The following is a 288,358-nucleotide window of genomic DNA, read 5'->3' on the forward strand; positions in this document are numbered from 1 at the left end:
TCGGCTAAAGGAAGGCATTCTTGGGGAGAGAAGGCAGAATAAACAGTGTAGAGAGAAAGAAGGAGGCCAGTGAGATGAGGCCGGAGAAGTGGGAAGGACAAGGAAATTCAGGATCTGTGTTAAAGATGGTGTCTTTGGCACTTCCCTGGTAGCCCAGGGGCTAAGACTCCCAGTGCCACGGCCCAGGTTTGATCCCTGGTCAGGGAACTAGATCCCACATGCTGCAACGAAGAACAAAGATCCTGGTGCAGCCACATAAATAAATAATAATTTAAAAACAGGTGGTGTCTTTGTCCCGAAAGCAACAAGAAGGCCTAGATAGGTGTGAAGCTTTGAAAATATATTTCTAATGACAGGGTGGATTGAAGAGGAGGAAAAAATAGCGTTAGGTGGAACAGTTATGAGACTGGAACAGTGGTCCAGGCCAAAGAGAAAATGTGTTTTTATTTTCAATATCCTGTGTGACAGAATGGAAAGTAGACATATAACACTTCTATGGCATAAAGAAGAAAAGCAATTATTTGACTTGCAGGCTGAATTAGCTGCTATTTTTCACTGAACAGCAATTTTTTACTTGAAAGAGCAGCTGACAGATTTTGGCATTTGGCAGGCATTTTCTCAAAAAAGGATCCAAATAATTCTGTCACTTCAAAGGAAAACAACTGACAGCGTTTGTTGCCAATAATAAAGACACCATTTTAGAAAACTTTTAGCTGCCACCAAGACTTGACAGCTTCCTAAGACTAAAAACTTTTCTGATGGGGCTATTTCTGTGAGGATATTAATAAACATGATCTTCTCTTGGTGTATCATATCATGAAATGTGACAACATTGGAAGATCTTCATAACTGAATGTACCAATATTTTCCAAATGACTAAAGGATGATGTTATAAAATCATGTGCAGGCAAACGATTCATCGAAAGTGAATGATTAGCCAGTAGGTTTTAATGAAAAAGTCACTGATTTGGCTTCAGATCCCACATTGCAACTAAGCTTTTAAAAATTACTACTTGTTAAGTTTTGGTGTAGTATCAAAGAAAAATATCCACAGCTCTCTGAAAAAGCTGGTAAAACATTTCCCCCGCTTTTAACACTACAAAATCTAAGTTAGGCCAGACTTTCTTAATATACTCAAAAATAACAAATAGCAACAGATTAAATGAAAAAAACAGATGCAAAATACGAAAAGTGTCTTATCATCAGGCCTTAAAGAAATTTGCAAAAATAAAACAATGCCTCTCTTCTCCATAAATTTTCACTTTGGAAAATATAGTTATTTTCCTGAAAATATATATTTATATCAACATATAACAGGTTAATATTATTTCAGATGACTTAATACACTTTTAAAGTATATTAAATTAATATACTTAAATTTAATATACTTAATTTCTCAGTTTTAATTTCTAGTGTGATAAGTATCAAGTGGGTAGAATCCACATAAGTCAAATCTTTTTGGGGTTCTCAGTAATTTTTAAGAGTATAAAGGGCTGGGAGTTGGCATGAGACGGGAGGTTCAAGAGGGAGGAAAGATATATATATGCTGACAGCTGATTCACGTTTTTGTACAGCAGAAACCAAAACAACAAACATTGTAAAGCACTTATCCTCCAATTTAAAAAATTCCTATGATAAACTATTATGGAAAAGAATATAACTGAATCACTTTGCCATACAACAGGAATTAACAATATTGTAAATCAATTATACTACAATAAAAATAAATAATAAAAAAAGAAAAAAGTTTAATATTTTAAATATATATATTTAAAACCCCAAATAACAGTTAAATTTGGGATTAGATCTTGAAAGAAACTACCTTATTAAGTAGTTACTTACTGATGCTAAAGCTGAAACTCCAGTACTTTGGTCACCTGATGCCAAGAACTGACTCATTGGAAAAGACCATGATGATGGGAAAGATTGAGGGCAGGAGGAGAACGGGACGACAGAGGATGAGATGGTTGGATGGCATCACTGACTCAGTGGACATGAGTTTGAGTAAACTCCAGGAGTTGAGTAAACTCCATGGGGTCGCAAAGAGTCGGACACGACTGAGTGACTGAACTGAACTGAACTGCATCTTATTAAGGGCAAAGGAGTGAGTGCTCAGTCGTGTCCAACTCCTTGTGACTGCATGGACTCTTGCCCCCCCATGCTCTTCTGTGCATGGGATTTACCAGACAAGAATACTGGAGTGGGTTGCCATTTCCTATGAGGGGATCTTCCTGACCCAGAAGTTAAACCCACATCTCTTGTGTTTCCTGCATTGGCAGGTAGATCTTCTACCACTTAGAGCAAATAATCCCCTACATTATCCAAATGAACATTGTTTCTGACATTGAGTGTTTAATACCACTGTCCTCTATAGAAAGTCTGGGGCACAACGCCAGCTGCAGCCACTACATACTTGTCCATGCAGGCTTCTAGCAAGACACTTTCATGCCCTACAGACTGTCTCTAAAATGGCTCCTGAGAAGCTGAAGTGGGAAGCATTCACCTTATACACCTTCAAGGCAGACCTAAAACAAAGGGCCTCCTTTGTTCTCATAGCCCTGGACCTGGGATTAGGATGACGCTGGGCACAACCACATGTTCAGCTCTACTAGATCAATTTTCAGGATATCATAATTTAAAAAATGAAAAGAGTGTTGATGTATGGCAGAAACCAAAGCAATTATCCCTTAATTAAAAATAAATAATTTTTTTAATGCTAATCACATCTTTAAAAAAATGAAAAGGGGTTAAGTGGAGAAAAGCCAAAATGCCTGCAAGAAATTTAAGCCAGAAATGCCAAAAATAGGCAAGCTGCAACAGTAGCAACCTGATTTTTCTAAAACAATATCGGATCTCTCTGAACTGAAACCTAGCCTGATCACCTTCCTTCAAAGAACTGATTTTACCATCCACTTACCTAGCACTCGTCCGCCTCAGGCCAGGCACTAAGCCCACAAGCCAGGAGCCTTCGCAACAGGCTCTAACAGACAGCGTGCTGGAGATGGAAAGAGAATGATTTGAAGTTGTTCAAAAGAGAGGAAATGACATTCAGCTCCACACACATAACAACATGTACAGTCTGTTGACAGCAACATTCATGAGTCCAGGTTATCAGCACACCAATAACCATATTACATATGCTGGCTGGAGCCAGGACCGTCCCCTCCCACTAGGCCTTGGACCTGCTCCAGTGATGGGTCTCAGGATGTATTGGTGCCATCCAGTATCCGCTGGGCCCTCACTGTTGTTCTACAGCTTTCCATCCTCTAGATTATGCCCTGAGTAAGAGCCTTCCCAGTTCTCTCAGGGAGAGCAATGTTTTTCTTTCCCCTGCATCCCATCTCACCGCCTTTCCCACCCTCAGCCCACGACCACCTTGTTCCCAAGAAGACCCTCCATCATGGCGCCCTCTGGGTCCCCTTTTCTCCACCTCAGCATGCCTTAGTCTTGACTCTGCTTCCCTTCTCTCCAGAGCAGAGCTACTCTACATCCCTTTCATTCTTCACTTGAAGTCACAGTCTGACTGGGAGTAAGATTTAGGAAAATAAAATTTCATCACAAAGAACATACTGCCCCTAGCTTTGTCATGGACAGACTACCTGTTGCATCTCTAGATTTTTCACTGGGGAGCATTTCCCCGATGACTCACCTTTTCTGTAATAATATTTCCTCTAAATTCTAGTAGGGGGTTTCCCTGGTGGTCTAGTGGTTAAGAATCCATCTGCCAGTGCAGGGGACATGGGTTCAGTCCCTGGTCTGAGAAGATCCCACATGCCGTGGAGCAGCCAAATCCATGCACCACAGCTACTGAGCCTGCGCTCCAAATCCCGAGAACCGCAACAAGAGAAGCCATCACGATGAGAATCCCTTGAAGCACGATGAAGTGTAGCCTTTGCTCACTGTAGCTAGAGAAAGCCTGCATGCAGCAAGGAGATGGGTCTTCCTTGTGCAGCCAAAAATAAGTATCGAGAGAGATGACATACGTATACCTATGGCTGATTCATGTTGCTATATGGTGGAAACTGACACAATATTGTAAAGCAATGATCCTCCAATTAAAAATAAAGTTTTTTTTTAAGAAAAATCTTTTTTTACAAATAAATTCTCGGAGGGAGCTTCTTCCCAGCATAATCTCTACTTTTACTTTCTTGAAAAAAAAAAAACACACACCTTACTAGCTCATTTCTCTTTCTCCATTTAATGTGCAATATTGAACAGAGTCATGGAATCTCGCTTCTGGAAGAAAACTTAGAGATCGAATCCAATCCCTTTACTTTAAAGGTAAGCAAACAAGCCCAGGGAAATGAGGGATTTGCTTAAGGTCACAGAGCTACTCAGGGACACAGTTGGGTACAGAGGCCAGGGCTCCTGACACAAGGTTTTCCCTTCAGCCCCACAACTTCCCAATTTGTTTCTCACAGTTTGTTTCTATATCCCTTTGTGTAGGCACCATATGGAGCAAAATCCCTCTATCCCCTCTGGTGAGTCCTGGGGACCCCAGACAAAGGTCTTCCCACATTGGATTGAAGGCAGCATTTCCTTGAACTTTCCCCCATGCTTGAATTTTCCATTTCCATGGATTTCCCTCCCAGAGGGACACCCACACCCACTATCTCTCTCGGGTAACATCATCAGCAAGGCGATGTGACTCCCCCAGGGTCCCACAGGAAGTGACAACATGAAAACTGGAATCCAGGAATCCTGAGTCAGGGTTAGTTTTGCTGACCCTAAGAGGTTCTGGGCAGCCTGGGCAGGAGAGATGAGAAAATGAGAGAGAAAGAGAGCAATGGAACATTACAGAAGAGGCTGCAAGGCCATGGAGGAGAGAAGTCAGATGTTGGAAATGAGAGGGCCAACAACCTCTCACTTAGCTGAATACTACCTGGTCCTTTTTAGTTGCATGTAGACAAAACTGGAAAAAAAAAAAAAAAACTGGCTGTTTATTACAAACATGCAGCTTATTTCCCAAAAACCTTAGCTTAAAATTACTTTTTGGGAACACACATCTGTTTATCAAACAAAGGATGAAGCCAACCACAAGCTCTGTTTTGCCAACAGAAGCGTTTTGCACAAATGGTCAGACTGGAAACTGAAGGGAGCCAGAGACTGCCAATCAGAGAGGCTGGGAGTCAACAGGCTCTCCCTCCATTGCTGATTAACCTCACCTTAGTACGCCCTTCTGGGCTCCAGGCTAGTAACTCACTAACTTTCTTCCAGCGGGAGCTACCCCACCTTGGAAATGGCTGCCTTCAAAGTTAGTAATGAACCTGTCACTTGACACATTTTAGCAAAGTCCAAGTAATAACCTTGAGAGGTCAGACACTGCAATACCAAACTGTAACCTACTACTTTTTTGTAGGAGAGAATTCTTATGGGTGAAGGATTGGGCCAGGCAGCCTGTAGGTGCCTTTCCAACACCGAGATTCTATGTTGTTACTGGTGTTCTTTTCTGAGTCTTATTTCCAGTCTTCCTCTTGGGTGTGTCCGCACTTTTGTTATGTATCTTGGGCACCTCAAGCACAAAGACTGTCCAATAAGCAGTTCTCTGTAGCATATGCAACTTGAAACTTCAATAAGGTTTTTTAAATGGGAAAGATTTCCTGACCTTGAAATTTTCCCCAGGCAATCAGACAGATGTTGCAAACTATGGTCTATCTACTCCATTCTGACTGCATTGCTTTCCTGTGAACTATTTTTTTTTATGTAATAACTTGATTTTATTTCCTGATTTAAGAGTAATACACATTCCTTATAGAGGACTTGAAAGACATAAAAAAATATGAATAAGAAAATAAAAATTTTCTTTTAATTTTAGATAGGACTACTGCTAACACCTTGGGCTTTCCTGGTGGCTCAGCTGGTAAAGAATCCGCCTGCAAAGCAGGAGACCTGGGTTCAATCCCTGGGTTGGGAAGATCCCCTGGAGAAGGGAACGGCTATCCACTCCTGCATTCTGGCCTGGAGAATTTCATAAACTGTATAGTCCATGGGGTCAAAAAGAGTCAGACATGATCGAGCAACTTTCACTTCACTGCTAACATCTTGGTAGGGTACTTTTCAAACTTTTTTCTTTGTATATGTAAGTCTTACAAAACTGGAGTGTTACTGGAATATACAGTTTTATATCCTGCTTCTTCTGCTTTGTATTATATAGCAAGTGTTTTCCCAAATAATAAATGTTATTCAAAGATATCATCTTAATTTAAAAGTGTTTAACATTTTATTCCATTATAAGCCACTTCTAAGCTTTTATCTTCATAAATATTGTAATGTTGAGATGGAGAATCTTGGACATATATTTTGTGCACATGTGTGTACACTCACCTCTATTTCTTTTAGGAAAAAAAATTTATAAAGACCTGCCCCATTGAAGGAAAGGTGACCAAAATAAGCTGAACTAAAGACTGCAAGGAGATCCAACCAGTCCATTCTAAAGGAGATCAGCCCTGGGATTTCTTTGGAAGGAATGATGCTAAAGCTCAAACTCCAATACTTTGGCCACCTCATGCGAAGAGTTGACTCATTGGAAAAGACTCTGATGCTGGGAGGGATTGGGGGCAGGAGGAGAAGGGGACAACAGAGGATGAGATGGCTGGATGGCATCACCGACTCAATGGATGTGAGTCTGAGTGAACTCCAGGAGTTGGTGATGGACAGGGAGGCCTGGCGTGCGGCAATTCATGGGGTTGCAAAGAGTCGGACACGACTGAGCGACTGAACTGAACTGAAACGATGTCTACAAATCAGGTATAAATCATCTCAATTCCTAAGCAAGGACTGATGTAAGGGCATATTGTTGTAACCACAAGCACCTGATTAAAGCAACCAGAAAAATAAAAAAAAATCATGTGTCATCCTAGGTCATCCCAGGTCTCACGTTATTTCTACAAACAATCATATGCAATTACAATTTTTCATACAATAAAAAATACACAAGGAAACACAACAACATGAATGAAAACCAGCAGAAATAATAGACAGTAGAAACAGACCAATGAGAGTGGGCAGATACTGAAGTTGTCTGAGACAGATTTTTTTTTTAATTACACTCACTCTAAGACAAATATCGTATGATACGGCTTATGTGTGTGATCTAAAAAAAGTGACACAGATGAACTTATTTCAGTTCAGTTCAGTTCAGTCGCTCAGTTGTGTCCGACTCTTTGCGACCCCATGAATCGCAGCACGCCAGGCCTCCCTGTCCATCACCATCTCCCAGAGTTCACTCAAACTCATGTCCATCGAGTCAGTGATGCCATCCAGCCATCTCATCCTCAGTCATCCCCTTCTCCTCCTGCCCCCAATCCCTCCCAGAATCAGAGTCTTTTGCAATGAGTCAGCTCTTTGCATGAGGTGCCCAAAGTACTGGAGTTTCAGCTTTAGCATCATTCCTTCCAAAGAATACCCCAGGCTGATCTCCTTTGGAATGGACTGGTTGGATCTCCTTGCAGTCCAAGGGATGCTCAAGAGTCTTCTCCAATACCACAGTTCAAAAGCATCAACTCTTCACTGCTCAGCTTTCTTCACAGTCCAACCCTCTCATCCATACATGACCACTGGGAAAACCACAGCCTTGACTAGACGGACCTTTGCTGGCAAAGTAATATCTCTGCTTTTGAATATGCTATCTAGGTTGGTCATAACTTTCCTTCCAAGGAGTAAGTGTCTTTTAATTTCATGGCTGCAGTCACCATCTGCAGTGACTTTGGACAAATTTACAAAACAGAAACAGAGTCACCAACTTAGAGAAAGAACGTACCATTATAGGGTAGGGAAGGGATAGATGAGCAGTTTGAGACTGACATGGACACACCACTATATTTAAAATAGAAGATGTGAGCTATTCATAATTAGCACTCTTTTTTTTTTCATTAGCATTCTTAATCTAACTTAAGGCAGAATCCTGAAACCCCCACAACTACACAAAACAGACTTTTCAAGTAGCATCAAACATTCATAAAAGTTGGCCATATGATGGTGGTTGGTTTACTCGCTAAGTCATGTCCGACTCTTGCAACCCCGTGGACTGTAGCCCGCCAGGCTCCTCTGTCCATGGGATTCTCCAGGCAAGAATACTGGAGTGCATTGCCATTTCCTTCTCCACGGCCATATGAAGGTTCTTAACAAATTTTAAAAAGTCATCCAAGTATGTTCGCAGATTACATTGAATTAAGCTAGAAACCAAAAACAAAATGATAACTGGAAAACTTCCATATGGTTGAAAATTCAGAAATATACTCTGAGAAGATGGGAAATGATGAAATCCAGGGCTGAGGAGGAAAATGGGCTTTGCCAAGCATAAGTCACATTCTTTTTTGTTAAACCCACCTCTGTCCTGGCCACGGTATCACCAACCTCTAGTGCAACTGTGGAGTATGAGCAAGCTGAATGGGTCACCCCAGGAACTGCTTGGAAATGTTCCAAATAGCAGACTCCAGGCCTTGGTCACTTTGTTCCTTTTATCAGCTCTATGGTATGATCTCAAACTGGACTCAGTGTAGTCCTCCATTTTTCTTATTAGGGTACTCCTCATTCTCTCCAAACCTTACACCGTAACTGAATGACATTGGGTGAACTTAAGCTCCTCCATCTAAACAGCGTATTAAAAGCAGACATTACTTTGCCAACAAAGGTCCTTCTAGCCAAGGCTATGGTTTTTCCAGTAGTCATGTATGGATGTGAGAATTGGACCATAAGGAAAGCTGAGCGCTGGAGAACTGATGCTTTTGAACTGTGGTGTAGGAGAAGATACTTAAGAGTCCCTTGGGCTGCCAGGAGATCAAACCAGTCCATCCTAAAGGAAATCAGTCTTGAATATTCATTGGAAGGACTGACGCTGAAGCCGAAGTTCCAATACCATGGCCATCTGATGCGAAGAACTGACTCATTGGAAAAGACTGTGATGCTGAGAAAGACTGAAGACAGGAGAAGGGGACAACAGAGAATGAGATGGTTGGATGGCATCACTGACTCCATGGACATGAGTTTGAGCAGGCTCCAGAGTTGGTCATGGACAGGGAAGCCTGGCGTGCTGCAATCCATGGGGTCACAAAGAGTCAGACACAACTGAGTGACTGAACTGAACTGAACTGAAGCTCCTCCACAAACCATGTGTTGCTCAGGGGAAGGTCTAGGTGTTCTAGTCCCATAAGCAACTAGCAACCGACATTGTTTTATGAAAAGGGATACTGACAAAGCCACACATAACAAGAGTCAAAGACCTCATCTCTGCTGAGAAGTTCAGTTCAGTTCAGTTCAGTGGCTCAGTTGTGTCCAACTCTTTGCGACCCCATGAATTGCAGCACACCAGGCCTCCCTGTCCATCACCAACTCCCAGAGTTCACTCAGATTCACGTCCATTGAGTCAGTGATGCCATCCAGCCATCTCATCCTCTGTCATCCCCTTCTCCTCCTGCCCCCAATCCGTCCCAGCATCAGAGTCTTTTCCAATGAGTCAACTCTTCACATGAGGTGGCCAAAGCACTGGAGTTTCAGCTTTAGCATCATTCCTTCCAAAGAAATCCCAGGGTCGGTCTCCTTCAGAATGGACTGGTTGGATCTCTTTGCAGTCCAAGGGACTCTCACGAGTCTTCTCCAACACCACAGTTCAAAAGCATCAATTCTTCAGTGCTCAGCTTTCTTCACAGTCCAACTCTCACATCCATACTTTAGGAGACAGCAGACACAAGTGTTGGTAGGACCATGATTCTCAGAGTGGATGAAGCAGAAATGAAAGCCCCAAGTTCAGAGTCAGTGGTCTCTTCCCAGAGATGGAGGGGCAGTTAGAGGGGCCAATCAGAATCACAAGGGGGCCTAGGGAGGGATGGATTTGGAGTTTTGGATTAGCAAAGGCAAACTGTTATATATAAAATATATAAACAAAACCCTACCATACAGCACAGGGAACTATATTCAATATCCTGTGATAAACCACAGTAAGAAAGAATAAGAAAAAGAATGTATATGTGTACAACTGAATCATTTTGCTGTATAGCAGAAATGAACTATACTTCAATAAAATAAATTTATATATATATATATATATATATATGTATATAATCACAAAGGAAGTTCTCTCAACATAAAATATCCTTCCCAAACACACAGACCATTCCAGGCCAGAGAATCCTGGTTTTAATCATTTAGTACAGGAAACATTTTTCCCCTTCTCCTCTTTTTCAAATGAAATTGTATCAAGGAAAACAGATAAAATTGGAGGCAGCAAGGGTCCTGGAACCCAATCCTCTAGGTCACCCCAACCTCAACTTGGAGCTTGGTCACAAGTACGTTAGCCTGGACTTTAAAGTGTGTGTAACCAAACACCCATCTCAACCACGGGAGGGAAAAAAAAAGTCTTGAGAAAGTTCCTGCAGAATGTCTAGCTTTGAGCAATGCAACTTCCTGGTATAGTTTCCAAAGCAAACCTGATGTAAAATGAAAGATGAGGCAAGGTAACCTACTGCATGGATTTACTATTTATAGATGTGTTAAAATGAAAGACAGCTAATAATGGTGACCCTTATAAAACAGTGACCACACAGCCCTTCTTTGGGGAAATAATGAGCTATCAGAGACCAGTCAAGTCCATCCTATTTTAGGATAATAAAATCCTTTCATCTATTGATAAGAGAATGTTTGATTTTAAAATTGACTTGCAAACACCTGTTCTAAGACAGGCCCAAATAAACTAAAAACGTGTTTAAAAAAAGGGGGGTCATTGCCATCCCCTTTATTTAATTACTTTCTGTTGTATGACTTGATATGATGCTGTCTAAGTTAATGCATCTAATATGATGCATCTAAGTTGATGGGTGTGTGCTTTTCAAACTCTCATCACAACAGTCCCATCCAGGGCTGATTTAAATCTATGTCCCAGGCTCTGACCATTTTGGATGGACATGTTCTGCTCATATCAAACATATTAGAATGCACACAACATCCTACATTAAACTATTTCCATTTAAATGTTTGAAATAAATTATATAACTTTGCTTTTGAAATAATTTTTTTCTTTTGTTTTTGGACTTGCCACAGCACTCGGGATCTTAGCTGCCCCCTGCAGCAGAAGCCCCGAGTCCTAACCACTGATCACCAGGAATTCCTGAAATAAATGTTTTTGCTGGAAAAGATTTGGTTGTTGCTGCTGTTGTTCATATTTTGGATCAGAGAACATTTTTTCAGGTCTCAAACATTTTCAGGACCCTTAAGAATCCCGTAGACCCGTAGAGAATAGACGACATATTGGTGTCGTCTTCAGTGCCTGTTAAATAAACCAGCTCTAATCTGTGAAACTCACAGCAGGGTGTACTGGAGAGAAGTGTCGAGAACAGAGATCAAAAGATGAGAGGAAAAAAACATCTAAGAAAGTGCTCAGTCTCTTAAGTGATGTCATCTCTGTGGGGACCCAAGGGGAAAACGGTATCAAGAGCATCTCTCTGGTTCCTTTGCCTTTTCTAAACCCAGTTTGTACATCTGGAAGTTCTCGGTTCACATACTGCTATGTGAAGCCTAACTTGAAGGATTTGGAGCATAATCTTGCTAGCATGTGAAATGATTGCAGTTGTGTGGTAGTTTGAACATTCTTTGGCATTGCCCTTCTTTGGGACTGGAAATGAAAACTGACCTTTCCCAGTTCTGAAGCCACTACTGAGTTTTCCAAATTTGCTGGCATGTTGAGTGCAGCACTTTAACACCATCATCTTTTACAATTTGAAATAGCTCAGCTGGAATTCCATCACCTCCACTAACTTTGTTGGTAGTAATGCTACCTAAGGCCCACTTGACTTCACACTCCAGGATGTCTGGCTCTAGGTGTGTGACCACACCATCGAGGTTATCTGGGTCTTGAAGACATTTTTTGTACAGTTCTGTGTATTCTTCCCACCTCTTCTTAATCTCTTCTGCCTCTGTTAGCTCCTTGCTGTTTCTGTTCTTTATCATGCCCATCTTTGCATGAAATGTTCCCTTGATAGCTCCAATTTTCTTGAAGAGATCTCTAGTCTCCCATTCAAGTGTTTCCCTCTAATTTGTTGTACTGATCACTTAAGAAGGCTTTCTTATCTCTCCTTGCTATTCTCTGGAACTCTGCATTCAGTTGGATATATCTTTCCCTTTTTCTTTTGCCTTTAGCTTCTCTTCTTTTCTCAGCTATTTGTGAGGCCTCCTCAGATAACCATTTTGCCCTTTTTCATTTCTTTTTCTTGGGGATGGTCTTGGTCACTGCCTCCTGTACAATGTCATGAACCTCCATCCATAGTTCTTCAGGCACTCTTTCTATCAGATCTAATCCATTGAATCTGTTTGTCACTTCCACTGTATAATCATAAGGGATTTTATTTAGGTCATACCTGAATGGTCTAGTGGTTTTTCTCTACTTTCTTCAATTTAAGTCTGAATTTTGCAATGAGGATTTCATGATCTGAGCCACAGTTGGCTCCAAGTCTTGTTTTTGCTGACTGTATAGAGCTTCTTCTTCTTCGGCTGCAAGAATATAATCAATCTGATTTTGGTACTGACCATTTGTTGACGTCTGTGTGTAGAGACATCTCTTGTGTTGTTGGAAGAGCATTCTCTGAAAAAACTCTATTAGCCTTTGCTCTGTTTCATTTTGTATTTCAAGGCCAAACTTAGCTGTTACTCCAGGTATCTTTTGAGTATTTTGCATTCCAGCCCCCTATGATGAAAAGGACCCCTTTTTTCTGGTGTTAGTTCTAGAAGGTCTTGTAGGTTTTCATAGAACTGGTCAACTTCAGCTGCTTCAGCATTAGTGGTTGGGGCATAGACTTGGATTATTATGATATTGAATGGTTTGCCCCGGAAATGAACTGAGATCATTCTGTTGGTTTGAGATTGTACCCAAGTACTGAATTTCATACTCTTTTGTTGACAATGCTGGCTATTCCACTTTTTCTAAGGGATTCTTGCCCACAGTAGTATATAGAATGGTCATCTGAGTTAAATTCACCCATTCCTGTCCATTTTAGTTCACTGATTCCTAAAATGTTGATGTTCACCCTTGCCATCTCCTGCTTGACCACATCCAACTTACCTTGATTCATGGACCTACTATTCCAGGTTCCTATGCAATACTGTTCTTTACAGCATCAGACTTTCCTTTCACCACCAGACACATCCACAACTGAGCATCATTTCTGCTTTGGCCCAGCCACTTCATTCTTTTTGGCACTATTTGTAATTGCCCTCTGCTCTTCCCTGGGGGGCTCATCTTGTAGTGCCATCTTTTTGCCATTTCATACTGTTCATGGGGTTCTTTGGCAAGAATACTGGAGTGACTTGCCATTCCCTCCTCCAGTGAACCACATTTTGTCAGAACTCTGCACTGTGACCGGTCCCTCTTGGGTGGCCCTGTAGGGCATGGCTCATAGCTTCATTGAGTTATACAAGTCCCTTCACCATGACAAGCCTGTTATTCATAAAGGGGATATACAAACACATGTATATGTGTGTGTGTCTGTGTCTTTTGCTGTCTGTCTGGGATTTCTGCAACAGCTTCTTGGATAATCTCTCTGAACCCAGACCCGCCCTTTATCCTGTATTTTTTCTGAAATACAAAGGTGGCCCTGTCTACAAGTTCCTTATAGGTGCCCCGAATATATGATAGACAATTTCCTCAGTCTGGCATGTAGGCCTGCTTACAATCTGTTCTCAGTCTAACCAGATACACAGTGACCCAGCCCATACCCCGAGGACAATAATTACTCCCCAAACAAGAGGCACACAGTCATGCCTCAGAGGCCAAGCACACACTGGTCCCTTCTCCTGTGCCTGGCAAACTACACATCTCTTAAGTTTCAGGTCAAAGTGCCACTTCCCATGTAAAATGTTTTCTGAATCCTCAAGGCCCCAACCCTTCTCACTACACTTATTTCATTGTGTTGTCACTGTTCATCCATCTTCCTCATTGGACCCTGAGCTTCTTGAGGACAGGGGCTATGTGGCCTTACCCACATCAGACCCCCACCCGCTAATCCCCACTCCCAAGGGCCTGGATACAGCAGCTGCTTGGTAATTGCTGAATAGTCAAATGAGTGGTAGGTCTAAACTGGACTTTGGTACACTGCCTGAAGATAAACATTCCTGAGGCACTTCTGCTCCCTGCTCCCAAACCCAAGAGTAGAGGGCCACCATTAATTTGTATCTTTGGGTAGATTAGAAAAAAAGTGTCTCTTCCAGGCTCATGTATAACAATGTGCTGCGCTTAGTCACTCAGTTGTATCCAACTCTTTGGGACCTCATGGAGCCCACCAGGCTCCTCTGTCTGTGGGGATTCTCCAGGCAAGAACACTGGAGTGGGTGCCGTGCCCTTCTCCAGGGGATCTTCTCAACCCAGGAACTGAACTCAGGTCTCTGCACTGCAGGCAGATTGTTTACCATCTGAGCCACCAGGGAAGCCCAAGAACACTGGAGTGGGTAGCCTATCCCTTCTCCAGGGGATCTTCCTGACCCAGGAATCTAACCAGAGTCTCCTGCATTGCAGGTGGATTCTTTACCAGCTGAGCTACCAGGGAAGCCCAACATATAACAATTAGACATCCTTATTCTGGGCTTGCCCATGGCTTACAAGTCCTCCTGGTAGGGAGCCATTGATTAAAACCAGCCACCCTGGCCAGGCACAATGATAACCATTTGCATGGTTATCTCACAACAGGAGGTCTCATAAGGAACATGAGGCAGGTGCTGAAACCAACTGGGAGAATTCGGGAGTGAGGGGAGGCAAAAGGAGGAGGGAGGAGAGGATGTGCCCTGCCAACCTCCCAGAAGCCCTAGCACTGGAATCCATCTTGGTTGAGAGTTGCTTGAGCCCCCAGGAAGGACCCAGAGTCAACTACAGGCCAAGCACAATGACTGGCCAGAGTCAGCCCTGAAACTAACCCCATCACCATAAAACCCAAGACTGTGAACCACGTGGCAGAGCCATTCTCCTGGGTTTCCCTTACCTTGCTGCTCTCTGCCTGGGCACCCCTCTCCAATAAAGTGTCTTGCTTTGTCAGGACTTGCGTCTCCTCAAACAATTCATTTCTGAGTGTTAGACAAGAGCCCACTCTAGAGCCCTGGGAGGGGTCCTCTTTCTTGTAATGCTGCCACAGAGCTTGGAACGAGCTGAATTTCATCCCTCACTCTCTCAACCAGACCCAAGCTTGCATAGAAACATAATGCCCATATCAAGACCATGGCGGCCAGCCAGCACACACAGACAGTTCTCCCACGTAGGTGTCATTCCTTTCACTCGAGGTCCATCTACTCTCACCTGCACATGCGAACTTCAATACCCAGCCCAAAGGTCAGTTCCTCTGTGACTCTCTCCCTGCTCCTCTCAGGCAGACTTCCTGCTCCCTCTTATATCCCCATCACCCAGGACGATACCCGCAATGAGACCTGTCACATTGCCTCCCAGTTCTTTCCTTCCTGCCTGCCCTCATGGCTGCACTGTGAGTAGGCATCAAGAGGAGGGATTGAATCTTAATCATCTTTGGGTCTCGAATGCCTTGGATCATGCCTTTCAAATATATGGTGGGCCTTCAGTGAATGCCTTGGACTGAAGGTGGTGCTTCCATCAAACAACTGCGTGTGTATGCCTTCTCAGTCGCTTCAGTCACGTCCAGCTCTTTGCGACCCTACGGACCATAGCCAACTAGGCTCCTCTAACCCACCAGGCTTCTCTATCCTTGGGATTCTCCAGGCAAGAATACTGGAGTGGGCTGCCCCTCCTCCAGGGGATCTTCCTGACCCAGGGACAGAACCCAGATCTCTTTTTGTTTTTTGTTTTTTAATTAATTAGTTTATTTTAATTGGAGGCTAACTACTTTACAATATTGTAGTGGTTTTGCCATACATCTACATGAATCAGCCATGGGTGTACATGTGTTCCCCATCCTGAACCCCTCTCCCACCTCCCTCCCCATCCCATCCCTCAGGGTCATCCCAGTGCACCAGCCCTGAGCACCCTGTCTCATGCATTGAACCTGGACTGGCGATCTGTTTCACATATGGTAATATACATGTTTCAATGCTATTCTTTCAAATCATCCCACCTTCACCTTCTCCCAGAGTCCGAAAGTCTGTTCTTTACATCTGTGTCTCTTTCGCTGTCTTGCATATAGGGTCATCATTACCATCTTTCTAAATTCCATATATATGCATTAATATACTGTACTGGTGTTTTTCTTTCTGACTTACCTCATTCTGTATAATAGGCTCCAGTTTCATCTACTTCATTAGAACTGATTCAAATGTATTCTTTTTAATGGATGAGTAATACTCCATTGTGTATATGTACCACAGCTTTCTTATCCATTCATCAGCCAATGGACATCTAGGTCTCTTCCATGTCCTAGCTATTGTAAACAGTGCTGTGATGAACACTGGGTTATACATATCTCAATTCTGAGAACCCAGATCTCTTATGTCTCTCTTGCACTGGCAGACAGGTTCTTTACCACTAGCACCACCTGGGAAGCCCCCTCAGTCAAATGACTACTCAGTTCAAAATCTTCACAAAACTTGCCTTTCGTCTCTTGACAATTCAGCCCCTGAGCCTGACACATGGGACACTCAGCCTCTTGGCCACAGTGGACTTCTGAGCATCTCTTACCCTTGGGGCTTTGCTTGCCCATCCCTTTTGCCTATGATGCCCCCTTCTCCTCTTTGCCTGTCAAAACCCTGGTCGTCCATCAAGACCCAACCCAAATGTTATCTTCCTTATGCAGCAGCAGGTGATGCCCACGGCTGCTGAGAAGCAAAGTGCTTTGTCTTTCTCAAGTCCTTTCTAAACTACTGCTCTGTACTTTAATGATGCATATTTGTAAAAAGGCACTTTGAGGACATGCATTTCTAGACTTTAGCAAGAGAGTGTGTGTGTGTGTGTGTGTTATAGTTGCTCAGTTGTGTCCGACCCTTTGTGACCCCATGGATTCTCCAGGCATGAATACTGGAGTGGGTTGCCATTCCCTTCTCCAGGGGATCTTCCCGACCCAGGGATCAAACCCTGGTCTCCTGCATTGCAGGCAGATTTTTTACCATCTGAGCCACCAGGGAAGCCCCTAGCAAGAGGGTAGGGGCTCAGAAAATATTGGACAGGATGGACTAGGGAATATAGGACGTAAGCTTGCAAGTGAAAGAGACAGCAAACTCATCCTCAAGGAACCAGCAGGGCCCAGATTGCCTCCCCTGTCCTCTTTTTTCTCAGCAGGGACAAAATGAAAGCTAAGTAAGAACCACAAAATTTACCCTCTCTTCCTCCCCTAGCCAACACAGCTCAGCTTCCCTCTTGGAGAGGTGAAAGCCAGGTGTGACAGCCCAAGCTCCCTTTGCTCCACCCCCTCTCTCTCCCCCAAACACAGAGCAGAAATTCACCTCTGCCAGCGTTGTTTCCAAGCTCCCGCAGGACGAGACACACACGGGGTGCATGGCAGGCAGCCCTCAGCTCGCCTCTGCAGGGGCAGTGCACACAGAAGCCTCTCTCCTCAGCATGAAGCGCCTCCACCTGGCACCCTGGGCCTCCCTGGTCCTCGGCCTGGCCTTCCTCTCCTTCCACCCGGTTTACTTGGCAGGTAGAACCGTGAGCTTTATTCTTGCCACACTGGGAAGAGTGAGGGAGGGTGGGGGAGAGAAGGAGGCAGGAGGAGGATTCCTTGGCTCGGGTTGGTCCTGCTCAAAGGAAAGAGGAAGCAGGGCTTTCTCATCTGAAGGATCAGGCTGGAGAGGGTAGGGTGGGATGCGGGTTTACCTAAGACCAGAGTAATCCAAGATGGGAGCTAGCACGAGTCCCTCCCATCAGAGACGGAAGGTGCACCTAAAACGGCATCTTTGGGCTGCTGTTTCTCAGTGGCACCTGCTCAGGGTAATTGTGTTGCAATTCTGTATTTTGTGGCTATCATCCTCCCTTTGCACGCCCTCCTTTCACCTAAGGACATCCGTCCGTCCCTTAACCCCGGGCATCCTTTGCAACTTTCACCAAACCTCAACACACAAGGCTGCCGTATGCTGTTAAAACTTCCCCCATCTCACCCGGCTCAGGAGATGTTGGATTATCACCCCACTTTCTCAGGGAGGCCGAGGGGGGTGTTAGGAAGCGCCCTCCCAGGCTGGGCTCTGCACATCAGGGACCTCGCCCCCATTCTCATGCTCCTGGCTTTTGCCTTTGGCTTTTGCCTTTGGCTTTGACCTGGTTCCTCAGAACAGCCTGCCCTGCTCCCTGGCAGATTCTCCCTCTCTCAAAGCCAACCCTCACGGGCTTGGCATCCCCATGCCAGGCAGTGTCCATCTCTCTCCTCACGGTCTCTCCTCGGGAGGTTCAAAGGGTGGGCTCTCAAGCCTCTGAGCCTCAACTCTACTTTAGCTTCCACAACTGACTAGTTGTGTGATCTCAAGCAAATTCTTTACCCTCCCTGTGCTTCAGTTCGCTCATATCTAATGTGGAGATAATCATAGTGCTTATATATAGAGTTGTTGTAAAGATGAAATAGGGTAACTGCACAAAAAGACCTTTGAATAAAATAGCATGTGGTAAACACTCCAACGGGGCTTCCCTGGTGGATCAGACAGTAAAGAATTCACCTGCAATGCAGGAGACCCAGGTTCAGTCCCTGGTTCGGGAAGATCCCCTGGAGGAGGGAATGGCAACCCACTCCAGTATTCTTGCCTGGAGAATTCCACAGAGAAGCCTGGTGGGCTACAGTCCACGGGGTCAAAAAGAGTCAGACCTGACTGAATGACTAACACTTTCACTTCATTTCAAACACTCAACAAAGGTTAGCATGTTCCTTTTACTTTTTCCAATATCACCCCTCTCCAAGTAAGAGTGTTTTCTGTTTACCCTGGAGGTGCCTTGCTAATGAGAAGGCCTCAAACACTTGGCCCATTTCACTGCACTGAACAGCTGGATCCTGCCAGTAGCCTTTACTTTGGAAGTGACTCCAAATGGAAAAGTCCCTGGCTGGCTTTGCTTATGAGGGAGGTGGATGATGTTTCTGTTCTTCAGAATTTATACTAGGTTATTTGATTTGAACCATATAAAATGTCTGATATTGAATAATTCTGGACCTATAGAAATGGCGGTTTTATACGGGTTAACCTACTACTGGTGTTTCATTAACTTGATTTTTTTTCCACATACCAGTTCTAGACCAGGGCCACTTCCCTACTAAGGTAGAGGGGAGATGAAAGTCAGGGTCACGGAAGTTATTCAGGTAACAAGGGAAATTAAAACATGGAGGAATCAATTTTTCCAAAGCAAATAAAAACCAAGCTCTGAGGCATTTAGCTGTAAATAATTTACAGTAGCAATCAGATTGCATCAAGCTAGTTACTATATTTTAGCAGGACACTGGAGCGGCTGGGGAGGGGGTAGTGTAAAATTAGTCTGAGCAGAAATTTCCTGGCTTTGGCTAATCAAGAAGTCTCCTCCCAAGTTATTCTGCTATGTGACAGCAAGTACCTTTGAAGGACATGCTAACCTAGAGTCAGTGGGGCCTGGAGATTTTCCAAACTTTTTTCTGTCATTGCCAAAGAACCAGATTGAGCAGCCATACAATTTCCAGAAAGATTCTTTCAAATGCTCTCTCAGTCTTGCTCTACCTAGATCAGCATTGTCTAACAGAACTTTTTTTTAACTTTTTATTTTATATTGGAGTATAGCTGATTAATAATGTTGTAATAGTTTCAGGGGGACAGCAAAGAAACTAGGCCATATGTGTACATGTATCCATCCTGCCCCAAACTCCCCTTCCATCCAGGCTGCCACAGGACACTGAGCAGAGTTCCCTGTGCTACACAGTAGGTCCTTATTGGCCATCCATTTTAAATATAGCAGTGTGTACATGTAGATCCCCAACTCCCTAACTATCCCTTCCCCCACATCCTTGCCCCCTAGAAACCATGAGTTTGTTCTCTGAGTCTGTGAGTTTGTTTCTAACAGAACTTTTTTGATTGTGGAAAGGTTCCATGTCTGTGCTATCTTTCTAACATGGCAGCCACCAGCCACATGATTGAGCACTTTGCAAGTGGCTAGTATGGAGAAGGCAATGGCACCCCACTCCTGTACTCTTGCCTGGAAAATCCCATGGATGGAGGAGCCTGGTGGGCTACAGTCCATGGGGTCGCTAAGAGTCGGACACAACTGAGCGAATTCACTTTCACTTTCACTTTTCACTTTCATGCGTCGGAGAAGGAAATGGCAACCCACTCCAGTGTTCTGGCCTGGAGAATCCCAGGGACAGGGGAGCGTGGTGGGCTGCCATCTATGGGGTCGCACAAAGTCGGACACAACTGAAGCGACTTAGCACCAGCAGCAGTATGACCAAGTAGCTGAAGTTTTCATTTAATTTCATTTTAATAAACTTAAACAGCCATTCTGGTTTGTGGCCACCATATTGGACACAGTGGACCCAGATTGCCTACCTTCTTATTCTCAGTGATGGGAGGGAACACAGCCCATGGTTTCTCTCCCTTGGGGATCCTTATGTTCATCTCTGTAATCCCTCCCCACTCCCCAGACTCTGATATTTTCTGCTAAAGTGTCTTTTTATCATTGTGTGCCTTGTTTATTAATCAAGGGCTGTATAATTCTAAGTGCTATATACGCTAGAAACCTCTCAACTTGCTTGTCAGGTGTATAGTTTTTCACACCCTTTTTCCGAATACTAACATCATAATCATCAGAAATAAAGAATCAAGGTCAGACTTCGATGTTGTTTAGTTCAAGTTTTTGAAGGAAACTGAAGCTAGTTATGAAAAAACGTGGCAGATTTTTAAGTGACTGTGTTAGTATATGCTAGGGGAAAAAAAAAAAAAAAACGCTTCTTGGATGTACTTATCTGCATAGAAAGCAGCTTAAACAGAGGCCCTTGGTGACAGAAGGGTGATGAGATATAAGGATAAAGCATCTCAATGGGAATAGGAAGTGGTTGGAAAAGGGCAGTGTGTGAGTTTGCTGCCCAACAAAATACCACAGCCTGGGTGGCTGAAACCACCAAAGCCTCTTTTCTCACAGATCTGGAGGCTCCAGATCTGTGTCACCAGCTGTGTTTACTCCCGAGGCCTCTCTCCTCTGCTTGCAGATCGCCCCACTCTGCACTGGGTCCTCATATCGTCTTTTCCCTATGAGTTCCCATCCCTGGTGCCTCTTCCTCTTCTCACAAGGACACCAGTCACACTGGACTAACTTAACCATTTCACCTTAATTGCCTCTTTTAAAGCCCTATTTCCATAACAAAGCACTACCGCATTTGGGGGACACAGTTCAGGCTATAACAGAACTTTGCTGCATGAAATCTCAACATACCTCTACTGGAACTTCTATAATACTGTCATAATACTCACTACTGATTCACAGCAAAAACTGCCAACTCCATGCCTGAGAATGGCTTTTCCTACTGCCTGAGATTGTCATTTGTCTTTTCTTTCAGAAGCAAGCAGCGGCAGCAACTCAACCTTGACCGTCCACCATCCAGAGAATCTTGAGACCCTGGAGCAGTGCCCCAGTAAGCTTCTCCTGGCAATTGCCTTAGCCCAGGGCTCATCAGGGAGGGACACTTAAGCCTCCTGCTTTCTGTTCATTGGCATTGAGTGGCTGAGCGCCTGCCTGGCCCTCTCGCACCCCAGTGTGGTTTGTTCACGGCCCCAGAACCATCTGCAGGGCACGTCTACAAAGCTGTCTTGGCCATGGTCCCCATGTGAGCTCACACTCTTTGGTGCAGTCGGCTTTAATGGCCCATCCTCAGGACAGCAGCAGTCACCCCCTGACTTCGAATGCTTATAGAAGTGTGGGAGTGGAAACATCCTAAACATGAGCCATTCCAATTCCTGCCCAATGCAGGAGCTTCATTCTGGTACCTGTCGCATTTTTCTGTTCATCTTTCACTTGAAGACTTGTAGTGGTAAGGAGCCTAGTGCTTCATAAAACAACCACTGTGGTGCGTGTCTAATTAATAGGAAGTTTGCTTTATTCTAAGTTTGGCTCCTTGATTCTGCCCCCACTGAATGACCACATGTGCTTACTTCTGGGCACTAACAAAGGAGAGTAACAGGCAGCAATATGTAGAGGCTACAAACATGGCTTTGGACTCCTACAAACGTGGGTTTGCGTTCTAGTTCTGCCATCTCGTGCCCCTGGGCAGGTGATAGCTTCAGTTCCTGCATGTCAAACAGGAGGAATAACTGTCCTATCCGCTTCGTGAGGAATAAAGAAGGGAACGTGTGTAGAGCTCTTAGCACAGTGCAGGGCGTGCCTTAGTAAATGGTGCTGTCCTGTTATTACTGGTCTTAATGTTATGAATATCAGAGAATAACCTGGGGGGAAGGGAGGCTGGGGTGACACTGTCCTTGCCCTCTCTTCCCCACCAGACGCTGACTTCTGCCCACAAGCAGCCCGGTGTTGCCACACGGGAGTAGATGAATACGGCTGGATCGCGGCGGCTGTTGGGTGGAGTCTTTTGTTTCTCACCCTCATCCTGCTCTGTGTGGACAAACTGATGAAGCTCACTCCAGATGAGCCCAAGGACTTGCAAGCCTGAGACTTAGAATCCTAGTCCCAAGAATGTCAATCACCAAGTTGTGGGTAAGAGCAGGAGGGGAGGGCGCTGATGTGGTTTCCAATATTTCAAAGTCCGTTCACCCCTTTTTGTTTGTTTGGAGTTTTTTTGTTTTGTTTTTTGGCCTTTTTTTGTTTTGTTTTTTGGCCATACTGGGTGGCTGGTGGAATCTTAGTTCCCTGACCAGGGATCAAACCCGGGCCTTGGCAGTGAAAGCTCAGCATCCTAACCACTGACAACCATGGAAGTCCCAAAGCCTTGTTACCCTCATAACCTTCAGTTACTTTTAAAAAGGAAAGGAGACAGGGCTCCAAGGAAGACAAGACCAGTGCTGCCAACACACCCAATTTCAAAATGTACTTGGGTCCTTTATAATCTGACATCTCCCTGATTGACTCCTCTGCTTGTATTTTTGTGTGGGGAGGGGGGAATTGCTTGTATTTTGACCATGGCTTTCTTCTGCGTTCCAGGTATGTGATACACAAGAAACATAAACTTCAGTCTTGTAGTCACCCCATTCAAAACAAAACTCAGAACCTTCTCACCAAAAACTAGTGGTTGTGTTTTATCCCTTATTTCAGTCAAGGGCATCATTGCCATTTCAAAATGTGAAAGCCACCTTGGCAGCTTCCTTAGCCCCACATCCAACGCTTCCTGGGCTCTTGTTCTTCCTTTGGCATGTCCTCATGTCGAGCCTGCCCATTCTCCTTGCCGGCACCCTAGGTCTGGCCCTCATTACCCCATCCCACCACCACGTCAGGAATGCTTCAGTTTGTTCTCACTGCCTTCAGGATCTGCCCCCCACCCCCTAGCTTGTCCCTCCCCTCATCCCAACATCTTCCACTTCTTTGCTGCCTTTCCCTCTGCAGGGGTGGCTGCCTTCCACCTCCACCCCCAGAACGAAGGCCATTCCTCAAAGTCCACCTCCAATGCTTGCTCTGCCTTCAAGCTCCTAGGCTTGTCTTCTGGGGACCAGGAGCTGGTGGTCTTCGGGCACTTGTGTGGTGCCCTGAGCACAGTCACTGTGAACGGCAGGCCTCTTCACAATCAGCTTGTACTTCCTCATGCTCCGGGGGTATAAAAAGCTCTTCTTAATGTTTTTCCAATGAATGAATGAATGAATAAACGAACAAATGAGTTTCTGGCCTAAACAAGATTTCTGATCGTCACTCTGCATCCAGAACCTCCATTTTTCTGGAGCTGGTTGACCAAACTGACCTCTGGAGGAGCCATTTGGCTCTGGCCAGCTTAGGGACAATCACTTAGGGCTCAGATGTCAGCATCACTGTGAACTCTTTCAGTGGGAGTCAGGAGGAGAGATGGGTGGGGTCATCAGAAGAAAGAAAGTGACTCTTTAATAAAACACATTTGCCCTTCGACAGCAAATATGTGTTTAGATTGGATAAACTCTAAGTAATCATAATACAAAAAGGAAAAGTGAGAGGCCTCTGAAATGGGAAGAAATATTTTCAAATGATTCAAAGCCACCCTACTCCTCTTTCAGAAAGTCTGAATAAATTTCCTCGAACTGAAGGGATTGCCCAGCACAGTTTGCTCTCTACTGAAGATCCAGATCGTATCTGAATCTTAGTTGTTTAATCAGTGAAACAGGATGGATTTATTATTTCAGAGTGTTGATCATATGGACACAAGTATCTATAAATGCCTGAGCTACATCATGGACGTACACATGGGTGGTGCTTCACTTTTTTAGAAATTCAAAGAGTCTCCACCATACATGATGGTTTAATTCTTTCAAGATGAAAAGATTCAGTGTGAAACCAACTTTGCTTTGATATCTGCAAATATTTTTAAAATAAATCAGTGTGCAATAATGAAAGAGCACTGTCTCAAAAAGAAAAAAGAAAGAAGGGAGATTAAGATTTATTTCTGGCAAACATGAACAGAATTGACTCACGCTGCCTTGCTGAGGATCAACCTTCTAATTGGAGAATGTAAGAACTGGACCGAACATGTGTATGCAAACCAGATTACAAAAGCTCAGGAAGCTATTTGAGGTTCTGCGTGTAAGTGGGTGGGTGGGAGGCTCTTCCTTGCAACCAGAGCAGCGGGGCTCTCATCTCTTTCATGCACGTGTGGACCTCAGTGGCCAGACTGCATTTGCTGCTTCAAAGGGGGGGAGTCAGAGCACCAGTTGGCGTCTGAGACGAGTAGACGCTTAGCCTACACTGAAAAGAATGACATGTAGTTGCTGCCACTGTCTCAGTGAAATGCAGGCATTCTGTGACTTGCTTTTCTTTCACAAAAGGAAGGCTAAAGTGAAGTTGCTCAGTCATGTCCGACTCTTTGTGACCCCATGGACTGTAGCCTACCAGGCTCCTCTGTCCATGGGATTTTCCAGGCAATAGTACTGGAGTGGATTGCCATTTCCTTCTCCAGGAAGGAAGGCTAGATCAGATCCAAACAATCACTCTTTTCTTTGAGACTGGAAAGAAAGATGGTTTTATCATCTGGTGGTTATGTGACCCAGATGCTAACTCTCAGATCTACCTTCAACATGGAGTGTCTTTATTCTAGAAAAGCAAAGACTTGTCAGGATATTTAAAAGGAACACCTGAGAGGGAAAACCAGGGATTAATGTCCATCTAAGAATTTCCTGTGATAACCAGCAGGACCTGCCTCACAGTAGATGTACTTTTCATTTAAAAAACTTCGTCCTTAGGGATCAGTGTGGTCCTCAGCACCACTACAGACTGTGTAACACAGGGCATATCCAGTTTGGGGCATTTCTATATCAATATCCTATGCAAAAATAGAATCTTTAAACATTAAGGTGTGCACAATTATCTGACTTTTTAAAATCTATTCCTTTTTAGATGCATGATACCCAAAGATAAATAAACCAAATATATGATTTTTCTATTTAAAATGAAACACTATGCCATGCAAGATTAATAAAAAACAAGTCTTAGGGTAACTTGGACCTCTTTTCCACAAAAATATATGAAAGCATATTTTTAAACTTAAATAACAGTCTAAAAATGTTTTTGATGAAGAATGCTTCTTTCTGTCAGAGTCCTGACTTTCGTGTTGAAGTCACATATGGACATACACTGACATTCCTGGGTCTTCGTCAGTGTATGGCAGGAGGGCCGTGCAGACAACCTCTCCCTGGGTCTACAACCAACATTACCTGAGGCAGTCCATCCTCTGTACTTCTTTCCAGAGTGATCTGTCTAATCCATGAATAAAATCCATGCCTAAAATCCTCCAGTGACTACCCACACCATATTTCTACCTGACCCATAGGATCTTCTCTAGCTTTTTCTCTTCTGTATCCTTCACACACACCCAGTTATGAATTATTTCAGCTCTCTCTCTATCCTCCAAGCCTTCACTCTTGTTCACACAGTCTGAAACATACCCTTCCCAAGAGGCAGATTTGCCATGAACCAACAGAAGCTTTGTCACCCTGCTAATTTAACTCATATGTAGAGTGCATTATATGAAATGCCAGGCTGTAATCAAGGTTGCCAGGAGAAATATCAACAACCTCAGATATGCAGATAACAGTACTCTAATGGCAGAAAGCAGAGAGGAACTAAAGAGCCTCTTGATGAGAGTGAAAGAGGACAGTGAAAAAGCTGGCTTTAAGACTCAACATTCAAAAAATTAAGATCATGGCATCTGGTCCCATCACTTCATGGCAAATAGATGGGGAAAAAGTGGAAACAGTGACACCTTTTTTCTTTTCTTGGGCTCCAAAATCACTGTGGACAGTGACTGCAGCCACAAAATTAAAAGATGCTTGCTCCTCAGAAGAAAAACTATGACAAGCCTAGACAGCCTATTAAAAAGCAGAGATATCATTTCGCTGACAAAGGTCCGTCTAGTTAAAGCTATGGTTTTTCCAGTAGTCGTGGGTAGATGTGAAAGTTGGACCATTATGGAGGCTGAGCACCAAAGAACTGATGCTTTTGAACTATGGTGCTGGAGAAGACTTTTGAGAGTCCCTTGGACAGCAAGAAGATCAAACCAGTCAATTCTAAAGGAAATCAAACTGCTGAAGCTGAAGCTCCAATATTTTGGCCACCTGATGTGAAGAGCCGACTCACTGGAAAAGACCCTGATGCTGAGAAAGATGGAGGGCAAGAGGAGAAGAGGGCAGCAGAGGATGAGATGGCTGGATGGCATCACCGACTCAATGAGCATGAGTTTGAGCAAACTGCAGGAGATAGTGAAGGACAGGAAAGGCTGGTGTGCTGCAGTTCATGGGGTCACAAAGAGTTGAACACAACTTAGCAATTGAACAACAACAAAAGCTTTAATTTCTGGTCCTCTTTCTTGTTTGCCCCTCTCCAAGACCATCTATCTAGTTTTGTATTTCTTATCTTGTATCTTCTTTTAGAAGTTCAGTTCAGTCGCTCAGTCGTGTCTGACTCTTTGCGACCCCATGAATCACAACACGCCAGGCCTCCCTGTCCATCACCAACTCCCAGAGTTCACTCAGACTCATGTCCATCAGGTCAGTGATGCCATCCAGCCATCTCATCCTCGATCGTCCCCTTCTCCTCCTGCCCCCAATCCCTCCCAGCATCAGAGTCTTTTCCAGTGAGTCAACTCTTTGCATGAGGTGGCCAAAGTACTGGAGTTTCAGCTTTAGCATCATTCCTTCCAAAGAAATCCCAGGGCTGATCTCCTTCAGAATGGACTGGTTGGATCTCCTTGCAGTCCAAGACACTCTCAGGAGTCTTCTCCAACACCACAGTTCAAAAGCATCAATTCTTCGGTGCTCAGCCTTCTTCACAGTCCAACTCTCACATCTATACATGACCACAGGAAAAACCATAGCCTTGACTAGATGGACCTTAGTCGGCAAAGTAATGTCTCTGATTTTCAATATGCTATCTAGGTTGGTCATAACTTTCCTTCCAAGGAGTAAGCGTCTTTTAATTTCATGGCTGCAATCACCATCTGCTGTGATGAGGGCACTCTAATTATGTACATTTCAGGTCCCATAAACCGGGACCTGCTCTTGCTCTTCCCTCCCTTCTCCCTCTGCTGATTGGATTCATTGGGTTTATCGGGATTGGTCTTCCAAGTCAAGTTATCCTCTCCTCTCTCAACACACACACATATATACACACATATACATGCACACATGTATAACCTCTCTCAGTGGCCTGTGCTCACCTCCAGGGCAGCACTGTGACAAAGACTTTCTCTCCCCTTAAGGGATAAAAGGGAACCTTCCCACACTGTTGGTGGGAATATAAATTGGTACAGCCACTATGAAGAACAGTATGGAGATTTCTTTAAAAACTAGGAATAAAACTGCCATATGACACAGCAATCCCACTACTGGGCACATACCCTGAGAAAACCACAATTTTAAAAGACACATATAACCCAGTGTTTACCACAGCACTGTTTACAATAGCCAGGACATGGACGCAACCTAGATGTCCATCAACAGCTGAATGAATAAAGAAGCTGTGGTACACATATACAATGGAATATTACTCAGCCATAAAAAGGAACGAATTTGAGTCAACTCTAGTGAGGTGAATGAACTTAGAGTCCGTCATACAGAAAGTTGAGTCACAAAGAGAAAAACAAATATCATATATTAGTGCATATATATGGAATCTAGAAAAATGGTACTGGTTAATCTATTTGTAGGGCAGCAATAGAGAGACAAAAAGACATGGAGAACAGACTTGTGGAGACACTGGGGATGTCGGACAAATTGAGAGAGTAGCATTGAAACATATACGCTACAATATGTAAAATAGATAGCCAGTGGGGATTCGCTGTATGATGCAGGGAGCTCAAGCTGGTGCTCTGTGACAACCTCGAGGGGTGGGATGGAGGTTCAAGAGGGAGGGGACATATGTATACCTATGGCTGATTCATGTTGATGTATAGTGGAAACCAGCACAAGAATGTAAAGGAAATATCCTCCAATTAAAAACAAATAAATTATACATATATAAAAAGAATCCACCTGCCAGTGCAGGGGACATAGGTTCGATGCCTGCTCCAGTAAGATTCCACATGACTCGGGGCAACTAAGCCTTCGAACTGCAACTACTGAGCTCACGCACACTCCAAAGCCTGGGCTCTGCAACAAGAGAAACCACTGCAATTAACAGCCCATGCACTGCAATGAAGAGTAGCTTTCTGCAATTAGATAAAACCTGAATACAGCAACGAAGACTCAGCACAGTCAAAATAAAAATTAAACACACACACACATACTCTCCTTGACCAAACTTCTTTGAGCCTTCTTCTCAACTAGGCCTCAACTTGGTCTATACAAACTACAGACTCTCGACATAAATAACTTTATCCAACGCATCCCCCCATATTAAAGACTTGATCAAACACTAACCTAGTTTCTAACAGCTCAAGATTGCATCCCTAGGATGGCCCTGCTGCTGCTGCTGCTAAGTCACTTCAGTCGTGTCCGACTCTATGTGACCCCATAGACGGCAGCCCATGAGGCTCCACTGACCCTGGGATTCTCCAGTCGAGAACACTGGAGCGGGTTGCCATTTCCTTCTCCAATGCATAGCCCCCTTTAAAGTGCCTGTCTGAGAAAGCTCAAGGCTGCCAGAGAACCTGCTGTTTCTTCCAGCCAGTGCCTGACAAGAGGCCTTGACCATACTTAGAGCATTTATTAAAAAGGGCTTAGTTGTGAATTCTTCCTCTGTCCCTTCTAGATGTCTCTATCTAGATCAATGTCTCTATCGAGATGTCTCTATATTGATGCTGTCTATCCATCCATCCATCTGTATCTCCTACACTTCACAACCTGAAAGCCATTCCTTTAAAATTTAATCATCAGGAAGGATAGGGCCTCTGTCCCCCGCCTCCCTGGTCTCTGTTGGGGGGACAGAACCCTGGCTTCAATCACTGCCAGAGAGCAAGCAGAGCTGACCTGATCAGCATTCACACTCACCAACTCTATAATTTCTCAATTCCCTGACTCTACTGACCCCCCTCACCCACCCCTGCTCCCTCATTTCCCCATAAAACTCCCAGTCACATCTGTACAGTTTTATCCTGGACTCTCTTCTCTGTTGCAGTAGTTCTTTTTTTTTTTTGCAGTAGTTCTTATTAAAATCTGTCTTCACCCTCTTAGTGTCTGGCTCTATTTATCTTGGACAACTGAGCACTGTGGATGATAGTATCTACCTGCCTGCCTCTCTCACTGGTCTCTCTGAAGGCAGAAACTGTCTTTCACCTCTGATTCCTTCCACTGGCCCAGAGCCGGGTGCACAGCAAAAACTCCATAAACATCTGATGAGTTAGTGCATCAGAGGAGACCCAGGAGCGTGGCCTGTGCAAACCAAGACAGTGAAGCGAGAGAGCTATGAAGACAAAGAAAGAGGCTCTTGGGGAAATTTGAGGTTTCAAGGTCGGGAAAATTTTAAATTACTGTTTTCATAAGTTTATAACTATACATAATTAAGTCATTTGTGGAAACAAGTACCTGGCAGACCTACCCCAAAAGCCGATTCTGTGATAAGAGATTCAACATACAAATGGACAAGGGCCAGATCATATATAAAAACAGAACTTCAACCCTACAATCTACAGTAACCAGTCCAGGAAGCCAACCCACCAGCCTCAGCAACTAATCCAGGAAATCAAACCACCTCCACAGCAACTGGCTCAGACAGTCAGGGTTTGGTTAATAATGGACAGCTTCAGATAGTTTAGGATCAAGCACAGAAAGCCAAATATCTGTGACCAGTCATACAGAATGCCCCACTCCTCCTCAGTCCATCAGCAGTCATCGCAGGCCTACAGCCTCTGGGGGAGCACACCTGAATATCTGAAGCCTCCCTCCTTTCACCATCAAGCCTTCCCACGCCCCTGCCCGCATCTGAGTCTCTACCAAACATAAATGATGGTGGCTGACTCCCAGAATAAATAGTATTTTCTTGTTCTTAGTTGGGTGGTCTTTGTTTATTTCCACAGTGATGATTTATTGACCTCTTTGTTGAAATATTTGTCTTGTTCTTTGCATCTTGAAGGAGATCTTTTTATCTGGGAGATTCCTATTACCAGGTCAAAATGAAGCAAGCTATTGAGAGAGATTATTATGGGCTGAGTATTCCATGTGTCCCCCAAAACTCATGTTGGAATTGTAACCCCCAGGACTTTGGAATGTGAACTTATTCGGAAATAGGGTCATTGCAATTGTAATGAATTAAGATAAGGCTACCCTGGAACAGACTTCAACTGGGTCTCTAATTTGATGTGTCCTTATGTAAAAAGGAGATTTTCAATACACACACACACCACACACAGGGAGGATGCATGTAATGAAGGCAGAGGTCAGGGTGATGTATTCACAAGCCAAGAATTTCTAAAGGTCATCAGCAACTGCCAGAGGCAGGGGGAGGGGTGGGAAGAGGCCCTCCACGCCCCTCAGAACGAACGACCACCTTGCTCTCAGGTGTTCAGCCTCCAGAACAGTGAGGCCGTGCATCCCTCTTGGTCTCAGCCACCCAGTCTGCAGTACTTTCTTAGAGCAACCACAGCAAACTAATACAAACAATATGGCTTTTTGAAAAAGAGCAGCTTCAACTTGAAATCAAGGGGAGTCTGGTGCCCACGGTTTGCAATGAAGCACTGAATGTAAACAGATTAGGCAGGATGGTTTCCTATGGCACTTCAAGCCGTGGGCACATGGAGTGAGTCACCCGTGGTGACAATTTTGCAGTGAACCTAAAGAAGGAATAATGAAGGCCCTGGCCGCCTTTCTGCACCTCTTCACTGCCCAGGATGGCTCTCCTCTCCACACCACACACTACCTGTCCAAGAACAGGTCAAGAGGCTGGAGATGCTGCCTTGGAAGATGCGACACCTGGAAGTGAGAGATGCCAGCCCCAGGGTCACACACAAACGGTGCACAGCATGAAAGCACCATTGCAGCCAGACTTACTGTTTGAGAGCTGGGGGAAGCCAGGGGTGGGGAATGCAGGACTTGAGGGCTCTCATGTCAGTCCTGGGGTGGCAGGAGGCCCCCTTCTAGAAAGCCCCTCTAATAAACCCACACTGCACACAAGGCTGTGCACACACTCAGGAGAGCACACACACAGTGTTGCCTTGTTCTGGCCACAACTACGGTCCTTGAGCCCACTTCCCTCACTGGTCCACTCCCTACCTATTGCCTGACACTGCCACGCGAGGTCCTCCCCCTCCCCACCTGACTCTGAATGGTCCTAGGGAGAGGAACACAGAATGCTTGGGAACCCAAGGCAGGGTGCCTGGGGCCTGGAGTGCGCATGAGCATGAGAGCGAGTATGGGGCGGACGCTGCTGCCCGCTGGGATCTAGAAAGCTCTCCCAGCGTAGTTCAGATTATTCACATCCACTTACCCAGATTTCCTTGAGGAATAGGCACCTTTTAAAATTTGCATTTTTCATTGCAATGAAAAATGCAGTTTTCATTCCAATCCCAAAGAAAGGCAATGCAAAAGAATGCTCAAACTACCACACGATTGTACTCATCTCACATGCTAGTAAAGTCATGCTCAAAATTCTCCAAGCCAGGCTTCAGCAATACGTGAACCGTGAACTCTCTGATGTTCAAGCTGGTTTTAGAAAAGGCAGAGGAACCAGAGATCAAATTGCCAACATCTGCTGGATCATGGAAAAAGCAAGAGAGTTCCAGAAAAACATCTATTTCTGCTTTATTGACTATGCCAAAGCCTTTGACTGTGTGGATCACAATAAACTGTGGAAAATTCTGAAAGAGATGGGAATACCAGACCACTTAAACTGCCTCAAGAAACCTATATGCAGGTCAGGAAGCAACAGTTAGAACTGGACAAGGAACAACAGATTGGTTCCAAATAGGAAAAGGAGTTCATCAAGGCTGTATATTGTCACCCTGCTTATTTAACTTATATGCAGAGTACATCATGAGAAATGCTGGGCTGGAAGAAGCACAAGCTGGAATCAAGATTGCCGGGAGAAATATCAATAACCTCAGATATGCAGATGACACCACCCTTATGGCAGAAAGTGAAAAGGAACTAAAAAGCCTCTTGATGAAGGTAAAAGAGGAGAGTGAAAAAGTTGGCTTAAAGCTCAACATTCAGAAAACAAACATCATGGCATCTGGTCCCATCACTTCATGGCAAATAGATGGGAAAACAGTAGAAACAGCGTCAGACTTTATTTTTTCGGGCTCCAAAATCACTGCAAATGGTGACTGCAGCCATGAAATTAAAAGACGCTTACTCCTTAGAAGAAAAGTTATGACCAACCTAGATAGCATATTCAAAAGCAGAGACATTACTTTGCCAACAAAGGTCCATCTAGTCTAGGCTATGTTTTTTCTAGTAGTCATGTATGGATGTGAGAGTTGGACTGTGAAGAAGGCTGAGCGCCGAAGAATTGATGCTTTTGAACTGTGGTGTTGCAGAAGACTCTTGAGAGTCCCATGGACTGCAAGGAGACCCAACCAGTCCATTCTAAAGGAGATCAGGCCTGGGTGTTCTTTGGAAGGAATGATGCTAAAGCTGAAACTCCAGTACTTTGGCCACCTCATGTGAAGAGTTGACTCATTGGAAAAGACTCTGATGCTGGGAGGGATTGGGGGCAGGAGGAGAAGGGGATGACGGAGGATGAGATGGCTGGATGGCATCATGGACTCGATGGATGCGAGTCTGAGTGAACTCCAGGAGTTGGTGACGGACAGGGAGGCCTGGCGTGCTGCTATTCATGGGGTTGCAAAGAGTTGGACACGACTGAGCGACTGAACTGAACTGAACTGAACTGAACTGAAAATTTGCAGAGGTGTTCTAAACCTCTATGCTGAAACCTGAGGAAAAAGAAATGACACATAAGATGTAATACTTGGCTTCAATTACATGCTTGTCTGGCTACAAAACACCCTTGCTTTATAGCATATTTGCAAATGCATTCTTTGAACTGTATTGAAATGGGAATTCCCTGGGAGTCTAGTGGTTAGGACTTTGAACTTCCACTGCAGGGGCCGTGGGTTCAATTCCTGGTTGGAGAACTAAGACTCTGCGTGCCACCCAGCATGGCGAAAGAAACAAAACAAAACAAACTACTGAAAAGGCTAAAGTTAAAAAAAAAAAAAAAGAAAAACGATTTTTTTTTTTTTGGCCAGACTGATACAGTGCCAGTGATGAAAACAGCCACCGCACAGACGGCGACACTGTCTGGTGGACTATAAACATGCAGTTATGCAGTTTCCACAGTCAAAGGAGCCATTCTTCCTCCCCGCGTAAAGCAGACAGGCCCACAAATGCATTCATCACATTTCTTCTGTGACATGTTCATTCCTACCAAGAAGGAATAAGAGCTAAACTGATTCTGGAAGAGTAAACAAATATTTCTGGTTCCACTGGTTGAGCAATTAGCTTCTTTCTCAAATTTTGTATGGTTATAAGCAATATATGCAATATAGGGAATAATTATACTTTGGAGATGATGAAATCAAATATTCTTTTTTTATCTTTTTTTATTTAAATTTTATTTTTTTACTTTATAATACTGTATTGGTTTTGCCATACATCGACATGAATCCACCACAGGTGTACATGAGTTCCCAAATATTCTTTTAAAAACTGACAAGTTATCAAGTCATGCAAAGACATAGAGGAAACTTAAATGCACATTAGCAAGTGAAGGAATTCAGTCTGAAAAGGCTACATACTAAATGATTACAACTATGTAACATTCTGGAAAAGGCAAAACTATAGAGACAGTAAAATAAAAAAAGACCAGTGGTTGGAGATGGGAAGGGATGAAGGGGCTGCTCACGGGGGATTTTTAGGGCAGTAAAACTATTCTGTATGAGGCAACAACGGAGGATACATGTCATTATACATTTGTCCAAAACCGTAGAATGTACACCAGGAGTGAATGCTAATATAAACCATGGACTTCAGGTGATAATGCTGTGTCAATGTAGGCTCTGTCACAAATGTATCACTCTGGTGGGAGATGCTGAGAGCTGGGGAAATGCTGTGTTGTGGAGGCAGGGATCTATGGGAAATCTCTGTACCTTCAACTCAGGTTGGCTCCAAACCTAAAGATCCAAAAAGCAAAAGTCTATTTTTAAAAACAGATTTACAAGTATCTGGGAGAATCTTAGTACTCACTCCAGAGAAGGGTGGTTTTCTATGCATCAAATTAAATATCCTTGAATTTACAATCTTGAACAGAAAGCTACTTAGAGGAAGGTAACTTCTGTGTCTTATGCACTAGCACCAAACTTTAATGCCTAAATTAGTTTATCACGTCCATTCTTAGGATCACTGAATAAATCAAAATTGTTAAGTATTTGTTTTCTCTTAAGAGAACTGTACTCACTTATTTAATTGGGGGGAAATGCATGGTAGACAGTCAATGGTCAGTCCAGCCTGTCTTCATTTTACTCTGTATTCACTTTTACCCCCATCTGTCTCTTATTCTCCTGTTTCAAGACCCTGATGCTGGGAGGGACTGGGGGCAGGAGGAAAAGGGGAGGACAGAGGATGAGATGGCTGGATGGCATCACCGACTCGATGGACGTGAGTTTGAGTGAACTCTGGGAGATGATGATGGACAGGGAGGCTGGCGTGCTGTGATTCATGGGGTCACAAAGAGTCAGACACAACTGAGCGACTGAACTGAACTGAACTGAAGGCAACCCTATAGCGTCTATACGGGCTCCTGTAAAATATAAAGTACTATTATAAGTGTGGGTACTTTGAATAAGCTAGATCTCATCCTGCCTCTTACTTTGGTGATTGTTTTAAGACCTATGTGCTCTTCTATGTCAGTAAGACCAGAGCGTCTTGCTGCTACACAGGGTTCTACCAATGAGCAATCTCGGCTCACTTCCGCATTCCCAGAATGGACCCCCAGACTGCCTCCAGAGCCCAGCTCCACACCACACTGCCACCGAAATCCTCAGAAGTTCCCTTTATGGGTTTGTGAATGTATTTCCCTGGGCAAATACTGCCAGCTACAGTAATGCTGTGTCACAGGAGAAACACACTTTTAATTAAAGTAATACAGGATAACTTGCTTTTTAATCAGCATACAGTTATTTCATTCAGTTGTCCCAGAAACTGAAATTGACTTTTCATTGTTTCTTTCTATCTATCTCCCTGTTCCAGAATAGACATCCATCATTTCCACGCCTCACTCAAGAATAATACACATAACATTCCCATTGTTACATGCTGAATTCAATTTATTCAATTCAATTTTATCTTGAATCTGAAGATAGCGTTGCTATTGATTTCCATCAGCATTTTTCTTTTCAATGTGATTTTTTTAAGGTTATCTATAAGTGAAATTCTGGCTTCCCAGATGGCTCAGGGGTGAAGTATCTGCCTGCCACTGCAGGGGACGTGGGTTTGATCCCTGGGTCATGAAGATCCCCTGGAACAGGCATGGCAACCCACTCCAGTATTCATGTCTGGAGAATTCCATGGACAGAGGAGCCTAGCAGGCTACAGTCCATGGGTCACAAAAGAATCAGACACAACTGAGCACACACACTATAAATGAAATTTTGGGCAAGTGTGCATTTTTAGCTGAACTGAAAAATAAAAATTTCTGCCTGATTATTCCTGGCTCCAGGGCAGATTTCTCACCTTCAGATACACCAGGGTTGTGCCAGGTTTGAGGAAATGCAGAGAAGCTGTCTTATTAAGAGAGCAACCCTAATGGATCTTTTTGGAACTATGATGATATCTCAGTGTGTTTTCCCCAGAAAGGAATCAAAATGCAGCTTCTACTGGTCAGTTCTGAAAGTCCATCCCAGCAGTGAGAAGAAACAACAGAGTGGGCCACGAGGCTGGATGACAGGTGTGTTCCATGTTAAGATAATGAGAAAACCTTGGACATAGTAACCTACAGGGCTTATACCAAGGATATTTCAGATTCTATAGAACACTTCAATGGAAATGTCAGGGAGGCAGCGGGTTTTCATAATTTTAAGAATTATTTTTTAATATTTTAAAGTAATTCCACAGATGATACACCACTGCAGAGTTAAATGTTACAGGGGGTAAAAAGAACCTTCCAGAGTACATAACATCTCCAGTTTGCATTCAGAGATGTCAGCCTTTCAGCCCATCTCTGGATGAAGTCACGTGGAAGGCTGCCAACTCAATAGAACCACACTTCTTACATCCAGCTTTCCAAGGGCAATCCCCTTTGAAGAACCCCAGGAGTGCGGCTGGAGGTGGGGTGGGAGGTGGCAGGGAGTCTGGTGGATAAGACCTGTGTGATGGGAGCAATTTGCATGTAGAGCAAATCAGACTTCCACAACAGTCTGAGGATGAGAACATTTTTTGCTTTTTTCAGTTTTGTGAGTGAAAGTGTTAGTCACTCAGTCATGTCCAACTCTTTGTGACCCCATGGACTGTAGCCCGCCAGGCTTCTGTCCATTATAATTGACAAAAATTTTATATATTTAAGGTATACAACATGGTAATATTTTAAATTTTTTTGCCCAGAGATGTTTAGTTTAACATTCAATGTTATCTACATACATTACTTTTACAGGCATCTGAGGGATTTCAGTGAAATCCAGGGAGATAATGTGAGTTGACCCAAGTCATATCAGTCTAAGCAGCTCAGCTTGGGTTAAAAATATTCATAAATCTAGGGACCTCCCCAGAGGTCCATGGTTAAGACTTGGCACTTCCAATGCATGGGGTGTGAGTTAAATCTTCAGTCAGAAAACTAAGATCCCACATGCTGTGTGGCGTGGTCAAAAAAAATAATAATAATAAATCTGATCCCCTCCAGGCTTGGAATTCTTTGCTTTAAATCTTCATCAGCAAGACCGCCTGGGATGCGGGGACAATGTAGTGAGTCACAGAACTGGAAGGGAACTTAGAAGCCAAGAGATTCCATCTCCTTCTCTGCCCATCCCTGCCCCTCCCCCCACCCCCATCCCCATCACACACACATTTAATTACACCTTGAGAAAGATGACTTGTCTGTTTGACGACTTCCAGAAAATTATGTTCATCACACTATGAAAGAGTCCCTTAAATTCCATGTATATTGAAAGCAAATTAATTCAAAGGGAAAAACCCTTAGGAAATAATCTGGAAAAGTAATAGTTGTTTCCAGTATTCACTATTGAAGATAATGTAACCTATTCAGAAAAGAATACTAAATAGCAAAGAAAAAGGTCAAGGAAAGGTAATACAACTATGGGATATTATACAGATATAAAATGATAACTATGAAAAGTATGTGGAAACTCTTTTATTGGTCAAATTATAAAATATTAAGTATACAAAAAAATACTTTATTACTCAATGCTGGTGAGGATACAATGAGATGTATTCTCAAGGTGGACCTGGAGGATATAAATTGGCCCAGGAATTCTAAAAAATAATTGATGATATGGAATACGACTCTTTAAATCTATTCAGATTATTCACCTCAGTAATTTCACCTCTAGGAATTTATTCTAAGGAAAGAATCTGAAAATTAAACAATTTATACACAAAGATATTTATCACAGCATTTTTCACAAGAGCAAAACATTAGAAACAACCAAATGTTAACCCCTGGGGACATGGTTAAAATTATGGTAGATCACAGACAGGAGTGTCATGCAGAAGAACACAGTGCCCCTTTCACCATGTGAGGGCACAGTGAGAGGTCAGCAACCCAGAAGGGGTGCCTCACCCCACGATGCTGATACCCTGATCTCCAAGTTACACCTCCAGAACTAATCACACTTTTCAGACTTGGGCAAGAATGGTGAAGGAACCAGGAATTCCTTCCTTGAAGTGTTAAAGGAAACAGGAGTCCAAATCACAAAAGTTTACAAAGAAAAAAATGTAATCAAGTTACTAAAGGAAAAATGTTTTTAGTGAAGAAGTTAACTCAGATACAGGCAAGCTATAAGATAATGAATTATAAAGAAGTTGGAAAAAATATATCTATTTAGATAGGTCTAAACACAGGTCTTTAGTGACATGAGATACTGTTTATGACAATGCTGAAAAAGAAAACAGGATAGATATTATATGCTATATATATGCTATGTCCCTCAGCTATGTAAAGTAAGAAGCATAGGGAAAAGCCTGGAAGGAATTTCATCCAAAACTGAGAGCCATTTGAATAGGCTGCAGGCAAGCCTCTGTGTGTGTGTGTGTGTGTGTGTGTCTGTGTGTCTGTGTCTGTGTGTGCGTGCATGGGCACACGCCCATGCACCCATGCATATGGGCCCAGTCATAGCTGATTCTGAGTCATATCTGACTCCATGCACTGTAGCTCGCCAGGCTCCTCTGTCCATCGAATTTTCCAGGCAAGAACACTACAGTGGGTTGTCATTTCCTTCTCTAAAGGATCTTCTCGATCCAGAGATCAAACCCGAATCTCTTGTGTCTCCTGCATTGACAGACAGAGTCTTTACCACTGTGCCACCTGGGAAGCCCCCACAGTAACCTTGGGCAACACTATACAGGAGAACACGTATGTCTGGGGAGCACATGTGTATGTATTTAATTGACCATCAAGCAATGCAACATGTAAAGTTGAAACTCTGTTAACTTGAAACTCTGTTACAAGGTATTTGTATCACCTGTGAAGCAGTATAGTATTTGCAAGTGGACTTGGGCTAGTCATGAATGTGTATAGCAAACTCTACGGCAATTGCTTAAGAAAGTAAAAATAGAAGTAAAACTGAAATGTTAAGAGAGGAGAGAAATGGAATGATATAGTGAGTGAGTGAGTGAGGGAAAGTCACTCAGTCATGTACGACTTTTTGCGACCCCATAGACTATACAGTCCATGGAATTCTCCATGCCAGAATACTGGAGTGGGTAGCCTTTCGCTTCTCCAGGGGATCTTCCCAACCCAGGAATCGAACCCAGGTCTCCCGCATTGCCGGCAGATTCTTTACCAACTGAGCCACAAGGGAAGCCCTAAATGCTCATAAAAGCAAAGAAGGTATTAAAAGAGCAGAAGACAAAAAAAAAAATCAGAAATGAACAAGTCAATGAATGAAAATAGTAAACATGTCATAATCACTTTAAATGTGAGTGGTCTAAAAAAACCAATTAAAAGAATATCAGAATGCACAGAAAAAAAAAGACTGAACTACATGTTGTCTATAAGAAACCCACTTTAAATATAAACACATAGATTAAATGTGAAGGGATGGAGAAAGATATGCCATGCCAACACTAATAAAAAGAAAGTTGGTACAGTTATGTTAATTTCAGAGCAGAATTCAGAGAAAGAAATTTATCAGGGATAAAGAGAAGCACTACAAAAAGATAAAGAGGCCAATTTTCCAAGAAGATATAACAATTCTTACTGTGCATACTCCTAACAACAGACCAACAAAATACATGAGGCAAAAACTGATAGAACTGCAGAGAGAAACAGATAAATCCATTATTATGGCTAGAGACTTCAATACCCTTCTATCAGCAACTGACAAACCCAGCAGGCAGAAAATATCAGTAAGGACATAGTTGAACAGAAGAGCCCCATCAATCAACTGAATGTAATTGACATTCATAGACTACTTCACCCAACCACAACAGATTACACATTCTCCTCAAACTCACAGAATATTCACCAAGATGGACGATATTCTGGGCCATAAAAAATTTAAAAGAAATAGCTCCTGGCCACGCAGCCATTGTACGTGTCCGTAGTTGTGTCTGACTCTTTGCAAACCCCTGAGCTGTAGCCCTCCAGGCTTCTCTGTCCAAGGGATTTCCCAGACAAGAATACTGGAGTGGGTTACCCTTTCCTACTCCAGGGGATCTTCCCAACCCAGGGATTGAACCCATTTCTCTTGCGTGTCCGCTGGCAGTTGGATTCTTTACCACTGGCCCACATGGGGAGCCCATGATACCCCAAGTAACAAACACTATTAATTTGAATGTATCTTTCAAGCCATGGAAAATGAAGTAGAGCTCATCTTATAAAAAGCACAAAATTAAACAACCTCTGGGCTTCTCTGGTGGCACAGAGGATAAAACGTCTGCCTTCAATGCGGGAGACCTGGGTTCAATCCCCGGGTCGGGGAGATCCCCTGGAGAAGGAAACGGCAACCTACTCCAGTCCTCTTGCCTGGAAAATTCGCGGAGTCGCACACAACTGAGCTACTTGACTTCTCTGACTGTGAAATAATATTTTCGCTGCCTATTAAAAAATCCTAAGCTAGTAAATCTAAAGAAATGGTAACCTACTCATTTGAAATCAATTCTTTCTCGGAAGCAGAAAGGTTGTCAGTTTTTGCATCTCTACAGACTGACTGAATCTGGGCTGTGTTCTGTCTCCCCTCTTGCAGAATAATATTCCTACTCCCCCATAATATTCCTACTCCCCCATTATCCACTAAATCTCAGCCTCCTCACTTTATTCTCTTGTCTCCAAGAGAAGACTCCCCTCCATTAGCTCACAACATGTCTAGTATCCATTAATTTTAAGGTTGCCATGTTTAGCAAGTAAAAACACAGATACCTAGGTAAATTTCAGTGTCAGGTAAACAAGTAACATTATTAGTGTGTGTGTCTCATGGAATATTTCAGTTCAGTCACTCAGTTGTGTCCAGCTCTTTGCGACCCCATGGACTGCAGCATCATGCAATATTTAAGACATACTAAAAACTGAGAACAAAGCCTTCCTATTTGTCTGAAATTCAACTTAATCAGATTCCCTGTATTTGGCAACCTTACATCACTCACCCTACAGCCCTGTCTTCCAGTTACCGTCCTTTTCCTTTTCTTCCCTTCTCAGCAAAGTGCCTGAAAAGAGCTGTCTGAATTCTCCCTTCTCTCCATTCCCCCTCCTAGTCCTATTTCACTCTGTGTCCAAGCTAACTTCTTTCACCAGCACTCCAGAGACTGATGGCCTCCATGCTGTTTACTGGAGCATGAAATTGGTCTTATTCCCCAGTGTATTCCAAGTTCCTGGTGCTTATAACAGTACCTATCACAGAGCTGGTACTCGATCAATGTTTATTTAATGAGTGCACTCAGGTAGCTACAGTATTATCAGACGGGTCAGTTTTCAGCAAATTTATTTGCCGTTCCATGAGATTCTCAATGCTGGAGTTGAAATTGTTCACTTTCATATACACATAACACGCCATGTTCTAACTATAGAAGCGACTCTTTAAGCCACTCAACTTTATTCACAGCTACGTTTTCAAGACATACTAAACAACGTCTTGCCCTTCCTTCATTTTATGGCATAACTAAGCACAATGAAGCAGGGAGATGGGCGTCCCCTCGCCGTACTGACTCTGGGGAGAGCCGGAGCTGCTTCTGTTCAGTCCTATCCATAGCATCATCTTCGTTCCAGCTGTCCAGAGCCTCCCCTTCCTCCTCACTGCCCCATGAGCATCTTGGAAAAGAACTGAGTGGAAAGGGAGGACTCAATGCCCAGAGATACAGTCCTTCTGCTGGAGGCCATGAGGGGACAGGCTTAGTGCCATGGAAGAAGGTCCTCACGAGAGGCCAACGGGAAGAAATTCTAGAGATGGCTTTTCTGTGCTGACCTACTGAAATCATTGCTAAGTTCTTTCTTTTAACTGGGCCAAGACCGACTTTCTTGGGTTGATAGTTATGTCTTCCAGAATACAATCAAATATGTAAAGCAAGCCAATTCTCTTTCTCATGATGCCACTTTGAACATGTGAAGGTAGCTTTGTCTCCTACAGCCCTTCACTCCTCAGGGCAAACATTTAGCTTCTTGGTTTCTTTCTCAAAGGAGGTGGTTTCCAGTCCTTACATTCTGGCTCCCTTTCTCCTAGTCTTTCCATCCAATTCATGAGCATTTCTTTCAAAATAGGGTGCCTGAATTCTTCATGTAGCCAACCTGGGAGACAGAAATTCTTACACGGCAACATGTTACTGTTTATAATGTCTAAGTCAGGGTTGCTCCCCAAACATCTCCAGTGCCCCTAATGCTCCCTAGAATGTCAGTTAACATCCTCAAATCTTTTCCCATAAAATCCTGTTAGACCATATTCCCTTTATCATATATGCATATTATAGATTTTTTAAACCTGGGAGTAGAACTTTAAATTTTATAGGAATAAATGAAATTCTGTTAACATTCTTTTCCTGTGTTTTAGCCTGTCAACTTCATTTGTAATTCTGCTTGCCATTTGTCACAATAACATCCTTCTACATGTTGAGGCATCTCAAATTCAGTAAGTCACTCTGAACCCATTGATGGAAAGAGCATACAAACTCTTTAACTTCTGAGGTCCAGGGGCCAGTAACCTCAGAAGACGGAAACCTTAATTATCCAGAAAGGGGTTGAGACACGGAGGACTCTGTCATAGGCTAAAGCAATTTTTGATCCTACAGAAATACTAGACATGTTACTCTTGGTTCATCCATCAGTGGGTTGGGGGGAGAGAGGTAGGCAGTCTGGGAGGAAATGTGTTATGGAAAGTTGATGTCTGTGCCCAGTTAGCCAGTGACGAGAAAGACACTGAGGCAGACACTTTTCACCAGAGTGCCCCCAGAGCAGTTTATGTGCAGAAGGCAGAGTTTTTGAGTTACCTTAAAGCCAAGGCGAGAAATGGGATATTGCTTTCTGAACAGGCCTCCCTGTCCATGAGGTCCTCTATCTCAGCTACAAGCACTGAAGTTCCTGCAAAATTCCACGAAATGTGTCAGGAGGTCAATCAGGCAGTGCTCCCTAGAGGCAGCCGCAGAATTAGCCACAAGGGATGAGGTTCTCAAGGTGATAGTGCCATTTTCCTCCAGCAGTGGAAGGTCCCCAGGCACACATCCCACCCTTCTTTTCAGTTTATACCCTGCACCAATTCTAATGCTTCTGCCCTCTTCCTGATCCTCCTCCAGCCCTTGCATACTTGGAAACCAAATCAATAGCTTATTAGAAGATCAATTAGAAAGCAAATCACCCTGATCAGTCCCAATCACCAAACAAGATTAAATTGACTGAGACTTATTAAAATTTAAAACAAATTTTGACTGCAGTATCTCTAATGGTGAAGTTATATTGGTTTCTATTTCCTTTTTTGCTAACCTGCATTTTGTCCAGAAAAGATAAAAAGATTGGGGTTAATGGGCTACCTGCAGTAATATGATGTTCTGATTTAAATTTGATTAATTACATCTTTTTTTTTTTTTAAGAACTTTACTCGCAACTTGTGTATCATATCTGTCTTGCAAAGAATCCAGAAAGAACAGTATCAGGGAAATATAAAAGTAAAACAACATTCAAAACACCTGCTGGTTCTTGACTTCAAATCCAGGCCGTGATTTCTTTCTTTCCCTGGCTCCCCCACCACCGCCCACCCCCACCCCCCACCACCGATCCCCACACACACAGCTTTAGGAATTTCTAAAGGGAATAGCTACTTCTCACTTCTTCTAAAAGCAGAACATATCTACTGTTCTTCAAAAACAGGGACAGTGCAGAACTACTTTAGGGGAAAAAGACCAACATTTGTACTAAAATGCAGCAACTCCATTTGAGCTTTTAAGTCACTCTTAAACAAAACAAACAAAAAACCCTTCATACTGATGTTTTCTTTAGAAAAATCTCAGAATTGTAAAATGCTAAATGAAAGAAACATCATGAGAAATGCTGGGCTGCATGAAGCACAAGCTGGAATCAAGACTGCCAGGTGAAATATCAATAACCTCAAATATGCAGATGACACCACCCTTATGGCAGAAAGCGAAGAACTAAAGAGCCTCTTGATACAAGTGAAAGAGGAGAGTGAAAAAGTTGGCTTAAAGCTCAACATTCAGAAAACGAAGATCATGGCATCTGGTCCCATCACTTCATGGCAAATAGATGGGGAAACAGTGGAAACTGTCAAGACTTTATTTTGGGGGGCTCCAAAATCACTGTAGATGGTGACTGCAGCCATGAAATTAAAAGACACTTGCTTCTTGGAAGAAAAGTTATGACCAACCTAGACAGTATATTAAAAAGCAGAGATGTTACTTTGCCAACAAAGGTCCATTCTAGTCAAGGCTATGGTTTTTCCAGTGGTCATGTATGGATGTGAGAGTTGGACTATAAAAAGAGCTGAGTGCCGAAGAATTGATGCTTTTAAACTGTGGTGTTGGAGATCTTGAGAGCCCCTTGGACTGCAAAAAGATCCAACCAGTCCTTCCTAAAGGAAATCAGTCCTGAATATTCATTGGCAGGACTGATGCTGAAGTTGAAACTCCAATACTTACCTGATGCAAAGAACTGACTCATTGGAAAAGCCCCTGATGCTGGCAAAGATTGAAGGCAGGAGGACAAGGGGACGACAGAGGATGAGATGGTTAGATGGCATCACCAACTCAATGGACATGGGTTTGAGTAAACTCTGGGAGTTGGCGATGGACAGGGAGGCCTGGTGTGCTGCAATCCATAGGGTCGCAAAGAGTCAGACACAACTGAGCGACTGAACTGAAATGAAAGAAACCACTGATTTCAGGGATATCATCACATCACAAAATCAAAATCTAAATACTTAAACTAATGAGTATTTTCAGGGTACTGATGTAACCACCTATGAGCCAGTTACTCTAAAACAACTTTACAATAGGAGCTGTCCAAATATGTTCTGTGTTCCACACTTCTGTAATTCTATCCTTTGGCACAAGTATGACAAACAGTAGTTTAACTACATGAATGTGGGCTACTGAGATTTGTGACTATAATTGTTCCAGTCTCCCAACACCAGAGAGATCAAACACATACCACCTCCAATTACTCCCCCAGGAAGGTCCAGCAAGGAAGGAGAGGGAGATCTCTAGAGGAAGAAAGTTACTAGATAAATAGTATGCAACTCAACAATAAAAATATTTCATTAATCACCACACCCAGGCCCTGGCCCAAGGATCTCTTATTTGTTTTTGCTTCTTGTTTTCTTCTTACCTGAAGCTGAGCTTGGCAGGCGCAACACGGAAGAGGAGAAAGAGGGAGAAAAAATGCCAATTTGGTTTAAATCCACATTTATGTCAACCTAGTGGTCAGGGTCTGGGCATGGGACCAGCCTGACCTTTCTCCTAAGCCTTAGCTGCTTCTCCTAATTCCCTGTTCTACTATTTTGAACCTTTTTACAATCAGAGCATGTGAAATCTCTTAGGGGAACAGCGTATGCTAGGCAGTCCCCTGGTTTTAATCTGAAGAATATCAGGGCTTTCCTGATAGCTCAGTTGGTAAAGAATCCACCTGCACAGCAGGAGACCCTGATTAGATTCCTGGGTCAGGAAGATCTGCTGGAGAAGGGATAGGCTACCCATTCCAGTATTCTGGCCTAGAGAATTCCATGGACTGTATATAGTCCATGGGGTTGCAAAGAGGCGGACACGACTGAGCAACTTTCAATCCAATTCAATATTGATTAAAAGAGAACATAAAAGTATCTTAAAACTATCACATTTATTTCTTCAGGTATGTCTAAAATATTGGCATGGCATATCTTACCAGTGTGTATATAGTTTTTTTTTTAATCTCTTTTTCTTTCATGGATTTTCGGTTTTGTCAGTGTGCTTAAACTTTCCTGATATCCTGTCTTTCTGTTTACTAGTTTTTTTTAAGCTCTGTAAACTTTCTTCATAGTGGACTACTCCCTCCAATTTTTAGGCTCAAATTCTCCTTTTGGTTGATCCTGTGAACTCTCCGTCATGAAGCCTTATTTTCTGCCAAGACTTGGAATCATTAACTGTGGTTTCCACTTCACCAGGAGCTGACTGCCTTGAGAAGCGAGGCAAGTTCTGGGTCATCGATGCCCAGGGCAGGCTCTTAATAGTCTCTGCGAGGACCTTTGGGCTTTATCTGTACCAGATTAGTTTTTAAAATTTCAATTAACTTTAGAGTAAAACTGCAAAAACAGTGTTTCTGTATACCTTTTCCATAGCTTCCCCTAATACTAAAATTAGCAAAATCAATAAAGGAACCTCTGTAGAATACGGCTAACTGCACTGTAGGCTGTACTTAGATTTCATCCTTTTCCCACTGATAACCTTTTCTGTTGTCCAGAATCCTATCCAGGTTTCCACATTCCATTCCTTTGTCGAGTTCCTCTGTGTTTTGCAATTCCTCTTGCTTTTCTCAGTTTCAAGGGGTTTTTGTTTTCTTGAGTTTCGTAAACAACTCCAGGTTTATCCTATTACAAGTTTGCATAGAAGAGGATCTTCTCAGTTATCTTTCTAGATTGTAGTCCTAATCTTTTAATTCCAAAATGAATCTGCTCTTAGTGGAAGCATCAATTTGATTAGTGGAGAGCCTGTAAAGCAAAACAGTGAGTTGAAAGGAGTGGCGCCAACCACCTTGCGTGACAACTCTGCAAATTCCATGCACTGAATAGACTACTTTCAACTTAATTCCTTGGAAAATGAAAGCATCAGGTGTTCTCACGACGGACACAAAAATCAGAGAACAAAAAACACTGCATTCAACTTTCACATTTTGCACATGAGAGAACTATCATGTTGCGAAGGAAATAAACAGAAAATATCACTGGACACCAATTCAGAGCATTTATTGACATTTCCATTTAAAATGCTAGGAAAGCTGTATAAATTGTAAACATGGAAACCAAACACTTGCATAAATTATTTCAAAAACTCTACAGCACATTAGAAAACAGTGCAGCTAACTGAAGGGAAGAAACAACCAGCAAAGAGAAGAGAGAGCTTGATTACTAAATCATTTACCCATACTGAAATTTAAGGGCCCGTGTGAGACCAGCAAACCATGATTGTCAAGTTCAAAGTTGCAGGACTGATGCCAGGAGTGGCCTCAATTTACTCTGCATTTTTTCGTACATTAACACTCATAATCTAGGAATGAGAGTGCAGGAACTCAGAAGAACATGGACCTTGACAAAGTCGGAAGTGGCCAGCGGGCACCTCAGAGCACTTGGTTTGACAGCCTTTCCTGGAAGGGTGCAATTCACCCCACCCCCACACTCCCTAGACCATGCCCTGGAGGAGGGCAAAGTGGAGAGTTTCTACTTCCCTTTTCTGAAATTAACCCCCTGCTGCTTAGAGCAACCGAGCCCACTGGTTTGCCTCTGTTCCCCTAGGGCCCCCTCCTCCTTCCCCACATTTGTAGGAGGAACAGTATGGGGAGCCTGGCTAGAAGCTGACCCGGCACTACTCCGACCTTGCACACTCAAGGAGTCAAGTGATGAACGCTGGAAACCTGGTGGACGTGAGAAGGGGCATTCATGATGTTCCAAGTTGTCCAGAAAGATTCCGTGGAATCAGGGACCGTGAGACCCAAATCACTTCAATTTCTCTCTTCGTCCCTTCTACTTATCCACTCTTTCTTTAAATGTGAAGTGGCCCCAGAGCAGAAAAACCCGGAGAAAGAAGGAAAAGCAAAGAGTCTGCATGATAATCTACCCTGTGGGAAAGCAATTTCGAGAAGGGTGTCTCAGAGGGTGACATTCCGTCCTTCTTTCACTTGCTTGCTGGTTCCCAACTTTGTTTCATGTTTCCAAGGCATTTGATACTCTTTTGCTAAATGTCAACGCTGCTGGCGTGTTAAGATAAATTTTCAAGTGTACTGTTACACGTACAGCATGGAATTAGGATCCTACCGTGAGGGTTCGGTTTTCAAGTCTTTTTCATAAAATTAGAGAAAGGAATCTTAAACACCGCAAATCACCTCCAAGGGTATCAAAAGAAACCTGAAATGCACACACTCCCTGTTCACTAGGTAACAAGTGTAAGCCTAATACAGTGTATGAGTGTGTTACAGCAGCTGTTGATGGAAACCTCTCTCACCTGTTGTAAGAATATCCGTGACGGTGTTGGATTAAATGTAAAAATGAAGTTCAGGTTACCATCCCATAAAAACGTGCTTTGTGTTCAAATGGCCTACTTGCAGGTGCAGAAGTGGACTTCCTCACGCTCCTGCCTGGAACAAAGGTGGGTTAGGTGGGCTCTGGAGTCTGGCTTTGGGGACCTGCTCTGGAGGTAGAAATGAAATGGCTAAAACATCTACAGCTAAAGCATGTGTGGTACCCCTCCCCACCCACCCAGAACCTTTCACCAGCTCTCCTTCCAATCAGCAAATTCATTCATGTCTAGGAATCTCATATGAAAGGGAGAGAGAGAGATGTATTTAATGATTAACTCCTGAATTAACTACAAATGCCAATCTGCGTCGGAGTGATTGGTTTGGTCACTGGAGCACTAAGTTGTGCAAACGCAGTGAACACTGACCCTGTACACAGTTCAATGGGAGGCTCGTAAAGCACAGAATTACCTGTTTCAGCCCGCAGCCTCCAGGCGTCCCTTCACCTGTGCCCTGCATCGCAGGCCTCATGCCCTGAAAAACTGTGGTTGGCAGAAACTGGCTTAGTCTGCAGCTCAAAAGCCACATACGACCAAAATGAAAAGATGCTCTGAAATTAAATACAATTTGGAGGAAAAGGTATAGGTAGCTATAAAGTCAAATATATTTACTTATAACCCACTATGCTCCACAAAGGATTAAATGTGGCTGAATGACGGACCCTTGAGATCTGCTCTTAGCAGACCTCGGCGGACGTCTTTCACACTTGACACTGGCCCTCTGGCAGTTCTGGGACTCTCCCGTCCCCTCCAGAACAGACGTGTTCCTCCACAGACCTTCCTCCCAGGTCTGGTCATTTTCTTGTTGGGTTCCTGCAGACATTTCCTCAGAGCATCACTTCTTCCTCTTTACAAAACTCCTTCGAAGGTGCAGTTAGGGATTCGGTCTCCATATTGGAGACCAGGTTCAAGGTTATTTTCAACAGCAGCTTCACCACTTTCTCCATCCTTCCCCAGGCCCACTCTCAGCTCTTCCCACACCATCTCACCATGTGCCTGGGAAGCTCTTGTCTTCCGTGGCTTCTGATGTTGAGTTCTCCCCAAGATCCCACTGTTTCCAAACGTGTAAGTTCCATTCCTCCTTCCAATGTACTTGTGTACTTCGCTGCATTTTACTGATGTTTAAACCATGTTGTTTTTCCATCTCTTCCATCTTTTACACCCGAGGGTGTTGTCTGATTCAGATCCTAAGATCTCAGAAGGCAGAGCTCGTGTTTGGTGCCAGAAACAGCAGAAAATCTGAACAATGCATGAGAACTCAAAGTTAATGGTGAAGGAAGTGAATTGAAAGCAAATCGGGAGGGAGGAAGTGGAGTCCCACGGGGCCTCTGGCGTTGCTCTGGTTTCCTCCACGTGAACTCCCTCACTGGGAGGTCACAGCAGATCAGACATCCATCCCAGCACCATCACACAGACAGCCCACCTTCTCACTGCGTTGTGCTTCCTCCTCAAGGGATGTCTGCCCACATGACCACACCTGATCCTTGCAATGAGAAATCCAGGGCCGGGGAGGCCCGTTCTCACGTCGCTGACGGGGAGAATGAGGCTCAGACAAGCGGCCTGACACAGCCAGGTAGTGACTGCGCAGAATCTGAAAATGATCATTTCTCCAAACAGTCTCCTCTAAAACTCTGACTCAGATAGCTCTTGCTATTACCATGAAAACTTTTAAAATCAGGAAAAAAAAGAACAGACATAAAATTTCAGTTTTCATTTTGCAGTGTTCCAAAGCCACACAACTGCCATGAGGACCTCTCATTTAAGTAGATTCCATTCACTGAGTGTCTGAAGCCCCACTCGGGGTGGTGTTCCCACGACAGCTGGTATGTTCTGGGTCAGTTGACGGTAAAACTGAGTGCAAACTGAGTGTGCTTTACAACCAACGCAAAAGTGCTGGGGATCTCACTGGTCTGCTCACACCCACTACATACCACCGTTTGTCTGTTACACGTCATCTTTGGTCTTGACGTTGGTTTAAAAGTGTATCCCTTCTAAGAAGAAAAATAGAGACAGAATCCCCTTATGTTGGTTTGAAAGGCATCAAAACTGCTGTCGCAGCCCCATTTAAAACAGAGGTCCATTTCTGCCACGTGCTAAGGAGGTAACCACATTTGTACACTCCAAGTGTGAACACTTAAGACACTGAGCAGGATGGGAGGGGTGGGGCTATCAGCTGAATTCACCAAAAGGTGTCCGAAATAAAAATTTGCATGAATCTCTGAAATTCTTCCTTACCCATTCAGGATCCTGGTATTTCTGAACGACAGGCAAAGAGACCCCTCCACTCTGGGCAAGTCTGGTATTAAATCAAGACTGACAGGTAAGAGATCAAGCCCACATGAGGGGCCTCTCTCCCTTGCCCTTTGGAGCCCAGGAAGGGTACCTGAAAAGGAGCTCCCATTACTTTATTTCATATTCTCAACAGACATCCTTCTGCACCTCTCCTGTTTCAGAGGCATAAAGATAAAAAATGCCTCCATTTTAATTTCCCAGAACTGACTCTCCCTGGATTGTGAGACGAGTCTACATAACAGACTTAATGCAGGAAGGGCAGAAACATAACACTGGAGCCCAGTGGTTACACTTTGGGGGCCTATTTTAGCTGCTTCGGGATTCTTAAAATTTGACACAGATACAGAGATTTTGATTAGTCAGAGCCCCAGATTCTGCCTGTGTTATCTGTTGTTTAATTAAAGATATTAATTGAGCTAATAAAAAAGGATTCATGGCAAAGTGTTATCTGCATCTGCTCTTCTTCGTTTCACTCAGGTCCCAGAAAACAGAACAGCCCGTGTTCCTCTAGTCCTCACTCCACTTCGGGAAGTGGAGACATAGTCCCTTCAGGAGGCAATCTCAAGTGAGAGGACCCCTCCGTCAGGCCCAAAGGTGGTGTTAACAGTCACTCAGCACAGTTATACACAATAAAATCAGAAATTAGGAGTAACTCTTTCTCCCCCATGGTCTCAAAGCTCCTCTTTCCTTTCTTGGCTCATTACAAAGAGGCTCAAAAGAACTCATTTCCAGGTCTCAAACACAGGGAATCCGATTACCACCGAGGCATTCACAAATAACTAACCATTCGGTGGTCCTAGGAACTGTGACAAAGCATTTTTGCTTATGTAAGATTCCTCATTCAAAGTTGGGAGCAACGTATCAGCAAAGTGCCAGGATTCGTCGGGACCTCCTCAAAGCCTCATTCTATAGGACTGGCCTTGATGAAGATATGTACTCAAATGAAATGCAATAGGCAGTTACCTCTGCCAATCAACAAAAGGCAAATATAATTAAAGAGTGTAAATCTAAACTTTGATATGTATTTTGAATAACCAAATAACTATTAAGCTTTTCCTATGTGGAGAGGCTTTTTCCCCCCTCTTTCTAGAACAAGATGAAACCTTCCACATGTTCTTCCATTGAGAAAGCCAAAGTTGCATTTCACGGACAAGGTGAAGGGGCTCTTGGAGCTGTAGCACCAGAAGAAGGAAAATGCAGTTGATGGCTTCTTTTTGAATCATCAGGCTCTACAATCTATCATTTGGTTTCTCACTAGTAGCTTTTTAAATTCCCAAACAGTCTTAGTATTCCTGTTGTTAATATTACTATTAAAAGAAGTTCCTAAGGAGGAAAAAGAGGGTGAAAATCAAGCAGTTAATAAAATGTCTTCAAAACTCTTTTTCTCAGAAAACAAAGCAGCAGGTTCATCGTACAAATCAGTCTGAGTCACTTCTTCCCACGGAAATACTAGGTTCCTTTAATCCCTACACCATCTACACATTTTCATCTTTCACCTTAAAAAAAAAAAAAAGAGACTAACTTAGGAATTTCATTAGCTTAGAATTGTGGTTGGTCTTTTGTGAAGTGCTGCTGGCTTTTGGCCAAAAGTACATAAATTTCAACTGAATCCAGGTGGTCACAAAACTGCCAACGTATGAAAAGCATCATGGGCTGTCACGTGACTTGGGGCATCTTCTAAAATTGCAACCTGTTCCCTTAGTTGGGCCCCTCACCCCAGAGATGCTCCTCCTCTTAAAACACCTGCTCAGTTGACTTCCTTTTAGTCTTGCTTCCACAGGAAGCGGATACTTGGCAAATGTGCAAGGCGAGGCTGATCAGCTGTGGAAGTTCTGCACGGCGGTCTGCTTTTGCGAGAGCCGGAGGAGCTCCTCGCGGATCGCTTTGATGAGAGAGGCTGAGGAGTGGCTGGGCTGGAGGTCTTCCGTGGAACTGGTGGGGTAGGCCAATCCAGCACCCGGCAGCCCCCTGTGAGGGAGGTTCCCGGGAGGAGCTGAGGGCTCCCGGCCTGAAGTCCTTGGCACCTGGAACAGCGGTGATGAATACTCCTGATGTCCGAGCACATGTGTCTGAAAAACCACAGCAAACAGGAAAACAGGAGGGAAGATCAGAGGCAAACTGGCATCTGATGCTCTCCATCCACCTCCCAACCAACAACTCAGCCTCCCACCACCAGAATGCAAAGATATAACTGCAGAGAAATTGTGCAAGGGAAAGTAGTCCAATAAAGAAGCCCCTGAACTTAATTTAACAAGGGCCTATACACACTTCATTAAAGACAGAAAGAATGAACGTGCAGTTGGCCCCACTGGCTAATCCCTGGGCTGCCACGTGTGCAAGGAGAGTGGGCCACTGGGGAACCAGGAAGGGCCCTGCAGAGCTGGACAGGGAGGAAGGCTGGAGCATCCCAGAGAGGGCAAGGCCTGATGCGGATGTCTGCTCAGAGGGATAAGCAGAAACTGGCAGACGAACTGACGGGAAGAGCAACTGCCTTTGCTCTGAGTCTGGAACCCAAGGAAGGGGTGACGAGAACACATATGGGGCCCGTGGAACCGCAACAAGATCACAAAGTCATCTTCTACCTCATCTGTCTGTCTGTGTGTCTATGTGTCAGTGCTCCGCACAGCTTTGTTTTTTTCTAAGCTATCTGCACAAAAGCATACACTAGCTTTGCTGACACTGGCAAAATATGGATTAACTGGGCATTCCTTTGATAAGAATTATACTTTTCAGTGATTTTTTTTTCATATGTTTTCAGTGAAAAAAATCTCTTTATACACACATCCACATACTACATCTGTGACTTCACTTGTGGTAAGAGCAACTTGATAGCCTGGTAAACAGGACATTTGAGCCCTGGAATAACTTCCACATTTCACTTCTGCAAACTGTGACCAAGAGGCCCTCAAAAAGGGCACATTGGATATGATGGGAAAACCCAAAACAATGCAGGAAACTAAGCCAGGCACAGAAAAAGCAAAATGTCAGCAAAGGTAAAGTGCAGACCTGAGGCTGTAATGCATCCATGCGAAGCCTCTTCAGTCATGTCCAACTCTCTGTGACCCCATGAACTGTAGCCCACCAGGCTCCTCTGTCCATGGGATTCTCCAGGCAAGAATACTGGAGTGGGGTGCCATTTCCTTCTCCAGGGAATCTTCCTGACCCAGGGATCAAATTCACGTCGATCCAAGTTTAACCAAGTTGAACCAAGTTCAACCCCTGAGTTGGGAAGATCCCCTGGAGGAAGAAATGGCACCCCACGCCAGTATTCTTGCCTGGAGAATCCCATGGACAGAGGAGCCTGGTGGGCTACAGTTCACAGGGTCACAAAAGAGTCAGACATGGACTAAAGTGACTCGACACGCATACATGGTGGTCAAAATGGAAATGACATTAACAAACCCACAATAAAACTCAAATGCTGAGCAAGGAGGTACATAAGATCAGGAATATTTATATAGTTATCACTTCAAAGGTCAAGTCCAGCTTTTATAGCTTCAAACTCATGACTTAAAAGTCAAAATTACAGGTAGTGCCTGGAGCTGGGGGGAGGGAGAATGGGGAATTCATGTTTCACGGGTATGGATTTCAGTTTTATAAGATGAAACAGCTATGGGGACGAATAATGTGAAGGCTGCATAATAGTATGGAATGTATCTAAAACCACTTAAGCATGGTTCAAATAGTAAATTTTACGTTCTATGCATTATACCATAATTGAAAAAAAATAGGGGGGGAAGTAACTGTTACTTAGGTCTCTATGCAGATTTTCCATAATGAATACTGCTTTTGTTATTTTCAAGTTATTTTAGAAACCTCATTACTTCAAGCCTGAAATCTACCTGGAGAAAAATAGTATACGTTTCCAGATTTCAATGCCAATAGTCTTCCAGTCTGGTCAGAGGGAATTTGCCATCTACAGGCTGTAAGAATGACTTCCCAGGTGGCGCTAGCGGTAAAGAACCTGCCTGCTAATGCAGCAGAAAAAAGAGAGCAGGATTTGATCCCTAGGTGGGGAAGATCCCCTGGAGGAGGGCGTGGTAACCCACTCCAGTATTCTTGCTTGGAGAATCCCATGAACAGTGGAGCCTGGTGGGCTACAGTCCATAGGGTCACAAAGAGTCAGACACAACTGAAGCAACTTAGCATGCATGCACAACTGTGTGAAAAGAAAAATACACTCGAAGAGAAAAAAGTGATGGAGGTTAAAACTTCATGCAGGTTTTAAATCGAGATCTCCCATGCAGAAGCAGCAGCAGCTACACCATTTACCATTTGAACCATGCTTAAGTGGTCTTAAATACATTCACACTGTTATGCAGCCTTCACATCATTCATCCCCATAGCTCTTTTCATCTTATAAAACTGAAATCCATATCCATCGTGTCTGAATTCTCAACGACAATCCCAACACGAGATACTCACAGCCTCTCTCCGGCCAGCTTCGTCCTCCCCGTAGGCAGGCCAGCCTGGCCCCCCATACTGGCCACCTCTGCTCGGTGGGATTTCCACTGGCTGAGCTCCGATTCTGCTGGCGATTCCCACCTGCGTCAGGTGCTGGATCTGAGAGCCTGGAGGAACACAGGGAGGGGCCCAGTGAACATCAGCAGGGGAGCTGAAGGCTGCTCAAGTGAGATACTCTGGTTCTGACCTCGGCACGCCCTGGGGACACGAGCATTGTTCAAATGCGGCACCAATTCTACCCCCAGAAAAGACACCTCCTAAGAAAACCAGACCTGAGCTTCAGGGCTTGTGGGCTTTTACTTTCTCTCAATACAGTGGCTATTAGTGATGTTCCTATTTTCCTGGTCAGACATCAAAGGACGGGGAATAAAGGGGATAATGGAGGGCCCTTCCATTCATTTCTGTAGAGGCTACAGATAATGGGGACCTTATTCATTCAGAAAAAAAGGAGTGAAAAGTTTTGGAGCCATAAAGAAACTGAAACTTGGTTCTTACTTGCTTATGATTTTCAGACTCATAAGGAAATGAAAGTACAATATGCCTTTAAAAAAAAAAAACAGGCAGAGTGTGCATTTGAGTTCAAAATGTTAAAGTACATTTTTGTTATACTCACATTGTTTTCATAATCTAGTCATATCATAATTAAAAACTTAAAACTATCCATGACAAACGGGCACTTGCCAAGAGCATGTGCCAGCAACCGAGCAGCACGGGCATGTCACCTGCCTCTGCGGAGACTGAACCCTGTGCTGCTGCGGCTGCTGACCTTCAACACCCCAAGGGAGTTCAGCGTGGAGTGAGGCACTCTGTGCTCCAGGGAATCTGGTGGAACAGGTCTTTAGATAGTTAGGTAGTTTTAGGAACTGATTTCATGATCCCAATCTTTGCATCTCCTCATATCTAGAAAAGCACTAAATCCCTTCATGATGACATCAGCTCCTGGGGACTAGCGGAAAACCTCTTGTAAAGCAAGTGCCTGGCTACACTGAACTCCCCTTTCACCAAAATCATATATTCACCTTCCCCCACTGCCTCTTTGGAGCAGTCTCTCAGAGCCATCTGAGGTGCTCTCTCCCAGGCTATAGTCCTCATCTTGCCCCAGATAAAACTCACCTCTCAAGTTGTGCCTCTTTTTCAGTCAACAAAGCCACCCAACTCAACCTCTTCATCAAGGTATACTGAAGCAAAGACAGATGATCTCTAGCACTCATTCTACACTTAGGCACGCCATAGCCTTGTGTGGCTGTGAAAGCTAGCCTTTAAATAACATATTTTAATCTCCCATCAACTTTGGCATATGGAAATAACCCTATTCAACAGATCGAGGGAGAAAAAAACCAGATCTTTAAATGCTGTGAAATAAAACGTTGATTTCCAAATGCACCTAGGATTGTCTCATTCATCTGGGATGCTCAGGCTAGTCCCACAAAGGTTCAGGGTTTTCCAGAGGTAAGACCTCTCCATCTTCAAGGCTGTTCCTACTCTAGTTACCTAATTAACAGCCTCTGTTAATCAAATACCTTTTTTAAAAATGTACTCTACAGGAGCACTTGTCCTGAAGCATTTGCTACTGAAGATTCCTAACACTATTAAAATTATTAGAACTATCAGACAATGGACATTGCCCAAGAGACATTGTTTGAGCAAATCTTGCAAAGGACGGAAATGCAGCGCAGTGCCCGTCATCACTTGTGAAGGCTCAGATAACCGCACAAGGAGAAAAGCATACCTTTGTGTTAGACTTGCAACAGCAGTTGAAATAATAGTTGAGACACAATTCTGTATTTTGCTTTGTTCACTTAACGAGACAGCACAGGCTCCCTCGTGGTTCAAGTCACCCATCACCCCCCAGCAGGCAGGGGTTTGCATTCCAGCTTAACCACTGACAAGCCTGTGATCTTGGACACCCAGTAATCACTCCAGCTGAGACTCAATGCCTCACTTTTCAAATGGAGATTTTTTTAAAAAATCTATCTCACAGTGCTATTTCAAGGATTAAAAGAGATAAAATAGGTCAAGTACCAAATGCATAGGAGGCAATCAGGAAATCTTACATTCCCTTTTTCTGGCTCTGAGCTCTTCATTTTAGATGGCTGTACAAGTTTACTCGCTGATGCCCGTATAACTCGGTATTGAGGGAGCTCACAGTTGTTTGCTATTCTGAATAATGCTTCAATAAACATCCTTGCACATGTAGTTTCTCTCCAATATTTTGGATCTCTTCAGGGGACAGGGAAAAGCCCATATTCCCAAATTACCAAATCAAAGGCTTATAAAGTTATATTGCCAACCTGCTTTCCAAAAATTTAATGATTTACACCATCACCAGAAATAAAAGTAGTAATAATAATAATGGCAGCTAAAATGTATTACAATTTATGATATTCCAAGCACTATTTTAAGCACTTTATATCTGTTATCTTCTAAGACTGTTCTTCTAATGAGGATTTGAAAGAGCAGATAGAAAAGACCTAGAACCGTTTCACGTTGCCACCAGCTTCCCCTGACCTTCCACTGCCGACTCTGCCCAGGAGTGACTGCAGAGAAGGGACAGGCTTAGAGGCATGAGGAAATGACAAGGACGTTTCAGAAGAGAAGAAGATAAAGGTAGAAGGGGAAGAATGAGGGAGGTAAGGCTCGAGGACAAAACCATGGTTGTACCCTCCCAGAAGCGACCAAATAAAACACACATCTCCCTGTAGCCCCTGTGGATCAACTTTAGAAACTGCCTTCTTTAAAATAAACGCTTGTTTTCATGCCACCGTAAGCACTCAGAAATAGGTGTTTCTGTTCACTCTAAGTTTTCAGAAACGTTTTCCCTGGAAGTCATGTGCTGGGAATTTCACACAAAGGGACTGTTTTCGAGACTCTGACTCAGAAACAAATCGGAGGCCCCACGTCTTGGGATCTCAGCCACTCTGTCCTTTCCCACCTCCCAGGCATGCGTCTCCCAGAGGACCCAAAGGAACACAGCTCTTACACCCAGAAGAGACCAGGGCTGGGATTCTGACACCCTGAAGTCTAAAGTGCTCTCTGCACAATTCAGCCAGGAAGAAATGCCCACGTGTACCTGTGGTGCCCCCAACAGGCCGAGGCCGAGCCACTGACGGCCCCTCCTCAGAGTAGATCCCTCGGGCAGCAAATGAGGTGGCTTCAGACGATGCTTGGGGCTGTGGGGGCTCGGGAGGCACCAGCTCCGAAGACTGCAGCAAACCAGGTCCGAAACCGGGTCTGAAGGCGAAGCACATCCAAACATTAGGACCACACTTGCCTGGTTCTGGTATTTTATTAGGTCCACCCTCAGCCCTGAAGCAATGTAAGACTTCTGTGTCCGTTGGCTTATTAGCCATCGCCTCTCCCAGAACATGGGCTCCCTGAGGACAGGGACTCTATTCGCTCCCTGACAAATCTCCTGTGCTACAAACTGTATATATACCATCCAGTACACATGCTGGAACACAGCTGATGCTTGACAAATCTGCCGGATGACTGGAGAAAAAAATGCTCTAGTTTACAGACCCAAAAAGGGTGCATCTCAATCTCCAGGGCCCGTTCATCTCCAGCAGTCGACTAAAGGAGTGGATCTCAACCCTGGCTGTATATTAGGGTCACCTGGGGAACCCACACCACACCCCAGACCTCCCCAAAATAGAATCTTTAGACATGGGACCCACACCATGGTAGTTTTTAAAGCTCCACTGATGTCCCTGAGTTTTATCTAGGCTGAAAACTAGTGTTCTAAAGCAGTGGTTCTCAAACCATTTAGTCTCAGGACGTACTTGCATTCATGAAAATAAGGACTCACAAGTGAAAGTGAAAGTCACTCAGTAGTGACCGACTCTTTGCGACCCCATGGGCTATTCTATGGAATTCTCCAGGCCAGAATACTGGAGTGGGTAGCCTTTCCCTTTTCCAGGGGATCTTCCCAACTCAGGGATCAAACACAGGTCTCCCGAATTGCAGGCGGATCCTTTATCAGCTGAGCCACAAGAGAAGCTCAAGAATACTGGAGTGGGTAGCCTATCCCTTCTCCAGTGGATCGTCCTGATCCAGTAATTGAACCGGGGTCTCCTGCATTGCAGTCGGATTCTTTACCAACTGAGCTAAGAGGGAAGCATTCACATGACCTTTTGTTTATTTGGCTTCCCTGGTGGCTCAGATGGTAAAGAATCCGCCTGCAATGCAGGAGACTGGGGTTCAGTCCCTGGCTCCAGAAGATCCCCTGAAGGAGGGTATGGCAACTCATTCCAGTATTCTTGCCTGGAGAATTCCATGGACAGAGGAACTTGGCAGGCTACGGTCCACGGGGTCACAAAGAGTCAGACACAACTGAGTAACTAATGCTTTCAAGAGTTCTTGTTTATGTGGAGCATATCTATAGACAAATATCATGTTCAAAATTAAAACAGAGCAAATGAAAAATTCATTTAAAAATAACAATATTAAATCTATTACATATCAACATTTTTCACAGAATTAACTAATACTAGAGTGGGTAGCCATTCCCTTCTCCATGGAATCTTCCCAACACAGGGATCAAATCTGGGTCTCTTGCATTGCAGGTGGATTCTTTACCATCTGAGCCACCAGAGAAGCTCATATTTTCCTACATGGCACCCCCCCAATTTAATGAGAAGTGTTCTACGTTTTTAAAATTTTTTCCTTAATAGAAGATATCTAGATTCTCTTACACTTTGTATTCAATCAGTTTCCATCAGTTATTTTGTGAAGAAAAGCATAAATATGTAGTTGGAAAAAGGAGGAAGATTTTAATAGCCTACCAAATAATATTCAAATAGTATTTCTGTTAAATATTCTTCTCTGAAACCACACCAAAACTCAACAATATTTCCTATGAAGGTTAGTGGCAATATTGACTCTGAAACTATCTGAACTTTTCATCTTCTGTTATGTTAAAACTACTGGTCTTCCTTGCACTTTGAACAGACTCATGCATGACTGGATGACATTGCTCATTTGGAAAATAATGGTTCACTGCATTATGCAGACTTTCTTGATATTGACACATTTTATTTTACAGTAACCCAAAATCACATTCATTAATATCACCATCAAGCTCATCAGAAAAGGCTTTAAGTACTAGGAAACCGTCCATTTCACCATGGCAGACAAGTCTGTAAACTTTTCATTTCCAATTGAAAACTCAATCTGATCACTGGCAATAACTGCTGTCAGTTGTTTTCCTGCCCACTGCTCATTTTCAAAGCCAAACACTCAAGTCTACAGGCTGTTTGTTCAAGCAAAAACACGGCAACAGTTAGATCAGTTCTCAACTGCAAGGCCATAATCAGCAGAAGTGCTTTCTATGCATCTCCTCTCCTGTCATCCAGACCGTCAAGAGACTCTAGGGTCTAGGTTTAATAAAATTAATTTGGGGGCTTCCCTGGCGGTCCAGTGGTTAAGAATCCGCCTGCCCATGCAGGGGACACCGGTTTGATCCCTGGTCTGGGAAGATCCCACCGGCCATGCAGCAACTAAGCCCGTGCAGCACAATTACTGAGCCCTTGTCTCTAGAGCCCACAGGCCACAGCTACGGAAGCTCGCACACTCTAGAGCCCGTGCTCCACAGCAGGAGAAGCTACTGCCACGAGGAGCCTCCACACCGCAACGGAGAGTAGCCCCTGCTCTCCACGACCAGAGAAAGCCTGCACAGCAGTTAAGACTCACCACAGCCAAAACAAATGAGTCTTTAAAATTTATTTTTACTGCTTCAATGATATACTAACATAAAACTGGCATTTAAAAAAATGCTGTAAAAAATAAAAATAAAAAAAATCTGTGATTGCCCAGCAGTGAAGAAGACTGGAATGAGTCCTTGAACAGCTAGGTGTCACGGTCTGGATTCAAGTCAAGGCACCACAGCTTCACCCACCACTGCTTTCATACCTCAGTACAAAGGTCAAAGCAATGAGAAAAGTCAGATGACATCTTTGTGTTATTATAAAAATAGCTTTGACCTCACAGACCTCCCTCAACGGGCCTCAAGGACCCTCTAGGGATCTGAGAATCTCACCCTGAGAACCACTCTTTTAAAGATACTCAAAAATTTAAAAAAGAATGATAGTTTAGTTATAATTCCTTGCAAATGACAGTTAACCAGTAATTAATAGATTAAAACTTGGACTGCACGGAGATCCAACCAGTCCATCCTAAAGGAAATCAGTCCTGAATATCCCTTGGAAGAACTGATGCTGAAGCTGAAGCTCCAATACTTTGGCCACCTGATGCGAAGAACTGACTCACTGGAAAAGACCCTGATGCTGGGAAAGACTGAAGGCAGGAGGAGAAGGGGATGACAGAGGATGAGATGGTTGGATGGCATCACCGACTCGATGCACATGAGTTTAAGCAAGCTCCAGGAGTTGGTGATGGACAGGGAAGCCTGGCATGCTGCAGTCCATGGGGTCGCAAAGAGTCGGACATGACTGAGCAACTGAACTGACTAATAGATTAAATCAGTTTGATTAGAAAGTACACCAACTTGCTCTGATTCTACACTGTCATTTCTGGAGTACAGTCCATAAACTGAAACCCAGGCAACCTGTATTACTCTCTTTAAATAACTGCTGCTATTTCTGACTGACCTAGGAAAGAGGTATCTGACATCTCTGACCTTACAGATCTAACAGCTTAACCAATACACACTCCTCCTTCCAGCCCTGTAAACTAGAGCTCAGCTAAATTAATTATAATCTCTGGACCATTAACCTAGGAACAAGAGCTTGCCTTTTTATTAATGATTTCTGCTTTATCCAGGCAATTAGCACCCTTCTGCCTATATCTACATCCCTTTCATCCTAAACTGTATACTCAGAGAGTTCTGTGTGATCCAAATACTCTAATTTACCTTGGGTGACCATAAAATTTAGCATCCAAACCAGAACACTTTTGAGAGTGGAATTTACAATTATGCTGAACAACAGGAGTAAATTAGGATTGAACCAGGCAAAACCAGATCACGCGGTCCCCCTAGCATTAGCTTTTGCCCTGGATCATCTAATCTCCACCTGTTCCCTTTACTTTCTTGCTTTTGGACCACAAAGCAGTGCCTGGAGAAGGGGAGAAGGGCTGGGGAAAAATAAAACAAAATCTTCTGAAAATGAGGGCAAATAAAGAGAAAGTAAGGAGAAAGCAGATAACATCCCTACTTCTGTGTGACTAGAGGGATAGCTGAATCATTCAAGGGATAGTTGAATGTGATTTCTGAGACTAAGTCTTTATTACAATTCCTTCACTGTAATAAATCAATTGTCTATTCACATGTGGGTCTGATTATGAATGCTCTTTTCTGTTCTATTGGTCTACTTGTCTTGCTTTACAGCAACACCACACTCCTCGTTCCTTGACAGTAATTTGCAACATTTAGAATATAGTCCTAACATCTTATTCTTCTCTCTTCAAGTGTCTTGGCTACTCTTGGCCCCTTGCATATCCACATATATTTTAGAGTGAGTTCATCAATTTCCACATATTAAAAAATGCAACAGAGACAGCAAAAGAGACACAGAGATAAAGAACAGACTTTTGGACTCTGTGGGGGAAGGTGAGGGTGGGATGATTTGAGAGAACAGCACTGAAACATGTATATTACCATATGTGAAACAGATGACCAGTCCAAGTTTGATGCATCAAACAGGGCACTCAAAGCCGGTGCACTGGGACAGCCCAGAGGGATGGGCTGGGGGAGGGGGGTTCAGGACAGGGGAACACATGTGCACCCGTAGCTGATTCATGTCAGTGTATGGCCAGAACCACCACAATATGGTCAAGTAATTACCCTCCAATTATAATAAATGAATTAATTTTTAAAAATAAATAAAAAATGCAACAAACTATTGGGATTTTGAATGGGACTGCAATGAATCTATAGACCATTTGGGGAGATTTGACATTTTTAAAATATTGAGTTGCACAATCCATGAATATCTTTCTTTAGAAGGCTTGAATATCTTCAGTTAGATTTATCCTGAGGTATTTCATATTTCTGAATGCTATTTTACACAGTACCTTTAAATTTTTTTATTTTCTGTCATTGCTCATGCACAGAAGAGATTTTTGTATACTGGTCTTATAATGTATACTGATCTTGCTCATCTTGGTATCCAACTACTTTGTAATTTAATTATTAAGATCTTGCTATTTAGCCATCTTGCTAAAGTTCCTTAATTCTAACAATTCATATGTTGACATTTTAGGATTTTTCTACTGCAAAAGTATATCATCTGTTAATAATAACACTATTAATTCTCTATTTGAATTCCTTAATCTTTCTGTTACTTTTTCTTGTGTTATTATCCTGGAGAATCCCAGGGATGGGGGAGCCTGGTGGGCTGCCATCTATGGGGTCACACAGAGTTGGACACGACTGAAGCCACGCAGCAGCAGTAGCAGCAGCAGCAAGATGGCCAGGGCAACGCTGAATAGAAGTAATACAAGCAGGCAACTTTGTCTTGCTTTTGCTCTCAAAGGGGAAGTTTTTAACATTTCACCATTAACCAGTATTTGCCAAGATATTTTTATCAGATTCCTATCTGTCTGCTTCTATCCTGTGTTCACAAAGATTTTTACTATGAACGGATGTTGAACTTTATCAAATGTTGTATCTATTGAAATGAGAAGATTTTCCTCCTTTATTCACTTCAAAGTGGTGAATTACAATGATTTTTTAAAATATTACATTACTTTGTACTGCTGGGAAAAAATCCAATTTGATTATGATGTGAGAGCCTACTGTATTATATTGCTAGATACACTTGCTAATATACAGTTTCAAATTTTTGGCATCTATGTTCACGAATGAAACTGGCCCTTCATGTTTCCTGTCTTGCAATGTCCTTGTCCTGTCTGTTTTTGGTTATCAAGGTTATGCTGGTCTCACAAAATGAGTTAGGGAGTGTTTTCTTATTTTCTGTTCTTTAGGAGAGTTTGTATGATACTGGTATCTTTTCTTCCTTCAGTGTTTGGTAGAATTTACTGTTGAAGCCACTGGGCCCTGAAGTTTTCTTTGTAGAAAGAATTTTATTAATGATTTTAATCTCTTTAATAGTTATAGGACTATTCAGGTCTTCTCTTTCTAGGAGTTTTTCAAAGAACTAACTTTCTGCTTTGCTGATCGTCTCTGGTATGGCATCTGTTTTCTACTTCATTGATTCTATTCTTATTTTTATTATTTCCTTCCTCTGCTTCCCTAGGTTTTAAGACTTTTTTTCATGTGGACCATTTTAAAAGTCTTTATTGCACTTGCTACGCTATTGCTTCTGTTGTCTGTGACCTAGTTTTTTGGCCATGAGGCACAGGGGTCTTTGCTCCCTTATCAGGGGATGAATCTGCACCCCCTACATTGGAAGGCGAAGCCTTAACCACTCGACCACCAGGGAACTCCCCCCAAAACTTCTGATACAGTACATTTTCAGGACTCCAAATCTCAGGAGTCTTATCAAAAGTTTTGCTCAGCTTCTCAGCCACCTTGTCTGGAATCAGCAGTATCCGTGGGAGAAAGTGGACCCAAAAGCAGGGCTCACTTCTCTGGATTTGCTAGGTCTTGGCTCCATTCTGTTTCACTGCCCTGATGGTACCTGGTGTTTTGTTTTTGTTCTTAAATCTTGTCCAGCTTTTCCAGTTATCATGAGCAAATTATCTAGTCTGTCATTACTAGAAGCAGGACTTAAATTCTAACTTTTTTCCCTCCTCTTCTGGTTACATTAAGATAACACACAACTCAGAGTTTCATTTCTGTTCATATTAGCTAAAAGAAACAGAGCTTCAAAATTTAAGAAAGAGCCTACGTGAAAAAATCCTGATACATTTTCTCCTAAAAAACCTTACCTTGGTAACGGGCCTGCTGGGGGTGTCATTCCATAGTCTTCATATCTCTGGAAGAAATTCAAAAGAAGATGAAGATGAACATTCAATCCTTATTATGAAGTGACAACAGCAAACTTACAAATTTAGATTTGCAGGATCAGCTTCCAAGAGATTTATTTTCTCATAAAAAGTTAGCATGCTTTCATGGCATTCCGCCACCAAGTAATGCTAGAAGCTTCAGTTTGGGGAACTGGGCTAATATGCAACTAGCTTCCAGATCTTTCTTTCTTTTGTAAAAATATTAACAAGAGACAGGGTTCCTACACCTGTCCTTCCCTGCAGGCTTATCCTCCACAAACCTGTATCTTCTGCTAACCAGATGGGCCTTCATTGCCATATTTAGTGTAAATGACTCTATCAACATGGACCACAATGGTCTCCAGATCTAGTGGGTGCCTATTAGCAATTCAAATACACTCAAGAAACTAAACAATGCAAAAGTTGTTCCATGTTGTACAATGCTATAAAAAGAGAAAGACTATAAGAAGAACCGTAATTTGAGAGAAACCCTAAAAAATGAAGTAAACACATTCCTAATGTTATGACTAATACCAAGGAGGTCCAGCCATACTCCCTGCCCTTAAATTCCATGTACGTCCATGTATCCTTCAATCCACTCTTCTTATTTGAACTAATCTGCGCTAACCAAGTGCTCTTTGACTAAAGCAAGATGGCACCAGATTTAAAGAAATCTAGACTCATATTACATTCCTCATGAAATCAATATATCCTAACCCTAGCACAGTTGGGACTCAGGCTTTTAACACTTCTTTTCGACAACTATGAATCATGATTTTGGAGTCAGATATTTTAGTAGGATAGTAACTATGGACAGCATCATACCCAACTTCACTCAGTTTAAATTAACTGGCTCCAGGGTAGGAGTTCCATATTAAGTTACTACATCAGCCTTGCTTCTGGACTTGCTCTTATATGAGATTTTTTTTTAAGCTGCTATTTACTGAATTAGTATTTTGCTATGCACTATATGAACACTGATTGAGGTCCACAGCAATGTTAAAAAGTGTTCATTACCTACTGTTTACAGATGAAACCAAAACACAAAGAAATTAAACAATGTTCTCCTAATCTATCTTTCTGACTCCAAAGACTATGCTTTTAATCACTGGGCTGCACCACCCATGATTTCTAAAACCAGACTTTCCCTCTTAAATAAATCTCTACTTGTGGGAGGCAGGGGGGCAGATAGGGAGTAGCAGCTTTGGTGTCAGACACACTGACCAAAGCACTCTTATTTCCCTTGGTCTATCTCCTTAGAAACAATCTCTGCACCTCATAGAGTCCCAAAGGGATTACTAGACTTGAAACTGTACTCAAATTACTTCACCTCTGACCCTCACTGCTTTCCTTCCCTTGGCAAAGGGAGAGAAATTCAGAACCCCTCAGAGTTCCACAACGGAGGTAAAACAAGCCAAAGTGGATTATGGAAGAAGAGAGGAACAGGATGAAAAGGAGAGTCAATTTATTTTCCAAATAATTAAACAGAAAGCTGAGACTGGATCAAGATTATTCTCTACAGAATAAAATGGCCCCTGCGCTTTCAGCACAGTTTGGCTTTTTTAAAAAACATATTCATATTCAATTCTTATGAACATATTCATATTCAATTTAAAAATAATATTTTTTAAAAAGGCCAAGACTTTATCTATCTGTCAGGATTTCACAAGGTCTAATAAGTGAAAAACTAAAAAGAAAAACAATGCAAAGTAGCTGACCACACTTTACCTGATCTATTACTGCAGTGCCAGGAATTTCTACTCTACTGTAGTCAGAAAAAGGGTATTATTTTTCTAGGGACTACATGTCCCCAACGATGGCAGGCATCTCCTTTACATGGGTCACACTTGTTAAAAAAAAAAGTCTGGAGGACAAACAGAATTTTAAGGTTGCAATCATCTAGGTGAATAAAAACCCCATTTTAATGCATTCTTTCTATTCCATATAAAACAAGCCAACAAAGCAAGAAAGACAAGTGATGGGTGGAGTCTGGGAGAGGCCTGAGGTAAAGCAACCAGATGGCAAGGAACGCTTGTAAAATCTCAGGTATTCACACCTGCCACTTGGAGGACAAATCCAAGGAGGTTAACCTTACCTAGGAAAGCAAAATACCATCTCTCAAGTGGCCTGACTCACCAATGCATAACTAACACTTTTACACTGGCAAGAAAGGGATAAAAGTGTCATCAGATGGTCTATAAACATTCACTGAAACCATCCTGAAATCCACATTTCAGTGGTTTTTACTATAGTCAGAAGGAGCAAATAAAAGGTGATCAGGTTCTTCCTGGCAACAAACAATAACTTTACAACCAATTTCTAAGCATGTTTAAGTTATGTTAGATATGCCCAAATACAACCAGTAATCTGGTTTTCCGCTAGATTAAATTGCTACCACTCCCATCAAAACACTAAGGATAATCAACTAGTAGGGAAAACAACAGATATGACTTACAATCAAATCAATGCCTTCAATCATAATTAAAGGCAGAGAAAAAAGAACAAAGTAGCTAAAGCTGCAGATAAACCGATAGATACAGAAAAGGGACAAAGATGAGCCAATACAAAAATAATGGTTATCTTCAATTCAACAAAGAAAACTGCTTCAGAAATGAAAGGAAGTTTCCCTGACATGAATGAAAGAACTGAATATGAAGATTAAATGGACACTGGTTATTCAGGGGGGAAAATGATTCCGAAAAATTGGTTGAATGCCAAGAACTATTTATGCTTCCCAGAGGACAGGACACGTACATCTTCTATCAGGTAGGGAGCAATGAAGGCCACAGGTTTCTGCACTGAACAACTCAAGGAGCAGAAAGCAGCAACATGTAGATGCCAGCAGCCAACAAGTGTAGGTTGGGAAGTGAGATGAGAATCCTCCTTTTAGAAAACACAAGACTAACCCAAGAGGCTCCTGGAAGGTCTCCCTCTTCACTCAACTCCTCCTGTCCCCCCATAGATCTACCTACTGTGTTAGCCTCTCAGCTCCTCAAAACCAATAAACAGCATTTTACTTGTCAGCCACCCCCCTGACATCCTACTTTCAAAACCAGAGGCAGAAAGGTGGTAAGGAAATCTTTCAATAATCTTGGTGAGAGATGATGATGACTCCACCAGTGTAATACAGTGGATAGATTTGAGAGGAAGGGTCTCCAAAGCTCTAGCACATTTAATCAAGCTCAACTTCCTCTACTTCCCCTTTCAGTGCTGATCTGCCATCACTTGAACTGTACCCTCTGAGCTGCACATCTCTTCCCAGCTGTCTTATCATCCCACATGCCTGATAAAGCCCCAGTCCTGGATCAATCCGATTGCCTATTCTCTCCTTGTCTACACCTGGGTATCTGAATGCTGGTAAACTACAAAACTTGAATTTGTGCCACTATAATTTCATGATCGTCAGTCTCAACAGTGGCCTCCTGTTCTCTCTCACTCTCCTCCATAAGTATTTCATGTTCTACTCTCCCTCAACCCTCTTGCCTTGCTACACTTCTCTCATTCTCAAGAGATGACTCTGCTTTCTCTACTGTGAGAACATAAACCAGTGCAGGGAGTCTGGGTTCAATCCTTGGTCAGGGAACAGGATCCCACATGCCGCAATTCAGAGTCTTGTCATAACTAAAGATTCCACATGCTGCAATGAACATCGAAGATCCCAGATCCTGCATGCCAGAACTATTTAAAAGACCCAGAGCAGCCAAATAAATATCAATACACTAATATTTTTAAATGGTTGAACTTGATCTGTATCCTTTAAATTTTTCAATGCTTCTAATTAATGTGTTCAATCTTTCCTCTAGGTTCCTAAACATACAAAACTCCATTATAATAATTCTTTTAATATGTCTGTCTACTAATGCTCTAATCTGTACCATTTTCTTGCTTCTCTGCTTGTGTGGTTAGTTTTGATTGTATTCAGTTTACCTTGCTGGATGCTGTATATTTTTGGTTTTCTATATAAATATTCCTGAGCTTTGTTCAGTTTCAGGTCTTACTTTTTTCTGTGTTAGGCAGAATGAGAGCAGCTTTAACCTGGGGCTATTTGCCCCACTACCGAGGCAAAACTCTTCTGAGTACACTAAGTGATGCTCCGTGAATTACGAGGTCTTCTACAGTGTACCAAAAACAGACAAACAAACTACTAGTCCTCTCAGGCTGCCATCACAAAATACCACCGATTGGGTGGCTTAAAAAACAGAAATTTACTTTTTCACAGTTCTGGAGGTGGAAAAACCACAGTCAAGTTTCCAGCAGGGTTCAGTTGTTGCCAGGAGCTTCCCTCCTGGCTTGTGGACAGCTGCCTACTTGCTGTGTCTTCACATGGTGGATAGCGGGCCCCAGTGTCTCGTCCTCTTTTTATAAGGGTACCAGTTCTATCCGATCAGTGATGCAACCGTATGACCTCATTTAACCTTTACTTCCTCCTTCAAGACTCAGTCTCCAATACGTGTGCATGCGGGCTTATGCTTCAACATACAAATTTTGGGAGAATACAATTCAATCCACAGCAGGAACATTTTCCCATGCTTATGTGAGCTCTAAGGACTGTTCCCTTTAATCTCATGGGGCAGTTCTTTCCCTCGTCTCGAGTAGTTTCCTCACACCTTAAAACTGATCAAAACTCAAATGAAGATTCTCTGCAACCTCTGGAAGCATCTCTGCATGCTTCCCTCTGCTTTCCCATACTGTCTGTTGTGAACTCTAGCTCTCTTCTCCTTCCCACACTCCCACTCGATTCTCTCAACTCAGGTAGACCACGGAGCTCTCCGTGGAGTATTCCTCCCTGCACCACAGCTAGAAACGCTCTCAAGACGGGAAGCTGGGGTGACTGTAGGCTTCTGCTCATCTCTCATTGATCCCTCTTTTTCGCTGCCTCAAGTCCAATGTGGTGAAAACCCACACATTTTGTTCAGTTATTTTACTTGTTTCTGGAGGGAAGATAAATCCTGAGCCTTTCCTCCATTTTGTCCAGAAGAGGGAGTCTGAACCAGATACTGTTGTTTCTGGGTCTCCGCTAGCTTCCCCACTACCTGGAATATTCTTCTTTAACTGTCATTCTGTCTAGAAACTCCTTCCCCACACTTCCGGTCAGGGGCTCCTCCCACGTACTCTCCTCCTGCCCCACACCCACCCTATGCTGAACCGAGTTACTGTTTCCATTGCCCACATACCCCACTGAGATGCAGGAGCTGGAGCTGTACGTTATGCACTTCTATAGCCCAACACCTCGCAGAGCACTCAGCACAAAGCAGGTGCTTCAGAAATACATTTGAATGAATAAACAAGTGAGATAAGCTTAAAGTAAACAGACAGCAGATATGGTCAAATTCATTTTCATTGCTGAGTTTTGTTCTGTTATCATCCATTTCCTTAAAGATTATAAACTACTAGTTTATAATTACGTACCACCTATGATTATGAAATGGTTTAACATTTATTTTCGAAACAATCTATATTTTAATATGTAAACCAGTCATGACTAGGTTAGATAGTGTTTTTCTCCTGCGTGGTGGCTGTGATCTATACCTCAGATACGTGCTCACTATGCCTTGAAAAAAACTATCTAACAGCCGACTTTGAAAATCCAAACCAATTTCAGAGATGAAAATTCTTCTTTAAAAAAAAAAAAAGAAGACGGATTTATCTGTGCCAGGTCTTAGTTGCAGCATGTGGGATTGAGTTCCCTGACCAGGGAATCAAACTTGGGCCCCTTGAATTGAGAGGATGGAGTCTGAACCACCAGAAAACCAGGGAAGTCTCCAGAGCTGAAAATTCTGTTAACATATGTTATGATCACCCAATTGAACCTTAATATAGTTAACAAAACTAGAGGAACCGTGGATAAACACTCCTTGAAGAAGACATTTAAACTGTCATCTGTTAACATCTTTCTAGAGTCAAATGTTTCAGTTTGATCATCTGAAATTAGTAAAAGATGATTTTTAATATTACATCCCTGAGTTTTACTTCTTGTCCTTCAAAAGCACTGACTGAATATGGAAAAAAATAAAGGACAATAAAAACAGGTGAAGCAGGGAAATGTCAGCTCCCGAGATGGAGACCTGGTGTTTGAAGACAACTGTGCTTGGCTCCTCGTGGACTAGAAGCCTCCCCTCCCCTCTCCAGCCCCTCCCCTCCCAGGGCCTCCCCTAGCCTCTTCAGTCCCAGGAGGCCTACAAAAAGAAGCTGAATGACTCTGGGGCATTCTTCACCGTATCTTTTACGGAGACATCAGTGAAAATTTTCCAGTTGTTGTTTTTAGTCTCTAAGTCCTGTCTGATTCTTCCTCGACCCCACGGATTGTAGCCCACCAGGATTTCCCAGGCAAGGATACTGGAGTGGGTTGCCATTTCCTGCTCCAAGGGACATTCCCGAACCAGGGATCGAGCTCATGTCTCCAGCACTGGCAGGTGGATTCTTTACCACTGAGCCACGTCTTTCCCATGGTAAAGAAGAGATGTGAGTTTGATCCCTGGGTTGGGAAGATCGCCTGGAGTAGAAAATGGCAATCCACTCCAGTATTCTTGTCTGGAAAATCCAAGGGACAGAGGAGCCTGGTGGGCTACAGTCCATGGGGTCACAAAAGAGTCAGACAGGACTGAACAACTAAACAAACAAAAAAACAAGAATATATTTTGACAGCTACTCCACATATATTTTATGACAATGAATTTTATACCTTTCATGGAGGCAAATTCAGGAAGGTACCTCCATGAAACACTCAAGCTGCACAAAAGAATGTTTTCAATATTGTGAATTAACTTAGAAGATAATAAAACTAAGACTCATCCAAACTTTGATTCCAGTCGAATCCAATCAGGGTACTGCAGGGATCCTGAAAATGAGGCAGTCAGACAACATCTTGCCCATGAGAGAATTCCAGAAGGTCCACACTTACATTGCACGGGTTGTTGGCCGTCTGAGCTGGGCTGTAGAAGGAACCCCACTGGGTGGCTCGTCTCTCTTCCCGGGAAGGGGTGCTGTTCACGGGCAGGCCGGCTGGGACCCCAGGGCCTGCAGCCACAGCGTTGGGGGGCTGGCTGCTGGGGGCCACCAGGGCAAAAGCATCATCTAGGAGGGAGTGCATGGTCTGGCGCGCCTCCTCGATGGACGGCTGGGGCGGGATGTACTGGGAGGCCGGGAAGGGCAGGCCTGGATACCTCCCCAGCTCAGCCGACGATGGCGTGGGCACGTCAGCCGGGAGGTCAGGATCAGACTACAGCAGGGGAAACAGCAAAGTGGAGAATCACATCCCTCAGCCATAAAAAGGAGCGAAACTGGGTCATGTGTAGAGATGTGGGTGGACCTAGAGTCTGTCACACAGAGGGAAGTCAGTCAGAAAGAGAAAGACAAATACTGCGCACTAATGCATGTAAGTGGAATCTAGAAAATGGTACAGATGAAGCCATTTGCAGGGCAGGGATAGAGATAAAGAACAGACGTGGTCACGAGGGGGAGGGGAGGGTGGGATGAACTGGGAGAGCACCACTGACACTCACACACTATCGTGTGTAACAGAGACAGCTGGTGGGAAGCTGCTATAGAGCACAGGGAGCTCGGTGCCCTGTGACGACCAAGAGGGGTGGGACAAAGATCCAAGAGGGAGGGGATGCATGTATACACACTGCTGATTCACTCCACTGAACAGCAGAGACAAACCCAACATTGTAAAGCAATTACATTAAAAAAAAAGAGAGAATCAGACACGAGCTTCTGTGGAGAACAAAATTCTAGGACCAAGACAGAATTTTTAACCGTTTTCACTGCCATTGGGGAATGGGTTTACCATAAAAATTTTTCAAATCACAGCCGAGGAACGTGTGTTACCTTTCACTGGGGCAAAAAGTTTGAAATCAGGAAAAAAAAAGTAAAAATATTCAACAACCATTTGTCAGGCAAAACTCAATCAACTCCCTGAAAGGTATCTCAGTACCTGGAAGTTCATATTTTTCCTGAGAGTCCCCAACAACCAAAAATGATGTGTCAGAGTTTACATACTAAAATACCTAGCTGACGTTCCATAGATATAGAAACTGCGCCCCCCCCCACTAAAGCAGTCTATTGACTATTAATAATAGAACAGCCCTATACAACCCTAAAGAATTCAAAGTCACCACCATATTACAACTATGCGTGTATAAACCATTTTAATACTTATTGCAGCAACTTTTTATAAACAGTAAATAGTATCAACTATTTGTTCAGAAACTACTTTCTTAAAATGGAGGTGTCCATGGATAACATGAGCCGACAAGAAAAGTGTAACTTCTATACCCACTGTCTAAGAGGCAGGGACATATGTAATAATTAAAATTTTTAAATTACAATTACTTCAACTGACACACTGAAAAGAGAAGAGGTTCTACTCAGTGGGCTGGTGGCCCCATGTCCTCAAAGAAAAAGTTGTTGTTCAATTGCTCAGTCGTGTCCAACTCTTTGCAACCCCATGTACTGCAGCATGCTGGGCCTTCTTGTCCTTCACTGTCTCATGGAGCTTGCTCAAAATCATGTCCACTGTGTCAGTGGTGCCATCCAACCATCTCATCCTCTGCCTTCCACTCCTGCCTTCAATCTTTCCCAGCATCAAGGTCTTTTCCAGTGAGTCGGCTCTTTACAGCAGGTGGCCAAATTATTAGAGCTTCAGCTTCAGCATCAGTCCTTCCAATTAATACTCCTTAGAATTCTTCAATCCTTTAGGATTGACTGGTTGGATATCCTTGAAGTTCAAGGGACTCTCAAGAGTCTTCTCCAGCGCCACAATTCGAAAGCATCAATTCTTCAGTACCCAGCCTTCTTTATGGTCCAACTCTCACATCCATACATGACTACTAGAAAAACCATAGCTTTGATTATATGCACCTTTGTCAGCAAAGTGACGTCTCTGCTTTTTAATACACTGTCTACATTTGTCAAAGCTTTTCTTCCAAGGAGCAAGTGTCTTTTAATTTCATAGCTGTAGTCAGAGTTCACAGTAATTTTGGAGTCCAAGAAAATAAATTCTGCTTCTGTTACCACTTTTTGGGTGGGTACCTTTTCCTGGAATGCTCTGCTTACCCTACAGGTCCATAGTTTCAGCTTCACTGGTTGGATCATCCCACAGAAGGGCCAAAGGAATTCCCATATTTGTTTGGATCAGTGAATCTCTTACAAAGAAAATCTCTATTCCAGAGTCACATCCTTACTTTCAGTCAACTGTCTGAAACACTTCCTAATGACTATGGTCTGTCCACCAAGGATCAGTTATTATTCACACCAGCATCAAACACTTAAGAGCAGCAGCTATGTAATTCCAAACAGAGAGAAAAACACACGAACCGGCAAACCCACCAACAGTTCACAAACCTATTTTGCTTGGCCCACGCAGTATTTAAAAAACAGTCAATATTTTAAAAATCTGAAAATCTCCTACGAAAACTCAGATTTTTGGATTCTCTTGGCAGACTCGGAAGCTGTGGCACCACTGGGCCCTCGTCCTGCACAGAAACAAGTGTTGTTGGGCAGAGACTGCTCCTGAGATAGGCCGGTGCGCTGTCTTTCACAACTGCAAGTGGGTGGTCTCACTCCCTACCATACACACTGGGTCCTGAAAGACTGCTTCTCCAAAATTACAATACTCTAGTAAAGTTCCACTAAGTGACTTCGTCATCGAGGAAGGATGTGGAGCTCCAAAAGTGTCCAGCTTATGACATAACTCTGGAAAGACTCTGTGATCCGCTCCTTACAGGTACAAAAATGGCCCACACTCATGCCTTCTCCTGCTTTTGGTTTTCTTGAGGAGCAGATCAGGAAGAATGTGGTGAGTAGAGGGCCACCAATCCAACACCTCATGGCAAAAAAGAAAAGTATATCTGTAGAAACGTCCTACTGGTAATTAAGAGGGTCTCTCTAAAACCAGGAGCAATGTTCCTGCTGGTGGCTTTCAATAACTGCACCGCAAGGAAGAGAGCACTGTGGCTACAGTGCAAACTGAGATTCAAATGGGGGACAAACCCTACAGACATTTGAGGAGAGTCCCCAAAAGCTACAGCCACTGCCAATCTCAGCATCAGTGGGTGTAACTTTAAAGAAGGTATAACTTCTATAGCAAGAGAGACCTGTTGCAAAGGTGTGAAGTTAGGTTCCCTTGGAGTCTTATTGGTCCCACGAATCCTGCCATGAAGGCAAAGAGCCATAGAGCTATGATGTGAGAGCTTTCTGCTCTCTGGCCTTCCTGCTGCCCCCACCCCCCAAATTCACAGACTAGACTCTCAGCAACCTGCAGGCCAAGAGGACGTTTTATTCATTTTATTTATTCCTGTGTCCCAACATCCAGCACAGTGTTTCATGTGTAGATGGAACTTAACAGATGGCACTATGATCAACAGAAGTTGCGATCTACCTAGGATACCCAGGAGTTGGAATTTGAATTCCATTCGCTTGAATCCAAGTTTGATGACTTTGACATTTTGTTCGTTTCCTTGGCACAAATACATGTTCACCTATCACTCCCCAGAAATATATGAGAACTTTTTTACCTTCAGTTAAAAAAAAAAAGGGCAGGGTATGTTATTTTTATGATGTATTCTGGTGCCTCTCTGCAATCCTTCATATTATGAGAGTGATCATGTCCTATGATTGGTTCAGGACAATCTCGGTTCATGCTCGTTATCCTAGGATAATTAATCCCATCTACTGTCACCATCACAAGGGTGTGACTTGGAAAATAAATTATATTGGGGTTGACAAACTTCCACAAAGGGCCAGAGAGTAAATATCCTAGGCTTTGTGAGCCATATAACTACTCAGCTCTGCCACCTTAGCAAAAGCAGTCATAGATAACACAAAAATGATGGGTGTGGCTCTGTTCCAATAAAACTTTCTTTACAAAAGCCAGCGGTAGGCTGGATTTGGCCTGAGGGTCATAGTTTGCTGAATCCTGATTTATAATGGTAACCCTGTTTATGAGAAATCCAGGAATATTTCTTTTACTTCAGGAGAAGAAAAGCTCTCAAGAAGATATTTTGAGGGGAAAGCACAAAATTCAAGACAGTTCAAAAGCAGGTATGCGTAGTATAACCTTCAAGATGAAATACTACCTATAAAAAGGTGAGTGCTCAAAAAGGCATTATCTTTGAAAGTATACATTTCATCAGACTCACAGACTTAGAAAACAAATTTATGGCTTTATCAAAGGAGAAAGGTAGGCTGGGGGAGGGATAAATTAGGAGGTTGGGATTAACATATACACCCTACTATATATAACATGGGCTTCCCAGGTGACTCAGTGGTAAAGAATCTACCTGCCAACACAGGAGACACAAGAGATAGGGTTTGAACCCTCAGCATGGAAAATTCCATAGAGTAGGAAATGGCAACCCAGTCCAGTACTCTTGCCTGGAAAATTCTGTGGTCAGAGGAGCCTGGTGGGCTATATAGTACATGGGGTCTCAAAGAGTCAGAGGCAACTGAGCACACACACGTATAAATTACATAATCAACAAGTACAGGGAACTCTACTCAATATTCTGTAATAACCTATATTGGAAAAGAATCTGAAAAAGAAAAGATATATGTATAACTGAATCACTTTACTTATACACCTGAAACACAACGCTGTAAATCAACTATGTGTGTGTGTACTCAGCTTGGTCCCACTCTTTTATAACCCCATGGTCTGTAGCCCTCCAACCTCCTCTGTCCATGGGCTTCTCCAGGCAGGAATACTGGAGTGGGTAACCATTTCCTTTTACAGGGCATCTTCCTGACCCACCGATTGAATCTGCATTTCCTACCCTGGCAGGCGGATTCTTTACCACTACACCACCTGGGAATCCCAAAATCAACTACACTCCAATATAAAATAAAAACAAAATCATACAATATAAGTATTAAAATAAAAAAGAAAGTACACATTTCAGAATTTTAAGGAGAGAAAGTAAAAAGTCCACATAAAGGAAGAATGTCTTCTTAGGGTACCTCTGCAAATTGGAGCCATTTGGGATGAAGCAGCTGATTGAGGTGGTACTCACCAGGGAAGAGCTTCTTCCCTTCAGCTGAGGGAGGAAACTCTGCACTTTCTGCTAAGAAAAAAAGCGAAGAGAAGGATGGCCTGGGCCACCATGAAAGAAGTCTGATTTAGGATCAAGACAAGAAGGGGAGGACAGGTTCAGTTCAGTTACTCAGTCATGTCCGACTCTTTGTGACCCCATGCACCACAGCACGCCAGGCCTCCCTATCCACCACCAACTCCTGGAGTTTACTCAAACTCATGTCCACTGAGTCGGTGATGCCATCCAACCATCTCATCCTCTGTCATCCCCTTTTCCTCCTGCCTTCAATCTTTCCTAGCATCAGGGACTTTTCCAATGAGTCAGTTCTTCACATCAGGTGGCCAAAGTGCTGGAGTTTCAGCTTCAGCATCAGTCCTTCCAATGAATATTCAGGACTGATTTCCTTTAGGATGGACTGGTTGGATCTTCTTGTAGTCCAAGGGACTCTCAAGAGTCTCCAACACCACAGTTCAAAAGCATCAATTCTTTGGTCCTCAGCTTTCTTTATAGTCCAACTCTCACATCCATACATCACCACTGGAAAAGCCATAGCTTTGATTAGATGGACTTTTGTTGGCAAAGTAATGTTTCTGCTTTTTAATAAGCTGTCTAGGTTGATCATAACTGTTCTTTCAAGAAGCAAGAGTCTTTTAATTTCATGGCTGCAGTCACCATCTGCAGTGATTTTGGAGCCCCCCAAAATAAAGTCTGATACTGTTTCCCCATCTATTTGCCATGAAGTGATGGGACCAGATGCCAATATCTTTGTTTTCTGAATGTTGAGCTTTAAGCCAACTTTTTCACTCTCTTCTTTCACTTTCATCAAGAGGCTCTTTAGTTCTTCTTCACTTTCTGCCGTAAGGGTGGTGTCATCTGCATATCTGAGGTTATTGATATTTCTCCCAGAAAACTAATCTATTCTTTAGTTTCATACAACACGGTCTCTGAGATCCCGGATTAGACAAAATCAAAAGCTCCAAGGGACCATCCTGGGGAGCCAAGGATACATCCCTTCCGGGATTAAGCCAGTCACCACAGAGGCCCAGACACCACTCCAAAAACCCAGCGGTAGCTCAAGATCGCCATCTACTGTGAGAACTGCCAATGCTGGTTCCCCAGCCAGAGGAATTTATTCACAGCCTTAAGAAAGGACTCATTCATTCATCCTGCTGAGGAGCGAAGGAGACTAATTTGTAGACTGCTAATTTGTGATTCCTTTGGGAATCACATCAACCCTCACAAGCCAGTTAGGCAGGGACAGTCAGTCTTAGGACACCAGAATCACAGTAACATTCCAAGGAAAAGCCTGGGGAAAGAAGCCTGGGGTCACCTCCCAGACGACCATGATGCAATTATATTTAGTCCCAACGTCAGCATGGCCTTTGGTACATATGTGTAATTATGCTTAGTGTCTCTCAGCGTTAGATCTTTGTGCCATTTGAGGGATAAAATACAAAACTCAAATGAAACACTGGTTACATAAGCTTTATCTGAAGTGATCACGTATATCACAAACTCTTTTTCCGAGGGTGTGTTTTTCACTCATTTCTTTAACAAAGATAGCTCTGTCAGGGCTGCACCTTGGCACAGGGTCACAGACATCCACTGTGTGTCCCAGTGCTGCTGGACACAGTAGACAAAACTGGATTAACAAGAAGATACCTGGGTATCTGGGGCTGCCCTCCATCTTGGAGTATTTTTATATCTGTATTTCTCATGGTCCGTTGGGGAGGCTAGCCCTTTCCTCCCTACTTAGTGGGGTCTGTATGTGTTTTAATGTTGTCAACAATCTGCTTTAACACGTCCTTTTCCTTCCAATAAAATTAAGCCCCTATTTCTTAATTTCCATGAAGCTCTTTCTTCCATTAAAATTAGAAATATATATATATACACACACATTGCTGTTTAGTCACTCAGTTGTGTCCACCTCATTTGCGACCCCATGGATTGCGATTTTCCAGCACGAGTACTGGAGTGGGAGGCCACTTCCTTTCTCCAGGGCATATTCCCAGTCCAGGGATTGAACCTGTATCTCCTGCACTGCAGCTGAACCCCTGGGAAGCCATACATACATATGTATATATATATATATACACACACACACACACACACAAATACACACATACAGAGGGAACATCTTAGCACTCCAAGAGCAGAAGTGGGCACAAAACCCTAAATATCCCTCTTACCACCAAGAAATCCAAACAGTTCCCTCAACCAAGGGAAGGGGGAAAAAAAACCTTCTGGACATTTCTGTTTTCCAGTGAATCCCCAAAAGTGCCCTATCTGAAGCCCGAGAGGACAGGGCTTGCACAGAGGAAAGAAAAACACTGAGCATGTTTCCAGAGGGCGCCCCCAGCAGCCCCCTGGTCTCCAGGACTCCAGTTTCTCCACAAATGAGCGGCCCATCCCTGCCCGCACCCACATGCGCCCCATGACCCAGCTGGCCCCGGAGCATCAACACCACACGTGGCCGCAGCTGGCACTGCTCACTCATCTCCCGATGGCCACCAGACGCAAGGGTCAGCGTTACGCACCGGGCAACCAATATAGGCAGAGTTGTGGACACCAGGCGGCCTTTTGTAAGTGCCGTCGCTGTCTGTGGTGATAAGTCTGTCCTTCTCAGCATCTCCAGGGCAGCCGTTGACCTGGTGTTTCCGGCGTGGCTTAGGGGAACGTTTTATCCTGGAGCTGCCAGGAGAAAAAGACATTATCTTCATAGGAAATCACTTTCCTGCCCTGGCTCATGAACTAAAGGCTAAGGATTTTTTGGGTACCTAGGACCTCCTGGCTACTGTATGAAACACCCCACCAGATATAAACAACGTGTAAGACACAGTCTCTGCTCTAAGAAAGGCACAGTCCACCTGGGCAGACAATACTAAACACACAGAACAATACAGAATAACATCATCGCTGGCTACTGGCACCTGACCTAGGTCTTGAAGAGGGAGGTGGAGCTTTGGATATGCCCAATTTATCCAACAAAAATAATAAATCAGGAGAGAGGTGGAGGGAGTGTGAGGTGCAGCTGGGATCTTGCCCAGAGCCAGAAACGGGAACGTAGATCAATGTCTGGAGGGCAATGAGGCTATCGCCTGGTAGGGCGGCAGGCCCCTCGGTGGGGAGCAGCTGGGTAGGGACTTGGGGCCCCACCAGGTACAGGAGCGAGCCAGCACAGGGGTGAGCCAAGCGAGACACAAATGAGAGCTGACCCTAAGAAAACGCCTCTCCCTTAAGGGGCGGGGGTCTGAGAGACAAAGACGACAGAGGCTGAGGGCAGCAGCGGGAAACGAAATGAGCATCCACCAAGCACGGGAGGCGGTGAAGACACTGGGGTGAGGGCAGGACGAGGACAGGGGGGAGGGGGAGCCAGGGCTCAGCGTCTGAGAAGGAAGGGGCTCCCATTTCAGAGAGCTGAATTCCAGGAGACAAGAAAACCGGGAACGGCGACTCCCGGGGTAACTGGGGTGGAAGCGGCCTTCCCCACAGGTGATCGCCAGGCGGGGTCGCCCCCTCCCGGCAGCCCGGAGTCTTCCAAAGGCTTCCCCCGGCAGCACGCCCACCTCTTCCTGGGCTCGATGAACACAGAGGGCACGCTGGCCGTGGGGTCCAGGATCTTGTCGATCTGCATCTGCGCCCTGCGGTACACGCGGTGCCGCTCCCGCGTGTCGCCCGACGACAGCTCGTCCAGCACCGGGAACTCGTAGTGCCCGCGGCGCTTGGCGCGCAGCCGGATCTTGTTGCGATGGTGCTCGATCTCAGACTTGTGCCGCAGCGCCGTCTGGATCTGGGGAGCGAGACGGCCCGACCGTTTGCACGGTTCCAGGAACCCGCGCACAAAGTAGTCCGGAGGCATCCTGTGTCTCTCCCCTGCCCTCTCTCCGAGCCCCCCAAAGCTGTCCTAGGCTCCCAAGAGGCACCAAAGGGGTGACAGGGGCAGACACACCCACACCGGGTGCAGAGAGCCTGCCACGGTCCCCGAGCTGCCTCCCCAGCCTCCACGCGGTGCATGTGAGGGGAGAAGCCTTGGTACAGGCCCCGAAACATGCGTGCCTGTGCGCTCAGTCATACTTGACTCTCTTCAACCCCATGGACTGCAGCTCGCCAGGCTCCTCTGTCCATGGGATTTTTTTCAGCCAAGAATACCGGAGTGGGTTGCTAGTTCCTCCTCCACGGAATTTTTCCGACCCAGGGATCGAACCCATGCCTCTTGCATCTCCTGCACTGACAGGTGGATTCTGGAGCCACTGCACCACTGAGCGACCTGGGAAGGCCAAAAGTACTCAAATCCAGGAAATCGTCCAGTGGCAACTTTGAAGATGCTGAGGGGCAGTGATTCGTAGATGTAATTCTTCCTAAGCAAAGAGTAAATATTTTCCATACCCAATAGTATCATTACTTAATAAGTTTTTAAATTAAGACAGTTCAAAGATGATATTTGCACTATACAACAAAATAGCCATTTAATAATGATGTCTCAGTGTTCCGAAACAAGCCCCCTGACAGGAGACCCCCTCCTCAATGAAGAAAATCAACAGGTATGGAAACACATCCTCCTGGCTCCATGGGGCGTGAAAGAGTCGGAGCCCTGGAAGAGTCGGAGAGGAAGGGTAGTGGGCAGAGGGCGAGGGCCAGAAACAGGAATGCAGATGCAGGTCTAGGGGAAGGACGCCATGACTCCGGGAGCAGCCAGTCTGTCGGGCGGTGGTGGAGAACAGACGGGGAATGCCTGCCTTCATCAACGCACATCACCTCATTTTCTAAGCCCTTAGCTGCTTCAGAGAACTTAACAGCAAGTGAGATGGAGGGAGACAGAGGGAAAAAAGGGAAACCAAGATGAGACTCCAACTGGAAAGAGACAACAGGATGCTGTCCAAGACCGGACATGGTCCGCCATACCACAGCAGACCAGAAGCCATGTCCTCCTTGAGACTGTTTGAGAAGGAGGGTCAGCTAGATGAGAGTCTCGACAAACTTCCCAGCAGGAGAACTCAGGAAGCCCCTCTAACTCTTTCAGGATCTGTTTTTTAAAATGCATGAGGTCTCACAGGAGGACTACGATCTGCTAGGAATCTGTGCCAGAATCTCCTACGAAGAAAACATTTCCACTGAGATGTCCGTACCTACCATACAGGTAGGTCCACCAGAACGGATTACGCTCTTGTTCCTAAGTTGGTTTTTCATTTTATGCTTCATAATCGGTATATATGTTTCCTATACCATATGTAGCCATCAAATACATTTTAAAAGGATAGTAAAAGAACAAAGTGGAGATGAACGCTTTCCAGTGGGGAGGCCACAGACTGCTGAACTCCTTCTCTTCTCTTCTTTCGATCACACAGAGAAGCCACTCGAGAGTGCTTACTCACGGCTGGTGTGAGGCACCTGCAGCACTGGACTGATGGAAACAGGTCTAGGCTAGGACGGGGGTCATGTGAGCAACCCCAGGGCTCCCAAGCACTGGTGAGAAGGGACAGCACATGCCACCTTGAACCCATGACGCACGTTCTTGTGGTCACGTCCCTGGCAAGGAGCCAATGGTGAAGAGAAAGTGTAAGAACTCTTGATAAGACTTCTATAAGATAATCCACTTTAAGGATTCAGTTGTACTAATTATTACTTCACCTAGCAGAACTCACAAGAGCAGCAGGTGTTTCTTAGAGGCAGGAAACTGACAGGCACGATGCTGTCATGCATGTAGCCCTCAATACTATTCCCCGCACTCATGGTCCAGCCCAGGTCAAACTTCCCAAGTTCAACTTAACAGTGACGTGAGCTGGCCTTCTGATTCCAGAAATCTTAGGAGGAAAGCGGATCTAACTCACTCTTCCAGGAGTCACTAGAACAGGGTATTTTACCAATCATGATTTAGATCTTGTGGTCCCAAGATTATTCAGCGTTCAGTGATTCACTGGGAGAACCCTCAGGACTCAGCATTCAGTCCAATTTATTACAGCAAAAGGCTAGAAAGCAAAACCAGCATAGGGGAATGGCACATAGGGTGAGGTCTGGAGGACCCAGGCACAAACTTCCAGGAGTCCTTTCCCAGTAAAGTTATGTGGGATGTGCTGAATTCTTCCAGCAATGACCTGTGACAATGCACGTGAAACGTCTATGAGGGAAGTTTATTAAATACTCAATGCTCACAGGGTCTTTACTGGAGACTGCTCACATAGGCACCCTCTGCCTAGCATGTACCAAAATTTCAGACTCCAGGAAGAGGTGTTCAGCATAAATCATGTTGTTTGTACAAAAATAGTTTAGGTACAGTGAGCCACTCCATTCTGGGAATGGTGGGGATCTTTCCAAAATCTAATTCCCAAACCCCAGCCACGGGCTAAGGCAGACTTTCTAAGGCTAGCCGGCCCTGGTCTTCAACCTGCATATCTCCAAATGTGCCCCCCCTAGTGTCCACGATCAGTATCTGACCTAAAAATACTGAGTAGCAGATTTAAAGTTAAGAACAGTTGTGAGCAGCTCATGGGACTTCCCAGGTGGCACTAGTGGTAAAGAATTCACTTAATGAAGGAGACATAAGAGACTCAATCCTGAGTCAGGTAGATCCCCTGGAGGAGGGCACGGCAGTCCACTCCATTATTCTTGCCTGGAGAATCCCATGGACAGAGGAGCCTGGTGGGCTACGGTCCATAGGGTCCCAAAGAGCTGGACACGACTGAAGCAACTTAGCATGCACGCACGTGAGCAGCTCATATCATTAGCAACCTTTTGACACTAACTTTCACTCATTTTTAAGCAGTGACCAAATCAGAATCTAAGGGTTTTTTGTTTTTTTTTAATACTATACTTTTCCATAAAACCAAATACCTCTTTGTTAATTTTGTTGGTTTCTGCCACACGGTCAGCCAGGATGGGGTGTGGAGCCGGAGGAGCTGGGATGGGCTGCATGGCAATCAGCTGGATCTTACTGGGGACCCGCCGACTGGCCTCCGAGGAGCGGGAGATCCTGTCCACGTGCTCGAAGATGGAGGCTGATGAATGCTGCTCGTTCCCTGAGCTGGGTGCTGCCCCTGGAAGAGAGGGAAGAGCAGAATTAATAAACACCACCACCCTAAGAAAAGAGCAGACTGTCACAATTATGGATCATTTCCTAAAGGAGCCTTAGATGGGTACCAGACCAAAAACACATCCACAACTCCATGGCAGAATATTTGAAATGTCACTCTTTGAGCCTAAACTGTCTGGGTTAAATAGAGTCTCCTTCAACCTCAGTAATAATTACAGATATCTGTAGGGAAGATAAGAAAATCATTATGACACTTTGTGCCCCAGATGGTCCTGTTTAGTTTAAAGGTGTTTCAAAGTCTTCAGTAAGACAGGGTAAAGGGTAAGAGGAGCCTGAGGTTGGCCAGCCAGGAGTGATTTACAGAACGTGGAGGACATTTCTAACAGCTCTGAACGTCCATGCTCATCTGGAGTGAGAGTGATATAAATTTAGTTGCCAAGGCAACTTACCGTCGAGAAAACAAAAGACCAAGGGGACTGTGGACCTGCTAGCAAGTACTGGTTAATGGTGAATGCTGCTGGCTTTTCGGTTCGAATGCAGCAAAAAATGAAGTTGAAAAGTCAGGAGAAGAAAAAGCTGCTGCTGCAAGGAATTAGTTCCCTCTTCACAAAGAGATGCAGATAACACTTGAAAAATGGTTAAAAGGGTAAGTTGTATGGCTATATATATTTCACCACAATGAATTTTTTTTAAGTAATCAGAACGGCAAAGAAGAAAGACATTTAAATGTATAGAAAAAAGAAAAACACGTTACAATGTTAATAGAGACTGGATCTTGGTGTAATGGGTCATTTTCTCCACTTTTTTGTATTTTCTATAATGAGGATTTTCTCTAGTCAGTATTACTTTTATAATAGAAATAATCTCAATAAACTTTTATTTTTAAAAGGCAAAGAGAGAGGTTAAGAAGGGCCGAATAGATGAAAAGAACTCTCCAGTCACATGCACTAAGATCCCTGATGCCCTTCCTCTAAGCCACAGTCACCTCTGGGCTACTCTAACATTGCTCGAAAATAAATGGCCAAACACCAAAAGAGGGGCTTCCCGGGTGGCACTAGTGGTTAAGAATCCATCTGCCAATGCAGGAGATGCAAGAGACATGGGTTCCATCCCTGGATCTGGAAGATCCCCTGGAGAAGGAAATGGCTACCCACTCCAGTATTCTTGCCTGGAAAATTCCATGGGCAGAGAAGCCTGGCGGGCTACAGTCCAAGGGGTTGCAAAAGATTCGGACATGACTGAGCAGACACACACAGGCCAAGAGAAGGAGTGAGGGCATGTAGAAACTGTTTCTAAACAAAAGCCTGAGTTTTGAAACCTCAATCATAAGTGAAAAATATAGAGGTTTCCCCCTCAGTGTAAAAAAGTGTTGAGCAAAGCAGTAAGGGGTAGTAGCTGATATTTTACAGAAGGAATGCACAGCAGTGGGACACAAATCTTTCTATTTCCTCCCAATTTGAATTATATTCATTTATGTTCAGTAATACTCATTCCAAGTAATTAGAAATTACATACTTAACTCTGTGAATGAAGGTGTCTCTTAGCGAGGAGGCACTCTTGTCTGCATTCAGGCTGTTCCTGGGCTTTCTTTCACTGCCTGGAGGGAGCCTGACCCTTTGTATAATGCAAACACAGCCAGACCGCACCATTCACCAGGGAGCTACTCAAATTACAGGCATGAAGCCTAGTAGGAGATAATTAGCTCTATCAGATAAGGGCAGCCTTACTAAGCCAAACTTTTAAACCAACGGCAAATGTCACAAAGAGTGTCCCATTAAGTCACTGATACTGAAGGCAGAGGCGGCCTCCTCCAGGATGGTAAAAAAAAAAAAAACCAGGGTGCAAAGGTGACAGGAAGAAAGGTCCGTCTGCTCGTGCCACCTGCCTGCCTGGGTCCCTGGGGCTGCAGGCCTAGTACTGACTCCTGCCCTGCCCCTTCCCACCCCTCAATCGGATCCTCGCTCTATAATTCACCAGCTGCAATAGGAGAAGCAGGAGATGCACAGAAAACCCTCAACTTCCAGACTGCCTGGAACTCAGCCCTTCCAAAAGGCTGAAAAGTGCGATATGTTGTTTGCCATATTTATACCTTAAACAGACATATATGTACTTCCATACACCTATATATATAAACAAACTGGATTAGTACACATATATTATTTTACATATAATAATACATATTTTTATTGTTTGCTATCCACCGCACAATTTTTTAAAAAACTACCTGGATAATAATGACAATGGGAAGTACAAGGGCTACATAGATCAATGCTGCATGAATACTGCTTACTTAAGGCAAGCAGGTATTAAAATCTTTTCTCTTAAAAAATTATAAAACAAACAACAAAAAAAGTCAGGATAGAAATTATAGTGTAAGATGATGTCCACAGAACAGAATGACACCGGAAAGGGCAACCTGAATTACTGCAATACCAAAGCAACAGAACATTTATAAAGGAATATTAATTCCATTATCAATAAGTAAGTACATCTTTAAACCAAAATAGCAGCATGTGAGCCTTCTAGGACCCCCAAGAACATCTAGGCCACTTGTCTCCTTCCATAGTCAACTCTGAGCCCCAACACTGACATGCTTATTATTACCTGGATTTTGAATATATGTTGAGAGTGATATTTGATTTTTGTTAGCCAGGTATAATATACTGGTTCTAATACTATTAGCAAGGATTGTTAAAGGGCTTTCCCAAAGGCTCAGTGGGTAAAGAAACTGCCTGCAATGCAGGAGACACAGAAGATGATAGTTTGATCCCTGGGTTGGGAAGATCCCCTGGAGGAGGAAATCACAACCCACTCCAGTATTCTTGCCTAGAAAATCTCATGGACAGAGAAGCCTGGTGGGTTGCAGTCCAAAGGGTCACAGAGTCAGACACAACTGAGCGACTAAGCACAGAAGGAGTTAAAAGCAGGAGCTAAAGAGGAAGGTTTTCTTAGACATACAATTAACAGAAATTAAGAAGCTCCAGAGCTGATTTTTTTTTCCCCAAATATTTCTTTCCCAGGATAAAAATTAGATTTTAATCCTGTCTATCTGAAACAGTACCCCTGTTACCATGGTGCTAACTAATTTCTAAGATTCTATGAAATCAGATCATTAGATCTAAAGAAAAAAATTCTTCCCTTATTCTAAGATTTTTCTTTTTTGCTTTTGTTTTTAACACCAAAAAAGAAACAACTGGAAGGCATCTCAAAAATCAGCTAGTTTAGTCTCAGGGGAGTTCCCACAACTAAGGGACACACAAGGTCACAAACATGACAGTGGATGAAACAGGCCCTCCAGCTTCTGCCCATAATCTATTCATTTACAGAATATGGTTCAGTCTGTACTACAATTTTATACAGAGATATTTGTAATGGAAAATGTTAAGTATACAAATTACTATTAAAAATTATATCCTGGTAATTCCCTGGACGTCCAGTGGTTAGGACTCTGCAGTTTCACTACCAAGGGCTTGGGTTCAATGCCTAGTTGGGAGCTAAGATCCCAAAAGAGGCGTGATACAACCAAATAAAAAAATTATAAAATGATATCCAGAGACACTTCCATTTTCTTTGCACTACTAAAACACAACCCTGAAATATAAATAAAGCTCCAGCAAGTACAAGAGCATTTATTTAACAGAATCTATTAAACTAACACCAAAGTTACCCTGTCATCAGGCCAAAAAAGGTTCCAAGTCTAGTAAGACCGATGAGCTAAGTTCTACTGCAAGACATATGAGTTTTAAGACAATACTGTTTAGAAGGGGAGTGAAGTACATTTCAAACCTGGCCTAAGAAGCGACAGCATCTGACAACACACACAACCATCTGACCACACTCAACTATCTACTGGAAGATAGACCTAGGACATGGACCAAATACAATGCCCTTGGACCTAGAATAAATAATCAACCTTCTGACAGTGACAGCTGTGAAATACTTAAACGGGATCCTAAGAAGGTCACTGAATCCTGGATGCAGTTTTAGTTGGATTCCTCCTTATCCTTTGAAGAGGAAAATTGTTAGGACCCCAAACTAGATTCAAACATGACCAGTTACCTCAAAACACACATCAGTGAATCTCTTAACTTCTAGCCTGGCCCACCAGCTCAAAGCAGACACTAATATAGTGTTAGATGGTGACAATTAATCTGAAAAATCCACTGTATGAATGACGAATATTCTAATGCACAGGGCTTTTTTACATTCTGCATTTGAAGTAGTATAAGAGCCTAGCCTACTGGAACCTCATAATGACTTTTTTTTTTCCCCACCACACCGCAGGGCTTGTGGGATCTTAGTTCCCTGACCAAGGATCAAACCCACACCCTCTGCAATGAAACGGCAGAGTCCAAACCACTGGACTGTCAGGGAAGTCCCTCATAATTACTACTTTTAAAGTGGAGAACAAGAAGGGTCACAGACCACTCTGTGGGGCTCTGTGGGACTTGCCATCGGTCACAGCTCCTGGAGTCTTGTCCCCCACTTCCCTCTCACTGGACTCTTCACTTACTGTGGAGTCAGCATCCGAGGGAGAAACTCTGCAGATACAAAACAAATGCAGATGTTAGGAAAAAGAAAGAAAGCAGGCAGAAAGGTCACATTTATCTGGATGTGGAAGTCAGGCTTCTGGGCAAAACTGAGAGAAGTCAAAGAGTCCAAAACCCTGTTTCGAGGCGCAGCAACTTCAAGGACCGCAGTGACAGCACGGTCACCTTTTGAGGACAGCATGAGATGCCTTACTAAATGGCTCAGCAGACTCATTTCAACAAATGCTAGAAAACCAAGTACTTGCTGGAGGACAGTGCCCCCAGCTCCCAGGGGAAACCTGGCAATCTGGGACTGCTGTGGGTTGAATCAGAGGATCTGGGATTCAAGTTTGGTTAGGGGTTAGCTGGGCCTGCAGAATTTCTAGGAAGCCAGGGTCATTCTGTAGTCACCCCATATAATTCCAAATCTTTGGAGGAAGCCTACACTTCTAACACAAAGGCAATGATTATCGCTGTTAATTGATTCTATATATAAAAAGCAAGTGTGTCACAGAACCCAAGTTGCTCCAGGATTCACTTAAAAGCCTTAATCAGTTAACACCCCTTCTCTTTGAACTTTCTGAAATGCCCAGACATTCTAGTGCCCTTGAGGGATGCTAAACTCTGATATTAACCATGCAGACCATTGAGATGTTGTGACTAAGTGTCTAGGCTGAGGCTTCCAGAGGAGAAAAAAAGACTTTATTAAATTGTACTAGCATATTCAATAATCTTTAATGATTTGATTTATTCTCACTCTGCAAAATAATTAAGCAAATGATCTCTCTCTACATTATTCATCTTCTTTTGTAAAGATCATGTTCTAACATTCATTAAATTCTTAAAACTAGGCCAGAACGCCTGGGGTATGTTTTCTGATAAATCAGAAATTACAATGTCATTTTGAATGTTGGTATGATCACACACTTTTCCCCTCTCAACAGAAAACCAGAATTTGGTGTTCCAAAGCTCAAAATAAGGCTGATAATTTGAGGCTTCAATACCAAAGCCTCATCACGCTTTGAACTAAAGCCAAGTTAATAAAATCTGACCCTGAACATTGTCTTCTTTAGAGAAGGGCAGCCCATCTCACAGGGTCATAGGGTCACAGTAGGTAGTCTGTTAACAGCACGGTCCACCCCATGTACTGTTAACAGCAGTACCCCGTGTACTTAATGTTGGTAAGAGGAATGGGAATTAACTGGGAAAGGGGAGCTGGGCAGGGGAGTGGAGAGCAGGGCGATGAAGAATCCATGCACACATGCCAAGAAGGGTGACAAGAGTGGCAGATGGAGAAAAGCCAAGCAAAGAAAGTAGGGTGTGACGAAGGTCACCTGCAGACTGAGCAAGGAAGCCACAGCTCCAGCCGCTGGCATAACAGTCAAGGGCAGAGCCAATGCTGGCCAAGTGTGTATCATAAGCCATGCACTTTTTATACATTTTTGTCCATTATTCCTAACATCACCTCCATAAGGCCTAGCGTGGTCACCCCAGAATATATACCCTCGAGCTGGTCAATCCCTAATGAAGTTCCAGGGGAACCATCAAACCATATGGGTCGGTGATTCATAACCTTACCCACTTTGGGGAAAGAAAGCACATGGGCCTCCTCTGGGAGTCCATTAGAGTGGGTCAAGGGCCCTTGGGTGTGCTGATTTTGGGGGCCAATCTCATCAGTCTTCCAGGCTGCAGACTTGGGCAACATTCACCGTCAGCCCTTCTGCTACTGGAAACTAACAAACGGAAAATAGAACCACAGGTCACGATAGAGAACAATACAGAAAGCCCAGTAAGAACCTTCCTCTGTGACGGATGTTCTTGGAAGGGATCTTGGCCTTGGGGCTTGGCACATCTCCGTTCTCAGAGGGCGTGGTGTGGTCCTTCACGGGTCCTGGCAGTGGTGCTGGCTCGTGAATGATCAGTATGTCGTCCTTATTGTGCTGCCCCAGGTGCTGCTTAGCGAAATCGAAGCCCTTCACACTAGGGATCTGCAACTGAAACACACACACACACACACACACACGTACAAGTGAGACAGTCAAGCTGATGGTGAGTGCCAGCTTCTGACCCAAAAGTGTGCTTGCAATCTTACCCATCAAATTCAACATGCATCTTTAGAACACTGACCCGTGCAAGAATTATACCTTGAGTTTGCAGAAAAGACAGATACTTGCTACAGATTAAAATACGAAGATTAAAAAGTCAGACCACGATACAAGACATCACAAGACAACACCTGACCACTGTCACAGCAGTGACCCAAGCCCGGGTAGTGGCATGGGGCAAGACTCTTCTCAGAGAACAGGGACTTGTGCCAGGACTTGGAGGACAGACCAAACATAGCAATAAAAGAGGTGGCTACTCAGAGAATGTCCTCAATTGCGTCGGGGCCAGAGAAGACTTGAGATCTGGTAAAAGATCACATTAGCTGCACTAGAAGGGTCAGGACGGAGGCAAATGAGAGAAGGCCAGACTGTAATACCCAGGGGTGGGTATTAACTGTTTACTTGGCTTGCAAAGTAGAGGAAAATAAGCCACATATTAGTAGTGGTCCCAAGGGTCTCTTTGGCAGGAATCCCCCATGCAATTCCATTAGGCTGAATTCTACACCCACAGAGAGTGCCATCAGTCAGAAGACAAAGTCCAACCCATCTAAGGAGCTGTTCTAGACAATATACTGCATGTGCAAGTGAAAGGTTTTGCTGATTTGCACTAACTTGACGCACAGGTGGGTGACAACATCAGTGGCTTCTATCTGTGATCTCTAAGGTCTTTCAGCACTAAAAAGTTAGGCTGGATGGGTAGAAGGAAAGCAGTCTGCAATACCGACTTACGCCAGCAGAGGGGGACAGCACTTGATATAAATCATGCTTACAAAAACGCTGCTTGGAAACAAAAGGCAAAGACTGGCATGCCTATATTTTCTAAATTAATAACATCTTGTTACCAGCAGTCAGCTTCACCACACACAAGCAGATTGTGCGTGGTGCACATTTCTTGGCTCAAAAATGTTGTTTCCCAAACAATGAGCCCAAACCTGCATCTCCATGACTCCCCCTACCTCCCAGTCATCTTCACTGGGGCTCCGTAAATCTCTGGGACTGTGGGCTTCCCAGGTGGAGCGAGTGGTAAAGAATCGGCCTGCCAATGCAGGAGACACAGGAGACAGGTTCACTCCCTGGGTCGGGAAGATCCCCTGGAGGAGGAAATGGCAACCCGCTCCAATATTCCTACCTGGAAAATTGCGTGGACAGAGGAGCTTGATGGGCTACAGTCCATGGGGTCGCAAACAGTCAGGCACAACTGAACATGCATATACACACACCTTCCTGGGGGCGTGTGTTCCTTTTAAAGCAATCAAACTCCAAACAGACAACCTCTGTAGATAAACTTCTGGTTCCTCCTTTCTCAAGAATCCTTCTCCTGCTTTACAGGAAAGGCACATCTCTCATCCATGGGGCTGCTTTTACCCCAGCTACACCTCATTTTAGCTCCATAAGTTTCCTCTAAATGAGAGGGTAACAGATATCATCAATAGTCATCTAATCATAACCCAAAATCTCCTCTTTTGAAAGTCAGGATGATTTGCTTTTATCAAAATTGAAGGAAGAACCACAGATTGCCTCCTCTAAGCAAAGGTCTCTAAAGTAAATAAGCAAAAAAATATACACAGCATCGCCTCCTTGGTACAGTCTGTGTAGCCAGGTCTAGGAACTAAACACCTGCCCTGATATACTGTTAGATTTATAGAAGAAACATACGTAAGTGGGAAGCAGCTATATAGTACAGGAAGCTCAGCTCAGTGCTCTGTGCTGACCTAGAGAGGTGGGTGGGAGGCTCAAGAGGATACTTACAGCTGATTCACATTGTTGTAAAGCAACACAATACTGTAAAGCAATTATCCTCTAATTAAAAACAAGTTTTTTCAAAAACTGAAAAAAAAAAGATGAAAACCTTGGCAAGAAAAAATGAAACATATATGTACATCATAGGGGAACAAAATTTGCTACCCCCAAATGTCTCTTGAGAGTTCCTTGGACAGCAAGGAGATCCAACCAGTCAATCCTGAAGGAAATCAATCCTGAATATTCATTGGAAGGATTGATGCGGAAGCTCCAATACTTTGGCCACCTGAGGCGAAGACCCTGATGCTGGGAACAAATGAGGGCAGGAGGAGAAGTGGGTAATAAAGGACAAGATGGGTGGCATCATGGACTCAACGGACATGAGTCTGAGCAAGCTCCAGGATATAGTGAAGGACAGGGAAGCCGGGCGTGCTGCAGTCCATGGGTGGGGGTGGGGGTGGGGGGGCGGGGGGGAGGGTGGCACAAAGCGTCGGACCCTACTGAGCGACTGAACAAAAATGTCTCTTTGGCAGGTGCATTATTTGAAGATGAAAACAGTTCAGTTCAGTCGCTCAGTCGTGTCCAACTCTGCGACCCCATGAACTGCAGAACACCAGGCCTCCCTGTCCATCACCAACACCTGGAGTACACCCAGACTCATGTCTATCGAGTCCGTGATGCCATCCAGCCATCTCATCCTCTGTTGTCCCCTTCTCCTCCTGCCCCCAATCCCTCCCAGCATCAGAGTCTTTTCCAGTGAGTCAGCTCTTCGCATGAGCTGACAAAGTACTGGAGTTTCAGCTTCAGCATCATTCCCTCCAAAAAAATCCCAGGGCTGATCTCCTTCAGAACGGACTGGTTGCATCTCCTTGTAGTCCAAGGGACTCTCAAGAATCTTCTCCAACACCACAGTTCAAAAGTATCAATTCCTCAGCTCTGAGCTTTCTTCACAGTCCCACTCTCAAATCCATATATGACCACTGGAAAAACCATAGCCTTGACTAGATGGACCTTTGTTGGCAAAGTAATGTCTCTGCTTTTGAATATACTATCTAGGTTGGTCATAACATTTCTTCCAAGGAGTAAGCATCTTTTAATTTCATGGCTGCAATCACCATCTGCAGTGATTTTGGAGCCCCCCAAAATAAAGTCTGATACTGTTTCCACTGTTTCCCCATCTATTTCCCATGAAGTGATGGGACCAGATGCCAATATCTTTGTTTTCTGAATGTTGAGCTTTAAGCCAACTTTTTCACTCTCCTCTTTCACTTTCAACAAGAGGCTTTTTAGTTCCTCTTCACTTTCTGCCATAAGGGTGGTGTCATCTGCATATCTGAGGTTATTGATATTTCTCCCAGCAATCTTGATTCCAGCTTGTGCTTCTTCCAGCCCAGCGCTTCTCGTGATGTACTCTGCATATAAGTTAAATAAGCAGGGTGACAAAATACAGCCTTGACATACTCCTTTTCCTATTTGGAACCAGTCTGTTGTTCCATGTCCAGTTCTAAAACTAACTGTTGCTTCCTTATCTGCATATAGGCTTCTCAAAAGGCAGGTCAGGTGGTCTGGTATTTCCATCTCTTTCAGAATTATCCACAGTTGATTGTGATCCACACAGTCAAAGGCTTTGGCATAGTCAATAAAGCAGAAATAGATGTTTTTCTGGAACTCTCTTGCTTTTTCCATGATCCAACAGATGTTGGCAATATGATCTCTGGTTCCTCGGCCTTTTCTAGGACCAGCTTGAACGTCAGGAAGTTCACGGTTCATGTATTGCCAAAGACTGGCTTGGAGAATTTTGAGCATTACTTTACTAGCATGTGAGATAAGTGCAATTGTGCGGTAGTTTGAGCATTCTTTGGCATTGCCTTTCTTTGGGATTGGAATGAAAACTGACCTTTTCCAGTCCTGTGGCCACTGCTGAGTTTTCCAAATTTACTGGCATATTGAGTGCAGCACTTTCACAGCATCGTCTTTCAGGATTTGAAATAGCTCAACTGGAATTCCATCACCTCCACTAGCTTTGTTCATAGTGATGCTTTCTAAGGCCCACTTGACTTCACATTCCAGGATTTCTAGCTCTAGGTGAGTGATCATACCATCGTGATTATCTGGGTTGTGACGATCTTTTTTGTACAGTTCTTCTGTGTATTCTTGCTATCTCTTCTTAATATCTCTGCTTCTGTTAGGTCCATACCATTTCTGTCCTTTATCGAGCCCATCTTTGCATGAAATATTCCCTTGGTATCTCTAATTTTCTTGAAGAGATCTCTAGTCTTTCCCATTCTGTTGTTTTCCTCTATTTCTTTGCATGTTCTTTTCATTATAGGGGACTGGAATGAAAAAGTAGGAAGTCAAGAAACACCTGGAGTAACAGGCAAATTTGGCCTTGGAATGCGGAATGAAGCAGGGCAAAGACTAATAGAGTTTTGCCAAGAAAATGCACTGGTCATAGCAAACACCCTCTTCCAACACAGAAGAGAAGACTCTACACATGGACATCACCAGATGGTCAACACCGAAATCAGATTGATTATATTCTTTGCAGCCAAAGAGGGAGAAGCTCTCTACAGTCAACAAAAACAAGACCAGGAGCTGACTGTGGCTCAGATCATGAACCCCTTATTGCCAAATTCAGACTTAAATTGAAGAAAGTAGGGAAAACCGCTAGACCATTCAGGTATGACCTAAATCAAATCCCTTATGATTATACAGTGGAAGTGAGAAATAGATTTAAGGGACTAGATCTGATAGAGTGCCTGATGAACTATGGACAGAGGTTCGTGACACTGTACAGGAGATAGGGGTCTAGACCATCCCCATGGAAAAGAAAGGCAAAAAAGCCAAATGGCTGTCTGAGGAGGCCTTACAAATAGCTGTGAAAAGACGAGAAGCGAAAAGCAAAAGAGAAAAGGAAAGATATAAGCATCTGAATGCAGAGTTCCAAAGAATAGCAAGAAGAGATAAGAAAGCCTTCCTCAGCGATCCATGCAAAGATGAAAACAAGCAAGGCCCAAAAGACTCAGGAAAAACTCTGATATTCACCCCTCCCCCGCTCATCTAACTGCCTTCAAAATACAGACAGAGGACTTATTCCAGAAAGAGAGCTATCACCTTTCCTCTCTGGGCCCCTGTCTCTGCAAGACTCAGCAAGACTTATTTACCAAACCTTTGCTTTTCCATCTCCCTGCGAACTGCCTTCCTCCCCTCTACAGTCCCAACCCACTGCCTCTGACACCCTCTCTCGTCTTCAGCTGCTGGTGTATTTAAGGTGAGCACTCTGGCTGTTGCGGTGCGTTGCTCAGTTCCATAGGTGGGTCTCTCCTATGAACCTGCACTATTGAACCTTTCTGTGATTTCCTCCTGTCAATCTGTCTCAGGTCAATTTAATTTGTAGACCAGCCAGGAGAACCCAGAAAATTCCTTCCTCCCCGACAACGTCAAAATGCTTCACACATGCAAAGGCACCATACAAATGAGACTGACAGCGATGTTTTTGCTGTTGGTCGATGAAAGATCACGCAGTTGATATGAATAGTCACTTGAGGGTTCTCAGAGACCAGATAAAGCTATAGATATAAATTTAGATACAGAATGTTTTAATGCAGCAACGTGACCCGTGGCAGACCCCAATAAATATCTGATGACTGAACAAATTTTAAAAGGGTCACCAAACTTACTGGATTTTGTGGGGAACCAAGAAAAGGGTATCATCATATATGATATTGCAGACATCATAAATGAAATACACATCTGTTACAGCTTTGAAGTCCTGTTGGCTTTGGTTCATTCCAACTAGCATCTTTAAATACGTTCATTAGATCCCTGACTTCTCTCAGGCTGGGTGAGTCGTCTCCTCCTATGACAATAGAGATTTGGCAACCAGTCTGTGCTTATACACAAAACAAAGGCCATCTCCACACAGAAGGAAAAAATTAGAGAAAACACTGTTCCCCTCACTTATGGAACTATTAACTCCCTTTGTTTCATCCCTGTTTCCCGGAACACTTTTTCTAGTTTTTCCATGTCTTAAAAAAATCTATAGAGTTAGGTCTGGTGTATTGTGCTTCCAGCCTTCACATGCAGAAATAAGCATCAATCAGCATTTTATAAAAGAGCCAAGATTCATGAGCGCTTTCAATATTCCTATTAGGACCCAGTTTTTCTAAGGAAAGACAGCTCTTTTGTTCCTTCTTTAATGTATCACAGAGGAGACAACCCCACTGTCTGTGTTGCAATGGAATACATCGCTGACAAGTTGGGGTGGGCTGGTACGGCAGGTCAGCCAAGTAACAGGAGAGACGCCAGAGTAATTTTAAAATGTGTGAGCCATAAATATAATGTGACCCAGATGGAACAACACAGAGTGAAGTCCCCGGGACTCGGGTTAGCCTGAGCCCCCTTAGGAAGGAGCAGTTGAGATGACAATGGAAACCGCAGAGCTGATCCCCAAAGTGGCTGAACAAAAACGTACCACCTCCAAAAGAGCGCCATCGTTTAAGCGCTTGCTATTTGATAGACGTGGTTGGTGAAAAGCCACCATGGCCACCGTGCTGTTTCCATTGAAGAAGTGAAGACAAGGCGAGCCTACTGCCACCCCAGGTCTCCACTGCAGCCCAGTGTGGGGCCACGGCTCACCCCGAGGTCTAGGAGGTGGGCAAGCAGTTCTCCAAGATTCTCCAACCCCAGGCCCCAGGAAGTCCTGGTCAGCTGACCGAGGGTACCCTGGAACCACCAACACTTTAGGTGTTAGCACGATCCTTGCAGAGAAAGGATGAGACGAACTCTGCTCAGATGGAAGAAACTCTTCCAGCTTCACTTCAACCCGTTGATCACACTGCCCTCTTTAGGGACTGTTTCAAACATCAGTGTGTCCAGGGGATTCCCTGGTGGCCCCATGGTTAGGAATCTGCCTTCCAATGCAGGGGACACAGGTTCGATCCTTGGTCGGGGAATTAAGATCCCCTATGCTCGGGGTGACAGCCCACACAGCACTGTAACTCCTGAGCCCATGAGCTCCAGAGCCTGGGCACCACAGCAGGAGACGCTCCCGCCGGAACCAGAGACAGCCTGGGCGCCACAGCAGGAGACGCTCCCGCCGGAACCAGAGACAGCCTGGGCGCCACAGCAGGAGGAGCTCCCGCTGAACCAGAGACAGCCTGGGCGCCACAGCAGGAGGAGCTCCCGCTGAACCAGAGACAGCCTGGGCGCCATAGCAGGAGGAGCTCCCGCTGAACCAGAGACAGCCTGGGCGCCACAGCAGGAGAAGCTCCCGCTGGAACCAGAGACAGCCTGGGCACCACAGCAGGAGGAGCTCCCGCTGAACCAGAAACAGCCTAGGCGCCACAGCAGGAGAAGCTCCCGCTGAACCAGAGACAGCCTGGGCGCCACAGCAGGAGGAGCTCCCACCAGAACCAGAGACAGCCTGGGAGCCACAGCAAAGAGCCCACGCACACACCAAAAGACCCAATGCAACTAAATTTAAAAACAAATCACTATGCCCAAGCTACTCTCCCCGCTGAGAACCCCTCAGTGCTCCCTCAAGCCGACAGCATCACCTCCACCCCTTGACACGTCCCATAAACCCTCCGAGCCTGGCTCCTGCCTACACTTGTCACCTCAGTGTTGGCTGTGCCCTTCGTTCCATTCACCTTCGCCCCATCCTTCCTGCCGTCCACACCTGCCCTCCCCCACCGCCTGGGCCCACTTCCTCTGGCTTCCCCTCCTCAACCTCCAAGCTTCAACCCTATATCTGAGCTGCCACAGAGCCCTGGACAGACACGCTGCTGTGTGTCAGCTTTGAGCCACTTCCTCCCTCACGAAAGCCCTCGAAGGCAGATTGGTTTAGGTGGTTTAGTCGCTAAGTCGTGTCCGACTCTTGCGACCCTGTGGACTGTAGCCGGCCAGGCTCCTCTGTCCATGGGATTTTCCAGGCAAGGATACTGGAGTGGATTGCCATTTCCTTCTCCAGGGGATCTTCCTAACCCAGGAATCGAACCCAGGTCTCCTGCATTGCAGGTAGATTCCTTACCGACTGAGCTACGAGGGAAGCCCCTCGAAGGCAGGGACCACATGTTATCTGTGCTTGTCACGCAGCCCGACCCTGCTTGGCTGAGAGCAAAGGCTCGGCATTTGGTGAATGAACACGCGGCATCTGAGGCAGCCCCATCCAGCCGCCCACGGTGCCCGCGAGCCGGGAACCATGTCCCAGGCCAACCATGGGGTGTGGACTGTCCCCATCAGAAGGAACAAGTTTTCACGGAGCAGGCAACATCTAAGCCAATGCTGTTCATGTCTTTAAATAGAACCTCAACAGGGCAAGGCGGGTCCAAGCTGTAATTTTACTGGTAGCAGTAAAAAGTGATGCCTTTGGGCTACAGATTAAAGAGAATACAGATAAAAAGAAAGACATGCGTTAGGGTTTTTGTTTTTGTATCACTCAAAATTTTAAAAGACTCTGCCTCAAAATAGGATGGCTTCTCTCTCTTATCATATTTCGAAACTAATCTACTCCCAGACAATAGGAAGAGGTTTCCTTCTGGTTACAAGAAGAAAGGGGTGTGGATTTGGGGTCAGCAGATTTATTGTTTCCAGATGTTTGCAGCTCTGGGATTTGCTAAAAGATTTCAGAGAACAGCAGTGAAACAGCATCAAGGGGCGGGGTGAGCAGAGCAGAGAGAGAAAACAGAGCCGCACTAGAAGGAAAAAGGGCCTCTGCTCTTTTGAGTTACAGGGAAGGCAGCATCTTTGCAAAGTGCCCTGAAGAATAGGCTAGAGGCACTCTACTATTGTCAGATAATCTTAGAAGAAACACTTATGAAGCAGAGATGCTTGTTTTTAAACTAAATGGATATCATCATTTTCTTATTAAAAAAACATGAGAAGATCCAAACGATGGGCTCTTATGCCAGCCAAACAAAGACCCTGCTATGCTCCTAACCAAGTCAAGGACACCTGTTCTCTTGGGGAATCCTTGGTACAAAAAACCCTTCCTGAAAAGATGGTGTAAAAGTGAATACGCCAGTCCATGCAGCATGTGCAGAAAAACACAACTCCAGAGGCGGAAAGTTCTATTGGCAACTGTTCATTTGCGGTATAGCAGCATCAGTGGTTAGCATGTTTCAGAACAGTCCGTTGTGAACTTCAGGGATGTGGTTCTCGTGACAGTTTACTGAAGTGAGAGACAATGGATAGGTGTCCACAGGAGTGTTTGTGTGAGGAAGCACAGCGCAGTACAGACCCAGATACAGAACCGTCTACACTGCTACATCTCTCTTTCACCAGAACCTGAAACATCTCCAAACCACCTGCTGATGTCGTCACGGCGAAAGTCACACGACGAGTCGTCAAGGACTTTACTCCCCAGGTTTTTTCTGCACTATTCACCAGTCTGACAACAAAACAACCTTAGCAGACTATGTCAATAATAAATGAAGATGGGTAATAAATATGACCTTAATGTATAAACTGCTTCCAAAATGCTGGATAACCATAAGCTTGCAATTTAATCAAGAGTTTGCATTTCTTAGTTAAATCATAAGAAGAAGAATGCTCTTCATTTACTTTTACAAGCAAAATAAATTTAAAATACTTTTTTTCATCCATCAGAACTTCCCTGGAGGTCTAGTGATTAAGATTCCACACTTTGGATGCAGGGAATGTGGGTTCGATCCCTGGTCTGGGAATTAAGATCCCATATGCTGCACAGTGTGGCCAAAGAAACAACCCCAAAAATGACTTTAAATAGTGCTGAATTAATTTGGGCTTCCCTGGGGGCTCACCTGGTAAAGAATCCATCTGCAATGCAGGAGACCTGGGTTTGATCCCTGCATTGGGAAGATCCCCTGGAAGAAGGAAAGACTACCCACTCCAGTGTTCTGGCCTAGACTGTATAGTCCATGGGGTTGCAAAGAGTTGGACGTGACTTTCACTTTCACTTTTTTCATCCATCAGGTCTAGGTTTATTACGTACAGGATTTTTTTATACCCAGAAAATCAGAGTAAAATTAGAAGGTTAATAGGGTGATCCTTTATTTCCTGTTCCTCTGCCTCTTGCTTGCTTTTTCTCACCAAACTCTTAGAGACCATTGAGTCCTCTAAATGTGTGACCCATAGTGGAAACATGTTATCAGAGCTGGCAACCACCACTTCTCATGCCCTGGGTGAGGCTGACAGGTGTGCTGAGCTCAGAGCTTGCACCTAACCAGCTCTCCTCTTACTTGGCATGTTCATGCTTCACCAGAGGAGCCAGATACTGACCAAGATGCTATGTCTTTGCTCTGAAACTTACATGTGACAAATATTGCAGACACTGTTGAAACATAAGTATAAGAAGGGAACTGCTATTATAAAAACTAAAAACTGCTATTACAAATTTCCAAGGAATGCCTTGGAAAGACATGGAAAAGGAGCTGCTAATAAAGAAAGAAAGAAACTGCTATCAAATTAGGTGCAAGTTAATTAACTCTAAAAGACTGCAGAGTAGGGTTGGGTAGGGGGGACATGGGAAAAAAAATAGAAAATTTTGTACTCAGGTTGTTTCGTTCTTCCCTAAAGTATCCCAATCTGGAAACTGCAGCTGATGCATTTTGTGTGTTGTTAACAAGAAAGACCACACAGAATTTCTTTTGGTTGACTAGTATTCCAAATTTTTTTGAAGATTGTCCAAAAAATTATGTACATACATACATATATTTTTATATATATATATACATATAAAGTCAAAATGAAAAAGGCACATAATACCACTTTTTAGTGATTAAGTGCTCTTGATCAAGGTGGGTAAGCAGGCTTGCAATAATGTAGACAGAAAATAAAGGAGCTGCCCAGCGAGGCTGTAGATCAAAGAAAACCTTCCTTGGTTCTTGCTCTCTAAACGCGTCCAGGGTTAAAATAGATCAGAATTCATGCACAGAATGGATATGATTTTGTAACTGAATATCTCAAAAATAAGATCACAGTGGAACTCAGAGCCTGCAGCATTGCTAAGCCTTTACACAGCTGCTTTTTCTGGGCAGCTATGGAACACTACAGAAGACCTGGGTTTCAGCAAACAAACGTGGAAGTAAAGGGACACCACCACTAGGGCTGGAAGATTTCCTGACTAGCTCCTCTCCCCATCCTTCAATATCAGGAATCTGAACTCGCCCCATCCCAGCCCACGAAACGCTCATATGAACGTGGGGGTGGAGGGCCGCCCCTTACCTTCTGACGCTGCTGAACGTTGGCCACGGTGTCAGGCTGAAAGTCCAGCTTGTCCGTGCGGCAGAGCTTCCAGTAGAGGATGACGACAATCACCAGCACTACCAGCGCCGGCACGACCACGCCCACGATGACCCAGAGGTTGCTGCTCTGGGACTCGGGGGACGGCCTCTTCACCCTGTCCACAGCTGCACACGAGAAAGCAAGGTCTCCCAGTGAGTCCTCTGCACTCCTTTACTGGACAGTGAATGCCCCGCCTACTAGCAGAAACCCTCCCACGTCATTTCAGCTCAAGACAACGGGAAGAGATGATGACCCCCTGAAGACAAAAAAGCAGTAAACACAACCCAGGATGTTCCAGCTACAACACAGCAAGGATCACAGCGACATACATGACATGTCTAAAGGAACATCGCTAATTCAACGGCCAAGTGAGGTTGATTCCAGGTCTTCTGACGTCCAGTTTATTCTCCTGACGTCCAGCTTATTCTACCAGGTCCCTCCCTAAATTCTCGCTGCAGGAAGATTTCTAATCCTCACCAAAAATCAGAAATCCCAGTAAGGGGTCTGTGAGCACTGTCTTCATTCCTCATCTGGGTCTCTCTCTAAGCCCTTGAAATAGGACTTTGTATTGAAACTGCTTTACTTAAGGTACAGTTGTCAATTTTACAATTACACTAAAATATTTAAGATTTTTTTTTTTTTGGATGTGGATCATCTTTAAAGTCATTATTGAATTTGTTACAATATTGCTTCTGTTTTATGTTTTGGCTTGTTGGCATGTGGGATCTTAGGTCCTCAACCAGGGATCAAACTCACACTCTCTGCACTGGAAAGTAAAGTCTTAACCACTGGGCTGTCAAGGAAGTCCCCTCAACTAACATTCTGAATCCTCCACCCTCCGCCCCCCTACCTCCCACCGCCCCCCATCTTCCATGGCCTGGGGCGATCACGCTGCTGTTACTTTGTCCTCCTCAACTTCCTTCCGCGGGCTCCTCTCCCTAACCCAGCCCCCAGTACTGGGCCCTCATGCTCTTCATTTTGTATTCCTCCTCTTGCAAGATTCAGCTCTTCTTAAAAGCTCAACTCTTTTCGGTCCTTTTAAAGCTCAGGTTCCAATTACCAGGCTCTGGAAACCAAAACACCCCCTCCCCTCTGCCCAGCTCCCTCATCCATTACGGTCACTTCACAACAACCTCTCCATGACAACGGTGGATTCCCCTTGTCTAAGTTCTTTTGTCCTTGGATGTCTTTGTCTTATAAACAGTACTGTGCTATTCTTTCAAAATGCGTGTTATTACATAAATGTATCATCTTGATACACAATACCACTTCGCTTATTAATATGGTTGTGACTGTGCTTTGTTCAAACACAACCTCAGTCCTCCTGGGCAAGGACTAAGTTTTCTACTTTTTTCATATCCTGTAATGGTTAACACATGCTACGGGATCAGAATGTTTTCACTCGAAGGTGCAACAATAAAAAAAGATGCTTAGTGCTGGTTTAAGTCTGAGTTTAGGCCCCTGAGTGACCAGGGAGGGGAGAAGCCCTTTAAAGCACGTGCACTCTGAAAGAAGCACAAATTACAAAGCAAAGACTCTGCAGGAAACGGGGAAAGTGACAGGGTGTTAATATTTTGCATCTTTTAGTTTGCCGTGAATATAGTTTGTATATGTAGTTTATTTTGCGTGAAAACAACTGACAATACTGGAGTTACACAACCAAACTGAGGAGCTGGGACAACTAGAGACTCTTCTTAGTTCTAACCTAGTAAAACCCTGTGACTCATCAAAATGAGGGCCTGACATGGGGTCCACAGCTGTTTTGGGGGCTGGTTCTAGTCTTGGCTGAGGCTTCCAATCCCAGGACTGCTACCCCTGTGGTCTTCTGCACAAAAATGAGCCAAAGAGAGGTGCAAGAGCAGATGGAAGTAGCCTTGAAAAGTGCCCAGAGCCTACTGCAATGCATGTTTTCTAAAAAAGTGAGTGCTCAGCTGGAGTGGGGCACTCATCCAACAGTTAGAAATACCGTCTATGAAGAAATGCAAGTAAGTGTTTCATTATTTTTTCCGCCTGCTTTGAAACAGAACACACCAATATACAATCATCTCTCAAATATACAAACACAAACCACCAGTGGTTAATTGCTTCAACTCTCCCATGATCACCTATAAAATGGAGCAAGTGTGCCCACTGGCCCTCATCTTCGTTAGTTTCCAAGAACAGCTCTTACAAAGAACATTCCATTATTGAGGATCATTTCAAAGCTGTCGTTTTTTAAGGACTGCCTTCATCGCTGAAATCTGGGGGGAGATTTTCAACACTCTCTGATGCTAAATTCCTTCTAAACATTTAGTAATCCCTTTACTGTTGGGAGGAAATATCTCTGGGCTCTTACAAGGATTGCTCCTAGGAACATAAAGGAAAAACACCCACATTAAAATAGTAGTCTGATTCAGAAAGCCATATTTAGAAAAACATACTCTTTCATGTCTCCTTTTCTTACTTTTAAATAACCAAAATCTGTGAGTTGGGGGAAAAAAAGGCATTGAGAATAGCCATCGCGAGTGGGGGCAGGAGCCTAGACTCTTCCAGCAATAATAAAGAGTATCAAAACACCCCTAAATTATGAGTTGTGTTAAGGACAGGGTGAGAGAGAAACAGGATTGAGAAGGGTAAAGATCAAGGGATTCTTTGTCTTAGAAGACTCAGGAGGAAGCCAATAAATTCAGAAGGTACTTCCCAGCTTCCTGTTTGACTCACTGTCCCCACACCAACATTCAAAATGTGACATATAAGATTTTGGAGTAAATACAGGGAAAACACATTATTTTACCTAGGATAAATTTTTTTTTTGGTACAGGAAGAAGGGAAAAATATTAAAGTTAACTTAAGCAACTAAAACTCACTATAACACTATGAATATAAAATGCTGGGTAAGAAAAAGAACAGAGAATGCTACAACTACATGCAACTGAAATAAAGAAGGTCCCAGCAAATTAATTTTAATGACTGACCTCTTATATAAATGACACCTAATAATAAAGATATAAGACATAAATCTACTATGCACACATAAGAAAGTTTTAAATTCAGAGATTATCATCAGAAAAAGACTGGCTTTTGACCCCAGCTCAGCACAGATGAATATGAGCGGCCGAGCCTCACACACTCACGTTGGGCAACAGCGCCTTGAATTCGGTAACCCAAGATGATGGCTGCTCTCTGGATGTCTATCTTGTTAATCAGATCTGAAGACTTGACTGCACTGAGTCTCTCTCCATCTTGATCCTCCACAAAGTAGATGAGCTGCACAGGATTGTCATCTCCCTCGAGCCTTGACACATTTACCACCTGAAAGATAAGAGAAACCATTAGCATTTTAGAAGCTCACATTTCCAGATGCCCTTTCTTGGGAGCACTCAACCTTGACTGTGTTACCCAGGATTTATTCCTATCCTCCTAATAAGGTCATTACACCACTCCAGATCCCAGAATCCCCAAGATGCTCTCTTGATGAGAAGAAAAACAGTTAAAATGAAAGCTCCTCTCTGCAGAATAACAAGTGTGCTTTGTTTTGTTCAAAGTCTTCTTTGAGACAAAAGAGCAAAGAATGTACACAGAATATACCAAGTCCAGTCTAGAACTGCTATCAACCAGCTCCAACAGGTCACAAGAGAGTGCCGTTGTCCTCCCAACACCCCTGGTTCTCTGAAACTATTAGTGGTTCGAGCCAATCCTTTCTCAAATCTATTAGCATTTTCTCCCTGTTCTTCTAGGGCAGAGTTTCTCAACCTTGGCACAACTGCCATTTTTGACCCAGATAATTCTTTGATGTGGGACTACCCCAAGTATCATAGGATGTTTAGCAGCATCTCTGCCCTCAACTCACTAAAGGCCGGTAGCAATAGCCATGTCCTTCCTCACCAGCTGTGAAAACCAAAAGTTTCCAAACACTGCCAAATGTACCCTGGCGGGGAGGGGGGAAAAATCATCCCCTGTTGAGAACCACTGCTCTTGAGATAATAAATCTCATTAATTTTTTAATATCCCACTCTCAACAAGAGATAGATCATCCAGACAGGAATCAATCAACAGCAGATTTGAACAACGCTGCAGACCAAATGAACCTGACAAACAGACACAGAATGTTCCATCCAACAGCAACACAATATACATTCTTCTCAAGTCCACACGGAACATTTTCTAGTGCAGATCATATGTTAGGCCATAAAACAAGTCTCAAGGCGGACATGAGTTTAAGCAAGCTCCGGGAGTTGGTGATGGACAGGGAAGCCTGGCATGCTGCAGTCCAAGGGTTTGCAAAGAGTTGGACATGACTGAGTGACTGAATTGAACTGAACTTCAGTACTTTGGCCACCTCATGCGAAGAGTTGACTCATTGGAAAAGACTCTGATGCTGGGAGGGATTGGGGGCAGGAGGAGAAGGGGACGACAGAAGATGAGATGGCTGGATGGCATCACTGACTCGATGGATGTGAGTCTGAGTGAACTCCGGGAGCTGGTGATAGACAGGGAGGCCTGGGGTGCTGTGATTCATGGGGTCGCAAAGAGTCAGACACAACTGAGCGACTGAACTGAACTGAACCAATAAAAAGAGACAGGACTCGAAAACTATAAGTGAAAGAGAAGACATTACATTAATACCACAGAAACATAAAGGATCAAAAGAGACTACTGTGAACAATTACATGCCTACCGATTTGACAACCTAGAAGAAATGGATAAGTTCCTAGAAACATACAAGCTACTAAAACAGGATCATGATGAAACAGAAAATCTACTCAGACCAATAATGAGTAAGGAAATTAAATCAGTAATCACAAACTTCCCAGCCAAAAAAAAAAAAAAAGCCCAGAACTAGATGATTTTACTGATGAATTCTATCAAATATTTAAAGAAAAATTAATGCCAAACCTCAAAATTTTCCAAAAAATTGAGGAGGAAGCATTCTCAAATTGATTGTATAAGACTAACATTATCTTAATACCAAAGCCAGGTATAGACACTACAAGAAAAGAAAACTACAGACCAGTATCTTTAAGAAACACAAATGCAAAAATTTTCAACAGTCTTAGCACACCAAATTCAACAATAAATCATACAATCATATCAACAGATGCAAAAAAAAAGCATCTGACAAAACTCAACATCCGTTTATGATAAAAACTCTCAACAAATTGAATACAGAAGAAACATATCTCTATATAGAAAAAATCATATATGACAAATCCACAGCTAACACTGTGCTCAATGGTGAAAGGTTGAAAGCTTTTCTTTTATGATCAGGAATAAGATGAGATTCTCCACTCTCACTACCCCTATTCAACATAATACTAGAAATCCTAGCTGGAACAATCAGGCAAGAAAAGTAAATAAAAGGCATTCAAGTTGAAAAGGAAGAAATAAAACTGTCTTTGTTTGCAGATGACCTGATATTATATATAGAAAACCCTAAAGACTCTGCCAAAAAAAAGAAAAAGAAAAAAAAACCTAGTGGAATGACTAAGTAAATTCAGTAAAGTTGCAAGATATAAAATAAACATATAAAAATCAGTTGTATTTCTATACACTAATAACAAAATACCTGAAAAAGAAACAGTCCTATTCAAATTAGCATCAAAAATAATCAACTATTTAGGAATAAATTTAACCAAGGAGGTAAAGATCTGTATACTGAAATCTATAAGACACTGATGAAAGAAACCAAAAAATACACAAATAAATGGAAATATATCCCATATTCATGGATCAAAAGAATACTGTTAAGATGGCCACACTATCCAAAGATATCTATAGAGTCAATACAGTCCTTACCAAAATTCCAATGGCATTTTTACAGAAATAAAACAACAATCCTAAAATTCATATGGAACCACGAAAGACCCTGGTGACAAAAAAGCCAAGAATACTCAATGGGGAAAAGAAAGTCTTTTCAATAAATGGAGTTGGGAAAACTGGATATTCACATCGGAAAGGATGAAACTGGACACCACCTCACACGCAAAAATTAACTCTAAATGGAAACACCTGAAACCACGAAACTCCTCCCTGAAAACATATGGCAAAAGCTCTGTCATTGGTCTTGGCAATGGGTTTTGGATAAGACATCCAAAGCACAGGCAACAAAGCAAACAGAAACAAATGGGACTACATGTTAACAAAAAAGCCTCTATACGGCAAAATAATCAACAAGATGAAGCGGCAATCTATGAAATGGGATAAAATATTTGCAAATCATGTATTCAATAAGGGGCTAATATTCAAAATATATTAAGGAACCGATAAAACTCAATAGCAAAAAAAAAAAAATCTGATTAACAAACGAGCATCAGTTCAGTTCAGTTCACTCAGTCGTTTCCGACTCTTTGCGACCCCATGGACTGCAGCACGCCAGGCTTCCCTGTCCATCACCAGCTCCTGGAGCTTGCTCAGACTTATGTCCATCAAGTCAGAGATGCCATCCAACTATCTCATCCTCTGTTGCCCCCTTCTCCTCCTGCCTTCACTCTTTCCTAGCATCAGGGTCTTTTCCAATGAGTCAGTTCTTCACATCAGGTGGCCAAAGTATTAGAGCTTCAGCTTCAGCATCAGCATCAATCCTTCCAATGAATCTTCAGGACTGATTTCCTTTAGGATTGAATGGTTTGATCTCCTTGCAGTACAAGGCACTCAAGAATCTTCTCCAACACCACAGTTCAAAAGCATCAATTCTTTGGCACTCAGCTTTCTTTAAAAAAACAAAAAAACATAGCTTTGACTACACAGACCTTTGTCAGCAAAGTGATGTCTCTGCTTTTTAACACACTGTCTAGCATCAGGGTCTTTTCCAGTGAATCAGTTCTTCACATCAGGTGGCCAAAGTATTAGAGCTTCAGCTTCAGCATCAGTTTTTCCATTGAATATTCAGGGTTGATTTCATCTCGGATTGACTGGCTTGACCTCCTTGCAGTCCAAGGGACTCTTAAGAGTCTTCAACACCACAGTTCTAAAGCATCAATTCTTTGGTGCTCAGCTTTCTTTATGGTCCAATTCTCACATCCATACATGACCACTGGAAAAACCATAGCTTTGACTAGATGGACCTTTGTTGGCAAAGTAATGTCTCTGCTTTATAATATGCTGTCTAGGTTGGTCATACCTTTTCTTCCAAGGAGCAAGTGCCTTCTAATTTCATGGCTGCAGTCACCATCTGCAGTGATTTTAGAGCCCAAGAAAATAAAGTCTGTCACTGTTTCCACTGTTTCTCCATCTATTTGCCATGAAGTGATAGGACTGGATGCCATGATCTTAATTTTTTGAGTGTTGAGTTTTATGCCACCTCTTTGACTCTCCTCTTTCACTTTCATCATGAGGCTCTTTAGTTTCTCTTTGCTTTCTGCCATAAGGGTGCTGTCATCTGCATATCTGAGGTTATTGATATTTCTCCCAGCAATCTTGATTCCAGCTTGTGCTTCATCCAATCTGGCATTTTGCATGATGTACTTTGCATATAAGTTAAATAAGCAAGGTGACACTACACAGCCTTGACATATTCCTTTCCCAATTTGGAACCAGTCTGTTGTTCCATGTCCGTTTGCTTCTTGACCTGCATACAGATTTCTCAGGAAGTAGATAAGGTGGTCTGGTATTCCCATCTCTTGAAGACTTTTCCACAACTTGCTGTGATCCACACAAAGGGTTTAAGAAAGTCAATGAAGCAGAAGTAGATACTTTTCTGGAATTCTCTTGCTTTTGCGATGATCCAACAGATGTTGGCAATTTGATCTCTGGTTCCTCTGCCTTTTCTAAATCCAGCTTGAACATCTGGAAGTTCATGGTTCATGTACTGTTGAAGCCTGGCTTGGAGAATTTTGAACATTACTTTACCAGCATGTGAGATGAGTCCAACTGTGAGGTAGTTTGAATATTCTTTGGCATTGCCTTTCTTCGGGATTGGAATGAAAACTGACCTTTTCCAGTCCTGTGGCCACTGTTGAGTCTTCCAAATTTGCTAGCATATTGAACACAGCACTTTCACAGCATCATCCTTCAGGATTTGAAATAGCTCCAGTGGAATTCCATCACCTGCACTAGTTTTGTTTGTAGTGATGCTTCCTAAGGCCCATTTGACTTCACACTCCAGGATGTCTAGCTCTAGGTTGAGTGATCACACCATCATGGTTATCTGGGTCATTAAGATCTTTTTTGTATAGTCCTGTGTATTCTTGCCACCTCTTCTTAATATCTTCTGCTTCTGTTAGGTCCATATCGTTTCTGTCCTTTATTGTGCCCATCATTGCATGAAATGTTACCTTGGTATCTCCCTTGGAAACAAATGGGCATAGGATCTGAACAGACATATTTCCGAAGATACACAGATGGCCAATGGGTACATGAAAAGAACTCAATATCGCTAATTATCATGGAAATGCAAATCAAAACCACATTGAGATATCACCTCACATCTATTAGAATGACTATTATCAAAAGCATAGGAGATAAATGCTAATGAGGATGTAGAGAAAAGGGAACCTTTGTGCACTACTGGTGGGAATGTAAGTTGGTACAGCCACCGTGGAAAATAGTGTGGAGGTTCCACAAAAATTTAAAACTAGAACCAGTATATGGTCCAGGAGCTCCACTTTGGAGTACATATCCAAAGTAAATGAAATCACTGTCTTTGAAAAGATATCTGCACCCCAAGTTCACTATATTCAACAGGCAGGACATGGAAGTAACCTAAGTGTCTGTCTATGGACAAATGGATTAAGAAAATGTGATATGATACACACACATGCATGTACACACACAGTAGAATATTATTCATCCAAAAGAAGAAAATCCCATCATTTGCAACTATGTGGGATGAACCTTGAATGTATTACGCTAAGTGAAGTAAGTCCGACAAAGACAGATACTGTATGATCTCACACGTGTGGAATCTAAAAAAGTCAGACTCATGGAAGGAGTAGCGTGGTGACTGCGAGGGTGGAGGGGAAGAGAAATGGGGAGATGGTGGTCAAAGCGGGTACACTTCCAGTCAACCAGTTCTAGGGATCTAATGTATAGCATGGTGACTACAGCTAATAATATTGTACTGCATACTTGTTGCTAAGAGAACAGACCTTAAAGTTTTCACCACACACACAAAAAAAGTAAATATGTGAGCCATGGATGTGCTAACTAATCTTGTATTAGTAACTGTTTCACAATGTATATATAAATCAATGGAAAAGGAGATGGCAACCCACTCCAGTATTCTTGCCTGAGAAATCCCATGGATAAAGGAGACCCCTACAGTCCATGAGGTCACAAAAGAGTTGGACGTGACTTAGCAACTAAACAACGAACATAAAGCATATCATCACACTGTACACTTTAAACTTACACAATGTTATATGTCAATTACTTCATAATCAAGTTGGGAAAAAATCTCATAAATTCATTATCTGCTGGGTCACACAATACTTTAATTTGTCCCAAAATTTGTATCTCTCTGGTGTTAACAGGGAATCCTGTTACATCCGTACTTCAGAATCTAGGACACTTGATATATCACAGTTTTGCATAAACATAGCTTTCTATTTTGTTTCTATTTCTCTTAGTAATATGCAACAACTTTACGGCCCCTTTAGACTCTAGCAAAATAGTGGGCTGACATTCTGAGAGAATGATCAACGGTAACCCCAAGCCCTCTATTTTAGACATGTAATTTGAATGTCTGGTCTCTACATTTGCCATTGGCAAAACGTAGCTGCTACTTTTCTAGCCACAACACAGAACTGTAATAGTGCCCTGTGCTCTGGACATGGCTGTTGGCCTCTTTCTTCACCACTGGAAACTTTTGGCAAACTTTGGGCCACTATTTCATGATTTCATTGTGAACGCCTACTTCCATATCATGTATAATGATCCTTTACATAGGTCCAAACTCTTGTCCCTGGAGAATCTATTCTTTATACCTCTACATCTTAAGAACGGCTCACCTGTTCAGCCCTTCATTTGCTTCTAGGCTAGTTCCTTGACCACTTCTGCTCCCTAACCACCTACCTCCTCCCTCAGAACTGTGCTGTAGTAGCTGATTTTCATTAGCCTTAGGATGGAATACTATAAAGGGCTACTGAAACATAGCAGATTATATCCACCTGCCTGTCTACCTATGGGCCTACTTATTCCATTGTAAAGCTCGGATAAGTTTTAGAAATGCTTCTTCTTGCAGAAACCATACACCTAAATATCCAGTGACATCTACCTTGATTAAAAATGCTACATGCTTCTCCAATCTGAAAGTAACAGTCTGTAAAATCTAATCCCAACATCCTTTCTAGATGACTTATCATATTAATATCTGAAATCCATAAAACCAGGCTGTGACATTAATCATTTGGGGCAACATTTTCTATTTTATTTTTTTAAAATATTTTCTGATCAAAATCACATATTCAACTATACAAATTATATGCTCATTGGAGAAATTTTGAAGAACAGAAAAATAAGGATAAAGAATATAACAAAAATCACCTGAAACTCGATCAACCAAAGAAAATCATTGCAAATATTTTGGCATATTCTCCCCATCACTTTTTTAATAACATGTACATTAATATTTGGATTACACTGCATATATTCATTTGCAGCCTCTTTTTACTTGAGCTTTTTTCTATATTCTCTCACGAATTTAAAAAAAAATGATAATGGGACATTCTAACATAAAGATTTCACTACAGTTTATTTGCCCATTCTCTAATTGCTGGACTTTGAGTTTGTTTTAATACTTTCACTTTTACACATTATGGTTTTTTTTAATTTTAACACCAAAAATACTTTGTGTTGAGGTATAGCAGATTAACAACATTGTGGTAGTTTCAGGTGAACAGCAAAAGCACTAAACCATACATATAAAACATGAACCCATTCTCTCCCAAACTCCCCTCCCATCCAGGCTGGCACATAACACTGAGGAGAGTTCCACGTGCTATACAACAGGGTCTTTACAGATTATGGTCTTTTTTCTTTTTTTTTAATTAAATTTATTTATTAGTTTATAATATTGCATTGGTTTCTGCCAAACATCAACATGAATCAGCCATAGCATTATGTTTTGATGAAGAGTCCTGGTTGTACATAAATCCTTCCCTACGTCTCCATGTTTGGTCACTCTAAAGTGGAAGACATGTAGGGTATGTTTTCTAAGCAATTCATTAGATGGCACCATTAGCCTAGGATGACTTGGTTAACTTTCACATATTCCGCATTTCTATCTTAGGGAACTTGCACAACTAATTAAGCATATCATTATGGAATTTTATGGTCCTCTATAGCTATTTTATGTGCATAAATTAACCTTCACCCAGACCTTGAGCTCTATGAAGCCAAGGCTGCTAAATAAGGCAAGGCTTTTTATGTTCATTTTTATTCTTAGTATTACAGTTATTTGTTTAATACTGCTCTCTTTTTTTTTTTTTAAGTTTTTCAATTTCTCCATATTCTATAGCATCTGGCAAAGAAACTAGTTTAGAAACCTAACAACCACCTTTCTGGGAGGGAAAATAAAGAGCAACATTTACAGGGGAAAACTTGGTAAAAGAGCTGAGGGATGATGGTGATGCCAGTTCTCAGCAAAATGGCCAGCTCCCCACCCAAGTGTCAGCTTCATATCTTTCTCTCTAAAGCCTCTAAACCACCAGCCTCCACGTCTCTGCACGCTGGGGTTTCACCCTGGCTTCTTGTCTCTGAAATGACATAGCTCTAAATATCCCATTTCCCTAGCTTTAAAAGTCAGCATTTGGTAAAGATGAAAATCCAAAATAACATAATTCATATCAAGATGGGAATTCATTACAGCCCCAACCCTCAACTCTTGAGCATGTGCATTTTTAAATGGGTCACGTTTTGATTCAAATGGATTTGTCATTGCAACCTTTCTGCCAGTTTATGTAATGAAGACAGTTTGGGTAACAAGAGACAACCAGGGCTGGCGGGAGGTGGGGAAGACAGAGTGCTGGGATAGAGGACAGTACATTTCCTCTTTCCCGTCTCGCAAGGCCTCTCACAGCTGAATGATTTATCTCTACAATGCTATCAATAATGTGCACCATTCCACAAAATCAGGTCATCCAGCGGCAATCCACTTATACATTCTTTGTGGTCCCCACAAGGCCATTTGCTGCACTGATCAGTTATTAAGCACTCGGGAAGTATCTGTCCAGACTCTAGCGAAACCGAAATGCTGACACATTCACTGTTGCTTAAGACAGCAATCAGTCTATTTATCAAGATTTTTCTCCTGGCATTTTCCATTTGCGTGAAAACGTGGCCCATTTTTAGACGGCTCCTCTCTCCTTCCCCTCCCTCCTCCTCTGGCCTTCTCTTTACCTGCACCATGTTGTTCCCAGCAGCGATGGTGGCCCTTCTCCACATCCGCCTTCTGGTGGAAACTTCACTGAGCAGCTGGGCCAGCTTGCGCTCCATCTCAGCTTGAAACACTTCATTCTGGAGTTGCTTCTCAACAACACCCAGGAGGACTACATTTAAGGCGAAACACACACAGGCCCCCAAACAAGTTAACAGTGGAGAGGAAAGAGTGTGTGTAAAGGAAATTAACACAGGCTTACTATAAAATGCCAATCCCTAGGAAGGAGACATTAAAAGGGGAAAGAGGGAAGACGAATGGGGTGCGGGAGAGCCTCAGGAGGGTAGGTCACGGGTCTTATCTCTAAAGTTCACAAAGACTGGTAGCCAGAAGTCCCAGGAGTTGAGCAATGCAGGAGCTTTGGAGCTGAGAGTTCCTACACAAGATCAAATGTTTTGTCTGCACTGATTCCAGAATTTCTGTAAATGGTCTGAGCTCATATTCTATCTTGACTCAAGATTCAGACTCATTAACTGATTTGAGATAAGGAAGCCTGTGTTCAGACATCTGGATTATCTAAACAGACAACGGCTTCTCAGCATGATATAGAAGAAAAAAGTCTGAGTTTCTCAGCCAAAACTGGCTCAAATTCCCTTTGAGATAGGACCATGTGCAAGTCACTTAACCGCTAGGAAAATTATTTCAAAAATAAGGCCACTGTACCATGCAAAGAGGTGGGGCCTTTATCAGGCATTATGTTGTACATGAGCAATGAGAACTGCAGGGCCCAGGAACCTGTCCATAGTGATGATCCCCACTTTGCAAGCTTCCTCCCACGACCAGTGACGTACCAGGCTGCTCCCACACTGTCACAGGCTGGGCGTCTTTTACTCTTTTGTGTCCCAAGTTAGAAACCCTTTATCTGCAATTCCATGGCTATGAATATCTGACCCAGGCCTACAAGACTTTAAAACATGCTTCTTAACTGCTCACCAAGTTACCTTATTTGTCCTTGTCAAACCAGAAATATGAGGCTTTTAGGGGAAAAGAAGAGATCCTTGCTTTGGAACCTTGTCCTGCTCTGGTCAGAAGACTGTCAATTCCTCTTAGATTTTGTCCTGGACTTGACGTATGAATTTTAAAGAAAGCCAACCCTTTCTGTGCCATAACTCAGTGGGACATATTCTCACGGTAGAATCTGAATCCCTTTTCTCATTCATTCTTTGCCAAGAATCTAAGGTACATGTTGCCCTGAATTTAGGACTCAGAAACAGGAAAGGCGGTGTCCCTCTCAATACACCAGTACGGGCTTCTCGTACAGTTTCTCAAAACATTATGTAAGTTAAACATACCTGTTCTTACCCAGGAGGACTTCAACAGCTGAGATAAGTTGAGCTGCGGGTACTGGAAGGCTATAAGAAGGAAAGAGTTAAAAAAGGAGAAAGATCTGTTAAAAAAAAAAAAAAAAACATGTTTGCAACAGTCAGAAAGGTGAGTGTTCTAGGGAGCAAGGGATAAAGTCACAATATGCCATCTCTCCTTCACTAATCAGCTCTGTCTGTGGGAGCAAGGCTAGGGTGCCAGGCTGGGGTGAAGGCAGAGAAGTGACAGGGTCCTGAGCATGTCAGCCTCTAGGAGAAAGAGGGAGAAAAGGAAAGAAAGGGCGACATCATGGGACACTGTTTCACAGAGCTCACCCATAAGTTCCCCTTGAAATGTCACAGTTCCAGAGCAACCAGCTTTCACTCCATGTTCCTCAGAGCCCTGGAAATTCCCAGCAATGACTCAGCCAGGGTACAGTGACCCAATGTCCGGCATACCTATTAGTTCATCCATACCTGCATAATGTATCACTGCAAGTTGCTATTCGTAAATAACAATTTCATCCCTGTCTACTTCTGCATTTTACAAGTTATTCTTTTTCATTTAATTAACACTACACTAAAATACAATAAGGGCTTCCCAGGTAGCTCAAATGGGAAGGAATATGCCTGCAATGCGGGAGACCTGGGTTCGATCCCTGGGTCGGGAAATCTCCAGAAGGAAAGCATGGCTACCCCCTCCAGTATTCTTACCTAGACAATCCCATGGACAGAGGAGCCTTGCAGGCTACAGTCCATGGGGTTGCAAAGAGTCAACACGACTGAGCGACTAACACAGAACACAGTAATAATCATTAAGCCATCTGGCTGTTCCATTCTGAAAAAGAATTTGATATCTTTTTTTTTTCCTTGACTTCAACTCTGGAATCTACTGTTTTTTGGAAGTAAATATTTCCCCTATCCCGACTCCACTTCCTTTGTACTGTGAATTGAACTGTTTCCACCAGGAAGGAAGGTTTTGTTGGTTTTCATTTCTGTTTCTTTTTTCTTCTTAAATGTACACACAGTAAACCTTGGTCTTTTTGCTGTATATTTAGGTTGGTGCAAGCATAATTGCGGTTTTGGACCATGATTTTTAATTCATTATAACTAGGCTCAAACACATCTTTATTAATCAAAATAGGAACCATTACAATCAACACATCTTTGCCAATGAGGAATAAGTTTGTTCATTCCTGTAGTGTGAAAATCCATGCTTCAGGATCTGATGAACTCTTGGAAAGCATTTTCTGCATCCTGCTAGTTGTGGAAGCATTTTCTCTGCAGAAAGTTGTCAAGATGCTTGAAGAAGTGGTAGTTGGTTGCCAAGAGATCAGGTGAATATGGCAGATGAGGCAAAACTTCATAGCCCAATTCATTCAACTTTTGAAACATTGGTTGTGTGACATGTGGTCAGGTGTTTTTGGGGAAAAGAACTGGGCCCTTTCTGTTGACCAAAGCTGGCTGCAGTTTTCAGGGTACCTCATCAATTTGCTGAGCATACTTCTCAGACGGAATGGTTTCGCCAGGATTCAGAAAGCTGTAGTGGATCAGACCAGCAGCAGACCACCAAACAGTGACACTGACTTTTTTGGTACAAGTCTGGCTTTGGGAAGTACTTTGGAGCTTCTTCTTGGTCCAGCCACTGAGCTAGTCACTGCTGGTTGTCATATAAAATCCACTTTTCAACCCATGACACAATCCGATTGAGAAATGGTTCACTGTTGTTGTCCAGAATAAGAGGACACTTCAAAATGACAATTTGTTTTTTATTTTCAGTCAGCTCACAAGGCACCCACTTGCCGAGCTTTCCCACCTTTCCAATTTGCTTCAAATAGCTAATGACTGTAAAATCGTCAATGTTGAGTTCTTCAGCAACTTCTTGTGTAGTTGGAAAAGGATCAGATTTGTTGATGGCTCTCAACTGGCCACTGTCAACTTCCGAACCACATTCCTCATCTTCAAGGCTTTCCTCTCCTTTGCAAAACTTCTTGAACCACCACTGCACTGTACATCCATTAGCAGGTCTTTGGCCAAATGCTTTGTTGATGTTGTGAGTTGTCTCTGCTGCTTTACGATCCATTTTGAACTCAAATAAGGAAATCACTCAAATTTGCTTTTTGTTTAACATCATTTCCATAGTCTAAAATAAATATAAAATACACAGCCAGTAACAAGTCACTAGCAAAAAAAACATAAAGCGAGAAATGGGCATTAAAATGATGTATAACATAACCAAATTTATTTAAGAAGGTATTCTGATGTCAAATGGCGATGTTCAACAATGCAAAACCGCAATTACTTTTGCACCAACCTAATAGTTTTATGGGTTTTGACAAGTGCATAGAGGTGTGTAACCACCACCATAATATACAAGATACTCTCATCACTACCCCCTGCCCCTACTCCAAGCTGCTTTCCTCACATCCTTCACCCCTGGTAACCACAGATCTGTTACTCAGTCCCTCTGGTTTCACCTCTTCCAGGACTGGTATAATCTTGGATAGCACCCTTGGCTCTCTAAAGAGAATAACAAAGCAAGCCTAGGGGGAGAGGAGGGCTCTGGAGGCCCACCCCCACATGATCTGAGAAGCTCCAGTTTTATCTGATTTATATTCTGGATTTCTGCTAGCTATTCTGTTTGAAGAGGTCCACCAACGCAAGCGCTCGCAGCCACGTTCCCCAAGAGAGCACCACTCACGTTCGGCAATCTGCAGCACCGGGTACCCCAGGTAGAAACTGAACTCCACCACGCTCAGGTTTCTGAGTAGCTCGCTCACTTCAGATCCGTTCAGAAACCCCTGCGAGCCTCTGACAGCAAAGATGATGTTCACCGGGCCCCGGTGAGGAGCCAGCCTCGAAGATCCCACAGTGATATTCAAGATCTGAAAGAAAGAAATTGGAATAAGTTTCTAAGATAAATTAAAACATCTAGCTAAAAGCCTGACTATGATTTCTCTCTTACAATTTCCCTTACCAATTTTTTTTTTAAAGAATATTTTTCAAGGAAAAGTAATTGGCTTCACAACCAGGTTCCCTTTTGTAATAATTTTAAACCCTCAGTTTACTGAAAACATTTTTTACATTAAGTAGAGAACTGAGCACATGTATTTATAGTTCTTCCCCTTTTTGTTCCCATCCCAAATCCCACTGAAATAAGAATAAGATGAACAAAGGGGAATAAATCTACAAAGACACTGAGAAAAGAAGAAAACCAGAGATTCTGTCAAATTACTGGAAGCTGGAGACAGGGTGGGAATCATGTTGATACAAAGCAGAACAGAGGGAACCAAGACCCCCACACACACATGCACAGACCACAGTGGTCTGAGAAGGGTCTCCTCCAGAGGCCCCAGGAGGCCTCCTCCCAGAGATCTGTAGGAACTGAGACCAGAGTGGGCTGCAGGACAGCCACTGGGGTCACTAGGTAAAGACTGGGTGCCAACAACTGATTCAGGTATCTCCCACCCCTCTCCCTTCCCACGTCACACCCAGGCCAACTCAGAAGGGCTGGCAGCCCCAGCTTTACCCCAGGAAGCAGAAGAACTGCTCCCTGAGGAAGATGAGCTCCTGGTCTGAGAGGGCCCAAGACCTGTTGTGGGGCAGCCTCTAAGCAGGAAGGTGGGTGAAAATAACCACAGTGCACACAAGAGACAAAGAAGGAAAAAGCGTGAAAGAAGGAGCTGTTCTGCCATGAAAAATACATCAACACACCCCATCCCCAGGATACAACCTCCTCATCTCATACGACAGTCGCCTGCCCCTGACCACATACTGCCTGGTACCTGGGGCTCCAGGGAACTCTATCAGGAGAGAGGGCTGATATAGACACAGACTCTACAGCTGAAGGGGAAAGATGAACAAGGTGCTAAAACCACCTTCTTCCTCATTCCTAAAGACAACCACTAACGGCCAGCAGATGTTTACAGAAAACTAACAGCATGAAAGTGAAGACCCAAGATAAACACAGAACAATGGCAAAGAATGCAGAGAAAACTTAGGACATGGAAGACAACTTATTAAAAATTCTAATTAACAGCCTCAGAAACTTTCAAGGGAATATTGCAACATCATTCAAGACAAGCCTGCATTATTATAGGAAGCCTGCAATGAAACAAAGAGCAAATAACAATGAAAAACAAATCAGAAATCTTCCAGCAAACAAAAGCCCAGGTCCAGACGGCTTCACAGCTGAATTCTACCAAAAATTTCGAGAAGAGCTAACACCTATCCTACTCAAACTCTTCCAGAAAATTGCAGAGGAAGGTAAACTTCCAAACTCATTCTATGAGGCCACCATCACCCTAATACCAAAACCTGACAAAGATGTCACAAAAAAAGAAAACTACAGGCCAATATCACTGATGAACATAGATGCAAAAATCCTCAACAAAATTCTAGCAATCAGAATCCAACAACATATTAAAAAGATCATACACCATGACCAAGTGGGCTTTATCCCAGGGATGCAAGGATTCTTCAATATCCGCAAATCAATCAATGTAATTCACCACATTAACAAATTGAAAAATAAAAACCATATGATTATCTCAATAGATGCAGAGAAGGCCTTTGACAAAATTCAACATCCATTTATGATAAAAACTCTCCAGAAAGCAGGAATAGAAGGAACATACCTCAACATAATAAAAGCTATATATGACAAACCCACAGCAAACATTATCCTTAATGGTGAAAAATTGAAAGCATTTCCCCTAAAGTCAGGAACAAGACAAGGGTGTCCACTTTCACCGCTACTATTCAACATAGTTCTGGAAGTTTTGGCCACAGCAATCAGAGCAGAAAAAGAAATAAAAGGAATCCAAATTGGAAAAGAAGAAGTAAAACTCTCACTGTTTGCAGATGACATGATCCTCTACATGGAAAACCCTAAAGACTCCACCAGAAAATTACTAGAGCTCATCAATGAATATAGTAAAGTTGCAGGATATAAAATCAACACACAGAAATCCCTTGCATTCCTATACACTAATAATGAGAAAGTAGAAAAAGAAATTAAGGAAACAATTCCATTCACCATTGCAACAAAAAGAATAAAATACTTAGGAATATATCTACCCAAAGAAACTAAAGACCTATATATAGAAAACTATAAAACACTGATGAAAGAAATCAAAGAGGACACTAATAGATGGAGAAATATACCATGTTCATGGATTGGAAGAATCAATATAGTGAAAATGAGTATACTACCCAAAGCAATTTACAAATTCAACGCAATCCCTATCAAGCTACCAGCCATATTTTTCACAGAACTAGAACAAATAATTTCAAGATTTGTATGGAAATACAAAAAACCTCGAATAGCCAAAGCAATCTTGAGAAAGAAGAATGGAACTGGAGGAATCAACTTGCCTGACTTCAGGCTCTACTACAAAGCCACAGTCATCAAAACAGTATGGTACTGGCACAAAGACAGACATATAGATCAATGGAACAAAATAGAAAGCCCAGAGATAAATCCACACACATATGGACACCTTATCTTTGACAAAGGAGGCAAGAATATACAATGGAGTAAAGACAATCTCTTTAACAAGTGGTGCTGGGAAAACTGGTCAACCACTTGTAAAAGAATGAAACTAGATCACTTTCTAACACCGCACACAAAAATAAACTCAAAATGGATTAAAGATCTAAATGTAAGACCAGAAACTATAAAACTCCTAGAGGAGAATATAGGCAAAACACTCTCAGACATAAATCACAGCAGGATCCTCTATGATCCACCTCCCAGAATTCTGGAAATAAAAGCAAAAATAAACAAATGGGATCTAATTAAAATTAAAAGCTTCTGCACAACAAAGGAAACTATAAGCAAGGTGAAAAGACAGCCTTCTGAATGGGAGAAAATAATAGCAAATGAAGCAACTGACAAACAACTAATCTCAAAAATATACAAGCAACTTATGCAGCTCAATTCCAGAAAAATAAACGACCCAATCAAAAAATGGGCCAAAGAACTAAATAGACATTTCTCCAAAGAAGACATACGGATGGCTAACAAACACATGAAAAGATGCTCAACATCACTCATTATCAGAGAAATGCAAATCAAAACCACAATGAGGTACCACTTCACACCAGTCAGAAAGGCTGCGATCCAAAAATCTGCAAGCAACAAATGCTGGAGAGGGTGTGGAGAAAAGGGAACCCTCCTACACTGTTGGTGGGAATGCAAACTAGTACAGCCACTATGGAGAACAGTGTGGAGATTCCTTAAAAAATTGCAAATAGAACTACCTTATGACCCAGCAATCCCACTGCTGGGTATACACACCGAGGAAACCAGAATTGAAAGAGACACATGTACCCCAATGTTCATCGCAGCACTGTTTATAATAGCCAGGACATGGAAACAACCTAGATGTCCATCAGCAGATGAATGGATAAGGAAGCTTTGGTACATATACACGATGGAGTATTACTCAGCCGTTAAAAAGAATTCATTTGAATCAGTTCTGATGAGATGGATGAAACTGGAGCCGATTATACAGAGTGAAGTAAGCCAGAAAGAAAAACACCAATACAGTATACTAACACATATATATGGAATTTAGAAAGATGGCAATGACGACCCTGTATGCAAGACAGGAAAAAAGACACAGCTGTGTATAACGGACTTTTGGACTCAGAGAGAGAGGGAGAGGGCAGGATGATTTGGGAGAATGGCATTCTATCATGTATACTATCATGTAAGAATTGAATCGCCAGTCTATGTCTGACGCAGGATACAGCATGATTGGGGCTGGTGCATGGGGATCACCCACAGAGATGTTATGGGGAGGGAGATGGGAGGGGGTTTCATGTTTGGGAACACATGTAAGAATTAAAGATTTTAAAATTTAAAAAAAAAAAAAAAAAAACAAATGATAGCTAAAGGAAAATTCAATAGAGGAAATGAAAAACGTAATGAACACAGCTGAAGACTACATCAATAACCAGAAGGACAAGATTTAGAAATCTGTAAAAGTAGGGAATTTCAAAAAGAGGTAGAGGGACTTCCCTGGTGGTCCAGTGGTTAAGAATCCACCTTCCAATGCAGGGGACTTGGGTTTGATTCCTGGTCGGGGAACTAAGATCCCACATGTCGCAGGACAATGAAGCCCGTGAGCCTCAACTACTGAGCCTGCCTGTGCCACAACTAGAGAGAAGCCCTCACACCGCAATGAAGAGCCTGTACACCACAATAAAAGATCCCGCATGCTGCAACTAAGACCTGACACAGCCAAAAATACATAAATAAATATTAAAGAGAGAGAGAGAGATGGAAAAAGTAAGAAATATGCATGGGGGATCCAGGATCACCAAGATCTTTTTAAGATGAATTCAAAAAAGAAAAAACAAAGAATATGGAGGAATAAATATCAGAGAAACGTAAAAGCATCAGTTTCTATGTAGTACAAAGCCTGTTCTTTGATAGGTACTATATTCTGTTCATACAGTGAAGCACTGCATTTCATGGTATTCCATGAAATGAAATTCCATACTATGAAACTCCAGTGTATTCAGGCATTCCCCTCATTGGATATTTAAGTTGATACTGTTCTTTTTTAGAACATTCTTACATCTCCCACGTAGGCTCATCTCTCTTCAGCTCGCCATATCTGAGCTCCCTGGTTACTGTGCCACTCTGCAATCTTTCAAACATACTTAGCCTGTTCATGCTCTGTGGGCTCATTGCCATGGAAAGAGATGCTCTCTAATCCATGAGAACCGAATCTCCTCTGCCAGAGTGAATTAGTAAGAGTTCGGTGTGTCTGAAACAAAACATTAAGAAACGGGTTCCTCTTTAAACGATAAAGCATCTTGTTCTGCACTCAAGGCTATTCTCACCTGCACCGTGAGGTTATACCTCCCCTGGTGGTGTTTTCTCACTTCTGAGAGCGCTATCATCAGGCCTTTCTCGATGCGCTGGGTGAAGTTGCAGAAGCCGGTGTCCACACTCTGAGGCACAAACTGGAGTACTGAAAAGAAGGACAGCAACAAAGTCCCCTGAACTAGGTGTTTCTTGAGTATTTAAAATGAGGAGAGGGACAAAACAGTCTCTAAATCAATGAACTCTGTCCCATAGTGCACGGTTAAGCTCTATAAAATTATTAGCTTACTGAAGGATAGTTGACGTACATGATTATGTAAGTTTCAAGTGTACAACACACTGATTCACAATTTTTAAAGGTTATATTTCATTGATAGTTGTAAAATACTAGCTATATTCCCTGTGTTATACAATACACCCTTGTAGCTTATTTATTTTACTCATAGTTGTTCACAACCCCTTAATCTCTTACATCTATACTGTCCCCACCCTTGGTTCTCTCCGCTTGTAAATACTAGTTTGTTCTCTATGAGTCTATTTCTTTTCTGTTTTATTCACAAAGACAGAGTATTTGTCTTTCTCTGTCTAACTTAATTTCACTTAGAATAATACCCTCTAAGTCCATCCATGTTCTTGCAAATGGCAAATTTTTCATTCCTTTTTATGGCTGAGTAGTATATAAATACATAGGGATTCCCAGGTGGCCCAGCAGTAAAGAATCTACCTGCCAATGCAGGAGACACAGGAGACACAGGTTCAAACCCTGTGTCAGGAAGACTCCCTGGAGGAATAAATGGCAACCCACTCCAGTATTCTTGCCGGGAAGTTCACATGGACAGAGGAGCCTGGCGGGTTACAGTCCGTGGGTTTGCAAAGAGTCTGACATGACTTAGCATCACCATTATATACATGTACACACACATACATATCACATCTTCATCCATTCATCTGTTGACAGGCACTTGGGTGCTTCTATGTCTTGGGTTATTGAAAACAATGCTGCTATGAACACTGAGGTGTATGTATCTTTTTGAATTAGTGTTTTCATTTTTTTTGGATACACATCCAAGAGTGGAACTGCTGGGTCATATGGTAGTTCTATTTTCAGTTTTTTGAGAAACCTCCATACTGTTTTCCATAGTGGCTGCACCAATTTACATTCCCACCAACAGTATACAGGAGTCCATGATGTATTATTCACATGTTTCATATGGAAATGTGAAAAGCCAACTGTACCGAAGGACTACAAGCAATGTGAAGCTGACTTATACCATTTTAAAATGGAAAAATATCTAAGATAACAACTGGGGCCTCAAAAGATACAACACTGAAACATTTGAAATATAAATAAATTAACTAGTGATGAATTCTTAAGTATGTATGGGTGAAATGACACGGTATCTGATATTGTTTTAAAACACTCTAGCTTCCTCAAAAAAGTCTGTGTGAGATAAACAAAATTGGGAAAATGTTGATGATTTTTTAGGTTTGTATGCACATATGTGGGCCAACTACAGTATTCTTTCTACTTCTATATGTTTTTAAAAGTCCATAATAAGAATTTAAATGACATTAAGGAATTACTGTTAATTTCAGGGGGTGTGACAATGATATTGTGAATAGATGTGTGTATGCATGCATGTGTATGTTTTATGTTTAATAGTCTTATCTTTTTTTAATAATTTATATTTTTATTTTTGGCTGTGCTGGGTTTTCATGGCTGAGCGTGGGCTTTCTCTAGTTGTGGAGAGTGGAGGCTACTCTCTAGCTGCAGTTCACAAGCTTCTCACTATGGAACGCGGGCTCAGTAGCTGTGGCACACAGGCTTAATTGCCCCATGATACGTGGAATCTTCCTGGACCAGGGATCGAACCTGTGTCCCCTGCACTGGCAGGCAGATTCTTAACCTCTGGACCACCAGGGAAGTCCTAATAGTCTTATCTTTTAGAGGCACAGGCTGAAATATTTATGAATGAGATGACACGAGGCCATATCAAAATAACGTGAGAGGAGGGGGTTTATCTGGGGACAAAGATGTAACAAAACTGGCTAGGAGCTGAAAACTGTTGTGTGTTAGTCACTCAGTTGCGTCTGGCTCTTTGCAACCCCGTGGACTATTCCTTTGTCCCTGGGGATTCTCCAGGCAAGAATACTAGAGCGCATTGTCATGCCTTCCTCCAAGGGATCTTCACAACCCAGGGAGCTTCCCAACCCAGGGCTTGAACCCAGGTCTCCTGCATTGCAACCGGACTCTTCACTGTCTGAGCCACCAATTGTTGAAGCCGTACAATGAGTACCTAGGGGTTCATTATATTATTCTGTGCACTTTTATATAAGCTAGAAATTCAACATCATTATAAAGTTTTTTGAAATGCTGAATAACAAGTTTTGACACAATCCTCCCCAAACTATTTTAAAACATAAAAAAATAAAATGAAATTCTATTTACAAATCAGAACAACTATACTTAAGTCTTCTTACCTGTTTGAACTTGGAACCTGGACTCTGGCACAAGGAAGGAGGGTTTCACAGCCAAGATTAAAGGAGTTTGGTCTCGTACAAGTTTACTATTTATAAGTACATTGATGACAGATATTGCCGTGTAAACAAAGGGACCAGACGTTACCAGGAAAGTGAAGTCAGCGAATAGTTCATAAACCTATAAAAATAAAGACAAAAGACATTAATTAGAAAATCTGAGGGTAACATAACTCAAACTAAAGGAAGTTGTATTGAGCAGAAAAATAATAAAGTTAGGGCTTCCCTTGTGGCTCAGCTGGTAAAGAATCCACCCGCAATGCGGGAGACCTGGGTTCGATCCCTGGGTTGGGAAGATCCCCTGTAGAAGGGAAAGGCTACCCACTCCAGTATTAAAAAAAAAGAAAAATAATAAAGTTTTAAAAATAATTTTAAGTGAAGGGGTATGGCTTCAGAGATAATTTAAATTTTATTTTAGTTATTCCTCTCACATATCTGTCAACTTTCTCAACAAAAGCACAAAATTACAAGATCAAGGACTGTGAAAAAGAATAGTCAAAACAGGAACCAAATAAGGAATTCAGAAAAATTCAAGGTATTTTATTGTATTTAACCCACATAAAAAGGAGCACTGACTCTATTAAGCAGAGCTATCCACAAGAAATATGTGAGCCACATATGTAATTTTTAAATTTCTAGTAGCCACATTTAAAAATATAAAACTAAACAGGTGAAATTAATTTTTAGAACACTTTACTTAAACCATATATGAAATATCATCTCAATTGTAGGCAGTGCAAAAACATGATTAATGAGATACTGTGCATTCCCTTTTGCACTGAGTCTCTGAAATCTGGTGTTTATTTTGCATTGACAGCACATCTCACTCGGGACAAGCCGCATTCCATATGTTCAACAGCCACACGTGGCTCATGGCTCCATTCAGGATGGTGCCAGCCTAGAACGTGGCTTTGTGAGCTCAGCAGGGGACAGGAGGCACTAGCAGGCATCCAGCATAAAGCACCTAGAAACCCATCTCACTCAATGCACAGAAACACACACACTCACTCTAAACTCTCATCCAAGCCCTTTCATGTAAATCAAGGGAAGCAAGATCCTTAGGTCATCACCCTAGACTCGAGTCTTAGAGCCCTTTGTTCTCACTCTGCCAACACGTCCCCTGATGGACTAAACCTGGCCTTGTCTGGGGTCAGAAAGGCTTCCCTGGAGAACTGGATATTTGAGGGGTGATCCAAAGCAAGAGAAGTGATCCACCAGGAGGAGGGAGGGGGAGAGAGGAAAGCAAATATCCTGCTCCCACTGTGACGTGCAATCCACCCAAGCTCCCTGTCCAGATTTCCACACCATGCAGACCCACCTTGAGCTCCACCACGCGGTTAAAGTGGGTCCTCAACACCTCTTTGATGGATGTGATGATATACTCCTGCACGGCTCTGCGGGCCAGCACTGCAAGGCAGGTTAGTGTCATTATGAATGTGCAAAGGACCCACGGGCTCCCTTCGTCTCAAAGTGGAGAAAAAAGACCCAGTGCGTTCTCCTCCCTCCTCCCAGCTCCACCTTCCCTGACCACTCGGCTCCCTGCCTGCTCCTCCTCTCCTACCATCTTCTTCCTTTCTATCCCTTATCCCCATCCCAACCAACACAGAGAACCAGGCTGTTGATCAACCACACATTATACTTCAGTGCATATGAACAGGACGCTGGCTTGACGCACACCTGCCGCTTCTCAGGAGGAACAAGTGGGAAAGTCTAATGGGAGGCCATGGTCGCCAGACTTGTTCAGACATGACATCCGGGGTACTCCGGGTTCCTGCAACTAAAACAGCCAAGCAGCTGCAAGAGAAGCTGTCGCCTGTTGGCCAGTAACTCAGACAGCAGGCTGGGGAGAAGGTCAAGGTCTATGACCCAGTTCAAAGGACACTGTCACCCCATGTTGCTCTCCTTGGCTTCTCTGGTGGCTCAGACGCTAAAGAATCTGCCTGCAATGCAGGAGACCTGGATTTGATCCCTGGCTTGGGAAGATCCCCTGGAGAAGGGAATGGCTACCCACTCCAGTATTCTTGCCTAGAGAATTCTATGGGCAGAGGAGCCTGGTGGGCTAGTCTGTGGGTTCGCAAAGAGTCAGACCCACTGAGTAACTAACACTTTCATATAAACAAAGCTCCCCCTCTTTTCCAGGAAAAGTGAGAAGAAATTGCAGTGGAGGCCCTTACACATTTGTCCAACTAACTGCTTGAACTAAACATGAAGATGTTTTACTTTAACTGTGTCATCTATGCATCCAATGGGTTATGAGCTCCAAAGACAAAGATCCTAGCAAACACTTCTAAGGTTCATTTAAATCTGTTTTCATTGCTGCTAATCTGTAACATTTTGTCAGCACTTACTATATAGGCCAGGCACTGGGTTAAGTATTTTATATGCATTAACGCATTGAAATCTCTATTAACAACCCAAAGAAGTAAGTGCCACCATCCTCCCTGTTTAACAGTTGTGGAAACTGAGGCTTAGAGAAGTTAAATGTCTGGAGAACTCATGGGAGCTGGTAAAGCAGTGAGGAGTTGTCTGGACCCAGACCTTATACTTTGCCCCAAAGCTGCACATCATATACACGTTTTGTATTAGCACCTTTGGAAGATCACCCCAACTGAGAGAAGGGACGTGAAGCAGGGGCTTACCGGTTGTGATCAAATAGGCATCAGGAACTGTAATATCACACACGTATGGCGACTTGGTGGTGACCAGTGCTGGAGTATGAACTGATGCTTCGGGAGTGGGGGTGGTCACGGGATGAAGGGACAGTGCGGGGAGATCCATGCCGCCCTCGTGGGGATCCTGACTGGCAGTTCTGCTGTTCAGGGTAGTGTGACCAGAATTCTCAGGGGCACCACTGGCATCAGATATGCTTGGTTCAGTGGAGGTGTTCCTTGGTAAATCCACGGGTGTGAAAGACGGCCCACGCGAACCACCTGTAGGCTCTGTAGGCAGAGGCGAGGGGGTCACGTCAGGAACAGACGAGGATGCTGACGGCAGGTGCCCGGCAGTGGCCAGCACTGTGCTGGTAGGGGTGACTTCCGGGAAAGAGGGTAAGACAGACATGTGATCATTTACAGCACTGATATAACCAGAAGGTGTCGGGGTTGAAAAGAGAGAAGGTTCAGTTAACACAGGGGATGTAGAAACGGCAGTCCAAAGTGACAAGAAGTGAGAGTCCGCAGTCAAAACGGGCTCAGAGCTGGAGGGCACCAGGGTGGTGACTGCGGATTCATGCGACATGAGTGAAGACTCAGCAGAGGAGGTAGTTTCAGTGAAAGCTGAGGTAAAATGAGCTTCAGTGTCTGCCAGCGACACTGTGGGCGCTGCAGAAAACTTCAGAGAATCAGAGGGGAAGCTGGAGCGTCGTGACATTGCAGAGTAACCAGGGAGAAGAGCGAATGTGCTTAAAAGCAAGTCTGAGCTTGGCCAGGGCTGAGAAAACTCCAGGTTTGTGGAACCGGGAACGGAGGGCTGCGGTGACTGAGAACTGATTGCGTCAGTCAATGTAGGTGTCTCAACCAAGCTGGAAAATGCCTGAGAAACAAAGGTAGACAGATCCCTTGACTTCAGAGATGGAGAAGCAAATACTTCTGAAGATGGAGGGACGCTGCTGCTGTATTCCAGCGGTGGGGTAGAGAAAAAGCTGGATGCAGAACCCCAAATACTTGCAGTTTCAAGTTGGGAAAAACTGACAGGTTCTCGGTCAGGGAAAAGCGAAGACTCTGCTGGCGGGTCTGAACTGTAAGACGTAAAAAGACCTGGGCCACTGACAGCGAGTGAAGGTGTATTTCTGTTTGCTGTGATGGGGAAAGAAGAGTCGAGAAGGACGCCGGGGGCGACCGAGGACGGCAGGGCTGTCACGCTGGATGGTATCACTTGAGCCACAGAGGCGGAGCCCAGAGCAGCATCAGGCGACACCGAGGGGTGGCCGTGGGGAGGGTACACCTGCACGGCCACAACACTGCTCATCTGCCCCTTGGCTGAAACACTGACGCTGGTGGCTGAGATTTCCCCGGATGGAGAAGAGAGAGGGACCATTGGCCTGGAGGGGAAAAGTGTATTAAACTCTTGAGAATCTTCCTCAAATTCAGAGAAGTCCATGACGATGCTGCTCAGTGGAGAGATGCTGCTGGCTTCCAAGGGGGTGGGGGACAGGGTCTCAGCACCATCGCCCGATCCCACGTCCTTCTCCGTGAGGCTCGTAAACAGCACGGGCCGGGACGACACCGCAGCGCAGGACACACACCACGTGTACGGTCTGAACGAAGACACCGGGCTCCGGACATGAGAGTCACCCACACGACTTGGGACCACTGAGTGGCTGGGCCATTCTGATGCCTCACTGGAATCGCCGGGAAGAAAGGGGTTATGTGACTTGCCAGCTGATTGAGCAGAAAAGGAGCCAGGTGCCAGAGGAGGCGGAAACAAACCCCAATGGGCACTGCTGCTGCTGAAAGCAAGGACTCTTGGGGACAGAGCTGCAGGACGGTGTGTGCCTGGAGGGACGGTTTTGTCTAGACTCTGACCCAAAGCAGTGGTGACATCAGGGTATCTGTCTGTATCTGTGGCCAGAGCATCCTCTGGAGGTGGTGAGACCTGCCCTGACGGGGGAGATGGCTGCTGAGTAACATCATCGCCCAGTGGCCAGGACTCAGAAGACTGCGAGCTAAGAAGGAGGGTTCCTGAGCCCTCTGCTCCTGAAGCCATGACCTCCGGCAAAGTCCTGCTTGACACATGTCCACAAGCATCAGAAGGATAAAACACCAAATTCCTACTGGGCATTGGAATTAGGCCCTCAGAATCGGGAAAAGCTGACTGAAAAGCACTGAAATGACCGGGGAGTTCAGCAAGCGTGGTTGGTTGCTGCACTGTGTTTAGCCAGGCTGACGTCACTTCCTCATCTTGTAAAGGTATTATGGGTAACGATGGAGTCAGCACGGACTCTGAAGTTTCTTTGGGCGGCTCTGGCGGACTGACTGTGACGTATCGTACTGGAGAGACCACACGGGAGGTGGTCCAATAAGTCTCTGGCAAGAAGTTGTCCATTTCATCGTCATCTAGGACCTCGTTGCTAGTCACTGCCACATAATTTGCTGCAAAGATGCTGGGATCTGCTGTACTTTGGGTCCATTTTCCTTGGTTAAAAAAGGCTGTATCAAAAGTCGTGGTGGATAGAGATGATGTGACGTGGGGAGAACTGCTTTGCGGGGACCCTGGAGCGGTTTCTGTTAAGGCCACGTATGCAGTGCTGGGCGCAGGACTTTCCCTCGGCATGAGCTCCACGGAGGAGAAAGAAAGATTGTGCTGTTCCAGAGGGAGCTCATCTAAGAAAATAACAGCCAAGTTTAGTTGAAAGGCAATGAAAAGTCACACTGATAACATTTTGTTTCAGACATGAAAATATTCTCCATCAACAGATACCCACTCACTGAATATCCACGATTCAAAAAAAGTTAAACAACCAATTGAAAGCCAGAAATTGCCAGTTAACTGTCAGCATAATACCTGCAAATATTCATAAATTTGAGCACCACTTTTTACTTAACCATGTTGTGTCTGTCTGTCTATATACACACACTGATATGTTCCTCTTGTCTTATCACACCACCACAGAATACTATACAGGAGGACGTACAGAGCCGTCCCATCTCTTCTCGTTTATCACTGAGAAAGAGAAGTTCGGAGAAGGTAACTAAATCAGTTACATGACCACCCAGAGGCAGGTGGAGCTGGAATCTTAGGAGAAGCCTGCCTTGATGCCCAAGCCTGTTTTCCTATTCTTTCAGAAAAGCTGGCCCTAATGAGAAATGAACATGACTACTCTGACAGCACCACGTGCTATGCAGGGAAGAGAGTTCAGTAGTTTCCTAGTTATAGGACCTTTCACATCCAGGCTGCAGACTACCTCCAGGCTCACCTCCCATCCTTCCCTGCTCTACTCTCACACCGTCCCAACTATGCTCTGGCTCAATGAGCTACCTGCAGTTCCCCAAGCCCAGATCTTCTGTGGCTCAGTGATCTGTACATCCCTCTCCTTCGCTGCCTGGGATGCCCCCCTCTGCTCTCTACCTGGATTATTTCTACTGGCCCTGCAGATGCAGGCCAGGCACCACCTCCCTCCTCAATGCTCCAAAGGCGGGTGAGTGTCTCTCCCTAGCTTTCTAGCTATCACATCCCTGATTGTGTCCCACTGAAATGAACTGTCTGCTCATTACACTCTGAGCATTTTGAGGACAGAAACTATTGCTCTCTCTCCCTAGTGCCTAGCACATTGAGTGACTTATACTAACTGCTCAATAAGTGAAAAGTGAAAGTCGCTCAGTCGTGTCCGACTCTTTGCAACCCCATGGACTATACAGTCCATGGAATTCTCCAGGCCAGAATACTGGAGTGGGTAGCCATTCCCTTTTCCAGGGGTCTTCCCAACCCAGGGATCAAACCCAGGTCTGCAATAGGCAGATTCTTTACCAGCTGAGCCACAAGGGAAGCCCAAGAATACTGGAGTGGGTAGCCTATCCTTTCTCCAGTGGATCTTTCCGACCCAGGAATCAAACCTGGATCTTCTGCATTGCAGGCAGATTCTTTACCAACTGAGCCATCAGGGAAGCTCTTTAAACTCAATATACAATATAAAATACACAGCAAACAGCAACTTAGACATAGCTGAAGATTTAGTGAACTGGGGAACAGACCTGGAAATTATTCAGAATGGAGCACAGAGAAACAAAATGAGGAGGCATAGGAAAATAAAGCAGTGAAGAACATATAGAAGGCAAAATGAGATAGTACAACACACATTGGATCAAAGATTTAAAAGAAGCAATGGAGGGAACTGGGTGGAGGCAATATTAAAAGAGAGAGTGCTAGAAACTCTTCAATAAGAGACATGAATCCTTCAATTCAGGAAGACAAAGAATCACAAAGCAGGTGAATTTTTTTTTCACAAACCCATACTGACGCACGTGATGATATCATAGGACACCAAAGACCAAAAAAAATTTTTTATTTATTTATTTAGAAATAATAATTGTGCAGATAGTCAGAGAAAAGGAATGGCAATTGACCGTCAGGTAACTATTGCACAGAACCAGGAGCCAACTAACAGTGAGACAATAACATCTTCAACATGCTGAGAGAAAATACCTGACACCTAGATTGAATAACCAGCAGTACTCTCTATTTTTAAAAATAAGGACAGTTTCAGATTTTTTTTAAAAAAGTGGTTACACTAACAGAAGACCAATAGAAGAGTCTCTCTAAACAAGGATATACATCAAAAGAAAAGGTGATTATCCTGGAGGGAAGATCTGAGAATAAACAGAGAATAAAGGAATGATAAAATGTGGTTAAATCTAAACAGGCACTGATGTTATAAATGAACAGTAAAAATATTATTTAATGTATAAGGTTACAAGAGACCTAATATAGAATTAAAATAGCTTGTTACATGGCATAGAAGTTGAAAGAGCAGCCTTTAGACAAAACTGAATAGATCTTCTGTGTACACACTGAAATTTGTAAATTAAATTCAATCATATATTTACATAGATGAACTATTTCTAGCTGGTTCCGTTAGCATCTGAAAGTTACAAATTTACACCAGACAGAAGCTGCTTACTTTAAAGCTGCTCACTTTCTGTGGAATATGACTTTTAAAAATGAATAGATAATTAATGAAGAACACTGTTTCTCAGAGATTTTAGGTTGTTTCATAGCAATATTTATTAGGCATCTGTTGTCTTCCATACAACTGCTGTTGCTGCTGCTGCTAAGTCGCTTCAGTCGTGTCCGACTCTGTGCGACCCCATAGACGGCAGCCCACCAGACTCCCCCATCCCTGGGATTCTCCAGGCAAGAACACTGGAGTGGGTTGCCATTTCCTTCTCCAGTGCATGAAAGTGAAAAGTGAAAGTGAAGTCGCTTAGTCATGTCTGACTCTTCGTGACCCCATGGACTGCAGCCCACCAGGCTCCTCCGTCCATGGGATTTTCCAGGCAAGAGTACTGCAGTGGGGTGCCACATGCTACAACTAGGCTCTAGCATTTCTGGTCTATATGCTTTTACTATTTACCTGCCACATTCCAAGCATGAATAAAAGTAAAGATAATGCTTACTACAAATACAGTAAAGTAGCAGCTGCTCTCCTCCATAGTAAAGGTTAAGATGTGATAAATTTGAGAAGTAATAAAGTAACAATATGTGCAACTATGCAGCACATAGATTTAAAAGTTTTCCTAAGAATAAATTATTTTATGTGTTTGAAAACTCTGCTATAATTTATTTTGAAATAGAAGACCTGAAGAAAGAGCAGGATCCCTTTTTAATCGAATCAGAAACATACTCATAAGTGTACTGGAAAGCTGCAAGAGATAAAACAGCAAAGAGAGAAGCATTTAATGGCTAATTTATGAGCCCAAGTATCTGATGCAACTTAGAATTCAATCAATTCTGCCTACAAAGGACAGGGAACAGGGAAGGCAAAGTGATCAAAAGAATGAAAAATTCTCCTGGCTAGTAAAACAGAGGAACAAAAACTTCCTATTAAGAACTGTGAGGTGAGCCAAGCCGTGGTGCTTTCTCCCCCCTCCTTTTGGCAAAGTCCCAGGAGAAAGAAATCAGCTCTAAAGAGACAGCCGCTGAAATGCCATGGGAATCACTTCTGTAGTTAATTCAGGAAGAGGTTAGAAAACCCAGGTGAGTCTCTCCCAGCAGAAAAGGCTTCCAAGACTCTAATTTCAAGCCCTGGAGATCAATTTTCAAGCTCTCAAGTTCACACAAGAGTGCAAGGTTCTCTCTTGGACAACACAGAGAAAGGAATGGGGATGATACACGCGTGATGGGGGATCTTGTTAAGATAGAGGCACTGTCAGGCAGGGCCGGGGCAGGAGAGGGCCCGCTGAGCTTCTGCATGGCGCCCAGGTGGGGCCAGACCCAACCACATTCCAAGTAACAAGTACTGAGCCACTTTCTCCTGTATAGACGGTACAACATACCTTGCACCCCCTTCTCCTTTGTAGGTCCCTGCCAAACTGTATGGAACAGAGCAGAAACTGCCCAAGTGCCATGCAGATTCATAGTGATGAAAATTCACAATGCAAACCCATAGAAAGCACATCAAAGGTGAACCGCAAAGTGAACTAGCCTTTGGGTGACAGTGCTGTGTCAGGGTAGGTTCATTTACTGAAATAAATGTACTGTCTGGTGGGGATGTTAACAATGAGTGGGTGGTGGCAGGGAGTATATGGGAAATCTCTCTACCTTCCTCTCAATTTTGCTATCTGAATGAACCTAAAACTGTTCTTAAAAAAAAAATAAAATCTTGGGAATTCCCTGGTGATCCAATAGTTAGTCAGGACTTCATGCTTTCACTGCTGAGGGCCTGGGTTCAATCCCTGGTTGAGCAACTAAGATAGCACAAGCTGCACAGTATGGCCAAAAAAAACAAAACAAATAAATAAATAATATTTTAAAAATAAAACTTTTTTAAAACTTATGCGTGAGCTGCCTGTCTCTAGGAAGTTGCTGGTCTCATTCACACATGCATAATCTGGTATTTATCCTTTTTGAAAGTTGTATTTTTCCATCTGGAAACATTCCCTAAATACACTAGTCAAACATGGCATAGTGGACTTTTCAAGCTGAATGGATCCTTTAAGACCTTGGCAACCCCCTCGCATGGCAAATGAGGCTCTGGGTTTAAGCTGACTTGCTCAAAATAGCATCAGGGCAGAGACAGCCTAGAAAGGCAGGTTCCTAAGCCCTCACTGGTTGAATGCTCTTCACACCACACCAGGCTGAGGCAAATCAGCCTATTTCATTAATACTGCTAGTGAAGAAATTACATTGAAAAACATGCTAAGTTGTGTTATAAATGAATTGAAAGCACATGCTAAATTCTGTGCCCCTGAAACCTATGCCAAGGCACACTGTTTGAGCTGTGAGGCCCCACCGTCCACGCGGGGCAGCTCACAGCTGCAGGCACGGGCGCTCAGAAAACAAAACATCCTCTGAGGGCTGGCCTGGAAAACCCAAGGGACGGCAACATCAAAAACCTCTAAAGAGCTTTCATCCAAATAGAACCATTACTTTTGCTTCTCTGCTGAACTGTGGAGTTTGCAAAGCAGGGTGAGTCATCTCCACTTCATGGCTATTAAGTCCGCCACAAAACAAGAGCCCGCTAGAATCTCTAGGTGTTTAAAAACAAAAGCAGTCAGACAATTAAACCAATACCCAAGGTGGCAAATCTTCAGCACCTTTTATCCTACTCCTTAGGCTGTGCTAAGAGCGATTTTAGTGCTTTTCTTAAAACCATCCTCCTCCTTTTCCTACCCTTCATTTTTCTCTCCCTGGTTTAGAAAAGAGTGTGTCTCTTCTCTTTCTTTCTCCAACCCCAACTGTCTAGTAATACCTTCTACCAGCTACCGCCTATCTTCTTCTCTCTCCTCCAAGTGGTACTGTTTTTATTACCAAATATCTAGTAGATAAGAAATACTACTTATAAAGACATATTTATCAGGTCGCATATATATAGTAACATAAAGAGTTTATGTTACTCTAAATGGTTTATGTTAACCACATAACATCTGAGTTTTATGTGGTCTTTTGATGAACAGAAATGATCAGTTTTAATGTGGTTAAATTTATCAGTCTTTTCTGTAATCGTTTGAGATTTGTGTGTCTGTGTCTTAAGATGGAAAGCTTAAATCCTTCCCTAGAGTAAAAGCCATCATGATATCCTTTAAAAGCATAAAGCAAGAATGACACGATCAGAATAATGATCTGAAAGTCCCTCCTACTACAGCGTGAAGAGCAGGTTAACCAGGGCCAAGAGCGGATGCTGAGTAAATGCGCTTATGAGAACTCTGTTAATTTCGCAACTTTGCTTGATGTCTCAGATGCTCTCCAAATAAAAGCTAAAATAAGTCGGGTTCTCACTCAGCAGGTTGGGCCTGGGGCTCAGGACTCGGTGTGGGTGTCTGTGTTTGCTGCTGCTCCTGTTGTGGTGGAACCTCTGTTTTGGAAACCACACTGTAGGTAATACTAACGCCAAGCACAGAGACTCTTCTTTGTGGGGACCAGACTAGGAACAACGCTGACGGAACAACCCACGAGAGAGGAGGAAGTAAAAGATGCCAAGCCCAGAGGGCTGGGAAGGAAGAAGGAAATGGGGTCCAGAGGGGAAGCAGCCCTTGACCCTCACCTGGAAGAGAGGGTGAGTGCAGACAGGGCACGATACACGGACTTGCTGGAGAGTACTGAAGGGGATTCTGGCCTGGGGTGGGGACGGCAGCAACCAGGTCAGTGGAGGACGCTGAAACAGACATGAAAGGATATAGCCAGGCTCTGTCAGGGAGCTACAGTCTGAAACCAGAGGGCAGGCTTCAAAGGTCCCATGTGGTTTGGGAAACTGTGGTTCCCAATTCAGCGTTTCAGGTTAGATCTGGGGGTCAGCCAAAGAACAATCACCAAAGAGCTCTCTGCACAGAAAAGACTCAACCTCAAGGTGAATAAATAGTAACTGCTGGCCAGTCCTCAGTATTTTAAAGACCTCAGGTGGCACAAGTGGTAAAGAATCCAACTACCAATGCAGGAGGTATAAGAGATGCAGATTCAATCCCTGGGTCAGGAAGATCCCCTGGAGGAGGAAACAGCAACCCACTCCAGTATTCTTACTTGGAGAATCCCGTGGACTGAGAGCCTGGGTGGGCTACAGTCCATGGGGTCGCAAAGAGTCAGCCATGACTGAAGCAACTGAGCATGCTGGCCAGTCCGGGTATTTTAAGACCTCAGCACTACATGAAAACTCCTTTTAGAAATCTTCCTTTGATATCCTTTTTTTCTCAACTCTTATTAAGTCACAAACACCAGTAAACTTCCTGAATCACTGTAGTTCCCATCAGTCATGAACGGAACTGTGTTGCCCAGGTGTCTGTGTTGAAGCTCTAACCCTCCTGTGACGGTGTTTGGAGATGGGGGCCTTTAGGGAGGTGATGGAGGTTAAAGGCAGTCATGAGGGTGGGGTCCTTCCTGATCCGACAGAACAGGACCCTTTTTAAGAGGGAAGCCAGAGCTCGCCAGCCCCAGGTGCCAGGCATGGAGGAAAGGCCACGCGAGGACACGGTGAGAGGCAGCATCCGTGCGCACAGGCGTGGAGCCTCGACAGACACCAACCCTGCCGGCACCTCCATCGTGGGCCCAGCCTCAGGGCTAGAAGGAGGCCAGTTCCTGTCGACGCCACACAGCCTGGCGTTTTGTCAGGGCAGCTCGAGTGACCAAGACAACACCATTCATTCCTGGCTCAAGCAAAAGGCTCTGTGATGGAGCAGAGATGATAGGAAACCTGTGGGCCCGAGGCCCGGCCGCGGCTCACCGCGGACCCAGGGGCCACCGACCCTGAAGCCCGGCCCCGGCCCACCGCGGGCCCGGGGGCTGCCGACCCTGAGCGACTCACCTCACATCCCTGGGTCTTGGCCTCCCTCTTCTCCTCATGAGATACAAGGTTCCTGAAAATGGGTGTGAAAGTGTGGACTTCCCCTGTCCAGGCCTGACATGCGACCCTATACTTGCTTGCCTGCTTGTGAGGGTTACTCAGTCAGGATTCTCTGTTGTTCACAATGGAAACAGCTCTGGCCACATAAGCAGGAGGGGATTCAGTGGGAAGACACACGAGGGTCTACAGAACGAACAAGGTGTCTCAGGCTCAGAACACAATCAAGAGACGAGTGAGGCCGACAGTGAGGGAGCCGGCTGGGGTCTCTGCAAGGACTGTCAGTGGACCCTCTGGGCCTTTGCTTCATGACCTCACTCCTGCAAAGCTCAAAGTCCAGCCAGGAGTGCCCCACCAGCCACGCCACACTGCCAGTCAACCTTGCAGCCCTTGGACCTTGGACATAATATGGATTCCCCAGAAAGGGAAAGAGTGGTCCCCAAACTGGAAAATGGCTACTACATCAGCAGTGGGGGCTTCAGTTTTAACTGGAAAAATAAAAGCTAATAAAAAGCACATCACTGGCATAATACAATCCTGGTCAGAGAGGGAGATGACAGCTCCAGAACCTTCCACAGATAACAGAACTGGGTTCTGTTCTGTATCAAACTTGCTCAGCTCCCCGGAAGAAATCTGCTGTAATTAGTCACATCTTCCCCTTCTTCCTCAAGAGATGGAGATACAGATAACAATTAGTGACATCACTGAAACGAGAACTAACGAGCAACTTCAGAAAACAACAACTGCAACCATACAATCCTGAAATAATGGGTCCATGAAGCTTTTCCACAACGCACACTATCATAGTTTAAACACCAGGACAGCTTCCCATTGGGATCTGGGCTTCTCTCTCTCTCTCTGCACGATTTTCTCATTTGAGGAGGTAAGGATATTAAAATGTTGGTTTAATTCAAAGCATGTTTGAATATTTGTTGGGAGATGTTCTGTCACACTTTATTTTTTTCCTAAATAAAATGCAATCCTCTTTTACCAACCTGGAAAGCAAGGCTGTCAGCACTTTAAGTAACCAAAACAAACTCAACTAAATACTCAATTCACTAAGAACAAAGGCGAAAAAACTCTCAGTCGGCCATCTGTTTCTAAAATAATTTAATTCAAAACACAGTGCCAGAACAACAGGGAAAAGGACACCATCAGCTTCAAGATAATCTTCCATCTCCAATTACGCTCGGAGCTGGAATGGCACACGACGTCCTGTGACTAAGCATGAGAAGGCACTTCACCCCCAAACATGGGAGCCCGAGGCCATCGGTCTCTGCACAAACACACATGCCTGAAACCAAGTGACCAGGAGACACATCTGCCTCCTGGGTGGCTCCCCTCCCAACAGCCAAGAGCTTATGCTACAGGCTCAATACCTTAATTCACCTCTAAACTGAGTTTTGACTTTATATCAAGGGAGCCAGAGACCTAAGAGAGAGAGTGGGGGCCCATGCTGGCTGGAAGTAGCAGCTTGGACAAAGGCTCCACGTCTGGACAATGTGGGGTGTGTTTGCGTAACAAACAGTAGTGGCTCCACTTGGTTGGAGAGAACACTAGGAAAGTTGGCTGAGGAGCGTGAGAATGTCAGTGAACAATGTGGGAGCCACTGGATATTTGTAGTAGAGTGGGCTTCTTATCAAAATTACCCTGCAGAAGAAGAAAAAAAAAAAAACCTGGCAAAGCAGAGAGAAGCACGAAACATCAACGGCACCCACAGGCACACAGCCGACGGGGCAAGGAGACAGGACTGTGCGACAGATGAGAGTGCAAGCGAAGATACAAGAGAGACTGCACAGAAGGCCAGTAATAAAGTTAGTTACTGATGACATGGATGGGGCAGGAAATAAGAAGAGAGTCCAGAGCAATTCTGAGTCGCAGATTCAACTGCCCACTACAGACTATTCCACCTGGTTATCTAATGCATGCGGGCTCAGGCATGTCCGACTCTTTGCGACCCTACAAACTGTAGACCACCAGGCTCCTCTGTCCGTGGGATTTCGCAGGCAAGAATACTGGAGAGGGTTGCCATTTCCTTCTCCAGGGGATCTTTCTGACCCAGGGATCGAACCTGTGTCTCCTGCATTGGCAGACGGTTTCTTTACCACTGAGCCACCTGGGAAGCCCTGAGTATCTAATAGATATCTAACGGGCCCCTAGGAAAACCTGATCCTCCCTCCTGAGACATTAATAAGTCCTTCTCACAGTCAGGATCTTGTAATTCACTCTCAAATCCTTTGATCCCTGCCACTACTGAAGTCTGGGCCCTTAACCACTGCTTGATCATCATCAGCCTCTGTGAGGAGACAGGCTTTCCAAGGGCCTGGAGAGCACAGGAGGCAGGGATATTCTGACATCCTGGACACAAAACCTGCTTCCTTGCTCACCCTGAGTTTGGTTCAAGAACCAGGAGAACCCAGAGGATCCTTTAACATTCCTCTGATGGCAAAGAAGCGGCTGAGGTGACAAGTGCTTCCTAGTGGTGTCACACACCACCAGTACAAAGGGTGGTGGCCCAGTAAGGGTGAACACCCCCGACGTGACCATTTCCTGTTCATCACAGCCTCCTGAGAGCTGTGTGACTACCTGCTTCCCATGTGCCCCAGCCCCTAGTGCTCTAGGCCCAAGAGGAGCCATGCTAAGAAATGCTGTAATCCTCAGGAAATTCAGCCTGATCAGAAGTGTGCTCCTGCCCACGGAAATCCATCGGGGCTGTGGTCTCTCCCCACCAGCCACAACCCACCCTAAATTCCTGAAGCCTCTCCTAGCACCTTCAACCCATCTGGAAGGTGTACTAACACACAGATCCAATCCTTCCATTTCTGTGCATCTGAGGTTTCTCTAAAGCAAGAAGAGAAATAATCCTTTCACAACATTCCAGTCTTAAGATCCTCCAAGGGTTCCTAACAGCCTTCGGAAATCCACAGTCCTCAGCTGTGACACAACAGCCCTCATCTTCCGGTCACATCCTGTCCTGCTGGTGTCACCTCCCTGACAACCAGCCCACACACTCCCACTACGCAACGTTTTCTCTGACCGCCCTGCTTTTGGAAAGGCTGGTTCCTCGCTTACAAATACCCATCCCTCCTCCTTTCCCTAACTCCAATCATGCTCCCAGATGTCTTGTTCCCATCACTTCCAGAACCTCTGTGTGCTTTCTCATAAAACTTAAAACTGTAACGTTTGGCTTACTCATCTCCCTCCCCGAGCCGATGACCAAGATGCTTGGAGGAAAAAACTGTATCGTTCACCAGTCTGTCTCCCAGGTTTAGCCCAGAGCCAGGCGTGTCCATTCATTCATCAATCATTCACTCGTAAATCCAACAAGTGTCTACTCATGATGGAAGCAAAGTGCAGGGCGTGAAGTGTCAACCAAGACAGAAAGGTGTCCTGCTTGGGGACCTCACAGTGGAGAAGAGGAGACAATCATTATAAACTGAGAAGACGGCTAAGGACACAGGCAGGGCTGGGGAGAATGGCGCCCAAGGCAGAGCACCAACAGCTGGTGTGAATGGTGCTCAGCCAGCATGGGGAGCCTCAGGCGAGGCTGGGTGGAAGGCAGAGAACCAAGTCCAGGTGGATGGAAATGTGATTCTAGCGCCCAACTGAGTCATTTGGGCCAAGGATACTGATTTGGCGATCATCTACAGAGAGACGGTAACAAACTGAAGTCAAATGACTCCATCAAGGCAGAGAGAGAGAGAAACAAGTTTGACCCCACACTCTACAGCGCTATGCTCATTTAAGGCATGGTGGGGGAGCCCCAGATTCTACAGCAGTCGGAAGAGACCACCTTTAGCAATCATTACCAAACAGAGTGCTATTTACACACACTTCTACAAACCAACTCAGTCAAGCACACAAATTATTCTCCTCCTGACTTAATTTATTTCCATTCACTGACAATCTTCCCCAAACCCCCTCTTCTGCCTGTTTATTGGTATGAACAGCCTACTGATTAGCAATTATCCATAGCGTTAACTCTCTAAGTATCTGTAATTATGACTTCTCTTGGTTTATTTGAGGGCTCCTGGGGACTTCAGGATGAGGAATAGCATGAAGTTAATGTAAATACTAATTTGCCAAGAAACCAACCAGACCAAATATGCAGATAAGCCAAAAGGCAATTTTCCAAAAGCTGAGGTTCTACCAGCCTGGAGAGTTCTGTATTTGTTTTCACTATTTAAAGCGAAGTGTTTGCTGCTGCTGCTGCTAAGTCACTTCAGTCATGTCTGTGTGACCCCACAGACAGCAGCCCACCAGGCTCCTCCGTCCCTGGGATTCTCCAGGCAAGAACACTGGAGTGGGTTGCCATTTCCTTCTCAAATGCATGAAAGTAAAAAGTGAAAGTGAAGTCGCTCAAGTCATGTCTGACTCTTAGTGACCCCATGGACTGCAACCTACCAGTGTTTAAATGCCACCAATAAACCAATTTCAGCATTTTTAACTTTTTATTATGAAATTTTCAGACATATAGAAGCTAAAAGACTTGAACACATTACCCAGTGTGAACACCACCTTTCTGCCATGCTCACTTCATCTACCCCTCTTCACAGCTTTTTTCGTTTGCTTTTTCAGATTTTATTTTGATTTTTTACTTTACAATATTGTATTGGTTTTGCCATACATCAACATGAATCCAGCACAGGTGTACACGTGTTCCCAATCCTGAACCCCTCTCCCATCTCCCTCCCCAACAGCTTTTTTTTTTAAATGAAAGTAAAGCAAATCCCAGACACCATTTATTTCACTAGTATCTACTTCAGTGTCTCTGATAAGGACTTTTAAAAATCATAACCACAATCATTATCACAGCCAACAAAATTAAAAGTAATTCCTAATATCATCTAATTATCTATCCCACACTTAGCTTTCCTTGACAGCCTCAAAATATTTTTGTATAATTGCTTTTTGCAAATCAGGATTGAACACAGGTGCACAACTGCTTAGGGCGATGTGTCTCCCAAGCCTCCTTTACTTGGTTAACAGGTCTCCCCTGCCTGTTTTCTTTTTTAAATCTCTCATTATTCACTTGCTAGAGAAAAAGGTCGTTTGTCCCTGTAGACAGCCCATGTTCTATATTTAGTTGACTATATTCTCATGGTGTCATTTAACATGTTCTTCCAACCCTCAAATTTTCTATAAACTGGGGGTTACATCAAGAGGCTTTATTAAATTCAGGAGCAATGTTTTTGGCAAGAATACTTTCCAGGTGGCCCACTGCATCACATCAGGAGGTGCCTGATCCCTGGCTGTCCCGCTGGGAGCAATACCAACATTCATCCGGGGCTTTAGGTGATGACAGCCTGCTCTATCCGTCGTAAAGCCCTCCATCAACATCTCACCAAACAATGAAGCAGTCAAGAAGGCCGCTGCTCACATCTGCTGTTTCCTTAAGAAGGTTGAGTTTCTGAACCCTACTTACTCAAAGATATTCCTAACACTCACAGATACAATTACAGAAAGAATAATTCTTATTTGGTATTTGAAACAATAACATATTTGTGTGTGTTTGAGAACATTTCTGAAGTCACCTAATTAGGAATTCAATACAAAGATGCTGACCCCTAGACTTTTCTTTAGAAAGATTACTTATAAATGACTGACTGTGCATGTAATACAGTAAAGTTCTATGTCTGTCTCTCTCTCTCTCTGGAGTTCAAAGTTCCAAAAAGACAGTGAATAAAGAATCAAGAAAACCTTAGAAATTATGCCAATTATGAAAGAGCAAGGGAGGAGGAAATAGAAATGGCAGAATATTTCCCAAAGCAGTACATTTATTTTAGTCCCTTTCCAAAGGAGAGATTAATGAAGTACCAAAATAACCTTAAGACATGATGGTTAAACAGTTTCAATTTCTACTTTTTCCCAAAGCTCTTTATTAGAGTTTCTAGAAAACAGCCAAAAAGAACCTAAAATCTTTTTCTTCCCTATCCCATAGTCAGATGTTAATAAACAGTATAATACCTGTGTGGATAGAAGCAGGAGATCTTGCCTCCAAAACTGGTAATGAGAGTTAATACCACCTGAAGAACCATTTAATGACCCTGAGAAAGCCTCCATCAATAGCCAAGCCTCCCAGGACGCCTGTATTTCCCTCTTGTGCTAGAGAACTTCCAGCTCACTGAACTTCACCAGCCTGGGGCAAGCAGGAGGGGAGCAGAAGGGGCACCTGTCGCCAGGTGTGACCTCCAGGTATGATGATGAAAGAGGCTAAACGCAGCAAAGAAAAGAAATAATGCAACAATAAAAATGTTGCAATGACTGCCACTGAGTTGCACACTTAATAATCAATGAAATGGAAACTTTTATATTATGTATATTTTACCATAGCAAAACAAAATAAAATGTTTCAATGGTCAACTGAGAGGGTTACAGGCTCTTCTCAACAGTAACCACCACTCTGTGCCAGCCACTGGGATCCATTATCCTTCTCACTTTACTGGTGAAGGAGATGAAGACCCAAAAGATGAAGTGCCTTGGTCAAGGCCCACAGTCAGTAAGTGGCTCAGGTTTTGAACACGCATCCATCAGCTGCCAAAGCCCCTTGCTCTCTCACAACACCACACAACCTCTCTGGGGAGGGTGTGTTGAACTGCACTCAAAAGTTTTCAAGGCACATTTCTAGATTATCATTCTTGAACAGCTATACACAAAAATCTTCATAATTACACAGCAAACGAGAATTCTATTATATATATATATATTTAAGATTTTTACATTTTTATTTGTTTTTGACCACATCGGGTCTCAGTTGCGGCACGGGCTTCTCTCTAGTTGTGGCAAATGGGGTCTCCTCTCCAGCTGTGCTTTCTCTTAGTTGAGAAGCATGGGCTCTAGGGCTCGCAGGCTTCAGGAGCTGCGTGCAGCACGTGGGCTCAGTCGCTGGGCTCCTAGGCTCCAGAGCACAGGCTCAATAGTTGTGGTACCTGGGCTTGGTTGCTCCGCGCACATGGGACCTTCCCAGATCAGGGATCAAACGCATGAATCAGCAGGTGGATTCTTTACCACTGAGCCACCAAGGAGGCCCCAAGAATTCTATATCATAAAAATGGCTTCCCAATATGTTCCTTACATGCCAATACAGCCCTATCAACTTGAAAGGCATTAAACAATATTTAAAAGAACCGTACAGTAAAAATAACATCTCAACACTAAATCCAAAGAGGCACGAAGCTGGCTCCTGGCTCAGCTCTGCATCAGGACTGCACAGGGTGCTGCCCCAGGAGGACTCTGTAACTGGTAAAAAGTTGCCTAGGTCCACGGGAGCCTTCCAGGAAATGGGCTTCCCTGGGCTTTGGGCTGGTAACACGTTTACTCCCCTGACAACCCGGATAAACTGGAGTTTGGGCTGGAAGCAGGAAAACTCAAGCAATGAATATAGAGGATCACTATCCCTGGCAACCTAAACACGGTTCCCCAGGGCCTCACACAGTAAACAGACAACTGCAATGTGTCCCTCCAGGTTGCCATCCTCAACACTAAAAAAGAAGCACCGATACAATGACAGAGCGCCTCGTCCAGAGTGCTCACTCTGTGCCCAGATGCTTTTACAGGTCCTTCCTGATGTTCACAAAGCCCTCCAAGGAAGCTACTGTTGGCATCGCTGTTGCGCCAACAAGGCAGGCAGGCTCAGAGAGTTCTAGCTTGCCCAAAGCCTGGCAAGTCAGGACTAGGATCCTGGGCTGTCTGCCTCCACCACCAACAACATTCAAAACTGTTACCCTGCATTAAGATAAGACCACACCCACCTCAATACATGGTGACTACTTAAAAGCAACTCCATTGCCAAAAGGCACAAGAAAAGATGCTCCATGTCATTAGTCATTAGGAAAGCGCAAGTCAAAACCACGAGACACCAATTCGCACCCACTACAATGGCCAGATTTTTTTTTTTAAACAAGAAATAAAAAGAAAAAAAAGTCCTGGAAGATGTAGAGTAATTGCTCATATACTGCTGGTGCATCCACTATGGTAGAGAGTTTGCCATTATGCAGAGAATCACCATGCTGCTGCTGCTGCTAAGTGGCTTCAGTCGTGTCCGACTCTGTGCGACCCCATAGACGGCAGCCCACCAGGCTCCCCCGTCCCTGGGATTCTCCAGGCAAGAACTCTGGAGTGGGTTGCCATTTCCTTCTTCAATGCATGAAAGTGAAAAGTGAAAGTGAAGTCGCTCAGTCATGTCCGACTCTTCGCGACCCCATGGACTACAGCCCACCAGGCTCCTCCATCCATGGGATTTTCCAGGCAAGAGTACTGGAGTGGGGTGCATCGCCTTCTCCGGAGAATCACCATAGGACCCAGTAACACCATCCCTAGGTAAATACTTTAAAACATTGGAAACCAGGTGCTCAAAACCCTGTACGGGAATGTTCCCAGCTGTACTATTGACAATAGCCAACCGGTTAAAACCACTCAATCACTCATCAACAGGTGACTGGATAAACAAAGTGTAGTATATCCATACAATGCAATTTCATCCGGCCATAAAAAAGAACGAGGTACTCAAACACGCTTCAACGCAGATGAATCTTGAAAAGGTTATGCTAAGTTGAAAGCAGCCGGACACACCCACCAAGACACATACTGTACGATTCCATTTACATGAAATATCCAGAATCAACAAACCCAGTGAGCAAGAGAGCAGATTAGGGGTTGCCAGGGGCTGGGGGCGGGAGCAACAGAACCAGACAGTGAATGGTGGTTACACACAACACTGCAAATGTACTTAACGCCACAGAACTGCACACTTTCAAAAGGTTCGCCAGTGGTAATTTCAGGCTGTGTGTGTTTCCCTACAATTGATTTACTGTTGCGCTGGGTCTTCATTGCTGCATGTGGGCTTTCTCTAGTTGCAGTGAATGGGGGCTACTCCTCATTGCAGAAGACAGCCTTCTCATTTGGGTGGCTTCCCTTGTTTCAAAACACGGGCTCCGGGTGTACAGGCTTTAGTAGTTTCCGCGCACGGACTCCGTAGTTGTGGCTGCAAGGCTCTAGAGCTCAGGCTCAGTAGTTGTGGCTCACAGGTTTTAGTGGCTCCGCAGCATGTGGAATCTTCCCAGATTAGGGATTGAAATCGTCTCCTCTGCATTGGCAGGCAGATTCCTAGCCACTGGACCACCAAGGAAGTCTTACAATTTTTTTTTTAAGCAACCAGTCCCAGGGCTTGAATACAAAAACTCCTAGGTGCAAAGTAAACCTTACCTCAACTTACTCTTGGTAAGCTCTCATTATTCTCAAGCTGTCTTTCCTTTCTACCTAGTGCAGTGCTTCTCAGAGTGGTCCTGCTCTCAGAATCACCTGAAGACCTTTTAAGAATGTGGATTTCCAGGCCTCTCTCCAAGACTCTCCAAGGCGGGAGGAATGCACAGTTTAACACCTGCCCCAGAGCCCCAGCATCACCTCTAAGACTCCCATCCCCGTCCTTCTAGCCAGCAAGCCAGTTACTGAAGCTTCTCAAAAGAAAAGTGTTAATCAACTTCTTTCCACCTGCTGGCCGTGGATGCCTGGGTACCACCTCTGAGCTGTTAGCATCTGCTGTGTTTAGCTCTCAGCTGCTCTTTCCAAGTCAAGCCCTCACACCTGACAGAAGCTGACATCGGCCCCACTATTTGAAATTCTGTTCCACTTCTGATCCACAGAGGTGGTTATCCTGTTTTTGAGACTGATGAAGTGAAGTAAAGTGAAAGTCGCTCAGTCATGTCCTTGCGACGCCATGGACTGTACAGTCCATGGAATTCTCTAGGCTAGAATTCTGGAGTGAGTAGCCTTTCCCTTCGCCAGGGGATGTTCCCAACCCAGGGATCGAACCCAGGTCTCCCGCATTGCAGGCAGATTCTTTACCTGCTGAGCCACAAGGGATTGCATTTTATCTACCAATGTTTAAAGCATAAACTCACACGTCTTATCCAAAGACTGATTTCTGACTTCAAAACCCACTTCAAAACCAGACCGCTAACATGTTTTCTTCTAGGCATGTTATTAATAAAATTCCTTCAAAACACAATAATTTTAACCTAAGTGGCAGTTTTAAAATGTATCCACAAGTCTAGGTCAATAGCAAGCTTGGCAAAGAACATGTTTAAGCTGGTTCCCCCTCTCTGAGCTCACTAACCCGCCCACCTCTCCCCCAGTCTCTCTCCATCCTTTGCCAGCCTCTCCCAAGTCCTGTGTTTCTTATCTGCCTCCCATCTTCTCCCTTTCCTCAACTGGATTAACATAAGATTATGAAATCAAATAATTAAGTATACACATTGTTACATTTACTGAGGGAGGTTTCTATTCTCTGTTTTTAAATACTGGTTACAATTTGTTCTTTTAAATAAACTTTTTTTTTCCTCCTGCTTGTGTGTAAGCCTTGGTTGATTTCTCTAGAGGCATCAGGGGCCTCTAAGAGAAAAAAGCTCTTGATTGCTGATGCTATTTAAATAAGGAACACAGGGCATCCTCAGTGAGAATTTTAAACCACCCCACTGTCATGATACAATTCCTCCTTCTTCTGCTTGGCTGCAGAGGCAAAAAGAAAAGGCCCTCATAGACCAAAGATATCATCTGTGCGTGTTCAGTCAGTCAGGCAGTCTTGTCTGACTCTCTGCAACCCCACAGACTATGGCCCGCCAGGCTCCTCTATCCATGGGGATCCTCCAGGCAAGAATACTGGAGTGGGTTGCCATCCCCTCTTAGAGGATCTTCCTGACCCAGGGATCAAACCCGCATTGCCTGCTTCTCCTACACTGCAAGTGGATTCTTTACCAGCGAGTCAGCAAAATACCTTAATACAGAACTTTTAAAAATTGAAAATGCAGGCCTTAAAGCAGTCCTATTAGAGGCACCTGGAGGTCCCCAGTTCTGTGGTCTCCCAATCCACTGTCTGTGGTCTTCATTCCCACCCTGACAATGACAACAACCGCCCCTGCAACGATACTGGCCTGGCGAAGAACCCCTGCTGTGCGCTGCATCTTCACTGGGGAGGCCTAGGGAGGGTGGAAAATAACCCCCAAGTCACCACGGTGCCCCCACTGCCAGCTGGTGTAGGAAAACCCACAGCAGAATCAGGAAAGCCACAGCACTGCATTCACTTGGAGAATCAATGCTAACATTTATTGACTGCCTGCTATGTGTCAAGCACCCTGCAGGCATTATATTGTTTAATTTCCCCAACACGGTGTTTTACAAAGGAGGTAACTGAAGCTACAAAGGTCGGGAACCTGCAAAGGCTGGCTGCTAGGAAGTCATGGAATTGGGGTTTCCATGCAAGCCTCTAGCCCTGAGCACTTGACCCTCTGGTCAGACAGCCCAGGTGGTGGTCTCCAAACTGATGGGGTGACACACTCCATTAGTAAGTGATGAACCATGTGAAAATATGACCTGCTCAATAAAAGGTTAATTTAAAAAAATGTTTTAACAAAGTGTAATACCATGCCTGCTGATTCTGGCTAGAAGCTTGTGATCCAGGGTTTAGATAATACACTTGCTGGAAAACAGTTAAGTTACTGGAATTAAGAAAATCCTCAAAGATACAAAAAGTGAGAGAGTCTGAAGGTTCTCCATTTGCAATCTCAGGAGACTCTTTGATATAAATGCCTAGAGAAGCAAGGGGTAGAAGAAGTTCAAGAGTGAACCTTGCAACTTGCTGGAAAATAGTTAAGTTACTGTAACCAAGAAAAACCTCAACGATACAAAAGTTTCGGAGACTTTGAAGGTTCATTTTCCTTTTGCGATCTCAGAAGACTCTTATACACAAGAGTCTAGAGACACAATGGAGAGAAGAGGTTCAGGAGTGAACCTCACAAAATAAAGGGGACAGGGTGAAGGAAAAGGGGTCACAGGGATTCAATCCCAGCAGTGCCCCAATTGAGGAAAGCGGGCTTGGTGAGGCCAAGTATTAGTTCATTCCAAGAAAAGACACACATCTACATTTTGATGCAAAATCTCCCGATTTTTAAGTGCTGGCAGTTCTTCTGACATTTACAAATAATCTTCAAGTCAATGAAACCACTTCATCAGGTTTGAGCTCAAAGTCAGAGTAGAGGAGATGTTTGTGCCAGGATGAAGAGGCCCGAAAGCTACCTAAGCGTTGCCGGCGTTCCCTGCAATGAGTGCAGAGGACCAGCGGCACCCAGGACCTGGGAGAGATCCAGAACCACCTGCAACAGCCCAGGATCCCAGAGACCCATGGGTGTGTCACACACATCAAGCAAACACATCTGAGCCAGTCCCCGGCAGGGCACAGGGGAGCCTGTGCAAGTCCACGAGTGCAGTGAACAGATCTGAAGTCAGCTGCCCATGCCAAGCCACAAGCCTCCTAACTGACACTACATTTTCAGGAAGAAGACTGAGGCCACCTTACTTCAAGATCTGCACAAAACTAACCCTAACCCTGGCAACAAGCTGTGGACAAGTTTGTGTATTACATGACTGCACATGCTAATTTACCATTTCAGCTCTTACACCAGGGCAGGGATCACACTGGAAGAAGAGGACACACAGCGGAGCTTCGGATGGGCGAGTGACATTCTGTTTCTTGATTTCAGTGTTATTATACCCCTGTATCGTTTGTGCAGGGCTTCTCTGGTGGCCCTGCCTGCCAATGCAGCAGACAAGGATTCAAATCCTGGAAGATCCCCTGGAGAAGGGAATGGCAACCCAGTCCAGTATTCTTGCCTGGAGAATCCCATGAACAGAGGAGCCTGGCGGGCTACAGTCCATGGGGGGGTCACAAAGTGCTGGACACAACTGAGAGACTAAACAACGACACTGCGAGTTCACTGGGTTAAACACATAAGGGCACTTTTCTATGAATACATGCGAAGGTATAGACAGATAAGTAGAGAGAGAAATACACAAAATTTCAAAAGCTCAATTTTTATGAAACTTGAAAAATCCTTAACACACTTCTAATGGATCCAAACACCCACACTAAGCTGCTCACTTAGTTAAAGCCACTCAACTACTGTTTGGAAAAGGAAAGATTGGCTACAAGTCTTCCCTCTTTCTAGCCTTACTAGGCTTCAAGAAAAGAGAATATACTGTGTGAGCTTAAATTTGGGCTGTGAGATGAATTCTCGAAAAGCTCTATGAAAACTGCCTCTGCTGCTGCTGCTGCTGCTGCTAAGTCGCTACAGTCGTGTCCGACTCTGTGAGACCCCATAGATGGCAGCCCAACAGGCTTCCCCATCCCTGGGATCCTCCAGGCAAGATTACTGGAGTGGGTTGCCATTTCCTTCTCCAATGCATGAAAGTGAAAAGTGAAAATGAAATCGCTCAGTCGTGTCCGACTCCTAGCGACCCCATGGACTGCAGCCTACCAGGGTCCTCTGTCCATGGGATTTGCTAGGCAAGAGTACTGGAGCGGGTTGCCATTGCCTCTGGAATCTCTAAATTCTACACAAAATGCCTTAGGGGACTTGTCATTTAAAAACTATTCAGCACAAGAATCACTTCCAGGGACTTCACTGGTGGTACAGTGGCTGGGGCTCCACATTTGCAATGCAGGGGACCCAGGTTTGATCCCTGGTAAGGCAACCAGATTCCACATGCCAGAACTAAGAGTTCACATGCTGCAACTAAGACCAGGCACAATCAACTAAAAAATATATACATATATAAAGAATGCGTGTGCTAAGTCACTTCAGTCATGTGCGACTCTTTATGACCCTATAGACTGTAGCCCGCCAGGCTCCTCCATCCATGGGATTCTCCAGGCAAGAAAATTCTCCATTGCCACCGCAGCTGCCCTGCTCCTGCTCTCCCCTGGGGCTGAAAGCTCACACTCCCATCAGATCATCTCTCCTACTTTGCTGAAACTATCGGCACCATCTCACACGAGGTCCCTGCCACCTTCACCCTCATCTCCACCTGCTCCGTCACCACAGTTACCTCCCTGTCGTCCTTCATCCCCAAGGTCAGGTGCGCCTCTCCCTTCCCCCAGCCACACATCTCCTCTGAATAAGCTGAATCCCAAACACGGCATCGCAGAAGGCAGGCTCCGCAGGACCCCCCCACCCCACCCCACCATCAACTGACTTCTCTCCCTTTTCCTCAGGGTCTTCTCTCTCTCCTGCAAACAGCACAGGCTTCCTCTCCCTGAAGCCCTCTCCTTAACCCTGTTGCTGCCCCTCACTCTCTTTCTCTTTCTCTTTCCCTTCCCTGGGCATTTCCTGGAACGCACCCTTGACCTCCTCCCCGTGCATGTCCTCTTTGCTAGCTCTGCACCCATGGGGCTGGCCCAGGGGACTGTTTACGTCCGTCGCCGCAGTTCTGCGAGAGCTGCTCCCAGGTGAACAACCGCTCGGGCTTAAGCTATCAACCCACTCATTAGATGCTACTACCTGCTCTCCCCACAGAACAACCGACTCCAGAGAAGGACACCTTTTAATAAAGTACTCAAAACTTAACAACTCATCCCCCTGGGATCGCGCACAAACTATCTGAGAGATCAATAATAAAACGCTAATCAGCAAACACTCCTGATCCAACAGAAATTCTGTACGTCCCGATGCGCAGACTACAGGAGAAAAGAACACAATACAGATGCCTGCACACTAACCAGGAATTTAAAAGTGCTTCCTGAACCGATGTTACAGAGTGACCTCTGTAAATACTGCAGGACGCCACTGCTCTGTTTTAATCAGTCCGGCTCCAAAACATAACTGATAAGTACTGAAAGAACAGTCTCTTGAATCAGACAAACTGGGTTTGAATCTCCACTAATGTTGGGTTGATCAATCCTGTCCTCGGTGTTTCCAAACATAAAATGTGGAAAATACATGCTCCAGAGGGTGATTAGAGAGATTAAAATAGCACAGGGGACCCTTGGCTGCCAATCAGAATTGTCTGCAGCACTGAACAGAATATGGTGCCTTGATCCCTCCCCCAGAGGTTCTGACTCAGTCTGTCTGGGTATACTCTGGAATTCGGAAACTCTGCAGATGATTCTAATGTGCATAAGGTCCAGAAAAACTGAACAAACGTATGGAAAGCTATCCCTCCGAAATGCCAGCTTTTAGTACGATCATTTATAATATGGCCTGGGAAAGGAAGAATTCACGGTTCCAGGTCTAAACAAGATGAGGCACTTAAAAGAACCAGGCTAAGGCAAGTGAGAATTTTAATAAGTTTGTTCCACTCTTCTTGGATAGTAAAATCAGAAAGATGTCATTCCCAGGAATAAGTTAAGGACTCTACACATCAAGTGACGTTCATGAAGATCAATCAGAATGAATGAGAAGGAACCTAAGTTGTTGGTGTGAATCCCCAGGGCCTGAAGCTCTCTCCAGTCACTAGTAAAAATGGGCCACTTTAGCAAAGCAGTTATACTCTAGTCCAAAAATGCATTGTTCACCCACTGAAATTTGCATCTGGCATCACAGACACTAACTCTGATCATTTCTGTCACTTGAAAAGATTCTTGGCTCCTTGATGAAGTGTTCTAGAAGGTCCTATAGGCTTTTTTTTTTAAGGGTCACCTTCCTCCAGAAAGCACTGCTCCCACTAAAAAAAAAAAAAACCTCAATCTGAAAAAAAGTCTATAGGGGAAAACAAAAGAACATGAAAGAAACCATGAGGGAACAAAATGAGGAAAGCTGCGTTAGGAAAGAAATTAGTAGTGCTCCATTCAAAAGAGGAGGTTATGCCATTCCCATTCCCAAAAAGAGAGAGAATGGCCGTTTAAAATCTTCAAGAAAGAAAATTTTAAGACCTTATCCTGTAATTTCATAAAGTTTCTCATGTATCTTCCACACAACCCAAACAGAAAACAGATACACATGAAACAAAATAAACACTTATTTCACATCTATTATGATTCATTCATTCGAAGACACATCTTTTTTTCACAGTCTATAAGAAATTAGGATGCATCTGCAACCAAGGGTGTGCTGTCATTTAAGTGGCAATGTTTTATCTTCATGACTTTTTTTCCTCAGAGTACAGAAAATAACTAGTCCATCTCACTCTCGACGGCATCCTAGTTCCAATGAAATGTTATATTAGTAATCGACAATAACATTACTACAGGCAAGGCTTTATGCCAGCAAGGGGCCAATAATACAGTCACAGAGACAGGATGAATGCAGAGAAACTTAGATGAATAATAATTAAAATTAGTTCCAAACAAGGGGCTGTATGTAGTATGGGTGTTAACGGAGAAACTGCTAAAAGAATGTGAAGCAGAGGGCATTCAAGCAACTGAACTCTGTCAGTAAAAATCAGTCTTGAACTTTGCTCTGAAGACAGTAAGAATTTAGCAAACTGGCAAAGCCTGGGCAGGTGTTGCCTTTCGGGACAACAGCATGAGGAAGATGTTAAAGACAGAACACAGAGGGGCCATCTGGGGCATAATTAACCTGGGTCAGGTGGGCAGTTCAGACATGTAATGGGTGATGGGGTGGATAACGGGATGAGACTCCTGAGGACCTGAACTGCCAGACTAAGCAGTTAAAAATTGATCGAACAAGCTGGCCTGGCATCCTGAACATCCACCCCCTGCCAAGGCGTAAGCTCTCTGCAACAGCCAAAAGAAATTCCCCAGGGTGCCTGCCCACTGGCCAAAAATGGTCTGCTTCCTCTCCTACATCTTTCAGGGTACTTCTCTGCCTCTGGGCCCCTCTACTCCCAAAGGATGCCACCTCGGCTTCCCCTCCAGAAGTTGTCTTCGGCCATCCTTGCTGGCTCACTAAAGCTTCTGCCTCTCCAGGAAGGGAATGAATCATACAGAGCTACTCAAGTTTCGGGGAAAGGTGGCTTTAAGCAAGAACCATAAGGAAGAGTCGTGTAGTGCAGGAGAAACTGAGCAATGTCAGGACCACGTGATGGGAACTAAGGTGGGGAAGAGAAGCTGCAGATGTGAGGGGGCATCTGGAAGGCAGATCCAGCGACCCAGGGCAAGAAGACAGCAAAGCCATGGAGCATTCGAGGCACGATGCCCCAGAGGCTGAGCACGGGAAAGACCCCCCCAACAGATCGCCCAGGACTCAAGTCACCAGCCCCACTATGTGCCAGAGACAGCACCAGGCTTCTGGGATCTGCAGGCACAGTCCCTGTCCCTAAGTTGGTGCTAGTCTGATAGTAAAAACAGAACTAAAAATAAATCACTGTAAGGGTTTTGCTGTGAAAGGATGAGCGATGGCTGCACGACAATGTACCCTGCAAACCCGTGCACTTAATCATGGTGAAAGAGGAAATCTTAGGTATTTTTACCACAATAACCAACCAGTGAAGCACTGTAACACACACAGTAGGAACAGTCAAGTGGAAACAATGAACATAGTTGTGGCACAAAGGAGGATCAGGAAAGAGGTGCTCAACAAAGGAAAGACAGCTGGGCTGAACCCGGAAGAGGAGCAGAAAGCGTGCTCCCAAAAGAGCACGTGTTCCTCTCACTCCCATCCGTTCACCGAGAGATCATACCCCCCACACCCGTCCCCCAGGAAGTAACAGCAATGGCAGTTCACATCTCCGGTGTGGCCAAGATTCCTGAATACCCTCTGACTCTTGGGCTCTGGACCTCGAGACGAGCACACAGGGTAATGACTGCTTTATGGGTAAACACCTGTTCACACTGAAATGCAGCAGAAGATAATCAGGCAACACGGCTGGGAAGAAATATTAGTCCCAGCCAGGGATTCTCTTTCTGGAAAATTGCTGAATGATACAAACTATGGGCTTCCCTGGTACCTCAGTTGGTAAAGAATCCACCTGCAATGCAGGAGACCCTGGTTCAATTCCTGGGTCGGGAAAATCCCCTGGAGAAGGGCTAGGCTACCCACTCCAGTACTCTGGCCTGGAGAATTCCATGACTGTGTAGTCCATGGGGTTGCAAAGACAAAGACACGACTGAGCAGCTTGCCCTTTCTTCACATTCATACAAACTATAAACGTGTTTCTAAATTCCCATACAAGTGTCATATTTTGGGATAGTTCGTCTGGAAATGAGTCTGGTTTACACACACACACACACACACACACACACACACACACACACACACACAGAGGGGTTTTTGGCCCAGTAATTCTCCTATAATCTCATCCTAAAGGAAATAACCAGAAGCCCAAAGATCTATGTATGAAGAGGTTCATGAGAGCATAAACGTATAAAATGGTAAGGATGACGATCAATGTAGACACCAAACTAAGAATGGCTTGAAAAATTCTGCTCTATAAAGGGATACTATGCAACCATCAAAAATACTTTAAAGGATATGTAATGGCCTGGAAAATATTTTGCATTTCATTGCAAATGAAAATTGCAATAAGGAAAATTATACAGATAGTATGACCACATTTTACAAAACAGTCTATTAATTATATATACCTGTATACATGTTTTTGGACTACAAGGAGATCCAACCAGTCCATCCTAAAAGGACTCAATCCTGAGTGTTCACTGGAAGGACTGATGTTAAAGCTGAAACTCCAATACTTTGGCTACCTGATGCGAAGAGCTGACTCATTGGAAAAGACCCTGATGCTGGGAAAGATTGAGGGAAGGAGGAGAAGGGGACGACAGAGGATCAGATGGATGGTTGGATGGCATCACTGACTCAATGGACATGGGTTTGGGTGGACTCCAGGAGTTGGTGATGGACAGGGAGGCCTTGCATGCTGTGGTTCATGGGGTCGCAAAGAGTCGGACACGACTGAGCGACTGAACTGAACTGATACATGTTTTTTAAAAGATAAGAAAGACACATATCAAACTGTATATGAAATACCATAGTTATTGTTAGATGGTAAAAATAAAGGTGCTTGTTTTCACCTAAATGTATTTCCATATTCCCAAAGAATATATAAATAAGTATTATTTATGCATACTGAGTTGCTTCAGTCATGTCTGACTCTTTGCAACCCCATGGACTATAGCCCATCAGGCTCCTCTGTTCATGGGATTCTCCAGGCAGGAATACTGGAGTGGGTTGCCATGCCCTCCTCCAGGGGATCTTCCTGACCCAGGGATGGAACCTGCATCTCCTGTGACTAAGTATTAGTTATAATCAGAAACATAAATTTCTCTTATCCCATGAAAGAAAGAATCAATGACATGCAGGAAACTCAGACACTGACAGGATTAAATTTAAAATGACATCTAACATCCACATGGATTTAAGTTCAAGGACAAGGTCTGAGACAAAGAAGTCCCAGGGGACTTTTGAGGCTCAAAAGTATAGAGGGGACTCCTGGGGCCAAGAGACTGAGTAAAATCTTCAAGAAAGAAAAGAGGGTATGAAAAGGAGTCCTGAGTTAGGATTCAGGAGGAGGAAGATGGTAAGTGGCAGTGAAAGATAAAAGGAAGTCTGGCTTTCAGAAGCACCTGTTACATTCACTAAATCATTATTCTGGTTCAATCAACCATTCATATAATCACATCTGGGGCTTTCCAGGTGGCACTAGTGGTAAAGAACCCACCTGCTAATGCAGGAGATGTAAGAGACATGGGTTCGATCCCTGGGTTGGGAAGATCCCCTGGAGGAGTGCATGGCAACCCACTCCAGTATTCCTGCCTGGAGAATCCCATGAACAGAGAAGCCTGAGGGGCTATCGTCCATGGGGTTGCAAAGAGTCAGACATGACTGAAGTGACTTAGCACACACAGCACAATCACATATCTGTTCAATCTCTCACTGACAGCATCACTCCTCTCTTCAGTCATCCATTTAATTAGTCAACAAACATTCACTGAGGGCCAGCCACAGTGCTAGGTGGTGAGGACACGAATTAGAAAAGGAACCATTTTTCTACCCCCAAGAAGCTTCCAAGCTAATTAAAAACAAATCCTGCACAGAGTGGTCAGTGCTATCACGGAGTGTACGCAGACCATCTAAACCTTTCTGGGATTTCTGGAAGGCTTCCTGCAGGAGGTGATATTTGGGCTGAGTTTTCGAGGATGGAGGAAAATCAAGGAAATGAGGAAGAGAAAGAGCATTCCAGGAGAAGGAACAACACAGAGACAGCATGTGCAAAGGCATGGAGACATAAAGAACACAGGTCCCCTTATGGGGAAGGAACACGTGGCCTGAGCGGTGTCGTGGAGGACAGGAAACGAAGCAGGAAAGCGAAGAAAGGCTGTTCCACTGGCAAAGGCAGACCAAGAAAAATGAAGACTGAACAGACCAGGAACACTGCCATGTGCGGCATCATGCTGCCCTTCTGATCCAGTGAACTCAGCGAACATGCTGACTAGGAACAGAGCCAAGACGCCCAAGAACAACAAGACAAGCAGAAGCCCAAAGTCAACTAATGAATTGCAGCCAACTACGCTGTTAACGCATGTAACTGTGGACCCTTTTCACATTGCATGTCACTTGCTGTCCCCTCCTTATCTCTGCTGTCCCCTCTACTCTCTTCTTCATCCTCTCTCTACTATTCAGCCTTCCTGCCCCATGCATTCTCTCTCCAAGCACCCAGGCTCTCTGCCAAGGGCATGTACTCCCCAGTCTGTCTAACTAATCATGTATGTCCATGTATCTATACATGTGTATTTCTGCATGTGCTACTATTAACCTATGTACCTGTACACAGGATGCTTTTTTATGTACTCACATGTCTGTGTATGTAGTATTTGTGAAAATGTCTGTTAACACATATTTCTGTCTTTCCTCACCTTTTGAGTGTCTTCCTCTGGATGTACATACATGCATATTTATCTGTGAGTACATGTATGTATGGAAACAGGTGAAAAGATGTGCTGACGGTGAGTGGGGATGTGATCATCTGCAGTTTCAGCCCACCTGGCACCCACTCCCCCAGTATGGCTTTGGGGAACACTCCTTCCACCATGATCAAGGTGCCTTTGTCACTAAAGATGCCCATTTCCTCAGGGCCAAGGGACAGGCACCTAACCCAAGCCCCAGGCTCTCCCCTCAGAACTGGAATCCTGAACAGAAAAATCATAAAGGCTGAAATTCACCCAACTGGCTGTGCCCTAAAGAACGGTCTCCCTCTCCTACAGCCTGGATCCCCAAGGTGCAGGCCCCGGGGCATCTTGTCAGGACCACAGAAGTAAAAATTGACACACATAAGAATATTTACACACCTTCCCAGCTGCAAAGTTCTATGATTCAGGAACTATTTAACACCCTGTCATATTCTACCCATGACAACAGTTTTGCCTGGGATTATTTTTAAAACTTGTATTTCTCCTTCTCAGGTTCAGTTTCTCGCTGCCTCACTGTCCCACTACCTACCCTTCCTCTTCCAGGTCTGGAGACGCCCAGCTTCTGCCTAGTCGCCCCTGACTAATATGGACGGCAGACACTCTGCCTCACTCAGCAACAATCCGATATGACCCAAACAACGTAGCAGAGCTCACAAACTGTTCCTGTTCAGGCAGACACACAAGTTACACTATTTAAAGAAATACGGACTTGTTTTTTCACTGTGGCCAAAAGTTCTAACTCATATTTCTTTTTCCTTTTGGCCACACTGCAGGACATGTAGGACCTTAGTTCCTCGGTCAGGGATCAAACCTGCAACCCCCTGCACTGGAAATACAAAGTCTCAACCACTGGACCACCAGGGAAGTCCCTCTAATCCATTATTTTTTAACCAAACAACCTTAAGTAGTATTATAAAAACCTGCTGTAGATTCATTTATTCCCTCTGGGCAATGAGCCACCTATCAAAACTAAGACTACCAGAAATCATGACCGTAAACAACTAGAAAAAGTACCAATGATAAAAAAAAAATTTAATAAAAAAGTAATAAATAAATAAGCACTACTGACGATAAGTCCTCATTCATTTACTAGTGCTGAGCCCTATGGAATACAGATGACTAACTCTAACAGGGATCCCACCGTGGGAAACAGGGAGTGAGGGTGTGTGGCTGAGAGGCCCAATCTGCACAGGGTCTTTGTGTTCATTGCCCATAAAAAGCCTGCAGTTAGAACCCAGATTTTATAAACGGAAAAAATGTAATCATTGTTATGACCATCTTTAACCTTGACATTGGTTATCAATTATTTCAGCATGAAATGTATCTTGAAAGCTTGTTTACAAAATAAGACTTAAACTTCTGTTAAATTAGAAACTTTCTTGATTAGAGGAGCCATTAACAAATCTCTTTATAAAATTATGTAAGTGTTACTGTCAAAGAATTATAACTTTGTAAATTCCAAAAAGCTCAACTGCAGGGTCAAAGGGTATGTGATGATCACGGGGCACCTGGGTAGGAACTGTGTCTCTGAGCCCGACGTGACCCATCTTTAAATACTCCAGGACTAACAATTTTCAACAATGTCACAGCTGTGTTGTACCGGGTCAGTGCTCAGGACTAGAGGGCAAAGACGGAAAAGACTGCCAGTTCCCTGACAGGGATAAGATCTGGTCTGGTCAGAGGCTTCAAAAGTTAATCCAGGATATGGTGAATCAAAGCAGGAATTAGAGTGATGTCCCAACCTCAATTGTCAAAGGCTGATGGGGCTACCAGGTCCAGGAGAAGAAGAGTTGACCCCTGGAACTCCGTGGCATGGGAGAGAGTACAGACGACGTGCCTTATAGCTTTCTGCTCTGCTCTTGCTGCTGTGATCCACAGACACTACACTTAAAAAACACCTTTTGCACAAAGTTGAACCTGCCCCTGCCCCATCACACTGAAGTGATGACCATCCTACCATCAAAAAGAAAAAAAGGGGCAATCCAACACTAAGTTCCTCCACAGCATCATCCTCACACCCCTCACCTGCACCCACCCACACCTGTACCCATCACGCCTTCCAGTCCATCTGTCTCAGTGGAAGCAGCACTAGTCTTCCTGTCCAAGAGTCCCCCGGAGTTCGAATCCCTCCCCTCCCAGTTATTAGCTGCGTGACCTAAGGTGAGGTACATCATCTTCTTGTGTATCAGTTTCCTCATCTGAAAAATGGAGTTAATAGTTGTAGCTGATAGAGTTGTTCCAGGACAAAATAATACTATTAATCCATGTCAAGTGGCTAGAAGAATGCCTGGCACAGGGTAAATGCACATTAAATGTGAGTTCAGTTCAGTTCAGTCGCTCAGTCGTGTCCGACTCTTTGCGACCCCATGAATCGCAGCACGCCAGGCCTCCCTGTCCATCACCAACTCCCGGAGCTCACTCAGACTCACGTCCATCGAGACGGTGATGCCATCCAGCCATCTCATCTTCTGTCGTCCCCTTCTCCTCCTGCCCCCAATCCCTCCCAGCATCAGAGTCTTTTCCAATGGGTAAACTCTTTGCATGAGGTGGCCAAAGTACTGGAGTTTCAGCTTTAGCATCATTCCTTCCAAAGAACACCCAGAGCTGATCTCCTTTAGAATGGACTCTCAAGAGTCTTCTCCAACACCACAGTTCAAAAGCATCAATTCTTTGGCGCTCAGCTTTCTTCACAGTCCAACTCTCACATCCATACATGACCACTGGAAAAACCATAGCCTTGACTATATGGGCCTTTGTTGGCAAAGTAATGTCTCTGCTTTTGAATATGCTATCTAGGTTGCTCATAACTTTCCTTCCAAGGAGTAAGTGTCTTTTAATTTCATGGCTGCAGTCACCATCTGCAGTGATTTTGGAGCCCAAAAAAATAAAGTCTGACACTGTTTCCACTGTTTCCACATCTATTTCCCATGAAGTGATGGGACCAGATGCCATGATCTTAGTTTTCTGAACATGGAGCTTTAAGCCAACTTTTTCGCTCTCCTCTTTCACTTTCATCAAGAGGCTTGTTAGCTCCTCTTCACTTTCTGCCATAAGGGTGGTGTCATCTGCATATCTGAGGTTATTGATATTTCTCCCAGCAATCTTAATTCCAGCTTGTGCTTCTTCCTGTCCAGAGTTTCTCATGAGTTAGCTATTAGAATAGGGCAGCAGAGGATAAGATGGTTGGATAGGATCACTGACTCAGTGGACATGAACTTGGGCAAACTCTGGGAGATACTGAGGGACAGGAAGCCTGGCGTGCTGCATGGGGGTCACAAAGAGTCAGATACTACTTTGTGACTGAACAACAAACAAGTTATTATAATTGCTATTGCTTTTATAATTTACTTGTGTCTCTTCTGAGAACTTGCCCTGGGGATTTTACCTTTTCCTCCTTTATCCTCAAACAATTTGTGCTTGTGGTAGATAATCTTGATGAGCACCATCAATTCATAAGCATATGCTATTCCATCCACCACTGGTTAGCTTCTCTTCCCTACTGCCTCTTGAATCTTGGCTGGCCTTCTGATTTGCTCTGACCAGGTGAATGCACCAGGGGAACTTTCAAGCCCCAGATCTTAAGTGAACTGGCAGCTTCTGCTTTATCCCTATTGAAAGCCAAATATGATGTCCTACCATCCTGAGACCACTACATTTTGAGGAAGCCCACGACAGCCACATGGGAAGAGAGCAGGAGGGTATGTGGAAGAGCATAAAAATACTAGACAGGTGAGGGAAACCCTCTAGGACCTTCCAGCCCAGTTCCAGTACCAACCACAAGCCAAGTCAGCGACCACAGTCCAGGCTACATGGAGTAGAAAAATCGCCCATCTGAGCCCTGTCCAAACTCCTGACCCACAGGAATCACTAGAAATAAAATACCGTTATTGTCTTAAACCACTCAATGTTGGGGTGATCTGTTATGCAACAAGAGATAACTGAAACAATGCTCCCCTTCGGCACTACAAGCATGTAGCATCGTTCATCCCATCTTAAAACAGAATATCCCACAGTTCTTCAGCCCTGCATTTACCACCAGTTACTGACGTCTTTGTATCGCCACTGCAGTCTTCTATTATAGCACTCAGCACACTGCTGGATGGTCATTTATGTACAGGACCCTCTCTCCTACTGGACGGAGTTCCTTGGGGCCATGACTGACTGTCATGTCTATCTGAATATCCTCACATCTAGCACATTCAGCAAGTGGTCGTGAGTGCTCCAAAAAAATGTTAGCTGAGGGAATTTCCCTGGAAGTCCAATGGTTAGGACTCCACCCTTTCACTGCCGAGTGTCTGGGCTCAATTCCTGATTGAGGAACTAAAATTCCATCAGCTGGTGTGGCATGGCAAAAAAAAAAAAAAAAAAGTTAGCTGAATAGCGTATGCATGTGTAAAATAAACGGAACCTCCATACATCTGGTTTACCCCAGACATGCACTGGAAAACCCAAGATGAAGATGGAAACTAACATAGGAACCAAGAAAGCAAAATTTCTAGAACCAGACAAAAGTCAAAAGGTGCAGGAAAGAGGTAAAGGGTAAAATCAGCATGGTGGAGTCAAAAGCACAGAATGAAAGCCATTGAATTTTGAGGGTTGTTTCTGCAGCACAACTAGTTTATCCTGACGGACGGAATACATTTTCTACAAGTATATGTAGCTTTGTTCTCATGAGGAGCTGAACCCTAAATTGGAAGAAGGAGAAGAGGAACTTGAAAGATGTCAATGGTCAAAGTCAATAAAAACTCTCATTAAAAAATAAGTAAAACAGTTTCAGGCCTAAGATTTCTGGAAATTATTTAGAAGGTTAAACTTTAAAGCCAGATCCAGACAATACCTTAAGGTATGAATACACTGTGTTTTATTAAGAACTAAAAAGGCTCAAGGGGCATATAAAACAATGAAAGTAGGACAGCTCGGTGCACAGGCCGGGTTTCAAACAATGTATTAATTTTAAGGCCTCGACTTCCTCCCACCAAAATTTCAAAGTTAATGAGAAATTGATTTTAAACCAGTGGCATACACCAATTTATTAACAAAGAGGATGTATAACAACCCACACACTCTGCTGTCAGAAACAAGCCACAGAAAAATAGTATAGGCAAAAACAAAGTAGAAATATTATCAAAACCACAAGGATATGATCCAAGACATGATACAAAAGGAAATGCAATAAGAAAATGTCACTTGGTATTAAGAAAATAATTATCCTCTGTGTTGGAGGATATGGAATATGGGTTCATAACATGAATTTCAACTTTCTGAAACTTTAAAAAATTTTTAACATGCTAGTGTTAAAAAAAAAAATGGCACCTTCACATAATATCCTAACTTTCAAAAGCCTGCCTCCTTCATTTCTCTTAACCACTATTTGGTGAGCACCTTCCCATATGTGCCGAGCCCTGGGCTGGCCTTCAGAGCTAGGACATCTGACACAGGCAGGGGGCTGGTGAGGGGCCACAGATGGCCAATAAAGACTTTTTAAATGGTCCATATCAAAAAAAGAAGTCTTTAAGAAACAAAGGCCTAAGTGCCTACTAACAAACAAGGAAGTATAACTTTAAAGGGGATGTTTTTTACCCACGATTTTGGTAAAAATAATAAAGATTGGGAAGAGCCTGTATTATATAAAGGTGGAGTAAAACTGGCACTCGATTCACTGCTAGGGAGAATGCTGACTGCTTCAACCTTTGGAGAGACCAATTTGGTAATATATATGAAAATTTAATACGTGAATACTGTCTAGTCCCGCAGTTCTATTTCTGGGAATTCATCCTAAGGAAATAATTAGGAAAGAGCATAAAGATAGACATACAAAGACGCTCATAGCAGTGTTTTTTAATCACACCAAAGCTGAAAGCAATGTAATTATCTATCAACAGAGAGCCGATTAAATAAAGTATAGAACATCCACAGCATCGGGTAAAATTATGATGTGAACCTGTATTTCCTGACAAGAAGATTCTATAAGCAAGTGTGAAGTGATAAAAAGCAAGTCAGCCAGCAACACTAGAAGACAGTACCATTCCTTCACGTGTGTGGGCTTACACATGCTAAAAAAAAAAAAGTCTGAATGGAGAGACACCAGAGTGGCATAGTGGTTATCTCTGAGTGGAGGGATCTGGGGTGGTTTTCACTTTCTTTCATCTTTTTATACTAAAAGAATGCATTTAATTGCCATAAATCTGACATGTTAAGCCTCATCACATCACTCCTCTAATTCTCACCTTACCTGGGGGCGATGATGAGTCCTGTGACACCTACGATGCTCCACCCAACACTTACTTTCTCCCACACCTGAGCCCCTGCCCCCTACTCCTCATCTCCACCCTCTCTGCTTTGGGCACATTAGCTTTCTTCCCATTCCCCACTGCCCGGACAATTGCACACTGATTGCTTCATCCATAGGAAACACTGTCCCCCAAAGACCTAGCTGGCTGGTCCCCTGGCCTCCTTCAAATCTTAAGAGTAAATGCAACTGTCACATGTCCCCTGTCCCCTGTCCCCAGATTCACAGGTTGGAGTCCTAACCCCGAGTACCTCAGGACGTCATCTTATTTGGAAACAGGGTCACTGAAGATGTAAGAAGCTAAGATGAAGTCATATTGGAGTAGGGTGGGTCCTCGATCCAATGGCTGTCCTTACAAAGAGGGGAAATTTGAACACAGGGAGAGCCCCACGTGAAGACTGGACGCTGCCACAAGCCAAGGCCCGCCACAATCCAGGAGAGAGGACAGGACAGACCCTCCCCACCCCCCCGCCTTCAGAGGGCTGCAGCCCTGCAGACAGGGGACTTCTAGCATCCAGCACAGGGCTGCAATCAATTTCTGCTGTTTAAGCTGCCATTTTTGTGGCCTTTCATTATGGCAGCTCCAGCAATTAACACAGTCACGGGCTCAACGAGGCCTCCCTCGCCACTGGACTCCCACTTCCATCCCTTGCTCCCAAGCCCTCTACCTGCTCCATTACTTGTTGGCATTTACCAACAAGTAACATGCCATGAAATCACCTTTGTTCACAGAGGCATCCGCAGGGCCCAGTACAAGGTCTGCACAGAGTAGGCACTCAAGAAGGATCTGCTACACAGAGAAACAACACAGGACAAAACAGATCAAGGCTGGCCCAGCCTAGCTTACTCTCTAGTGGAGGGAGACAGAAGCAGCAGACACGTAGAAGGTGGTGACAAGCGCCATGGAGACCACCAAGACAGGGTCAGGCGCAAGGATTTCAGGAAGGGCTGCTGTTTCTTTAAAACAGAGTCAGGGAAGGCATCCCTGATGATGTGAGATGTGAGCACAGACCTGAAGGAAGGGGCGCCCATAAACCATGGAGATCACAGCTGAGATAAGAATGTTCCAGGCACAGAGAACAGTAAGTACAGATTAGTTCAATAAACACATACTGTTTGTATAATCAGAATAGAAAAAATAATAATAATAAGGCTATTGTAAGTCTGAAAATGCATCCAAATATTTAAAAGCCCAGTGCCAAGGGCAAGGAAGAAGAATCTGGTTTTATAAATTCTTAAGACTCTATCCTGGCCCAGGCTGAAAATTTCAACCCCTTCCCAGCCCTGTCCCCAGCCTATCCTCCAACAAAACGGGGGGAGTTGAGAGGTGAAAAGTGGAGTGAAAGTGGAAGGTGACAAATGAGGTGAGAAGCTTTGAGGTGAGGTGACACGAGGTGAAAGGTGAGATAAGAGATAGAGTATAAGGTGAAGGTGCGCGCTTAGTCACTTCATTCGTGTCCGACTCTTTGCGACCCTGTATACCGAAGCCCACAAGGTTTCTCTGTCCATGGGATTCTCCAAGCAAGAATACTGGAGTGGGTTTGCCATGCCGTCCTCCAGGGGATGTTCCTGACCCAAGGATGGAACCTGTGACTCCTACATCTCCTACATGGGCGGGTAGGTTCTTTACCACTAGCACCACCTAGGAACGTGAGGTGAGGTGAATCAGTCCTGAGGCTGAGAAGCCTGGAGATCCCTGATGGTGCCTTAGGGCCAAGAGCAGGGAATGTGACTGCTGTCCTAGCCACCAGCTGCCGACCTGTCCCCATCAGGTCTGGCCTCTGCTAGTCACCTGTGTCAGCCAGCACCTGTCCTGTGCTCTGGCCCTGCCCTAGGCCACTGTGGATCCCAGCTCTGACGACTGTTCACTCCTGCTACCTGACCAGCTAGTTCCCATTCAGCCTCACTTCTGGGGTTTTTTTAATTGCAATTTTAAAAAACCCCACATATCATACAATTTACCATAGTGTTTGGTACATTCACACGGTTGTACAACCCATTTCCAGAACGCTTTTCATCCTGCAAAAGTGAAACTCCGCACCCACTGAGCACAGCTCCCCCTGCCCTCCTTCCCTCTGCCCCTGGCCAGCTCCACTCTACTTTCAGTTTCCGCAATTCTGGCAACTCTAGATACAAGTGGAATCGCACAGTATTTTGTCTTTTTTGTGACTGTCTTATTTCACTTAGCATTAATGTCAAGGTCCATCCATGTTGCAACCTGAGTCAGAACTTCCATTGTTCTGTAAGAAGGAATACTTAGTCCCTCGTATGGACAGATCGCATTTGTTTATGTCTGTTGATGGACATCTGAGCTGCTTCCACCTTCGCCTAGCTTTTGACACTTGTTTCCTTCAGCCACCTCCAGGTGCTCCTGGAATCCTTGCGGTTCAAGATCAGTGCAGGGCAACCTACGGTGGAGTGAAAGGCCTCCAAACACGCCCAGGCTGAGGGGAAACAAGGAGCAGGGGCGGTTCTGAGCTACACGACCTGCCAGACACCAGTCCAGTTCTGAACCTGCTGCTGCTCCTTCCCTGCTTCCCAACCAAGTTAAAACCTGAATTTTTACCAGTTAAAGACTCCTTACTGATAGGTGAAACCAAGTCTGGGAAATGTACCCATCCTCAAGGACACACTGACGAGGCCAGAGCTTCTCAAACCTGAGTGTGCTAAGTCCCTCTCGTGTCCAACTCTCTGCAACCCCTATGGACCACAGCCCACCATGCTCCTCTGTCCACAGGATTCTCCAGGCAAGAATACTAGAGTGGGTTGCCGTGCCTTCCTCCAGGGGATCTTCCCGACCCAGGGATCGAACCTGAGACTCTTACATCTCCTGCACTGGCAGGCAGGTTCATTGCCACTAGCACCACTTGGACTTAAACGTGGACTTGGACTTATGGTATACTCCATAGATCCCAGCAGACCTGGGCAAGGGCCTTCCTCACACACTCCCAGGGAGCTTTGGGGACCGCTCCATGCCCCGTAGCCTGCAGGAGCAAAGGCCTAGCCACCGCCCCCCGCAATTCACTCCTGTCTCCTGGGCTCCCCATTTGCCGTGTGTGCACGAGGCGTCCCTCTACAGAGGCTCCCCGGCCATGTTTACACGGCCCTTCAGGGGATCCCGGCACCACGGTGAGGAAGGGCTCGGCTCCCTCCGCCAGCCCCGACTCGAGAGCAAAGAAAGGAGCTGGAGGGCTTCCCCAGGACTCCACAGGGCGGCCAACACCCACCGCCCAGGGGAGCTGTCACCGTGCATGTCCGGCCCCAGGGGCCATCAGGAAAGGCAGGCGGACGGTGCCCGCCTCACCCACTGCCGAGACAGCCTCCCAACTGCCACCCACACCATCTGAGGCCTGGCCATTCGTCCACTCGCCTCCTCTCAGCTTCCCGCCACAAACCAGCGTTATTTCCTCACACTCGCCATCCCCTCTCATACCCGCCTTCTTCTCAGCAGAGGTCCTGGCCCGCCATCCCCAGGAACGGTCACCCGCTCCTCAGCCCACCTCTGTCCCCCCACCACCTAGCTCCAACTCTCCTCCACCCTCCGCTGCGCCCCCCCCAAAGCCCGGGAGCCTTCACTCCCACCCTCATCGCCCCTTCCAGCCCAGCCCCTCCTCACCAGCACTGGGGGCCCCTGCCCACCCCTCGCCAGCCAGTCATCCTCAAGTGCATCCCGAGGTTGAAACCACGGAGGATCTGAGGAGGGAGACCTTCAGATCCTGTCACTTCCCCCTCTCGTTGGCCCTTTCCGGCACAAGCGCTCTGGAGACCCTGCACCCACTGTGTGCACGTTCACGTGACCGCCCCCCTCCTACATCCCTGCTCCCACCCGGGTCACAAGCCTCGTCCTGAGCGCCCAGGCTGTGGACTCGGACTTGAAGGAGCATGAAACCCTGCGAGCCCCCCAGGTGTTTCAGCGAGAAAGTGATGATGTGACCTGAGCAAGTGGGGAGATGAACTGGCTGAAGCCAGAGCAGGAACGGGGGAGAAGAGGACGGGAGCATGGACAGGGGCAGTGGTGATGGAGAGAGGGGTGGAGAGACTAAAGGGCCGCTTCCTCCCCGGCCCCGGTGGTCACAGCCCTTCATTCACTGAGGACTCAGTGCCCAGCTCCCGGTTCTCTCAGCTCACTCCTGGCGAACCTGGCACCCACAAAGGATCCACCCAGAGCCTGCATTCACGGGCCACTCCAACAACCGATCCCTGCAGCCACACCCCACACCCTTAACCGAGACCAACACCAGTGCCGATTCACCTCTGAAACCGCCATCCCTCCAGCCCGCCTCCCACCTCGCTGTTATCTGGGATCTCCCCGGACCCCCTTTCTCAGTCTTTCTCCCCTCCTCTTCCCCTTCCTTCCTCATCCAGCCCAGACTCTGCACCGCACCACCCGACCATGTCTTCACAAATCCCCCCACTCCCCTTGGCTCTTGACCACATCTGCCCAAGATTCCCCACCCTGGCTCAAGCCAACTGCCCCCCTCCCCTGGCCCCACACGGCCTGTCAGATGCTATGGGACAAACGCCATCACATGTGCCCTGGCAACACCACCACTATCTCCCGTCACCTCAGGCTTCACTCCCACCAGTCCCCTCCAGTTCCTTCTCCCATTATTATTTCTCTCCTACATGAGCTATTTTAAGCCTGCCTGCCCAAAGGAACTTCTTCACTTTGGAGAAATATCCTTCAGTTACTTCTATGTGCTCAGCCGTGTCCAACTCTTTGCGAGCCTGTGGACTGCAGCCTACCAGGCTCCTCCATCCATGGGATTTTCCAGGCAAGAGTACTGGAGTGGGTTGCCATTTCCTTCTCCAGGGGATCTTCCCGACCCAAGGATCGAACCCGGGTCTCCCACATTGTAGGCAGATGCTTTACCGTCTGAAGCCACTGGGGATTCTATGTGCTTCTACTCGTTCTTAAATTTTCAACCACTTCTTTACTGATTCTTCCATGATGCCTATGAACATGACCTATGAAGTCTATATATGTTTTCAAAATCTCCATCAACCCCATGAAGTCAATAAGTGGCAAATCTGGTCACCTCCCGCCCTCTTTGCGTCTGTAGGGCCTCCTGTTTTTCTCAAGATCCCCCAAGTCTGAATCCACAGCCTGTACTCTCAGTAGGAGGTTTATGAGCTGGGCTGGGAGTAGGGACCTAGGATGCAGGGGCTCGTGAGAAAATTAACACAGTGGGTGTCCTGGGGGTAGGATGCAGGAGGGAAGAGTATTTTTTTTTTTTTTTAAGAACTGAACACAATGGCCTTCAGTAGGTCACTAGGCTAGAACATCTTCAGGACAGTGAGATGGTGACACAGACATTCAGTAGAAGCAGGACACTTGCTATCACACATGCATCCCAAGGCATCCAACCTTGGACCTGAAACAGAAGAGCTAAAGGGTACTGAGACATCATCTCAGTGACCCCTTCTTACACCCATGAGATAACCCAGCACAGGGTGACCTGTCCACAGTCACACAGCAAGTCATCGGCTGAGAAGAGCACACTCAGGTTTGCTAACTCAGTTTGGTGTGCTTTCCAACGAATCATGCTGCCTAAGCACATGAAAGAGAAATCATGTCACTGCAAGCCCGCAGATGAAAGGTGGGTGGTCACAACTTGGAAACAAATTAGATCAGTGAGAACAGCATCTCCTAGCTGGGAAAATCAACCTAGTGTAATTATAATTACAGTAATTAGCTGCCTCTAGCACCCAGGGCACTGAGAGAAAAACCTGTGGCTCCCAGGTCCCCTGTGACTTTTCACAACCCCTGGCTGGGCTCTGTTTTCTGGATTAAATGAGGCATTTCCTGACAAAGACTGCAGCAGCTGTTCCCAAGGGGCTGGGGAGGTGAGGATTTAAAATGACGTCCTCCGTGCCCTTTGATTCTCAACCCAGAGACAACCAAGCAAACAAGATAGAATCCCAAACAGTTTCAACGTCATGGTTTTAAATCAATTGTTCCAATAGTGAAAAGACAATTGCAAGATATTAAGTGGAATATTGCCCATACGCCATCAACTTTCAATTAGGGGTTTATGGCATCTGGATCAGCAGTTCCAAAAGTCAAAGTGCCTAAAAATAAGCTGTGAACTTGTTAAAAAAGGAAGATTCCCAGTTACTAACACCAAAGATTCTAATGTAGGTGAAGGGAGAGCCGCAGAAATCTAAATTCTTAACAAGCACCCCCAAGTCCCCAAAGGATGATGATGATGCAGGGAGTCTAGGGATCACACCTTCGGAACATTTATCTAAGTCTTCGCTTATAGGCTACTACACCACTCAAGAAGTATAGCAAATATTCAACTGAAATTGTTCATAATAAAACAGTGCATTAAGTAAGATAAAAAGTTAACATGCCATTAGGCATACACGCAATGAAAAAACAAAATGGCAGATTTTGCTAACTAAAATAATTAAATTTCAAGACTATATAAAATTTAAAGGAAAATCCATCAGGAGGGGGAGAATACAACAAAAAGGAGGGGAAAAAAACAGTTGCTATCTTAAAAAAATATTTACATATATATGTGTGTATACATATATATTGGTCTTCCCAGGTGGCTCAGTGATAAAGAACCCACCTCATCAGAGATGAGGGCTGGATTCCTGGGTCGGGAAGATCCCCTAGAAATGGCAATCCACTCCAGTATTCTTGCCTGGGAAATTCCAAGGACAGAGGAGCCTGGCGGGCTACAGTCCACAGGGTCACAAAAGAGTCAGACACGACTTAGTGACTAAACTATATATATATATATCATGGATAAAAAGCAAAAACAGAAAATTCACAGACTACAAATACAAAATAAACAAAAAATATTCAACTCAAAAGTAATAAAAAATTAAAGCAATGTGTTACAAATTTAACAAGAGTTTTAAAAGTAATAATGCTGGTGGTGATGAAGTGAAACAGTAAACTGCATAGACTGCTTGGGGTAATTTCAGAATTACAGTTTTATGTAAGAAGCTGATTCCTTTAACAACCACCTACTGAGACACGTATTAGACACCCAGCACACCAAACAAAATATGCAAAGATCCAGGCTGGTGGATTTAGATCTAAACTATAGTCTAATTTCTCTTCTGGAAATGTATTATAAGGGGGGAAAAGAGCCCACACACAAAGAAATCTAGACAAAGCCTTACCTACATACCTATTCATCACAGCATTATTTATAACAGGAAAAAAAAAGCTGGAAATAATAAAAGGATAATTGAGTAAATTATTAGGATGGAAACTGTGTTTGCAAACAATATTTCATGAATAGGGAAATGCTTAAGTCAAATATTGAGTGAAAAAAGTAAATACATAAATTCAATTTTTTTTAATGTTAACAAAGCAAAGACAAAGTTATTTACAGAGTTGGCTATAGATTGTGGGATTAAGGATACCTGTTATCTGTACCTTCCAATAATTTTCAAAGTTTCACTTTCATAATAACTATTATCTTAAGAAAGACTTACCCCTGAATAAAATGAAGAAATGGGATACAATCTTTTCTTTTTACATCGTGGATGTAGGATTCTTAAAGCACTCCATTCAAAAACAAGTCCAAAGCATTACATCTTGTTTCCACAACAGTGAACCATCAAGACCAAACTTATAAATGTTTAAAAAAAAAAAAAAAAAGGGCACATTCAAAATGCTGAATGAAACAGAAATAGACAAGAAATCACTAAGACACAGAAATTTACATAAAGACAGAAATAAATGGGGATAACTGGAGGGCGGATTCCATTTAACAAAGTTACCGAGGAAAGACAAACCTGTGGAAGGAGGAGAGGGTCTATAGGCAGCCACAGAAGGAACAAGTGCCTAACCTAGGAGACCCAAGGCAGGAGAAAGACACAACACTTTCTAGTGCCACTTACTCTTCAGAAAGAGAACCAGCACAGCAGGGTATGGCACAGCCTCCTCCAGCCCCACTCCAGTGGGGAAAATACAACACTCAGGACGAGAAGCCCAAGGGTCCTAGTGGCACAGAGCAAGACGTGGGCCAAACAACTGAAACGCAGCATCTCCTCAGGGTCACATGCCACTCACCATGCCCAGGTGTCCTACATTAGGAAGCCACCCTCCGCCACTATCACTCTCTCAGCCTTCCAGAGGATCGGTGCCACCTTTTAAGAGAGCTTCCCTGGGAAGCTGTTTCCCTTGCTGACTCTCTTGCTCGGGGACAGCCCACGTGAGGTCTCTTGCTTATAAGCTACTTTGGGTCCCAACAGGATCCCTGAGGACAGGCGCCATGTCCTCCCCTTCTTCAGTTCCCATCCTATGACGCAGCCTAGAAGCAGCTGTGCAAACCAGAGGGGCCCAATACACCAACCAGAGAAAGGATGAAGTCTCCGCTTCCGCGATGTTGGCTCTAGAGCGGAAATAAAACGACTTTCAAGTCTCTGCGTTTAATGTTTGCATTGGAGGTTACAGGGAACAGGAAAAGACTAGAGAAGAGAAAATTATGGAGGGACAATACAAACAGCTCCATTTACTTAAAATTTATCAAGAGCCTTAGTATTCTCATCTGTAAAATGGGCATAACAATGCCTAACTCAGAGTATCAGATCATGTATATAAAATGCGGTGCCTGGCACACAGGACGCACTCAGTAAATGGAAATAATCAGTTTGCCATGTTCCATAGCAGATGAATCCATCAGTATCAGATGGGCTTTACTGCTTGACTGAAGCCAAGAGTCCACTTGATGATTACCTCTTCTCACGAAAAACCTAGGATCTCCATTTCTCTGGACACACAGGCTAGAATACACAGGAACAAGATTGAGAGCTGAGGCACTGGGTCAGGCAGCGCTGTCTCTTTCAAATGCCCGAAAGAGACCCATTTTGTCCCCCTGGTTCTGCTATGGCTCCCTGAGCAGGGTTCCACCCAGCTATGGGAAAGCTATGAGGTGGTCTCAGGTGTGCCTAAGTTCACAGGTTAAGCGCCATGAGGCGAATGGAAAACAGAGGACTCTCTGCACCAACTAGCCTGTGACCTTGAGCAAGTCAGTTATGTGTCAATTTCCTCTTCAGTAAGAGGAGCAGTTCCCGTCTGTGATCCCTCAAGTCCCTTCCTGTGCTTTTGTGTCCCATCCTTTATGTGGCACTGGTTATAATTCCAACAGTGAGGTCCAGGGACACCTTCAAACGTGTTCCATTTCCTCCCAGAGCCACTTGGCGGTCCCCTGGAACTGCTCCCACCAGAAGGGAGGGTTTGGAGCTGCTTCCACAGCTTTCTGGTTTTGTTCAGCGTGCAGCCGCTCTGCACACTGCTCAGTCCACCTTTTCTGCCCCCAAAGTGGTCGTGCGTGTGCGCGCTTATGTGTGTGTGTGTATGTCTGTGTCTGTGTGTGCACGCGCACAAGCGCGCGCTGGGGCAATCACCGGCTTGCATCATGTCAGCTCAGAGATGGTTTGCAGACCATCCTGCGTGTATGCTCAGGGTGGACAAATAAACATTTCAGAGGAGCAATATGAATTAAATCATTTCCTCAACAACAAAACCCGCCCACATGCTTCTTCATAAATCATGCCTCTTAATTCCACGCTGACTAACAGTCAGTAAACTGCCTCTATTATAAACAACCCTTACTCCTTTCATGCCCTGACACTTAAGAATCACAATATTTTCAATAGTACTCTGTTGTACTAATGCCTTTGCAGAAGTAACAGCAATAGCTATTTCCCTGGAAAGATCCATGGCCAGGGCTCTTTCCAAGAGATATTCTTTGAATGTTCTTTGTGTCCTGGTGCACTGGGGGACACGGCCAGCTGCCTGCATCTGGGAGACGCAGGGCCACCCAGAGTAATGCAACACTGTTTTAAAGCACACACACAGCAAATGTACCCTTTAGCCCCGACCATCAAGTATTTCCCCGAATTTGCTGTAACCAAATTCATACAGCCATGCATAAATACAATTCCAGGACCTGCGTTTTGCAGGGGAAAATAAAGACACATTCTGAGATGAAGCCGCCAGACCCGCCTCAGGCTCTGTGTATAGCAGAATAAGCTTTGCAGACTTTTGGCAAGATGGCCAGAATCTGCTTGCTTTTTCGTATTATTTTTTCCGTGCCTTTATCTGCTGGGCCCAACGAGAATTGAAAAGCATCTCCAGAAAGGAGGGCGAGGGAGCGGTGGAGAATAAAAGAGGATGGGCGGGGAAAGCCAGATTTTGAAAAGAGCAGCGATAAAGGAAAGGCAGGGTCGCGCCGGGGGGTCTCCGCGGAGCTTACCTGGGGTGCACGAGGTCGGCTGGGCCAGCAGCAGCAGCCAGAGGCCGGGGAGCAGCAGCCCCGAGCGGCGGCGGCGGCGGCGGCGGGCGCGGCGGGCGGAAGGCCCGCGGCCGCTCGGCCCCGGGACCAGCGCGACCCCGGCGCGGGTCTTCCCCTCCATGGCCGCGCCTCGGCGTCGGCGCCGCGCCCCCGGCAGTCCCGGCCGGCGCCCCGGCCCGGCCTCGCGGCTCTGCACTCTCAGGCCCGGGAGGGGCGGCCGCTGCGGCGGCGGCGGCTGGGACGGGGCGCCGCGCACCGGCGCGGAGAGAGGCCGGCGAGGCGGGGGCGGGCCGGGGGCCGGAACCGCGGACGGACGGGGGCTGCCAGCCGCACGCCGGCCTCGCCGCTCCGCCCCCTTCGGAGCCTCCGAGGCGCTGCCCGGCAACGCGCGGGCCCGGGCGCGGGGAGGCGAGCACCACCTCCCGGCCGGTGGGGAACCTGCCTGAGGGGCAGCCAGGCGGCGGGAGCGGGCGCGCGGGGGCTGCGCGGCGCAAGGCCCGAGCCCGGCCCGCCCCCGGGATCCGCCTCCTGGGAGGGGGCGCGCGGGACGCGGGAGGCCTGGGACCAGGGGGCGGCCGGCGCCGCCCGGACCGGCACCGAACGCCGGGTCCCGCCGCCCTGGTGGCCCGGCGTCCAGTCCCCCGGGGGAGCCCCGAGGGAGGGGGCGCCGCGAGGAGGGGTCAGAGCCGGAAAACCTGGCCAGCGCGAGCGCGGCGGGCCTCTTGCTCCTTCTCTGGCTCCAGTCGGTGCGGGGCAGCAGGTGTGACTGGGGCTCCTGCGTTGGTAGGACAGCCTTCGGGGCTGCAGTGGGGACAAAACGAAGGAGATATCGGCGGCCCCTTTCCAAGAGTCCGACGTGCAGTAGAGGAGAGCGCGCGCACAGCCCTACCCATCCTGTCTCCCGCCTGTAGGTCTTGCCTCCGGCCCAGGTGACTGGGAAAGGAACAGACAGGATGCTCTGCGCCCGGGAAGCCCGCAAATCGCGCACGTAGTAGGCCTGCAGGAGGCGCCTACAGAATCGAATTGAAGCAGAACGCCGAAGAATTGATGCTTTTGAACTGTGGTGTTGGAGAAGACTCTTGAAAGTCCCTTCGACTGCAAGGAGATCCAACCAGTCCATTCTAAAGGAGATCAGTCCTGGGTGTTCATTGCAAGGACTGATGCTGAAGCTGAAACTCCAATACTTTGGCCACCGGATGCGAAGAGCTGACTCATTTGAAAAGACCCTGATGCTGGGAAAGATTGAAGGCGGGAGGAGAAGGGGACGACAGAGGATGAGATGCTTGGATGGCATCACCGACTCAATGGACATGAGTTATGGTAAACTCTGGGAGTTGGTGATGGACAGGGCAGTCCATGGGGTCAGAAAGAGTCGCACACAACTGAGCGACTGAACTGAACTGACTGGAGAGAGAACCACGCACGCCCAGGCTCTCTTAGAGAAAGCAGTGGTCTTGGGAAGGGAAGAGAATGCCAGAGGATTTTTCGGACTGGTTGCAAGGATCAGGATAGCGAGGATATGAGTTAACATTTGTCTGGTGCCTGCTGTGCAAGTGGAGTGTCTTAACTCGGAGGACGCCCCATGGATTAAAGGTCTTGGGACGCGGAATTGACAGTTTTGGATCTTGGCGTCCTGTTGGAATGCTTGCACCAGTCAGATTATAAAAGGTGTGAGTTGGGGACACTGTTGTATTGCCCCAGGAAACTACAGTGGACTGTGGAGAATGTGAATCACCCGCAAAGGATTCAGGTTGCTCTCCAGTCCAGTTTCCCTGCTAGGCCCAGCCTTGCAGCTCCAGCCCAGCTAGACTTCCTGTCTGGTGGTGAGAGTATTGGAGAATCAGCAATAGCCCTTGCTCAGAATAAGGCTGAGGTACCTACCTATACGTACCTACTTGTTAGTTTCAAGGAAGATATTTGAGTGCTTCGGCAGCACATATGCTAAAAATTGGGAAGAAGATAATTGAGAATAAAGGTTAAAGATAACTTTTGTTGATATTCCTATTTGGTTTTGTACTTTTTAATCCCTCCTTATCATAAACAGTCCTTTTTCTTAGCACTTGATCACCTCCCTTCATAAATAAAGTGAAAGTGAAGTCGTTCAGTCATGTCCGACTCTTTGCGACCCCATAGACTGTAGCCTACCAGGCTCCTCTGTCTATGGGATTTTCCAGGCAATAATACTGGAGTGGATTGCCATTTCCTTCTTCAGGGGATCTTCCCAACCCAGGGCTCGAACCCGGGTCTCCTACATTGTAGACAGACGCTTTACCGTCTGAGCCACGACATCACCACTCTCCACAGATAAGGAGCTTTGCAAACCTTGCTTCCAGCTCATAATCTGCAGGTTAGTACTCAGATGGAGACACTGCCTATCCATGCACGTCTGGTCCTTGGATATCAGCCCTAGATCTTCATTTTCTGATTTCACCTCATTTGACCACAGACCTCTGCCTTGGGTAATTCTTAAATTGTTCTTGTCCTGTTAATGTTATCTTTTATGAATTTATGCTTCGTGTCTCCAGCCAGATTAATAGGAAGCTCAAAGATAATGTCATCCTGTTTAGCACTGCCCATAGCACCAGTCAGCCCTTGTTATCCATTTGTTGATTTGAATCAGAGAGTCCACCTGCCCAGTGAAGAGGTTCAACCTTTCAGATCTGGCCCCAGCCTCCAGGAGGCTTCCACCTACCCTAGAAGACAGGGTGTGACAGAAAGGAGGTACCTTCACAAATTGTAAGTCAATTCGAGAAAAAGGAAATATTTGCCCAGCCATTAAGAAAGGATCAACATCAATTGGAAATAGACATTGCAACTTCAATAGGAATGAGGCAAGGCCACCAACTCTCTAAGGAAAATGAGATTCCTAGTGTCCCATAGTTTCCCAGCTTTGAAGGCATAAAACTCAATGTTCAGGGACCTCCCTGATGATTCAGGGGTTAAGAATCCACCTTCCAGGACTTCCCTGCTAGTCCAGTGGTTGAGAATCCGCCTGCCAATGCTGGGGACATGGGTTCGATCCCTGGTCAGGGAAGATCCCACATGCCAAGGAGCAACTAAGCCCATTTGCCACGGCTACCAAGCTAGATAGAGCTTGTGAGCCACAACTACTGAAGCCCTCGAGCCCTAGAGCCCGTGCTATCCAACAAGAGAAGCCACGGCACTGAGAAGCCCTTGCACCACAACCAGAGAGTAGCCCCTGCTCGCCTCAACTAGAGAAAACCGGATCAGCGAGGAAGACTCAGTACAGCCAAATATTTTTAAAATTTTTTAAAAAGAATCCACCTTCAGTGCAGGGGATGTGGGTTCAATCCCTGGTTGGGGAATAAGACATCACATGCATTGGCTCAGCTAACCCTGCAAGACACAACTAGAGAGCCCATGTGTCAAAACCAAGACCCAATATGAAACCACCTAAGCACTCATCAACAGGTGAATGGTAAAGTAATTACACACACACACACACACACACACACACACGACTATTATTAAGCCATGGAAAAGAAGGAAATCCTGTTATTTGCAACAACATGGATAGATCTTACAGGCATTAGAGTGGTAATGTTGTGGCTCAGACGGTAAAGCGTCTGTCTACAATGTGGGAGACCCGGGTTCAAGCCCTGGGTTGGGAAGATCCCCTGGAGAAGGAAATGGCAATCCACTCCAGTATTATTGCCTGGAAAATCCCATGGACAGAGGAGCCTGGTAGGCTACAATCTATGGGGTCGCAAAGAGTCAGACACGACTGAGCGACTTCACTTTCACTTTCTACAGGCATTATGCTAAGTGCAATAAAGAAAGACAAATACTGTATGATCTCATTTATTTGTGGAATCTAAAAACATGGAGCTCATAGAAACAGAGTAGAGTGGTGGTTACCAAGGACCGAGGGAAATGGGGAGATGTTGGTCAGAGAGTACAGAGTTTCAGTTAAAAGATGAATAGTTCCAGGGATCTAATGTTCAGCAAAGTGATTGTAATCAATAATAGTTTAAAGTTGTGAGCACAGAGCTTTAATAGCCTTAACATAGCAACAAAATAGTACTTATGTGAGGTGAAAGTTGTGTTAACCTTATTGTAGTAAACATTTCACTATATATCTGAGTATCAAATTGTCACTTTGTGCAGCTTCAACTTATACCTTGTTATATGTCAATTACACCTCAATAAAGCCAGAAGGGGTAAGAACCATTGAGCTAGAAGTTTGAGTCCAACTTTCTACTAAAAATAAGACAGAAACTTAGTAGAGAAGCTGGGATAGCCTAAGGACTCAAACACCTGGCTAAAAGGTCGAGACAACTTTGTAAGCAAGTGGGGTATCATTAATGATTTTTTTGAGATAGTATTACAACTAAACACAAGAAGGATTACTCAATTAACAATATATAAGATGATTTGGAGACAGAAAAGACTGCAAGTGGAGAGACTGATTAGAACAAGATCTTAACAGTGCATGACTGAAGTATAAAAGATCACAGGCTTTTCACCATCAAATATACCTTTTTAAAAAATTGATTATATCCATTCGTGCCACAGTGTGGGGAAATAGGCACTCTCAGATTCTAGTGGTGGAGCTGTAAACTGGCATATCCATTTCGGAGGATGATTAAACCTTATCTATCAAAATTTAAAATCAGTTCACCATCTGGTACAGAAAATTCCATATATATATATACTATATATATATATTATATATATATAGTATATATATATATAAAGTGAAGTGAAGTCACTCAATTGTGTCTGACTCTTTGTGACCCCATGGACTATAGCCTACCAGGCTCCTCTGTCCATGGAATTTTCCAGGCAAGAGTACTGGAGTGGGGTGCCATTGCCTTCTCCAGGGGATCTTCCTGACCGAGGGATCAAACCCAGGTCTCTCTCATTGCAGGCAGACATTTTACCATCTGAACCACCTGGGAATATATATGCTTTGGTTTCTGCTTCTTTTTCTTCCTTTCTTTTTCTTCATTGCTTTTCCTTTTTTAAATCAAGCTTAATTCAGACAGGTAAATTCAGTCAAATAATTCAATCAGATAAAATTCACCTCTTTAAAGTATACCTACAGCTCACTGATTTTTGACAAACAAGTAACTGCCACCACATTTAAGACACAGAGCATTTCTACTGCCCTACAAAGTTCCCTTGTGCCAGCCCACAGTCTATCCCATGCCCCTTTCCCAATCCCTAACAACCACCAATCTGATTTCTATTTCTATAGCTTTACCTCTCCCAGAATTTCATATATAAATGGAATAATATGATATGTAGCCTTTTGTGACTGGTTTCTTTTGCTTACTTTGAGATTCATTCAAGTTGTTGTGTATATCAGCAATTTGTCCCTTTCTGTTGCTAACTAGTATTCCGTTGAATGGCCATACCACAATTTGTTAATCCACTCACCAATTGATGGACATTTGGCTTGTTTTCAGTTTTGTTTTGTTTTGGCTGTTATGAATACAGTTGCTATAAACATTTGCTTCCAAGTCTTTGTGTGACAATGTTTTCATTTCTCTTAGGTAAAAACCTTGGATTTGAGTTGGTAGGTCATGTGGCTAATAATATATTTAACTTTACACGAAACTGTCTTCCAAAATGGATATGATATTTTACATTCTCACCGGCCATGTATGATAGTTTCAGTTGTTCCATGTCCATGTTGGCACTTGCTTTTATCAGTCATTTTAATTTGTACCATTCTAGTAGGCATGTGGGGCTTCCCAGGAGGCTCAGTGCTAAAGAATCCACCTGCCAGTGCAGGAGATGTGGGTTCAATCCCTGGGTCAGGAAGATCCCTGGAGTAGGAAATGGCAACCCACTCCAGTATTCTTGCTTGGAAAATTCCATGGATAGAGGAACTTGGTGGGCTATGGTCTACGGGGTCGCAAAAGAGTCAGACACAGCTGATCGACTGAGCACGCACACAGTAGGCATGTAGTGATATTTTGTTATGGTCTTTAACTTGCATTTTCCTGATGAATGATATTATTGAACACCTTCCGTGTGTTCATTTTCCATTAATATTTCTTTTTTGATGAAGTGCCTGTGTGAATCTTTTACTCATTCTATAATTGCACTGTTTTCTTATTATCAAGTTGTAAGTATCTTTATTTATCCTGGATACAAATTCTTTTTCAGACAACTATTTTGGCAAATATTTTGAGTCCATAACTTGTCTTTCTGTTCTTTTAACAATATCTTTTGAAAAGCAGACATTTTTAACTTTGATGAGGTCCAATTTGTAAATATTTTTGCTTTTGCTTTCTATGTCCTAAGAAAATTTTTGTCTAACCCGAGGTCACAAATATTTTCTATGTTTTGTTTTAGAAATATAATGTTTAGCTTTTATGTTTAGCTCTTCAATTCATCTGAGTCAACTTCTATATATTTTGCTAGATAGAAGTTGCCGTTAACCCTTCACGTACAAAGTCATTATTTTATAGCACCATTTATTTATACTTTTTAAATTTTTATTTTATTAATATAATAATATTAATTATAGTGTTAATTAATGTTTATTTTCACTGCCCTGAGTCTTCACTGCCACATGCTGGTTTTCTCCAGTTGCAGTGATGGGGGGCCACTCTCTGGTTGTGATGTATGGGCATCTCATTGCAGTTGGTTTTTGTTGCAGAGCACGGGCTCGAGAGCACATGGATTTCAGTAGTTGTGGTACATGGTGTTAGTTGCCCTGCGGCATGTGGAATTGTCCCAGAGCAAGGATGGAACCCACGTCCCCTGCATTGGCAGGTAGATTCTTAACCACTAGACCACAAGGTAAGTCCAATTTTATACCTTTTCAAAATTTATTACAATGTATATGTGGGTCTTACCTTGGACCTTCTATTCTGTTCCATGTGAGATCTATATACCTCATAAGGGAGGAGAGAAAGCAAGACAGTATAGTGTAATCCCATTAATGGAAAAAAGTGTGTTGATTGGAAATTATATTTTTCCCCAGTTTTCCCACTGGGAAAAGAAATAATATTTGGAAAGGGATTGAGGAGTAAATATTTGAAGAGGAATGTTCACTTTTATGGAGAGGAGCATTCATTTGTTACTCTATATGTTAATACATCTGATTATAGTATAATAATATTATATCATTTGCATTTTTAACACAAGCATAATGCTTTTGTATTTTAACGAAAATCTCTGTGTGTTTGAGTGGAAATTAGAAAACAGATGAGACACACACATCTCGGGGAGATAGTAAAGGATAGAGAAGCCTGGCATGCTGCAGTTCATGGGATCGCAAAGAGTTGAACACGACTTAGTGACTGAACAACACCACCACCACTCTGGATGTTAAATCAGCTGATGAAATATGAGGAAAGAAAAGAAAAAAGATGATTCAGAGGTTTTGAGGTCATATGTGCAAGGGTAAGCCAAAGGAAGCCAGTAGAAAGACTGGGGCGGGGGAAGAAGGAGGTTGGGAGCTAAACTCGAGGAGCTGGGTTAGCACCCAGTGCTAACAGGGAATGATGTCAGCACAAGCAGTGGGTGGTGAAGGTGAGCCTAGGGTTTAGGGGATTAGGCCAGTAGGGTTAAAAGTACACATATGGAAATCATTTGTACAGAAGTATTAGCTAAAGATGTGAAAGTAAATGACTATTCCTGAGAAGAGGGGAAAGCAGAGAAGAGGGCTGAAGATCTTTAGAAAGACCTTCATTTTGGAAAAACTAAAAAGGAGGTTACGATAAAAGCAGAGAAAGACTCTAGCAAAAGCTGAGGCTGCTGCTGCTGCTAAGTCTCTTCAGTTGTGTCCGACTCTGTGCGACCCCATAGACGGCAGCCCACCGGGCTCCCCGGTCCCTGGGATTCTCCAGGCAAGAACACTGGAATGGGTTGCCATTTCCTTCTTCAATGCATGAAAGTGAAAAGTGAAAGTGAAGTTGCTCAGTAGTGCCGAACTCTTAGTGACCCCCTGGACTGCAGCCTACCAGGCTCCTCTGTCCATGGGATTTTCCAGGCAAGAGTACTAGAGTGGGTTGCCATTGGAGAACGAAGGAAATGTGACATCACCAAGGGCTTGGAGGACTGCTTCAGAAGGGCATGGTCAATGTCAGGCATGATAAGGATTGAGATCTTTTTGGACTTGATCAGTCAGTTCAGTCGCTCAGTCGTGTCCGACTCTTTGTGACCCCATGAATCGCAGCATACCAGGCCTCCCTGTCCTCACTAACTCCCAGAGTTCACTTAGACTCATGTCCATCGAGTCCGTGATGCCATCCAGCCATCTCATCTTCTGTCATCCCCTTCTTCTCCTGCCCCCAGTCCCTCCCAGCATCAGAGTCTTTTCCAATGAGTCAACTCTTCGGATGAGGTGGCCAAAGTACTGGAGTTTCAGCTCTAGCATCATTCCTTCCAAAGAAATCCCAGGGCTGATCTCCTTCAGAATGGACTGGTTGGATCTCCTTGCAGTCCAAGGGACTCTCAAGAGTCTTCTCCAACACCACAGTTCAAAAGTATCAATGATGTGGTCATTAAAAGGAGACTGCTGAAATGGGGATGGAGGAGGGTAATAACAGGGGTAACTAAAAGAATGAACTGATTGGAAAACACTGGAGGCTACAGAGAATGGTATCAGCAGGGTTGAAATATGTTTTAGGTTAGATAAGCCTGAACATCTCTGTAGATAGAAGAGAAGGTATCGAAAACAGCGAGAAAATAAAATGCAAGGGAAAATACTTTGAATGACATTATAATTATGGATGTATGTTTTTATGGTGCTGTGCTGTGCTTAGTTGCTCAGTCGTGTCCGACTCTTTGTGACTCCATGGACTGTAGCCTGGCAGGCTCCTCGGTTCATGAGATCCTCCAGGTAAGAATACTGGAGTGGGTAGCCATGCCCTTCTCCAGGGGATCGTCCCAATGCATGGATCAAACCCAGGTCTCCTGCAATACAGGTGGATTCTTTACCAGCTGAGCTACCGGGGAAGCTCATATGTTTTCATACTTTTGTCCAAATCCATAGAATGTATAACACCACTCACTTTAAAGTGAACCCTAAGATGAACTGGGGGCCTTGGTTGATTATGATGTGTCAATACAGTTCATTCTTGATTTTTTTAAAAAATGTACCACCTGGTTGATAATGGCTATGTGTTCCAGTGGAGGGGGTATATGAGGAATTTCTGTACCTTCTTGTCATTTTTGTTGTGAACCTAAAACTGCTTTTTTAAAAAGTCTCAAAATAATTAACACTCAGAGTAGACATTTTTAGCAAAACTTTTGTTTCACTTTTACTTATGTATACACATTATATATGTGTGTGTGTGTGTTTGTTGGATTGTGATGTAAAATTGATCTCTTAGGTCAAAAACTTTTCAGGCCACTGTAGTTAAATTATACTGGCAAATAAAAGCACAAATTAACCTCAAAAAATACAAGGGAAGGATAATTGATATAAATTCTCAAAATTCAGAGGAGATGGACTTAAGAGAAGCATGTAATTCTTTTGAAAAATAGAGCCAAAAATAGCACCCACTCCAGTATTCTGGCCTGGGAAATTCCATGGACAGAGGAGCCTGGCAGGCTACAGTCCATGGGGTCACAAGAGTCAGACACGACTTAGTGACTAAACAACAACACAGATTTTTCAGTTTCTGTTATGTGAATACTGTAAGAAGCTAAATAATTAAAAGCATTATTTGTGATTTAAAAAAAAAATGAAAGGAAGAGCCAGCAACCCCTGTCCAGCATCAGGAGAGTGGCTTGATATAATTACATTACAGTAACAAGAGGCAATATTATCCTTCCCCTACAAGAACTGTGAGGAAACTAAAGACGTGTTTGGGTTATGATGTTAAATGGAGAAAAACTAAATATAAATTGGTTTATGAGATGATGTAAAACAATGAGTATGACTGGAAAGGAATGGTGTAATACTTCAAATTGTTGTATTAAGATGAAATTAAGAGTATTCTACGATCTGAGCCACCAGGGAAGTCCATTCTCTCTTTAGATGTTGTCATATTTGTGTTTTCAATTAAAAAAGTGTTGAAAAGTGTCTTCCTCCAAGAGAGGAGAGGAAAGGACAGACAAAGATGAGTTCAGATGAAGGGTTTGGTGGTCCTTAACATGATTTCTCCCTTTCCAACACTCTAAGTCTCAGTGTTACATGGCAGGTTTGGGACTGTAAATTTGGGGGGTTTTTTTGGAAAACCCAAATAACAGCTAAGACTCCACACTTGCACGGCAGGGGGTGAGAGTTCGATCTCTGGTGGGGGTGGGGGTGGGGGCACGAAGATCCCACATGCCTGAGCAGTGTGGCCAAAAAGTTTTTTTGAAAAAAAAGGAGAGAGGGTATTGAAGAGAAAGCAAGGGTAGGAAGACAAGGCAAAGAAAGGTAAGGTAGAAATTTTAAAGACAAGAAGGTAGAAATGAATGGAATGTGGGCACAGGATGGGACGCTTGCTAACTGGAGGAAGAGCTATTTAGAGGAATTTGGGGAGAACAAATAGGTATGGTCAGATTGTAGAAAGCAAAGTTTAGACCTGCCATGTTCTAAACCAAACAACTACCTAAATTGACCTTAGTCTCTAGGAAAGACCTCCTGCCCATCAAAAGTGAAGCCAGTGGAGAAAGAGATCCTCCAAGTGCTGGTGACCAAGAGTACAAGGTTTAAAACCAGGATCCTGGTCTCAGATGGATTGAGCCAGGGACTTCTGTCTCTCTCGCACCATTTGTTGGCCATAATGACAATAAGAATGTTCCTGAAGCAAGTTTCCCAGCCTCACCTCCCTGTCTGTTGCAGTTTCCCATACCTCCTTCCCCAGTCTCCTCCCCACAGCACACAAATGGCCACAGATCAACCAGCTCAATCTTCTGCCCACACCCTCCTCGGCCGTTTCCCACTATAGCCCCAAACCCACAGGCAGCTCCCCTAAGATGTGCAAAAAAAAAAGAAACCCATAGGAGAACCGTGGCAGCAGTTGGTGAAAGCTGTTTTTAGAATCACCCTCTTTCTCTGGCATTCTACTAACTCCAACTCACATATGACTGGGTTCTAGAACTCATTGACTCTGGCTCCACTTCAGAGAAGGAAAATGATGATCACTCAGTTCCCTTCCTTGTTCTTCCAGCTGGGCCTGAGTGAGAATTAATGACCTGAGTAAGGAAAGCCAAACCCACTCTGTCGATCTGTCCTAATCTCCCTGCTTTTCTAAAAAAACTCTTTGCTCATGCACATCCCTAGATGGATACCCTTCCCAGGAGAGATCTCTGCTCTTGAGCTGTATCCTTCACTTCTCCACTCATTGGTCCTTAATCTCCCCAACCCGGATCTGTTGCCCTCCCTCTATGTTCCCACAGCCCCTGGGATGCCTCGGTCAGGGCACTGACCACGTGGAGTAAATCTACATGTGTCTGCTAGTTCTGCAAGGGCAGAGACCAGCTCGTTTCCACCTCTTTCATTCCTGGATGCCTAGCATAGTACTTGGCAGGTTGTAGGGCTCAGTTAGTACTTGGATGTACAAGAACTAAGCTCCAAGCTCACCCTTCCCTGCCCCCTGCGAACAATTAACCTAATAAATTAATTAGGAGAGCATGAGTTTGTCCGTGGTCCTTGGGTACCAGAGCCAGAAAAATGCACCAGGGCATCTTCTTATCCAACTTTACACAGAGTAATTTCTCAGACTTCAAAGTATATCAAGAAATGCTGGGGACTTCCCTGGTGGTACAGTGGATGGAAACCCACCTGCCAATGAGGGGACACAGGTTTGACCCCTGGTCTGGGAAGATTCCACATGCCTCAGAGCAACTAAGCCCATGCAGCACAACTACTGAGCCCAAACTCTAGAGCAGACGAGCCACAGCTCGAGTCTGCATGCTGCAACTACTGAAGCCCATGGGCCTAGAGCCTGTGCTTCACAAGAGAATCCATTGCAATGAGAAGCCCATGCATTGCAACAAAGGGTGGTCCCCACTTGCTGCAACTAGAGGAAACCCGTGCACAGCAATGAAGACCCAGCACAACCAAAAATAAATAAAATTTTAAAAAGGAAAGAAATGCTGGCTTCCTCTTCGCTACACTATGAACCATCAACCAGTGATTGCTTAAAAAACAGAAAAGGTCACTTCAGACATGACATTAGCTTGGCCTTGTGTAGAGTCTGGTAAGCTACAGTCATTGGCATCAGCAAAAGCTTGTTAAATTTAGTGAATGACTTTAAAAGCTCTTCACAGAAAAAGAGAAAGAACACAATCTCTGCCCTTTAGGCGATGACAATCTCCAAACAATGAAATATGCTTACAAAATTTGAATTTCATAGGCTCTGGTGAAAATTGTGAGAAGCTGGATGATAAAATTATCCGCCCACAAACAGCTGTGTGTGGAACTCCTCCACCATTTAAAAGAGCAAATTAAGAAATTCCTAGGCCAGTGCTGTCAAGAAGAACTTCATGCGATGATGGAACTGTTCTATAAATCTGTTCTGTCCAGTGAAGTAGCTGCTATGAGCATCCAAAGTGTGACTAAGGAGCTGAATTTTTAATGTTAATTCAGTTTACTGAATTTAAAGTTGAATATCTATGTGGCCACCATATTGGATGGAACAGCTCCATCATGAAGACAAAGTACAACGACTGCTGTGTGATAAGTTGAGTATAGAAACTGCCAACTTATAACTCACTATTCAGATTTGCTAATAAATCCTAGACTTGGTCCATGATGGGCTTGCCTGGTAACTCAGATGGTAGAGAATCTGCCTGCAATGCCAGAGACCTGAGCTCAATCCCTGAGTTGGGAAGACCCCTTGGAGGAGGGCATGGCAACCCACTCCAATATTCTTGCCTGGAGAATCCCCATGGGCAGAGGAGCCTGATTGACTACAGTCCATGGGATCACACAGAGTTGGACATGACTAAGCACAGCACAGCACATGATATACACTATTTTTGTCTTCCCTGGTATCTCAGTTGGTAAAGAATTCGCCTGCACTGCAGAAGACCCTGGTTCGATTCCTGGGTTGGGAAAATCTGCTGGAGAACGGATAAGCCACACACTCCAGTATTCTTGGGCTTCTGTGGTGGCTCAGCTGGTAAAGAATCCATCTGCAATGTGGGAGACCTGGGTTCGATTCCTGGGTTGGGAAGATACCCTGGAGAAGGGAAAGGCTACCCACTCCAGTATTCTGGCCTGGAGAATTCATCCATGGGTTCACAAAAAGTCAAACACAACTAAGCGACTTTCATTTTCACTGGTCCATGATGGGTATTTGACATTTATGGCAAACACCACTTTCTGTACATTAGTTTCTTCATCTGAAAAATGGAAATAATCATAAAAGTAAAGTGAAGAGGAACTAAAAAGCCTCTTGATGAAAGTGAAAGAGGAGAGCGAAAAAGTTGGCTTAAAGCTCAACATTCAGAAAACGAAGATCATGGCATCTGGTCCCATCACTTCATGGCAAATAGATGGGGAAACAGTGGAAACAGTGTCAGACTTTATTTTGGGGGGCTCCAAAATTACTGCAGATGGTAATTGCAGCCATGAAATTAAAAAACGCTTACTCTTTGGAAGGAAAGTTATGACCAACCTAGATAGCATATTAAAAAGCAGAGACATTACTTTGCCAACAAAGGTCCATCTAGTCAAGGCTATGGTTTTTCCAGTGGTCATGTATGGATGTGAGAGTTGGACTGTGAAGAAAGCTGAGCGCCGCAGAATTGATGCTTTTGAACTGTGGTGTTGGAGAAGACTCTTGAGAGTCCCTTGGACTGCAAAGAGATCCAACCAGTCCATTCTGAAGGAGATCAGCCCTGGGATTTCTTTGGAAGGACTGATGCTAAAGCTGAAACTCCAGTACTTTGGCCACCGCATGCGATGAGTTGACACATTGGGAATGACCCTGATGCTGGGAGGGATTGGGGGCAGGAGGAAAAGGGGTCGACAGAGGATGAGATGGCTGGATGGCATCACTGACTCGATGGACGTGGGTTTGAGTGAACTTCGGGAGATGGTGATGGACAGGGAGGCCTGGTGTGCTGCGATTCATGGGGTCGCAAAGAGTCGGACACGACTGAGCGACTGAACTGAGCTGAACTACCTCATACCACCCTCACCACCTCTCTAACCTTCTAAGAATCAATTTGAAATTCTACGTTTGGATGTGACGGGCTGTGTGCCTGAGGCTCAGCCAGAAAGGAACTCAGCCGTTGTCACCTGTGACCACAGAAGATGCTGGCATGAGTCCCATGGACAGAATGGCTTAGCCATCAGGTGAATAAAAAAATAAAAAACACCTGCAGATGAAGCATCTGTAGTGAACAAAAACCCTCCATAAATAAAAAACCAAAACTTCGAAATCTCCCCATCACTCTTCAAATAAAACCAGTTGCTTGGCCTGACCAGCAAATGTTCACAGACTCCTTCGGGGATGAGCAGTGTCTGGGACTATTCTTCCAGGCACCGCCCCAGGGCCCCTTCACAGGCTTTCCCACTAGCCCCGGTCCTTCACCCACCCTTCCTCTGATGGGCTTCTCCTCATTCCAGCCTTCCCTGACTGCCCTGTCCCCATCTAAGTAAGCCATTCCTGTTAGTCTCTTCTACCTTTTTTACGATTTACTATTTGAAACCACATATTTAGTGTTTGGTTTTATGTCTGTGTTTGCCATTAAATCATAATCTTCCTGAGGACAGAGGGCATTGCTCCTTGTCTAGAGAGGGGCGTTTTACACAATGGCTATTTGCTCAGACTCTTAGGCCAGAGTTACCTATATTTGTGTCACAGCCCCACCACTTAGTAACTATACGATGCGTTAGCCCCTCTGTGCCTCAGTGTTCTCATCTATAAAATGGAAGAATAGTAATAGTCATTATCTCGTGGGATGTGTAAGAACTGAGTTGGTGTATCTAAAGCACTCAGAAAAGAGCCTAGTCTAGCATATAAACAAGCTCTACATTAATATCAACAGTTATTATCCTTTGACACTGTTTGGGCAATGCCTGACACATAGTATGTTCCCAGCAAATATTTACTGATTGAATTTCCGTACTATGAATGTTCTGAGTTTTTTCCTAACTACTCTTGCCATCTTGAAAGCAATGTCATTATTGTCAATAATCCCTAAAAATATTCTAAATAGTTATGACATTGACTAGTTAATTTGTGGTTAATCCGATGTTGACCTTTTTTTAAATGGAAGTATAGTTGATGCACACATCTTAACTTGTTTTTATTTTTATTTTTTCAAACTTTAAGCTCTTTATTTTGCATTAGGGTATAGCCGATTAACAATGATGTGGTAGTTTCAGGTGAACAGCAAAGGGATTCATGTGTATGTATGGGACTCAGCCATACATACACATGCCGCCATTCTTCCCCAAACCCCCCTGCATCCAGGCTGGCACATAACATTGAGTAGAGCCCCATGTGCTATACAGTAGGTCTCTGTTGGTTATCTATTTTGAATATAACAGTGTGTAAATGACCTTCCCAAACTCCCTAAGTATCCCTTCTCCCCCAGCAACCATAAGTTTTCTAAGTCTGTGAGTCTCTTTAACTCGTTTTAAGGATATAGATGCCAAGTATCTACCTGGTTTTAGCTTCGGAGAGTCTTTTAAATATTATACAATGCCTGTGCGGTGTTTATAATCTTCTGATGTTCATTAATCATTCTGTTGTTGACATGAAGTAATGTATTCAGAGTTTTCTTTGCGATCTGCTCATCTTATACTTGGAGATAAGTTCTATTTAGTCATAGGGTGGTTAACAACACAGATTTTATTTATTTTTTATTTATTTTTTAATTGGTGGAAAATTGCTTTATGATTTTGTATTGGTTTCTGCTATACAACAATACAAATCAGTCATAATTATTTATATATATATATATATATATATATTCCTTCCCTCCTGAAACTCTGTCTCTTCCTCTCATCCCACCCCTGTAGGTCATCGCAGAGTGCCAGGCTGGGCTCCCTGAAACACAGATTTTAGATGAAGACAGATCTGACTTTGAATACTGTTTTGTCATTTAATAACCACATGACTTTGAGCATGACTTTTCTGAGCCTTGGTTTCTCTGCCTAAAAATGAGAATGTTACTACCTACTTCATAGTGTTGGATGAAAAATATAGAGTTGGGTAAGTCACTTGGTATTGTTACCGGCATCTAATTATATATAGTAATTATTGTTGCTCAATTCTTTGCTAGAATTTCATTGAAGAACGTTGTAACCATGTTCAAAAGTGAAATTGGCTTCTAATAGAATTTTTAATGAATTTTCCTTATCAGTTTTAAGAATAGCACCTATTTAACTCACAGAATTAATTTGGGATTATGGCATATTTCTCACTTTTCAAAAAAAGAACTTTAATTTTTTGTTACACATTGCAGAAAAGGCAGAATATACCAAAAAGCAAAGTTATGCCCTGTAATCTCACCACTCCAAAAGAAGCACTGTTAACATTAGACCGAATATTCTTCCAGACACTACAAATGCATATGTGTGCACACGTACACGTGCACATGCGCACACGCACACACACACACAATACTAATATAAAATTGGGTTCACGCTGTAGATAAAATTTTGTTTCATTCAACACTATAATATCTTCCCATCTTAGTAAATACTTGCAGACATCATTTTTAATGGTGGCATTGTATTCCCAGATATGAACCTAAGTTGTTCAGGAGTTCCCTAATGTTGGACATGTAGGTGGTTTCTGACATTTTACTATTCTAGGCAATGCTGCATCAGACACTGTGTTCGATGTTTTATTAGCCCGCGTCCATCCTTCCCTCCCCACCATGCTGTTTGCTTCAGGAAGCTGACCTTTGCCAGACTGCATCGTCGACCTTCTTTTTTCTCTGGCCTCCTGTTCAATCAATGGGAGCAAGAAATTAGACAACAGAGAAAAGGGAGTCGAAGGTATTTATTCCCCAGGTCCTCCCTAAAGGGCTACTAGTTGTTGGTGTCCATGAGTGAAAGAGCGTGACGGTACCCGGTGGGAGGTTCTCTCCTATGGCTACTCTCCCTGGGCTCCTGTAACAGGCCCTCACCTTGCTCCTTCATGCTCAGGCTGGCACCCTCATCACCGCTAGCCCATGTATTCCACCAACCCTGGCAGGTTTCCCTTCACCTGACCCATGTCTTTGTAAAGAGCCCTTCATTAAATTCGCCCCACTTATCCAGTTAAAGTGTGCCATGTCTTTCTCACCACAACCCTAACAAACATAAACAACTTTGTAAGTAAATCCCTCTACATGTTTTTTATTATTATCACATGATAAATTTCTGATTATTAGATCAATGACATGTGTATTTTTAAGACCTTTTATGAGCTTGCCAACTTATCTTTCAGTGGACCCTTTCCCCGCAGAGCCTAAGAGTGACAGCCTTCAGGCCCCTTGTCCAACTGGGTATTATAATTTCTTTATCTTCTGCTGCATTCATAAACATTTCTATAATCTGGAGATCATCTTATCTTTGAAAGTTTTGGGGTTAGAGATTACCTATTAATCGTCACAGTCTGTTTGTTTTGGCTGTTCTTACATAACTTTCCGTGTTTTCCTCCGCTACACCTATTATAAATTGACATGCTAGCCCACAATCAGCCTTTAAGAATTTGTTAAAATTTATGTGATTTCATCTTACCCATTTGTATGGGGGCCATTCCTTCCCTCATGCTCTTTCAAGAGACTTCGTTTTTGTGTCACGTTTCTCTTTGCAGAATCTTGTCACTCTTTGGATTTCAGTAAAGTTGATTGACTTGTGACCACAGCTCTCTTCTGAGCTTAAGAAAGGTTATGGTGATTCCCTCGTGGTCCACTGGTTAAGACTCAGCACTTTCACTGCCAGGGGCCCGGGTTCGATTCCTGGTTGGGGAAACAAGATCCTGCAAGCTGCGTGGAACAGCCTAAAAAGAAATGAAAACTTTTAAAAAGAGAGAAAAGTTATGATTTTGTAGGTGATCTGGCTTTTTCTTGTGACTTTCTGCATCATGAGGTGAAGCACAACTCTCCATTCAATTTTTAGTTAAATTTAGTTAAATCTTAAGGATCCTTTAATAAAAATAAAACATCATACTATTCAGTACCCAATTCAGTGTGCGTGTAATGCCTAAGGACTCAATATCTTGTCTCATATATTACCTGGAAAACTACTTTATAAATGTTGAAGAGTAGTATGGAATGTTTAATAATGAAAAATGTTCCCCAGCCTCTGCGAGTACTAGAAGCAAATACTATTTAATTTGTGTCTGCAGAACTGCTGATTGGAACACAAAGAGGAAGGGAAATGGACACTGCAAACTACTGGGAAATGTTATTTTATTTCGAAAGATTCTATTGCATCCCCTCTGACAAGCAGGACTTGACAAGTTCGTTTGTTTTTGCTTACCTGCATATTTGCACCAGTGAAATCCTTTGCAAAGCCTAAAACCATACCTGTCTCCACTGCTGGCAGGGGTACAACCCACAGACCTGCACAGCTTTCAGAAGCAATCACTTTGTTTTGGCTGCAACAAGTTAGTTGCCACATCCCAGAACTTTGTTGGGTCATGAGGGATCTTTCGTTGCAGTGCAAGGATTCTCTAGTTGTGGTGTGTGGGCTCAATTGCTCCACCAAATGTGGGATCTTAGTTCCCCAGTCAGGGATCAGACTCAAGTACCCTGCTTTACAAGGTGGCTTCTCAACCACTAGACCACCGGGGAAGTCCTTTGATCACCTTTTGTGTTGAGGACATAGTGTAAGAGATGTAGAGATTTTTCTGGGACCTAAAAAGATGTAAATTGTCAGCAGAGAGGAGCTTCTCAAGTCGAGGCCCAGTGCAGAGACGCCCTTGTCCAGTTCTAAGGGCAGTACTGATCTAACTCATCTCTGTTTGGATAATTAAATAAGGTAGTCTATTTAAAGGACTTAGGGAACTTCACAGGCAGTCCAGTGGTTAAGACTCCACACTTCCAACACAATGGCATGCGAGCACGCTAAGTCACTACAGTTGTATCTGATTCTCTGCAAGCAGCCTGCCAGACTCCTCTGTCCAGGCAAAAATATTGGAGTGGGTTGCCATGCCCTCCTCCAGGGGATCTTGGTCAAGGGTTCAGGGAACCCTTAGTTCCCTGACCAGGGAACTAAGATCCCACATGCTGCGCGGCCAAAAAATAAATCAATTAAATTTGTTTTAAAAGGGACTTAGGACTTTCCTGTCACACAGGAAAGGTACAATGAAGGGAAGCTGCCATAATTATCACTATTTCTCATCACTGATGAGACTCATTAGCTCAACATATCTTAAAGATCCTGATTTCAGTCCCTGTGGCCTTTTATTTGGATTTCAAGTCCCAAAATAATTGTATTGTGATATTTCTTTCAATGTTATCTACTCCTTCTTGGTTGCTTAAAGCATTCTTTATAAGTTCAGCAAGTTAAAATATTTATTCAGGTTTCTTATTTTAAATGATAGTACTTGACAGGACCCCAGGTGTATTTTTGAACTTCAAGCACAACTTATTTCTGTTTCCAGTCCTAGGAACTGCTCTTCTATTACCATGTTGTTTATGCAGCTAGACTAGCGCTTTCTCAGAAATTCTTTTTAACCTTCAATTGTATTTCTGTGTCCTGTTGCCTAATTTTGCTAGTCATACTATAACTCTTCTTACTCAATCCCTCTGTGTCTTGAATTTAATTTTTAATTAATCTTTAGCATTGCTGATTAGATATAGTATAGGTTTAATTATATAGTTATATACTTCTACTAAGCACAAAACAATTCAATATTAATTTTTATAGCACTTACAAATACATTAAAATATTTTTCATCCTAATCTGTTTTTCCTCTAGCATTTTCATGAGATCCCAAGTAGATCTAACATTCTGCTTACAATTTAATACTTCCACAATTAGTTTGGGTATTGTTCTTTTTGTAAGATAACTTTTTCCCCCTCAGGCTATTTTCTCCTTTCCCTCATTCTTTGAGTGTTTTTCTACTGCTCTTTGATGTTGAGGGTTTTGCTTCAAATGCTTTCACTGGTATTTTAGGAGATCTTGTCAGTTTTAGCAGATACTACAAAAAAAACCTGTGCTTGCATTTTATTGGTAGGGCATCCACTGTATCTCAGAAACAAGCTAAAAAAATGTAAATTCACATTTAGGGCATCAACCATGTTAGAAACCTTCAGTTCACATGATCAACCTTTGAGATTAAAAAAATAGTAACAAATGTAGAATCATTACTGTATTGTTCTTCTTAATATTGACATAATTAATTCTATCAACATCTTTATAAAATATTTTAACTAAATGAATATGAACCAAGAAGCACAGTTTATCAGTCAGCATCATTTTAATAAGGCAAATATTAAGGAAAACGTTTTCAGCTCTTTTCCTTTTAAGAATAGACTTAGTTCCAGAGAACTATCTCTTTGTGCCACCTACTTGCACAAGAGCCTTTCCTTACTGAGACGTTTCACTAGTAATTGGTCAAATATCAGACTGATCTTATTGAACTGTGGAAGGGTAATCACTGGAATAAATCTCTGTGTCCTGTTTGTGAACATCCTAGTTCATTAAGCTCAGTAGACTGTGACCACTGGCATCGTTCTGGGTTTGGTTTCTTTTTCTCCAATTTCATGTCATTAAAAAAAAAAAAAACTTTTATTGTGTTTATCAAAGTAATAATTGTAATTATTTTTTAAAAATCATATAGACAATAAAGTAATTGAATCAATAATGAATAGTCCTCCAAAACAGAAAGCAAGAAACCCAGAAGGGTTTATCGGTGAATTATACCAAACATTTAAGAAAAAATTACGCCAGTTCTGTACAGTCTCTTTCAGAGAATAGAAGCAGAGGAAATAATTAGTAACTTATTCTATGAAGCCAACACTAACCCAGTACCAAAACCAGATAAAGATACTATAAGAAAGCTTCCCGAATGGCTCATTAGGTAAAGGATCTGCCTGCAGTGCAAGAGACGCAGGAGACTCAGTTTCGATCCCTGGGTCAGGAAGATCCCCTGGAGAAGGAAATGGGACCCACTCCAGTATTCTTTCCTGGAGAATCCCATGGACAGAGGAGCCTGGCGGGCTACAGTCCAGTGGGTCGCAGAGTCGAACATGACTGAGCGACTAAGCACACACAGATCAATATCTCTTGAGAACGCATATGCAAAAGTCCTCAACAAAATACTAACAAGTTGAATCCAAAAACGTCCAAAAAAAATTATACACCATGACCAAGTGGGATTTATCACAGATACACAAGATGACCGGGTCAACATTTGAAAATCAGTTACTATCATCTATCACATTGACAGACTAAAAAAGAAAAATCACATGATTATATCGATAGATGCAGAAGAAACATTTGGCAAAACCCAACTCTCAGTGATAAAAACTCTCAGTAAACTGGAGTAGAAGGGAACTTTCTCAAGTTGATAAAGACTGTCTACAAAAAATCTACAGCTAACATCATACTAAATGGTGAGAAATTCAAAGCTTTAAGACAAGAATGTCCCTTTTCAACACTTCTTTTCAATATAGAACTGAAGTCCTTGCTAATGTGGTAAGGCAAGAAAAGGGTGGTACAGTCACTTTGGAAGACAGTTTGGCGGTTTCTCATAAAACTAAACATTCTTTTATCATATGATCTAGCAATTATACTTCTTGGTATTTACCCAACAATGTTGAAAAAGTATGTCCACACAAAAACCTCAACATGGACATATTTAGCAGTTTTAGTCATAATTACAAAATTGGAAGCAATCAAGATGTCCTTCAGTAGGTGGATGGATAAACTGTGGTACATTCAGACAATGGAATGTTATACAGCACTATAAAGAAATGAGCCCCCAGAGACATGGAGGAACCTAAATGCATAATACTAAGTGAAAGAAACCAATCTAAAAAAACTATGTACTGTACAATTCCAACTATATAACATCCTGGAAAAAGCAAAACCATGAAAACAATCAAAAGATCAGTGTTTGCCAAGTTGGGGAAGGGAGATGATAGGCAAAGTGCAGAGACTTTTTAAGGCAGTAAAAATATTCTGTATGGCCTCTGGTGGCTCAGGCGGTAAAGAATTCGCCTGCAATGCAGGGGCCGCAGGAGAGGCAGGTTCAATCCTTGGATCAGGAAGATCCCTTGGAGAAGAAAATGGCAACCCACTCCAGTATTCTTGCCTGGGAAATCCCACGGATGGAGCAGCCTGGCAGGCTACAGTCCATGGGGTTACAGAGTCCTATACACTGAAGAGACTGAACACACACACTTTATTAATATAATGATGGATATAGGTTATTATACTTTTATCTAAACCTATAGAATATACAACACTAAGAGTGAACCCTAAGGTAAACTAGGGACCTTAGATGATAACGATGTGTAAAAGTAAATTTTGCTGTTGTTCAAAGTTGTGTTCAACTCTTTGCGGCCCCAAGGACTGTAGACTGACAGGTTCCTCTGTCCACGTGGTTTTCCAGGCAAGAATACTGGAATGGGTTGCCATTTCCTTCTCCAGAAAGTAGGTACATTCTTGCTAAAAAAATATACTATTCTGGTAAGTGATGTTCATAATGGGAGAGGCTATGCATGTATGGGAGCAGAGGGTATATGAGAAATCTCTACCTTCCTCTCATAAATCTAAAACTACTCTAAAAGAAATCGTGTACTAAAATATAATAATAAATGCCCAACCATAGAACTATGATTAAATAAATGATACCTTAAAATATAATGCAGCTATCAAATATGAGTGCTTTCAATTGTGTGGGGGAATGCTGACAAAATAATATCAATCCAGAAGTGCATAATATGAAGTTGCACTTATGGTATACTCTCAATGTTTAAGAATATGTGCATAAGGGACTTCCCTGGTGGTCCAATGGTTAAGAATCCACCTTCCAAAGCAGGGGATGCAGGTTCAATCCCCATCAAGGAACTAAGATCCCACATGCTGCAGGGCAACTAAGGCTGCAAGCTGCAACTACTGAGCCCACGTGCCACAACTAAGACCTGAGGCAGTCAAACAAACAAATACTTTAAAAATGTTTATGAAAAAAGATTGAAAAAAATATCCTAAATTATTAACAGTGATTGTCTCTACACAGTTGTATTATGGGTGCGTATGACTTCTCTCTTATGACTTAATTCCTGTACTCTCCAAAACGTCTACAATGATATATTTTTCTCCCCAAAAAATCTTTGGGAAAAATATTCCTAAATAATAATACAGTAATTCAATGATACAGTAATCCACTATTTTAAAGTAAATAATGAATGTGAGGGGATGGATGTGCTAACCAGCTTTATCGTGGTAAACAGTTTGAAATATATGCATGTATACAGACGGATCAGATCATCTTGTACATCTTAAACTGACACAATGTTATATGTCAGTTACATCTCAATAAAGCTGGACAAAAATTTTAATAAAAATTATAATAACATTACACATCAATTTACAAAAGGTCAAAACAGTACCTAGAATATTTTTTTCAGAATACAGCAATAAAAGGAACTTACTACACACACATAATATGTAAATGAACTTTATTTATGAATGTTTAGAAGTGTATACTTGAAAATTACCAAATAAGATAAAAAAATACATTAAAAGAATATATACCATTATCAAGTGGAGCTTACTCAAGAATTTAAAGATGCCTTAATATCATGAAAACCATTAATATAATAATATTAGGTGATTTAAGTGATTAAAATTATGATTATATCAAAAGATAACAATTCCTACCAAAAGCTTTCAATAAACAAGAATAAAAGATGCTATTTCACTTATTATAATAGAGAATATTTATTTAAAGCCAAGAATTAACTTCATATTTAATGAAGAAATATCCAAAATGTTATTACAATTTTATTTAACCAAAGATATAACAGAAATATATAAGAAAAGATAAATACAAACCATCTAATACTGATAGGATGAAGACAATTCATCTAAAGACAAATATTTTGAAAATCAATAGCATTCTAATGATAGAGTCCCATACAGAGTAGCAATACTGACATATTTAGCCAGGACAGAATTTATGCAATAAGGTATATTTGAAATCTAGATAAAAACATGAACAAATTATATAGAAAGAAATCAAGAAATATGTCAATAATGTAGACTTATTCCTTGATGGAAGGAATTAGCATCATAAACATAGGTCATAAAGAGGTCATTTTAGACCTAGACAATTCAAATTGAAGTATCAAAAGGGTGTTTACTTTATATGACATTCCTTATGGGAAAAATATTTTTTAATATTAAAAATATGTGAGGAGAAAGAGAATCAATGAAGAACAATATGATACTAACTCAATAGACGAAAATAAAGAGTTTAATTCATTATACGGCAAAAAATATTTAACCACCAAGTGTATAATTTTGCAAGAAGAATAAATAATGTCTTTGCTCAAAGCCAGGGAATAAAAACACAAAGCATTGCAATGTAATGTAGTAAGTGCTAGAGCTTTGAGAACATGAGGAGAACTGCCTGTCTTGGGGTCAGGAAAGGCTAACCTGGAATCTTAAAGAACCTTATTTTGCCAGGTTTTGAGGCAGGAGGAAGGAAAGAGCGTTACTCAGAAGAAGCATCACTTACAAACAGAATCACAAGATAAAATGGCACATTCCAAAAACTGCAAGTAGGTCAATTCACAAAATATTGACCTGCATTTTAAAAACTCAAGTAAAAGCCAATATTTAAAAATCAGCAAACTGCTCATAAAAATTTCTGGATTTTTGGCTTCTTTTAAGAAACTGGACGATATGTCAAATTGGGTTCCGCATTCCCATGTGGAAGCAGGTGGCAGGTGCCCCTTTCAGATGGGACAATATGCCCACAGCACCTCCTCTCCCCTCCCATTCCTCTCACATGCATCTCACTGTGTCCATTTACCTTGACTTTTCAGTCCCTGTAGGGATTTGAGTTTTACGACTTCTACTCTCCGTGATGGGGACCAATGAAGGTATGGCAATGCCATTAGGTTTGCATTTCAAAAGGTTAACCAGACAGCAAAGGGACAGAAGGGTGGTAAGGAGATCAATGCCCTCAGCAAAGGCCTCCTACATGAAAAATTACAAGGGCACTACCATCCTTGAAGTGCACATTACAATGGGGCTACCAACTCCTACCACAAAATTCTAACAAGACATGACTTGAAAACCACAGTTATCCATCTATAAAATGAATACAAGAAGTGATGAGGGCTTACATAAAGGCAGTGGGTTGGGGATGCAAAGAAAGGGGTAGAAAAGGGCAAAAATGTGAGAGATTTTTACGGTGGAAAATTCTCCAACATGGGGTAACCAATCCGACACGGAATAAGGAGAAAAGAAAAGTAGAGGACACTTTGCAGGGTTTTCACCTAAGTCATTTGGTGGGGACACTTCAAAATTAAGAACAAAATGAGGAACAAGTCTGAAGGAAAGTCAGTCATTCAATTTAGGGTATTTGGAGTTGAGGGAGCCTATAGACGTGCAGCTTCATCTGATAAGCCCTGATGGATTGTCAAAGAAAACTCTAACCTGATAACTCTGCAACAGCTGACTCATCAAGTTAAAATAAGAGAGACAGGTACGAGTACATAAAATGTTTATACAGAATGACTACTAATGGAACAAAGATTAAAATGGAATATTATAGAATTGAATAAAATATTGCAACAAAGATTAGAGAGTCAATAACTTCATATATAAAGGCATAATTATAAGATATACAAAAATAAAATTTAAAAAAGATATACAAAAAGAACACAATAATGTATGAATCTACGAAAGATGTAAAGAATATGCTTTTATACACTACACTGTTTCCATTACGGATTTCACATGGCTTACAAAAGAAATATAATAGTAAAATAATAAAATGCAAGTAATAATAAAATATGAAGATTTTTCTTACAAAGTTATCACCAGGAGCAATCATAACAAGGAAAAAAGAAACAAGATATGCAAAACCTAAGAGTTTTCAGAAATACTTTTGTTGGCGATTAAAGTGAAGGGATTAGCAATAAGTTGCATGGTTCTCATCGTCCATCAGAAGAAAACACAGCACTTTCTCACTTTAAAAAGGACATATTTAAAATAAAAAAAATTAATTAAAAAAGGACATATTTACTCATCTCCCTCAACGGAAAAGAAAAATTTTCATGATTAAAAATTTTCTAAATTAAATAAATTTAGCTGGATGAAAAGCTCACCAATTTGGCCTATTCCTCAAATGTTATGTTATTGCCAGACAGTTAAATTTTTTAAAAAAGAAAGAAAACAACTTTACACACCAATATTTGGGCAATTACTACAACAAACACAGGAAAGAAATTCACAAAGCTGATCTCTGTGGTACCCTTGATGAAAACAAAGAACTAAACTGGGGTATAACTCAACAGAGCCAGCTGGGTAGGCAGGGGCAGAGAGAAAGGAGGGAGCAGAAAGTCAGTACAGAATGGGCGAGGTATTTAGATTTCTGATGGTTCATCTTAATCACAGAAAGAATGGACACAACTTGGAGGAACTGCCTACAACGCGGGAGACCTGGGTTCGATCCCTGGGTTCGGAAGATCTCCTGGAGAAGGAAATGGCAACCCGCTCCGGTATTCTTGCCTGGAAAATCCCACGGACGGAGGAACCTGGTAGGCTACAGTCCATGGGGTCGCAAAGAGTTGGACACGACTGAGCGACTTACCTTTACCTTCCTTCACACTATAGGAATCTGAGCTTTAATAAAAGTTTAATAAGAAATGGAGAGTAGACAGAGTGAGGTAGAAATCTCTGGGGAGCACCCAAAAGTTAAATTCTCTGCGGAGTTGGCTGACGGTGAATCCGCAAGGGCTGGATATCATATCATATACAGTCATCATCCTTTTATAAAAACTTTAAGGAGCCTAACTAAAGGCCAACTCACATCAGCACAGAGGGCTCCAGCAATTCAAGGGCACGTACAAACTGTACAAAGTAAAGACATATAGAAAGAAGACACACAGAAAAGTATTTACTGGCATACATATATAGACAATATATTTTTGACTCGTGCCCCCTGCAGTGGAAATGCAGAGTCCTAACCACTGGACCACCAGGGAATTCCTGCATATATTTTTAAAGAAATGAAAATCAAGAGTATCGTTCAGCAACTATATAGGTGAAGCAAAAGCAAAGAATAACTTAAAAATTAATATTGTGTGGATTTTAAGAAGAGCTGTATTCAAAATTTGTTGGAAGAATCAAAATATCCCAGAATAATGGAACTAGTGAAGCAAAGGATGATATATGAGTGTATCTGTGCATAAAAAATGATGATGCTTTATAAATGTGAACACATATGGAGAAATGCTATGGACTATTTAAAAAAAAGCAATATAAAGTGTGTGTACTCTCTGAACACCACAAGGTAAACTCCGTATAGGGACGTATAGATAGGCACTTGGCTGGGTTCCAGAAGAGGTTAGCAGGAGTCTGTGTCTTTAAGAACTCTACCCAGCCAGCCTGGCAAGGCTCTCCAGAACTGCAGGATTTGCCCAGGACTGACTGAACTGAACTGACCTCATCTCCCTCCAGGTTTTACACTCTCTTAGCCTGTTTAACATCCAACCTCACCCCCAACCACTCAGCCCCAATTTCACCCTCCCAATCTGACATTTTCTCCTTTCCCATCTTCTTTTATTCTCACCACAACCTGTGAGGTAGGTATCATTATGGCTATTATTAATAAACAATTAAGTGAATGAACAGTTACAAATCGAATCTCAACAGAAGCTTTGTTTTTAGCCCTTCCGATTGGACAATCTTCTTATCTTGCTGCCGTCCCTTAAGGTTTGCCTGCACGTGGCTTCTTGGCTGAGGCAGCAGGGCCAGAGACCAGAGGTCGAGCCTCTGCAGCCCCAGCTACGTGTCCTCCTCGTTTCTCAAGGTCCTGGGAATGCTCAGCAGGAGAAGGTGAATTATCTAAAAAGAAGAAGAAAGAGACGAGGTTTCCTAAGATACTTCTTTATCACTCAAAATTTCGTTTTATGTTGGGAGCATCAGCCCAAGCTAGTCAGATCTCTGGTAAGACTCCCAACGCTCTGGATTTAGAGAGTTCATGTCTTCCGGATTAAAAAAAATTACATATGTACTTATATACTCGACAGCAAGAAAAAAGTCCATTAAACAATACCCATTAAACAAGACCAGATGAAGACAGGGACAGGCCCTACTCATCAAATAGGTTGGGAGGTCCCTGCCACCATTTAGGGACCCACCAACACAGCCTCTGACACTGATACATACAGAGTCCTCCCTACCTTCAAGCCACCACTCATCAGGTCAGTCTCTACTATTCCAACACGAGGAACTTCCACGTTAAAGCTTAGAGGCTCTGATTTTGGATATCTGGTTTTTCCGTCAGCAATTCTTCCAAGCCTACTACCCTCTGATTTTCAGCTATAAGCAAATCTCATGGAATAAATACCCTCACACTATAATTAAAAGAAGACCAAACCACACTTTGTTGTTGTTTAGTCACTAAGTTGTGTCCGACTCTTTTTCAACTTCATGAACTGAAGCCCGCCAGGCTCCTCTGTCCATGGGATTTCCCAGGCAAGAATACTGGAGTGGGTTGCCATTTCCTTCTCCTGGGGATCTTCCCAACCCACGGATTGAACCCAAGTCTCCTGCATTGGTAGGTGGATTCTTTACCGCTGAGCCGCCAGGGAAGCTCACACTTTATAGACCTTAAAAAAGGATAGACCATGCAGTAATATGGGATGATATTTACGATGCTGTATTAACATGAGAACAAAAGGTATATAAACTGCTGCAGACTCTGACCACCACTGGACTGGTATTTTCTAGTAATAAGACTGCAAGGGCCTGTAATTAAATGGTACCAATTATTGCGGATTAGGGTGAGTCATATGTGATTTTTGGTTCTACTCTCTATTTTCCAAATTCTTCTGTAATGTGCTTAAAATTTCCTAAAAATTTAAGAAAAAAAATTTTATTTCAATTTAATAAAAGAAAGCCATCTCTACATTACCCTTATGTTTCCAGTATGGATAACTATATATGTTTCTAGCCCACCTTCCTCCGCTTTTTTCCTGGTGGTTTAGTCGATAAGGCATGTCTGACTCTTGCGACCCCACTGACTGTAGCCTGCCAGGCTCCTCTGTCCATGGGATTCTCCAGGCAAGAATACTGGAGTGGGTTGCCATTTCCTTCTCCAGGGGATCTTCCTGACCCAGAAATTGAACCCAGGTATCCTGCATTGCAGGTAGATTCTTTACTGACTGAGCTACGAGGGAAGCCCTCTTTTTTCCTAACAAAGAAGTTAGGCTGTTCTTCCTACTTCCTGATCTCCAACTTACTAAGAAGCTACACTGTCCAAACACTTGGGGGTACTGCTGAAAATAAACTCGAACCCGACCCTCCCTCCTTTGGTTAGAAGCACAGTTCAATATCATAGAACACTGACTGATAAAGCCTCCCAAGGACCCAGCAGCCATCAACCTACAAAGTGCTTTTTCCTCTCTTCCAGCTCAGCACTGCACTGTGGATGGTGTTTTGTCCATCTCTGATAGTCTCACCTTTATTTTCTAGCATCTTGTGCAGCTTCATGTGCTTGTAGGTGGAAATGATCTGAAAATTAACGACACTTGAGATCTCCAGTTCTTGGTCCTGCAGCAGCTCCAGGGATGTAGCATGAATGAGTTGATGGGACCGCTTGCATTTCTGCAGCCTGCACTCTCCCCTGACGAAGGACTTGCACACGTGCAACTTGGTGCATTTATCCTTGAGGTTGCAGTAACCATAGAGGGCTTCACCTTTGTTGTAGAGCAAACAGACCTGGTACAGAAATGAAGCAACACTAAGGATGTTTGCGTTCACTGTATCTCAAGACAGTAAAGGACAGTATCTCTAAATGGCACCCTCGGATCATTGATGGCTGTTAAAGTCCCCAAGGGTGAAAGGCAGATGGGTATAAAATAGTTCCTCCACTCACATCTCTCCTGTGTGTACTCAGTGGCTCAGTCGTGTCTGACTCTTTGCCACCCCATGGACTATAGCCCACCAGGCTCCTCTGTCTAAGGAGTTTTTCAGGCTGGAGCAGGTTGCCATTTCCTACCTGAAGGGATCTTCCCGACCCAGGGATTGAACCCACATCTCTTGCACTGGCAGGCAGATTCTTTACCACTGAGCCACCTGGGAAGGCCCACATCTCTCCTAGCTGCAACTAACATTCAGCTGCCCCTCTCTGACCTTGACTCACAGTTGGCCTGCCCTCCTCTCCCAAAGCCGGTAGCCAATGAGTGCAGGTAGAAAAGGCTGGACCCGGCCTCAAAGCCAGAACCTCAAAGTTAGTAATATTTGCTCCCAAGCCTCTGTGTGAATCAAGTCAAGGCCATTCCATCTTGCTTGTAGCTCTCCCCTCCCACTATTTTACCTTACAGATTTTTCCCAAGGATCCCTTCTTCAATACATCACATGAACCTCAATCCCTATGTCAGCCTCTGCCTCCAGGGAAACCAATCTGGACAGGCAGTGTGATCAGATAATTTATTATCCAGACAAGGGCATTTTAAAAGGAGCACTATTAATATCTGCATTGGGACCAGATATTGTGTACCTCCTGACAAGATGCAATAGGAAATATGACCTTTTAGCAGGAAAGTCTGACAAGGCTGGAAACCCCTCAGTCCCAGGCAAATGGGGACCATTAGTCACCCTAACAATATACCACATGTACAAAAAAATTCTTGCTACATAATTCAAGCCTAAATCCAATCAAAGCTCCAGATCAATCAATTTACAGTAAATTCAGGAACATGTTAAATGATACTAGAGGAACACATTAGTCAAACCTAAAATGTGGGCAATTCTACTGGACACAAATGACCAGATGACCAGGGACTGATACCACAAATGACATCAAAGAACAAGGGGGTGGTTGTCCAAGGACAGAGAGGTGGACAATGGGTGAAACAGCGGAAGGGAATTGAGAGGTACAAGCTTCCCATCTTGAAGGAAGTCACACAAACATAATATACAGCATAAAAATATGGTCAGTACTGTATGGAATGATGCCATCCAACACATCATTGATTCACCGGACATGCATGAACTTGGGCAAACTTGGGCTCACAAAGAGTCAGATACAACTTGGCGACTGAACAACAACAAAAATTGTATGGAGACAGACGGTTATTAGACTTATTTGGTGATCATTTCATAATGTATTTAAACATTATGCATGTGAAACTAACATGCTACTTACTGTACATCAATTATATCTCAATCAATAAATTTTTTAAATGGCTTCCTACCTGCAACTGTGATGCCAATTTTCTGAAATGAACACACAATTTTAGTGCAATTCCTACTTCCCCCAAAGAATTCCTATAAAGCAGTTTTAGGAATTTAAATGACTGTAAAAACTTATCTGAAAAAGGAAACAAGTGAGAATCGATTAAAGGGAAAACATTTGAAAAAGAGTTAAGGGCATAGAGACTCATAACATCATATCTTAAAATATAACATACTTTCATTAAACAGTATAATACTGGTTCCAGAATGTACAGGAGATCAAAGAAAATAGATCCCAGATATAGCCCCCATATCAGAATAATCTATTCCTTCAAGATATGTTAAAGTTGAGCAATAGATCCGTAAGGGCTTAATACTCCCTTGTAGAAGACTTACCAAACATTCTGATTTTGTGAGTTTTTTACATTTTTATTTGAATGCTTTTATTTTTTTAAAAAATGATTCTGGTTTCCTATTTCTTCTTGAATCAATATGGACATGCAATATTTTTCTAGAGATTGCCCATTTCATGAAAGTTTTCAAATGTATCAGCAAAGTATATTTTCATATTTCCAATGTGTGTGTTTTCCAACACCACCAAGCAATTCTCAGCGGACACGACCAGGTATCCCACAAACTTAACTCAAGTCTGACATGATCTCCAGGAGACAGACTTGGAGTGGTGTCAGATCACACAGGTTAAGGGCTAGGGCTTGGTCCCACAAGCCCAGGACTTTCCTGGTAGCTCAGTTGGTAAAAAAAAAATCTGCCTGCAGTGCAGGAGACCCAGGTTCAATCCCTGGATTGGAAAGATCCTCTGGAGAAGGAATAGCAAGCCACTCCAGTATTGTTGCTTGGAAAATCCCATGGACAGAGGAGCCTAGCAGGCTACAGTCCATTGGATCACAAGGACACAACTTAGCGACCCAACCACTATTCACGAGCCTGCCCTCACTTCAGATACAAATCATAAGTCCAGGCTGACACCTGTGCTTCTGATCTTTCAGCTACAGATTAGAAGTTCCCACAACCCCTTCCCTGTGTTCAATTAATTTGCTAGAAAGGCTCACACAACTCAAAGACACATTTTACTTGCTAAATTTCCAGTTTATTATCCCTGTGGACTGCAGCCTACCAGGCTCCTCTGTCCATGGGATTTCCCAAGCAAAAATACTGGAGTGAATTGCCGTTCCCTTCTTCAGGGGATCTTCCTGACCCAAGGATCGAACTGGCGTCTCCTAGACCTCCTCCTGCACTGGCAGGCCAGTTCCTTACCACTAGCACCACCGGGGAAGCATCAACGGATGTAACTCAGGAACAGCTGGATGGGAGAGACACAAAGGGCATGGGGGAAGGGTACAGTTTCCAGACTCTCTATGGCCACCACTCTCCCAGGACCTCTACGTGTTCACCAGCCTGAAAGCTCTCTAAAGCCCATCCTTTTGGGGTTTTACTGAGGCTTCCTTGATTAAATCACTGGCCACTGGTAACTGAACTCAACCTCGAGGCCCGCTACCCTCCCAGGACTGGGCGTGGGACTGAAAGTTCCAACCTTCTAATCATGTAATTGGTTCTTAGGGAAACCAGTCCCCATGTCACCTAGGAACTTTTCAAAAGTCATCACATGAACATAACAAAAGTAATGTTTTATTGCTCTCAACATTCAGGAAATTTCAAGTTTTAGGAACTCTGTGCCAGAGACAGATATGAAAAGCAAATATATATTTCTTATTATAAATCATAATATCACAATATTTGGGCTTCCCAGGCGGCACTAGTGATAAAGAACCTGCCTGCCAATACAGGAGAAGTAAGAGATGCAGGCTCCATCCCTGGGTCAGGAAGATACCCTGGAAGAGGGCATGGCAACACACTCCAGTACTCCTGCCTGGAGAATCCCATGGACAGAGGAGCCTATTGGTCCATAGTCCATAGGGTCGTACAGAGTCAGACACGACTGAAGCAACTTAGCATGTCCATACACACTGTGATATGTGGCCCCGCTGTTTTTTTTTGGGGGGGCGCCACATGGCATGCAGGATCTTAGTTCCCCATTCAGGGATGGAACTTGAGCCCCTTGCAATGGAGGTGCAGGGTCCTAACCACTGAACCACTGGGGAAGTCCCACCCCTTATGATGTTTTACAAATACTGGACCTGCACTGTGTACTGAATCTTTGGCAGAGAGGTAAAAAGGGATCATCAGGTATTTTCACACATGAGACGCCAAGTACCATTTCTGCCTCACCCACTTGCTTGTCCACGGTCTCTGTTGTCTAAGTGGCCGTGTTTTGCGCCACATGACTGTGCTATGTGCTAAGTCACCTCAGTCGTGTCCAACTCTTTGCGACCCCATGGACTGTAGCCCACCAGGCTCCTCTGTCCATGACATCCTCCAGGCAAGGATACTGGAGTGGGTTGCCATGCCCTCCTCCAGAGGATCTTCCCTACCCAGGGATAGAACCAGTGTCTCATTATGTCTCCTGCATTGGCAGGCGGGTTCTTTACCACTAGCGCCACCTGGGAAGCCCCCAAGACACACACCACCAGCTTCAGATGATCAGCCTGAAGGCAGGCGCCTGTCATAAATGCAGCCAACCCCTCAGCCGCTCACAGAACACTGACATAGAGTAATACGACACGATGACGCTGGACCCAGGACACTCAGGGAGAAGCCATAAAGAAAAAAATTCAGTACGTTTAACAATATAAAAACACTACATTTCTATTAGTCAAAAAAAAAAAATCCATAAACACTAAAGGTAAATAGAACTGGCACTGTCCCGTAGGTGCCGCACCCTCCTCTCCCTTCCTGCCAAGCACCTGCTCCAGCTGCTGCTGGGACTGCATCAGGCAACATGGCTGGAATGAATCTGGCTCGTGACATACCAAACCTGGCTTCAGAACCTGAAATCAGAAAGCACATGGACACCGAGTAGAAGCCTGTCGGCCCCTAAGGCTGACTCCAGACTTCTGAGTATAGACTGCTGCCTGGAGGGCAGCCTCTACCAGCTACCAGTTTCTGAGCTCTACCCATTTTTGAGCTACCAAAGATTCTAGCTCAAACCTCCCGCCTTCTGAATTTCTTCCCTGTAGACCCTGAAATTCCTCTGAGATAAAGGGGGATCACAATCATGAGCTACTCTGTTTTCCTAACATCCTCCCTTCTTCCCATCCCCTTTCTGGCAAGGTGTGTGTGTGTTTCGGTCACGTCTGACTCTTTGCAACCCTGTGGACTACAGCCCATCGGGCTCCTCTGTCCATGGGATTCTCCAGGCAAGGGTACTGGAGTGGGTTGCCATGCCCTCCTCCAGGGGGTCTTCCTGACCCAGGGATGGACCCTGTGTCTCCTTATGTCTCCTGAAGTGGCAAGCAGGTTGTTTACCACTAGTGTCACCAACATAGAAAGTGTCTATGACAGAATGATTGTGCTAGATTAGAAAACTCTACTTTTAATTGGAGACCTCTTGTAATATCTTCTTTGGTGATTCCAACTCTTTTGTTTGAAAAATTCTTTGTGTATAGCTAAACAGATACAAGTGTGCTAATTTTGCCATTATAGCAGTTATAATGAGTACTTTTTAAGCATTTGAAACTACATTATGGAGTTGCAAAGCAATTAAAATTAATATCTAAAATCCTCCAAAATAAATGGGGGTGAATACTTGTAACAAATGTGACCCAAAAAGGGATTTGTAGTTAAAGATATCTTATGAATTAACAGAAAAAGACAAATGCCTAGATAGAAAAACCAGCAAAAGTATAAACAGGTAATTTACAAAACCGAGGCTTCATAATCAGACAAAACTAAACTCAAATCTGCCATTTACTGTGACCTTGGGCAAGTTATTTAATCAAACCTCAGTTGCCTCACCTATAAAATGGGGACAGGCATACTTCACTCATTAGTTACTAACAGCTTAAGATAATTGAACTATCAATACTTAGCATTTAGTAAGAACTAAAAAAAAAAAAAAATTCCATAAACCATTATTATTATTTCTGTCCCACACAGGTCCATCACTCCTTGTATGTCAAAGTGTATCAAAGCCCAATAAAACCAGAGTCCAGGAAGGTCACCACTGTACCACACTTGCCCCCTTCCCCTCAGGCTGTCCTGGTCAAGCAAACATTTGATGTTCTTCCCCGACTTTTCTTGGTGACTCACCTCTGGTAGAAGGCAGGGATCATTCTGTAAAAGCAGGACCCGAAGCTGGGCCTCGTTGAGACCAAACAGTCCCTGTTTTTTCAGAACCTGGATGTTGACAGGCGTGTGGATATCATGAGAAAGGGTGCAGGTGGACCTAGAACCACAAAGGTCTGGATCAGAGGCCCAAATGAGGGTGGAACCAGATCGCCAAATCCCTATCCTAGGGTGGCTTTCAACTACAGTCTGGCGTGTATCCTGTGTGTTAGTCGCTCAGTCGTGTCCGACTCTTTGCGACGCTATGGACTGTAGCCCGTTGCCATTGCCTTCTCCAGGGGATCTTCCTGACTCTGGGATCGAATCCCCGTCTCCCGCATTGCAGGCAGATTCTGCATAGCAGGCAGATTCTTTACGGTCCAAGCCACCAGGGAAACCCTGGACCCGCTTACGGTCTAGTAAGCTCTGATAATAAGAAAGCTGGGATAAAGTAACTCCCCTCCCAAAGCCATTTCACGCTGAACAAAGACACTTTACGGCCAAGGGGACCCTCTCCCCCAGTCACCTGCTTTGACGGAGGGTCCCAGCCGGTGGGGTCGGCAGACGTCTGCACTGGCCTTCTCCACCCCAAACGGCTGCCCAGCCCACCATCCCCCAACCTTATAAAGAATGCATGCCTCCTCCCCCACCCACTTCGGGGCGCTCGAGTCGACCAAGGAAGAATGGAGTCAGGAGGCAGACTCAAACGACCTCCCACACGTCACCCCACCCTCCGTTTCCCGGCGGGGGTCGACCTAGATTGCGCGTTCTAAACCCACAGAGCACAGACCCTCTTCTGCTAAAACTGTGTTTAAGTGGGAAGAGCCGACCTCTTCGACAAAGGATCCGTGAATTCCACGGGGTCCGTAAATGGCTGCAAAAAGGCCCCTGGAGGAAAGGAACTCAAAAGTCCTGATTTATCCCGGCCCTGTTGTGGAGGACTGGGGGCGGGGAGGGGGAAGAAGCTGCAAATTTGGGGCAGGGGGAGGCGGAGAGAGGTGGTTGAGAAACCCAAATTGAGACGATCTCCCGTCTCGTTCCGCAGCTGGGAGCGCGGGGGAGGCCTCCGCCCGAAGGACGCGGAGGGGCACCTTCCGCGGGCTTCCCTTCGGCCCTTCCAGAAGAGGTCGTCCGGCCCGGATCGACGACCGCCGTTCTCCTTTCCTTCTGGGTCCCGCTCCCGGCTGGACGCGTCAGGCCCGCGGCCCCCGCGCGGAGTCCTTCGCGTCCCGCCCGCCGCCCCGCCCCGCCCTGCCCGGCCCGCAGCCTCACCAGCAGTCGCGGTTTGGGCACTTGCCCTGCATGTGGCGGCGGCAGAGGTGCAGCTGGTCGCAGCCCTGGCACTCGCCGCGCTGGTAGCGGGCGCAGAGGCGCGCGGAGGACACGGCCACCACCCGCCAGGCCGCCGGGCCGCCGCCACCGCCCGCGCCGGCCGCCACCTCGGCCTCGGCGTCCCACGGGCCCTCGCGCACCTCCACCTCCTGCAGCAGGAAGCGGTCGGGCCCGGCCTGGCGCAGCACGTCCCGCAGCCGGGCCTCGGAGAGCTCCACGTGGCCGCGCAGGTCCTGCATGAACATGCGGCCGCCGTGGGCGCACAGCACTTTGGTGAGGAAGGAGCACACGGTGGGCTCCGCCATGGTCGCGGCCCGGCTCCCTGTGCGGAAATCCGAGGCGGGCAGACTCCTCCCAGTCACGTCCACGACTTCAAACCCGGTTCCCGGGAAGGGCCTGGGAAAGGGCGGGCGAGGGGCGGCCGTGCGAGAGAACAGCCCTGGGGCCCTGGGCCATCAGGGGCTCAAATCAGGCGAGGACAATCCTGATCCGGCGCCTGCTGTGGGTCAGACACCCTTCAAGGTTAAGTCCTCACCTCGAGGGACTTGTATAGTCGGAGGGAATTGGGAGATACTAGTAAGGGCTGCCTGGTAGGCTGCAGTCCATGGGGTCGCTAAGAGTCAGACGTGACTGAGCAACTTCACTTGCTCTTTTCACCTTCATGCATTGGAGAAGGAAATGGCAACCCACTCCAGTGTTCTTGCCTGGAGAATCCCAGGGAGGGGGGAACCTGGTGGGCTGCCGTCTACGGGGTCGCACAGAGTCGGACACAACTGAAGTGACTTAGGAGCAGCAGCAGTAAGGGCTGCAAAAAAAAAAATGGAACAGGTAATGTGGTAGAAGGTGAATAGCTGGGCGGCCTTAGGGAGGCGATCTCAGAACTTAGCCACTAGCCACAGGTGGCTTTTGGGTGCTTGAAATGTGACCGGTTTGCAGTGGGATGTGTGAAATATACATACACTGGACTTGGAAGCTTTAGAATGCAGAAACTGTAAAATTTTATATTAACGATGTTAAATTAATAATATTTAAAATGTTATAATTTCATCTGTTTCTTTCACTTCTAAGGCAGCTATGAGAAAATGTAAAATTACACACGAAGCTCACTTAATGTTTCTGTTAGATAGCACTGGTTTAGACCTGTAGGTTTGTTAAATGTTGGTGGCTTACTCCTCTCTGTCTCTTTGTAACCCCATGGACTGTAGCCCGCCAGGAATACAGTCTGTTCATGGAATTCTCCAGGCAAGAATGCTGGAGTGGGTTGCCATTCCCTTCTCTAGGGGATCTTCCCCACCAGGGATTGAACTCAGGTCTCCTGCATTATAGGCAGATTCTATACCGTCTGAGCCACCAGGAAATGTTTGTTAAAGAGCTTTTTCCCCAAGGCCATGCTGATTTAATGAGCATTTTTTGAGCCAACTCTTAATGCAGCCATGGAGTACTGAGATGGATAAAACATGATTGAGGAACTCACCTGATTGAGTTGCTGTCTTGCAAGGTAGTTGTGAAGATTAAATAAGTTAATGGCATGTGAAGAAGCTAAAGAGAAAGTCCACTGGCTAGATGCTCCAAGATCTTTTCTGCCATGTTAAGAAAGTTGGACTTTCAGAAGACTTTGGGAAGCAACTGAAGGAATCTCAGCTGGGGAGTGATCCCCCTGGCTAGAATGCTCCCCGGCATCATCATCGCCTCGCACTCTAGAATTACTAGTCTTTTTGTCATTCAAAACTGAGCTTAAATGTCTTCTCTTTGGTAAGGCCTTTCCTAACTTCCACTCTAAAGTAGCACCCTGGTCTCTGGATGGAACTTATCACTCATGTTTTTCTTCTTATTTGTATATTTGTAGAATTCAAGCTTGTGAGAGCAGGAATTTTGTGTTCCTTGCTGTATCCCCAGCACTTAAAAACAGTGCCTGGCTAGGGGCTTCCCTCGTGGCTCAGGGGTAAAGAATCCACCTGCCAGTGCTGGGGACACAGGTTCTCTCCCTGGTCCAGGAAGATCCCATGTGCCAAGAAGCAACTAAGCCATGCGCCACAACTACTGAGCCCACATGTGGCAACTACTGAAACCCATGCACCTAGAGCTTGTGCTCCGAAACAAGAGAAACCCCTCCAATGAGAAGTCTGCACACTGCAACTAAGGCCTTCACGCAGCAATGAAGACCCAGCACAGCCAAAAATAAATAAAAAAATAAATCTTAAAAAAAGAAACAACAGTGCTTGGCTATATTGTAGGATAAGTGTTTTTTATGATTATTTAATATTCTATTATAAATTATTATATATTACATATAAATGTTATTTAATACTTATTTTTGGCTGTGCTGGGTCTTCATTGCCACTCGAAGGTTTTTTCTAGTTGTAGCTAGCAGGGGCTCCTCTTCATTGCAGTGCGCAGACTTCTCACTGCAGCGGCTTCTCTTGTTGCGGAGCGCAGGCTTCAATAATTGGAGCACACAGGCTCAGTAGTTGTGGCACACGGGCTTCGCTGCTTCTTGGCATGTGGAATCTTCCTGGATCAGGGATCCAACCATTGTTCCTTGCACTGGCAGGCAGTTTTTTAACCTCTATACTACCAAGGAAGTCCCAGGATAGGTGTTTTTTATTATGTTTTTTTTTTAAATTAGTAGTAGACAATTTTTCAAGCAGGAAATTAGAAGATAGTGAAATAAGCACCCATATATATCAATTTCCTCGAGTTGTAAAATCTTAACACTTTGTCCTATTTTATGTGCCTGACTGTTTGGGCTGAGAATTTATAAGTTTCAATTTGTAGATATTTCTAGATACTTCAATCCTAAATACTTCATTAGGCATGACTTTAAAAAATGGTAGATTTCCCTACATAATCTTTATTTTCATAATTAACAAAAGTATCTGTCATTTTCCTGAACACTTCTAATGTGGGATAGATGTTTTGGAAAGATCTCTGGCCGTAATAAAGAATGGATTTCTAGAAAACCAAGACAGAAATAAGAAAAAACAGAAGAGAAACAGCTGAAGGATTATTGTCTTAATTTTTATTGTGTTGAGTTTGCAGTGGATGGTCCATGGGAAGATGCTCGGTGGGCTGTTGAATTTACAGGTCAAGAGCTTAAGAAAGATTGAAGAGAATATTGATTTGAGTATCATCAGAGTATAAGGAAATTGGAGCTTTGACAGTTGATAAGCTCACTCAGCACAAATAAAGAAAAGCAGACGTGGAAGGATCGAACCTTGGGAAGTAGCAACATCAAACATTTCTGAAAAATGTGAGAGCCTGCTATGACAAATAAACAAATAGAACATATAACTAAATGGAAAAACTCAAAGCATTTGCTTGGTTTGATGTCACTTCTATATATTTGAGTGTGGGTGCTTTGACAGTGATGGGTTGGCTATATATTATTTTATTTCCATTGAGGTCCAAATCAAATGGCAGTTTTACCTTCACTTTAATCATATCTATGGACATGAGTTTGGGTAAACTCCAGGAGTTGGTGATGGACAGGGAGGCCTGCCGTGCTGCGGTTCATGGGGTCGCAAAGGGTCGGACCCGACTGAGTGACTGAACTGCACCGAACTGAATGCTACCATATTTCCCAGGTGGCTCAGTGGTAAAGAATCAGCCTGCCAGTCTAGAAGACACGGGTTCAGTCCCTGAGTTGGGAAGATCCCCTGGAGGAGGAAGTTGCAACCTACTCCAGTATTCTAGACTGGAGAACTGCCATGGACAGAGAAGCCTGGCAGGCTACAGTCCATAGGGTCACAGAGAGTCCTGCACAGCTGAGCAGCGCATGCTGCCATACAAATGGTTTCTGTCTCCATCCAAAGCTTTGTGATTAAAAACAAATGGGTGGGACTTCCTGGCAGTTAAGAAGTGCTAGTGCCAAGTCACTTCAGTCATGTCCAACTCTTTGCAACCCCTCGGACTGCAGCCCGCCAGGCTCCTCTGACCACGGGATTCTCCAGGCAAGAATACTGAAGTGGGTTGCCATTTCCTTCTCCAGGGGATCTTCCCAAACCAGGGATCGAACCCGTGTCTCTTTTGTCTCCTGCATTGGCCGGCAGGTTCTTTACCACTAGCGCCACCTGGGAAGCCCTAGAAGCTGCCTGCCAATGCAGGGCACATGGGTTCGCGCCCTGGTCCAGGAATGTTACACATGCCCTGGGGCAACTAAGCACATGCCCTAGAGCCCATACTCCGAAACAAGAGAAGGCAACATAATGAGATGCCCACGCTTTCTGCAACTAGAGAAGGCACACATGCAGTAACAAAGACCCAGTGCCACCAAAAATGAATAAAAATACTCCTTCCTAAAAAAAAAAAAAGAGTGCAGAAAGAATTTTGAAGGCGTTACTAATTGGACAACTCTGCTGATCATTTACGTTTTTAGCTGCCTCCCACTGGCCCTGTTCCCACTCCTAAGGGGTGTCAGCAGTTTCCACTGTCTCCCTCTCCCCTAAACAGAAGATGTACCAACCCACTGCCGGCTTCTCCATCACCACCACCCGGTCTTCCCCTGGCGGCATGCTAAAGGCTCCTTGGTCACTGAGTCCAGGAATGATGAAGCTGGAAGGGGCAACTCACATCCTTTAGCTGCCCTCCTCCCCCACTGAAAGAACAAGTGTCTGCAGATGACTATCTTTTAGGAGATACCTGGAAATAGAGCAAACACAAGCAGTGGAGCCGAAGTTAATATTTATTTTCTTGTATTAGAACCTCAAATGGAGCTGGGAGGAGAACAAGAAATACAACTCAGCTACTGAATTATAAGAAGTTGAACTTTATTCAACAAAATTTATCCAGTGTATCAAGCACTCAGCTGGGTATGCAGTGTGGCACAGTGAACAGGACAGGTTGACTCGGCTCTCATGGAGTTTACACTCTAACGCGAAAAGCGGACAACTTTAAGTCGGACCGGTGCTAAAAATGATCAAAGCAAGATGCAAAGTGTTTTTAAAAACCAGGGATTTAGGAGGCAAGCATCCAATTTAATCTATAGGAGGACTCATTATGGAGGATAGTAATCTAAAGATGCTAGATATTAACTGAGTGACTCTTACTGTGGTCTTTTGGAAATTGATGGCTTGTTGGTTTTGTAATAATTGCAGGCTTTTACTGGCAGTGGAAGCGGCTAGGGATGAGATGCCCCTATGGTGTATGGGTCAGTCCCATACAAAGAAGACTTATTCGGTACTCTATACGACTTTCTAAGGTCCTACTAGACACTTATATAGGATCCATAGCTCGCCTGAAAGGATATAATTCTTTTTTTCCTCTTAGACAATCTGTCATTGGTCTTGTCCTGCTAAACTTATTTCAATTAAGATAATTTCGTTCTTCCCCTAACTACGTACAGAAAAGATACATGGTCTATTATGACTTACCCTAATACTGGTTTTCATTCTGGTGTCACCTATACTTCTAATCTTTCCAGTACTTCTTTATAGGAAGTAGCCTCCGACCAACTCTTAAATCCAAACCTATTCATTATCAGTAGAAGTAAATATCTATTTCATGATGTCGTATAGCGTGGTCATGCTGGAGCCTTTACATACTGATATTCATTTTATCATCATTACAAATTTCTTGCCTTCTGTTTCTCCATTATAATAGTTAGGGTCATAAATTGATTATTTAAGAAGAAAATTCATGTAGATTGTAGTATCTGAATCATCTCAGGACAGCAAAGGGGATGTTATCATACAAATTATTTGCTCTGAAAATGGTGAATAGATCTGATAAGGTTTGTTGTTGCCATCATAATGCGGGTCGGGGAGAGGGCGCTACTGGCATTTAGTATGTGAGAGCCAAGTATGCTGACCATCTTGCAGTGCACTGGACAGCTGCTCACAGTAAGGAATTGCTCTGCACCCTATACGAATGTAGAATGTCTCACTAGACATTCGTGTATGACCTACAGCTCGCCTGCAAGAATATAGTACTTCCTTATTTTCTCCATTTCGACAATCTGTAGATTTCCTCTTTTTTTTTTTTAGATTTTTAAACTTTTTTTGGTCGGGCCACGTGGCATATGGGATCTTGGTTCCCTGACAAGGGTTTGAACCCGTGCCCCCTGCAGTGGAAGCTTAAAGCCTTAACCTTTGGACTGCCAGGGAAGTAAGTCCCTGGTGGAGCCCTTTTAAGCCAGAGTTGTAGAGATCTTTGCACCGATCTAAAACCTAATATAAAATCAACTCTAATGCTAATTAATTTTTATAACATATCTGCTGGAAGTAATTATAACATGAAATGTTGGCGACTGGTATGGAATGTTGAAAATTGGAAGGAAAACCCTCATCCATAATAAGAAAGGAACTCTTCTTGGTCCAGGCACCTCAGCTGCTCTAAAAACTGATTGTGCTACAATTCCACACAATCTGTTATATTTAGAAAAAGAAGCCCCTCGCAGGTGCGAGGCTTGTTTGCAGCACTGTTCCCTTCGTCCTGATTCTGTCTCCCTAGGAAACTAACCTCACCTCCTCAGGGGGCCTGTGCTTCGGTAGAATGGCCCTAATTGCCTGGTGAGCTTCAACTAACACAGCGAACAACTACAACAGCACTCGGATTTATCAGTCGTGATTGTGTGGATCTGGTTACTGCAACTCGGTCCACCCAAAATACCAGCACTTCATGTATGTCTGACCTGAAAAAAAGCCTTCTCTGTAATCATATTAGTTAGAATATAAATGTCTACTTTGCCCAAATGGGCAGTTAATTCCAGTTGGTTGCTGCGCTCTGAGCCATACTTAGCAGCTCTTTTTATTGCATTTCAGAAAGCGTCAACTTGGATGAAGTACTGTAAATAAACGTAGAGATAAAGAAATGCATGCCCTCAAATCAGTCTCACCACAGAGATAAGGTACAGTACTGCAGTTATGTCTTGCTGGCATTTAAATTGCCCTTACATTTCCACCCGCCGAAACTATACTCCTATGTATTTTCCCCCAGCTTTCCACAATTTTCCAAGGCTGTACTGTCTTATGTCCTTAATTTTTAGATTTCACTTAAACTTCCCAAATAAATTTTCTTTCAATTTAACCGAAACAAAACCAAATCATGCAATCAACTAAGAGTAGTTGGGGGAGAGAAGGTTGCTGCATTAACAGAAGTTTTAGAAGTGAGTCTTTACCAGTTACATCTAGGTAATGAGTGATTCCCAAACTTAGGACACATTTCAATCCTCTTCTTGGCGGTCAACCCCAAAAAAGTGATTTAGTTGGAGTGGTGTGTAATCTGGACACTAAAAAAAAACTCTTAAATTGTTTTTAAGGCTGCACGCACTGCGCAGCATGCCAGGTCTTAGTTCAGGGGTCGAGCCCGTGCCCCTACCTTGGGAGTGCGCAGCCTTAACCACACTAGGGAAGTCCCCTGGACAGTGGGGTTGTTTAGCGCTTCCTAGATGATTCAAATGTGCAGCAAAGTTTGGGAACCACTAATCCAAGGCATTTATAGGAGAGAAAACGTAAGTTTAACTATTATCTTTGTGGAAGATCGGGTTTTTTAAGTGAACAGAATGGTTATGACATCCTTTATGAGGCTGTAGCCATCATTTCTAACTAATCACGCAGGGTTTCTCTGTTTTCTCTGATTTCTCTAGTTCGGTATATTCAATCACATATTCTGGGTAAATCTGATCTTTCTGAAAGATGACAAAAACAGAGGGATTCAATCTTGTATCCACACAGCTGTCATACCGCGGAGGGGGACTCTGGTAACCCTTATGGCCTTCAATGAAATTTCCAACCAGGACTCGGGCTACAAACATAACGATGTTTTTGGAATCAAACGGGTAATTTTTATGGGAACTAATGGCATCTCTTGTGAAGTAGTTTCCTAGAAATAATCAGAAGAAAAAGGTTAAGGATTATTATAAAAGAAGGTATGTAGTTATAAGATTATTTACACATGATCAGATGACAGGCATTGACCAAGTATATGTCAGCAATACCTTATTGATACTAATAACTTTCCTTTGTACTTAGGAAAACGTTTATTATGCAAGTACACTTGAATACGGTGTATAACCTGACAATTAACAGAAACATTTGCAACTCTATGGAATTCACAGGTACAATGTTGAGCCACTGGGTACAATAACCAACTGTTGATATCACAGTAATCCAGTTCATGCAAGCAAGTTGAGTTGTAACTAATAAACCAAAGATACTCCAACAAAGGCCATTTTATATTGTGTACATTTTAAGGAAGAAACATCATTTACTACTGTGGGAAGGTCCTGGGGAAAGGAAAAGGGAGAGAGGAGAGATGTGACATGAGCCAACACTTGACCCTGGCAGAGCTGGTCAGACACTCAATCTATCGTCCTCAACTACAAGATAACCTCTGATAATCACTGATATCTCCACACTCACCAGAGCAACAACCGTTTCCTGACAAATTCAAATTTCCTATTTTTATTTTTATTATTCCCAAGGGAACGAAATAACCTCTTGACAAGGGTGAAAGAGGAGAGCAGAAAAGCTGGCTTAGAACTCAACATTCAAAAAACTAAGATCATGGCATCTGGTTCCATCACTTCATGGGAAATAGATGGGGAAAAAGAAACAGTTACAGATTTTATTTTCTTGGGCTCCAAAATCACTGTGGATGGTGACTGCAGCCATTAAATTAAAAGATGCTTGCTCCTTGGAAGAAAAGCTATAACAAACCTAGAAAGCGTACTAAAAAGCAAAGATAGCAGTTTGCTAACAAAGGTCCATATAATCAAAACTATGGTTTTTCCAGTAGTCATGTATAGATGTGAGAGTTGGACCACAAAAAGACTGAGCATTGAAGAACTGATGCTTTCCAGTTGTTCAGTTCAGTTCAGTTCAGTCGCTCAGCCGTGTCCGACTCTTTGCAACCCCATGAATCGCAGCACGCCAGGCCTCCCTGTCCATCACCAACTCCCGGAGTTCACTCAGACTCACATCCATCGAGTCCGTGATGCCATCCAGCCATCTCATCCTCGGTCGTCCCCTTCTCCTCCTGCCCCCAATCCCTCCCAGCATCAGAGTCTTTTCCAATGAGTCAACTCTTCGCATGAGGTGGCCAAAGTACTGGAGTTTCAGCTTTAGCATCATTCCTTCCAAAGAAATCCCAGGGTTGATCTCCTTCAGAATGGACTGGTTGGATCTCCTTGCAGTCCAAGGGACTCTCAAGAGTCTTCTCCAACACCACAGTTCAAAAGCATCAATTCTTCATAGTATATTCAAAAGCAGAGACATTACTTTGCCGACTAAGGTCTGTCTAGTCAAGGCTATGGTTTTTCCTGTGGTCATGTATGGATGTGAGAGTTGGACTGTGAAGAAGGCTGAACGCCGAAGAATTGATGCTTTTGAACTGTGGTGTTGGAGTGGTGCTGTAGAAAACTCTTGAGAGTCCCTTGGACTGCAAGGAGATCAAACCAATCAATTCTAAAGGAAATTAACCCTGAATATTCGTTGAAAGGACTGATGCTGAAGCTGAAGCTCTAATACTTTGGCCACCTGATGCAAAGATCTGACTCATTGGAAAAGGCCCTGATGCTGGAAAAGACTGAGGGTGGAAGAAGGGGGGCAACAGAGGATGAGATGGTTGGATGACATCACTGACTCAATAGACATGAGTGTGAGCAGTTTTCCGAAGATAGTGGAGGACAGAAGAGCCACACGTGCTTCGGTCCATGCGGTTGCAAAGAATCAGACATGACTTAACAACTGAACAACAGAAAATGCCTTTCTGCCCATTGAAGGAAAAGAGTCTATATTGCAAAATCTGATATTCTGTGAAAAATTAATTGATATTGATAAACTATTACTTGTTGCCTTAAGGTGAGTAATTCTTTGGTTTTTGTTTGGTTGGGTTTCTGGATTTTTGAGTTGCATGAAGGAATTTAGGAACAAAAACAAAGCCAAAAAGATTTGGTGTGACCAGCATGGCCTGTGATGGGAAAAGACCTCATCTCCTTTGATTAGAATCCATCAGTGGCAAGAGAAGGGATGGACATAGGTCAGCAAGAGCCATGGCCAGAACTGAGTAGCAACGGTAGACAAAGTCATCAACAAGAGAGAAGACTTTGCAAGATCTACCAGGTGCTCTGGTCTCCACACCCCACCCTTCCCATAAAGCACAGAAGACAGGAAGGAAGCAGGGCTAAAGTGTAGGAACCAAGTTCCACAGTGACTTCCCAGTCTAATTTGGAAATTTCAGATTAACATGAGCTTATTTTTTCTCCAGGAATGCAAAAGCCTGCAGGTACTGGTTAATACAAAATAATATATCTCATAATAGGAGAGTGTACAGTAGAGCCAAGTGTTGGCTCTACTTGTTCAGCTTCTCTATTCCATACAAACCTTTTCCATATTTGGTGTCATGACTTCCATGTAAGAACCAGTCAAAATTATTCTCACAGATAGATGCCACGTTGCTGCGTCTTGCTGCACAAAATAGAATTTGCTCTTCTCTCTTCATCTCCATTTTCTTGCTAATACGGAAAATGTAAGACTTAACATGGAGAACATTCCTCACCCACTCCAGTTAATAACATAAATCCCAACTAAAGTCTAATTATCGTAAAATTGTATTCCACCAGCTTTCAGAATGGAGCTACTAACATTAAGGCAACAGCTATAAAAAAAATAAATACATGAAAACTTTTAAATGATAGATGCATGAAAGCATTTAATTGTAAAGCTAAAACTGAAACAGAGAAGTTTGAGCTTACACTATGAAAACACAACTAGAGATTGAAGAAACTGTTGACCACCAAAATAAAAAAGTGAATATAAATCTTCAAAGATAGGTCTTCACTAATCCTTTCAAACTTTATGTCAAGAGAAGCCCGATAAGGTGGCCACCCACCTTTTAAAAGCCTTCAAGAGCTGTGAGTTCTGGACCTTCTTTATCTTTTCAATCTTGAAATTTCTCATGGAAGCTTTAAAATGATCACTTACTTTAGCATATTCTGGAGTATTGTTAGGGATTTCAAGCAACTGAAAGAAATTTAAAAATATGTAAATGTGAAGCAGGAAGCACTTAAGGCATGATGGGGCTTCCCTTGTGGCTCAACTGGCAAAGAATCCACCTGCAATGCGTGAGACCTGGGTTCGATCCCTGGGTTCGGAAGATCCCCTGGGGAAGGGAACGGCTCCCTACTCCAGTATTTTGACCTGGAGAATTCCATGGACTGTATAGTCCATGAGGTCGCAAAGAGTCGGACACGACTGAGCGACTTTCACTTTCACTCCATGTCCCTATGTGGGCTTCACAGGTGGCGCTAGTGGTAAAGAACCTGCCTGCCAATGCAGGAGATCCAAGAGACTGGGAGTTCGATCCCTGGGTCTGAAAGAGCCCCTGGAGGAAGGCATGGCAACCCATTCTAGTATTCTTGCCCAGAGAATCCCGTGGACAGAGGAGACTGGAGGGCTATAGTCCATAGGGTTCCAAAGAATTGGACACCACTGCAGTGACGTAGCACAGCACATGTCCATATGTGTGGCCATCTATGCCATGGAGTACCCTTGCCAGCCCTCTGACAGCAGGTAGGATAAGCTGGCTTAGGGTTTCCACATCTGATAGTTCCTTCCAGTGATGAACTAGATGGCCCGGAGCCCATCTGTTCAAGGCTAGCCGAGCATTAGCCTGAAGGAAAAAGGAGCACACGCCCCTCCCCGCCCCACACCCCCAGGTGTGTGATTCAGTCCAGTGACCTGGTGAGTTCTTTGCTTAAAGCCAGTGCAGGAGCAGAGCCAATGGAGGTACCCAAGGAGCCCAGGCAGAGTAGCCTGCACCCAAAGCTAGGCTCTGATGTAGCTAAATGATCCAGGAAGAATCTTGCCCCTGGACTTCCCTGGTGATCCTGTGGTTAACAATCTGCCTGCCAATGCAGGGGACATGGGTTCAATCCTTGGTCCAGGAAAATTCCACATGCTGCAGGGCAACTAAGCCCGGCACCACAACTACTGAACTCGTGTGCTGCAACTACTGAAGCCTGCATGCCCTACAGCCCATGCTCTGCAACAAGAGAAGACCACTGCAATGAGAAGCTTGTGTACCACAACTAGAGATTAGCCTCTGCTTGCCACAACTAGAGAAAACTAACAACAAAGACCCAGCATACCCAAAAATAAATAACTAAATAAAATTTTTTTAAAAAGAGTCGCCCCAACCAGGTAAGCTGAGGCCCACTTTGAGTCCCATAGAAACCTGCTTTTTAACTCCAATTAATGGAGTTAACAAGTTGCTCTTACTGTCAGTTCCAGTTTGCTCGCCTGTAAGGCAGAGAAGCAAATATCTATTTTACAAGTTTGTCATGAGCATCTGTCCCAAGGAGATCGTGTGTGCCAGAACTCTGGAAACAACGAGGTGCCCTTCTCCTTTGGAAAGTGGCATGTGACACAGTCACCATTCGGATGTTAGCCTTTGAATCTCGTTTCAAGAATTTTGCAGAAGTGATTCATTCACTCCTTCACTCATTCATTCATTCAACTACACACATTTGTAGCAAAGTACTTTGTCGCATCTTTAAATAATTCACCCACTACAGAGTAAAAAGCAAGTACCTCAAAGCTATTCGAGACTGAGACGCTCGCGTCCGGTTGGGGAAGATATATATTGACGAAAGGTTCTGAGGAGGTCTGCCCCTGCTGAGGGCTAGAAACAAGAGAGAGAAAGAAATTTATCTGGCTCCCTGTTTGATACACCCAAGTGATTTTCTGTGCTTAACTCCAACTAAGCTGAAGTTCCTCTGGAAATTTTCTAAGTCCTAATGTGTTAGCATTAAGTAAGGCTAGGGGACTTCCCTGGTGGTCCAATGGTTAGAAATCCATGCTTCCAATACAAGGGGGACATGAGTTTGATCCCTGGTGGGAGAACTAAGATCCCATATGCCTTGTGTTGTGTTAGTCACTCAGTCATGTCCGACTCTTTGTGACCCAATGGACTGTAGCCCACCAGGCTCCTCGGTCCATAGGATTCTCCAGGCATAGTCAAAAAATAATATTAAAAAACGTAAGTTTGTCTTACAGCTTCTCTTCCAAGTGATAAATATTTAAATACTTTAGTGGTATAGGAAAAGAATCCTGCCTTTCCTGTATGAACTGTATTTCAGGAAGAGTAACCATACATTTGAGGGTTCTCCACCCTCAAATAGAGAACCCCTAACATGTACATAGGGGTTTATCACATACTTTTTTTTAAGTTTGATATTTTCCATTATGAGGACATTACATTTTTAAAAATGCTTTAAGGAGAAAACTCTTTAAAAACCTCCTTTCATAAAATGAAAATTCTCTTGGAAAGAAAGAAGCTGGCCCTAGTTTATATGTTAAGCTCTGATTTTCATACTGTACTGGTACACTGCAAAACAGATTCAATTAATATGTTTGTTGTAAGGTGCTCATCAAAAATGCTATCATTCACTTCTCTTCAGATTGTTCAGAGTAGCACTCACAGCCTTTATTCTATCCTAAAGCCATGTGTCTCTTCTGGGTTTGTGATAGCAGGATTTAAGCTCAGTTCAGTTCAGTCAATCAGTCATGTCTGATTCTTTGTGACCCCACGGACTGCAGCACGCCAGGCTGCCCTGTCCATCACCAACTCCCAAAGCTTGCTCAAACTCACATCCATGGAGTTGGTGATGCCATCAACCATCTCATCCTCTGTCGTCCCCTTCTCCTTCTGCCTTCAATCTTTCCCAGCATCTCGGTCTTTTCCAGTGAGTCAGTTCTTCACATCAGGTGGCAAAAGTATTGGATTCAAGCTACTTCCTTCCACAAACACCCACAAACAGTTTTCTCAGTTCATTTTATATTTATTTATTTGGCTGCATCAAACAGTCGCAGCATGCAGGATCTTTAGCTGTGGCATGTGGGATCTAGTCCCCAGACCAGGGATCAAACTGAGGTCCCCGCGGTGGGAGCATGAAGTCCTGGCCTCTGGACCACCAGAGAAGTTCCAGCAATGTAGGTTTGACTGGGTTTCATGAGCAGACAGAGCTGTCACACTGAATCCCTTAGCAACATTTCCTTTAAAAATCCATTTTCATCAACTTTGTATTTCCTCAAAGGCTTTACCAGGCAGCTGCTACATCCCTTTTTTCTCCCCATTTCTCCCTCAAACTCCCACCCCCTGTAAATCCATCCCACAAAACTGAAGATACTCAGAAGAACCCAGAACAGAACAAAAACCCAGTAACTGTGCATCTGATTCTTTCCTAGGCACAGCCAGCCGTTCTCAGCTGAAGAAACTGAACCCAGAGTAAGAGGTCTGCTCAAAGTCCCCCGTGAATCTGAAGAAAAGACACACTTCCTACTCTAGAATGCTTTTAGTCACACTGTACTCCTTAGTCAGTACCTTACTCATAGTTAAAGCAAAAGGAAATTGCAGTGTTATGTGAGCACGAACATTTCAGAAAACAGGGTCCAGATTCATGAGTGACTCGAACATCGCAATGTGTGCCAGCAAGCACGGACACTCACTCTTGTCTGCGTTTCACCCGCTCCACATCCCAGTAAGACACAAACGTCGGCCTTCTAATGACATCCTTTTGGGTCTTGGAAGCTATATTTGTCTGAATCATCCCTTTAGACAGAAAAACAAAGAGAAAACACAAATCATGAACTGGTCCTAGGAAATGATTTATCTTTATTCTTCAGAGACTACTAACATAGCTAATATTCATTACTCAACTATATATGCATGAATCGAGAAAATCCTTTTAGATGGAAACTGCTCATGATAAAAATGAATATCCTTCACTGGCCTTAGTATAAGACCCAGAAAACAAAGAGGTAAATGGGCAAAGTGCAATTAATCAAATCTTTCAATCAAAGTCCGGTGGGAAAGGGAACTAGGGCCGCCAGATTACGTCACCCATGACCACTGTCCTCAACCAGGCATCAGTGATTATGGGTTGGAACATGGTAGGTATATTTTGAAAGTATTTTCCTACCTCAAATGTGAAATGTTAGTTTTAATTCACACATGTTGTACACCTGGGTCTACGCTGCAGCCTGAGTTCTTTAAAAAGTAAATCATCATACATTGTGAGTAAAAGCATAAAATGGCACAACCACTTTGGAAAAGAATTTGGAAGCTTCTTACCAAGTTAAACATACACTACCTATACAATCCAAAAAACCCACTCCTTAGTATTTATCCAAGAGAAATCTACATCCACACAAAGATTTGCATTTCAACGTGCCTAGTAACATTATTATAATAAGCAAAACGTGAAAACAATCCAAATATCCATCAACAGGTTAATGGTTAAACAAACCATTGTATATCCATGCAATGGAATATTACTCAGCAACAAAAAGGACCACTTTTCATGCAATAATATAGATGAGTGAAAAACAGTATTCTGAGAGGAGTCAGCCATCTGAAGAGTACACACCACAGAGTTCTATTACATGAAGTTCTAGAATAGACTAAACTAAATTATAGTGACAGAAAGTAAATGGGCTGCAAAGGGGAGACTGACCACAAAGGAGCATGAGAAAACTTTCTGGATTGATGGGAATGTTCTAGATCTTGATTAGGATAGCAGCTGGATGCATTTGTCAGTACTCATCCAACTAGACACTTAAAATGGATATACCTGATGGCAGCAGTTATGCCTCACCATAGGTTTACATCCACATCAACAAAATGAACAACAAGGAAAAGAGCAATCAGATCCTGCCATAACTCCACGCAAAACCTTCTGGACGTTTCCAGCTTGTAAAATATTTAAGTTTCAGTGCCTACTCTCAGCTCTTACACACCTCCTTGCCGCATGTATGGGCTGCCTACTCCCTTCCAAAGTGTCCTCCCCAGATAAAAGCAGGCACTCTCCCACGAGCCCTCCATTCTCTGGCAGATTCATCACACTGCTTCATCCTTCCTGTAGCTGTAATTATTTTCTGAAGGTGCCTGGTTTGCCAGCATTCAGATTAGTGCCTGGCAACACAGCTCAAATACTAGTTCAATGAACAAGAGCATATTAGAAATAGAAAGGAAATAGTCTGGAACCCTGAAAACTTCTTTAGACTGGCTTCTATGAACCAAGGGAACAAATATATGGGATTAAAATTTCTCCAGATTCTGGAACAAGATATATTGGTTTTCATCTCTCCACCACCTTTTTAAACAGTCAGAACAATAGAATACCACTGCAAAAAAATGTTTTAAGTCCATTTTTAATTTGACCACCCAACAGAAGGAAATTTTTATTTTCGCCCATTGCTTTCTAGCCTTGGTCCTTATGCACACATTGTTGCACTTACCACACACATTAAATTTTTAAAAAATTCATTCCTGAAAAAAATATTTATTTCTGTTTTAATTACAGAAACATAAACTTGGGGTTTGGCCTTCTTCATTTAACAATATCAAATTTTGCTTTTACAGCACAGTTTTCACAATCATAATTTTTAACAACTACCTAATACTCCACTGAAATGTAATACTTTTATGTGTTCAGTCACAATCCTACTTGTACACAGGCTATTCCTATTCTTTAGTACTATAAGGAGGCTTTAATAAAGACCTTTATTTCTATAGCTTATTTTTTTCCTTGTGAATTATTTCTTAGAAAGATTCCTGAGAATAAAAAAGTAAGCATATTTTAATATCTCTTGATATGTACTGCCAGGATGCTTTCCACAGTAGTTAGTCTAATGCTCCCTTAAAGCTATGTGATTTGGGGTCTTCCCTGATGGTCCAGTGGTTAAGGCTCTGCACTTCCAATGTGTGGGGCACAAGTTCAATCCCTAACTGGGGAGCTAAGCTCCCACATCCCACATGGCACAGCAAAAAAAAGAAAAAGAATGAAAACACAGTAACTGGTACAGAGCCCAAATCTCAGGTACCACCTGGGAATGTCAAGGAGCTGAAAAAGTCTCTTTCATCTCTTTCAAAGCATCTATGAGGATAGTCCTGAAAGGGCACGTATCTGACTATATACGGGGCTGGCGAGGGTGTGGGGGGCGGGGGCGGGATTTGGGGGCGGGGGACACAGAGGCAGCCGATGGGACACTACATTCAGAGGGAGAACAGTTTCTGCCTTGGTTTCTTACTAAACACAACAGGCAGACAGGCAGAAGGTAACCAAATCTTTCTAGGGGGGCTCCAATAAACATGGCAGAAAGCAAAGTCTTTAGAAAAGGTGATGGATAAAAGCATTGACTTAGATGATGATGCCTAAAAGGAACAGCATGGCTCTAAAATTCTGAAGGACCCACGTCCCAAGGTCTCTCCTGCAGTCGCTAACACCTGAAATCTGTCTCAGGGAAGCAGCCCACCTAGAATAAGAAATTCAGAATGGCAGAACCAGAAGTGTCCACAGAGACCATGTAATCCAATCCCCCCCATTTTACAGGGTGCCAGGTGCTGTTCCCAGCTACTCTGTGTCACAGTCAAGGCTCAGAGCACAGCCCTTCTGACTGCCATCGGCTCCCATCCACTGGTCCTGCCGTGCTAGAAAGAACCGGTCCTGAGTGCAGCATGCCCTCATCTCTATTCCCACTCCCCCGTGGATGCCACAGGCCAGATTGAAAAGACAGGTACCACTGCCAAATGCAGACACTTACCTTGAAAACTCAGCTCGTAGTTGCGTGAACCCGCCTGAAACGGCACAACTCCCCTCCGACAGGATAGAAAAAGAGACTCCAGGTATGAAGAGTCAATGCTCGAAATGTGCTCATTGTCTTTCTATTAAAAATAAAAATAAAAAGGTAAAAACTTCAGGATAGGCTTTTAAGAAATTTCTATCATGATATCTTATGTAACTTTATTTCAGCCGTGGGATTTGAACAGGAATGCATCCGGCTACCCAAACCAGATTGTCAAGGATTCCTGGGTGGGGGCAAGTCAACACCCGTCTTTAGTCTCCACTGTACAGGGTTGATGCTACTGAAACTGACAATACCCTAGGTGGAGGCCTGAAAAATAGAGCTGTTTTGCAATAGTCTTTTACATATTCCATAAAATATGATCCAAGTGTACAGAGAAACTTGTACCTGATATAAGATGTCTAACAAACGTTGTCATGAAGTAGACCATCACAGCTATCGTCTCATCACACAATGAGAAAGAACAGTCTAAAGCTGGAAAGAAGGCATATAAAACTCCAACAGGTGCCTTGTTATTTAGTTGCTAAGTCATGACTCTTTGCCACTCTTTGGCCATGGACTGTAGTCCACCACTCTCCTCTCTGTCCATGGATTTCCCAGGCAAGAATACTGGAGTGGGTTGCCATTTCCTTCTCCATCCCATAGGTGTATCGCTGTCCAAATGAGAGTGACAGGGCAAGGAACACCCCCAAAATGTAAAGATATAATCTCCAGCCATCTCCAGGACCGTCCTCTAGCCCTGCCTTCACTGAACTCCAGTTCTGAATGAGTAAGAGCCTTCAGTTACATATTCTCCAAGACTTGAATTTATACCTCAGTTTCAATAATCAGGTCTTGTTACTTTTGCCTTGGGCCTGTATGACAGCCTTGATTTTGGCTTTCTAGAGCTATGGCTTGCCCTCACTTTGGGCAATTCCTTCAGGTCGTGCACTCCTGCCCCTCAAGGCAAGCTAAGCTTGACTGTGTGCTGAGTGCTAAGTCGCTTCAGTTGTGTCTGACTCTTTGTGACCCTATGGACTGTAGCCCGCCAGGCTCCTACTGGAACAGGTGCCATTTCCTTCTCCAGGGGATCTTCCCAACCCAGGGATCAAACCCACATCTCTGGCATCTCTGCATTGGCAGACAGGTTCTCTACCACTGAACTATCTGGGAAGCCCCAGGGACCTTGTAATAGAGTGTGTTTCTTTGATTGCTTTGGCAGCTTGGGAGCTCAGAACCAAATGGATGGCCCAGTGACTTATGCTGAGATGTCCTCATCCCTTTTTTGTCTTTGGCTCCACTTCCATCTCTTGCTTTTCTTTTCTTTCTCATCACTCCAATTTCATTGCCCACTTTAGCTACCTCCCTCTCTGTTTAATCACCTGAATCTAAAGGGAGAAGGCACACGAGACAGAACCTCTGCCTATCTAAATTTCTTTCCCCTATTACTATGTCCCTGTGTGCTAAGTCTGAAACTTCTAGTTCATCTGAATCCAGACTCTGACTAAATTCTAGCAAGCATATATATCAGTCTTTTGATTTCTCACTCTTGCCTACTTTTCTGGCTGAAAGGGGTAGTCTCTGCCCATTTATGTACTAGTACCTAGAAAGCTATCTCAAGGTTCTGCCACAGTCCCCAATAATGAGGAAAGAGGGATATTTGGCTGGCTCATATATCAAGGAGTTTCTTAAAAATAGTTATAATTTTTTATAATGCAATTGGAATACATGCTTGCTGAGTATAATAAAAAAAAACACCACTTTCTCTACCGCATCCATGCTCCATGGATAATCACATAGGTATCAGACACTGTACTACTAGATTCTTCTGAAGTTGTCAAGTTTATACGAGAGTATCCACAAGAAGGAATGGTACTCACCTTCTCCCCATATGGAACCCATTCATCAGCTCCATTCCTCCAGTACCAAATCCATTTTGTGGTAAACAGAGAACTGGCCGGCTTTGTGACGGATGAAGGTGTGGAGATACGTCGGACGGGATTAAAATCACAAATCATCTTCTGGAAACTGATGTTATAATTGCCAACAGAAACGCTGAGAGGAAAAAGCTTAGCATTAATAAAATGCTTCACTGAAGCAAAACGCTTCTGTTTTCTCTACTCTGATCTTCTTAATAAGAGGGCAGAATTAAAAACTGAGTTGAAAGTGGTCTCTGAATTCCCTTTATACAGCTTATGATCTTACACACAAGAGAAAAAACGGAAATACAGAGAAGTAACGTAACCTGCCACGTATCTAATGGTACCACAGAACGTGTTCTTCCCTCAAAAAATATCCCCCAAAGAAATCAATTGATTGGCTCGATGTCAGAAACTCTGAAACTCACAGTAGGTCAGTTTTTTCAATTATTACACATGATTTAAATAGTTGGGCTGCCCTGGTGGCAAAGATGGTGAAGAATTGCTTTCAATGCAGGAGACTGGGATTCAATCCCTGGGTCAGGAAGATCCCCTGGCGAAGGGAATGGCTACCCACTCCAGTATCCTTGCCTGGAGAATTCCATTATCAAAGCGTAGTTGGAGACCTTTTCAAGGAGTCAGCAAGGTCAAAGTTACTTTCATAATAATATTAGGACGTTACCCACCTTTTTCACTTTCATACCCTCACAAGTACACAGTGGAGTTTTTCAAGGCTATACAATGTTTGATTTTACCATAAAGAGATTTGTAAAAATATAAAACAATGTCATTCTTCCCAGTAAATTTGGTTTGCTTTAGTTTTGGAAAAGTTATTTTTATAGTTATACTTACATACATTTATGTATGCATGTAACTATATATAATTATCTAAAAATGTTATGTTAACATGAATGAGTTTATTCTCATTGTTTTTAATGAATCAATAAACAATTTTTCTCAGTTGTGACTTTTAACATGGTAACTACTACTGCGGGCAGGAATCCCTCAGAAGAAATGGAGTAGCCATCATGGTCAACAAAAGAGTCCAAAATGCAGTACTTGGATGCAATCTCAAAAACGACAGAAGGATCTCTGTTCGTCTCCAAGGCAAACCATTCAATATCACAGTTATCCAAGTCTATGCCACAACCAGTAATGCTGAAGAAACTGAAGTTGAACAGTTTCATGAAGACCTACAAGATCTTTTAGAAATAACACCCAAAAAAGATCCTTTTCATTATAGGGTACTGGAATGCAAAAGTAGGAAGTCAAGAAACACCTGGAGTAACAGGCAAATTTGGCCTTGGAATGCAGAATGAAGCAGGGCAAAGACTAATAGAGTTTTGCCAAGAAAATGCACTGGTCATAGCAAACATCCTCTTCCAACAACACAAGAGAAGACTCTACACATGGACATCACCAGATGGTCAACACAGAAATCAGATTGAGTATATTCTTTGCAGCCAAAGATGGAGAAGCTCTATACAGTCAACAAAAACAAGACCGGGAGCTGACTATGGCTCAGATCATGAACTCCTTATGGCCAAATTCAGACTTAAATTGAAGAAAAGTAGGGAAAACTGCTAGACCATTCAGGTATTACCTAAATCAAATCCCTTATGATTATACAGTGGAAGTGAGAAGTAGATTTAAGGGTCTAGATCTGATAGATAGAGTGCCTGATGAACTATGGAATGAGGTTCGTGACATTGTACAGGAGACAGGGATCAAGACCATCCCCATGGAAAAGAAATGCAAAAAAGCAAAACGGCTGTCTGGGGAGGCCTTACAAACAGCTGTGAAAAGAAGAGAGGCGAAAAGCAAAGGAGAAAAGGAAAGATATAAGCATCTGAATGCAGAGTTCCAAAGAAGAGGAAGAAGAGATAAGAAAGACTTCTTCAGTGATCAATGCAAAGAAATAGAGGAAAAGAACAGTATGGGAAAGACTAGAGATCTCGTCAAGAAAATTAGAGATACAAAGGGAACATTTCATGCAAAGATGGGCTCGATAAAGGACAGAAATGGTCTGGACCTAACAGAAGCAGAAGATATTAAGAAGAGGTGGCAAGAATACACAGAAGAACTGTACAAAAAAGATCTTCACGACCCAGATAATCATGATGATGTGATCACTAATCTAGAGCCAGACATCTTGGAATGTGAAGTCAAGTGGGCCTTAGAAACCATCACTATGAACAAAGCTAGTGGAGGTGATGGAATTCCAGTTGAGCTGTTTCAAATCCTGAAAGATGATGCTGTGAAAGTGCTGCACTCAATATGCCAGCAAATTTGGAAAACTCAGCAGTGGCCACAGGACTGGAAAACGTCAGTTTTCATTCCAATTCCAAAGAAAGGAAATGCAAAAGAATGCTCAAACTACCACATGATTGCACTCATCTCACATGCTAGTAAAGTAATGCTCATAATTCTCCAAGCCAGGCTTCAGCAATACATGAACCGTGAACTCCCTGATGTTCAAGCTGGTTTTAGAAAAGGCAGAGGAACCAGAGATCAAATTGCCAACATCCGTTGGATCATCGAAAAAGCAAGAGAATTCCAGAAAAACATCTATTTCTGCTTTATTGACTATGCCAAAGCCTTTGACTGTGTGGATCACAATGAACTGTGGAAAATTCTGAAAGAGATGGGAATACCAGCCCACTTAACATACCTCTTGAGAAATCTGTATGCAGGTCTGAAAGCAACAGTTAGAACTGGACATGGAACAACAGACTGGTTCCAAATTGTCACCCTGCTTATTTAACTTATATGCAGAGTACATCATGAGAAACGCTGGGTTGGAAGAAACACAAGCTGGACTCAAGATTGCAGGGAGAAATATCAATAACCTCAGATATGCAGATGACACCACCCTTATGGAAGAAAGTGAAGAGGAACTAAAAAGCCCTTGATGAAAGTGAAAGAGGAGAGTGAAAAAGTCGGCTTAAAGCTCAACATTCAGAAAACAACGATCATGGCATCTGGTCCCATCACTTCATGGCAAATAGATGGGGAAACAGTAGAAACAGTGTCAGACTTCATTTTTGGGGGCTCCAAAATCACTGCAGATGGTGACTGCAGCCATGAAATTAAAAGACGCTTACTCCTTGGAAGAAAAGTTATGACCAACCTAGATAGCATATTCAAAAGCAGAGACATTACTTTGCTGACTAAGGTCCATCTAGTCAAGGCTATGGTTTTTCCAGTGGCCATGTATGGATGTGAGAATTGGACTGTGAAGAAGGCTGAGTGCCGAAGAATTGATGCTTTTAAACTGTGGTGTTGGAGAAGACTCTTGAGAGTCTGTTGGACTGCAAGGAGATCCAACCAGTCCATTCTGAAGGAGATTAACCCTAGGATTTCTTTGGAAGGAGTGATGCTAAAGCTGAAGCTCCAGTACTTTGGCCACCTCATGCAAAGAGTTTACCCATTGGAAAAGACTCTGATGCTGGGAGGGATTGGGGGCAGGAGGAGAAGGGGACGACCGAGGATGAGATGGCTGGATGGCATCACGGGCTCGATGGACGTGAGTCTAAGTGAACTCCGGGAGATGGTGATGGACAGGGAGGCCTGGCGTGCTGCGATTCATAGGGTCACAAAGAGTCGGACACGACTGAGGGACTGAACTGAACTGAAATATCAATAGCTATAAATCCACATAAACTGAAATCGCTGGGATCCTCAGTACATTTTAAGAATATTAAGGGCTCCGGAAACCAAAAAGTTTGAGAGTTACTGCTCTACAAAATACCTCCTAGATCAGCGATGTTCAACCAGGAATGATATTAGACCCAGGAAACATTGACAATGTCAAAAGGTATTTTTGTTTCTCACAACTGGCATGTAGTGGGTAGACACCAGGGATGATGCTAAAATACTCCAGCAAACCAAATAATTATTTGGGCCCCAAAGTCAACAGTGCTAAGGTTGAAAAACCCTGCTTCAGATTTACCTGGTAGGAGACACATACCTAGAAACAAAACAGCTGACACCACCCTCTAGTGGCACAATGCAGCAACACACTCTCCACCAGAGATTCACTAAATTTGAACACGGTGACAAGTCCTTATTTTCCCTCCTAAAGTATTTCCTTATAAAGTAGGATGCAGCTTATAAATATGGTCATGCGTAGTATCACCCATATCAGCCCTAACAGCAACATAAATATAAAGTAGCCTTTTAGAAACCTCCAGGGTAGAGAAAATAGCAAATATAGAGGCAAGTATAATAAAATGCTGAAGTATGTAACAAACTTCTTCCTTAGAACTATATGAAATGACTCAAATCATTTTCTCAAACAATGAGATTAAGCCAAAGGCTCTTCTGAGCTCATAGGTTTGCAAACCAACCTATGCATTTTGTTGTTCAGACAAATATTAACTGAACAAATATTTGTGTCCCTGTTTATTTCACCTGAGTTAGCAAATATTCCCAGAGTCCCTCATATTAGCCAGGCTCTGGGTGACTTCAAACCTGCCCACCTATTCCTTTATCTTTATTAACTCAGAAGTCATTTGCCATCTTAATCTCAAGAGTTAATCTGAATGGGATTCTGAAGGAAAACTGCTTTTTCTTCTTCCCATAAGCACAGCACTAGGGCTCCCCTTTGATGATCTTGCAGATTTCACAAGCTAGACCTGCCACCAACTTACCTGCAGTTTTTGGGGTCACAAAAGGCCTTCTCAATATCCTCCATGAACGGAAGGTCCACCCAGCTGTTTCCAAGTAACATCTGCCACCGGTAGGGCAGGTGAAAATGAACTTTGTTGCAGCTCTCTACAAAGATAGAAAAGAGGTTTGAGCAATTCGACCAAGTTCACTGCTGACTCTCCCCATCAAGGCCTGCCTTTCTCACCCTACCAGCCCTGTAGGCACACTTTCCATCTACACCTGTGCTCATGCCAGCCCCTACCTGCATCATCTCAAGCCCCTATTTCCACATTCATTTACTACCCATGTAGACTCGTCAGAAAACAAAATTCTCCACTCCCCCAAAAACCATGTTCAGTTCACTTTAGTTGCTCAGTCGTGTCCAAGTCTTTGCGACCCCATGGACTGCAGCATGCCAGGCTTCCCTGTCCATCATCAACTCCCGGAGCTTGCTCAAAATCAAGTCCATTGAATTGGTGATGCCACCCAACCATCTCATCCTCTGTTGTCCCCTTCTCCTCTCACCTTCAAAAAAAGAACCATATTACCCACATGGAAATCTGAGGTCATTAGAAATTTACAGTTATCCTTTCTTCTGCTGCTGCTGCTAAGTCGCTTCAGTCGTGACATCCCTGGGATTCTCCAGGCAAGAACACTGGAGTGGGTTGCCATTTTCTTCTCCACTTATCCTTTCTGCACCTCCCTCTATACGCATTTATTGAGACAAACTGCTCTCTATTGGAGGCAACTGCCTGTGTGTTTTCTAGGAAGCCCTGGCCTGGAATTCATCTCTTCCAGAATTCCCGCACTGATCTTGTGCTCTTCTGACCTGACTCGTGTTTTATGTTTCCTCAACCAGTGCTCTAGACAGAGTTTGTGCTGTATTAGTTCTCTAATTTGTGGATGTTCTGTTTTGGGCCACACTGCACAGCTTGTGGGATCTTAGTGCTTGGACCAGGGACTGAACCCAAGCCCTTGGGAGTGAGAGCGCACAGACTGGACTAACCACTGGACTGCCAGGGAATTCCCAAATTTGTGGATGTTTTGATGCCCACCTTTAAACTCAGGCTTCCCTTGCGGCTCAGCTGGGAAAGAATCCGCCCGCAACGCGGGAGGCCTGGGTTCGATCCCTGGGTTGGGAAGATCCCCTGGAGAAGGGAAAGGCTACCCACTCCAGTATTCTGGCCTGGAGAATTCAAAGAGTTGCAAAGAGTCAGACACGACTGAGCTACTTCCACTTAATGATAAACTTACTGAAGAAAGGCCTGTGTCATTGTTTAGCTTATGTCTCCTTGCTTCACTGGCAGAGGAGTAGGCAAGCAAAGGATGCCCTTTCAATGACTGCTTGCTGAATAATGAATTAATGTTAGAAGCTCATAATACCGGAGAACAGAAAACAGTTCTATTTTTCACAATTTGCATTGTTTAAGTCATTTTGAAATGTCACCACCAGGAATTTAACTGATAGAAAAATATAACCTTCCTCACACCCATTAGAATGGCTGATATAAATAAGCAAACAAAAACAAATTTACAAGTGTTGGCAAGGATATGGAGAAATTGGAGCCCTTGTGCATTGCTGATAAAAATGTAAAGTGATACAGGCTGCTATAGAAAACTGTGTGGCAGTTTCTTAAAACCTTAAACACAGGTTTACCACATAGTCCAGCAATTCCACTTCTGGGTATATACCCAAAAGAACTGAAAGCAAGAACTGATATTTGTACACCTGTGTTCCTAGCAGCATTATTCACAATAGCTAAAAGGTAGAAGCAACTCAAGTGCCCATCAGTGGATGAGTGGATAAACAAAATGGGATAGAATACAATCGAATAGTGTTCAACCTTCATAAGGGAGGAAACTCTCACAAAGGCTATAATATGGGTGAACCTTGAGGACACTGTACTAAGTGAAATAAGCCAGTGTCAGAAAAGACAAATATTATGTGAGATCACTCATATGAGGGACATAGAAGAGTCATATTCGTAGACAGAAAGCAAAATGGCAGCTGTCAGGGGCTTCCCTGCCAGAAGGGGGAAATGAGGAGCTGTTGTTTAATAGGTACAGAGTTGCTGTTTTAAAGATCAGTCCTGAATACCTATTGGAAGGACTGATGTTGAAGCTGAAACTCCAAAACTTTGGCCACCTGATGCGAAGAAGTGACTCATTGGAAAAGACCCTGATGCTGGGAAAGATTGAAGGCAGAAGAAGGGGACGACAGAGGATGAGATGGTTGGATGGCATCTCCGATGCAATGGACATGGGTTTGAATAAGTTCCTGGAGTTGGTGATGACAGGGATGCCTGGCGTGCTGCAGTTCATGGGGTCGCAAAGAGTCGGACACAACTGAGTGACTGAACTGAACCGAACTGAACTAATGCTGGGAAAGACTGAAGGCGGGAGGAGAAGGGGACGACAGAGGATGAGACGGTGGGATGGCATCACCGACGCAATGGATATGAGTTTGAGTAAGCTCTGAGAGTTGGTGAGGGACAGGGAAGCCTGGCATGCTGCACTCCATGGGGTCACAGAGGGTTGGACAAGACTGAGCGACTGAACTGAGGTAGAGCTTCAGTTTCAAAGGATGAAAAGAGTTCTGGAGATTGGTCGCACAGCAACACTACTGAGCAATACATTTAAAAAGGTTAAGATGGTAAAATCTATGTGATGTGTTTTATCTTAGTCAAAAATAAATTTTGTTGAAGTTAAAGATTTTTGACTTAGAGAACACAAGGCGAATGACTCTAAGACCACTAAGTGATCAAACAAATGAATCAGACATGCTGCGTAGGCCTGGGGCAGAGACAGGAAAGGAACAGAGTGGTGCAGGAGTGACAGGGAAGTGCTGTGTCCCAGGCAGTCCCGTGGGAAACAGTTCTACAGGAGGCTTGGGGAGAACGAACAGTAAACAGATGCCAGGGAAGCCTGGCTGCTGCAGGCTCTGGGGTCACAAAGAGCTGGACACATCTTAGTGACTGAACAACAACTGCTACTTCTGTTTGGTTTTAGTATGTAAAAAGAGGGGTCCCTGATTAAGTGTAAGAGTTCAACTAAAACTGAATTGTAAAAGGAGAAAGTATAATATCACGCAGTGGTGAAGTGGTTTGGGGTGAAAACCCAAGTTCTATTTGTGCATCTGTAAAATGAATTGACAACAGAACCTAAAGTTGACTTGAAGGTTAAAGAAGATGCATGTAAGATTCTCAGCACTGCGCTCGACACACTGCACTCAATAAATGCTAGCCATACTGCTATTAATAATGTTTCTGCTTCTAGAAAGTCCTTAAGGTAGTTACTCACTAAGTTGGCAACTCTTATACAGATGGTCAAGACAAATTTCGTTTGAGCTGTGTTCTTTCATCCTGGACGATATGGTACTGGCAGCCTCAGGTACAGAATCTACAAGACAGGGAGGATGCATGTAAGCGAACTGTAACATTTAAACCAAAAAACAAGACACTTGGTCTAACAGTGGGAAAGAGTATCTGAAATGGGGGCCAGGTTCAAGAAAATTCCTAAGATTCATGTACTGCTCATGAGAGCCCAGACATGAAAACAAACATCAAAGTCAGGGTTACTTCATGTCATGCTGCTTTCTTAAACCATGGCTGAACTATTCCTGTTCTCAAATAAATGGAGCAACTTACTCTACACAGTTCTAGGGTTGGTCCTTCTGTCTTCCTATGTCCTCATCAGTACCACTGCTCAACCCAAACCCTTTGCCTTTTAGTACTGCTAAGGAACATCCAAAGAGAAACCACCAGCTGTGGCCACTCTACGCAAACACAAGACATGGGGCCCCTCTTTGTCCCTCAGTGATCATACGGAACCCAGCCTGGAGCCCGCCTTGTCCTCTCACTGGCATGGGTAACAGGGATTTGAGCTGCGTTCTGACCATGGGTCCCACAGGCTGCAGCTCTTGTTGCTTAAGGAAGGTGTAAAAGAAGGGACCTTGGTAAAAATGATGTTTATGAATCCTTGTACCAAGGTGAGACGTGCCAAATTATAAATCAGTAAAAAAATGTATGCAACATAAAAAATTGCTTATGCAGTATCACCTAAGCTATAAACAAACTAGGTATAGAAAAACATTAAAGAATATAATGTGTAACTGCAGTATCTTTACTTACATTAATATCAATTATTAATAATATTATAACATCCTTGTATAAAATATTATGTTTATACAAAAGAAAAAGAAGGGACCTTGGGGAAAGCAAGTGCTGCCTTGTGCGGGGGCAGAGGGCTCCCCACGTGTGGGCAGGACCTGCTTGTTAACCCCCGAATTCCAGAGCATAACACATCTTTCTTTCCTCTGACTGCCACCATGAAGCCAAACCCAGTGGCACCAGTTTTACCTACATCGAATCGATAGTTTTATCCATCACTTTATCCATCCATCTACTGGCCCTGTGGACAGACTGACTAGCCCAGAAGGTCTCTTCTGTGTGATTACCGTTAACAAAGGCCGCGGCTCCATCCCCAGTTATCTTGCCAGTGGTGGGCAGATGACTCCGAGGTGTTCCGGTGTCTGGATTCCTAGGTAACGATTTTTCTCTCTGACTACTGCTTGGGGTTTGGTAATTTGCCAGTCTCGTGGAGGTGGTATCTACGGCCATGCCATCAGCCTTATTATCAAAAAGCGGGAAATGCTGGCTGTCTTGATTCCCACTCCTGCACTCCGCGTTCACATGGTCCGAGGAAAGGACAGCGGTGCTCTTTCTGGTGGTGATGGTTTCAGGTGTTTGCGGAGAACCGGGAGGAGAGAAGGAGAAGGCTGGACTGGAGGAAAGCCAACTCTTTTTACCGGTGTCCTGGTCATTCTGCCAGGACGCAGGGCCCTTCCAGTTGAAGGCTGGTGTCAAATCACTATGATTCCCATAGAAAAGATCCTTTGCGCTGCCGTTCTCTGCAAGCTTCTGGCTTCCTCCCCCTTGATGGGTTCCTCCAAGAACAACAGCTGCAGACGGGACGGAGGCAGGCGGGGGACACTCCTGACTTCCCAGATGCGAGAATTTGTGGGCAAGATCCTCGACAGGCCCATCACTCGGGACAGAGCCGCGGTGGCCGGCAGGCTCTGGGCTTGCTGAGCAGGACCTCTGGGCAGGAGTTGAAGCTGCTGGAAGAAATTCCTCGCTGCCCCGGTCTCTGCTCCTACTCCTCCCTCTGTATGCTGGGTCTCTACGATGGGGAGGAGGAGCTGGGAAAGAAAAACCAAACAACAAAAGTTAGCTTTAATGTCACTAACTCTGTACCCGCCTCCCGTTCGGCCCCAGAGGGGCTGGGTGAAGTGAGAGTCGGGTAAAGCAGAAACAGTGTCAGCAGGAGAGAAGAAAAGGAAGGACTTCGTCAGCAGGCAAAAGAAGTTCAGATGTTTTTGTGGGTAAGTATATTTGGAGGTCTAAAAATCTTTTCAGGAATTCCCCATGACCACTTTTAGGGATCTCACTCTTTCCACCTCGGACCCCTAAACGTTCACACTGGAGAAGCGGTGAATTAACCTGGCACTGTCATTCGGCAATCCTGCAGAGTCAAACGCTGCCGCTGCTTGCAACAGCCAAGACCTGAGCCGTGCTGTGCTTAGTCGCTCAGTCGTGTCCGACTCTTTGCAACCCCATGGACTGTAGCCCACCAGGTTGCTCTCCGTAGGGATTCTCCAGGCGAGGATACCGGAGACGGTTGCCATTTCCTCCTCCAGGGGATCTTCCCGACCCAGAAATTGGACCCGTGTCTCCTGCATTGCAGGCGGATTCTTTACCTGCTGAGCTACCAGGGAAGCCCAGCCACGACATGGAGGCAACCTAAACGTCCATTGACAGAGGAATGGATAAAGAAGATGCGGTACCTATCTACAATGGAAAATGCCATTTGCAGCAATACAGATGGGCCTAGAGTGACATACTACTTCACACCAGAGTGAAGCAAGTCAAATAGAGGAGAACCATCCTGTGACATGCCTTATATGGGTAATCTTCAAAGAAATGATACAAATGAACTTATCCACAAAACAGAAAAGGACTCATAGACTTAGAGAAGGAACTTATGACTACCAGCGGCGGATGGATGGCGGGAAGGGATGGTTAGGGAATTTGAGATCAACATATACACACTGCTATATTTAAAGTGGATAACCAACAAGGACCTACTGTGTAGCACAGAGAGCTCTGCTCAGTGTTCATGGCAGCCTAGACGGGAGGGGAGTTTGGGGGAGAATGGATACATGTATATATAAGGCTGAGTCCCTCTGCTGTGCACCTGAAACTATAGCAACATTGTTAACTGACTATTCTCCAAAATCAAATAAAAAGTTTAAAAAAGTTAATTTGTGTGAAAATCTTGTCAAGGTGGAAGAATCCCCCCTTCCTGCCAGCCCAGCAGAAAACACCTAGGATAAAGGTTGAGCCAACTCTGGCTCTTCTCAGCTTCTCTCATGGGACTTAGACGCAGCTCCTAAATGCCCGCTGTCCTAGGTGGGGCTGTCCACAGTCTTCAAGTTCAAGTCCACATTCACCGCTAAGGTGAATGGAGAGATAGACTAGTGCTCACCAGAGACTAGTGCCCCCAAATCACTAAGAGTTCACCCATATTTTGACACAATCATACCTAAGCTAAGAAGTCACAATACCTAAGACAACAACAAAAAAAGAAAATAAGGAAAGGTCTGATTTCACTGAAGCGTGGAATTATCCAGAGTTGTTCATCTGGCCCCCAAAATGCCCAAACTTAAGTCAGCGATATCCAAAATTTAAAAAAAAAAAAAAAAAATTGACTTCTTTCTAGAAACATGTTAAGCCCCAGGAAGCAAAGAGAAGGGAGGGAATGAGCGTGTGCGTGTTCGTGTGTGCAAAAAGTGTGGTGTGCTTGTATGTGATGTTTATATGTGGGGTTCATATATGTTTATATGAAGTGTGTGTATGTGTGTGTGTGATATGCCTACATGGTGGACATGTGAGGGGTGTATGTGTGTGTACATGAGGTTTGCACATACGGTGTGTGGCACATGTCCCTTATATGTTGGCAACGTGCCCAAGTGTGAAGTGTGTCTGTGTGGCATGGATGCATGGGATAGCATGAAATCAAACTGCAAAATCACACATATACTATGATCATAATTATGTAAAAATTGTGTATGCATATCGACAAGGTCTGAAAGGGAAAATAGTTTTACATGATGAGGTAGTGTGAGTATAAGTAGAGATTCCCTCTTCTTGTGATTTCTGTTTATTTCCGTTTATCCTGTTAAGAAGGCCACCAAGCTTACCTTTCCATGCTGAGGGCTTCTTCCGGCGGTGCCTGCTATTACAGATGTCCTGGATGTTCTGGACCACGCTTGAGCTCAGCCCGTGCTCCCTCATGACGGCCAGCACCCTTCTGTCCATCAGGTTATGGGACCGGAAGCAGTTGGCATAACCACAGTTCCCTCGGGTAAAATGTTCACAGATGTGGAGTCTTTCACATGGGGGCTGCTGGTTACAAATCTGTCTTCCACCCTCACCCTTATAATTCTTGCATATCTACAGAAGAAAGAAACAAGAACCAGAAAGAAAACATGTTTCTCTATATGCCACACGTTAAGGAAAGTTTGCGTAACTATAATGATCTATATGGGAATAAAATCTAAAAGAGAGTGGATCTATGTATCAGTTCAGTCAGTTGCTCAGTCGTGACCAACTCTTTGTAACCCCAGGGACTGCAGCATGCCAGGCTTCCCTGTCCATCACCAACTCCCAGAGTTTACTCAAACTCACGTCCATTGAGTCAGTGATGCCATACAACCATCTCATCCTCTGTCGTCCCCTTCTCCTCCCACCTTCAATCTTTCCCAGCACCAGGGTCTTCAAATGAGTTAGTTCTTCACATCAGGCGGCCAAAATATTGGAGTTTCAGCTTCCACATCAGTCCTTCCGATGAATATTCAGGACTGATTTCCTTTAGGATGGACAGGTTGGGTCTATGTATAGGTATAACTGATTCACTCCTGAAACTAACACAACTATACACCAATAAATATTGATTAAATAAATAAAAAATAAAAATGCACTTTTTTTTACTTCCCGGTAAGAAAAAAAATGCATATTTTCTTATTTCCTGAAAGAAAAAGAAAAAACAGAAGCACAGATATAAAGTTCCCTGATGACTCAGCAGGTAAAGAATCTTCCTGTAATGAAGGAGCTGTAGGAGACGCAGGTTCAATCCCTGTGTCAAGAAGATCCCTTGGAGAAGGAAATGGCAACCCTCTCTAGTATTCTTGTCTGGGAAATCCCATGGACAGAGGAGCCATGGGGTCGCAAAGAGTCAGACACGACTGAGCACATGAGCAGAAGCAGAGATATATCTAAGGAAAAAAAATGTATGTGTATAACTCTGCTCTGTTGAGTTATATTCAATCAGTGACTTATTTGGGGAAGAAGAAGCCTACAAACTAACTTAAAGAATCTTGACTTTTATTAACCTCTTTTGGAAGAATCAATATAAGATGGCCAGCTATAGATAGAACAAAACAGGACCCAGAGGGACCCCTACATATAAAGGAATCCCAAAGAGGAAGGCCCACCTTTGGATATCAACACATCTTCAATTAAAAGACCATCTTCAATTAGAAGAACACTGCAGGGGGCGCATGTTATCCTGCATGCCACATAGCACAGTCAAAAAGAAAAGAAAGGATGTGAGGTCTTACCTTCAAGCTGCTGGGAGCTGGGCAGAATGTGGCAGTTTCTCAAAAGACCAAGTGATAGTTGAACATTTTTATATGTAAATAGGTATATCTACATATCTAGCTCTACAGAGATGTAATGCTTACTGAAAGGAGAGCAGGAGAAGTATATCGTCAGTGAGGCCAGACCCTGTGATACAGGACTAGAGGATGTTGGTTGAAGTCTGCAGCTGGAAGCAGCTATACATGACTTCACATCTGAGTTACTTACTTACTCCCAGCCTCTTGCCCTTGCTGTAAAAGACAAAAATATTTGCTCCCTTCACCTAACCATGTTGTGGAGCAGGTTAAATAATAAAATACATAATGTCTTGAGCACAATACAAAATGTGATGCAAATGTTTGAGTCGTTACACAAAGAGGCTTAAACACAAAAGCATTTGTAAGTTGTTTCAACAGACTCTGAGCAAACCAGATCAACATGGGCCACTGTGGTGTATCCAGGTGGGAAAGACATGGATTTAACCATGATTGAGCCATACAAACAACTTCTAAACCTGATGCAAATACATATTATTGTGACAGAGTCTAGGAGCCAGAATCGAGACTCTTGGCCAACAGTTCTCAAAGTGTGGTCCCTGGACCAACAGCATCAGCTCCAACTGAAAACTAACTAGAAATACAAACCCTTGGGCCCTTCCCCGTATCTACAGTCAGAATGGCCAGAGAAGCCCAGCAATCTGGGTTTGACAAACACTCCTGGTGATTCTGACCCACACTAAAGCTTGAGAGCCAGAATTCTCAGGGCTCAAGTCAAACAAGGATTATTAGCAACTTCACAAATGATACTTTGGTTAACATTCCTAGTACTATTCTGATGTTTAAGAAAGACTGCTCCTGCCAGAACAAATGAGACCCATTTCTCCCTTTTAATAAATGCACTTCAATTATCCATGTTTATATACCAGGAAGTTCAGGTTTATGCTTTAATGTTCTCACAGGTTAAGCAAAGTGGAATAGTGTGAACGTGTTTGGTATTTGAGGGCAGGCGTGTGCCTTGCCCACCAGTGGCTTCAGGATTTAACTCAGTGCTACCCTTGCACTCCTGAGTGTTAGCTGATTGACTGCAAAGCAAACAGTTAAGGGAGACCCTGAAGGATGAAATGCCTTGTCCAAGATCACATAGGTGGTTGGTGGCAAAGGCAGAACTTAGAGACATGGAGGAACCATCCTTGATCAACTATCCTTGGAACTAGCTGAACTCTGGCTGACCACTCCCCTCCCCTGCTAAAACCTTGGAAATACTGTGCCTTACTCCCCCAAGTTAAAACACTCCTACAGAGACAACTCTTGCCCAGAACAGTCAAACAGAGACTTATGTCATCGGTGCTCTAGTTGATTCCCCATCACAGGAACCAGCTTCTCAGACTTCTGGTCCCAGGAAGCAATGCAGTCTGCTAATCTGTGATCCTACCCCAATAGGTGGTAAAAGGCAATTAAGTTATCAGCTAAAAATAAACTTCAAGCACAAACCGTTCCACCCTACCCTCTAATCACGGGTTCTGAATTCTTAAAATCCATGGATACGGTAAGGGAGCCTCAGGTGACACTTCAGACTCTCTGTGTGATTAAGGTCAGCATCCTCCTACGAGAAGCCTCCCAGCACTTTTGTCAATGGGCTTTTTCTGGGCTAAGTCAGCAACAGCACCATCCAGTAGGTTCTTTCCTAGAGAAAGGAAGAGCCGCCACTCCTCTTATTCTCCAGGGACGTGATATAGCAAGTCCTTGGTGATTCTGGAGAACAGAAGCAGAGAGCTGACCTGGTGAGTGACGTTTCCAGCCCTTCAAGTTTAACACTAGGTTGGACCCCGGGCAACACTCTCTCAAGAGTCATGACAAGCGTTCAACTGTTGTCATTCTTACACACGAAAGGGAAAGGAGAGGGTGCCTCTGTTAGTCAATGGGACCTTTAACGAGTTAGGGTGTAAGGCATTTTCCCCATACTGGTAGCCAGGAAGGACTGGGCTGGCTGGCACATAGGCCAAGAGCCATAGAGATCCTAAGATAAGACCTCTGAACCTTGGGTTCCTGGAAACAGAGAGAATAAGAGAGAGAGAAACTCAAGTACATAAATGAAAGAATGCCTGGGGAAGTGAGTTATATATAGTTAAATATCCCTCCCCCACCCTTCCTCTCTGAAGACATTTTTACAGAGTGTCTTGCATTCCTATCTTGCCTGAGTTCAGTAATCAACACAAAATCACCCCACGTGTCCTAAGTTTTCCTAAGTCCTCAGGGAAACACACTGAGCTTAGGGTCAAAAGATGTTTAATCCTCCAGAAGTCCCTAATAGCTATCTTGTCATACATAAAAGCACGACCGAATTTCAACCTTGTTATCTTATCTCAGTCCCTTCCACCCTCTCAATTTGAGGCTTCCATTACGTTTCTGCGCCACTCTTCCAATGTGAGGCTAACTTCTTTACACAAGGATTTTTCTGAGATCATTCTCAGATACCATTCTTTAAGCAGCAGCATCTGATTTTCAAGTCAATATTCCTAGGTGGATGAGACTGTTAATTATCTGAGATTATTCTTATCCTTCTTCTAATAATAGAAGCTTCCAAGTTTTAGCTGGGCATATAGTTACCCAGCCAGAAAACTACATTTCCCAGCCTGCCTTCTCCCTAAGTGCAGTCATGTGATAAGTTCTGGCACGTGAGCTGGAGCATACAATGAATGAGATATAATATCCAAGTCACATCCTTTTAAAAAGGAAGCAGCTTGTTTTTTACTTACTCCTTGTCTACGTTCCTGTTGGCTAGAAAAATGATGACACTGAGAAGAGCCTCCTTGTACCATGGGGAAGAAGCCACATGTTAAAAGAGAACAGAGACATCTACTGGTCCAGTAATAAAACAGATCTATTATATATAAGATAACAAGGCTGATCTACTGGCCTGAGTCCCTACATGACATCATGGAATTCAGCTGCCTGACCATCAGACTACCTGCCTGCCTACCACTAGGCAAGACCAAAGTCAGCAAACTATTAGCATAAATGATCAAATAGTAAATAGTTTAGGCTTGGCAGGCCATCAATCTCTGTTGCAAATACTCAACTCACTCTTGTATGAGAAAGCGGTCATAGACAATATATAAATGAATGAGTGTGACTGTGTTCCAATTAAACTACAAAAACAGGCGGGATGTGGTCCATGGAGTAGTTTGGTGACCTCAGATCTACACTACCAAGAGATGGAGAAACGAAGTAATATTTTACTTGAATCACTGCATTTTGAGATCTCTTTGTTACAACTTAGCCTCAAGCAATGTACCCTGTCATCTTCCGAAATCTTGCTTCAAAGCCCACCTCTTCCAGGAAGTCCCTCGGATGTAAGGCATCAATTAGGCTTATTGTTAGTTCTTCAGATCACACTTGCTCGCATAGGGTCCCCTAGCAGCCCAGGGGAGGAGGAATTCCAGACTCAAATACTTATTAAACTTCAAATAAGAAGGAAACTGTTGGAATCTCCAGGTCACTTAGCAACAGCCACCTGCTGACTGCCACCTGCTGAGCCCTGGTGCCAGGTTTTCTCTGCCCCCATTCCAACACACACAGGACACCACACTGCCAAAGGCATTCTGCTTGCTTTTCAAACTGAGGAATCAGAACTTACCTCGGGCATAAAAAAAGGGTCACTTTGGAGGAGGAGCACTGCCAATTCCTCTTGGTTCAGTCCAGAGAGTCCATGGTTTGTCAGGACCCTGAAGTTATCTTCTGAGAGAACCTCGTGAGAATATTTGCATAAATTCCTGGAAGAAAATAACAATGGTCAGCATTTCCACTTCACAGAAAATAAAGAAAAAGCAATCATCCAGGAAACCTTTCAAGTGAAAATCAATGCCCACATCCTTGGGCAACTAACACAAGGTTGGTCCAGCTTCAAGAATACACTTTAAACATATAAATTGATGAAACACGTAGATAGGAAAAGAGAATATGAGGATCTCTTCATAAATTATACACATGTATCCTTTTTGTTAAACTTTTTATTTTGTATTGGAGTATAGCTGATTGACAACATACACGTTATGCTTTAATTTATTGCAATCCTTCTTTAAACGTCTCCTCTCAGGCAGTTCAGTTCAGTTCAGTCGCTCAGTCGTGTCCGACTCTTTGCGACCCCATGAATCGCAGCACGCCAGGCCTCCCTGTCCATCACCAACTCCCAGAGTTCACTCAGACTCACGTCCATTGAGTCAGTGATGCCATCTCCTCTAGTATACGTTAATTACGTAAGACGAGGAAAAAATAGCAAAGAAACTGAAATCAATTTAGTGGAAATGACTGCTCATTGAGAGGCAAATAATAATTAGGATAACGCATCCTAATGACAATAAAATCAATGGGATAAAAGAATTTCATTGATCAAACTAAACTAGATGAAACTGTTCCTTGCTTTATCACTTCTATGAATGTATACCTATGTGATTTGTGACCACAAAGGAATGCAACAAGCTTGTCATCTCATATTTCAAACAACTTTACCAAGAAAGTGATAAAAATCCCCTTCACTTTAAGACTTATGATTTAGGTCTGACAGAACTTTCTGTGATGATGGACTTGTTCTATAATCTGAGCTTTCTGAGATGTAAGCCAGACATGACTAACGCACACGTGAAATATAGGTAGTAAGACTTAGGAAACTAAATTTTCCATTTCATTTCAATTAATCTAAATTTGAATAGCCTCATATGACTAGTGGCCACAAGACTGCATGGCAGAGATTTAAACATTTGCTCTTAAAAATGTGGTGGGAGCAGTAGCTTTACCATTATCACAAATTTAGAATATCCTAGGCTCCACCCCAGCTCGAGTGAATCAAAATCTGCCTTTCAGCAAGACCCCCAAATCATAATCACACTGACATCCCACAAGCACTGAGTTATTAGACCAAGCATTGAGACGCTGACAGCACTGATGTTTTCATCAGACAAACATGACTTGACAATTAGCAATGTTCACCTAACAAATGTCTTCTACTTCTTAACTTACATACGTACATTCCCTATAATATCACCAACATCCTCAGATTTATGGTTTTAATAGTTGCTGTGATGGGATCTTAATATTTTCCAGTTTGTACAACCATTATCAAATTGTCAGGTGGTTAGGTAATGGCCAGATTTTCACTATACAACCTTTATAAACCTTTCCTCTTTCACATTATTTTCTTGAGATTTATTTGAGAGTATTGCCTAAGTGGTTGATGTTTCATTTTGATCTCCTGCTCTGCAGAAAACATACTAGTAAATCTAGGGAGTGTGTCTCTTTCCCTCCAAGCACATTAACATAGAGTTTTATCACTTTTGCTACTTAACTAAGAAATAGATTCATGCTTTTAATTTGCACTTTAATTATTAGCAAGACTGAAATATTCCAAATGCGGGTTTGATGCTCATATTTCCTCTTATACTATTTGTTCATATCTTTTAACTGTTTATCTATAGATTTATAATTGTTCTTTATATTTTTAATACTAATTTTTACCAGCCTTGTTTATTTCAAATAGTTTTGCACTTTTCCCTTTTTATCAAGAACTTATTAAGCTTTCTATTGCTCAATTTTTATACAATCAGATCCTCCCAATTCACCACTTGTAATTTAGCCCACTGTTTTAATACTTGAAAACTTAATTCCTCCACCACAGCTGGATAACTATAATATATCATTTTGTTTCACTTTTAAAAAAGATATTTTCAACTTTAAAATATCTAGAGCTTATTTTGAAAACCAGCATCAGAGGACAGACGTGCTTTATATCGTTTCTCAGTAATGTCTATTGAATGGGATTCCTTTCTTACTATTTTGTCGTCCAGAACTATTGTTTGTTAACTTTTTAGCAAATTTAGAATGCAGGGAATCCTTATTATATTTTTATCAATTTACTATTCTGCTTTGCATCTGATACCATACAATATAAATGTTCTTTGTACCACATTTTAAATATTAACAGAATAATTTATCCTATTATCTGTTCTTTTCAAAAATTTCCTTAATATGCTTAAGCATTATTTTCTCTATAGAAATTGTATTATCGTTTTGTCAATTTCCACAAAATATCATATGGAATCTAATTTGTCTTAACTCCATACATTAGATTAGATATTATGTCATCTTACTATTTTAAATCTTCTGATTTTAGGACAGAAAATATCTCTTCATTTATTCAAGTCTTATGCTATTTTTCTTACTGAGAATTAAAATCTTTCTTTTCATAGTTCTCTTTCATTTCCCAAATATTAAACATAAATCAGTTGTCACTATTGTTTTTCGTTGTCACTGTAAACAGAAATGCAACTGACTGCAAAATTATCTTATTGAAATTGACAGTGATTTTTGTAATGTAAACACCTACATAAAAGTTATTCTCTAAGAATTGGTCCTTGAAAGTCACTATTCAAATGCCACTGTCTGTGTAAGGCATTTCTGAAACACTCTGGCATTGCTTTTGGATCTAGCTGTAGGAACCCCAAAAGAAAAGTCAGAATCAACAACCATGGCAGCTGCCACCTGAGCCCTTAAAACCCAGCCAGCCCTCCCACACTCCCTGCTTCATGCAAAAGTCAAGGGCAGGTGGTCAGGCTCTATTGACAGCCTGTATCCCAGTCATTTTCTAGGGCGTGCACTCTCCTGGTTTTCTTCACCAGGAGCCCTGGCTTTTAGTGTGTTTCTGGCACTCCCTGATAAAGCTGACATCAGCTCTCTGCTTGCTCTTGGGGTTTGTGGTTTCAGATAACTGCTCCCCCACAGCCCCCACTCCCCAGAGCCCTCAGCAGCTATGCAAAACTACACCTTATCTCTTTCCCAACCATCACGGGAGGGGGCCATCTATGAAGAGATTCTACAGCAGGAAGGGGCCCAGCCTCCAGCCCAAAGCAGGAAACCCCTCCAGTACAGCTTTTACCAGACATGTGTGAGCCCCCCTACCTCTCTAGACTTCTTACTCCCCTGGGCATTGCTGCTAATGACCCTCTCAATCCGAAGCAGAAAATGAGCTCACTGAAACACCCCACCGCTAGGCAGCTTCTACCCTCTGGCTCAGAGATATCGGACAGCGGGTAGGTGGGAAGAATTAAGAACCTTTCTTTCCTTTGAGCTTCAGTCCAGATGTTGTGGTCACAGTACCAAGACGATTGTACCTCGCCTATGGCCGGATTACAGTCATACTTGAAGACCCAGCCCCTCTCCAGATTCCAGCAACACACAGCCTCGGTCTTACCTGTCTTGCACCTGCTCTGCCCTTGCCAAGGGGAAGTGGGGCACTTCCAAGGTCCTGGAAGTCAGTATTTCCTCTAAATAACTAAAGGCAACCAGGCAAGCCTATGGAGAAGCCCTCTGCCTGGAGCCCCAAGAGTCTGGGCTTTCCCAGCCCACCTAAGACACTCATGCCCATAGGAGGAGCTGGCTGGGTCCTTGATGCTGCCTGTCTGAGGGCCCAGATCACTCTTCATTTCTCATCTCCATCCTCAGGCAAACTATTCATTCCTCTAGATTCTATAATCCTCACCTGAACCCAGCTTCAGTCAGCAGCATGTCATATCTAGCCTTGGGTTCTGACCTGCAGCTCCATCCCTGGGAGGCCCTGCTCTGTTTTCCCACATTTCCTAGACTTTTCCAAGCTTCTTAGAGGATTTATCTCCACCCTAATTTCAAAAAAGTGGGGCAGTTCTCACTCACTTATCTGGGGAGTGACTAAGACCAAGGACTTCCCAGGTGGCACTGGGAAGTGGTAAAGAACCTGCTTGCCAATCCCGGAGACATAAGAGACTCGGGTTTGATGGCTGGGTTGGGAAGATCCCCAACATTCCCCAGCATTCTTGCCTGGAGAATCCCATGGACAGAGGAGTCTGTGGGCTAGAGTCCACAGAGTCAGACACAAATGAAGTGACTTAGCCCATTTGCATGCAAGTAAGACCAGAAGTACGGATGCTAACACTCATCACATAGTTTCTAAGTGACAGGTACTGGATCTGTTATTTATAACCTATGAGGAAATATTCTACTTTTTATTTTGGGAAACTGAGGCTAGGTAACATGAGAAATAAAAGGTGACTCAAATAAGAGGAAAAGCTCATCACTGAACTCAGAACTCAAGAAAATTAAAAACATAATCTGGAAAAATAAAAACAAACAGGACTGAAAATTTTCCAAACCAAAAAGAAAAAAAAGAAAGCCATGCTAGACCATCCCAGTTACTGTTCCCTTGTTGCTGTTATTGTTTGGCAGCTCAGCCGTGTCCAGTTCTTTGCAATCCCATGGACTGTAGCCCACCAGGCTCCTCTGTCCATGGGAGACAAGAATACCGGAGTAGATTGCCATTTCTTTCTCCAGGAGATCTTCTCCAGGGATCGAACCTGGGTCTCTTGCATTGCAAGCAGATTCTTTACCATCTGAGCTACCAAGGAAGAATATGGTGTAGGAGGGACACAATAAATGATAGAAACTGTTTCTTGGGACTTCCCTGGCCGTGCAGTGGTTAAGACTCCATGCTTCCACTGCAGGGGGCACAGCTTCAACTCCTGGTTGGAAAACTAAGATCCTGCATGCATCTTAGCGAGGCCAAAAGAAAAAATTAAACTATTTTGGGCTTCCCAGGTGATGCCATTTGGTAAAGAATCTTCCTGCCAATGCAGGAGACTCAACAGGCAAGGGTTCGCTCCCTGGGTCAGGAATATCCCCTGGAATAGGAAACGGCAACACACTCCAGTATTCTTGCCTGAGAAATCCCATGGACAAAGGAGCCTGGTGGGCTACAGTCCATGGGGTTGCAGAGTCAGACACGACTGAGCACGTTCACTTATGCTAGTCTATTTTCTATGGCAGTTCCCAGATCCATAAAGGCTATGTCTAGTACTTCATCAAGCAAATATGAACATCTAATAAATTATTTTTTAAAAAAGAAAAGAAACTGTTTCTCATGATTGGCATTGAGGAGACAAGTTCAGCAGCTGACTGATTCAACTGTCAGCCGAACCTGTCATGGTCAGGGCTTGATGGAGGTCATGTTTAGGTTTAAGATGCAGACGCTTCCTTCTCACTTTCTTCTGATCACTCTGTCTCAGTTCCAGGTCCCTAATACTGGCTACGAGGCTTTAGCCAGGAAACGGTGTGAAAATCTCCCAAGGCCTCTTGAGGTTCTCAAAACCAGTGGTTCTCAAAGTGAAGTCCTCCAATCAGCATCACCTAGGAGGCTGTCAGAAACACAAATTCTCAGGCCCTGTCCCAGACCTATAGAGTGAGTCTCAACTTTCTAGCTCACATCAGAATCGCTGAGAAGGTTTGTTAGAACACAGATTGCTAGACACCACCCCCAGAGTTCCTGATCAGGAGGTCTGGGATAAGGGCTGAGTGTACACTTCTTACAAGCTCCTAGGTGATGCTAATGCTGCTGGACCAAAGGGCACACCTAGATAAGCATGTTCAAGGTGACCTCCTCCAACAAAAGGCTGACTCACAGCCATGGGACTCCCCACCTCCCAACACAGAAAAGAGCTCACCCATAAGCCCTTATGAGCTGCCCAGGGGGAGACAAGGGTTTGCAGAAGGCTGCCTGCCCTTGGAGCAGATAAACTTCAAACAGCATGAGTTGGGATAGGAAATGATAACTTTTCTAAAAAGAGCAAAGATGGCCTTGGGAGAGGCAAGAAGGTCTCTCAGGAATCTCAAGCCAAAAGCCTAAAAACAAATGATCTTTTCATTCTTTTCTTCCAGCCATGGAATGAAAGGTTATTTTAACCCAGGCAGGAAGTGCTCCGCCAACCACAGATGAGGTCTAGCCTGCAGAGAGGTTCTCATCCCTGGCTACACATAATAACCAACTGGGCAGTGCTGAGAAATACCTAAGCCTGGCCACACCCTCAGAGAGGGTTATTTAATTTGACAGGAGGTGGGACCCCAGATGATTTCAGTGTGCAGTCAGGGCTGGGAGTTGCTGGTTGGGCCTGTTGGATGAAATTCTAAGCTAGGTTCCTGAATCAGATATTCACACGTGTGAGCTCTGGCACTTCGCAAGTCAATAAACATAGGGTCAACCCTAAACCAGACCAACGAGAAAACGATAACCTTAGGGAGAGTCTTGGTTTTACTTTATTTTTATTTTTAAAACTAGTTTTATTTCTTGCTCGCTCTCTCTTTTTTTTTTTTTTTTTTTTTTGGCCTGTGCTAGGTCTTCGTTACTGCAAGCGCTTTTCTCTAGTTGTGGTATGCAGAAGCCACTCTCTAGTTGTAGGGGATTCTTAATGTGGTGGCTTCTCTTGTGAAGCACAGACAGAGAGCCCAGACTTCAGTAGTTGCAGCTCATGGGCTTTAGAGCACAGGCTCAATAGCTGAGGCACATGAGCTTAGCTGCTCCGAGGCATGTGGGATCTGCCCAGACCAGGGACCAAACCCTTATCGCCTGCTCTTTACTACTGAGCCACCAGGGGAGCCCCAGTTTGGGTTTTTAATTGGAATACAATTGCTTTACAATGTTGCGTTAGTTTCTGCTGTATAGCCGCGTAAATCAGCCATACGCATATCCTTCTTGAGCCGCCCTCCCATGCCACTCCTGTAAGTCATCACAGAGCCCTGAGCTGAGCTCCCTGTGTTACGCAGCAGCTTCTCACTAGCTATCGAATTTGCACGTGGTCGTGCACAGATCTCAGTGCCTCTCTCAATCCATCCCGCTCTCTCCTTCCCCCACTGTCTCCACACGCCCATTCTCTAGAGAGTCTTGTTTTTCAACAGTTGGTTGTATTAAAACACCTCTTCCTTTCACCTGCTCTGCTCCCCAACACCTCATGGGGGGAGGGTGGACAGAATCAAAGAGCTAGTCAGTTTGTGTAGAACACAGGAAATAGATCACCACGATGCCAGCCAAGCGAGAAAGAAACCAAGACCTGTGAAAGATAAAAATCTAGGGAACATTAGTCTACAGAGTAAAATGGCGTCAGTCAAACCAACCCTGAAAAGTATCCAAGTCATGAGACTCCTATTCTCTATATGACTGTACCTCTGATGTTTGAGATTCGATTGCCAGTTACTAGAGGCAGGAATGATTCACCAAATCTGGAACTCCTAGTCGGATGGGGGAAAACCAGAGTAGACCAGCGGAGAACACAGGAGCAGCCTAAGGAACAGGGTGCGGGAAGGGAAAGGGTGGAGCCGAAGAAACGGGTCTGCTTTAACCACGACGGTGTTACCCAGAGTATACCGGCTGCAAAGAAGAGGCGCCCCCTGACCGCTGATTGTGGTGAGCCGCAGGTGCAGATGGCCAAGGTTCCCAGAATGGGAGAGGCGCCGGGTGGAGGAACTGACTGTAATCTCTGCTTGTGGCGCGGGGCGGAGGAACTGACTGTAATCTCTGATTGTACCAAAAGTAAGGCAAACTGTACAGGTGCCACACACTGTAGACAAGCTCCCCAGGTTGACCTATTTCTCTGGTTCTGGGGTTCTCAAACTCTACTCCCCATTAGAACCACCCATGGCCTTTTTTATTATTATTATTAATTGTATTTATTTATTTTGGCTGTGCTGGGTCTTGGTTGCTGTGCAGGCTTTTCTCTAGCTGCAGAGAACAGGGCCTGCTCTCTAGCTGTGGTGCGAGAGCTTCTCATTCCCGTGGCTGCTTTTGTGGTAAAGCACAGGCTCTGGGGTGCAGGCTCAACAGTTGCAGTGCATAAGCTTAGTTGCTCCAAGGCATGTGGGATCTTCCCGGACTGGGAATCGAACACCCATCCCTTGCATTGGCAAGGCAGTTTCTTTACCACCGAGCCACCAGGGAAGCCCCACCCAAGGCCTTTAAAAAAAACCCCAATGCCCAAGTCATACCCTATACCAATTAAATCAGAACGTCCAGGGGTAGGACCTGGGCACCAGTATCTTTAAAAGATTCCTCAAGTGATTCCAATGTGCAGCAAAAGTTTGGCATCATTGCCCTAAGTCCACATCAGGACTGAGAAAAAGCATAGCAAGTGAAGACAGTGAAGAGCAGGAGATACTATGTAGCATGTGGGATCTTAGTTCCCTAACCTGGGATCAAACCGGCCCCCCCTTGCAGAGGAAGCCTGGAGTCCTAAACACTAGACCACTAGGTAAGTCCTTGGTCTGAAACATATTAAAATTTTTTTCTCAGTGAGGAAGCATTCAAAAATCATGAATGAGGTCTCCACTTTCTTCTCCCAAACTGAGTCCAACATTTGTGCCCCAATTTGGTTAAATTGATTTCTCATTGGACTTGAGATCTGAAGTTCTTCTTTTATTCCTTTTCTAAAACCATCTTGGGACCTTGCCAATTCTAAAGTCGTCTATAGGTAAAGATCACTGATTCTTTGTCACCCCATGGACTGTAGCTTGCCAGGCTCTTCTGTCCATGGGATTCCCCAGGCAAAAATACTGGAGTAGATAGCCATTCCCTTCCCCAGGAGATCTTCTCAACCCAGGGATCAAACCCAGGACTCCCAAATTGCAGGCGGATTCTTTACCGTCTGAGCTAGCGGAGAAGCCCAAAGGTCACAGATGCTAGTTTGGAAATAAATGTGGTCAGGAGCAGTAATCAAATTAGAACCTTTTTATGTAAACAAATCTATACTTACCTTAAATGTTTAATTCTGTCACCTCTACATTAAGTAAAAAGCAGAAAATATTTTGTTATCGGATTCTTTTTTAATCACTTATTTAAAATGTCAGGAAGACTCCACGGAAAGAGCACAATTAGTAACAAAGGGAACTTCCAGGGAGATTCCTCCTGGGTATATAACCTCACAAAAGACATGTAACATGCAGAAGTAAATGGCAAACTTTGAAGACATTGTGCTAAGTGAAAGAAGCCAGATACAACAGGAAAAATATTGTATGATTCCATTTACAGGAAATTTCCAAAACAGTCAAATCCATGCAAACAGAATGTGGATTAGAGGTTACAAGAGGCTGTGGAGAGGAAAGAATGAGGTGTGCCCATGGATGGGTGTGGGGTTTCTTTTTGGGATTATGAAAATGTTCTGGAACCAGAAAGTGGAGATGGTTGCACAACATCGTGAATGTACTTATTGCTGTTGAACTGTATAGTTTACAATAAAAAACAAAATGCAATAAAAGCAATTACAGGCAAAAATATATTGCTAAGAGGACAGAAAAAGAACAATGCAGATAAGAAACAACTGCCAAGAATCAGACACCACGTAAGACAAACTTAAAAAACAAGCATTAGGCCATAGCAGTATTTTTCTTGGATCTGTCTCTTGAAGCAAAGGGAATAAATGCAAAAAGAAACAAATGGGACCTAATTAAACTGAAAAGATTTTGCACAGCAAAGGAAGCCATCGGCAAAATGAGAAGACAACCTACTGAATAGGAGAGAATATTTGCAAACACTATGACCAATAAGGGATGAATAGCCAATGTATATAATATCCAACATATGTAAACAGCTCATACAACTCAACATCAAAACAAAATCAAACAATTTAAAAATGGGCACAACTGAATAGACATTTTTCCAAAGAGGAAATACAGATAGCCAACAAACACATGAAAAAATTCTCAGCATCACTAATTATCAGGGAAAGGCAAATCACAATCACAATGAGATAGCACTTCACACCTGTCAGAATGGTTATCATCAAAAAGAACACAAACAGCAAATGTTGGCAAGGATGTGGAGAAAATGGAACCCTCATACACTGTTGGTAGGAATGTAATTGGTGCAACCATTCTGGAGAAGAGTATGGAGGTCTCTCAGAAAACTAAAAATAAAAACTACCACATGATCCATTAATTCCACTACTGGGTATATGCCTGAAAAAAGCAAAAACACCAAGTTAAAAGGATACATACCCGATATTCACAGAAGCACTATTTACAATTGCCAAGTTATGGACGAAACCAAAGTGTCCACCAACAGACAGACAGATAAAGAAAATGTAGTATACTTTGGAATACGACAGTGGAACACTGCTGCTGCTGCTGAGTTGCTTCAATCGTGTCCGACTCTGTGTGACCCCATAGATGGCAGCCCACCAGGGCCCCCCGACCCTGGGATTCTCCAGGCAAGAACACTGGAGTGGGTTGCCATTTCCTTCTCCAATGCATGAAAGTGAAAAGTGAAAGTGAAGTCTCTCAGTCGTGTCCGACTCTTAGCGACCCCATGGACTATAGCCAACCAGGCTCTGTTGTCCATAGGATTTTCCGGGCAAGAGTACTGGAGTGGGGTGCCATTGCCTTCTCTGACAATGGAACACTACTCAGCCATTAAAAAGAACAAAAGTTTGCCATTTGCAGAAACACAGAAGGACTTGGAGGACTTTACACTAACTGAAATAAGTCAGACAGAGAAAGAAAAGTACTGTGTGATATCACATATATATGAATCTAAAAAAATACAACAGTGAATATAACAAAAAGAAGCAGATTCATAGACACAGAGAGAACAAATGAGTGGTTTCCAGTGGGCGTAAGGGGAGGAGAAATGTAGCAGTAGGAGATACAAACTATTAGGGGTAAGATAGGCTCAAGCATATGTTGTACAAAATGGGGAACAGGGTCAATATTTTGTAAAAACTATAAATGGAAAGAAACTTTAAAAAACTGCATAAAACTTTTAAAAAAGAAATTTTAAAACAAGCAGTATGACTTAAAAGTGCTAGAGAGTAACAATATATAAACTAACAGTATATAAACAATAAATTTATATAAACAATATATAAACTAACAATATATAAAATATGAAAGTATTGAAACCATAATGAGGTACAACTTCACATTCCTTGTACTGGCACAATTTGATGACATCAACTGGCAAGGATGTGAAACAAAGCAATGTTCATATTTTCCTGGTGGGACTAAAACTCGGTGTGCATACCTGGAGATTTGGTATTGGCCCCTAAAACTTAAGCATGGGAATTCTGCTACTAGATACCTAGGTAACTCTTCCATGTATACACAAAGAAAGATATTCCAAATTATTAGTTTATAATAACAAAAAACTGAAAACAACCTATATTTTAATAACAAGAAAACTGATACAAAAATCATGTACATTTGTACAAAAGAAAGCAATTGTTTATAAAAGAAAGAACTAGAGCAGTCCTTCTCTTAAAATGATGGGGTTTGGAGGCCCGTGTTGCTGTTGTTTAGTTGCTAAGTCGTGTCTGACTCTTTTGTGACCCCACAGACTGTAGCCCGCCAGGTTCCTTGGTCCACACGATTTCCCAGGTAACAATACTGGAGTGGATTGCCATTTCCTTCTCCAGGGAATCTTTCCAATCCAGAACTCAAGTACCTAGGCACTTAGAAGTAATTAATCAAGCTAAGAAATGGTTCAATAAAATATGTTCTCTCTTCCTATCTTGACAAACGCACTTTCATAATGATCTGGAAGGCCAAGTTCAAATTTAGAACGCTCAGACTCCTTTGAGTTCTGTGATAGAATATATTAACAGTAGAATGAAGAAAGTCAGCCCTGGCTCCTACCTCCAGCCCATCACTTCTCTTCTCCCCATCAGGCTCTGTCCCACATTGCTAGTGCCATCAGACAGAGGCAATGAACATACCAGCCTGTACATCCAAATTCCTTCCGCATGTCGGAAGACACAGGGATGAGGCCCACTCAGGCCCTGGAAATGGGCTTGGGAATTCTAGGGTTCTGGGAATCCACAGCATAGTCTAGAACGATGAGGGGGAGGGGGAGGGCCCCAGAGGGAGGCCACTGGGTCCAGATGAGCACGATTCCTTAACTCCACAGACTCCTCAAAAGGTGAGTACGTATAGACTTGGGCTAGAACTAGGACCATACAGCAGCGGGCACAGGGCAGAAATTTGTCTTGCCCAGGCCACAAGGTGTATAGAAACAGGGCTTTGTTAGCAGGAGTGAGTCTCAAACATTAAGTTGTGCAAACAAGATGAAATAAAGCAAATATTTGCATACCCAATCACTGATGTAATCTACAGCCTTGAAAACAGGCAAAACAATCCTAAATATTGCTTAGAAATAAATGCATGTGTAGAAAGATAATAAACATGTGGGGGAAAATAAATATCAAATGCAGAACCGTGTTGTGGGATTATAAACTGGTATGGCCATTATGGAAAACAGAATGGAGTTCCTCAAAAAATTAAAAATAGAACAACATATGATCCAGTGATCTCACTGCTGGGTGTATATCCAAAGGAAATGAAATCAGTATCTTGAAGAAATATCTGCACTCCCAAGTGGATCGCTGCATTATTCACAATAGCCAAGACATGGAGACAATCTGAGTGTGCATCCGCAGATGCATGGATAAAGAAGATGTGGTTTAGATGCACAAAATGAAACGTTATTCAATCATAAACACAAGCAAACTGCCATTTCTGACATGTGTGAAACTAAAAGACCTTATGCTAGATGAAATAAGCCAGACACAGAAAGACAAAAACTGCATGATCTCACCTACACACGGAATCTAAGAAAGTCACACACATCCAATGAGAATAAAATGGTAGCTGCCAGGGATTTGAGTGGAGGAGGAGGGACGTTGGTCAGAGTACAAACTCTCACCTATAAGATGAAGAAGTTCTGGATCTCTAAGGTACAGCTTGGTGACCATAGTTGATAATAAATATCGTATACTTGAGACTTGCTAAGAGAGTTGTTATTAAATGTTCTCATCATTTAAAAAAATGGGGGTAAATAGGACTTCCCTGGTGGCCTCAGTGGCTAAGACTTCCCACTCCCGACTTGCAGGGCCCTGGTTTAATCCCTGGTCAAGGAACTAGATCCCTTATGCCACAACTCAGAGTCCTCATGTCACAATGAAGATCTAAGATCCACGTGCTGCAACTAAGACCCCAGCACAGCCAAATGAATAAATAAACTTTTTTAAAATGGGGGGTAAATAGATGAGGTGATAAATAGGTTAATCAGCTTGATAGAGGGAATCACTACACAATGTATGCTGCCGCTGCTAAGTCACTTCAGTCGTGTCCAACTCTGTGCGATCCGATAGATGGAAGCCAACCAGTCTCCCCCATCCCTGGGACTCTCCAGGCAAGAGTACTGGAGTGGGTTGCCATTTCCTTGACAAAATACTACATTGTATATCCTAAATGTGCACAAACTGAAAGCTGTTTTGTTTACCACTAGTTATCACCTATAAAATGAGGGAGATAATGAAAGATGATGCCATCCAACCATCTCATGGCATCACCGACTCAATGGATGTGAGTTTGAGCAAGCTCCGGTTGGTGATGGACAGAGAAGCCTGGCATGCTGCAGTCCATGGGGTCGCCAAGAGTCGGACACAACTGAGCGACTAGACTGAACTGATCAAAGGTGAGAATTCTGGGCTTTTAACTGGTAATATTTTATTTCTGAAGCTGATTTGTGGATACACAGATTTTCACTGTATGTATATAGTGTCATAAGCAAATAACACATATTTAAAACTTTCATAAGAAAATAATTTTAAAATTAAAACAATGAGGTACAATTGTATACCCTTCAGATTAGCACAAATACAAAGTTTGGGCAGCGGTTCCGTCCCTGGTCAGGGAACTAAGATCTCACATGCTGCGAGGTGCAGTCAAAAAGTTAAAAGGAAAAGAAAAGAAAAAGTCTGATAATACCAAGTGCTAATCGTCTATAAAATCAGGAAAGTGAGACTACCAAACATGAAAATGTCAATTGGCCCCATGGTTCAGATGGTAAAGAATCTACCTGCAATCCAGAAGACCCAGGTTCAATCCCTGGGTCAGAAAGATTCCCCTGAAGATGGGAATGGCAACCCACTCCAGTATTTTTGCCTGGGAAATTTCATGGACGGTGGAGCCTGGTGGGCTACATACAGTCCATGGGGTCACAAAGAGTCAGACATGACCCAACGACTAACACTTTCAAGGTAAAAATATTTTTATTACATTGATTTGTCAGAATCTGCAAAGGGTGAAGCAAACACTGAACCCAGAAATTCCATTTCCTAATGAGTTTCTGTGGTGACTTAGACGGTAAAGAACTCCCCAGACATGTGGGAGACCTGGGTTCAATCCCTGGGTTAGGAAGATCCCCTGGAGGAGGGCATGGCTACCCACTCCAGTATCCTTGCCTGGAGAACCCCATGGACAGAGGAGGCTGGTGGCTACAGTCCATGGGGTCGCAGAGTCAGGCATGACTGAGCAACTAAGTACAGCATAGCACAATGATATACCTTGGAGAAGCTTTTGCCATGAGCACCAAGAGACAAGTATCCTCTTGGCAGCATGCTTCTTTGTAGCAAAAAATTAGAAATATTCTAAAAGTCCATTATTGCAGGAATAGGTACAAATCATATGATGAAATGCTATACAGCTGTTAAGATGAATAAACTAGATCTGTATAACAGCATGAATCGATTTTCAAAACATGACACTGAGTAAAAATTCTAAAACACGTAAAGCAACACTACATTTTGTATATGAATAAAAACACAGATGAGAGGAAATTTTAAAATCATGGATATACACCAAAATCATGACTGAGGTTGTTTCTGGGGAAAGAGGCAAATGAGATGAAAAGAAAAAAAACAATAACCTTAGCGATGTTATGATTTTCATTTTATTTTAACATAAAAGAAGCAAAAATGAAAAATGTAAATATTTATTCTGAGAGGTGAATTATAAGCTTATCATACTATATATTGTTTTATATAGTGTAGCTTTTGGAATATACTCAGAATATACAGACTTTGATGCTTGTTATACTATTCTTTGCAATTTTTTAAATTTATGAAATAATTGATTCATTCTCTTCCTATCTACCCACCCCCACCCAAAGTTTCAATTACGCAAACAGGAAAGTCACACAAACAGGAAGAGCCCAGAGGATACACCCACAGCAGCAGAAGCCGCAAAGTTAGTTGAAAGCACTCAGTCTGCTTTAAACAGTTAAACAGAAAATATGCTTACAAAAAATGTCTTGAACCTGAATTAATGAAAGATCACACTTCCTACAGCTACTTGACAATGCCAGTAGCTAAGTTAAGTTCTCCAGGGGACTGCCCTGGTGGTCCAATGGCTAAGACTCTGTGCTCTCAGTACAGGGGGCCTGGGTTTGATCCTTGGTCAGGGAACTAAGATCCTGAAATCCGCAACTAAGACCCACTGCAGTCAAGTAAATAAACAAATATTTTTTAAAAAAGAAGTTATGTAGATCTGGGTTCAACACTAACTTTGTCAGCTATCTGTTATGTGACCTTTGGTAAAATTTTAAACAGCTCTAGGCCTGAGTTTCCTTACATTAAACTGAAGCTGAAACTGAAGCAAGCCCTGTCATCAACTAAAATGTCTAGCTAAAAGCAACTTAAAAGATCAGAACTGCAGAATTTATAGGAGAAATCCAATCTATAAATAATAGTAAAACAGAGGAAAATTTATAAGGCCAGCAAAAGGCAAACAGTCCTCACGCAAACAGAGAACAGTTACTGAACTAAATGTTAATCTCAACATGGGCATCGATTGGTCAACAGAGCCCATCACCCTGTAATCCACAAAAAAAAGCCCTTAGACTCCCCTGCGTCAAACCCATCTTTTAGAAGATAAGGTTTTATAAGTTGCTAAGAAAGGGAGAATATTTTAAAACATACTTGGGGCAAAAATATATTTTCTAGGCTTTGAGGCAAAAGAAAAAGAATTCTCCAATGGTCCTTATTATGAGGACATGATTTACATTAATGGATTAAAACTTTTTAATCCTCAAACTCAAAAGTGATATATAAACAATTTAAAAATATGACTAGACCAATACACTTAAGAAATAAGACTTTATCACTCAACTAAAAAAAAGAAAAAAGACTTTCATGAATTCTCCAGAAAATCCACCCAAACTTGCATAAACTAAATTATTCCTATAGACCATATTATTCATATAGTACATATTATTCCCCTTTTAAAATATAGAAAAGTGCAGGTCAACTACCCAATTTATGAACTTAAAACAGTTTTGATGTTTCAAACAACAAAGAATAATAATTACAAAGAAACAAACTAAAGTTTCTAAATGTAGTGTGCGTGATAAAACTAAGTTTCTAAATATATTACATATATTGCAACATATTAAAACAATTATGGATTATGTCTGCACAGGTTTTATTCCCTGTAAATGCAAGTCCAAATATACGGCAGTCAGAGAAATTTGAAAACCAACTGGATATTATATGATATTAAAATTATAATTGTAAAAAAAGTGATCATTGCACTGCAGTTATATTAATAGAGTCCTTCATCCTTGGAGATACTGGAGTATTTTACAAAGCAACTAAACTCTGGCATTTGGCTTAAAATAACACATTGGTGTTGGGAATGGGGATAGGAAGGGGAGAATAAATGAGCCAAGACTGGCCTTACTTTGAAAACTGTTGAAACTATGGGTACATAGGGGTTCATCATTCGCTCCTCTCTACTTTAGCGTATGTTGAAAATACTCATAGTAAAAAAAAAATGTAAAGACAAGAAGCTTATGTATTTAAAACTAAAAGCCAGCACTAACTGGTGAAGAATTTTTCACAACAAAACAGGAAAGACTACAAAGCCTTTCATCCCCGTTGTTATTTGGTAGAGCACTAGAATGTTCCTTCCTTTTTTTTTTTTTTTTGTCTTAATCTCTACCCTCTTTTCCTCCTTCCTGGTTTCATCTGTTACTGACTTAGATGACTTCTTCCAAACTCATACCTTCCTAAAACTCAGAAACAGACTTTCAAATTGTTGCCTCGCAACACAATAAATATCTCTTTTTAATAACAACGGAGCATATTTTGAAAATTTTGCTCTAAACGAATTAAAAAAAAATAATCTCATCTAATCTCATCCATTTACAACCTCTGTCTTGTATGTTTTATCACACAAGTATTGGGAGTGAGAAATCTAAAGTTCTTGGTGAATATGTGCAGGCTGAAAAGTTTGAAGACCACCCACCATTTTGGACACTAAGACACCGCTGAAAGTTTTTAAGGAGGGAGGAAGTGTGACAAATGCTACATGAAGAAAAACAATTTAGCAGAAGTACATACAGATAGGGAAGATGGGGAGAAAGACAGTGGTCAGAGAAAATCATTCACTAATTCAACAAGACACTCATTTAGAAGTGAGATTGAAAAGTAGGAAATAGAAAGGGAAGGCTTAGGAGTGCTCAATAAAAGGACTTACTGATTAATGGTTAAGGTAATGTGAAGGAGGAAGAAGAGGCGAGGAACCCTGCCCTGGGGGAAAGAAAATGGGTTTGACTTAGACTGGTATGATATTTAGACGCAGATACTTCTCAGACACCTGGAGATGAAGAACCTAGAGTCTACTAAACGCCTGTGGAAGTACACAAGGGAGCCATCTTTGTAAATGTGACAACTGAACCCAGTGGTGTCAGGGCTTTTGGGGAGAGAAGTGGAAGACAGGCCCATCAAAAAGGTTAACCCAAACGTTGGGGCACACCTATATTCAGGAGACAAAACAAGTGGAAACACAGAAGCGGCTGCCTGGGAGACACTGCAGCACCGTCTCAAAGTGGTCCCAAGAGTGGTTTGGTCAAAGGGTGGTTGGCCAAATGTTCAGGCCACCTTGGCGACCACGAGGAAGGATCTGTAAGCGACCACGAGGAAGGATCTGTAAGCGACCACGAGGAAGGATCTGTGAGCGGACCCATCGTTGGTAACCTTGAATAGGACCATTCTGGTCCGGTGGAGCGGTCTAGAGTCAGGTACCAAAAAAGGGATAATAAGAGGGGGGAGAGAGGTGGCTAGGAATGGAGGGCCAAAGCAGAGCCCCGCAGGCGCCGCGATGGAGACAGATCCCAGGGGCCAGGCGCGCCTGGGGGTCTGGGAAGACCACACAAAAAGCCCTAGCGGGTAAGGTAGCCGAGAGGGAGAGACTTAAGTTTCCAGAGGGTGGAGGCATTTTCGGTGGTTCCCAAACCTGCCTCCAAACCCTCTAGAACCTGGCATGCCCAAAAGAAATTTAGAGAAAAGCGAAAGTGTTAGTTGCTCAGTCGTGTCCGACTCTTTGCAGCTCCATGGACTGTAGCCCCCCCGGCTCCTCTGGCAAGAGTACTGGAGGAGGTTGCTATGCCCTCCTCCAAGGGATCTTCCCGACCCAGGGATCGACCCCGGGTGTTCCGCATTGCAGACAGACCCTTATGGAAGTGGGGAGTTCATCGTAGTCTTCACCGGGGCAATAGCGCCCTAGCCATACTGGAGGAAAGGTCCGACGACGCTGGAGGGGAGGAAACCTCCGAGACAAAGCGCGGGCCCCGCGACAAGCAAGGCAGAGGCATAGGGCGCGCGGTCCCAGCGAGGGCGCGCCCCTCCAGAGCAGCAGCCACCGTCCTCCCAGAGCCGGGACCCGGGGAAGCCGCCCCTCCCGCTCACGGCACTCACCGCTCCGACTGCGAATAGTGGCACCGGCCCAGCAGGTTGAGCTTGCAGAGGTGCAGGTTCCCGCAGGGTTTGTTGCAGTACTTGCGACGGCAGACCCGGGCTCGAGTGGTGGCTACCACGGACCGGGTGACCCCTTCCTTGCCGCCCATCTCCAACACCACGAAGCGGTCGGGCCCGGCCTCCTCCAGCACCTCGCAGAGCTGCGCCTCGGAGAGCTGCATCTCGCGGAGCAGAGCTTCCAGGGCCATGCGCCCCCCGTGGGCGCACAGGATCTTGGTGATGAAGCTGCACACCCCGGGGTCCGCCATGGCGCGCTATACTGGCCTGACCTCCGCGCGGGACTCGGCTGCCGGGAGAATCGAAACTTACTAGAGTCCCTGAGGCGGGGGGCGGGCGCCGCGCGGGTTGGGCGCGCCCGGGGCCAGCGAGCGAGCGTGCGCTGTCCGCCGCCCGTTAGCCTAGCCTGTCGGTTTCGGTTTCCGAAAAGCTCGGGTCGAGAGGCCAGATCTCACCGACCCCGGTCCCTGCGTCAGATCAAAAGCCGATCGCGACGGCCACCTCGTGCAAAGAGAGCGAACAAGTGCGGGCTTGTCTGCGGGCGACCGTGGAGACCACCGGACGGCTGCCCCCTCGTCTCCAGTCTCCTGGAGGGTCAGATTCCCCAGCTGGGCGCCGAGAGGCTTCTTTGGAAAGAAGAGAAACTAAAAGGGGAAAAAAAAATAACCTCTCGGCTCCGGCAGAGCTTTTATAAGCCAGACGAAGCGGCGAATGACGCGAGTCTTGGGAGCCCTCTTGAGGAGCCCTCTGTTCTCTACCCCACCCATCCCCGGAAAGAACGGACCCAAGAGAGCGCCTGCTCTGAGCCCCGCGCCCTGCCTCCGATATTAGTTGTTGTTCAGTCTCTCAGGCCGACTCTGTGACCGCATGGACTGCAGCCCGCCAGGCTTCCCTGTCCTTCACCATCTCCTGGAGTTTGCCCAAACTCATGTCCATCGAGTCGGTGATGTCATCCAACCATCTCGTCCTCTGTCGCCCCTTTCTCCCCCTGCCCTCAGTCTTTCTCAGCATCAGGGTCTTTCCCAATGATTGAGCTCTTCACATTAGGTGGCCAGAGTATTGGAGCTTCAGCTTCAGCATCAGTAATCTTCACAGCTCCACGAGTTAGATAGTATTATCCCCACTCTCTTCCAGGAAGTAATCTGAGCAAACAGCCAACAGCTGGAGCCAGAATACTACCCAAGGTTTCCCAAATCTGGCCCCCAGACTCCAGATTGAGGTCTGCCTGGCGGGGACCACTGGGTAGTGTCTCTCTCAGCACCCGACCTTCTCCAAGAACAATCATTATTGCTTTCCCGCTTTTTCACCTTTTTTTGAGTTCTTTGATGCGGGGGACGGCCCGTGAAGGGTTAAGTCCTGGGAGCTGCTCCGCAGGTATGCAGAGCCTTAGGCGTTGTCCTAAGCTCCCTGTCCCGCCACCCTCAAGAATTCTTGTAGCCCTTAAGGCTCCAGGTCGTCTTGCTCCAGGATGTCTTGTTCCTGCAACATGTCCTAGAAGATAGATTATCTTATACACGTATCATAAAAGATAGATTATCTTATTGAATTCTGTACACAATGGTAGGGGTCTGGTGATTGTATTTTGAGATTAAAGAATAACCTTGTACATGTCTTAAGTCACGTACTTTACCCTATAAATACCGTGGCCTAATAAAGGAAGGCATCAGACATAGTGGGTCTGATCCTCTCAACCCCATCTTTTGTCTCTCTTATTTTTCCACGCGGGAACGCTCCGTTCTCTCCCTTTGCAGGTGCGACTCTTGCTTGTGCTGGCCGCGGCACTTTGAAGAACCACTTCTTGACACATTCTTGCCTGTCTATAACCATTAACAGAGGTGCCCCAGGCACGGCTTAATTTCCGATAGCAATTAGTCACGGTCGGGCATGCTTAGACAGATCCCAGGACTTAAGCTAGATATCCTCTCTTTGAATATTTGGACACGATCTTTTCCCCTTCCGTGGGGACTCCCTTAAGCCCGCAGAGTTGGTATAAAAGAAAAAAGTGAAAGTGAACGTTGCTCAGTCTGTCTGACTCTTGGGGACTCCATGGACTGTAGTCCACCAGGCTTGTCTGTCCATGTAATTCTCCAGGCCAGAATACTGGAGTGGGTTCCCTTTTGCAGATCTTCCCAACCCAGGGATCGAACCCAGGTCTCCCACATTTGCAGGCAGAGTCTTCACCATCTGAGCCACCGTATAGAGATTAAAGTGAAGACGTTTGAGCTACAGAGGATGCAGAAATAAATTTATCTGAATTTCTCTTAGTCTGAGTAAAGCAAAAGCCTCCAGAAAATGCAGCTACCTTTCACCCCGTTCCAAGGGAGTTTCCTGCTAACTCAATTGCCCTGCAGACAGAATATCCATTGTAGTTAGCATTAAAAAACCGGATAGAACCTTCCATACCCCTCTGCAGCTGCTGCTGCTGCGTCGCTTCAGTCCTGTCCGACTCTGTGTGACCCCATAGACGGCAGCCCACCAGGCTCCTCTGTCCCTGGGATTTTCCAGGCAAGAACACTGGAGTGGGTTGCCATTTCCTTCTCCAATGCATGAAAGTGAGAAGTGAAATTGAAGTTGCTCAGTCGTATCCAACTCTTAGCCACCCCATGGACTGCAGGCTACCAGGCTCCTCCATCCATGGGATTTTCCAGGCAAGAGTACTGGAGTCGGGTGCCATTGCCTTACCCTTCTAATGAAGTTCTAAAAAAGAAACCCTTTTGTTAATTGAGATATATAAAGTGATTTCAGGCAATTCTAGGAAGTTTCCATTATTGGAAGCTTCCCCCCACCAATGCTAAATAAATCTTTCTCTCTCTATTTTTTCCTTTCTCTTTTTAACCTGTCTACTGCCAGTTAATTTGCAAAACCCAATGGTTGAAGAAAGTGGAGAAAACCACTAGACCATTCAGGTATGACCTAAATCAAATCCCTTATGACTATACACTGGAAGTGAGAAATAGATTTAAGGGACTAGATCTGATAGAGTGCCTGATAAACTATGGATGGAGGTTCATGACATTGTACAGGAGACAGGAATCAAGACCATCCCCATGAAAAAGAAATGCAAAAAAGCAAAATGGCTGTCTGAGGAGGCCTTACAAATAGCTGTGAAAAGAAGAGAGGCAAAAAGCAAAGGAGAAAAGGAAAGATATACCCATTTGAATGCAGAGTTCCAAAGAATATTAAGGAGGGATAAGAAAATCTTCCTCAGCGATCAATGCAAAGAAATAGAGAAAAACAATAGAATGGAAAAGACTAGAGATTTCTTCAAGAAAATTAGAGATAACAAGACAACATTTCATGCAAAGATGGGCTCAATAAAGGACAGAACAGAAGCAGAAGATATTAAGAAGAGGTGGCAAGAATACACAGAAGAACTGTACAAAAAAGATCTTCATGACCCAGATAATCACGATGGTGTGATCACTCACCTAGAGCCAGACATCCTGGAATGTGAAGTCAAATGGGCCTTAGGAAGCATCACTACGAACAAAGCTAGTGGAGGTGATGGAATTCCAGCTGAGCTATTTCAAATCCTAAAAATGATGCTGTGAAAGTGCTGCACTCAATATGCCAGCAAATTTGGGAAACTCAGCAGTGGCCACAGGACTGGAAAAGGGCAGTTTTCATTCCAATCCCAAAGAAAGGCAATGCCAAAGAATGCTCAAACTACCGCATAATTGCACTCATCTCACATACTAGTAAAGTAATGCTCAAAATTCTCCAAGCCAGGCTTCAGCAATATGTGAACTGTGAACTTCCAAATGTTCAAGCTGGTTTTAGAAAAGGCAGAGGAATCAGAGATCAAATTGCCAACATCTGCTGGATCATGAAAAGGCACGAGAGTTCCAGAAAAACACCTATTTCTGCTTTATTGACTATGCCAAAGCCTTTGACTGTGTGGATCACAATAAACTGTGGAAAATTCTGAAAGAGATGGGAATACCAGACCACCTGACCTGCCTCTGAGAAATCTGTATGCAGGTCAGGAAGCAGCAGTTAGAACTGGACATGGAAAAACAGACTGGTTCCAAACAGGAAAAGGAGTACCTCAAGGCTGTATATTGTCAGCCTGCTTATTTAACTTCTATGCAGAGTACATCATGAGAAATGCTAGGCTAAATGAAGCACAAGCTGGAATCAAGATTGCTGGGAGAAATATCAATAACCTCAGATATGCAGATGACACCACCCTTATGGCAGAAAGTGAAGAGGAGCTAAAAAGCCTCTTGATGAAAGTGAAAGAGGAGAATCAAAAAGTTGGCTTAAATCTTGACATTCAGAAAACTAAGATCATGGCATCAGGTCCCATCACTTCATGGGAAATAGAAGGGGAAACAGTGGAAACAGTGTCAGACTTTATTTTGGGGGGCTCCAAAATCACTGCAGATGGTGACTGCAGCCATGAAATTAAAAGACGCTTACTCCATGGAAGGAAAGTTATGACCAACCTAGATAGCATATTAAAAAGCAGAGACATTACTTTGCCACAAAGGTTCGTCTAGTCAAGGCTATGGTATTTCCAGTGGTCATGTATGGATGTGAGTGTTGGACTATAAAGAAAGCTGAGAGCCAAAGAATTGATGCTTTTGAACTGTGGTGTTGGAGAAGACTCTTGAGAGTCCTTTGGACTGCAGGGAGATCCAACCAGTCCATCCTAAAGGAGATCAGTCTTGGGTGTTCATTGGAAGGACTGATGTTGAGGCTGAAGCTCCAATACTTTGGCCACCTGATGCAAAGAGCTGACTCATTGGAAAAGACTCTGATGCTGGGAAAGATTGAGGGCAGGAGGGGAAGGGGACGACAGAAGATGAGATGGTTGGATGGCATCATCAACTCTATGGACATGGGTTTGGGTGGACTCCGGGAGTTGGTGATGGACAGGGAGGCCTGGTGTGCTGTGGTTCATGGGGTCGCAAAGAGCCGGACACGACTGAGCAACTGAACTGAATGACTGGATTCAAATTGGAATAGGAAAAAGATTTTCCTCCCAGCACTCCTGAGTGAAACATCATTGATCAGACAAGTCATAAAGCTTTTTTTTAAATGACAGAATTCAGTAGTCCAACTAAAAATTCTTCAGAATGATGAATAGGCACTCTCAGGTTGGTACTTCATGACTGACCAGTGTATTAGAAATACAGTACTTCGGTATGAAAACCAGCCAAAATCTGTGTTCCTTCTAGCTGTTACTTTATAGTTGCCTTTGATTCACTTGGCCTGACTTGTGGTCTGACATGTTCCCACAGACTGGGTTTTCTTTTCTCTTTTTTAACGTTTGTATTGGAGTATAGTTGGTTTACAACTAGGTGTACACCAAAGTGAATCAGTTATACATACATCCACTCTTTTTTAGATTCTTTTCCATCTAGGCCATTACAGAGTATTAAATAGAGTTATCTATGCTACACAGTAGTTCTTTATTAGTCATCTATGTTATATACAGTAGTGTGTATATGTCAATCCCAATCTTCCAATTTATCCCTCCCCCCTTTACCCCCTGGTAACTATAAGTTAGTTTTCTACATCGTTAACTCTATTTCTGTTTTGTAGATAAGTTCATTTGTACCTTTTTTTTTTTTTAGATTCCACGTATAATCATATGGACAGAGCTTTCTATATGAAATTAGTTAAATTCACCACAGTATCTTCCCTGTGGCTCTTACTTAGTCGTTCTGAATGTTTCAAAGAAGAATCAATTCTAACTCCGTGTTAGAACTGATTCTTTGACTTGCTTTTCATTGCTGTTGTTATTATAATCATGCATAATGGCCTGCCTCAATGGCCCCCCGACCCTCTGCCTGACTGTTAAACTAAAGTGTCTTTGTTCAGTTGATAGAGAGATAATCTGACCTTGCCCACCTGTAAAAAGGAGATTAACACATCCCTTCCAAAAGCTGGCCATTCCGTTCCCAGAGATGCTTTTCAAGATTGATGGTTTTTTTCACTTTACTTCCTCACCACCTCTCCTCCTCTGTTCTGCCTCTTGACTTCAGTTCCTCAATGCGTCTCTCTCTAGTTCTATAAAAGAAGTTGGCATCAAGACCCTGAGAAGAAGATTATTTTGAGACATTAGTCTGCCATCTTCTCAGCTGGCTTTCAGAATATAGTCATATTCCTTGCCTCAACACCTGTCTCTTAGATTCATTGGCCTGTTATGCGAGGAGCAGAGTGAGCTTGGACTCGGTAACATGAACATATAGAAGTTTAAGAAATCAGCCCTTAAGTCAAGGACCTTATGTTTGGGAAGAGATGAACAAACATTAAAACAAAAGAGAATCCATGGTTAAATGCTGGGACAGGTATATAGGAGACTGGAGAAGAATAGAGTTTGGTGAGAGTGGTTGGAAATAGAGATATAAAATTCCGCTCAGTTGGAAGATCTGAGAGACAAAAGTAAGGGGCTGTGCAGAGGAAAAAAGCAGAGATTTAGGAAATCTGTGTTGTCGCAGGTTGGGTTCTCCAAGAAGCAGACACTGTTATGGAGTTAAGAATACAGAAGATTGCTGGGAGGGTAACACCAAAGAAAGTCAAGGGAAGAAGCCAAGATCGGTCTGTGGGAGCCATGAGGCTTCATTGTAGACTTCACCAAGTCTCTGCCAGTCCAGCTTGAGCAGGAGACTAGGCTCAGGCAGTTAGCCTAGGCCCTCACACTGCTGTCCGAGATGGCCATTGGCAGGGGCCACTGGAAAAGTACGGGACTTCAGCTCAGTCACTGAGGTGAAGCCTGAGAGAGTAGAAGCTGGGTGCCCTCGGCTAAACACGCTTCTTGCAGCCACGGAGCAAGTCCTGGCTTGAAGGGAAATCTGAGTGATGCCATGTCCACCCTCTGCGCCATGTGGTTCTTGTTTCTCCACCTATACTCAGGGAGCAGCTTCTTCAGGGCTCACTGGGCCACTCTTCCTGGAAAGAAACTTAGAGGAGGGAAGTTAATGAAGTGAAGGGCTTCCCTGGTGCCTCAGATGGTAAAGAGTCTGCCTGCAATGCAGGAGACCTGGGTTTGATCCCTGAGTTGGGAAGCTCCCCTGGAAAAGGGCTTGGGCCCACTCCAGCGTTGTTGCCTGGAGAATTCAATGGACGGAGCAGCCTGGTGGGCTGCAGTCCATAGGGATGCAAAGAGTCAGACAGGACTGAAGTGGCTGAGCACACACGCTAGCTTCTGCCTCTGCAGCTGGTAGTAGAAACTGCAACTGGTCCTCATCATTTCCTTCCACCACTATCCATTTCTTTTTCTTTTTACTTATTTTATTGAATATAGTTGATTTACAATATTGCGTTAGTTTTAGGTGTACAGCAAAGTGATTTGGTTATACATATGTATATATCTATATTCTTTTTTGATTCTGTTATTATTTATTACAAGATATTAAATATAGTTTCCTGTGCTGTGCAGTAAATCCTTGTTGTGTATTTTATATATAGTAGTGTATATCTGTTAATCTCATACACTCCATTTATCCCTCCCTCCCTTCCCCATGGGTAACCGTAAGTTTATTTTCTATGTGAGTCTGTTTCTGTTTTGTAAGTAAGATCATTTGTACTCTTTTTTAGAATCCACATGTAAGTGATATACAATATTTGTCTTTCTCTGACTTACTTAGTATGATAATGTCCAAGTCCATTTGTGTTGCTGCAAATGGATTTATTTCACTTTTTTATGGTTAATATTCCATTGTATGTACGACATCTACTTTATACATTCATTTGTTGATGGACACTTAGGTTGCTTCCGTGTCTTAGCTATTGTAAATAGTACTGCTAAGAACATTGGGGTAGATGTATCTTTTCAAATCAGAACTTTCATCTTTTCCAGATATATGCCCAGGAGTGGAATAGTTTGACCATATGGTAGTTCTATTTTTAGTTTTCTAAGAGACCACCTGACCTGCCTCTTGAGAAATCTGTATGCAGGCCAGGAAGCAACAGTTAGAACTGGACATGGAACAACAGACTGGTTCCAAATAGGAAAAGGAGTACGTCAAGGCTGTATATTGTCACCCTGCTTATTTAACTTACATGCAGAGTACATCATGAGAAATGCTGGGCTGGAAGAAACACAAGCTGGAATCAAGATTGCCGGGAGAAATATCACTAACCTCAGATATGCAGATGACACCACCCTCATGGCAGAAAGTGAAGAGGAACTAAAGCGCCTCTTGATGAATGTGAAAGAGGAGAATCAAAAAGTTGGCTTAAAGCTCAACATTCAGAAAACGAAGATCATGGCATCTGGTCCCATCACTCCATGGGAAATAGATGGGGAAACAGTGGAAAAAGTGTCAGATTTTATTTTTCTGGGCTCCAAAATCACTGCAGATGGTGATTGCAGCCATGAAATTAAAAGACACTTACTCCTTGGAAGAAAAGTTATGAGCAACCTAGATAGTATATTCAAAAGCAGAGACATTACTTTGCCGACTAAGGTCCATCTAGTCAAGGCTATGGCTTTTCCATTAGTTATGTATGGATGTGAGAGTTGGACTGTGAAGAAGGCTGAGCGCCAAAGAATTGATGCTTTTGAACTCTGGTGTTGGAGAAGACTCTTGAGAGTCCCTTGGACTACAAGGAGATCCAACCAGTCCATTCTAAAGGAGATCAACCCAGGGATTTTTTTGGAAGGAATGATGCTAAAGCTGAAACTCCAGTACTTTAGCCACCTCATGCGAAGAGTTAACTCATTGGAGAAGACTTTGATGCTGGGAGGGATTGGGGGCAGGAGGAGAAGGGGATGACCGAGGATGAGATGGCTGGATGGCATCACTGACTCGATGGACACGAGTCTGAGTGAACTCCGGGAGTTGGTGATAGACAGGGAGGCCTGGCGTGCTGGAATTCATGGGGTCACAAAGAGTCAGACACGACTGAGTGACTGAACTGAACTGAACTGAAGAAACCTCCATTACTGTTTTCCATAGTAGCTGCAACCAATTTATTCAATACATTACCATCAACAGTGTGGGAGGGTTCCCTTTTCTCCACACCCTGCCCAGCATTTGTAGACTTTTTGATGACTATCCATTTCCAATTCCCCTCACCCTAGGTGAGTCGCAGTAGTCCACCAGGGTGGGTATCCCAGACCTTCGTTCCTAAGAGGTCCGGACACCTTCACAGACCACTGTTGCTGCTCTTTTCTTGTCCACTCTCAGTCACAGTTGGGCAAAAAGTACCAGCTGACACCCAAATAAGTCTCTGGAGTGCACGCATATTCCTCCCTCCCCCTTCTAACAGCAGCCCTACTTCCTCCTGCTGGCCGTGTCAAGGTACCCCTGATAAGACAGTCGTTTCTTATCTTACTTCTGGTCTCTGACCATCAGGAGGTCAAAGTGTCTGAGGGCAGCCATAATGTGCAATCCAGTGGGACATTTACTGTATCCTCAGGCAAGAATGTGCCCTTTCTGGGACCAAGACCTCTAATTTTGCAGAGCCCAGATTTGTGAGGAACAGTGGAAGACCAGTGGGTTTGTAGGAGACCCACACTTGACACCACCAAAATATCTCCTTCGTATGAGGATCATTTCCAGCTGAATATAATTAAGATCCAAAAGACTCAGGAAGAAACTCTGACCTTCCCACAACTGCCTAAAAAATTTCAGTTGAGGGTATGTTCTGGAATACGGCTATCACCAGAGGTACCTGTAAAGAATACAGGCTGTGGCTGGTGGGGGAACTCTAAACAGGGCCTAGAGATCAGAGTCCATTCTGTGACCCCTTGTCTCTGTGTGACCCAGCAAACATTTATTTACCAAATATTTGTTTTTCCATCTCTATGTGAATTGCCTTCCTCCCCTTTGATGTTCCAAACCACCACCCTCAACATCCTCTTTTATCTGAAGCTAAAGATGGTATTTGAGGTGAGGGATTCAGCTGTTTGGAGGAGTTACTTAGTTTTCCCAAGTCTCTTTCAAGGTATCTTCCACATAGGCATGCGTGCTAAGTCACTCAGTCGTGTCCCACTCTGTGTGACCCCATGGACTGCAGCCTGCCGGCTCCTCTGTCCGTGGGATTCTCCAGGCAAGAGTACTGGAAGTGGGTTGCTGTGCCCTCCTCCAAGGGATCTTCCCAATCCAGGGATCGAACCCGAGTCTCTTACGTCTCTTGCACTGGCAGGCATGTCCTTTACCAGTAGCACTACCTGAGAAGCCTGAATCCAACATATCCATGTTATTAAATTTTGCTTAATTTTCTTGGGGGCTTCCATGATGGTGCAGTGGTTAAGACTTTGCCTTCCAATGCAGGGGATGTGGGTTCAATCCCTGGTCCAGAAGCTAAGATTGCATATCTCTTGTAGCCCACAAATGAAAATGTAAAAAGAGAAGCTATATTATAACAAATTCAATAAAGACTTAAAACAAGCAAAAGTTCAGTCAGTTCAGTTCAGTCCATCGGTCATGTTCCACTCTTTGCAGCCCCATGGACTGCAGCACACCAGGCCTCATTGTCCATCACCAACTCCCGGAGTTGACTCAAACTCATGTTCATTGAGTGGGTGATGTCATCCAATCATCTCATCCTCTGTTGTCCCCTTCTCCTCCTGCCCTCAATCTTTCCCAGCATCAGGGTCTTTTCAATGAGTCAGCTCTTCACATTAGGTGGCCAAAGTGTTGGAGTTTCAGCTTCAACATCAGTCCTTCCAATGAATATTCAGGACTGATCTCTTTTAGGATGGACTGGTTGGATCTCCTTGCAGTCCAAGGGACTCTCAAGAGTCTTCTCCAACACCAGAGTTCAAAAGCATCAATTCTTTGGTGCTCAGCTTTCTTTATAGTCCAACTCTCACATCCATACATGACCACTGGAAAAACCATAGCTTTGACTAGACGGACCTTTGGTGGCAAAGTAATGTCTCTGCTTTTTAATATGCTGTCTAGGTTGGTCATAACTTTTCTTCCATGGAGCAAGCACCTTTTAATTTCATGGCTGCAGTGATTTTGGAGCCCAAAGAAATAAAGTCTGACACTGTTTCCACTGTTTCCCCATCTGTTTGCCATGAAGTGATGGGACTGGATGCCATGATCTTAGTTTTCTGAATGTTGAGCCTAAGGCAACTTTTTCACTTGCCTCTTTCACTTTCATCATGAGGCTCTTTAGTTCTTCACTTCCTGCCATAAGTGTGGTGTCATTTGCATATCTGAGGTTATTGATATTTCTCCCAGCAATCTTGATTCCAGCTTGTGCTTCATCCAGCCCAGCGTTTCTCATGATGTACTCTGGATAGAAGTTAAATAAACTGGGTGACAATATACAGCCTTGACGTACTCCTTTTCCTATTTGGAACCAGTCTGTTGTTCCATGTCCTGCATGTTCTAACTGTTGCTTCCAGACCTGCATACAGATTTCTCAAGAGGCAGGTCAGGTGGTCTGGTATTCCCATCTCTTTCAGAACTTTCCACAGTTTATTGTGATCCACACAGTCAAAGGCTTTGGCATAGTCAATAAAGCAGAAATAGATGTTTTTCGGGAACTCTCTTGCTTTTTCCATGATCCAGCAGATGTTGGCAATTTGGTCTCTGGTTCCTTTGTCTTTTCTAAAACCAGCTTGAACATCTGGAAGTTCATGGTTCGCATATTGCTGAAGCCTGGCTTGGAGAATTTTGAGCATTACTTTACTAGCATGTGAGATGAGTGCAATTGTGTGATAGTTTGAGCATTCTTTGGCATTGCCTTTCTTTGGGATTGGAATGAAAACTGCCCTTTTCCAGTCCTGTGGCCACTGCTGAGTTTCCCAAATTTGCTGGCATATTGAGTGCAGCACTTTCACAGCATCATTTTTAGGATTTGAAATAGCTCAGCTGGAATTCCATCACCTCCACTAGCTTTGTTCGTAGTGATGCTTCCTAAGGCCCACTTGACTTCACATTCCAGGATGTCTGGCTCTAGGTGAGTGATCACACCATCGTGATTATCTGGGTCATGAAGATCCCTTTTGTACAGTTCCTCTGTGTATTCTTGCCACCTCTTCTTAATATCATCTGCTCCTATTAGTTCCATACCATTTCTGTCCTTTATTGAGCCCATCTTTGCATGAAATGTTTCCTGATATCTCTAATTTTCTTGAAGAGATATCTAGTCTTCTAGAAACTAGAAAAGAAAACATTCTATTCTTTTCCTCTATTTCTTTGCATTGATAACTGAGGAAGGTTTTCTTATCTCTCCTTGCTATTCTTTGGAACTCTGCATTCAAATGGGTATATCTTTCCTTTTCTCCTTTGCTTTTCACTTCTCTTCTTTTCACAGCTATTTGTAAGGCCTCCTCATACAGCCGTTTTGCTTTTTTGCATTTCTGTTTCTTGGAGATGGTCTTGTTCCCTGTCTCTTATACAATGTCACGAACCTCTGTGCATAGTTCTTCAGGCACTCTTGTCTATCAGATCTAGTCCCTTAATCTGTTTCTCACTTCTACTATATAATGTAAGGGATTTGATTTAGGTCATACCTGAATGGTCTAGTGGTTTTCCCTACTTTCTTCAATTTAAGTCTGAATTTGGCAATAAGGAATTCACAGTCTGAGCCACAGTCAGCTCCCAGTCTTGTTTTTGCTGGCTGTATAGAGTTTCTCCATCTTTGGCTGCAAAGAATATAATCAATCTGATTTCGGTATTGACCATCAGATGATGTCCATGTGTAGAGTCTTTTGTGTTGTTGGAAGAGGGTGGTTGCTATGACCAGTACATTCTCTTGGCAGAACTCTATTAGCCTTTGCCCTGCTTCATTCTGTATGCCAAGGCCAAACTTGCCTGTCACTCCAAGTTTTATATATATATATATTTATATTTATATATATACATAAATCTTTGCTTAATTTTCTCATGAATTTGTCTCATGTCAGTTTAATTATTAGACCAACCAGAAGAACCTAGGAAGGGAGAAGAAAGTTTCTTCCTCCCCAGTGGGTCACTGGGATGATACTAACTGGGGTCACTCACACTTCCACCCATTGTGAAAGATACAAGTATTCTTTCTACGGTGGACACAGCACCGTGCTATGTTATCTGATCGAAGGAGTATGCTCTGATGTCCTGGAGGAAGTGTCATCATGATATGGTGCAGAGCTCTGTGGGGCTCCTGAGCACAAGATCTTTAAGCCCCCATTTCTTTGATTATAGGAAACAGCCTTCAGTCAGCCTCCATGACCTTCCCTGAGCTCCAGTGGGCAGATTCAAGCCATTGTTAATTAGGGAAGGAAGGGAATGGGAGACCAGGGAGAAGCAAATAGTCAAGAGCAGCCTTGGAGCAAAGTCCTATTTCCCCATCAAAGGATACACACAACAATATCTTTAAGCTATTTTGCAAATACTGAAACCCCCTCCAGGTGGGAGAAGTTAATGATTCATGATGGTATGCTGCCCACAAGCATATAGACTCAGACTAGTCAGACCTGAAGGTTGACAACGTGGACTCACTCCTACTTACCTCACCACCAACTGATCAGAAGAAAGTCTACCAGCTGATCATACCCTCTGAACAATTGCTAGAAAACTTGTCACTACCTTCCCCAAGTTGGGACACTTGTTCTTGAGGGCATTAATTCCTCTTTGCCTGGCAAAGCAATAAAGCGATCCTTTTCTGCATCACCCAAAACTCTGTCTCCGAGATGTGATTCAGCACCAGTGTGCCAAGCACCTAAGCTTTTGGCATCAATCACTGCAGTGTATCACCTCCGTGATGGAGCTTCTGCTGCGTCTCTAACTGGATATTCCAATATTTCATGTATATCCAGCTGCTTTGAGGTTACACAGCGATGTGGCCCACAGATCCCATGTTCATGGGCCCCTCCTTCTACTTCCTGTGATGGAAAGAGTTTTCTGGTCAGATACTGTGTTATGTGGGATTACATGTCTGTGGATTAAGCACCCAGAGAATGGCGCTACTAAGGTCCTGCAGGCAGGAAAGGCAATCCCTATACCTGGAATCAGTGTCTGTTCCTGAGAGAGCAAACCTCTTCACAGTGCAGTCAACTGGTCACCAAGTAACCTGTTGGTTTCCTTAAGGAGTGGAATTTAGCCTCAGTCTATCAGATTAGACATCTAGAAGTGGCAGTAGTTATATTTGGTACACGTCATTCAGCAGGGGTGGGAGAGTGGCTCTGACAAAGCCTGGCTGCGTCAGCTGGCCAAGTTATTTTGTCTACTTGGCACATCTTTTGGAATAGGTATTTACAAATGGGCTTAACACGGGATACGAACAACTTCCCATGTTGCGCCAACTCCTTTACGTCCATCCACAAGTCTCTACACCAGCTCTTCTTGTCTCTCAATTTTACAATCTTTTTCTCTCAAGGTCTCCACCCACCAGCCAGGCCACACATCACTGTCCATGAGTCCACACTTGTTCAAACCATAGGCCATTGTCCTTACACACAACTCAGATGGCCAGGTGCACATCTCAGGGTTCCTCCTATTGGAGAGATTTTCTGTCACCACCATCTTTCAAGGGCTCCCCCTGAGGGTGACTGTAACGTAGCTGCCTTCCATGTTCAGCTTGTACCCACATGCTGAGGTGACTCATGCACACTCCCAGCTTGGAATTTTTCTTCTTTCTTTATTGGTTATATGGGAGCCCCCTCATATGGCCATAGGTAAAAGCTGGTGTATCTGGGGTGGAGGGTTGCTGGTGCAAGTGTAATGAGTGATATAGAGATCTGGGCTACTTGTTCATACAGCTTCCTTGGAGGTGGAAGTGTTAGTTGCTCAGTCGTGTCCGACTCTTCGTGACCCCCTGGACTGTCACCTGACAGGCTCCTCTGGCCACAGGATTTTCCAGTCAAGAATACTGGAGTGGGCTGCCATTCCCCGCTCCAGGGGATCTTCCTGACCCAGGGATCGAACCCAGGTCTCCTGCATTTTGGGCAGATTCTTTACCATCTGAGCCACCTGGGACAGCTTCCTTGTACCCCCTTAAATCCTATATCCTGAGAGAGTGCTCCTTTGTTATTAAAGTCTGTATATTCCAGCTTACTTGATGGAGGCAATTTCTCAGATTGCTCAGGTTAGAAATCAAAATACATCACTCATTTTAGAGGATTGATAAGGAGAGGAGAGGAGAGGGGAGGAGAGGAATTATTTGGGTAGCCAGGGAGATTTTGGTTTTTTTTTTACTAAACTCAGTCCTCATTGCTTCTCACAGGCTTTCTGTAGCTGCAGTGAGTGGGGGATACTCTCTAGTTGTGGTGTGTGGGCTGCTTATTGCAGGGGCTTCTCTCATTGCAGAGCACAGGCTCCAGATGTGCAGACTCAGAAGCTGTGGTGTACAGGCTGGCTTAGTTGCCCCAAGGCACGTGGACTCTTCCTGGACCAGGGATCAAACCTGTGTCCCCTGCATTGGCAGGCAGATACCTAACCACTGGACAACCAGGGAAATCCCTACAGAGACTTTTTGTTTGCTTGCCTACTTATTGCTGTTATTTTACTGGCAGATCTGAGGCAAGTGTGAAATTTTCAAAGAAATACATCTGGAGAGGGAGGAAAGCTACAGTTGCTCTGACATGTTAGCAAGAAATCAGGCTCCGTGATTCAGCTGAACCACCAATCAGGGAGGGAAGCAAAACATACTCAAGGCAGTGATGAGTCAGCTATGCCAGGTCATAGAAATGTAAAGTACATAAGCCTTGGAGGGTTGAGTCACATGCCATGTTCAAAGTCCACGGCAAACAGGTGCTCTCCAGGAGCTACGGGAGTTAGTCAGCCAGACAGGGGAGGGCAGAGGCGGGGAGCAGGCAGAAGGGATTTCCCTAGGTTGAAACTGCAGCAGCAAGGCTCCCTCCAAGGAAAAGACCTGGGAAGGGATGGAGCTGGCATAAACAGGTGGAGGGGCTGACTTCAGAGTGAGAAGGGTCATTTCTCTCTCTGAGAATGAATTTCTAGGCTTTGCTCTGGTGGCGTTAAAATCAGGAACTTCAGGCTGCAAATCTTGTTGTTAACACTGGTTTGAAGGCACAGGAAACAGGCGTTTAGACAAGGGCCTGATGTGACAGCCAGAGAGTCCCCAGGGAGTCTCACCTCCTGATATTTGCACCCTCCCACACTCTACAGTGCTCATCTGCATAATTCATCAGTGGGCTAGGACAGTAATGACAGTGGGAGTTTCAAAGCTAGGTCATAAAAACCATTGTGACTTCCTGATTCACTCTTATCACTTGCTATGGGGAAGCCAGCTGATATGTCATGAGGACGCTCAAGCAGCCCTGTGGAGAGGTCCATACGACAGGGAACAAAGGCCTCCTGTCCACAGCTAAGCAGCCCTATGGAAAGGCCCACACGACAGGGAACAAAGGCCTCCTGTCCACAGCCAACACTAACTTGCCAGGCACAAGGATAAGCCCCATAGAATGGGACCCTTCAGCTACAGCCAAGCAGTCCAATAACTAGAGCCCCTAACAGCTTGGTTTGAACCTGAGGAAGCACTGAGCCAGAACCACCCAGCTAAGTTACTCAGCAGTACGGGAGCTACTCAGTAACTATGGGAGATAAGAATATTGATTGCTTTAAGCTATTAAGTTTTGGGGGAAATTGTTATGCAGCCATGGATAATTAATATAATATACCCAAACACACAAAGTAACAAAGGTCCCAAACAGAAAGCAATGTGAACTGTGGGAAGGCACCTGGGGCGATCATCAGATCCAGAGGAGGAATCAAAGAACAGATTAGTGAAGAGCAGATGACAGGGAGTGGGAATAACAACAGGTGGGAAGAGACAACTGGGAACTCGTGGTTTGTAAGAACACTCTATGGAAGGTCAAGGCAGGACTGGGCAAGGCAGAGTGACAGTCCAACAGGCTGTGTGTGGGTGACCTTTCACAGCCTGGGCCTCTTCCTTGAGTACTAATCCACTTGGGATAAAATAGGACTGGAGCGGTTCCCTGAACCCTATGGTATTGGGTGGGATGTTGATAAGACCACCAGGCCCTAAGCATCTGTTCTGTTAAGTGCCTTAATGAATATGACATAGTCGTACTGTGGAATATTATTCAGCCATCAGAAGGAATGGTCTATAGTATGCCCTGTAACATGATTGAGACTGGAAAACATTATTCTAAGTGACAGAAGCCAAAGATAAAGGGTCACACACTGTATGATTCCATTTATATGAAATGTCCACAGAGTCAGAAAATAGATTAATGGTTGCCAGGGACAGGCAATGGCACCCCACTCCAGTAATCTTGCCTGGAAAACCCCATGGGTGGAGGAGCCTGGTAGGCTGCAGTCCATGGGGTTGCTAAGAGTCAGACACAACTGAGCGACTTCACTTTCTCTTTTCACCTTCATGCATTGGAGAAGGAAGTGGCAACCCACTCCAGTATTCTTGCCTGGAGAATCCCAGGGACGGGGGAGCCTGGTGGGCTGCCGTCTATGGGGTAGCACAGAGTCGGACATGACTGAAACGACTTAGCAGCAGTAGCAGTAGCAGCAGGGACATAAGATAAGAGTGAATGTAGAGTGACCATTAATGCATTACAGGGGCATTTCTCTCAGAGGTAATGAAAATATTCTAAATCAGATAATAGTGATGTACATTTTTGCAAACATACCAAAATACCATTAAATTGTACACTTAAAAATAGTGAATTTTATGGCATAAAAATTATATTCCAATAAAAAAATATGAAGATGGAGGCATATATAATAGCACTGACCATGAACCAGACATGGAACAAAAGACTGGTTCCAAATTGGGAAAGAAGTACATCAAGGCTGTATATTGTCACCCTGCTTATTTAACTTATATGCAGAGAACATCATTTATGCCAGGCTGGATGAAGCACAAAGTGGAATCAAGATTGCCAGGAGAAATATTAATAACCTCAGATATGCAGATGACACCACCCTCATGGCAGAAAGTGAAGAACTAAAGAGCCTCATGATGAAAGCAAAAGAGGAGAGTGAAAAAGTTGGCTTAAAGCTCAACATTCATGAAACAAAGATCATGGCATCTGGTCCCATCACTTTGTGGGAAATAGATGGGGAAACAGTAGAAACAGTGTCTGACTTTATTTTTCTGGGCTCCAAAATCACTGCAGATGGTGACTGCAGCCATGAAATTAAAAGATGCTTGCTCCCTGGAAGAAAAGTTATGACCAACCTAGATAGCATATTAAAAAGCAGAGACATTACTTTACCAACAAAGGTCCGTCTAGTCAAAGCTATGATTTTTCCAGTGGTCAGGTATGGATGTGAGAGTTGGACTGTGAAGAAAGCTGAGCGCTGAAGAATTGATGCTTTTGAACTGTGATGTTGGAGAAGACTCTTGAGAGTCCCTTGGACTGCAAGGAGATCCAACCAGTCCATCCTAAAGGAGACCAGTCCTGAATATTCATTGGAAGGACTGATGTTGAAGCTGAAACTCCAATACTTTGGCCACCTGATACGAAGAACTGACTCATTTGAAAAGACCCTGATGCTGGGAAAGATTGAAGGCGGGAGGAGAAGGGGACGACAGAGGATGAGATGGTTGGATGGCATCACCGACTCGATGGACATGAGTTTGAGCAACCTCCGGGAGTTGGTGATGGACAGGGAGGCCTGGCATGCTGCAGTCCACAGGGTCGAAAGAGTCGGACCCGACTGAGCGACTGAACTGAACTGTGTGCCCAGCACTATTCTAAATGCTTTCTGTGTGTAGTTTAACTTTCACAACCAATGGACCTAGGAGGTAATAACTATTAATATTATTATGACTTTCGATTTACGAGTGAGAAAACTGAAGCCCAGAGAGGTTAAGTGATTTGCCCAGGTCACACAGCTAAAGTAAGTGCTGGAGCCAAGAACTGAATGCAGGCAGTCTACCTCCTGACTGACTTCACCATAAAGTCACCTTTCTCAGGTGAATTTTAAGCAAATCTGCAAGGTGGGTTTTAGTGTAGTGTCTCTATTTACAGAGGATAAAATTCAGAGAGGTTAAGTGAGCCGCTCAAGGCCCCACAGGTAGGAAGCAGGGAAGGCAATATTCAAATTTCTGACTTCAGAGCACAAGAGCCTATGTCACCCTAACTTCTTGCTGGGAGCTGCCTTCAGCACTAGGCGCTAAGTGGCGTTAGTCCTGTCTGACTCTTTGTGACCCCCTGGACTGTAGCCTGCCCCCCTCCTATGCCCATGGGATTCTTCAGGCAAGAATACTGGAGTGGGTTGCCGTTTCCTTCTCCAGAGGATCTTCCTGACCCAGGGATTGAACCCACGTCTCCTGTGTCTCCTGTATTGGTAGGTGGATTCTTTACCACTAGCACCACGTGGGAAGGCCAGCCCTCAGCACTAGGGAGTGAACTAAAATGGACCTTCTGAGGAGGATCCCACACCTCAGCAGCTGGCCAACACAAGAAGTGCCTTCTCTAAGACTCATGGAACTGCAATACCTGGTATTTTTCCTTTGCACATGTGATGGTGTCTATACTGCTTTCTGATTTTCCAATTATCTCTTCACCAAATAACAATTACATTAACAATCAGAAGCTGAAAATCAGCTTGCTCAGTATCCTCATACAGACTTAGTTTTAACTAGTATAAATGCAAGTTACTTTTTATATTGAAATAAATATTGATTCCTATATCTTTAATTCATTTCAGTTAAAACTTTGGCCATACAGAAAATTTGGGGAGTTTTCAAATGTCTTTTTTATTTTTGGATTATGGAAATTTTCTGTATAAAAATAGAATAGTATAATAAACACTCATTACTCATCACCCAGCTTCAACAATCATCACCTATAGATTTAAAAAAATATTTATTTATTTGTTTGGCTGTGCTGGGTCTTAGTTGAGGCATTTTGGATCTAGTTCCCTGACCAGGGGTCAAATCTGGGTCCCCTGCATTAAGAGTGGGGAGTCTTAGCCACTGGACCACCAGGGAAGTCCCACCTATAGATTTCTTGCAACTAGTTCTCCAGTTTATAGCTCAGCCATGATTACTTTATTCTTTAGTACTAGTTAAATAAATCACTTTTTAAAAGGCAAAATGTTAATAAGTGTTAATAGGTGGTTATACATTTATAGATAATTTATACTTTCTTCATTTTAATTCTTAGCATCTTCCAAAGTTTCCATGGTGAATACGTAGTACTTTTGTGATAAGGAAAAATGTTACTTTTTACAAGTCCTCAGAAATTGCTGCTCTATTGCAACTGCAGTAAAGTTGCAAATTCCAGCTTTGCCTCTTACCCATGCAACCAGTTTTCAGCATAACACCCTAGACTCTTAGAGCTATATCTGGGAATAACAGATTCTTCTCAACTACACTCAACTGCCATATTCTGACCTTCATAATTACAGGCAGAAGAAAGACAGAACACTGTACTCAGTCATGTCCAACCTTTTGTGACCCCATGCAGCCTGCAGAAGGTGGGCCCCAGGTAGCCCACTAGCCTCCATCCACAGGATTTTTCAGGCCAGGACACTGGAGTGGGTAGCCATGTCCTTCTCCAGGGGATCTTCCCAACACAGGAATCAACCCAGGTCTCCTGCATTGCAGTCAGATTCTTTACCAACTGAGCCACCAGGGAAGCCCTCATAATTACAGCTACAGTTCAAACAGCCCCTAAAGGAATTTACAGGTTGAAAGCAGTATCACACACTGCTGGGGATCCTTTCAATGGATTTAGCAAAATCAACAGGGTTGTTTACAGTGTAATCAGCAACACTGCCCTTAGACCTTGGTGAGCAGAGCCCCTGCCCTGGGCTCCGTGCCCTGACTGCACCCTACCCTAGGAGTGAAGAGGCCATGCTTGCAGCTGAGGGGTTCCTGCAGCCCTCTCATCATGCTATGGTGTCCAATCATTTGCCCATAACACCCCAAGCCTGTTTCCACACCTGAGAAAGTCACCTCCTTTTAGATCTGTTGGGATGATTGCTCATAAGAGAATGGGTGATTACACTTGCACTGCTGGGCAGGGTGTCCACCCACGTGCACAGAGCCCCTTGTGGTGCAGGATGGA

At 43.8% G+C, this 288,358-nt stretch overlaps 4 protein-coding genes across 6 annotated transcripts; 1 reads left to right on the plus strand and 3 right to left on the minus strand.

The window, feature by feature from the left end:
* Positions 1-17,473: 17,473 nt before the first annotated feature.
* On the plus strand, positions 17,474-22,532 carry TMEM213 (transmembrane protein 213). Its single transcript, XM_068972303.1, has 3 exons — positions 17,474-17,570; positions 21,426-21,500; positions 22,363-22,532. The coding sequence occupies exons 1-3, from the start codon at positions 17,489-17,491 to the stop codon at positions 22,530-22,532; spliced, it is 327 nt and encodes a 108-aa protein (XP_068828404.1). The 5' UTR covers positions 17,474-17,488.
* A 29,922-nt stretch (positions 22,533-52,454) lies between these two features.
* On the minus strand, positions 52,455-175,577 carry KIAA1549 (KIAA1549 ortholog). 3 transcript variants are annotated; one of them, XM_068973185.1, is made up of 21 exons: positions 175,388-175,577; positions 128,372-131,053; positions 127,051-127,139; positions 125,676-125,853; positions 123,212-123,342; positions 118,056-118,239; positions 115,346-115,405; positions 114,017-114,165; positions 104,815-104,992; positions 101,642-101,826; positions 90,390-90,586; positions 88,485-88,604; positions 87,850-87,854; positions 83,865-84,061; positions 80,603-80,826; positions 79,574-79,727; positions 71,906-72,223; positions 64,948-64,994; positions 58,172-58,332; positions 55,063-55,208; positions 52,455-52,661 (listed from the first exon to the last, which is right to left on the minus strand). In XM_068973185.1, exons 1-21 carry the CDS (start codon positions 175,545-175,547, stop codon positions 52,455-52,457), a joined length of 5,772 nt encoding a protein of 1,923 aa, XP_068829286.1. In that variant the 5' UTR covers positions 175,548-175,577. The 3 variants fall into 3 exon arrangements, with proteins under 3 accessions (XP_068829286.1, XP_068829285.1, XP_068829284.1); XM_068973184.1 differs by having other exon boundaries at positions 52,455-52,706; XM_068973183.1 differs by lacking the exon at positions 87,850-87,854 and having other exon boundaries at positions 52,455-52,706; positions 83,865-84,067; positions 88,489-88,604; positions 175,388-175,547.
* Positions 175,578-203,050: 27,473 nt separating this feature from the next.
* On the minus strand, positions 203,051-212,488 carry ZC3HAV1L (zinc finger CCCH-type containing, antiviral 1 like). Its single transcript, XM_068972795.1, has 4 exons — positions 212,124-212,488; positions 210,837-210,972; positions 204,953-205,211; positions 203,051-203,333 (listed from the first exon to the last, which is right to left on the minus strand). Exons 1-4 carry the CDS (start codon positions 212,486-212,488, stop codon positions 203,197-203,199), a joined length of 897 nt encoding a protein of 298 aa, XP_068828896.1. The 3' UTR covers positions 203,051-203,196.
* A 4,492-nt stretch (positions 212,489-216,980) lies between these two features.
* On the minus strand, positions 216,981-267,692 carry ZC3HAV1 (zinc finger CCCH-type containing, antiviral 1). Its single transcript, XM_068973321.1, has 13 exons — positions 267,385-267,692; positions 248,649-248,784; positions 243,575-243,827; positions 240,770-241,513; positions 239,614-239,712; positions 236,316-236,439; positions 231,625-231,799; positions 229,724-229,844; positions 226,628-226,730; positions 224,711-224,801; positions 223,011-223,141; positions 222,503-222,633; positions 216,981-220,001 (listed from the first exon to the last, which is right to left on the minus strand). Exons 1-13 carry the CDS (start codon positions 267,690-267,692, stop codon positions 219,721-219,723), a joined length of 2,697 nt encoding a protein of 898 aa, XP_068829422.1. The 3' UTR covers positions 216,981-219,720.
* Between the last annotated feature and the right edge of the window lie 20,666 nt (positions 267,693-288,358).

The sequence above is a fragment of the Capricornis sumatraensis genome, chromosome 5 (assembly GCF_032405125.1).
Source record: "Capricornis sumatraensis isolate serow.1 chromosome 5, serow.2, whole genome shotgun sequence".
Classification (NCBI taxonomy): Eukaryota; Metazoa; Chordata; class Mammalia; order Artiodactyla; family Bovidae; genus Capricornis; species Capricornis sumatraensis.

Excerpts from the sequence above, each read along its gene's own strand:
- TMEM213 (XM_068972303.1), top strand. The coding sequence starts at position 17,489 with ATGAAGCGCCTCCACCTGGCACCCTGGGCCTCCCTGGTCCTCGGCCTG. Across the intron at positions 17,571-21,425 it reads CCACCCGGTTTACTTGGCAG|AAGCAAGCAGCGGCAGCAAC; the intron begins GTAGAACCGTGA and ends CTTTTCTTTCAG. Across the intron at positions 21,501-22,362 it reads GACCCTGGAGCAGTGCCCCA|ACGCTGACTTCTGCCCACAA; the intron begins GTAAGCTTCTCC and ends CTTCCCCACCAG.
- KIAA1549 (XM_068973184.1), bottom strand. The coding sequence starts at position 175,547 with ATGGAGGGGAAGACCCGCGCCGGGGTCGCGCTGGTCCCGGGGCCGAGC. Across the intron at positions 88,605-90,389 it reads AACATCCGTCACAGAGGAAG|AGTTTCTCCCTCGGATGCTG; the intron begins GTTCTTACTGGG and ends TTGTATCTGCAG. Across the intron at positions 55,209-58,171 it reads GCCTGTTGGGGGCACCACAG|GCTCTCAGATCCAGCACCTG; the intron begins GTACACGTGGGC and ends GTGTTCCTCCAG.
- ZC3HAV1L (XM_068972795.1), bottom strand. The coding sequence starts at position 212,488 with ATGGCGGAGCCCACCGTGTGCTCCTTCCTCACCAAAGTGCTGTGCGCC. Across the intron at positions 205,212-210,836 it reads ATCCCTGCCTTCTACCAGAG|GTCTGTTTGCTCTACAACAA; the intron begins GTGAGTCACCAA and ends TTTCTGTACCAG. Across the intron at positions 203,334-204,952 it reads CAAGATGCTAGAAAATAAAG|ATAATTCACCTTCTCCTGCT; the intron begins GTGAGACTATCA and ends TCTTCTTTTTAG.
- ZC3HAV1 (XM_068973321.1), bottom strand. The coding sequence starts at position 267,692 with ATGGCGGACCCCGGGGTGTGCAGCTTCATCACCAAGATCCTGTGCGCC. Across the intron at positions 226,731-229,723 it reads CTACGAGCTGAGTTTTCAAG|GGATGATTCAGACAAATATA; the intron begins GTAAGTGTCTGC and ends TTCTGTCTAAAG. Across the intron at positions 222,634-223,010 it reads CTCTTGAAGGCTTTTAAAAG|CAAGAAAATGGAGATGAAGA; the intron begins GTGGGTGGCCAC and ends TTTCCGTATTAG.